The following is a 288,358-nucleotide window of genomic DNA, read 5'->3' on the forward strand; positions in this document are numbered from 1 at the left end:
TCATTGCATAGACATCTGTACCCTTGCTGCTGGTAGCATGCCAACGTGGAGAGCCCTGAGCACCACCCCTCATCCATCCTAAAGACAATGCAATGCCAAAGCAGGCAACACCAGGCTCTAAGCTCTGTACGTAAAATGAGTTGAAATAGAACATCACCAATCAACCACTTTTTGAGTGGCCACTGAATCTAGGATCCTGCACTTGAAGTCCACAAAAGGGTATTTTCATTCAGCCAGTCATTCAATTATCTACCAAGTACTTGCTGAACACGTCCAGGGGACTGGAAACCCAGTGATGAAGAAAACAACACGGGGGTAAATACACCAGCAATACAGCTTGTGTGAGAACAGGACCATTTCCTCACCATACCCAATTCCAGGCTGCTTGATCCCTCCTGCCTGAGAAGAGGCTGTCTAGGTGGGATGAAAGCCATGGCCACGTCTTCCAGCCAAAGGGACTTTCCCCTGGCAACCCATGTCACCGTCTTGGAGGGCCTTCGTGTCCTAGCCTCAGCCTTCCTTCCCTCCCTCCCAACAATATCTCCGAGAGAGGGAGACAAATAGCACCGTCATGTCAGACATGGGGGCACTGAGAGAGAAAAGTGGAAGAGGTTCTTGAATCACATAGAAGGACAGAGGCTGACCTGGGCTTCATGAGTTGCATCACAGGGGACTCCATGAAAATGGTTTTCAACCAAGACACATATCATAACAGTAAGTACAGTGGCTTGTAGAGAGCAGCTACCTAATATTAGGAGCCTGATGAATGGGAGCAGAAGGCCTCATTGGGTGAACTCCTTTCCATAAAACACGGCATCCCGACTATTATGCTTCTGAGGAGGAAAACTCCTATCCTGGAGACGTCTTTCATTATCCTGTCCTGGAGAAAGAGGTACCATTCCTTGGCAGGCACTAACTCACCTGGGAAAATGCATCAATCATGATTTCCCACAGCATATGTCAAACTTCTGCAGAATTGCTCAGACAAAATGATAGCCCAGTCCCTGTGGCTGAGACTCATTAAGATCTATTTTAATTTACCCAAGAAATCACCACTACCAGACTGTCTCCCCGAACAACTGGGTGTTTCCCATTTGGTTATTTTGAACTTGGCTTCACACTTACAGGATTTTTAAAAAATAATAATGTCCCTATAAGATATGCCTCTAAAATAATGGGCCATTAATTCCCCTTCTTCTTCCCCATAAACACACACTTTCTCTAAGTAAGTTGTAATTGCTCTTTTTTTCTGCACTTTACTTTGAATTGGTAAAAAAGGAAAAAGTATTATTTCCAAAACATGTTAACAACAAGGACAACAAAACAATCTATCAGCATCTTCATAGTTCAAGAGTCTCAGACCTTCCTTTTCAATTTGTGTTGCCGGACTCCAAATGATCCCATCATAGAATTGTCCCCCACTTCCTAAGGAATGCTTGCAGTGGCTCTGGAAGCCACATTTCTTTCCTTTTCCATGGCTCCTAAAAAAAGGGATGTGACAGCATTGATTCACCCATCCAAACCAATGCCAGGGTAGCGCCCCACCTACCAGTCTTGCTCTGGGTTGCTGGCACCCGCAGGTCAGTTCAGCTTTTACCACATGAGTCATCTGAAAAATTGAACTGGGCAGCTTGGCTCTTGAACAGCCATTCCACTCTTGTGAAGATGTTTTCTAAATAAACACCACACTAGCTTCCCTTGAAAAACAGGTTTTGGGCATTTCCTTCAGACCTGGGCTAAAGAACTGGCTTCTGAGGGTGCAGGAAGAAGGCAAAACTAAGGCCAGATAATACTTTTAATATTTGTAACACTTGGTTTCTCAACTAAAAACCGTATAGTGAGTGCAAGTTATGGAAGGTCTGGAGATGGGAGCTTGCCTCCTTATTTGAGACATCAAGAGCTGAACTAGGAACAAGAGTTTCCAGAACATTCTCCTACCCAGGACCGTATATCTCCTATGTCTTCCCCACTTCTGTCAGGAAGAAAAGAGTGGCAACATCACTAATCATCAGGGAAGTACAAATCAAAACCACAATATGACATCACCTCAAATTGGTCAGAATGGCTGGTATCAAAAAGACAAGAAGTACAAGTGTTGGCAAGGATGCAGAGAAAAAAGGAACCCTCATGCACTGTTGGTGGAAATGTAAATTGGTGCAACCACTCTGTAAAACAGTATGGAAGTTCTTCAGAAACCTAAAAGTAGAAGTACCACAAGACCCAGTAACTCCACTTCTGGATATCTACCCAAAGAAGGCAAAAACACTAATATGAAAAGATATATGCACCTCTATGTTTATTGTAATATTATTTACAATAGCCAAGATATGGAAGCAGTCCAAGCGTCCATCAATAGATGAATGGATAAAGAAGCGATGGTATATATGATGGAATATTACTCAGACATAAAAAAGAATGAGATCGTGTCAAGTGTGACAACATGGGGGGGCATCTGGGTGGCTCAGTCATTAAGCATCTGCCTTCAGCTCAGGTCATGATCCCAGGGTCCTGGGATTGAGCCCCACATCGGGCTCCCTGCTCAGCGGGAAGCCTCTTCTCCCTCTCCCACTCCCCCTGCTTGTGTTCCCTCTCTCGCTGTGTCTCTCTCTCTGTCAAATAAATAAATAAAATCTTAAAAAAAAAAAGTGTGACAACATGGGTAGACCTAGAGTGTATCATGCTAATTAAAATAAGTCAGATGGAGAACGATAAATACCACATGATTTCACTTCTGTGGAATCTAAAGACACAAACAAACAAACAACAACCACAACAACAAAAAATAGAAAGAGACTCATAAATACACAGAACTGGTGGTTGCCAGAGGGGAGGCGATGGGAGTTAGGTGAAATAGGTGAAAGGGATTAAGAGGGACAAATTTCCACTTGTAAAATAAATAAGTCACAGGGATGAAAGTAGAGCATAGGCAATATGGTCAATAATATTGTAATAATGTTGTATGGGGACAGATGGTAACTACACTTACCATAATGAGCATTGAATAATATTTATAATTGTCAAATCACTATGTTGCACACCTTAAACTAATACAATATATGTCAACTATACTTCAATTAAAAATTAAAAAATAAAAAATAAAAATAAAAACAAAAGCTGAGAGTGGGAGTCTGTGAATCTAGTAAATACTTAGCCATCAACTATGAATCTAGTAAGTACCTAGCAATCAACTATTCTTTGGCTTAGGTTATTGGCTCTCCAAGACCTTACGGAGTTCAGAACCTGAATATTTCATCCCAATTAAGTAATAAAAGGGGGTCCTGGGTGGTTCAGTTGGTTAAGCATCGGACTCTTGATTTTGGCTCAGGTCATGATCTCAGGGTCATGAGATTGAGCCCCCTGCATCGGGCTCCGCACTGGGTGTGAAGCCTGCTTAAGATTCTCTCTCCCTTTCCCTCTGCCTCTTACCCACTGCTTGTGGTCTATCTTTCTCTCTCTCTCTCTCATAAGAAGAAGAAGAAGAAGAAGAAGAAGAAGAAGAAGAAGAAGAAGAAGAAGAATTACAATTAACTAATAAAAGTTGCTCATCAAATAAAATAAATTATTTCTTATGACAGCTCCTAATTGCCAAGTGGATAATGTTTATTTAGAGTTCCCCAGATGTTCAGGGAAATCTATTGATTCATCCTGATTTTCAACAAACATTTATATGACTGTACTCAGTGCTGTGGGAAATAAAAAGAATTGCAGTCTGTGGGAAAATTACAGTGTGGTATAGACTGCATTGCACTTATATAAAGATTTACAATTCAAAACAGTACCCAAGAATGACCAAGTAGGTGACAGAGAATATGTGAGATGTGTGTGCATATGTATACAGGAAAAGTCTGGAAGTGGACATACCAGGACATTCTACTGAGATGAAGTTATCTCTGGGAGATAAAGATAAGAATTTATTTTCTTTATGTTTCACTTTTTAAAATTTTCCACAATGAACATATAATACTTATATAAGCTATGTCTTAAAGCCAAATTACAACAACAACAACAACAAAAAGGAATTTGGATGAGGGAATACCTTCCTACAGAAAGTACTTTGTGGGGAAGGAACACATGGACTCAGTCTCAAGGACTGGGGAGGACCTCAGGAGGTGAAAAGGAGGTGGAGAATTGGGTGAGTGTGAACCATAAAAGTATAATGTGTATTTGGAAATTGTAAGTTTCTCTGATGGTAGCGTGGGGCTTAAATAGTCTGTAAATGGACATGAGCCTAGTAAGGGCAGTTAGGTATTAATTAGGAAGACTTTTTTTTTTTTTTTTTTTTTTTTTTTTAAGATTCTATCTATTTATGAGAGAGAGAATGAGAGAGAGAGAGCATATGAGAGGGGGGAGGGTCAGAGGGAGAAGCAGACTCCCCGCCGAGCAGGGAGCCCGATGCGGGACTCGATCTGGAGACTCCAGGATCATGACCTGAGCCGAAGGCAGCCGCCCAACCAACTGAGCCACCCAGGCGCCCTAGGAAGACTTTTAAATGCCAGGCTCTGGAGTTTAGACTGGGGTCAGTAGCAAGTGGGGGTCACTGAAGTTTCTCTAATAGGGGAGCAGATGGTGAAGGCCATGGTTCACATGGGAGGCTTTGGAGAAGGCAGGGAAAGAAGGCTCTTCTGAGCACCTGGGCTGGAGGTGGTAGAGTCTACAACCCAGTAGTGTTTGGGGCAATGTTAAGGAAGTAAGAGGCAGTGACATACAGCAGGGAAAGGCCTTGTTTTACCCTAAGACATTTACTTAATAAGCTCAAAGAGAAAAGGGGAACCTAATTTCAATATAGGATGCATAACAAGAGCAATGAGGCTGATTTTCAGGTGTAGCTACAGAATTATTCTCTTCATTGTATGGGCACATCTGAAAAATGGAATTTGATTGTTGATGGGCCATTCTACGTGAAGGCATGCATAAGAGCTGGAGAGCCAAGCTGATCAGCAGACATCAAGAGAACATCAAGTTCCAGAGGAGAAAGAGTTCCTGGCTCTCAGATCTAAAGGGAATGTCCTCATGAGGTCACAGCAGAAGGTTCTCCAACCTGGGGGAAGGTCACTTTCCCCTCAAATGATTGGAGTGTTCTAAATGCTGAACAGTGCAATGCCCCAAGCAAATTTAGCAGATGGAGCAGAGGGTGTGGGAGAGGCTTTTGGAAAACGCACTACTATTTCAATAATTTGATATTATTTGTTCCTAAGAAGCATTTACAAGTTAGGCTTTATACCCATCACAACTCAGAGATGCAGGCAAGCTGTGCTCACCTTGCTGGGAAGAGGCACAGCCCAAGGCCACCTTCATAAGAGCTCATAAAATATCTATTCCAATGGCTGGTGGTCAAAACTAAAGTTCTTAAGCTTTCAGAAATCATCGCACTCAGGTGCACCCCACATTATGTGAATCCAGCCCTGGTTTCCCATCACCCTGGTCATAGTTTCAATCTTATCTCTTACCTCTTCATTTCATCATGAAGACCTGAAATTTGGTCCTTTCGGTTTGCCCCAATCCTCACTTCTGTGATCAGTTATCGCTCACCTAAGCAGTTACAGAGACTGGTCAGCAACCAGGATAATTACCCCTCAAATACTCATTTGCATACAATTAATTTTTTGCCAAATGAAAACAGGCTACAACGTGGCTATACTTGCAACCCCACATGGACATGAGATGGCACAGGTAAAAGGACTTCCTTGGCACACTCTTGATCACATACATGTGACAATTGCATATGAGACAGGACCAAAGGCAAAGCACAGCTCTGCTGTCACTCAGGGAAAGGGGCCAGTGGCACATGGAGTTGCACCTTCTGCCCCACACAGGCGCTGGGGAACCTGGAGCCATACAGTGAATAAGAGGTGCTCACTCGCTGTGCAGCCCCAGAGAAGGACTTAGAAAGAAATGTAAACACGGTTCTGGGTTTTCTGGATAAACCCTGAAGAGCCAGACCTCGGTGAAGGTGTTGGCTTAGCAGACCTAGATATGGTTGTGTCTGGGTTTTTGCTCCATGATAAGCTGAAAGAATGGATCCTTTTGTTCTTTTAGAGTCAACAGTGACTTCCTGGTACTTTCTGGACCTCTGGGGGTGAAGCCCCAGAGAGCCACTGCCTTTCACTGCACCGTGTAGATATCTATAACCTCATCGCTGTAGGGTGCTGGTGTGGGCAGCCCTGAGCACCACCCCTCATCCATCCTAAAGACAATGCAATGCCAAAGCAGGCAACACCAGGCTCTAAGCTCTGTACGTAAAATGAGTTGAAATAGAACATCACCAATCAACCACTTTTTGAGTGGCCACTGAATCTAGGATCCTGCACTTGAAGTCCACAAAAGGGTATTTTCATTCAGCCAGTCATTCAATTATCTACCAAGTACTTGTTGAACACGTCCAGGGGACTGGAAACCCAGTGATGAAGAAAACAACACGGGGGTAAATACACAGCAACACAGCTTGTGTGAGAACAGGACCATTTCCTCACCATACCCAATTCCAGGCTGCTTGATCCCTCCTGCCTGAGAAGAGGCTGTCTAGGTGGGATGAAAGCCATGGCCACGTCTTCCAGCCAAAGGGACTTTCCCCTGGCAACCCATGTCACCGTCTTGGAGGGCCTTCGTGTCCTAGCCTCAGCCTTCCTTCCCTCCCTCCCAACAATATCTCCGAGAGAGGGAGACAAATAGCACCGTCATGTCAGACATGGGGGCACTGAGAGAGAAAAGTGGAAGAGGTTCTTGAATCACACAGAAGGACAGAGGCTGACCCGGCATTCTGGGCTCCACGAGTTGCATCACAGGCGACCCCCTGAAAATGGTCACAGGTAACCAAGACACACATCATAACAGCAACCAGTGTTCTTCAAGTTTTGTTAGTTCTGCAATGTTTGAGAAATATCAGTTATGCGAGAAGGAAAGTGAAGGACAATCAGGTCAATGAGACAGAGTTAATCCATCAGCAAAACTCCACAGGAGCTGTCTGAGCTCACTTAAACAAGGACTCTGGGGTAACGGACTTGAGGTACGCTGCAGGCAGGTTGGAAAGGCTGCATCCACCAAAACACCTCCAATGAGAGTTTGACGACTCACCAACATTTCTCAGACCAACAGTGCGTAAAATGTGCTCAGCAACATGAATTAATTCCCTCCTTAAACCTCGTTCTCCATCACCTTACCGCCTTCCCCAGGTTTGACTGACTATAAAAACTAGTTCTAACTTGCAAAGTTAGAAGCGCATAACGATCATTTCTTAGGACATTTCTCTTTGTAAATGGGTGAGGGAAGCCACGTGTGTGAATCAGCACATGTTTCTTCATGACTGAACCTTCTCTGGCTCAAGAGGTGCAGAGCTGGTGAACAGACGTGCCCTTGCTGCCGCCAGCCATCTCTGCCCTGTCCAGCTGCCGGGGCCGCTCGGACAGAGACAGGAACGTACATGGTGTTCCCAGCCCTTTAGCCCTCCCGAGTGACCACACTGTCCCTTGCCGTTCAGAACAAGGCCCTGCTGTTCCTCAGGCAAGAATCATAGACCCGGGCATGTGAGCAGTTTCTGCCTGCAGGTCACTGTGCTGAGGGAACTTAGGTACCTCTCCCCTTTGACACGAATGTGTAACCATGTAAATCCATACCGCCAGGAGTGGAAGTAATAGGATAGATAGGACCAGGTGGGTTTCCTGGAGGACTGTGTTAGGAAAGGGTTTAGGAAGAGCAGAAAGGGGGTGCACAGAGCAGATCTGCCAGAAACCTTGAAAAGGCTGTCCACACAGCTTGTTGCTAAAACCAGGTCCAATGTTTACCAGTAAACATATTACAATAAACATAGGAACAGCTTCTGGGGGAAAAAAATCAAGCAATATGGAACTGAACTTAATTTGTTAAAATACCGTATTTCCTTTGAATGGCCAAGCAGTGGCTTTAGAAATGAGGACAATAGAAGGTGACATATGTGGTGTGTTTTGAAGGGCTCTTCGAACAATCACACCCCCTTCCTCCAAAACAATCACACCTAGATTCCCCCATCCACATCCTGCCAAGACCCCTGCAATTCCAGCATTAGAGAGATAGTTCTTTCAAGTTTCACCTTTTCTAGGCTTCTCCTTTAACATGTAAATACTCTTAAGAGGGGTCCCCTTTAACCTTGAATAAGTTGCTGGTCATGACCTTTTAGCTTGCTTTCAGCCCCAGTCCCACAGGAGAGCTCTGGGTCTTTGCAGGGCTCTCTCTTTGGGTCTTAGGATGATCTGGGAAGAAAGGTGAGTAAAGGAGGACAAAGAGGCCCCAAAAGGGAATTGGAAAACCAGCCTTCGCTATACCGTGTAAGGTCGTCCCATGCTAAGCTAGGCACGAATCTGCAAAAAAGGCTAATGAAAATCCCCCTTTGTAAACACAAAGCCTTGTTTTCACATCAAGTCTTTGGGTATTAGAGTTTGACAATTCCTCTCCATCATTATCAGAAGGTAGAATAAACTTGAAGAACTGATGTTCGATGATGTCTGGGTCCCGTGTGTGGGTGTGTGTGGTTGACTTCCCTACAGCCCCTGAAATAAATTGGGAGCAAGCTTTGCAATAGTTAATTTACTATAAATAAATACCCTAAGCAATGTGAGTTACTTACCAGACTCTTCACCATAAATGTCCTACGTGAAAGCTGACCCCTGTTTGACACCTCAGCTATTTTAAAGCTACTCGTACAAATTCCTCAGCTCTGCTAATCGGCAAAGGCTAAAATGTCCCTGCTTCTAGGCTCTGTGGGACTCTCCTGACAAGGAAAGTTGGTGTCAGGGAATAATTAGGTTCTGTTTGAGGGGGGGAGGGAAATGTCAAGAGCTTATTATTTCTGGTCACCTTGTTAGACATTTATATTGAAATGCTGCAGAAAATAACACAGACATGCAGAATATTCAAGTCAATGAGAATCATTGCATTGGCTGAAGAGGAATTTGTGTTTCATTTCCAAGCAACTCGCTGTTTAGTTTTAGAGCAGAGACCCTAAATAAAATCGAAATGTATCAGATTGGTCTCTCCATGGAGGATTGAGCAAAAGCCTAGGCCTCATTGTCTAAACAAACTGGCTGTGATCAAACACAAGTGAAATATGTATATCAATGACACCCTTCATCCCACCCCTGAAAGAATGTTATAGATCGTTCATCTCCTTCAGCCTATCTCTCTCACCCCACTTCCACAAAGATTTAAATATATGTCATAAAAAAGAGGTTTCATAGCCAATGTGATTTTCTTGGAATGAGTAAAAACTGGCTTGTAATTCACAATCTCCTTGAACAGAATATCGATGCTCAAGAGAAACCATTATTTTTGCCTCTGACAAGTGCAGAATAATTGAATACGTCCAGATCCAAATCCCCAAAGTGATCAGCTCTTAGCTAAATTAAATGTAGATTAATAAAAAGGTGACATTTTTATTTTTACATGGAGACTATAGTTGGGGGGATATGAGGAGAGCAAAAGCTCTGAGAAACCCCAGCAAAACAAGGAGCCTGAAGCATAAATGTCTGTGAGTGATAATCGAGGCCTCTTACTCCATATGGTGAACCACACTCCGATTTACCTGATCAGTCGGCAGGTAGAGTCAGGAACTACCGGGGTACACAAGGTTGTGAGCTCTATTTCATTACACCACTACCACTGGGACAAGCACCATCTATGGGATGCTCAGCCTGGTGAGTAGGCATATGTCAGCTCGAATTAGTGAGAACACTTATCCAAAGTTATGGGTTGGAGACATGAAGCACATATCCTAATGTCATCACAAAGGCTTTATTTTGTTTCTTAATGCTTTGTACTTTGTATACATAGGCAAAGAATTCCACTAGTATTCTCTCTCTCTCTCTCTCTCCTTCTCTGTCTCCCTCTGTATCCCTCACCTCAAATTATCCTTTGTGTAGCTGATGATCTGGTCACACCATAGCTCCTGATTTATACTTAGAGAAACTGAGAAACGGAGAGGTTAAGTGATTGGCTCAAGGTCACCAACAGCAGAGTTGGATTTAGAAATGACTGCTTCTTGATTCTCTGGGCACTGAGCCAATCTGCCTCTCCTCACTTCAGCGTGAATGTTAAATACCTTTATCTGAATTCGTTTTTATTTCAGGTTTCTGTCTGCATGAAAAGTGTACGTGGACAATGTAGCTCAGTCCCACTGCTGAAAACAGCACCTTGCTCTTTCTAGCAGGCTAGTCCATCCTCTTCTGGAACAAGGTGCCGTTGGACCCCAGGCCTGGCTTTGGACGCTGGTGCCAGGTGCTGTGGGGTGAGTGAGTGTGTGTGTGTGTGTGTGTGTGCGCTGTGTGTGTGCATCAAGAGAGCCTTACTGGGTGCAGGACCCCTGTGAGGGCAGGGTTTTCACCCCTGATCCTGCACACGGGAGAGAGGGTCACAGCATCTCAGCTCAGGTTCATACTGCCCAGCTCCTACATGCTGCCCTGCCCTTGTCCCTGCACCTGCCCTAGGGGGAGGCTTCAAAAGGGAGCCTTCAGCTGACAAGGAATCGACTTGTCACGCACTCTATTTGGGCCCACTTGGCAGAATGTGCCTTCCCAAGAGGGCGCAAAGGATAGAGCCCTTTCTACGCGGTGACTCATCTATAATCTCTAGCTAACAGGTTTAAGCCAAACCTGCTTTAGAAGACCAAAGTGTGTGAGATTGGGGGTCAGCGTGGGGCAGAACCTATTCAGGTCAGTGGGAGGGCTGGAGCCAGAGCTTAAATGGGCGACCTGTCCCCCAAACCTTTTCCAGCAGCACTGATGCTCTCTTCTAACCTTCAAGCCTTTGGCTCTTCTTTTCCCTGCTGCCCTTTTCAGCCACATTTTAATCATCCGCCTGTGGCTTTTCATTTCTGCTGCCCAGTGTCACTCATCTCCTCCTCCTTCCCCAGCCTCCCTAGCCAGGGCCAAAGGTTGTTTAAGGTCCCTGAAAATTAACTTTAGCCTCCTGCAAGGTGAATTGTTGCTTTCTGATGAAGGCTCACACTCTCAATGAGCTTGTGAAAATATTCCACACAAAAATAGCCTCCTGCTTACTGTGTGAGACTTGAGAGAGTTTTCATGCACTCAACCCCAAATTGCTCCCTCTGGTTTTTCTCCTTGTTTTAAGATACAATCAATAATTTCTGGATCTTTCTAAAGAATTTTAAAGAATTCTTTTAGGTGATTCCTAGGGTGTGTGTGTGTGTGTGTGTGTGTGTGTGTATATACACACATATATACATATAGTCTTGGATGGCTCACAATAGCTAGGTTTGGAACATTTAGTGAAAATTATAGCCTGGTTCTGTCCTCCCTGCTCACTTTGGATGGGATGATAAGGGATGGGAGGAAAAGATGACAGTACATCCACTGAAGGATGAACTTTATAGAGAAGGGTAGGATGCATGACTCCCTACTTCTTCTTCCGAAGCTGGATTACTTAAGGGTCAGTCCCGGGGGACTGGCAGCAGTGAATCCTGAATGAAGCCTCAAGTCTACCCTAGGGTGGGCCCAAACTCTTGGGATACCTGCCATGTGGACTCAGCCTCCAAACAGTCCTCCAAACACAAGGTGGCCCTGAGGTGGGTCCCTGAGCAGCTCTCACAGGTTAACCTTTATTATTCCTAAATGTCAGAACTTTCCAGTTTTTGATCTGGGCTACTCTCAGGATTACCTGCTGTCTCCTTTGTAAGCCAGGGGGTAAGGGCGAGAGAATTCACTCTGGGTTATTCTATTTTCTGGCTCAACATATATTCATTTATTCATTCATTCATACATTCATTCTGTGTGTAAATTGAAGATGCCTATGAGAGAGGTGATGGGAACACTCATGTAAGAGCAAGAGGCTTTTTTTTTTTTAAGATTTTATTTATTTATTTGAGAGAGAGATTGAGAGAGAGCACAAGCAGAGGGAGTGGCAGGCAGAGGGAGAAGCAGGCTCCCCGCTGAGCAGGGAGCACAATGCAGGACTCCATCCCAGGACCCTGGGATCATGACCTGAGCTGAAGACAGCCACTTAACTGACTGAGCCACCCAGGCGCCCAAGAGCCTTTTTTTTTTAATTAAAAAAATGAAGAAGCTTCATATTTGAAGTCAAGTGGGGAATGATATATATCATGAGAGAATAATAAAAATAGCCAACATTACATAGCACTTTATACACCTGGCACAGTGTGTGTGTTTTGTTGAGGTCAAACATATATAAAATTTACCATTTTAGCCATTTTTAAAGGTACAGTTCAGTGGCACTAACTACATTCATATTTTTGTGCAACCATCACCACCATCTATCTCCAGGACTTTTTCCCATCTTCCCCAAATGAAACTCTGTACCCACTAAACACCAACTGCCCTTTCCCTCCTCCCCTCAAGCCCTGGCAACTACCATTCTACTTTCTGATTTTCTGTCTCTATGAATTTGACTACTCTAGCTACTTCTTGGAAAGGAACCAATCATTATTTGTCCTTTTGTGAAGTTGTAGGCACTTTATATATACAACCTACTTAAGGTAAGTGAAATTATAATCCCCATTTTACAGATGAGGAGATTGAAATAGAAACAAGCTAAGTGAGAAGTGGAAATTTAACGCTCAGAGAGAGCAGAGGAGGAGAAGTCTCCCTTAATTTGGTTCTCTCTTCCCAGGGTTCCATGAGCCACTTAAAAGGAAGCCAAGGATCCTCTTGTTGGAGGCCCACCCCAAGCACCTGCCCGTCCCAGCTCTGTTTCTACACAAGGGCTGAGCCGCTGGACAGGGCACTTCTGTAGGGGAGAAGAGGGAATGTGCTGAACGAGTTAAGTGCCCCTTGTCCCCCCACCCCCACACCACAGCATGCCTGGCAGTTTGAGCTGGTGACCTGGGCAGGATCGGAGCCAAGGATTAATCCATCACAATGAGATGTTCTATTTTGGGCAGGCGGCTGGAGCAGATGCAGGAGCCGCACATCGCGGGGCCGCGCACACCGGGAGGCGGCCGCCCCAGCTCCCTTGCACCCACCACTGCCCTGGCTGCCTAAAGCCGAGAGACGAACCAGACCGCGACAGGCTGGAGGAGTATCAAAATTATACTTGCAGATGCCCATGGATTTCCTTAAGTGGGCCCTTCTGAGAAACCCAGTTTTCTTACCTAGTCTGTGCTTAGAATTTGCAGAGGCCCTCTCGGTTACCTCACTTCTACAAATCCACCTTGCTCCTTACCTCTCACCCCTCCTCCCGCTGCCCTGCCCCTCCACTTCCACTGCCTCAGCAGGGGGCAGTGGGATCTTCTCCAAAATGCGCCATCCGCACTGGAGCCTGCCCCAGTCCACCGCACTCCAGGATGGGATGGGACCCGGAGTGTATCACCGCCGAGCCTCCGCATGACAAAGAAAAGGCCCTAACTCACTGCTGCTGCCCCCAGGTGAAGGCCCTTCTCAGAGAGGTTCAGTGTTCGCGAGGCCTACAATTTTCACATGAAGCTGCACTCCTGCTCCCCTAGAGAGATTACCTCCTGCAACCTTTGGCCATTTGGTCTCCTGTTTACATGGAACTGGACAGAGCAGCCCAGTGACTCCTTCAGGAGTTGCCCTCCAAAAATATGCCAGGGAGGAGTGGGAAAATGAGATAAAACAGTAGTTGAACACTTTGGGTTAGAAAGCCCAATTTTGAAACGAAATTGCCTTTTAAGTCAATCTTGATGGTTGACAACTTTTTGTTTGTTTGTTTGTCAGTCTGATCAATCTGTCCCAGGCAGAAGGAAACATATTTTGGATCACGGAGAACATTTTTGCAGGTTTTATTAGTGACTCTGTGAGAGAGCTTTGAAAATCTAAAGCTTTAAATATCTAAATATCAGATATTTCGATAGTATAGGAAATATCTAAATGTTAGGACAACATTTAGAGAGGGTGGGGCTGTCTCTGTTTTTGTTGCTATTTCTGGCCTGGTTTCCAAAGTGGTTGCGATTATTTCCCCCTAAATTTTCCAATCCTACCAGCATATTTTGCCTAAACCTAATTACTATGTACTGCTCTCCTTCTTTCTATCTAGACCACCTGCTCTCAAAGTTTCAGTCTTCCTAAACATCAGTCAACGAAGATTTTTGATTGATCAAAAATGTCAGATTTCCATCTTACAGCTCTCAGAATAGGGAGTGAGTACAAAAAGCTTCTATATGCTTTGAAGCACACACTTTACAGGTGTAAATGATAAACAACTCGAAAGGCCTAGAGCTTTTGGGTCCTAGACAGACTTCCGTGCAAGCAAATTTGGGCTCATCCTGCTGCCCTCTGCCCTTTGCCCACTTCCCCGGCTTCCTTACTCAGCCCACACAGGAAGCAAACCACAGAGGAGGAGCATCTTACTGAACCGGGCCCTGGAAGCAGATTTGGTACTAAAGGCCCACAAACAATCTAGGCCATGAATGGATGACAGCCAAACACTACCTCAGGTGAGCTAATGGCATGTGTTTCATGCCTGAGAACACAGAAATAATCGCTGCCTCATTTGCTCTTAAAAAGCTGCTCACCTCTACCACTGAGACTCAGTCCTTTCCTTGGCCCTGAGTTGTTTCCTCTGCTTCGACACCAGGCTCACTCTCTGAGCTTTGGCTTCTCTTCCAGACTCTATCCCACCCTCATCCCAGCACATGAAATCCCAATATATATTGGGATATTTCATTGTTTGATAAAAGGATTCTGTTATTTAAAGAAAATCATTTGAAAAAGACAGTGAACCCATCCTACCCTTTCTTTATCCACAGGGATGCCCCTGGGTGTGCCCAGGTGGGATTCCCATGCCTGCCTTCCTCCACACAGAGGAGCTGTCTTCTGGTTCCAGACCTGAATAAAGAGGACAGAGCCTCATGACTCCATCTGAGCCAAAGTGGGTTATTGCCAAGAATAACCTGGCGTCAGGATATTCGAACTCTTTGCCTTCAAGCTCTAGCATTCCAGTAGAGGCTGAGTTGGAGCTGTCACAGAGAAGCTCAGCAGGCTGGGGACAGTAAATGCAGTCTAGCTCTTGGTTGGAACTAGAGCGTGGCTCAAAAATGATCACAATGAATAAAACTTGGTAGCAGCTTTCTTTAAACAAATATATGCATACTGCTAAATCCATTTGCAATAGGACTTGAATTTTGTTGCTGTACACTCTTGGATTCCCCAGAATCACCCAAGACTGTGCTGGCTTGCACCTTATTCTTCAGAAAGAGTATTTCCCCAGGAGCCTAGATGTCTGTGTATAAGTAAATATACCTGCTGTTTTTAAGAGGACGATGCTTATGTTCTTCACACTTAAAGTACTTCAAAGCAACTCACACAGAACACTATGTACACCAAAGTGAGGTTAAACCACAGTCCTAAGGGAATCCCAGACTCTCCCTAGATCCACAGTGGTTGCTAATGTATATAATGCAGACTATGATAATAATGATGATCATACTACTACTTATGGAGCCCTTCTGTGTAACAGATGCAATGCTATGTACTATATATTTAATCTTCACAAAATTCTTGTAAGATGGGTTCTCTCATCATCCTACTTCTACAGAAGAAAACACTGATGTCAAAATTCAAGAAGGAGCACATCCAAGGTCAAAGCTTGGGTGTGACAGAAGTAGGATTCAAACAAAATCTACCTGACTCCAAAACCCATATTCTTAATTTCAAGGCGATATTTTGTTATGCTGCCCCCATTGGAACCCAGACACAGGCCTCATTAAATGGGAGCAGTCAAGGTCAGAGAGTATGAGAGTAGAGGATGCTCATCTTGACTAAAATTTCTCCGGCCTTCTGCTCTCAATACCAGGAGACTCTTTTCTCAACTAATGATGAGGAGATGAAGAGCAGTGTGTGCTCAGGAGATTTATTTTGGATCAATCAGTTCCTTGCCATGTTGTACTGAAATAGTCAAAATACCTAAGGCATGGCTCAGACCCAGCTGCCAGGGCCTGCCCTGAAGCCACTAAGCCATACTGGGAAGAGATCCCACCCAACACAAGCTAAGAGAGGCCGAAGCCAAATCAAGTAGAAAACAAGAGATTCAAGAAATATGGATGGCATCTGAATAGCTCATACCCTCAGCTGTTGTGTATTGAGTACATAATTGAGTGCTGAGCTTTGGCATTCCAGTGCATCTTCTCCCCACCCATCAATCATTTGTCTGGCCAACTGCAGTGACAACTGGCTGGTGTGTCTCTTGTCTCTCTCTCTCCATTATATATATAGTGTACTCTGAGTACACTTTATATGTAATTTCACTTAATGACTAACATCAGAGAGTGGGCTTTATAGTAGGGAACTAATGACCTCATTTTTTAGGAGCTGAAAGAAGGAACAGAGGGCACCATCCCCTCTGTATAGTACATATCCTAATGTCAGGGCATTTACCCCAGGGGTATCCAGGTACAGGTTGAATAGAGCAGTGATTCACAACTTGTAAAGTGCATAAAAATCACCTGAGGATCTCACAATTCAGAATTTCACTCATTAGGTGGGCCTGGGAGTCTGCATTTCTATCAATCATCCAGGTAATGCCACAGGGGCTGATCTCAGGACTCTACTCTGCATAACAAAGGCCCAGAGTCAGAAGAAAGCGATAAGGATCAGAGGAATATGGGGGGAAAGAGAGGAGAGAGCAGCCCCCTAAAAGACGCTCCTTAGTCATTATAAAACAAGGAGAGTGAGTGCGGGGACGATGTGGGTTCTGCTTATTCTGGCAAAATGACGTGAAAGAGCACGGCAGGAATTTAATTTTCCTCAGACTCTGTGGGCTAATCCAGCAGTGTCTGGGTCCCATGTGGCTTATTGCTGTGGAATGGTTCAGATGAGTGCTTCTCAACTCAAAATGGTTGCATTTTAGATTCACTAGACTCATGAAAATATATCCATGCTACATTTCCATCCAGAGAGTTAAGTCTTAATATCCGGAGGCAGAGTGCTAGCTCCAAGTTTGTTTGCTTGTTTTAAATCTCTCCAGGTTGAGAACCCTTGGTCTAACTGTTCCATGTGGCAGAGGTTACTGTGCACAAAAACCTCGGGCAAAGAAGTCTGCACTGTGGCCGGGACAGGGCTAACCCCAGAGTCTGATTCAATGGAACAAGTTGCCCTACTTAGCTAAAGAACTGAAGCTTGATCATCTTGCTATTTTGAGATTACTGGATCCTACTTGAAGATTATTTTCAAAGTGATACCAGGTAGAATCATGAACAGAACATTCCCAGCACAAGGCTGGTCACAAAACTTCCTTGCATCTCTTAGATGGTCTTTTATTCCCTTTCTGATTTTATCTGTTATGGGAAGTCATGCCATTTCAATACAGTTTCTCTTAGAAGTCTGAGAAGACTAGTCTTTGGCCATAGGAAGGCCACAAAGGCCTGATGCTTGGCCTCTGGATCTTCTTGTCCATCCAGACCGTGTAGGAATTCCTCTAGTTCCAGACTAGACCTAGAGATCAGAGCAGGCAGAGGTACCTCTGCTAGCTCTGAATTCACACCCTGAGAAGCTGAGGATAAAGTTGAACTTTCTGATTCACTGTTTCTTTATGATCAGTCCACAGAGGCCATATGTATTAGAGTTCTCCAAAGGAAGAGAATCAATAGGATACACACACACACACACACGCGTGTGTGTGTGCACATGAGATTTATTAAAAGGTATTGGTTCATATGATTATGGAGGCTGAGAAGATCCAGAGTCAGCAAGCTGGAGATACGGGAGGGTGGTATGGTTCCAGTCCAAGTCTGAGTCTGAAACAGACAGGCAGAGAAAGCACAAATTCTCCCTTAGTCCATATTTTTGTTCTATTTGCCTCCAAGGGATTGGATAAAGTCCACCCACAATGGAGAGGACAATATGGTTTACTCTATCTACGACTCCAGTGTTAATCTCATTCAGAAACACCCTCACAGACACACGGGGTCATTTTTAACCAAATATCTGGGCACCCTTAGCCCCGTCAAGTTGACACATAAAATAGAATCTCATAGAAAGATGATTTGGAGCCAGCTCTGCTATTTACTATCTCCTGAGAGAGACTGTCAGCGAGGACTGAGCAATTTGCAAATAGGCTGAAATTTAAATATTACTTCAACCATCATCTTTAAATCTTTAAATATCCTCCAGCAGCAATTTCATCAAATGGTGTTTGTTTAGTCGTTTTGCCCCTAATTTGATCCAGCTTCTAGAATGCCATTATCAGAAGACCACCAAGCCCTTGTTATAGCCAGTGCCCTCTGTTCATGCTCTCTTTGTTTATTCCTTTGTCCACCTCTCCCCATTCTCCATCAAATCCTACCAGTCCTCCAATGCCAGTTTATATTTCACTCTGCTCATGAAGCATGTAGTCGCCACTGCAGCTCACTATAATCTCTGTTTCTTTAGACTTCATAGCCTTTATTACCATCCATATGACTTTCTTAGCACTTCATACTATCTGATCCTCCTTGTACTGAGGCAGTAACTCAGAACAACTGAAGCATGACCACTGGAGTCATATATCGCTAGGTTCAAATCTGACACTATCATACTGGTCATACGACCCTGGGCAGGTATTAACTTCTCCGACTCTCTGACTGCACATTAAAAAAAAAAAAAAAAAAAAAAAAAAGAATGGCTTACCTTGCAGAGTAGTAGTAAAGGTGAAATTAATGAGAATAATGGTAGTATGACTTTATCTGTGACTCACATTGTCTTCTCTCAGTGTGATGATCTAAGAACACAGTCTAATTAAAAAATATCCACCTCAAAATTACTCTGCTTTTTTACTCATATTTCTCTATATCTGGAAGGAGGATGTATATATAGTCTACAACAAACCCTTGACAATTCCCTTTCTTTTCCTATGACTTCCCTTATAGTCCATAGCTGCTCAGAACCTTTCTTTTCATGGTATTCATCCTCTGGCAGTGAGACCACAGGATCTTGCTGGATTACCTTCCACCCTCTCCTTTCCCCATTCCAGTCCTGTGTCTATTTCCCCATTTTTGTAAATCTGCATAACAATAGAGTCAGATCTGGCAAGGGCCCATACTCTCCCACACACTCCTGGAAGATGAGAACGAGGGAAAAGCCAATAAGCACAGAGAAAGGGCATATATTACTTCAGTTCCGCCACATGTGTACAGAATTTAGCAGGACCTGGCCCATAATACATGCCCCCAAAAGGACAACTCCTATTATTTTATTGCTATCATGTATTGCAAAATGAAACAAAAATTATACTTCTTTTCTTTATAAATATGCAACTAGATTGCAAACTCTTTTAAGGAAAAAACTTTGTATTATCATTTCTTATACTCTGTACCAGGGCTGCCCATGAGAACTTTCTGCAGATGGGCGCCTGGGTGGCTTTGTCGGTTAAGCCTCTGCTTTTGGCTCAGGTCAGGATCCTGGGGTCCTGGGATCGAGTCCTGCATTGGGCTCCCTGCTCAGCGGGGAATTTGCTTCTCCCTCTCCCTCTGCCCCTCCCCCCCTGCTCGTGCACTCTCTCTCTCTCTCACTCTCTCTCAAATAAATAAATAAAATTAAAAAAAAAAAAAGAACTTTCTGCAGTGATGGAAATGATCTACCATCTGTGCTGTCCAGTATGCTAGCCATTGTCTACATGTGAGTGTTGAGTACTTGAGATATGGCTAGAGCAACAAAGGAAGTGATTTTTTTTTTATTTTATTGAATTGATATCACAAAGTCCAACCTGTCTATTGGCTACCATATTGGACAGACCAGACAAAGCCTACCACAGTACCTTGTACAAAGTAGACACTCGGCGGTAACTTTTATTAGCTGGATGGATGAATAAGTGATTAAATAAACCAAACTATAAACTATGTCTGTTGCAGTGCTGATATTTTTACAAGTAGATCATTTTACAATCCGCTTACCTAGGTGGGAAGTAACTATTTTCCTGTTGTTTTATACTCTGGAACAGTTTTCTTGCCACAGGAAAAATAGCAAATGTTAAAACAAATAAGATTCTATATTTAGGTCTCACTGTTTCTTTGTTCAGTATAAATTCCTTCTGACTCTGAGGTCAGCCTCTTTTGTTTTTCAAAAATTAAAAAAAAAACCTGTGATGTACATGTTTTATTTAACGGTGGGCTCTTGCTATGACATTTCCCTTCAGGAATGAAAGAGGAAGAGAGAAGTTATTGTCAATACAGCCACAAGCAAATTCAACCATCTTCCTCAGCACTGAAGAGAAATGTCAAAAAGGATTAATCATGCATTAGAGATGCACAAACATGTTATCTCTCCCATATATTGAAGGACTAGGATATGTTTAAATACTTGTCCACCATTACTAGATACTCAGGGGCTTAGCAGCCTTGAAATAATGTTTATATCAGTAGCTCTATGACTTCAGGTTTCAACACAAAGATAGAAAAATATTTCATTGATATTTCATCTGAATAATGCTTGTGTTTAAGACTATTGAGGCTTGTAAAAGAGTAACTTTATGTTGATTGTATTTCCTCATCACTTTATGTTTTTAAAGCATCACATTTGAATAAGGAAGGCCCTATATATTTGGTTCTCTTTCCTCTTCCTAGGATGACAGTTAAGAAACCAAGATAAAATGAAGTCATAAAGAGATTCCCAAACTGGAGGAGAGGGGTATCTTATATTCATTCTGAACAGAAAAAGGCTGGGATCTTAAGATGAACATTATGCAAAGTGAAATAAACCAGACACAAGAAGGCAGGTATTGTATTATTCCACTTATATGAAGTATCTAGAAAAGGCAAATTCATAGAGATAGAAAGTGGATTTGAAGTTACCAGGGCTTGGGGGAGAGGGAGGAATGGGACGTATTGCTTAATGGTTGCAGAGTTTCTGTTTTGAGGGATGAAAAAGTTTTGAAACTAGGTAGTCATGATGGTTGCACCACGTTGTGCATGTGATTCACATGTAATTCAATGTAATTCACATTACATTGTGAATGTAATCAATGCCATTAAATCGTACAATTAAAAATTGTTAAAATGGCCACTGTCCTCTTATATATATTTTACCACAATAAGAAAAAGAGAAGAATTTGGTATCCCAGCAGTAGGTCTCACATAAAAGAAAAATGACATTGTTTAGAAGAGGTCTGCAGGCAAGTTTAGCCCACGTATTTAGACCAGCAAAGTCATTTAGAAAACATCTAACTTCAGGACTTTAAATTTTGACAAGCGACATTCTATAGGGAAACAAGGTTGTCCTCCAACAGCTGCAATGAAATAATAACTAACGGCATTAAGTAGGAGGCAAAGGAAAGGATGTTAATAGGGTTTGGGAAAGCCTGCTGGAAGGCATCCTTCACATTTAGGTGATACGCTGGAGTACAGCTATATCCTCACACAAACATCTCTGGGGGCCGCTGGGAGAAAAAGAATGATGGGCTGGAACCGATGAACTGACTTAATGTGGCATTTCTTGAGTCTTATGTAGCTATGGTATGACATTAGTACTAGAAAGGACTCTCGGGGCCATTTATTCATCCCTTTGACTTGAAGCAGGACTGCAATTAAGCCATCTCAAACTGAGAACTTACACTTTTTCTGAAGACCTCCAAAATCATGCCCTGGACATTTAATTCACATCTCCTAATGAAAGCTTAAGCTTCTCCTTCTGTGCTGCCTAATTAGAAGTGGGCAAGGAGCAATCATCTCCTTGGTACCCTCAAGTTTCTCATCTGCCTCTCACAACACAGAGCCTGGAAATGGGTAAGGTATTTCAGGAAGGGTACCACCAAGTGAGCATTTCCTGTATGTAGCAGTCAGGGGCCAGGCAGGAAAGCAGAGCCAAGATCACTATGCTAAGAATAAGGGATTTCTTGTAGGAATGAGACCCTACACTAGTGTGGGAAGAGCTGACAGAGGTCTACAAGGAGGAGCCAGAGGATCCAAGAAAGAATCACCAGCCAGTCCAGCTGAAGCAGAGACATGGATGGACATGTGAGACCTTCCAGGGAAATCTGAGAAGCCAAGCACGTCTAACTGCTAAAGGAGGGACACAAAGGAGGAACGCATGGAAAGACCCAAGGGTGGCTATGCCCTGTGCAGCTATATACAGCCAAACCCCTGGAGGGCTCGATGCCTCTGTTGGTCTGCAGGGCTGAAGGTTGTGAAGGTGACCCAGGAGCAGAGCAGAGGACAGCAAGGACAAGCTGGAACCCACCAGATACCTCTGCCTCTGTCCCTCACCATATATGACCAGAAAATCTTCATGATTACATCTACTGCCTTGCTTCCACCTTGCAAATCTCACCTCCAAGTTTCTTCCTTGACCAGCTCTAATTCTGAAACATGTTACCAGCATAACTAAGTTGAAATAGCACAATCCAGCATGTTGTATCACCTCTCCATGCTTGCAATTGCTGTCTAGACTTAAGCTTAAATAAAGGCATCATTGGAATAAAAAAAGCTCTATCTATCATATTCTTGCCCTGTCCAGGTGAATAAAAGATTGAAATTGATTAAAAAAATAATCAAGAGTATTTCCCTTCTTCCTTCCTGACACTGTTTATTTACTTTATGGTAACTGGTGGTAGAAAAAGATAGTGCTTTATTACTCCCCATCACATCGAGCTGAAACACATGACTGTCATTCCACATTTTTAGTTCAAGCATTATCCATCAACAAATTGAGCAATTTCTAAATCAGCTGTCTTGACTAATGCCTGACATCCAGAAGTAGAGTATTGTTTGCAGTGACAAAAGCTTGGAAGCAAGCAAAATATTCATCACGAGGAGAGTGGTTACATAGATTATGGAACAAACACGCAATGGAATACTATGCAGCCTTTGAAAAAAATAGACACAGTACTGATAAGGAGCCATGTCAGTGTTATTTTGTTAAGGAAAAAGGCAATGTGGAAATGGTGCATATGTTACCATTAAACAAAGGATGCATATGACGTCTCTTTTCTCTGGGGAACGTGACTAGAGATGGAGTGGGGAAAAGAATATATAACCTTTGAATTTTGTGCCATATATCTGTACTGTTTATTAGATAGATAGATGATTGATAGATGATAGATGGATAATAGATAGATAGGTAGGTAGATAGATAGATTTAGATATGAATAAGTAGATAGATAGACCCGCATTTTAATAACGATGTGCTCTGTGATATAGTGTGATTTGGCATATTTTACCCCCCAGTTCTCTGCTGTTGGTGTCAAAGATGCCCAGGAGAAATTATAGTTATCAGAATTCATATCATGATTAGAAAACCAAATTCACATGTTGGGTCAATGTACCGAAGTGTACAAGTGAGAAAAATGTGGGAAAACGTCCTACTTCCTCTGCCTTGCCTCATTTCATTCCTCCATGTAACTGATATTTTTGTGTAGGTTTATACTTTTTGTTGCTGGGTTTTTGTTTTTTTTGAGAGGGAGAGAGAGGTGGGGGAGGGGCAGAGAGAGAGAGAAGAATCTTAAGCAGGCTGCATGTCCAGCGTGGGGCACAACACGGGGCTCCATCTCATGACCCTGAGACCAGGACCTGAGCCAAAATCAAGAGTTGGATGCTCAACCGACTGAGCCACCCAAGCGCCCCATGTTTACACATTTTGTCACAAGTTTAAAGAGAGATGCAAATTACCTCTTAGACACGGCTCCTCTTTGAGACACCACCCATTCCAAACAGGAAGAAGTTCCCTGCTCTGATCATCAGAAGCAGTTATTAAAGGGGGAGAATATTGTTACTAATCTAGGTAAGTTAAGAAGCTTATTCTGCCCACTCTCCCCTTTTTCTCTGGACCACCTGCTACAGGAGGATTGGATTTTCATGCTTCTCCTTTGTAATTCATTTCCTCTGTCTAAATTATATTTCCCTCTTTCATTCTGCCCAGATGTTTGACAGGTGCTTAACTTCTGGGATCCCTCCCCCAATGACCATGCGTTCTTTCCTACGTGCGGTTGCCCAAGGCTTAGAACAAGCCGCGTGTGGCATGAAAGTACACTCTGTTCTGGTACTAAACGGATCGTGGCTTCCGGGGAAGAGCAGCACGTTAGTGTGGGCTTTGCATAGGTGCTGATTTTCTGGGAACAGGGAAGGGCTTCTCTCTGGCTCTCTCTTACTCTTTTCTCCTGACCCTTTAGTAACTAATGTCCTTGCTCAAAGTTCTCCACTGTGACCACTGCAGAAAGGGCTGTGGGACACGGTCACTTAACAGGGGCTTTTTCCTCTGGCACGACCTCATCATCTCTTGACTCAAAGACAGAATTAAGGGCACTGAAAAAATTGTGTGCTGGCATCTCTTAGAAGTGGTGATTAGTTTTCTTTCTTACAGTGGCCCGGCCGTGTGCAAAGGGTCATTCAACCTTCAGGGCACCCGTGGATGTCCCCCTAGCACCTATTGCAGGTGCTTGGTAAAGAACAGCCCTGTGGAGGTGAGGGGTGTCCTGACATTTCCATGCAGCTAGGCCTTCGGTTTGCAACCCTCTCTGTAATTTCCTATTACTCTTACGATGTGAGAAACTGACTTATACCAGGCTGTCTCCCATCAGAAATGGTTTATTTAGAGATCACTAAAGAATGAATGAGACAGGTGCTCTGGCCACCAGCGTTAGTCTTTATCACACCTCTCCTCCTCTTCCTTGGGTAGAAAACTCCTAAAGATCTGGGTAAAGGTCCACTGGTTTTCTACGCCTCATGCCCTTCCTTTTTTTCACTCTACTCCAGCTGCGGTGGCCCTCTTGCAGTTCCCTCTGACTCAGGCCTTCGGTGCCAGCTATTCCCTCCGAATACTCTTCTCCCAGAGAGCCACATGACTCACTCCTTCGTCTTCTGCAAGTCCCTGTTCAAAGGACGCTCTCTTGTTGGCTGGCCTGTTTAGGACTATAACCCCCCACACTTCCAATTCCACTTTCTCTGAGGCCTTATGTATTTTGGCCTTTGTTACTGTATCGCTCCATCATCGGTGCCATGAGGCAGGGGTTTTTGTCTCTGCTCCTGCTGTTTCCTTTTGCCCTGCACAGAGGAGGCACGCTGGAACGAAGGAATGAAGGAAGAGTTGTAATTGATGTCTTCCTCTTCTTACCGGGTTAGGCTAACCTAAGGCTTTTGCCCAGGAGGGCACGAAGATGAGTCAACTCAAATGAGTAGGAGCCAATACTTAACGACAGACTACTATGTTCTAAATATTTTGTATCTTGACTCATCATTTTGTCTGTCTGCGCCACCACCACCTCACCCTGATCACTTTTTGGAGACTGCTCTCCTTTCCTTTGGGAACTTCTCCTTGCCAACTCCACTGACATGGCCACATGGAGCCTCCGTGTTAACACAGAGTGACCTCAGCTCCTGGCTGAGGAGAGTAGACCTCTTTCTTATTCAAGCTAGACAAAAGATGTGCTCCAGAAAACTTGGAATCCAGACCAGGAGATCCAAACTCAACCTGGTTGTGTGATTGAATTGAGAGAAGGTAAACCTGGGAGCTGCTGTTGATAGCCAAATTTTCATTCATGCAGACTGGCAATAGAGAGAGCTGGTCTGAGGCAAAGGGAACGGTAGACCAATCATGCAGAGAGGCCCAGAGACATGAACCCAAGTATGGTCCTTTATGCCCTTGGAGTCCCTGATTCCAAGTCACTCTTGAGAATCAGCAGTAGTTCCGTCTTTGAATTTTGAAATACCCTTAGATCCTTATACTACATTCCCCTCTTTTTTTCTTAAACTTAGTAAAGATGACTTTCGTCACTTAAGAAAACTTTATCTCACTCAGTGCTATCAGGAACCTGACGAGGTAACTAATTTTTGTCTGATTTTACAGATAAGGAGGACTCAAGATGTTAAGTGAAATGGTCAGTTCCTGCTGGAAAGTTGCCAAGCTGGGATTTGCTCTCGGGCCAGCCTGACTCCAGAGCCTGAATGAATCAAGACTTCCATTTTGTGCTTCAGTCAAATCCACTCTTCTTGATGCATTGTCTTTTCAAAAATGTTTTATTATGGACACTTTCTACACATAGAGTAGAATAATGATTTCCTATGTACTGATCAACCAGCTTCAACCATTCTTCCCATTCACCAGTCTTATTTCTGATGCCCTTTTAAGTGGCAGACCCTCAGAGAAAAAAGGAACACTCTGTAGGCTTTGAGTCTTTGGAGTGGGGCCTACACGGTGGCTATGCAGTGATCCACCACGGAGAACTGCAGAGAAAGAAGAGACAGGAGATCAAAAAGAGCGGCCGAGGAAAGCCTAGCCGTCCACACTCCCGTTGGAGGCAGGGGGGTCCATTGGATCACCCAAGAGACAGAGGGGGCTTTTCCAGCCCCTGTGGAAAATACTAAATGTTGGAAGACTCTACAGAGTTAAACCAAGTTCAAAATGCAGCCCCACCCCCAACATATTGCATGTTTGTGATAACCAGGTAATTAATGCTCAGATGCTAACCATCTGAGATGTGACACGGGGAGGCCTCTGTGTCAGGGTTCATTTATTTTCACCTCTCTCTGGTTCCTGTCTCTGCTCCTGGTTAATGATTTACAAGTGACACCTTGGTAACAGCTAAGGGATGCTCTCTCCCTGTTCTCTTTAAGGGCAAGATGTAATCCCGAGCCTGGGGACAATCCCATCAGCCGTAATCAGAGCTGCACCCAGGACACTGCTGGAGTTGGCCGGAGCTCTGTTCAGCGAGATGGCAGGTCCCCAGCCTGACACTCTGCTGACCGCTGCTGTTTCCCTTCTCTCCCTCTCCCCCGCCCTCCCTCATGCCAGAAGGACATTTATGCAAGCGCCACTGGCTCGGTACTGAGCAAACCAAGATAAGAAATGAAATGTCTGGATTCAGCAGGGTGGTGGAGTGTGCTATCTCACACTGGACAAGCACAGCCTCAGCGCTGCCAACATGAGCTAGAGTCATGTCGGGAGACTCTCGTCCCAAGGGTTTCCCCTCTCATTATGGCTCTTAGTGGCCCACGACTTCATTCCTGGGACGGTGGAAGCTGCCAGCCCTAATACCTATCTCACCGGGGAGTTGTGAGGGTAAAATGAGATTGTGAATGGGGAGGCAGTTTGTTAACTGCAAAATGGCAGACAGTCATAAAGGACTGCCATTTTCACTACTCTTTTACCGCATAGCTGGGGACCTGCTCCTGCGCCCCGTCAGGCCTTCTTTCAGCCTGAAATCCAGGTGTTTTTCCCCTAGAGGAAAGCTTGGTTCAAGCTCTATTTCTGAATGACAGTCACTCCTGAAAGGAATCCACTAATATTTATGATTCACATGCAAAAATGTGTCAAACATATTTAGCAAGCTTCCCTGAATCCCGTGTGCCTAGCAACCAAAACAGAAAAGGCAACATATGAATTTGTGGTTATTTGATACCAGTTTGATCTGAATGAACAAACAAATTTGCCTGTTTTTCCAAACATGAACCTGGTACAATGATCATTGCGTGTGTGTAGGGTAAATAATGCTCTTGCTACTAGAATTTTACTTCTATTTTTTGGAATGAAATTTTTATTCCTGGCAAAGAGAGAATCATTGGATCTACTATGTACATCCTCTGACATTCTGACACACTTCTCCATGCCCTGTCTTTTTCAATTCCAAAACCCTTGAATTTCAAAACGATTTCTTTCCTACTGGGAACATTGTATCAGGCATCACAGCAGTAACGTTTTCCTCTAGAAGAAAGCCAATGGCCATAACTCCACCCCAGACAGCAAGCCCAGTGGGTGAGCTTGAGTGGGAAGAAACCAGACGACAAAAACACCTTTTCTATTGGGCTCTTGTCTGAAAGGTGCCTCAGGTTCTGGCAGGAGATTTCAGATCAACATGAGGGAGAACTTTTAAGCAATCAGAGGTCCAGAAGTTAGAGTGGACTCTCTTGAAGGGAACCAGCTTCTCACTAGCTGGATGTAGGCAACCACTGGCGAAGGAGGCTATATAGGGAATTCAAACACCCAATTAGAGGCTGGACTAATTGTACACAATGCTGCTGCCAACCCCAGGAGCCCGTGAATCTAAGACAGCTGAATGATTCATAATACTCTCTCTGGTGTAGTTTGAATGAGCTAGTAAGACCCTGCTTAAAAATATCTCCTTCACTGACACCTGAAAGTCTATTATTAGTAATTTCTTCCTTTGTGCCAAAAATTTTAATTTTCCTAAAACTTTTTTAAAGATTTATTTATTTATTTGAGAGAGGAAACACGCAGCTGCGTGGGGAGGGGGGTGCGGGGGGACAAAGGGCAGAAGGATAGGGAGAGAGAGAATCTCAAGCAGACTCCCTGCTGAGCGCAGAGCCCGACGTGGGGCTCCATCTCACGACCCCGAGATCGTGACCTGAGTGGAAACCAAGAGTTGGACGCCTAGCCGACTGAGCTACACAGCAGCCCCTAATTTTCCTAAAAAACATTTTTAAAGGAGTAGTAATTTTAAAAGTTCATCCTTGGAGTGAAAGAGCTTACAAAGTGTTTGCCCAACCCACCCCTCCTCAAGAGAAATGATAGAAATCCAATAAAAGCAGGAACAGGAAGAAAAAAGGAAAGAAACAAGGAAGGAAGGAAAGCAGGAAGGCTAGCTGGCCTATGAGAAATTTTGCCCACAGTTATTTGCGACCAAGTCTGACAAGGGCAGAGATAGCATTGGAATTTCTCAATTACTTGTTGGGTATGTCTTACAAATCTATCCTCCCCAATATCCCAGTGATCTCCCAATGTTACCTGACCAATCTTAGTGGAGGGTCTACCTTCACAGCTACCCACTGCCTCCCCATTGTACCCAATCCTGCTTAAGGATTCTAGAATCATCCATAGGGAGGATAGATTCAATCAAGAGTCTTCCTCTCTCTAATGGTCAGTGACTTGAGCTCTTACCTCTGTCCTTCCACCTCCTTCTGCTTTCTTAAGCCTATTACAAGATTTTGGGGAAGACAAAATTAGATTAGATACACCAACTCTCTCCTTGTAGCCTTGGGCAAGCTAGCCACTCACCTCAGTTTTTCCGTCTATAAACTGGTCTGAAAATACCTTTCTTACAAGGACACTGCATTTAGTAGGGTAGAGACTTGTAGCATTCAGGGCCTGGAAACTGATGGTGTATTTAATCTGACTGAGAAAACTTCCATGAATAAACAATTGACAAGGTAAAGTCACAGAAAACCAGTGCTAAACTCCTTACTTTCCTCTAAATGCAGTAATTAAACATTCTTGTAAGATTACAGAAGTAAATACATTGCAATAAGTATTATAAATTATATTGTATTTGTGGAAAATCCATAAGTTAAATTTAAAATCATCCAATTTCTTTACCACTCAGAGATGGGTATATTCCTTGCAGACATTTCTGCATGCAAATACATATAGCCAAAAATAAGTTTATAGCACACTTAGTACTTTATAACCTTTTTGGGTTTCCGCTTCCTCTTCTCTCAAATGGGACTATAGGGGGGCTCCTGGGTGGCTCAGTCGGTTAAGCAACTGACTCCTGATTTTGGCTCAGGTCATGACCTCAGGGTCGTGAGATTGAGCCCTGTAGCAGGCTCCTGCTGGGTGTGGAGCCTGCTTAAGATTCTCTCTCTCCCTCTGCACCCTCTCCCCGTCATGTGCACACACTCTTTCTATATATAAAAAAATAAAATAAAATAATAAAATAATAAAAAATAAAATGGGCCTATAGAGCTGTTGTGGTTACCAAATGCATTATTACACAGAAAACCCTTAAGAAGCATTTGATAAATAAAATTATTTTTCACTCAACAATACATGAGTTCACTGAGGACATACTATGTACCAGACACTGTCCATAAGAACTTCACATCTGTTAATTCAATAAATGAGTCCATAAGTGATGCCTAAGGAGTCCACAAATAAACTAAAATGGCTGTCAGTTCCTCTTGATCTTTATCAAGAGTCAGGTCAGGGTGAGAGATAATAATAATAGTATTTTTCAAATTTCTCTTTGGTTTTAGAATTTGTTATACATGCTTTGCAATGTCTCCAAAACTTTTGTTTTTTTAATCATGCTTTTATCTGGCCAAGGTTAAAATAAGTTTCCCTCTGCCCAGAAAAGCCCTCTGAAGAGCAGATATTCACATGAACTGTAAAGGGGGCAGTCTTAGGAGTTCCAGAACATTCTAGTAACTAGAAGTTTGGGTTTAGAGTAGGGTTTGGTTTCAACTCTGACTCTTAACCTGGTTGTCTAAAGAATATGTGTCTCTAAACCTCATTTTCTCATCTGTAGGATGGGGTTATTTTCTATTCTGTCTTATAAGGTTTCTGAGGGAGGATCATCTGAGAATGTGGATAACATCTTGTTGGACACTATGAAGGTCTACACAAATGGAAGTAGAGATTGCAGTAGAGCCAAATTCTAGGTAAATAAAAAAGGATTTCTTTCCTAGCCACTCTTCCTTCAGCAAGGAATCTGATGTTCTGGCAGCCTGGTCCACCTTCTCTGGTGTCAGAGCTGGATTAGACCATGAGTTCACTACACGTACCTGCTTCTTCCATTAAATTGACCCTGGGAGTCATTGCAGAGGCCTGAGACAAACTGGGGGATGGGAAAAAGCTGATGTCCCTTACACAGACCTAGATTCCTATGTTCTTTTCTTCTTTTTCAGTCTTCTTGCAGAAAAGGCTGTGAACTCAGCGTACCAATGGCCATATTCAATACCTGAAGTCTTAATAGCGATAATCATTACAATAAATCAACAACATTTTTTAAAGCACTTAGTAGGTATCAGGCAATGTGAAGAACTCTTTTTACAGACATGATCAAACTTAAAACTTCCAACAACCCAATGAGATAGATGGTTTTATCATTCCCATTTTACGGATCTGGAAACTTGAGGTTTTGGGAGGTTACATAATTGCCTAGACCACATTGCTAGAAAATGGAAGAGTCAAGAAGGTAGTTCAGTGTCTGACCCACATGGAGGCTTAGTAAATGCTTGTAGAATGAATGCATCCAGTGCATTAATCAGAGATGATCATGGGACACTGTATTATGGGTCCCTATTATTTTTATAGGTCAGTTTGATTGTAAAGCCTATGCTTGTAACTACACTCCAGCTACCTGTCATTCTCCTGTTTTCCTCATTTAATTCTTTGACTCCAAAGAGCCCCCAAGCACATATGCTAGATGTGAAATCTATCCCCACAAAGTATGCAGACAAGTTAAGTTAGAGCTCGACTTCCAATTTTCTTAAAACATTACTTTTTCTGCCCACCACTCACCTCCCTTCTCCCCTCATTCCTTAAAAAAGGAGTCACTACGTCATTGCACTTTCTCACCTAGGAAAGTCTTTTTAAGTACTAGCCACCCCCATTTCAACACCTGAGGACCCTAAGACCGCCAGAGAGAGGTGCGGTAAGGGGAACAAATATATCAAAGCGAGGAATAAATGCCTGTCGAGCTCATTAGCACCCAGGCACAGAGAAGGAAACTGCTATTTTTATCAAATGTACCTTCATTTAAATAAATTGCAGAGTAACTTGATAGAAAAAGGGTTCCTTTGGAAATTTTTGATCCTTCTAATAAGGACTGGCTATCTTATGTGCCCTTCCAAGCCTGGTTTTTAACCCCCCAATGTATAATGTGTAAGTTTTTACAATCGTTCCCTTATAAAATTTCCATCTCTGCCACTTGTCTTTGGGTTCTAGTTGGGCATAGACCTGGCATCAGCATAGGAAAGCTTTGTGGCTAAGGCCACCTATGTGACCAGGAGTTAGGGCTCCGTCTTTTCCTTGTGATGGGCCAGCTGGGTATTGATCACTCATTGTGGTTCCAGTTATATGAGTCCTATAGCCGAGGCTGGTTCATGACCCAATGCATGAGCAGGTCTTCAGAGTTTAATATATCCATTAGTTTTCTCACTCACAACTTTGCCATCATTTTATGGATACTCCAGGATGCATCCTTAACTTGGTCGTGCATCATGCTCACCCTCAATCCTTGGACTAAGATTTTTTTCTCAAATTCAGGAGTCATAGCCACTTGGAGTCTCTGTGCTGAGACCTTATATTTAGAAAGTTAGCTCCCGGGCGCCTGGGTGGCTCAGTCGTTAAGCGTCTGCCTTCGGCTCAGGTCATGATCCCAGGGTCCTGGGATCGAGTCCCACATCAGGCTCCCTGCTGGCAGGAAGCCTGCTTCTCCCTCTCCCACTCCCCCTGCTTGTGTTTCCCCTCTGGCTGTCTCTCTGTCAAATAAATAAATAAAAATCTTAAAAAAAAAAATAGAAAGTTAGCTCCCATTACACACACAGATTGTTTTTAGTAAAATACAAAAATGAACCCCAAAATACTTTTCCCTCCACCTTCTCCCCTAAAAGCAAATTTGAGGAGACTTACTGTGTATTCTTATCTTATAAACCAGTTTTTCTAGAATCTCAGAAATTATCTGCTTCTTGAACATTCTTATTAACTACTAACAGCTACTAACATTCACAAGCTGACTTTTTGAAGATTTGGTAAAATGTAGCAACAAATTATAGGTGCCTACTCTGTAATCCCGCTATCCTGTAGAAACAGTCTGATAAGTGTGTAGTGACGTTTACCCTACTTTCATATATAACAGTGACAACTGGAAACAACCCAAATATCCAAGCCTACGGAACTGTTCAAGTAAATTGTGACACCACTGCATCATAGAATATTTATCCCACTAATCAAAAACGTGTTGCAAACTTATTTGTTGATGTGGAAAATATTAACCATCTATATCTAAATGGAGAAAGGCCACCAAACAATATGGACACTGTTGTGTCTAGCAAACACACATCTATGGTCCCATGTGTACACTTTTTTGTACTTACGGAGTAGAAGTCCTACACAGGTATACTCCAAAGAACAGACATGGTTAATGATCATTCTTCGAATGACAGAATTTTTTTCATTGTGCTCTTCTTTTCTCTGAATAGGTATTACTTCTGTAATTGGGGGAAATAAATGCTAGGTTTTTTAAAAAGAAAAATTGCTGCCTTGTATTTCCTCATCTCTGAAATCAAGGAAAACAGCTAAGAGGAGGATCACCTGCAGGTCTGGCTGCCACTCCAGAATGTTCACTTCAGCTTCTACTTGGTCTGCAGTCCGAGTGAGAGCACTCTGTTCTAATTGCACTGAAGAAATCTCAGTTCCCAAGAGATCGAGACCAACATCCTCCCCTAAAGATTGGCCTGCCACATTTCCTTCCGACCTCTTTAGAAGTATTAGAAACCACTTTTTGAGAATACTGTCATTTCTCTACTATTTCTAGATTTCTTTCCTGACAATCTAGGGCTTAACATTGGATGAGTCAAGAAGCCATGAAGACTGGAAAGTGCACCAGACTTCAAGTCAGAGAATTGGGTTCTGTCCCATCTGTGTTAAAACTAACCATGGGTTTGCCATAAGAGACTCTTAACTCTAGGAAACAAACTGAAGGTTGCTGTAGGGGAGGTGGGAGAGATGGGGTAACTGGGTGATGGGCATTAAGGAGGGCACGTGATGTAGTGAGTACTGGGTGTGATATGCAACTGATGAATCACTAAATTCTACCCACAAATTAGGGGTGCCTGAGTGGCTCAGTCATTAAGCGTCTGCCTTCGGCTCGGGTCATGATCCCAGAGTCCTGGGATCGAGCCCCGCATCGGGCTCCCTGCTTGGCAGGGAGTCTGCTTCTCCCTCTCCCACCCCCCCTGCTTGTGTTCCCTCTCTCACTGTGTCTCTGTCAAATAAATAAATAAAATCTTTAAAAAAGAATTCTACCCACAAATTAATAATACACTACATGTTAACTAAATTGAATTTAAATAAAAAATTAAAACCATCAGACCAATGAGTCAGGTTTCCTGAGACCTCATCTAGCAGAGCTTTCTTGGATGTAGCGTCATAAACTATTAAAACGTGACTTCAATATCACACTGCCTGGGCTGGAATCTAGGTACACCATGGACTGGCTGTATAACCTAGGCAAGTTGATTTAACACCTACATTTGGTTCCCTTAACTGAAAAATGGGTGTGATCATACTTAGCATTCTCCTTCCAGGGCTGTTGTAAGGAGTAAGAGGGGATATAATTAACACATATTTGCTATTATTAAGATCATGAATAGAAATCTTTAGACCATTCAGATTTCACATGAAAAGCCTTCAGTGATTTTTTCTCTTATTGTCATTGGAAAATAAAAATATGGAGGGAAGAATGAAGAAAATTATGAAAAAAGGGAGAATTTTTTTAAAAAAATAATCATTTGCAAAAAACTTGGCAGCTACCTGGAGACAGGTATAACAGGTAAAGTTCCCTAGATCAAATGTCTCGGAGGTATCAACATTCACCAAATCTATATTTAGGTGCCCATATGTTACTACTGGCCAGAGTTGCCCAAAAATACAGATATTTCAGTGCGCACGGCAGCAATTTTCAGAAAGATTTCCCTTTTAGGAGAGGGAGATGCTACAAAGCTTAACCAGTTCTAAGTGATTCTGAAATATTGTATCAATTTACAGCAGAAAGGTCACTGTTGGTGAATAAACATAAGGATTCTGTTCTGTGTCTGGGATTTAGCAGACTAACCCCCACTAATGTTAATGGGGCCATGCTGCCAAATCCCCAACCATCACCCTCGATATTTGCTCCAATCCCTTACTGTTTGAGATTGAAATGTGTTTTCCAAATCAAAGCTGATCCTGAAATGGGATCTCTGCATCGTCAGACAGAAACAGTGTGGCTGATGCCTGGGGACCTGGAAGTGCTTAAAATGATGACATTAAGGAGTATTGTTGAAAGGGAGGGGCCCTTCACATAGTCTACCTGATTCACTGTGGCGCTCTCTGTTTGGTGTATAATACAGTTTGCTCATTTCCCAAACCCACCTCCCACTACTTCTCTGTGAAATCCAGGCAAAAACAAAATCCCCCAGTCCTCCACATATATCCTCAAGCTTCTCTGCCAGAGGAGAACATTTATATTGGTCCCTACCTACTTCTCTCTTCTTCCAGGAGACCCATTACAGTGTCATCTTGGTGAAGTTTTTCTGCTCCACACCCCCGACCCAAACACACACACACACACACACACACACACACACACACACTGGATGTGATGTCTCCCTCCTTGGATCTCAGAATACTTTGAGCCTTGAGTAAGGCACAGTTCAAACTCTGTCTCATGAAGTTGTCGCATTTTGCTCAGGTAGGCTGCAGGTCCCGTGAGGGTAGAAAGTGCACCACACCTGTCTATATGTCCTTTAACATCTGGTCCAGGCCCTTGCGCACCCGTAAAGTTCAAGAAAGCACTGAATTGGATTGAATGACTTTCTATTGCTTGTTGGTTTTGGAGATTGGGACTTTCAAGGAAGGGGTTGGGAACTTGGGATTTGGAGTGTAATTATAGAGAATAGATACTTTATTTATTAAGTTAAATAAAGATGTTTGAGAGAGCATCCATGGTCTTTGGAGCCAGAGAGAACCGGTCCATTCTACACGACTCCATCTGCCACGGTTGTCAGAGACTTAGAACACTGGCCTGGGTGAATAATGGATCTGATTCACAACAGTAATGCACTGATACTTGGCATCCGTGTCCCTCAGAGATCTCCAGATTTATGCACTGACCTTGCCTACAGCCCTCAAGGCTCAAAGCTGAGTACATTTTAGCCACAACTACTCATTTGGGTTTGGTTCCACCAGGTCGATCTAGCTGGTGTGCAATAATCTAAATGAACATAGGCTTTGAGTGGTGACAGAGCTGGCTAGCCATGCCTGCCCGAATATCAGAGCCCTAGCTGAGACAGGACTGACGATTTACCCTTTGTCTGCTCGAATTTTAATTGCTTCCATCGAAGCTGCAGGAGATCTGGAATTAGCTCAGGCAAAGGATAGTCTGTGCTCACTCTTTCTACTTTCTCACAGCCCACTCACTCACCAAATCTAATGGAGTTTCTCGAGGCTTTTATCTAGCTTTTATTTAGCTATTTTATAAATTGAATTGAAGGAATAGCAGATCTTCTTCCTGGAGATTCTGCCCCCCTTAACTTTATGATACCACTTTGCAACTATCTTCTGCTAACCAGCTCTATTCTGACCTCCATCCTGGGCTCCTTCTCCTCTGTTGACTCCAGGATTTACCCTCAGTCAGGCCCTCTCATGACCATGGCCACTGCTTCCACTCCAGAAGACTTGAGAATTGTTGTTAGTCTTCCATCTATAACTTTTCATCACTAACTTCACATACAACATAAACAAGGGCGGCTCTGTTGGGAGAACCTCATACTGCCCTTTTCCTCCCTTCCTAATTTCCCCTCCAAATATCTGATTCTCATCATTTTATGCTCAAGTCTCTAAGTTGTTTTCAGCCCTGAACACGCATTAGAATCCCCTGGGTATGGAAAATAAAAAAAATCTTCATGGCTAGGCTCCTGCATTGGAGATTTTAATCCAGGTGGTCAGGAATGGACCAAAGGCATTGGTTTTTTTTAAAATACTAGTTTCCCATTATTATTGACATAAATTTTCATCTTTTTGTTGGAGATGTAGCTTCAACAGCCCTTCTCAAGAGCCGAGGCAGGTTATTATCTCCAGGCTTCCAGGCCCTGGAACAGGAGCTCAATGGCCGTTTATTGTCTTAAATGAGGTATCCACACGTCTTGGTTTGCTCAGGACAGATCCAGTTTACACCCATTGTCTGGCTCGCCATTCAATCAGCTATCCTGCCCCTTTTCCTTCTCTAAGGTATCCCTTTTTGTGCAATAAATTATACAGCCCCTCTAACCATAAGGGTACCTAGAAGTTTGAAAACACTTAGTATTATAGGCTGAATTGTGTTCCCCCAGGTCAGAATGTGACTGTATTTTGAGATAGGGCCTTTCAAGAGGTGATTAAGTTAAAATGAGGCCATTGGGGTCTGCCCTCATCTAATCTGACTAGTGTCCTCATAAGACGAGAAAATTTAGACCCACAGAGAGACATCAGGGATTCACCCATGTGCATTGAGGAAGGACCATGTGATGCAAAAATACACAACAAGGGGGCCACCTGCAAACCAAGGACAGAGGCCTTTGGAAAAAATCAAACCTGTTGATACCTTGATCTTGGACATCTAGCCTCTCAGAACTGTGAGAAAATACATTTTTGTTATCTGAGCCATCGAGTCTATAATATTTTGTTATGGTAGCAGCAGCAATAAATAAACAAAAAACCCACTAAAACAACAAACAAAAAAACACACTTGGCAAAATATAAAGAAAGTAAAACCAATCTAAATACCATTTCTTAAATATTCCAATCCTCCAAGATGAATGATCATACCATTTTCCAAGAAACCCACTGTATTGATTTTAGATTATTGGGGTTCTTCAACCACATCATAAAGGACTTGACTTCATGTCTTCACAGGATGTTTTTAGTTTTCATACACTCTGAGTCTATAAGACCGTTCCCAGATGGAAGACTGACAATAAATGTCACATACGGCTGCCGTGTGTAAGGCCCCGTTCCTACCATCAAGGAGCCACATACTGATTGAGAAGTATCTCATCTCCATGCAGCTCTTAACACTGACTTTTATGAAGGCTCAGTGCAAGGTCACTAAGCCAGCCTGGAGAAGAGTTTAGTACGGGTTCCTGTGTAAGTGGACACCCAAGCTGGTTTTTAATGGGTGAACAGGAACATTCAGTGAAAGTAGGTGGTGGGACAAGTATTCCCTGCAGAAGGAACAGTCTTAGAAAAAAAAAAGGCAGGGTCTCTTGGGTGGTTCAGTCAGTGAACTGACTGACTCTTGATTGCAGCTCAGGTCATGATCTCGGGGTCATGAGATCAAGCCCAGCATCAAGCCCCGATTGGGGCTCCTCTCCGGGCATGGAGCCTGCTTGGGGTTCTCTCTCTCCCTCTCCCTTTGCCCCAACCCGCCTCCTCAGCTCCCCCCCCCCCCGTGCGCACCCCCCCTCTCAAAAAAAAAAAAAAAAAAAAAGGGAGAGGTAAAGGAGAAACCATGTTCTTTCTGGTCCTTTTCTAACTTCCTGCACCCTCAATTTTAAATATAGTCCTTTGTCTCTGTCCTCAGAGGCTAGAGAGCGCAGCTGTTATCCCTCATTTTTTTAATCCTTTAAATATCTGAGATTTAAAAATTATAAATTCTGAATTTTTCAGCTTTTCTTTTCCCAGACTAAATAACTTCAGTCTGTCCAGGGTATTCTCCAAATTTTTAAATCCAGTTCATACATTGGCACCCATTATCCCTACCAACGTGCGCATTAGTGTGCGCGTGCGCGTGCATGCCTCCGCACGCACACACACACACACTTTCTCATACACAGGCCAAAAGGGCCTGCAGTTCACCAAAAGGCTCTTAAATCTAAGAGAATATATTGGTGCTGTCCTCTCACAAAGTACATCTAGATTAAGGTCACATCCATCACACAGCTATGTGAACCATCAAATCATCGGTATATTTTCTTCATTAAGTAGAAAGCAACAGAATCAAACTGACATACATCAGTCATTCTGAGGGATGACTCTATATGCCCAGAGGAAGTTGTATTCCCCACCCCCAACTTCTGACAAGTGAATTAATAATCTTTCCATTTGTGGGTGTTTGGAAACATCAAAGAACTGAAATAGATCAGCCCCACTGATACACTATCGTTCTTCTAATCTTATATCACAGCATAAATACAACAGCCCTTGTTTTCCACACAGATTCCTACTTCTTTCACACCCAAGCATATGCTAAGAGCTCTCAAACAACACTCTTCCTCTATCTCTGGGAGGTGTCTTAAAACATTTTTAGCTCACCAAACAGAAAACAGAGGAGGATCTGTTTCTTTACTCAAGGATAATCATTTTCAACTGCCTATTTATACTGCAGATGGAAACCTATAGGTTGAAATAAACATATTTTCATTCTAAAATTGGCATCTGCTCTGCTATCATTAAAGGGTGCCACAATTGTATTTGGAAAACAATCATCCAGGAAATTCCATGTTGCTTCACAATGTTCAGACCAAGTGCTCACTGGAATAAGGTGAATAGCATTAAAGTACTGGAGGAAGAACATTAGCCTACTGAGCTAATGGGACCACATGTAGAGAGAAGATGCCAAAAATCATAGTGAAATGTGTGACTAAAAAGCAATATCTTATGACCTATAAGCAGAGGATCAGTGTCCTTTGAAAGAACCCAACAAGAAATGATTGACTGAAAGTCTAAAACGGTGCTGTATAAGACAGTAGCAACTAACCATATATGACTATTTAAATTAATTAAGATTAAATAAAGTGAGAAATTCAGTCCATCAGTTATACTAGCCACACTTTAAGAGCTCAATAGCCACATGTAGCTAGTTGTTCCCATATTGAGCAACACAGAGTAGAAATTTCCATCATTTCACAAATTTATATTGGGCAGTGCTGGTCTAGAACGTTCTGTTTGACTATGATGTTAGCATCATTTTAACCATCAGGCCTTAAAGAGATGATGGGGAGCACAGCATACCTGCCAGATGTGACAAGCCATGGCAGAAAAGAACTATGGAGAGGAAAAAAATATTCTACTCCTGGAATGAGCTAATAGGATAGAGTATCGGCATTTTATTACAAGAAAGATCCCTAGACAAGCAGAGAAATCTTGGGCTACAATGGAAAGGACTTAGTAAATACTACTATCTGAATGTCTCATCACACTCTTCTAAGCATTCCAAAATGTACCAGCCTCTTCTCATGTGTTAGTGGCTGATTGGACTTTATCGGTCATCCATTCCTCACTTCCTGCCCCCGATGTTCTGCTCTTTTGAACATGCAACAAAACATTTGTGAACATGTATTTAAATAAATAGAAACCCCAATCAAAATAGAAAAATGCAGACTCTTCCCAGGTTACAAAAAAAGGCAAGAACTTTATTTTAAACAAATCCTCAGTTGTGTGTTACATCATGTCCATACCTAAATCAAAAATCATAAATGATAACGCAAAGGAAATAGAGGGCTTCATAAAAGCAATTATCCAAATATTATTCTTGGCCAATGCTTGAACTAAATACACAGTGGATGTGAAAGGTAGTGTATGGCACTTAAATAAATAAGAGCAAAGAGAAGGAAACATATTCACAGTCCGAAGAAATAGGTTTTTGAACCTTTGGTATATGTCTCAAATAAACATCAGTAAACACACGTTAGCCAATAGTGTTTCATTCCAGGTTTCTCAAGCTAGGGCTCATGTGTGTGTTGCAGAAATAACTGATAAAATAATAAATTGGGATTCACATGGGCTGATTAAGGTCTCTGGTGTGAGCACACAGGTAAATTCAAACCATGGCAAGATGAAGTGCAGCTGTGTTGCAGAATGAAACTATGTAAGAAAATGAGTGAAATACACCAGTTAGAAATTCTGTGGCTCAAGTAGACACCCTTGATATTAACAACAGCGACAAAATATTTTTAATGCTAGCCAAAGTCCACAAGCTGGAAGGCAGAAATATCCCAAAGCTCATAACCACATGCCTAACAGTGCAACAACCATTTCACAGAAGTGTTATAGCTGCATATTGCAATCCCCTCCCTCCCACCCAACCCCTGCCCCTAAGAAACAGCACCAGTGCAGTTTGAGTTAGAAAATTGGAAATACTGAGACATTCCGAAGGTTTTCATAATGACTAAGGGCTAGTCAGATGGAGCTTTAATGCAAACCTCTGCCATGGCCATTCTCCAAAAAGCACCCCCTGTAATTCCCTCTAGCTTGCAGATAAACCATATTAGGTCTACTGTAAGGCCAGATTCAGAAAAAAAAAGCTGGCATGCTATCCTGGGTTGAGGGAGAGGGGCATGCTGACGGGGTAGGTACATGGAAGATGCCTCAAGGATGTTTGTCCTGCAGCCCGGGATGAAGGGTTGTGTTGAGATAGGTCACAAATTTTGTACCAATGAAGTATTTGTCTCACACCGTTCACCAGGATATAGAGCTCAGCAGAGCTAAGTCCTACTTGGTAGCTGTTCAAGTACACTGTTATTAGGATCAGACTGGGCCATAAATGAAGAGGGCCCAAAGAAGCCCCACTCATCCTTCTCCTCACTCTAACCTGATGGTTTCTGTTGGAACCAATGGTGTGACGTGTGGTAATGGTTCTACTTTCTCTCCTCTCCCATTGATGCAAGGTCTTCTCTTATCCAGTCTTGTCCTACATCTCAATAGTAAATGAGGGCAGATGCAGTCACTCTCTGAGCAGTCATCTGCCTCGGGGCTCCTTTTCATTCCCCAGGCCTTCCCCAAACCTGCCCCTTCACACATAGGCGGAGTCACTGGACTGAGTCCTGCCAAAATTGGGAACACTGACTCGGGGCAGGTCCTTGTTGCGGATCTCATAGACGGACTTCCTCTTGGCCTGGGCCCCTCGCACAGCCAGCTTGATCTTGCGCCATCCTAGGTGGTTGAGTTCCGCCAGGTTGAGCACAACACAGATGCCACTCACAGCAAACATGAACACGAGAAAGACAGTCTTCTCAGTAGGCCGGGACACGTAACATTCCACCTCCTTGATGCAGGGGTAACGGTCACACTCATACAACCCTGGGACACTGAAGCCATAGAGAAAGTACTGGCCCACCAGAAACCCAATCTCCAGGGCATTTCTGAACACCACTTGGATAATATAGAAGCGGGAGATGCCTTCCTGCCTTCGGAGCTTGGATCGCGCTGCAGTGCGCAGCCCTGATGGGTGTGGGGTCAGCTCCTTAACCTCTAAACAATCGGGCTCTGTCTCCTTGCTGGTGTTCTCTGTGTTCTGCAGCACCCCATTGACAATGGCATTTTGCAACTTCTTATCTTCTCGTTTGCCACCACCACTGACTCCACTCACAGTTCCTCCAGGACCCCCCATGGACTCAGGGGGTTCCCTGTCCAGGGCTAGGAAGACTGTAGAGTAGCGGCGTTCTCGCTGCTTAGCAGACTGGTGCACAGAGTAGGTGATGAAGCAGAGACTGGGGGTACAAACCATTATGATCTGGAAGACCCAGTAACGAATGTGGGAGATAGGGAAGGCGCGGTCATAGCAGGCCTGGTTACAGCCGGGCTGCAGGGTGTTGCACACAAACATGGTCTGCTCATCATCGTACACCGTCTCCCCCACAATGGCCACAATGAGGATCCGGAAGATCACCACCACAGTCAACAGGATCCTGAGCAGGGGAAGAGGGAGGGAGAAAGGTTCTCAAGGGCTGAGTCACTGACTTAGGAAACCCCTGCTCCTCCTTTCCCTGCTCCTTATGTTTGCCAGTCCTTTGACTGGGGAGCTGTCCATCCCTGTGTGGTACTGAGCTGGGAATCTAGGAAATATTTTTTGCTGGTAGACTGAGAACACTTCATATTACAAGGGTCTCAAGTGTATATACCTCCATACACTGGACATGGTGTATTGCAACAGATAGATTTCATCTGTATACATGGAATGTACAGAGGCAAAAGACACACACCTTCACTCTGGATATGGCAAATGCACATGGAATATCTGAACAGAGTACATGTTTCAAAGTTATACACAGAGTGTGCATATAACTATCCCAAGTGGATGTTTAGTTTACCCTCAGTATAAATATTGAACTTAATGCTTTATGTAAACAGATAGCTATGAATATCTATCCACATATATACATAGATATATATATAGTGTATATACATATGAATATATGTGTCTTTATATATAAAGACACAAAAGTATCAATTGGGAGTGGGCGTTTCTGATACTGTAAGTTTTAACAGCCAAATCAGTTTAGTTTAATAAATATTTTGGGGGGAAAGATACATCTGCTCCGAAGAGCAAATCCATCTCCCCATTTGCCCTTCTCTGTCCAAACACAACCCTGCCTTCCTTGTAGATTCTATTTAGGGAACCGGATGGAGATAGGCTCTGACTCCGGAGAGTGGGGGTACCACGACTGAGCCAACAACTCCTTTTCTAAGGGGAGAAGGATCAACCCCCCGTTGGTGCTTCAGCGGGAAGGGATGGAGAGCTGATCAGGAGCAGCTGGGGGAGGGGGACATCACTGGACACGGGGTGCACAATTAAACAGGGACACAAGCGCACAGACGGAAGAGGATGGGAAGAGGGCAGTGGATGGGCTGGGGGCTGTCGGGGCTCGGTCGGGACGTGAGAAGGCACTCCCGGGGGTCGCCCGACGGGTCCCGCTGACGGCCGGCTCAGCGCCCTTACCTCCCGATCATAGTGGAGTGCTGCTGCACCGCGGCTTCCAGCAGCCTCTCCAAGATGGTCCATTCCCCCATCGCTGTGCATCCGGAGGCAGCAGACAAAGACTGGGCAGCACCGGGCACGTTCCCGCTCCTGGCCCCTCCCTGGGCCGCACCTCCCGACTGGGAGCGCTTGACCCCGGATCAAAGAAGCAAACAAATTAAAAAAAAAAAAAATCCAAGAATCCCCTCTCCCTTTTATTGCACTTAAAAGAGGGAAATGAGGAAAGAAATCGTAGCGCTCCCCGACCGATGGGGCAGCTGGCGCGGTCGCGAGAGCGGGCACAACCTCCCGTGCCGTCCCGGGATCAGGTGCGGAGCCCGCGGATGCCCGGGAGAGGGGCGGGGCGGGGGTGGCAGCGTGCAGGTCCGCGAGCTCTCGCCCGCCCGAGAGAGATCTCACCCCCGGGGTTGGGGGCCAGGGAAGGGTCCGGGCACCAGCCCCCGCGCCTGGCACTTCAGCGGGCACCGGGCGCCCCTGGACTGCCGCCTGCGAGGCCCGGGCGGAGCGAGCGGAGCTGGCTGACGGGCTCGGGAATCCGCGGCCGCCGCCTCTAATCCGCCCTTAAGTAGTCTCTGCCTGCGTCACGCCAGGTCGGCGGAGGGGAGCCGAGCGCGGCGTGCGGCTGTGGCTGCGCGCTGGAGCCCGAGGGGCAGGGGACGCGCGCGCGGGGAGAGGGGGGCGACCTCGGGAGGAAGGATCTCAGCGCCCCTCGGGGCTTCTCGAGGCGCACAGGTAACCTCACCTGACCGCCAGTGCCCTGCAGGAGGACGGGCAGCCGGGAGCTGACGCGTGGGTGAGTGGGGAGGAGCGGGAGTAGGTCGTGTGGCCTCCCTACGTGCGTCCCTCACCTTTTTGCTCTTTGTCTTCGGGGAGACCACTAAAATTCCCTCTCTAAATGGGGATGCTGGTTGGGGGAAGGTGAGTGGGAGCGACGGTAGGACACTTTTAAATCTCCGTTAGAGAGGACTGAGTGGCGGAGAATGAGCCTGCAGTTCGGTGCCTCCGTGGGTCCGATGCTGGGGTGAGGAAGGCTGAGGAGAGTCCATTTAGGCCAAAGCTTAAATGCAGGTGTGAAGCTGCTTCTGAGGAAGGGGTCTGGACACAACAAGTCTATACCTAGGAAGTGCCTCGCGTGAGCAGGTGGGTGGCCACGATTTAAGGTCTGGTTTCTCCCAGCACAAACGCAGATGCTCTGCTATTTAAAAAAAAAAAAAAAAAAAAAAATCTATTTATTTGTTTGTTTATGTGTTTATTATTTGCTAATGGGGGTACTTCTCAGGTTAACCTTGGTCTGAATCTGAATTTAAGGAGGCCCAGTACTCTACTATCAGAAACAAAACCGCTGACAATCTCAGCCCATCTTCACTTCGCTTATCTGGTCTTGGCTTTCTCCTCTCAACCAACAGATCCTGGTTTCTGTCTTTAAATTTACATTTTGTTGTCCGTTCTATCCAGAGCAACTGCTTAATTGGTTGCTACAAAATAGAAACAATCACACCAGGCTGCTAATTAGCTCAGGGGTCAGTATAGGGAGACACAGTAGTTGGGAGTGATTCATATAAATGTACCCAAAGCAAAATGGGTAAGTGGCTGTCAGCCTTTGAAAAACACAACTTTGTAAAAGGGTGGCTAACTCATTCTAGGAGCCTTCATTATCCACAAGGATCATAGCACATAAGTGTATTACATAAATCACACCATGATGAGCTTTCAGTTCTAGAGCAAAGGTGTTTGGGTAGCAGGTGGCCCAGGGACTGGGAGGAAGGGTACCAGGCATGGGCTCGAGTCCACTCACACTGCACTTTTGTGTTAAATGACTTTCAAGGCACAACTCAATATTCAGTGCAAGAGGGATGAGAGAGATTTCTCCTAGGCCAGACACCTTTACCCCAAGGAAGCAGTTTTTCACTGCAGAGAAGTAAAAGAGTCTACTAAAACTGGGAAGGGTTTAGGGTATAAGTGGAACATTAGGGTTAAGGCAGGTGCTCCTTCTTTCCTGCTGGGCAGAGAAGAGACACAAAGATAAGGCTGGATGTATATCCTATTATCCAGTCCGCTTCCAGATGGAATGGTGATCCCCCGGCTCAGACTTCGGGTTTTCTCAGACTTCCCTCCTGCTTCCTTAGACCCTGGCTCCCTGTATTCTCTCCTTTGGCAGACAGTTTTGGAGTAAAGTATCTTAGACAGGGGTGAATGAGTGAGACAGTCCCATAGGAAATCTGTCTAACATCTTCAAATGTCCTAAAATAAGCTGCACGACTCAAAATCATTATGTTCTATACATGTGGTTTTACCAAACCCCTGAAGATGATGATCCTAAGGCCATAGAATGCAGGAAATACATTTTAAATATTCTTACAATGCAATTTTCAAACACTAAGTTATGACTACATCAGTTGGTTATTTTAAAATAGTTTAATATGTCATATAGATTCAACATGGTAACACACATATAAACACACAAAAACATCTATACGTAGAACCCATATTTTAAAAGACTCATCTGTTAGATTTGGTAGCCTGTTTTTATATGAAAACCTTCTCACCTCCACACCTTGAAAACAATGAACTGTTTTATTTTTTAAAAAGTACTTATCTATTCATTTGAGAGAGAGAGAGAGAGAGAATGCGAGTGGAGAGGAGTGGAGGGAAAGGGAGAGAGAGAGAACCCCCAAGAAGACCCCCAGCTGAAGGGGGAGCCCATCGTGGAGCCGATCCCAGGACCCTGAGATCATGACCGGAGCTGAAATCAAGAGCTGGACACCCAACCAACCGAGCCACCCAGGTGCCCGGAGCTGTTTTATTTTTTTAAAATCACTCGTAAGTTGTTTTACTTCCTATGTTGTATTTCCTTTTTTGAGCCTGATCAACGCCACATTCAATTAGTAATTTGCCCCGAGAGTGCTGCATTAAATATGGAGCGGTTCTATGCAGTGCCGGACACTTCTGAATTTCCTCAGAGCGTTATCTCATCCAGCTGATTCTCACTGTCTCAATTACCCTCTGAGCAAAGATCCCCATTTAAGTCAACTGGGAATTTTGTTCCTTTGGCTCTTATTTAAAACTCATCTTCCTCTACAAAAGTCATGGTTTTAGATGAAAAACGATGGAGCTCATAGAATAAACCTTCTTGTACATTAGACCATTTGGGGGATATGCATTAAAATAACAGACACTGGAGTCCACCCCAAATCTGCTACATTAAAATCTACGGAAGTGAGGTTTAAGTACCTGCATTTTAATTTAATTCTTGCCAGTGACTCTGATAACAATAACAAGTTGAGAATTCTTGTTTCTGTATTAGGGCAGAGAGGGTCCTAGAAATCAGGAGATCCTATCACCTGTTTCACAGATGTTAAAATTGACCCCCAGATTAGGTGGATTGCTTAAAGTTATACAAGTAAGGAAAAAACTATAAAGAAAGTGCTATTTAAGAGTCCTAGAGGAGAAGACCAAATAATTTCAAAGGATGGAAGATATGATCTTTGAAGAAGAAAAAGGGAATTAAACTGGTTTGGGTCATGGGGACATACCAACCAGTACATATATAAAGGAAAGTAATACCTGGATTGTTGGCTTTGCAAAGGCCAATGTCTTACTAAACAGTAATTTCCATTAATAGAACAGGAAAAATATTCTCTACAATTAGTGGAGAAAACTGTAAAGGCACATAGCAAAGGGCATGAATATTCTAATATAAGGAGAGAATAGAGAGTTACTGACAATGATTCATTTTACTACATGGGTGTATCTGGATTTGCTCTTAATCTTATATGTGCTTAGAATTTCATTCTCTTCTTAACCACAGATTCCCAGGTGAACCTGTTAGCTTTGCAGCTTCAAACATTTGGTAAAGGAAACCCCCCTAGGCACTTTGTCGAAGGTGTAAGAAGGAAAGTGAATCTATTGGCCTCTCCTTCACTGGACTGTAAATTCTCGGGGAGCAGAAGATACGCCTTATATAGGTCATGGTACTTTCCACAGTGTCTTTAGCATTGTGGAGACTTAAATTCAGTGAAGGAGTAGGGTGGCTACTCTGGCTGTCTATTCTCCTCAACTTGGGAAACCAGCACATTCCCTGAGTAGAGGTGGGTCCTGGCTCCCCTGTGATCATAAGTTACATTCAAACTGAGAGGAGAAAGGGGTTCCCTTTTGCTAAGGGAAAGTCCCTTCACACCTGGGGCCACCTGTGCCCCTTACTAGAAAGCTGTTTTGCTAACCACCAGCCCCCTGCTCTCACTTGGTGCTGCTTTCACTCACTGTGGTCCCATCACCCACTGCACTAACCCAGGGAATGCTGCTGAGCTTGCAAGCCTTGCGCTGCCCCATCAGAGAGGCAAGGCAGCCCAGGAGGCTGACCACAGATTCTGGGAAGCGCCAGCATCTGTAGCCTCCAGGATTTGTGTGGCTCAGAAGGGACTGCGTTCAGTTTGGGATTGGCTTTTGTGTTAAAGTCCTCCACATTTCATTCACAAACAGCTAAGATTAACTGAGCTTTATTTCCCCCAGTGGCCTATATACATCTGTTTCCTAATGAAACCATCAAATTTTCTTCTGAGGGGGCAAACCCAACCTGTCTTGTGAGACTTAAAAAACCTAAGTGGCCAATGAAATCTACTCCTCTTTGCTGCGAAGTGATTTCTCTCTCTCTCTCTCTCTCTCTCTTTTTTTTCTTTTGTGCTTCCTTACCCACATATAGGCCCCAGCCCAAATGTTTAGGGAAGTACTTCTGTTTTTGCTGTCCAGACAAAAATCACAGAGTAGTGTTTCCTGTAGGAGTAAAGCTGTCCAACCCACAGTTATAAGTAGCCCTGAATATGGTGGCTTGCTGTGTGGCTTAGGACTTCCCAGAGCCTGTTACCTTCAGAACTATTCCTCAATCTCATGGTCCCAAATGTGAAGCTGTGTCTTAGCCCCAGGAGACCATGTATCTAAATAGTGGGGAAATTGAACATCTTCTGTGTGTTAGTCCTTTGAACAAAAGGGTATATTTCCCTTTTTATTTTTATTTTTTATTTTTTTATTTTTATTTTTTTTTATTTCCCTTTTTAAAACTCACATGTACAAATTCCCCATTCCCCACCCACCCTGTATATAGAGAATATACCTATGTGTAGTAACATCTCAGGGATTAACGTAATATGACATTGTGGCCAAAGCAGATGCGTGGAATCACAGCAAATAAATTAACATCCATTTAGAATCGAATCAGCCCTGCTGACACATAATCTTTCACGTCATGTCAAGTCGTGATTCCCATTCACATCAGGAGCTTCCCAGGGGGGCTTATTAAACCTGCAGGAAGAGATTTCTTTTAAGTCAACACTACTCAAAAGTCATTCAGCTACAGTGCAGAAGAGCCTGCCTGGGGTCTGGGCACCCCCACCTTTTCACACTCTCATTGTCGCTGTCCAGCCAGCATCCCAGCCAAGCAGGATATAGCTGGACTTCCAGCTGAGTGCATTTCCAGGCTGTATAAAGGAGATGAGGAAATGACAAGGGAGATGCACGTGCGGTAGGACCGGCCCTTGGCAGATTTGTTAAACTGGGAGAATAGAAGTTAGTTCTCACATGCACCCTTCCTGCACGTCTTCCATATCAGTGTGCTCCTGCTAAAAGTTGGATTCATCCTGTTGCTTCATATCCATAGTCAAGATAATTATGTGGAATTGATATTTATCCTGAAAGGAATCTTCTATAAGATCTGGTGCTTATTTTCAAGGTTATTTCTTGCTTTCATAATCATATTTGGATTCTCCTGGTTGCCTGCTATCTTGACCCTCTGAAATCAGCCAGTTTCTGTTTTTTTGCCAAGGCTCCGGCATTACCCAACCCTGAGGCCTTTGTGATTTTCTAGCTCTTGTCTACCTAGCTGCCTTCTGATCACTTTTGGGCACCAAATCCAAGTCTGGTATGGAAAGCCTCTTGTTTCTGGACCTGGGGTGAGACTGGAAAGAAGCTATCACTCACTCATTACTCACTGCAGTATAGTCAGCCAAGGATTTGTCAAGACCACAGACTCCCAACTTGCCCATTTGATCCAGTTCACAATCTTCGCCGACCTGCAAAATCTCACACCAAAGTTCTCTTTTTGTTATAAAATCATCAGCTCACCTTGACTATAGACGGCCTTTGGTCATACCTCCCATCCCTGGAACTCCTCTGGAATCCTCAACCTCGTGACCTTTGAGCCTCCCACCGTGTACCTCACCCACTCCCCACCCTTTACTCAACCACCATAAAGGAAAGTAATCCGATAACCAAGAGTACCAGGGTGTTAATAACTGATAACCACTTAATGTATTATCCTTCTCAGAGGAATTATCCTCATTTAACTTGCAAAGCCTGTATTCAAAGAAATGAAATTTTCTAGGTAGTTTTCCAAACATCGTACAGAAGAAGAGAACCGCTATTTGGGGGTAAGGGATGTTCTGAGCCTCCTCAAATCACACCACACAAGTACTTGCTTCTTTTATTGATCTGTAAAGTGGTCCTACTTGTGGAAATACAGGAATTACATTAACACAATGGTTCTTAAATTTTACTGTACGTTAGGATCACCTGGAGAGCTTTGGAAAAATCCCAATGCCTAGGTTGTATCCCAGACCAATTAAAGCAGCGTTTCTGGAGGGGAGCCCAATGCACTGATATTTAAAACAAAAACAAAAACAAAAACTCTCCAGGCGATTCCATATGCAGTCAGGTTTGAACACTAGTGCAATAATACCCACCACCAACTTCTTAGGCACAACAGCCCTGCGGGAGCCCAATAAAATAGGTTTTCTCCTCATGCTGGGAATGGTGCTTCTGGACATAAAGCCAGAATTTCATTCTGAAAATGTGTTCCTGTGGTTCTGTAAGTACTTAGTATAATCCATACGGGCTAAGTAGTTAGTTGCTAAACTGCAAACACCCATCTCATTTCATCTCAGTCCACTCCTGACCATCTGGTCCTCGTATTTCCAGCACAGGGCCATGTGTGTATTAATGAAATGATTGCATCCGATTACATCTTTTATTCAGAGCACAAGAAGAACAGTCCATATATTTTGTTCTCCAGCATCACTGTTTCTCTCATGATGTCAATAATTAAGTTATTCTTTCTATTGCATGCAGAGGTGGGGTGGTCTTCCATTAAAGTAAGAGTGTACATCAAATATGTTATTGTTTATAATAAAATTTCAACTTTGCTTCCTGTTATCTATAATATAGATATATCAGTCAAAAGCATAGACTTCCCCAGGTTAGATACTTAGTAGTCATCTCCACTTAAAAATGTCCTGTCATAGGGGTACCTGGGTGGCTCAGCTGGCTAAGTGTCTGAATCTCAGTTTCAGCTCAAGTCATGGTCTCAGGGTCGTGAGATTGAGCCCCGAGTTGGGCTCACGCTCAGCTCAGAGTCTGCTTGGGATTCTCTCTCTCTCCCTCTCCCTCTGCCCTTCCCCATGCTCTCATGTGTTCTCTTTCTCTCTAAAATAAATAAATAAAATCTTTAAAAAAAATAAAAATGTCACATAATTCATGTTAATAAACAAGTTGTGACAATTGGTATACAAGAGAGATCACCTAAGAGCACCAAAGAGCTGAGTTAGTTGCTGTTTTCTCTAGTTTCTCTGCAAAGGTCAGATGGTCGGAAAGCCATATGCCTGGACTGTACTTTTCTGCCACTGCTTGGTGGAGTAGGGAAAGGTCAGGGGAAGGGGACCCACTGCTTAGTCTGAATCTTTAATCACAGTCTTGCAACCAAAACTGTTCTCCTAAGGAAATTTTATAATGCCAGTTGTTCAAATAAAAAGGATGTTTTTCCATCTTGTGACATCTGAATGAACAAAAATGAATGAAGAATGGATGAGCCAATAAATAGGATGGTGCCCACTCTTTATCTACTAGTTATATTCTCTCCTACCCTTTTATGTTACTAGAGTAAACATTTAAAAATCGACAAATACATATATATACACACATACATATATGTACATTGTTACAACCAAATTCCACCAACCCATTAATATTTGATCTTTGATCTTTGTACATATAGATTCTTAGCCCAAACATTCATTTGTTTGCTCAGTGAAGATTTACTCGTTGCCCAGTACGTGCCAGGAGGATACAGTAATGAGTAAAACGATATAGTCCCTGATCTCACGGAGTTTAAAATCTAGTAGGAGAGATATATACAAATGAGTCAATAGCAATGTGTAATTTTAAAACTGTGATAAGTGCTACCAGTGGATAGCTCTGAAATATGCAGCCCCAATGTATAATGTGGCAGGGAAGGGCTGCCTTGCTTTGTGAGTAAGGGTTGGGGAGTGAAAGGCATGTTTTGCCTCAGTTCTACAGTTCAGCAAAGGCCAGAGAAAAGTTCAGGTGGAGGGTAGGGTTCTTTGGAAGAGGAAGAGGACATTAATATTCTGGAAATTCTTGTGATTTTGCCCAGTTATTTTGAATAATATTGTTTAAAGATGGCTTCGCAATCAAATGAAACTAAGGAGATCAACACTGCTGTTGATAAACAAATCCTGGGGAAAAGAACACAGATGAAAGTTGTTTTCCTGGGAGAATATAAATATACTCCAAATTTGGTGCCATAACTCAAACTATTTCTGAGAATCCTCTTTTAGAATTGTCTCCAGCACCCCTTGTTAGCATGTAAAAAGATTCTCATTACTTGAAAAAATTGCACCTCGTTTTTTACTATAAGTTGTGTGAGCCAGCCTGATTACTCAATTTATTTTCATTAGAGGCTTCTGAAAATACATATTTTAATGAATCTGAATTTAAAAGAGGGGGAAAAATGATTTGCACCTGCATCGTGTAGAGTTTCTTGGCAACTGTGAGCTGGGATTCGGGTTCCTTCTGCTTTTCCAGCATACAAGTTGGATGGTTTCCTTGTGTTATCCATAAATATCCAGTAACTTTTGGTTTTTTACAAAACCAAATCCCCCTTCAAAGAATGGGTTTGTTATCACTGAAGATATTCACAAACCTACTTGGCAGGCCAAGAATAAATACAACAAGCAGTAGGTGAGTTCCTGAAATACTCTGCACTGATAGGGCGCTGTGATGCTCCACATGGCTGACCTTGCTCCTCTGTCTTCTCCCGACACTTACTTTTCCTCCAGACTCAGTCCAGCTATGTGCCCTCTAGGAAGACCCCCTTGTTCCCCACCATATGCCCTGCACAATTTTGTTAGGTGCTCCCAGCATAGAATTTCCCATGCTGAATAATAATTGTCTTCACCAATAGACCGTAAACTTTTCCAGAACAGGAACTGTTTTATTTTTGTTTTGTTTTGCTTTTACCTTTATATCCTTCAGTACCTAGCACAATACATGGAATGTAATAGGCACTCAAATATTTACTAAGTAAAACTTCATAAATAGAGCAGCCATAGAATATTGGTCCAGGAGAGAGAGATTTAGTACCCAGGTTTTTCCATGGCAAGCAGAATCCATCAATTCTCACCTCTGGCGCCACCTTCTCAGGAATCCTTTCTGACCTTAACGTTTTTCTTGACTAGGCTTGGTGCCCCTTAGGGAGCACACCTTCCTTTCTCTCTTTTTCTTTCTTTCTTCTTTCTTTCTTTCTTTCTTTCTTTTTCTTTCTTTCTTTCTTTCTTTCTTTCTTTCTTTCTTTCTTTCTTTCTTTCTTTCTTTCTCTTTCTCTTTCTTTCTTTCTTTTTCTTTCAAATTCAAGTTAGTTAACATACAGTGTAGTATTGGTTTCAGGAGTAGAATTTAGTGATTTGTCACTTATATATAACACCCGGTGCTCATCGTAAGTGCCCTCTTTAATGCCCATCACCCAATTACCCTGTTCCCCCCACTCAGCAACCCTCAGTTTGTCTCCTGTAGTTAAGAGTTTCTTATGGATTCCCTCCTCTCTGTCTTTATCTTATTTTATTTTTCCTTCCCTTCCCCTATATTCATCTGTTTGGTCTCTTAAATTCCACATATGAGTGAAATCATATGATATTTGTCTCTGACTGACTTATTTTGCTTAACATAATACATTCTAGTTCCATCCATATTGCTGCAAATGGCAAGATTTCATTCTTTTTGATGGCTGAGTAATATTCTTACATGTATATATGCATATATATATATATATATACACACCATTATATATATATAAATTCCATATATATATAAAATTACATCATATATAAAATTACATTATATATACATATATATGTATATAAAATTACATTTTATGTATACACACACACACACACACCAGTTTTCTTTATCCATTCATTAGTCAATGGACATTTGGGTTCTTTCCGTAATTTGGCTATTATTGATGCTGCTGCTATAAACATTGAGGTACATGTGCCCCTTTGAATCAGCACTTTTGCGTCCTTTGGATAAATACCTAGTAGTGCAATTGCTGGGTCATAAGGTAATTCTATTTTTAACTTTTTGAGGGACCTCCATACTGTTTTCCAGAGTGACTGCACAGTTTGCATTCCCACCAATAGTGTAAGAGGGTTCCCCTTTCTCTGAATCCTCACCAACATCTGTTGTTTCCTGAGTTGTTAATTTTAGCCATTCTGACAGGTGTGAGGTAATATCTCATGGTGGTTTTGATTTGTATTTCCCTGATGTTGAATGATGTTGAGCATTTTTACATTTGTCTGTTAGTCATTTGTATGTCTTCTAGGGGGCACATGTTTCTAAAGAGAGAATGTCATGATAGCATGAAAGATTTGGGCCTAAATCCTGCTCTGTTGCTAGTTTCTAGCTGTACCACTTGGGTTCTGAGTGTTGATTTCCTTCACTGAAAAATTAATCATAGTATCACTGGGTTGCTGGGAGCACTACATGACATATAACCTGGCACACAGTAAGTGCTTAATAAATGTCAGTCTGCACTTGCCCCTTTGTGCTTCCTCAGTACTCTGCACATATCCCATCAGCTTCCTTGTCTGCCTCCCTCCTTGGATTCCAAGTCAAGGATTGTATCTTTCATCTTCCTACCCCAGGACTCATGGGAATTGCTCAATCATTGCTTGTTCATTGAATACAATCTTCCATTTTAGAAGCTTAGAGACGTTAAAATGACCCACTCAACTCATACAGGTAGGAAATGGCTAAGCCAAGAACCACAACACAACTCTAATGCTTTCTTAAAAAAAGATTTTACTTATTTATTTGAGAGAGAGAGCATGAGTGGGAGTGGGGAGGGGCAGAGGGAGAGGGAGAAGCAGACTCCCGGCTAAGCAGGGAGCCCAATGAGGGGCTGGAGCCCAATGCGGAGCTCAATCCCAGGACCCTGGGATCATGACCTGAGCCGAAGGCAGACACTTAACCAACTGAGCCACCCAGGCACCCCACACAAATCTAATCCTTTAGCCAATACTTTTTGGTCCAACTGCATGAAACCATGAAATCAATGCATACATGCATCTATGAAATAGGATCTGTGCACATCTACACAGGTATGTCTTCTCAAAGACTGATCAAGTATTAGGCACAATCTAAATTCCCTTAATAGAAAAAGAGGATTCAGTATTTACATCCATCACTACCACTTCGACCTACCACATATTTCACTCTTCTTGTTCTACCATCTTCCTGAAATAACTATATCATAATTTTGTTGAGCCAGATAGTCAGAGTTTATATTGTGTTGTGTAACTACTACGCCCAAATTAGTCTTGTAGAATTCCATAATTTCTCCTTTTTTGGTGCAAAATTTTATTCTCCCTGGTCTGAACACTTTTGCTTAGTTGGCTTGATTTTCTAAGTTATCATTTCTTCAGCCCCAAATTCTCTGTCCCAGTTACCTCTCAAAATACTTGAATACAACATGTTCTGTCAATTACATTTTCTTGGAGAAATTTCTTCCGGGACATTCTGACTTCTCCAATCTGGACTGATTAGAGAAGTGAATACCTGACATGCTGGGAGGTACCTTCACCATCATCCTGGGAATTCCCATCCCCTCTCTCCTGTGGGCAGTTTTGCCCTGTGTTTTCTTCTTTTGTGGTGTTCTCCCTTGTTTTGGTAAAACACCTCCTCTAATAGTTTTCTGAGAAAGAGCCCCTGGGAGGAAAATGTTAGAGACCTCTCACGTCTGTAATTGACTTCAATCTCCTATTGCATAATCATTTCCTTCAGAATGTATAGGCATCCCTCTGTGGTCTTATAGCTTCCAGTATTACATCTGAAGTACAAAGACGTTCTCATTCTTCCATTCTTGTGTGCAACTTTTTCTTAGAAGATTTTTCAGATATTCTCTTTGATCTTAATATTCCTAAGTTTCACAATAGTTTGCCTTAATGTCGATCTTTTCTTCATCTACTGTGCTAGGTATTCAGAAGGCCCTTTCAATCTACAATTTCATGCATCTCAGTTGTGAGAAAGGTTCTTGGATTATTTTGTTGATGATTTCCTCCTGACCTTCACCCCTATTTTTTCTGTTCTCTCCTGTTAGAATTTATCACTTGGATATTGGTCCTTCTGGACCTGTCATCTAACTTTTATCTTCTTCTTTAATTCTCTCTTTGTTCTGCTTTCTGGGAGATTTCCTCAACTTTTCCTTGCATTCATTTTATTTTATTTTTAAAATTTCTATAATCATAATTTTAATTTGCAAGAGTTTTATTTTGCACTGTCTTCTCTCTCTCTCTCTCTCTGCAGGATAATAACTATAATTTTTGAGGTTTTCTTTTCCCTGTGTGGTCTGTGTTTCCTCTTCTTTTAAAGTTTTTTTTTGTCTCCATGTTTCACATTACAGGCTTTCCTCCTCTGGTATCCTCTGACTTTTGGTGGTCAGCTCATGTTTAAGAGTGAATGAAGCACTATGAAACAGACTGGAAAATCCAAGTGAGTGAGTGGGGCTGCTGACTCTGGGTTTCAGGGTAGAACTGTGCTGCTGGCATCTGGTGCGCAGCTCCCAGGGAGGCTGCTAAATATCCTGCATACACACGACAGCCCCCCACAGCAAAGACTTGTCCTGCCCGAAATGTCAGTCTTGGCTGAAAAATCCTTAGTATCTCATCAGACCATTTAGTTAAAAACCTCGGATTTGGGTTTTGTTTTGTTTTGTTTTGTTTTGTTTTTCTTTCTCTTGGGCTGGTCAGATTCTGCCACCAAGAATCTTGCCTGAGGGGTTTAGACCTGGCTTCCAGCATTCTGGGGGCCAAGGGACAGAGGTGAGCTGGCAGTTTTAACAGAGTGCAAAGGTCACCTGATCACTCAATATTGTCTCCCCATCATCAGCTATGGCTAAATTCCCCCACGCCAGAGACTCTCTCCAGAGGCTAAATGTTTTCATACAGTTTTCCGCCAGAATGGAAGAAAGGCAGTTACTTGGCTGTTTGGAGTGAAGAAGGAGCTAATAGAATTTAAATTTCTTCTTAAATAGATGTTTAAGCAATCATTCTGATTTTAGTTGCATCCTTACCCCCTCTTCACTCCCAGTTCCTAAACCCTTATGAGGCGGAGAGGGGAGGGGAGTTTCTGCTGAATAAAATAGTTGGTGCTCAACTTTTTCTACAGATGACTGCTTAGATATATTATCACTTATCTATCTGCTTTCCAGTTTTCAATTCTCTTTATCTTTATAGATTATGTCTTCTTAAAAATCCCTTTACTATCTTATTAGTGAGATCTCAGAAGGGCACACGAGTAAATGCATGTGCTCCCCCATCTATTATGTGGAGGTCCCACAATTGTATTTTTCATGTAGAAGCACTCATCGGTATTCTCCAATAAGAGAATCCCCAAAACAGTGCATCTATACTGAATTCAAGGTAAAATGTCTGCATTCTGTTGACTTTTTCATGGCCAGTTTGCAGGTGCATGTTACTAAATGAGTTTTGATATCAAGAGTGGTTTGGCTATTTTTGTTTTGTTTTGTTTTGTTTTTTCTCTTAAAAAAACTACTGACTACAATGATGAGCTGATTTGGAGCCCACATAATCTGCAGGATGCAGTATGATAGGAGCCAGAAAAAAAAATTTTTTTAAACCTAAACCCAAGAGAAAATAAGAATCTAAACATAATCTGCTAAAAATAAAATAGCAGTGTGGACTAATTGACTAACTGAAATTCTCTGAGAACAGAATTCAGAGCTCTCCAGCTGACCAGTTCCTCAAGCAACTGGAAAAATGATGTTAACTCAGTGTCACTGGCTGCGATCTCTCTCTAGAAATCTAATTTTCACTGTTGTTCTTTGAAATCTGGTGACTCTGGAGGGGACCTGGATTCTGCTCTGGATTTCCATCCCATGCACAGATGCTGCTCTCAACGCCAACTGGAGCATTATTTGCATAAAAAAAATCTGCTTTGAAAGCAGAGAGGGGATATAGCCACACTTCCCAAGTACAGTGGGTGCCCGCTATGATTCTTTCACACTTCAGCCTCAAGTCTCACATGAAGGCAGCCATTCCATTCCGTCACTGAGGAGAATTTCTAATATCACGTAGAAAGCAGGATTAAAGACACATTTGTGTTGAAGTTGTGCAAATAAATGCAGCCCCGAGTAACTGAAACCTGAACCTAGAGTGACGTGACTCTTCCATTTTAATATCTAAGGGAATTACTTGTGTGGTACCATGGCAACAGTATCACCTTCAGTGGTTCTCCTAAAGAAAATCTTGCAGAGACATGATCAGAATACATGAAGATTTGGCACTGATGTGATGAGCCAGTGGTCAAAGTATTTCATGTCTTACTGTGTTTCATTGGGTACTTTTTAACTTTTGAGAAATTACACAAATAATATTCAGCTTAGAAGAACTAGAGTATACAAGTAGCTAAAGAGAACTACTGTAGGTTCTCCATCCAGATAGAAGCACTGCTTTGCAGTGATTTTTCTATGCTTATATACCCAACTCTATTAGAGAGGGATAGCAAAATATGTTTTTGAGACAAAGAATGAAAGGGTTTCCTCTTCATAGACCTTCACTGAAAGAATTATGAAGAACTATCAGTCAAGAAAGAAATTAAGTCCAGAGTGGAATGTGAGAAAAAAATTATGAAAAAAAAGGTAGTCTTGTTTATAGAGGTAAGTATATACTGTAAATACTTACTGTGGGCAAAGTGGGGATAAAAACAAATAAAAAAAAACAACCCTAACAAGGAGGCATAGAAAATAACTTTGTGTTCAGTTAAATGTGTATTAAATGCTTAAGAGCAAACACAAATGAATAGAAATGGAATGTAAAACTTCCAGACTACTAGAGAAAAAAGTTAGTAGAGAAAACATCAATTCACTAGAAGTCAGTGTCTTAGTCTGCTCAGGCTGCCATCACATAGACTGGATGGCTTAAACAACAAAAATTCATTTTCTCTTAGTTCTTGGAAGTCCAAGATCAAGCTGCTAGCCTATTCAATTCCTAGTAAGGGCTCTCTGCCTGGATTGCTGATGGCCACCTTCTTGCTAATGCCTCAGATGGAGGAGAGAGAAAGCAGGCTCCCCAGTGTCTCTTCTTATAAAGGCACTAATCGAATCATGAGGAGCCCATCCTCATGACCTCATCTAAATCTCATTACCCTTAAAGGCCCTACCCCCAAATACCATCACACTGGGGATTAGGGCTTCAACATATGAATTTGGGGAGAACACAAACATTCAGCCTAAATTGTCAGTAAAGGAAGACACGGAAACTAAACAAACAAAACAAAAAATAGAGTAAATTTAAAAAACCACAAAATTCAATGATAGAAGTATCAAAATGTGATTTATTCATTTGATGCATAGTATCTAGTAGTAAAAAATGAATGAAATTATCTTCATCTATATCTATATCTATCAATAAAAATAGATCTCAAAAACCAAATGTTGAGTGAAAAAACAGGGTGATAAGTAGACTATGGCTTAATTTGTATAAAAGTTAAGCACAGGAAACCATAACCTATGTTTTCTACAGGGATATTTAGCAGATATATAGATATTTGGGAAATGTATAAAAATCACAGAATCAAGGGTGCCTGGGTGGCTCAGTCATTTAAGTGTCCAACTCTTGATTTTGGCTCAGGTCATGATCTCAGAGTCGTGAGATGGAGCCCCAGGTAGGGAGAGGGAGAGCAAAATATGTTTTTGAGGAGAAGGATGTAGGGCTCCACACTGAGGATGGAGCCTGCTTAAGATTCTCTCTCTCCTTCTCCCTCTGCCCTTCCCTGTACCGCCCCCAACCCCACTCAAAAACAAAAACACCAAACAAACAAAAAACACAGAATCATGGATCAGAAGAACAGGCACCAGTTTCAGGAGAATGGAAAACAAAACAAAACAAAACCAAAAGCCAGAGAAGGGGGCTGAGGAGGAGTACAAAAGAATTTGGTACTGAAAAAAAATTTCTTTTATCTGAAAAATGTTTTAAACACCTGTATGGCAAGCCAAATGTTAAGTGTTGAAGATGATACAATGAGCAGAAACAGACAGGTTTCCTGTCCTCCCAGAACTAATGGTCTGAAGGGAAGGCAGATGTTAATCAAATAATTATTCTTAAAGACATAAATTTTAACTGTGGTAAATTCAAGGAGGGCAGTGGAGGAGTGCAGGAGTGGGGAGGAAGGTAGCACTTTAAATGGAGAGGTCACCATATGCAAAACCTTGGCAGTGGATGTAGACATACATAAGGCAGTAGGGCTATGGCTGGGGAAGGGGTACAAGAAGGGGGTTGGACAAGAAGAGAGGGCCAGATTATTTAGGTCTTCCAGGCTGCTTGAAGGGCTTGGTCTTTACCTTCAAAGAGGCAGAAAGCCATTGAAAGGTTTTATTTGGCAGGGGGAGATTAATCAGAGTTGCAGTATTAGAAGATTGCTCTTGATTATTTGTAGAGGGAGGACACGGGAGCAAGAGAAGATATGTGGGAGTTATTGTAGTGTTGGGTGAGACTGGGACTGTGAGGAAAAGGAGGAGGTGGAGGTGAAATTCATTCCACCAGAATCAAGAGATTTTTAGAAGAACATTCAAAAGGACCGGCTGATAGATTGGCCATGAGAAGTGAGGCAGAAAGAGGTGCAAAGATGAGTCCTTGCATCCCTGTGTGGACTCTTGCCACTTCAGAGAGATGAGAATAAGACCGGGTTTGGAGGTGAAGATTTTGAGCTTGCTTTTTGGACAAGTTGAATTTAAAGTGCCTTTGAGATCCAAGTAGAAATTCAGGAAGGTAGTTGAATATAAATGTTTGAAATATAAAGGTGGGAATCAGTCCCTGGGGACATGGGTAAAGTAACTTAGGGAGACACTGTGGCATGGCAAGATGGCCCAAGTCATTGTCCTGACAAGTTCCGTTATGGCTGGTAGGAGGAAGATGAACCTGCCAAGGATACGGAAAAGCAACAAGTTGGAGGAAAACCAAGAATAGAGCTAGGAAAGAAGATATTTCAACAAGAGGCAGTCATCAGTTGTGATGCAGATTGAAAAAGGCTCTCTGGACGAGGCACCATGTACGTCATCAGAGACCTTCACAAAAGCTGTGTCGGTGGGGTGAAGTGACAGGTTGGAGCGGGCTGAGAAGTGAGTGGGCACTAAGGAAAAGGAGGCAGCCCTTTTGAGGGGTCTGACTATGGAAAAGAGAAAGAGAACAATAACTCCAATGGAAAGTTGGGTTGAGGCAAAGTGGTTTCTAGTGGAAAGACTTAAATTTGCACTTTTGCAGGGAGTTTCAGTCTCTGGCTTATCTTTTCTTTTTGAAGTTGGCAGGGGCAAGTCATGAAGGACAAAGAAGAGTTGGAGAGAACAGTAGGAGTAATTGTTCAAAAACTTAAAGCAGAAAGTTTAAAATGGCTACTGGTTACTAGATACGTGCTCTATATAGGAACTATACTAGTCTTTAGCCTTAAATGCATTGTCTCCTTACATAGGGGTACAAATGATTTCTCCTACCTTATAAGGTTTTCATTTAATTCAGTTTAGTTTTTTTCTCCATAGGAGCTCAGTCTCTAGTTCAAATTCCACACTGCACTTGAAGCTGGAGTTTGTGAAGGGATGGCCAAGTCCTGCATGTAACGTCTGAAACCACCTAGAGCCATTCTTGGGAACATGCTGGGTGGTGTGGTCTAGTGGAGCAGGAAAAGCTTGCAGAAGTGCATGGGACGATATGGACAATGCAGCAGGGCCACCTCTGTCTGCCTGAAGTGGCCTTGGAGAAAGGGACAGGACCACAAAGGAAATTGGCGGCTCCCCCATCCTGGTCCCTCCCACCACACACACACTCCATCTAAATGTTGACTTACTTGGTCCAATCCTAAGAAGTAAAGTACTGAGAGGGAAGGAGGAGCGTTTGTGTTTATTCCTCATTCACTAATGATATTGTCAGAGGCTCTGCGTGTGATGTTTGACTTCTTTGTATCCTGGTTTCCTGTGTGTGACCCCAATGCCTGGTTCCTGTGGGGATGTGACAGACAGCATGACAAGAGAGGATCTCTTGGGTACCTAAGTCTTCACCCCTAGAGTTCAGTTTCTTCATCTGTGAAACAAGGTTTGGACTAGAAGTTCTCGGGTTCCACCCAGCTCTATCCTTCTGTGTTCTCTAAAGGGGGATGAGGTAAAAAGGGAATGGCGGAAGGGAACTTTGAACTAAACCAGATAACGTGACTGCCTCTTCCAGAAGAGGCATAGTGCTGGTGCAAGCAGCATCTATGAGGTGTGCCTCAGTTCTCCTTCCAAGCTTTTTTTCCCCAGGGGTTTCCTGGGGCCTCTCAATAAGGTTCTCAATTGACCTGAAATATTCACAACTTCAAGCCTAGGGAGGCAATTTTATAACAGCTTAAAAAAGGGGTCCACAAATCCAGGGAAATGTTCACTGACTGCAAACAAACGTTTCCATTGCATAATTACCTCCTAAAAAGTCCATTTCCTCGTCTCACGCCAATGTTGCTATTTGTGCTGAGTGGAAGGGCATTTCCGCTTCCCCTACCGCAAAAGCTGCATTTCTTTCAATATTAAGGTTAATGAGGGCTGGGGCCCTGTAATCTACATGAGTAGGTTAATTCTCATGTGTCCTAGATAGTTGAGAGAGAAAGAGATTTAGAACTTCGGCTGAAGGGGGATGCACATACTGCCTGCTGTGGATGCGTGCAAAGAAGCAAGGAAGAACACCTCGTAAAAGGGACTCTGTGCCTCAGCTCCTTCATCTATAAGATAGAGATGCCGAACATGACCCCATCCTCCCCTGTGCATGAATGAGAGGTGCCAGTTCATAGGTATGTGCTTCAAGTGTGATTATATTATAGTAACAAATATTTTGTCAAAAATTGGGGTGCCTGGGTGGCTCAGTAGGTTAAGGATCTGACTCTTGATTTTGGCTCAGGTCATGATCTCAGGGTCCTGGGGTTGAGCCCCTGGTCTGGCTTCACTCAGCGGGGAGTCTGCTTGAGAATTCTCTCTCCCTCTGCCCCTCCCCCGTACTTACTCTCTCACTCCCTCTTTCAAATAAATAAATAAGTCTTAAAAAAAAATCCCTGACTCTCCCCCTTAGGGTAGGCAGGGTTTTAAGAAATATTTTGTCAAAAACTAACAGAGCTACCATGACATTGCTGGTGGGACACCAATCTTGAATATATTTTCAGAAATAGAGATGTGGTTTGAGTTGATCACATATCCTGTTGTCAAAGGCATGGATGGATTTGCAAGAAGCCCTGAGAACCTGTCTTCATTGACAAAGTAGAAAGCTCAAAGTTGAAAGTTACAACATTACAAATGAATGAGGCTATTTCTACCCTTTCATTCAAAATGATAATACATTTTGTCCAAAGGCAAAAGAATGTGACTTGTACACAGCCTTCTCCCCCACTTGGCTACTATTGACATTGTTGTGATGAAAAAGGGGAGGGCAGGGAGGGCAAGAAAGCAAAAGAGATGAACCAGGGACTCCTGTTTGTTGCCCTCACAAAAAAGTTCTCACTGTTACTGTCAAATATTTAGATGCTTCAATTTTCTAAAAAATTAAAGTTGAGAAATAGAATGATCTGGGATTCATTCTTTCTGACACTGTCTGGCTCTGTGCTAGACACGCTGTGCTAGAAAATCATGGTTTTAAACAAAGTTTAGTAATAGAGACAAAAGAAATAAGTAAGCTAACAATTTAAATTATGATTAGTATGAAATTCAAGAACAGATGAAACTAATCTATAGTACTATATGTTGGCTAACTGAACATAAAAAATAAAAAACCTAATCTATAGTGCTAGAAAGGATTGCCTGGGATTGAGGTGGAGAGGATTGAATTTGGAGGAACAGGAGGGAATTTGAGAGGGGATAGAATGTGTGCTATGTTTTGATTGGGGTAGTGGTTACTGGGTATACACATTTGTCAAAACTCATTGAATTGCTTGCTTAAAATGGACATGTGTTATTGTATATAAACTACACCTCAATAAAGTTAAAACAAAAGATGATATAATATGTGATACAAAGGAAATGAACCAAGGGTGGCAATGAAGCAGGAGTCTAACTTAAGTGAGTGTTTCTAGAAGTCTTCTGTGTGCAGAGGAGGTTTTTGGCCGTGAGGAGGAAAGAGGCCTATGCAGAAGGAATCCCATGAGCAAAGGCCCTGATGGTTTCCCTTATTTTTCTTGCAACAGGGGGACTTTATTAAGACAAGGTCATAATTTTACTCTTCCCCGGAGAGAAGGAATATGCAACTGGATCGTCTCATCAGTCCTTCTAGATGTGGGTACACAGGAATAAGAGCTAAAGGGTATGAGATTTCTTTTTAAGATGATGAAAATGTTCTAAAACTGACTGTGGTGATGGCTGCATCTGTCTATGAATATGCTAAAAACTAATTAAATTGTATACTCTAAATGACTGAATTGTATGGGATGTGAATTATATCTTAAAGCTTTTGTTTAAAAAAATAAGATAATCCAATTCAATGATGAGGCAGGATTGGTTGCAAACTTTGGACACAAAATAAAGCAAAGTAACCTGGATGAGACCCTTCATTTTTACTTCCTGAGCATGCTGCCCACATGTTGAACCAACAAGATGTAACTTCCGATAGATCTTCTACTTGATTCATATGTCAAAGAAAAACAACCTCCCCCCCAAATTGAATAAAATTACCCAATACCAGACTTCCGTTTCTGATAGTGTGGCACTTTGGACACCGTGAACTACTGTCCCACATGAAATAACAAAAATCCTGGGTTACAGTGATTATTTTAAATGTATTATTCAGCTGGCATACAGTCGCCTCAGAGCCCTAGAGCCAAGTGAAATCCTGTTAGAATAAGCTAGGTTATGCAGTGGTAACAAACAAGCTCATGGTTAACTGAACAGTGTATTTCTCACTTAAGACGCTTTGTGTCTGCAGGAGGCACTACTCATTCTAATCCTGTGGGGACCCAGGCTGATGGAGGCTTCAATTCAACATGTGAGTATTACAGTAGATTTTTAATTCCTTGTATCATGCTTCTTTCTCTTAAGAGTTTGGGTATATATTTTATATTTTATATCCTCCCTATTAAGATTTATATTTGGAGTAAACACTCATCAAGTTCTTCCTGCTGAAACTCTCATCCCTACCAACCTATGGTTTTCTTTTTAAAAACTGGAATCCTCATACTATATTTCAGTGACGAAGCTCCCTTTTATGTATTAAAATCAAACCAGTTATTATAACACAATGGCATTGACACTCCAGAGTAGTGGGTATAAAAGAGAATGTGGCTACTCTTTACTGTAAGATTTAAACAGATTTAAAATAAGTTGCTTCAACTTGAGAGGGGGCTCAATGTGCTACGAAAAGTGGGAATTCAGGAAGCCAATTTAGATTTTTTTTAAAAGGCCCTGTAATGTAAGGCCATGGTGATTATTAATTGAACTCTTTGAACCCTATGCCCTGAAGTCATGAAGTTATTTAGGTCCATCTCTCCTTTGGCAGATGAAGGAAAGTGTAGCTTTACGTCCTCAGCCTTTGGAGTATGTGCTCCCTGAATTCTCTAGTTGCTCTTGGACTATTGAGTCGTTCAGCAAGTATCTCTGCTCACTAGCCCATTCTGGATCCAAATGCCAGAGTTCATTTTCTTTAAATATTATCATTTCTCAGGAAACACCTCAGCAGAAAACACATATTCTCTCACATCAAATCCAAATTTCCACACTGGTCTTTCAATTCTTATGTGTGCATGCACACACACACATGTGTGTATAATGTATAATATATATTGCATATACTATATGTAAAGAAGTATATGTAAGTGTAAAAATATTAATTACAATGATTATAGAGCACTAGTGAAGGTCCTACTCTGTGTCAAGGCCCGAGCGTAGTATCAACTTCAGCCCATTTCATCTTCACAGCAACTTTGTAGGGCCGTTCTATCATCGTTTGTATTTATTAGGGAAGAACACTGCCCTCCCGTGTTTCCAAAGCCCATGCCCTAGTCCTCATCCTACTGGAACCCAATCTACCTGACTGCTGCCTCCCCACGCATACTCTCTGCTCCTGTCAGGTCTCCCCACTACTTTCATGTCCCCCAAACCACTCTCTGCTCATTCAGTCTCCCTTCCTTTCTCCCAAACCCTTAACACTTTTCAAGACTCAGGGCAAATCCCATCTTTGGATCCAATGTAGGACTGGAGCTGCATTTGAATTACCTTGAAATTTTCATTTCCTTGAAAACACATAGTTCATTCAAGCCAGCAGTCTGGGTAGCTTCAGTGGTTCCTTCATTTTCTTGCCTGCCCCATCCAACCCACAGCACATCCTGTCATTGCTGCTTATGAAACCCATCTTTTTTTTTTTTAAAGATTTTATTTATTTATTTAACACAGAGAGAGGGAGAGAGCGCACCAGTAGGCATAGCGGTAGGCAGAGGGAGAGGGAGAAGCAGAGTTACTGCTGAGCAGAAAGCCCAATGCGGGGCTCAATCCCAGGATCCTGGGATCATGACCTGAGCCGAAGACAGACGCTTAACCAACTGAGCCACCCAGGCGCCCCTGGGGGCATGATTTAAGTTAGCCCCTCTGTTCTGAGGTTCAGAGAGGTTAAGTTATTTACTTAAAAGACGCTCAACTAGTCAGTGACAAAACCAGGATTTGAACTTAATCTTTTTGATTGAAAGCTCATGTAACATCAAACCTTCAGGTTAGTATGATATAATAATAATAATAATAAATGATATACAGAAAACTGTTGTTAAATTATGGGTATGTTCTCTAGTGGGAAAATATGTTCTAACTTTCCCCTAGGAACATAGATTAGGTAACCGACATGTTAATTAACATGGTCTCTTCTCTAGAGGAATGTAAGTAAAGTTGTCATCAAGGTATGAGTGGTAGAGAGAGTGTCCCTGGTAGCCAGCATTGGGTGGTAGACCCTGGAAAAGAAGTTCACAAGGTAGATCCTAGAGTTAAAGGTGTCTTGGGAAAATTTCACTATTGTGCCTAAGTCAGATTTGCTTTTGAACTTCCTACATAATGCCTGCTCTCTCAAATCCTACCCCACATGATGCCTACCCTGTCATTATCCAGTAGTATTTCCAAAGTTCTTCAAGTGAACATGTTGACCCAAGGCCTTGCTTACACTTCACTGCAGAGTCCATTTCTCATCTACTACTAATGCCATATTGTAATTCAGCTTTATTGCAACCTTCCCGTGGGTCTGTTTTCTTTCTGTCTCCCCTCCCCAACCCTGATTCCCATGGAAGCTGCCGTGAAACAATGCTGAGCCATAAGCAAACAACACTGCTGGGAGTCCTGCAGACCACCCCTGCTTAGCTCTCACCTGACTCAGCTCTCCTTTGCAGGGGACAGGGCCCAGAACCCAGATGACTGAGAGAGCTGTTCTTGAACTGAAGCTCTTTATCTGCCGGGTCAGTCTTGCTCGTATCCATTCATTACACACAGAGCTGATGACTGAACTGCTTCTACCATTGGGCTCACCAGTGACCAAAAGTATACTTTTGCAATCTCTCCAAGAGCTTTTATCCTGTAGCTTCCTAATGGGAGTTTGGTTGCCATAACAACAGCCAAGCTCTGCCAGAAGGAGAAATTCCTTGTATAATGAGCCCCCAAGACCTTGTGAAAATAAAGGAAATCTCATTTAAAATGGAGCTGGAAAGCCCTGAAGGGGGAGCTCTCATGCATGTACCACTCTGCAGCCTGTGTAACCAGGGGAAGAAGGAAGATAAGAATTACTCCAGCAAGGGAGGACATTTTTCACATAGGAATTTTGTCTCTTGCTTTTAAGAGAAGGAAGGAAGATCCCTCCCTGCCCCAGCAGCATCGCACTAACCCCCACATGCAGCCAGTGAGAAACCACAACCTCCAACTCTTGTTCTTCTCCAATAAACTTTTGTTCTAAGCAATCCTCCCCAATTTCCTCCTAAAACCCCAAAAAGCTGACCTTTCCTTTGTCCCTTTGGACTGGCTGGTGGTTCACCATGGCTTGCTTGTCCCAAATTGCAATTCCTCTGTTATTTCTGAATAAACTCAGGGCTTTTTTGCTGAAATAAAATTACTCTTTTCTCTATTTAAAATTAACAACTTTAAATTGAGTATCGATCTTTGCTGGTTTTGGCCTAAAAGACTCAAAATTTCTTCAGTAGCTATCAGTTACTAGGAAATATTTATAGCATTTGTATCATGTTAATCACAAAGTGAATCTGACTTATTTCTTCTTAAACACCCAGCTAATCTGGTCATAGAGAGATCGTTGTGTTCCTGGGTCTCCACAGTGGAGTCTGGAAAAAATCTGGCCAGTCACACATACCACCATCCAAAGCTTCTCAGTCTTACCCCCCAGTTTTGTGTGAGTGAAGTCGTTGCTCTTCTCAAGCTCTTCTCACGGCCTGTTAAATCAAATAAAACTCTCAAACTGGAAGTTGGAGCCCTTGCTCATAAACTACCATATTTTCCCTCCTGCTCTAGCTCATTAGGTATGGTGTTTATGCCATTTAGTTCTCTTTCATACCTTCCCATGGTAAGGATGGTAATGATTCAGTCCTCAAGCCTGGCCAGACTGAGACTTCCCTGGAATTTTTGTCAAGAATCACATAGGAAGATACTCTTTTGCTCCAGAGGCTGCCAAGTTGCCAGACCATGAATCTTGGACCATCATGCCCAACATGTGGGAAAATCTTATGTTAGTTTGCTCAGGCTACTATAACATAATAGCACAGACTTTAAACTCTGAGCTTCTTAAGCACAGAAAATGTGCTTTGATCCATCTTTGTGTCCCCTGCACCTACTACTGTGCTTAGCCCATAGTCAGGGATCAAGAGATACTTTTGGAATGAATAATATAAAGACAAAATTATGACTCTGAATAATGACATTGGCAACTTTACTAAAGATGTCTGATGAGCCCCAAATACTCAAAATTTTGAACGCAGACTCCCAAAACGTATGTGATAAAATGCACTAAGACCATGACTAAAGCTTTATGTCTATATGTTTATGTTTATAACTTCATGAGTATAGTTTAAGACTGAAGTTTTATGACTAAAGATGGTTTGAGAAGCACCATTAGATTAGATGTCAGAAAATCTGGCTTCGTATCTTGGGTATTCCACAAGCTGTGTAACACTGCACCACTTACTTCATCTTTCTGTCTTGATTCCCTCATCAATAGATAAAAGTTTAATTACACCCATTCAAATGCTCCAACAGTTCATGAACAATTAACTTGAAAATGAAAAATTTCAGAGCTTCTGCAATCAGGTGGAAATTTACCTTCCCAAATTGATTTCCTAAGTCATCAGCTCCCACCAGCCTGCCCTATGCCTTGTTAGCTAGCTTCTGCCCCACTTCTGCTGATATTTCCTGCCGCTCTTCTCACCTCTGTGATTCTTAACCATTCTTCAAGACCCAGACCCATGTCCATCTCCTTGAAGCTTCCCAGACCGCACACATTGGGAATTTATGTGTAATGTATGTGAGCCCCTCAAGGACAGAGCACGACTGATTCTTTGCTGCTGCCTCCAGAAGCCCCCACAACATACTTTGCAAAGAGTCCAGCATGGAATAAAGGGAATATTGTGGCTTCACTCCCCTTCACCTCCCGGCAGACTTCATAGCCTTCACTGCACTCAACTCCAAGGCCCAACATTTCAAAGATATGAAGAACCCAAAGACCTCTGTCCCACAAATTAGTTACTGATGAGGCAAAAGGATCTGGTGCCTGTTTCCTCACATTTATTTCAAACATGCACAATGGTCTTGTTCTGTTTCGGGAGTATTCGGGACGGGACATGGCTGGGCCTAACGGTCAGCCAGCCTCCGTGTTTCACCATGGACACGCATAGCCCTCAGGAAGACAACTGAGGAGTCTAGAATTGAGAATTTAAGCTAACTTATATAAAATAATCTTTGACTTTCTCATTACTAATATATATGTAGCTTCTACAAGGTTACAAAAACACCTGGAACATATGCTACAACAACTTTCACTGTCATTCACAGTAACTAATCCCAAAGAATTGTGAAATCCGGTTTCGTGTGTCGCTGATGCAGAGTTAAAGCTAATCTACTTTTCAGATTCGACATATATTCATGATTCTATTCCAAAGTGTAAAACTGATATTTAGTAGTGTAACTCCCGGCTAAATGTCACACCAATTCATCTGACGCGCTTTGTGGTACTGTGATGTTACAGTGCTCCTGGGGGCAAAGCCACCAGCATTTGAATTCGCAGACTGAAGTGAGCCTACACTGGCCCCACCCCGTGCCTCCCAGGAAAAGAAAGGAGAGAGGCTTTTGTATGTTGCAAGTCCTGGTCTGGTTTATTTATAAAGCAATAAATATTAGAAGCACAAATAAATTGCACATGTGTAAACAAACTGTACAATGATTGATGAGAGATAAGGGAGGGTGGTTCAGAAGACTCCAAGAAGCATAATACTGTCATCCTGAATGTAGACTAAGAGAGAAGGCACCTTAGAAGCATTTGCGGTGGACGATGGATGGGCCTGCCTCATCATACTCTTGCTTGCTGATCCACATCTGCTGGAAGGTGGACAGGGAGGCCAGGATGGAGCCCCCAATCCAGACAGAGTACTTACGCTCGGGGGGAGCAATAATCTGCAGAAAGAAAACAAATGCTTCCGGTGAACTCTAACACTCCAGGCAACAGATCAAGCAACATGCTGGAGAGATTCACAGAAAGAAATATGAGATATTTCATACCAAAAATTAATATGGCGGAATCAAGTTTTATGCATTTTCTTCTGGCTCATTCTGTCCATTATCAAAGACTCTACAAAATAGAATTGCCCCACTTCTCTGAACTAGAGTATAATGCAGCAACAAGCTAAATGTGTGATGGAGGCTAGCCCAAAAGTTGGAGACTTTTAAAATGTGTTCAAAGATTTAGGGTATTTTTTTTTTCTTCCAGCATCTATTATTATCCACTGCTTGAAAATGTTTTTAAAGTCTCTTATCTTGGGAAAAGTGCTAGAAAAGCTAAGAGGTAAAGCGTATAGGAGACGGGAAGCACAGTGTGAGTTCTGCATGCAATCCTAAGACCCACCTTGCCTCTCCCACCCACAGGGGTTCTTTACCTTGATCTTCATGGTGCTGGGGGCCAGAGCAGTGATTTCCTTTTGCATGCGATCGGCAATACCAGGGTACATGGTGGTACCTCCCGATAGGACATTGTTGGCATACAGGTCCTTGCGGATATCAATGTCACACTTCATGATGCTATTGTAAGTGGTTTCATGGATGCCAGCAGATTCCATACCTAGAAATAAGTTTAAAAAAAAAAAAATCACAGTGCACTCGGGCCAGGGGCCCACGGTGGAGGGAAGAAAACAGGACTCCTTTGTGTTGATAAACTGTCGCCCATTTGTCTCTGCAACATGTGTTCTTCTTTAAGATATACTGCAAGGCGTTTGCGGAACAGGTGTCTCTCACAGTTAATCCTCAACAGACTGTCGAGACAGAAACCACCTTGTTTAGCACCTGTTTGGAGTGAACACTCGAACGCATACATCAGATGTATAGAGATATGTTGGAAAGGGTGAGACACGCATTAGAGTTAGATTAATGCAATTTTTACTGATGGGCTAAAATCAGATCCTGACAAGCTTCCTCTTAGAAATCATTCCTGGGGCAAGATGTTTGGTAAACTACCAGGGTCCAGTTATTACCACGAGTATGACTCGTATGGTTGCATTTAATGATGAGTAACTTCAGAGGAAGTCCAGCTACTGGGTAATGGACTTACTGGAATAAGTCAGCACTTCTGAGTAACCATTCCTTTCCTGCAGATACAGATTCTTCAATTACTACTCTGTCTCATTCTTTATTTTGACATGAAGTCAGCGTGTCATCCTTTATCATATCACTGCAACAGAACAGGATGGCCATCCCTTTAATGAGCCCTCAGGATCTGAGGCTGAGCTGTGTGGGACTCTGAGCTGTGACTTCTTTTAACTCAAGGGCCCCTTAATCCTTCTTGATGAGAATCAGTTTTACTCTGGGGGACCCCTAGATTTCTTAGGGAAGAGCCAAGCCCCTGCGCCAGACCCTACCACTCACCGATGAATGAGGGCTGGAATAGTGTCTCAGGGCAGCGAAAGCGCTCGTTGCCAATGGTGATGACTTGGCCATCGGGCAGCTCGTAGCTCTTTTCCAGGGATGAGGAAGAGGCAGCCGTGGCCATTTCATTCTCGAAATCCAGGGCAACATAGCACAGCTTCTCTTTAATGTCGCGGACGATTTCACGTTCAGCTGCAGAGATAAAGGGTAGCAGAGTCAAGCTCTGGAGAATGAAGTCAACTGTAAGGGGGTAGGTAGATTCTCTGGCGGAGGAAAAAAGCAGACACAATGCTGTGGCAGATGAGACACACACACACACACACACACACACACCGGTGGTGACAAAAGAGTAGCCACGCTCAGTGAGGATCTTCATGAGGTAGTCAGTGAGATCCCGACCAGCTAGATCCAGACGCATGATGGCATGGGGCAAAGCGTAGCCCTCGTAGATGGGAACGTTGTGAGTTACACCATCCCCAGAATCCAGAACAATGCCTGTCGGAAGAAACAGACAGGAACAAAGTAAATCCCTGAGGACACCACTGCTTTAGTTGTGTCAAAGCCCACTTCCAATCTTGGCTAAAAGATACTCGCACTGGGCATGGATCCAGATCAAATTAGATTCCTTACACACACAGAATAAAAATGAGCATAACGAGGGCTAAATCTGAAGCCAGCAACAGCTCACCCTTTTAAATATTGTAGTAGAAAAATTTCCCCAGGACACTTTCAAATGACCATCCTTTTTACCAGCCATTAGTACATTATGGGAGCATCCAGGCGTGTTTTTCCTTCCTCCCATCTGATTTGCACACGTTCTCTCTCTTTTGACTCAGACCCTGTAGGGACTGTCGGTTCTCCTTGGGGCCGTGTGCCCAGGGGCTGTGTTGGTATGGAACACATACCAGCGATGGCTACATTCCAGGTTTATACATCGTGTGCAGCCTTAAGTGTGTGGCGTCACATACTTCAGGAAAGGTTCAGATCTAACTCCATGTGCTTTCAACTCGTAGAAATGCATGGGATCTGAAACTATTGTTATCTCCTTCTCTTCTCAAGGACACCTTCCCAGGGAGTGTGAGGGAAGCTGATTCATAGGAAGGTCAGTGACTTTGGGACGTGGTGAATCAGTGAGTGTCTCCACAGCCCAAACTTACCTGTGGTACGGCCAGAAGCATAGAGGGACAGCACCGCCTGGATGGCCACATACATGGCAGGGACATTGAAGGTCTCAAACATGATCTGGGTCATCTTCTCACGGTTGGCCTTAGGGTTCAGTGGGGCCTCCGTAAGCAGAGTGGGGTGCTCCTCAGGGGCCACACGGAGCTCGTTGTAGAAGGTATGGTGCCAGATCTTCTCCATGTCATCCCAGTTGGTGATGATGCCGTGCTCAATAGGGTACTTGAGAGTCAGGATACCTCGCTTGCTCTGGGCCTCATCACCTACGTAGGAGTCTTTCTGACCCATACCCACCATGACTCCCTATACGAAGACAAAGATGGGGAAATCAAGCTTCCGCTATTTTAGGAATGTAACTGATGCCTTATAAATTTACATCTAACTGCCCAAGTCAAGGCACATCTTATAAATACCAGAAACAATAAAAAATAGAATTTTACCCCAGTTTAGAAATATCACTTAAAATCAATCTAGTACCTTCCCCCCACCCCCACACACACTCTCCCCAGGTACAATTCTGTCCTTTAGGATAAAACTAGGGAGAGGGGAATAAAGCTATTTCACCAAAGAAGTATAGCCTCACCTCATTTTAAAAATACCATGATGCCTTCATTAAATTATTAAGTTCATCACCCATGTCGACCGGAATATAAATGACTACCCTGTGGAATGACTGAATTAATGACACACTGTGTTTCTCCTAAGAAAAGATTTTGACATTCATCAAGTGAACATAAAAAGATGGGCTGCTATGCCATTATCACTCTGCCCCTGAAATCCAGCAGGCCCAGCGCTGTCCTGTGGAACCCATCAGCCTGACCAGCCCCGACAACACCCCTTTCCTCCTTGGCGGCTCGTCTGGCCAGGCGGCCGGCGGAGCCCGAGAGCCTGGCATCTCTTTTAATAAACAAGGTGGTATGTCACTATCACCATGGCACTTGCTGCCTCTGTCACGCCCGGCTTCTAAAAATGCAACAGCCAGGAAGCAGAGAGATTTACATCCTTTGGGAGCCCAGTGAGCGGGCTGTGAACACCAGGGAGGAATGTGGGTTGGGTCCTGGTAGGTTGGGAGAAGTTACAGTGTTACGAGTCTTGAGCAGGACTGACAAGGGAGGCCAAGTTAGAAACTGAAGGGGCAGGGAAGACAGTACTAAAAATGTAGGGCAGGGGTGGAGGAGAGAAGCTGCTGGTTTTTCACACAGGGCGTGGGACCCCTGGAGGGCTGTGTCCCTGCAAAGTGGAAGGGGGACGAGCCGCGGTGGTTGGTGGTATGTTGCTGGTGGTGTGAGCACTGCTTGTCCGGGCTTGGATTTCAGGCTAAATGCATCCTTTCCTTATTTGACCTGAGCAGTGCATGCAACAGGAAGGGCAGGTGACACATTTCCTAAATGGCTGGACTGAGGAGGTGGCAGGCCGGGGACTGGCCGGGGCCAGAGCAGGCCAGGCGGAGCGGGAAGTTTACCTGGTGGCGTGGGCGGCCCACGATGGAGGGGAAGACGGCGCGGGGCGCGTCATCCCCCGCGAAGCCAGCCTTCACTAGCCCCGAGCCATTGTCGCACACCAGAGCAGTGGTCTCCTCGTCGTCGCACATCCTGGCGCAGCGTCGGCGGGGTCTGCAGGTGGAGAGCAGGGCGGCCGGCGCTTAGCGCCCGCGCTGGCGCTGGCCTTCTCGCGCCCCGAGGAGGGTTCGCGGCGGGAGGAGGGAAGCCTGCCAGCTCCCTTCCCCTCGGGGCAGAGGAGGCAAGGTGGGAAGAGGCTGTGGAGACCGAGACGGACGTGCGTGGAGAAGGGGAGAGGGACCCACCCAGGCGCCCTGGCCAGGAGGCACCCTCTGCCCCGGGTGCAAGGAGGTGCGGTCAACCCCTTAGCAAGGCCTCCCCAGCCCTTCATAGCTTTGCCTTTCCACAACCTGAGAGCCCACTTGGACCCCAACCACACCCCATGCCTAAGCCCCAGCGGGAGGGAAACGCGCACGAGAGCAGGCACCCCAAATGCCCGGGGCGCGCGGGGGCGGGGAGGCGCAGGGCTCGCGATCTGCGCGCCTCTCTCCTGTGACGACCCAGCACCAAACAAGTTAGAACCGCATCGAAAAGTGTGGGTTTTTTGTTTTTGTTTTTTTTTCTTTTAAAGTGGCTTCGGGGTCGGCTCGGGGGCCACGGGCTCGGGGCGGGCTGCGGTCGGGTGCGGCGCCGGGCGGGGCGGGGCGGGCGGGAGGGCGCTGACTCACCGTCCGCGGGTCGGGCTCGGCTCGGCTCGGGCGGCAGGCGCTGGGTGCCGGGCGCGGGGCGCGCCGCTTTATAGTGTGCTGATGGACGGGGTCAGTTGCAGCGGCCGGGGGCAGGGGTGGGGGGCCTGGTCGGCCACCTTGCCTTATTTGGTCGCCTTCGCACCACTGAGGAGCGCCGAGGCCATTCATGGAGCCAAGGGCAGGGGAGAGGATCAGCCAGGGGGCTCCCAGACCATGTAAGGAAGGGGAGGGGGCAACCAGGGGGATGGCCAAATAGGGAGCTAGGGCAGGGTAGGCGGTGAAGGGTAGGGGGCAGGGGAAGACTAAGTGACGCCAGCTCACCTCCTCCCCCTTCTTGGATGGAGGTGCACCCTGGGTGCGCTGTGGGTTTGTTCCTCGCAGCCCCGCCAGCCTAAGACAATAAGCCACAGACAAGCCAGAAGGCTTGGCCCTCTGCCCTCTGCTGAGGGGTCCTGACAGCTGGACCAGGGCGGCAGGGGAGCGACAGCAGCTTCTCATCTTCCAGGACTGGGAGCTGGAGGACTAGAGCCCTGGCAGTCCTCGTGGACCCCAAGAGCACCACAGCAGCACATTTGGGGTGGCCAGAAAAGGGGGCACCTGGGACAGGTCACCCTTCTGGTCTAGTCCCCACCAGCTTGGATGCATGGGGGCTATGCTCCTCTAGGTCAGAAAGCAGAGATTAACCGAGGCCACCTTGATCTGCCGCTCATGCATGGCTTAGGGTCTGGCTAGGGAAGAGGCTAACAAGAACTGGAGTGAGAGCCTGGCCAAGTCTTGCTGGAGAAGGGGGCCAGGTTTACCCCAGCATGGATATCAGGTAGCTCTCCTCCTGCTGCCAAGGTTTTGCTCAAACTCAGACTCCTGTCTTCAGGCCAGAAAAGGATCCCCTGCTGCCAAAGTGAATGAAGGACCCAATGCCAAAAGCTGCCTATGCACTTGCTGGTGAATAGATGAACCTCTGTAAACTGGGGTGCAAAGACCTTTATTCCAAGTGGAGACAAGACTGAAAGAGCAGTATTCTTGTCAAGAAGATAACAGCAGCTTCAACCAAATGAACACATCACAGGACAGCAGAGTTAGAAAAGCAGAGTCCGGGCCTCCACCCCACCCCCACCCTCTGAACTACTGAATCGGAATTGGCAAGATGCCCAGTTGATTCATATATATACACACACACACACACACACACACACACATATTAGAGTAGGAGAAGCAGTGGTACAAATGGTATCAGCTCCTTCGTGGAAACAGATCTAGAAGGATCTTGGGATTTTGGAAAAGGGGACGGAAAGATGCCATGAACTTGGGAGAGGGGAAAGGAACAGGGAGACATAAGGACACAGATCACTGATTTGCTGCTCTGGGGTGTCCCGTATTCTCCGTTCTTGACTGGCACTTTGATTTTTAATGCTTGTGTTTTCCCTCCCGCTCACACCAGTTAAAAATAGAAAACTGGGCACAGGCATTCATCTCTAGAGTGGTCTTGGATTGATATGCTGAGGAGGTCTACTGATTAGATATTTGTCCGGACTGGGGAATGTTGGGCCCTCCCTGCTGAACTCCCCAACCATGTTTGGGTTGGTCTGGAGAAGAAACTGTGGGGGCAGCTGGGTGATGGAGCCAGGTGGGGGGGTCTGGCGGGGGTCATGCCCTGCCACACAGTAGGCCTTTTACAAAGAAAATGCCCGTTGATAGGATGCAAAGAGAAGAGCTGCCTCAGCTCACGCAGATGCAGAAGAGCCAAGAAAAAGGAGAGATGGGACTGGGGTACAGCCAGACAGCCCTGAGTTCAAATCCTGCTTCTATCACTTATGGTGCATTTGGTCTCAGGCAAGTCACTTCACTTCCCTGAGCCTCAATTTTCGCCTCCAAAAAAGGACACAATAACGATAACTCTTTTCTGACAAGGGTCATTAATTATCAAAATAATTAGGGGCAAGTGATAGCATCCACATAGAAGATATAAAGCAAATTGTCACTATTACAATTCAGCAACTCAGATACTCTTGGGGGCAGCAGTAGCTTTCTCTTTGGAAGAACTGGGTCAATTTCATTCATTTATTGATTCAGCAAATATTTATGGGACAAGAACTGGGCTAGTCACAGGAATATAGTGATAAGGAGAGCAGAGCTGGACAATTACAGAAAAGTCAGGGCCACTTATGGTGCATGCTGGGATGAAAAAGAAGGGAATCGTGGGGATAGTCATGAAAAGAGGGATCCAAAAGAGGGCTCAGAGAAAGCCTTCTTGAAGAATATCATTTTATTGTCTTTAAAGTAGAGTAGGACTGAAGTTCATGAACATTTGTGTGGAAGAAAGTTTCAACCTGGGAGTGGCAGATGGCAGATTGCCACATTCATGGCCATTCGCGCAAAGGGAGCTCCTGGAAAGTCCAGTGGATCACTGAGCACAGAGGCTATTGACCTGAATCCTCTGCAGATACTTCCAGGGCTCAGGAGGCCAATTCCAGCCTGCCCACCTTGGGATCAGTCTGCCCTGGTGGAGATGGGTAGGGCGGAGCACAGAGACCAGTTTCAGAAGACGATCCAACCCCTTAAAATATTTTTAGAACAGTTTCATTTCTTTCCCACCTAAAACAAAACGTATTTTCATATGCATTATATTTATGGTAAGAAAGAACACTTTTTTCCCTTAAAGCTGTATGAGAGTTCAATATCTGTTCATTGTAATACTGCTCAATTGCCACCTTTTAAAACTCCGAACCCTATTTTATATGTTTTAAAATACAAGTCAATGGGAAAGTAAGACTCAATGACTATTTTCATTTGATAAGTCTTTGAGGGGTCCGTTTAATTTGAAAATTAAGATTGGCTTCTGTCACGTTTACTTAAGTATGTAAAAATGACTTATCCTCTGTGGTGCAGTCTAGATACTCCTTTTTTAAAATTAAAAAAAAATTTAAATTTAATGAACTTAAAATTCACCCTCTTCACCATTTAGAATTGTGCAGTTCAGCAGTCTTAAGTACATTCACACTGGTGTGCAACCAATCTCCCACTTGCATTTTTGACGCAAATTTTGATGAAAGTGACTTCAAAAGCCAGGAGAGGCTGCATCCTGCAGTTTGAGAAAGACTGGTCTGTATCCTCCGAGGCAGGGAACCAATGGGGCCTCTTTTGCTAGAGGTCACAGAGCTGAGCAAAGGGAAGAGTGCGGATTCAAACTCAGGCCCCTGATTGCGCCCTGCTCTGACCACCACCCGAAATGCTTTCCCGTCTCCTCGGACTGCAGCTTCTCAGAGTGGAATATGCTAGAACCACTCGCAGCCAAATGACCTGGGCCGCCTAATAGAAATTCAACTTCCCGGATTCCACCTTGGAAGATTGAATCTGCATTTTAAGTAAGTCACCACCCCTCTTCTCAGGTGATTCACGGAGGAAGAAACTTGGCAGCTCTGTCTGGCTGTTTCTGCCCCTGCCCACGGAGCTCTGCTGAATGCTGCCCAAGCTGCCAGCCCTGGCTGGGGGCCAGCTTGGCTGACCTTGAGTGTCCCAGCGGGATGGCAAAGCAGGGGTATGTCCCCAGGGCTCTCAAGGGCCCTTGAGGCCCTTCTGGGCAGGGACAGGCCATGAGGGAAACGTGCAGGGCAAGCTGAAGGAACAGAAGGTGGGACAGTTCCCGCTGCCCTTGCCTCGAGGGAAGCTTGTTTCGTCCACCATCTGCTGGGATCTGGAAGGGAGCGGCCAGCCTCCTCCCAGCACTGGGGGATTAGCAGTCACTTATCTCAGCTGTTCCTCCATTGGAGGTGTCGCAGTATTTACAGAGAAGTCAGAAACAGACTTGAGCCACACTTAATTCCTCCCCATGAGCCCTCCCCATCTCCTCTGTGGCCTCTCCTGCATTCCTGGGGCTAGGAAGGAGGGAGAGGCTCTTTCTAGACCAGACCAGGGGTGGGGGAGCCAGCCTTCTGAAACATTTCTCTTTTCTTTCCCCTGCACATTTGTTCACTCCCACTGCCCTCTGGCTAGAGCTGGGTTTTAGTTTTCATTAAAAGAAGAAAGTGACGTGACTGTGAGGGATGCGGGGCGGCGGGGCACACATCCTGGTGCTCAGAATTCAATACCAATGCATGCCTAATCTCGGCCACATGCTTCCCCCTGTTCCACATGCAACCACCCAGGAGATTAACTCGGGGGGAGGGTAGTTCAACTCCAAATGGATTCTGCTCTTGGCCGATTCTGGCGGTGACTGCCTTCTGACATGATAGGTGATGAACCATTTAATGAGATTTTGAAAAGGAGGACAAAGCAAGGAGCAAGGGGAAAGGGGAAGCAGGAGGTAGAAGGGGGATTCTTCTGGATCTTGGAGTCACATGGGCCTAACCATCTATAAGCCGCATTTTCACTCTCTTCTTTCCCGATATAAGTCAGGGAACTCACAAAAGGATTTCTAAGAGCCTTTTTTAAATTCCTTAAAAGGACTTTGCCCTCCAAGAACGAAATGCTGATGCTCACAGGTTTCTGCTTGGAAGGTGTTCGTCTTAGCTCAGAGTTGGCTTGCTCCCCACGCCGGCAAGAACTCTATTTATGGAGTTTCAGTTTTTCAGGTGTTACCTGGGGCAAGCCTGCCTTTCCTGGAGAGCCCAGATGTGGCGTTGCGTAACCCAAGCCTGACCGCCATTCGTGCTCACACAAGTGCCAGAGAGTGCGTAGGTGAGATCTGTGAGCTCAGAGACGCGGGCTCCTTTCACTCCCCCGCATACTGTGGAGCCCATCTCCTTCCCGGGAAAGGTCAAGTTTGGGCCCACATGCGACATACGAGGATAGTAGTCAGAATACTAATCACTAACATTTACTGAGCACTTACTAGGGGCCACGCACTAGCTTGAGACTTCATACGGGGCATGGTCTGGATGAAGCTTCCTAGAGGAAGCAGGACTGACTGGCAGCTGCAGCATCTGCAAAACTGCTCTTTGATGTGACGTCACCAGCCTACACCGAGGGGCTGTGTAAGGAATACACCCCCTCTGTCCCAAACGGAGGTATTACCGCCTCTCTTGCAAAAATGCCGTCACCGGCATTCATCGGAGGACATGGTCTCGTTTATGAGCTACTTAGAAAAATGTCCGTGCTGGCTCTAGTCCCAAGAACAGTAGCACTTCCGTCAAGTACCTGGTTTGTTGTGATCCTGGAGATCCTGAATCTAGTGACTCACCAGGTTTTTCTTTTGGCAGGGGCTAAGAAAAATCTTAGAAAACCACCCATGTGGCCCAATAGTTAACATCATTACAAATCGTTATGATCCGGGGTGCCTGGGTGGCTTAGTCGGGTAAGTGTCTGCCTTCGGCTCAGGACATGGTCCCAGAGTCCTGGGATCGAGCCTGGTGTGCAGCTCCCAGCTCAGCCTGGAGTCTGCTTCTCCCTCTCTCTCTCCCTCTCCATCTCCCCCTGCTTATGTTTTCTCTCTCTCTCTCTGCCAACTAAATAAATAAATCTTAAAAAAAAAAAAAAAAAAACCTTAAAAAAACAAACAAAACCAAATTGTTAGGATCCATTTTACAACCCAGTTCGACTTTTCATTTTTTCTTTGTCTCCCATTTTTAACTTTTGTCTATCTTTGTAAGCTGCCATAAATCTTCTGTGGGACAAAACAAAGGATGAATGAACAAATAGATAAGGTTGAACTCTGGGGACAGTGGGGAAAGTATTTGAAATTGGAATCAGAGTTATCATTGATTGTACAGGTGGCCAAGAGCCCTAGAGGACTTGTAGATGTCTGTAGGTTTCTTTCATCCAGTGCAAGTACAGTATTGTGTCAGTTTTCCTCTTAACATCGTGATAGGTATAGTTGGAAACTTGGAATAATATTTCCTCCACTACAAAAATAAGATGTGCTAATTGTGGCAAACGAGACAACATGACCAGAAAAGTACAAAGGAAATGACACGTCTGGTTGAGTTTTTTAAGGCCTATATCTTAACCTCCCTAAAATAAAACTAAATGTGATATAAAATTCATGAGGCCTTGGCTTCCATATCTACTTAACAGCCGCTGGACTGAAGAAAGCCAGCCTCCTATTCTGGTGGTTTGCAAGAATGTCCACTTGTTCTTCAAAGAGAGACATGCAATGCAAGGAATTTACATTTAAAGCATTTCTTGGTTTTACTTTCGTAATCTAAATTATCCCTGGTCAACAGCTGGAACCAAAGAATGCCAAGTTGGGAGCAGGGTCTGCCCATGAAACTCCACCATCCATATCTCATATATTTCAGAGGGCAGGTGGTAGTTTCCAACTCAGCTGTCGAACTCTTTCAAAACTGCCGTCTAAAAGCAGAGATCCACTGCTAACATAAAACTAAACCATATAAATATGTTGCTGAGCGCTTTGTCTTCATGTGGGGGGTTGGAGAGCAGCTGTTTTGGGGAACATGTTTACAGCGATTGTATGATCAGTATTTCCAAGTTCCTCTTGGTTAAGACTACAGATAACCAATTCACTTCTCCCTCACAGCCTCTAATTTAATTTCAGAAATTAGGAAAGTAATAAAGACAAAGGCTTTGCCTAAAGCCAGTGATCTGTATTAACTCGGGGAAGGAAACAGAGAGCGTGCCTCCAAAATAAAAACAACTGAAAAGCCCTCCCAAGTCCTTACTTGAGTGTGAATGCCAGCACTCACATAAATAACTAGGACTAGGTGCTTCTGACCTTTCAGAGACAAGAACCAGGCTGCGATAACTGAGAAGGGAAAAGAATCAGCCATTAAACCATGATGTGGGGGGTACCTGGGTGGCTCAGTTGTTAAGCGTCTGCCTTCGGCTCAGGTCATGATCCCAGGGTTCTGGGATCGAGCCCCGCATCGGGCTCCCTGCTCAGCGGGAAGCCTGCTTCTCCCTCTCCCACTCCCCCTGCTTGTGTTCCTGCTCTCGCTGTGTCTCTCTCTGTCAAATAAATAAATAAAATCTTAAAAAAAAAAATAAACCATGATGTGGCTTTGAAAAATGATCAGAAAGATCTCGGGCATGACCCAAAGGATGTAACAGAGTAAGGTATTGTATCACCAAAGAAATACCTGCAAGAACTGGGTAGACCTCAGGTGAGAACATTCTTTATGGATGAACAAGAAGGGTGTCCCCTGTTCAGTTAAATTCTATTTGAGTATGCAATTTTCCGGGGAGAGATTCTAGCTGCTGTTTAATATTAGAGCTCAATATTTCTAACTGCCACAAAAGATTCATGCCAGGTTCATCGCCCCACCAGTGGATACAGCCATCTTCTTTCTGGGTCCTCTGTCCAATGAGAAGAGAGTCCAGAGCTCTTCTTCAGAGGTACAAAAAGGGACCCCTGTAACCCTACACCAAGCTGATCCTTTAGACTGGTGTAATCAGTCATTTGTGGTGTCCACCCGAGGATCACACCCTTATGCTGCTGGCTCAAGATGGTGGGTGGGGGTGAGGAGAGGGGGCAGGGAGATGGCAATGGGGGAGTGACCTACAACTCCTCTACCCTTCCCATGAAACCCAACAACGTTAAAGCAGAAACACATATAGATACTGGCATAAGGACTGACGCTTTGCTTTCACACTGGGCAGTAGAAAACCTAGGGTAAGCTGTGCTCATTTCGTCCAACTCAGAGACGTGGGCCCCAAAATAGTAATGGGAAAGTCAAAACTGATCCCAGGAAGCAGAAAGCTTTATTAGAATGGCTCCAGTGTTCTAGAAGTGCCCACACTTCAGGCTTAAATATCAAACCCTAAAATATTGTTCCATAACTTATAACTTTATGTAGTCCGATCTTTCTTTGATCTGGAAGCTCACCTTTATTCTGACTACATATGAAAAGTTAAATGCTAAGTTTGCCTACTTTCTCACCTGGAACATACTTGTGTGAATCAGAATCAGTCATGAGTAGATTTATTGCTTCTACTTCCTAGATTTCATAGAGATGTCACATGGATAGGTGGAGTACACCTTTCCAAAGCCTCTGAGTCAGTCACAATCACATAGACAGGGTTTCAAAACCTTAAGGTTGGTGTTGAGCAGCATCTAAGAATGAACAGATGCCCTTTGTTTCTTCAGATATTTGTGGGTGGAGAAGCTCCAGGTAACATTTTATAATGTCACCACACTGAGACTTTGATACATCTGAATATACCTTTTCCCCCCAAATGTGGCATGCTAGAAAAACATAGTGCCTGATTGGCAGAGCCCATGTCATTTCCAGGAAAGTATCTTTTACCCTCCTTGTCTCTCTGAACGGTGTTTTAAATTCTCAGCATCAACCAAAAAAAGCATCCTGTTCTCGGTGACTGGCTTTGAACAAAGGGTTTTAAATAATTTCCCTGGGAAATTCAGGCTTGTCTTCACCTATGTGGAAACTCAAATATGTCCTTAGTCTCCCATTTTACAAATCACTTAGCAAAATTTTTCAGATGAAGAAATTCATTGATTTGAAAAAGCATTATTTTTAAATAGAATCAAAGTAGTGATGCTTATTGTGCAAATGTAGCTATGAACAGGAGGAAAAATCCAATTTTGTAGCTAACTGGGGTTCCCTTGAAATCAAGATGTGGCTTATTCAATCTGCCCATTTAATCAATATTTATTAAATGCCTTCTCTGGGTAAGGTGTTGTACCATGTGGAGCCAAGAATACTACAATGAGTGAGACAATGCCTGCACACCAAGAAAATGCGTACATTATGTTAGATGGTACATGAACTCCACCATCCACCACAAAGACCTGTGTTAAGCAGCATACAAAGGTATTTCACCAAGGCGGGAAGGCGTTGGAAAGAGGGAGAGAGTCCTTGTCATGGCGCTTGGGCAAGGCTTCATAGTCTATGGGTTTTGAGCTGAGCCTATATAGACTAATGGACTCAACATTACCCAACGATACCCAACTCACACCAGTTTGGCATCATTTTGTAAATGAGTTTAGAGGGGGACAGGACTACTGAAGGCCAGGATTCGAAGATTTAAGAAAACAACAACAGAACTGGAACTTTAGTATAAAACTGGCAAGCTTAGGTATATTGTGCTATGTTTGTGTAATGAGTTTCTTTACTAATCATTGTTCAAAAAAGTGAAGCACACAGACGAAGGTCCGTTGTTCCCTCTTGGAATAGTGTGTTCAACAGGCAGGCATTGAATGCCCGCTACACAGCCCATGCTGTACTTTGAGACGGTTCCATGTAAAGTCTGAAATAAGCACACTACTGAAGTCGTCTCTGAAATAGCCTTTGCAAGTGCAAAGTGTGTGCGTGTGCCTGTGCGTGTGTTTTAAAGGGCAGCCACGTCTTTCTCTTCATGCATTGAAAGCTGGAACAGACTTGAGAGAGAGTTCTTCCCCACTTACCCCACCTCATTTCCCATGATTGATCGTAAAAATCTCCTGGGACTGAGAAGTTTCAAATTTGCTTGTATGTAGAGAAAACTTTGACTGCTGAAGCCTCTTTCTAAAAATCTAACCAAACACACCAAAACTGTTAACAGAGGGAGGGTGTTGAAGGGCAAGAGAGCAAGGGACCTGTTACATTTCCCATTTTATATTTATGTATTAATATTTTTCCAGAAGCATGTATTAATTTTTATAAATATCAGAAAGGAGGAAAACAATCTAATTTAACATCCTCTTGCTTAAAGTCTGGCACGTTTTCGTCTTGCTTACCCAGCTGGGGGTTTCTACATAATAACCTCCACATACTTGAAGAAAGATATTGCATCTCCGAGAGATGTTTAGGATCTTTTTCACCAGTGGTGTTACTTTTACTTTTTTAAAGATTTTATTTATTTATTTGAGAGAGAGAGAGAAAGAGAAAGAGCATGAGCTGGGGGAGGGCAAAGGGAGAGGGAGAGGGACTAGCAGACTCCCCACTGAGTGTGGAGCATGACACTGGGTTCAACATGTGGCTCAATGCAGGGCTACACATGTGGCTCAATCCCAGGACCCTGAGATCATGACCTGAGCTGAAATCAGAGGCTTAACCGACTGAGCTACCCAGTGCCCCCAGTGAAGCTGTTTTTAAAAACTGTCTTCATATTTGGGGCACCTGGGTGGCTCAGTCATTAAGCGTCTACCTTCGGCTCAGGTCATGATCCCAGGGTCCAGGGATTGAGCCCCGGATAGGGCTCCCTGGTCAGCGGGAAGCCTGCTTCTCCCTCTCCCACTCCCCCTGCTTGTGTTCCCTCTCGCTGTGTCTCTCTTTGTCAAATAAATAAATAAAATCTTAAAAAAAACCCAACTGTCTTCATATTTGGTTAATCATCTAACTCTGCTTCAAGATACCTATGTGAAATAAAATCTCTTTTAGCCAGATTGGTATTGTATTTTAGCCAGATTGGTTAGGTATTGGGTTTCTGACACAGTGGAAAACAACCTTTGCTTGGAGAATTAAACTCATCTAAATACACCCACACAAAACTACAGAGAAGATAATGTCATTTCCCTTGATGCTTCAGAAGTTATTTACAGAATATTCTCATCTTGAACACAAATTCTTGTCACACACACACACACATCTACATATCAGACATAGAATATTGACAGAGAATACTGAGCTAGACTGAAGTTATAACATCTTGAAAAGTTGCTTACATGAGTTAACTGTTGGCATCAGCATACCTGTTAGCTATTTATTTCTCTTAAAAATCAAGTACAGATCAGACCTCTGGTTCTAGCCAAGATGGAGCACCCTATTCCTTCCAGGTGCTCCCTGTTACAACTGTGGACATAATATATCAAACAAACATAGGAAGATTCAAAGGAGGAAAGAAGAAGGTGGACTGCCTGGCGACTTTGGGACTTGAGAAACAACATGGTGATGAGTCTAGGTTTCCTTACTTCCTCCCATATAGCCCAGGCTGGGAGCTAGAGTAGCCTCCGTCCTGGAATCGCCAATAGGCATGGATAAAGTAAGCTACAAGAAAAATCTGTTCCTTCTAGTCAGAGAACCGACAAAGGACTGGCCCCCCCACGGAAAGCCTTTTTGGCCACCTGCCCTACTCTGGCCAAACATTAATGCCCTAATAGGAAAACTGCATCGCCCTCTCCCTAGTTTCAATGGGGCAGAATAGGGAGCTGATCATCCTCCCCACCCACCACCCCCGCAGAATCAGGGGGTGGTGCTCTGGGTCTGCTCAGTTGTGTTTGTGGGACTGAGGGACCGATCTTCCGTTTTCTGCCAGTTGGAAGCAGGCGGTGCTCCTCACCTGCCACCAGGGTGGCGTCAGCAGGCTGGCAATGAAGGTTCCTTGTGGTGGAACGCTTCTGTATTTTGGTGGCCATATGAATCTGTGTGTGCAGTAAAATGGCCTTGCACTAAATGGACACACAGACATATACGGAAACTGGGGATATCTGAATGCAGTTGATGGGATATATCAATGTCAATTTGCTAGTTGTGATATTGTACTCTAGTTATACAAGTTGTTATCATGGGGGGAGAACTGCATGAAGGTCTATGGGATCTCTGGATTGTTTTGTACAAGTGCATGTGAATCTACAATTATCTCAAACTGCAAAAGTATTAAAAATCAAGTATAGGTTGTACAAAAAATTCAGTTTTTTTTAGTTTTCCAGTCAGTTTGAGTCTGAGTGAATTAGTTCTTATATCCAGGTGATCATAATTGATGAAATTTACATAGATGCACTAAATATATCAAATGCCCTATATTTATAGCAGGAGTACCGGCTGGATAGTTCTGGCATGTGGAGTTAGGCGCTGCTGGGCTGACGAGTTTCCAAGGTCCACGGGCATGTTGATGACTCAGGTGCCGATGACAGTAGGCAAACTACAGGGTGATGAAAGAGCCCAGCAGGAGAACTGATACCTACTTAAGGTGGAATCTGGCACAGTGAGCGGACTCAGCATGGTAGCCGTTGACACCATCCCAAAAGAAACTACTCCAGGAGCAGGTGAACACTTTGAACCAAAAAGCATATTTTGCAAACAAAGAGAGCTGCCCCACACCACTTGGTACCTGAAGGCCTCAGCTGGGAGCACATGGTAACAGAACAGAACATAAAGGACGGGAAGTTCGTTTCCTGCTCTGGTCCAGATCCACAGCTGAACAGCGACCGAGGCTTAGCCTGAGACGCAGCACTGGAAGGTGGCCATGAGGCCTGGCTGTTGGCAGCTGGGAGGAAGGGGCAAAGGCCGTGCAAATGATGGCCAGAGTGGATGGGGCACGGCAGTGGCCAGAGTAGCACAGACCATACTTTACCTTGAGTGTCTGTAAGATGCCCCCCAGGGACTCTTGGAAATGTCAAAGAGGCGGGAACCTCAAAAAGACAGGAGCGTGTGAACACAGGGAACAGTGATACTCAGTTTTACAGATAGAGGTTATCAAGCAAACACAAATCTAGGCCAGTTGTTCTCAACCTTGGCCACACATGGGGCTGGGGTCGGGGAGAGACAGCGTTGGAGTACGGGGCCTGCCAAAAAAGAGTGACCCTGGTAAACAGTCCAGGCCGTCAGCTGAGACCCACAATAAGCTCCACCTTAGGGGGTAAGAGAGATGGACAGTAATCAGACTTTGAGTCAGCTCAATCCCAAGATAGTGTAAAGTGATTGGCCTTAACCTGTCTGCCAAAATCAAAAGGAAACACCCTCTGGAGGAATCTAACATCCTACACAGCTTTAAGTTATCTCTGCAGTTTTTTGTACACCATGTCTGGTACATACATATACATAAAGGAGTACTTGGCAAGACCACGCAATTGAAAACCCACAAGAAAAAAATGGGCAATGGAAGGAGACCATAGGGAGCTCTGGATACTGAACTTATCTGACCTACATGTTAGATATGTTTTTAAAAAACTGACTAATATGCTCAAGAAAATAAGCGGCAAAATAGAAAATTTCATCAAGGAATCGGAATCTTTTTAAAAAGAATCATATGAAAATTTAAAGCTAAACATATAACAAATTAATAACTCAATAGATGATTTTAAGAGCAGATTGACACAGTTAGAGAGGATCAGTGAGTTTTAGGGTGGGTCAGTAGAATATATTCAGGTTAAAGCAAAGAGAACGAAAGAATACATGGCTGGTTTAACATTTAAAATTCAGTTCAGGGGCGCCTGGGTGGCTCAGTCATTAAGCGTCTGCCTTTGGCTCAGGTCATGTTCCCAGAGTCCTGGGATCAAGCCCCACATCGGGCTCCCTGCTCAGCGAGAAGCCTGCTTCTCCCTCTCCCACTCCCCCTGCTTGTGTTCCCTCTCTCTCTGTGTCTCTCTCTGTCAAATATATAAAATCTTTAATAAAAAAATAAATAAAATTCAGTTCATATAATTCAGCACATTAACAGAACATAGCAGAATGATCATATGATCTGTCCAATATGCGGAAAACACATTTGATAAAAGTTAACGTCTATTCATAATAAAAACTCTTAGCAAACTAGAAATAGAAGGAAAATCCTTAATCTAATAAGGAGTATCTACAATAAATCTACAACATTATATTTTATCTCTTGTTCCCTGAGATTGTGAGGAAGACCACAGATGTCAGCTATCATCACTTCTATTTTACATTATCCCAGTGCTCTTCAACAGTGCAGGAAGTCAAGAAATATAAATAAAAGGTATAAGAATTGGAAAGGAAGAAACAAAGCTGTCATTAATAGTGAGTGTAAAAAATTCAAAAAGGATTTATAGCCAAACTATTCAATTTAATAACTGAATATAACAAAGTGAATGAAGGGACAAAATACAAGTTAACTTTATCTTTACATGCTAACAATAAACAAGTGAAAAGATAACATTTGAAATATACCATCTAAAATAGCACCAGAAAACATCCGTACCTAGGATTAAATCCAGCTAACGATACATAAGACAGCTACAGATAAAACTACAAAATATTAGTGCAATAAGTTAAAGAAGACCTAAGTAAATGGAGAGACACGTCATGTTTATGAGTCAGAAGATTCAACATTATAACAGTCAGTTCAACCTAAATTGATTTTTAGATTCAATGCAATCCCTTCAAATTACTAGCAGTGCGTGTGTGTACAGAAATGCTTATTCTAAAATTATACAGAAATGCAAAGAGCCAAGAATGGCTAAGATAACCTTAAAGAACAACAAAGCTGAAGGACATACACTACTGGATAGCAAGAGTTATGATAAAGCCAAGATAATAGAGTGCTGCATTTGTGCAACTTTAGACAAATAGTTCAGAAACTGACCCACACATAAATGTATAATTGATTTTGACAAATGCCAACTTGAACAATACTGAGGAAGTGATGATCTTCTTAATAAATGGTTCTGGATCAGTCGGATAATCATATGAAGAAAACGATGAATCTTGACCTCCTCTCACACCATATGCAAATTTCAATTCTAAGCAAATTGTAGATCTAAATGAGTGAGTTGAAAGAATTAAGTTCTTAGAATATAACAGGATAATATATTGATTACTTTGGAATAGGCAAAGATTTCTTTCTTTTTTTTTAAGATTTTTAATTTATTTATTTGAGAGAGAGAAAGCAGAGAGAGAGCACACACAAGCGGGGCGGCAGGGAGAATGCTCAATCTCTGGACCCTGGGATCATGACCTGAGCTGAAGGCAGACACTTAACCGACTGAGCCACCCAGGCACACCTAGGCAAAGATTTCTTAAACAGAAAACACTAACTCTACAGAAATAACAAGAACTTCGCTTCAACAAAGAATCTATTAGGGGAGAAAACACTGGGGAGAAAATATTTGCAATACATACATCCCACAAAGGGCTTAGATTCAGGCTATATAAAGAATTCCTATAAATCAAGAAAAAGACAGACAAGCCAATATAAAAATGGACAAAAGACTTACAGAGGCACTACACAAAAGAGGATATCCAAGCAGCCAATCAACATTTGAAAGTACACTCAGTCTCAATAGCAACAGGAAATGCAAATTAAAATTAAAATGAGCTGGGTGCCTGGGTGGCACAATCAGTTAACCCTCCGACTCCTGGTTTTGGCTCAGGTCGTGATCTCAGGATCCTGAGCTCAGCCCCGTGTGGAGCCCCACACTGGGCTCCACACTCAGCAGGGAGTCTACTTGAGACTCTCCCTCTCCCTCCACCCCACCCCGCCACACTCTCTCTCTTTCTCTCTCTAAAATAAATAAAAATAAAACTTAAAAAAATAAAATAAAAATTAAAATAAGCTGCCATCACAGAGAGTAGGATGACTAAAATCTAAAAGACAGACAATACCAAATGTAGTGAAGGAAGTGACATATTAACATAACATTTGCCTTGTTCTCTATCCCTTGACTTCAGAATTTTACCTCTTTAGCCAGATAACCCTACCAATTTAATCTCCAAGACTATTTCTTGCTTTCTCTCTCCCTCTTTCTCTCTCTCTCTGCCCAGAATATCATCTCTAATCTTTCCTGCCAAATCATGTTTCTCCTTTTCTTCTAATCTCTGTCGGCATTCCCCTTTAAAAAATCTTTCCAGCCCAACGCCAAGCCAACTTGACTTCCAAAGCAAGAATAAAGTCCTTCCTGTGCCTTCATCCCCAACCAGTTTCTGCTCTCCCCAGCTCCCATCTTCTAAGCAGATACAGGTTGCTTGTTCTATGTATATGGAGATCATAAACACATGAGCTTCAGTCAGGTGTCTTTAATATCCTCTCAGTGCTTACCCTTTCTCTCCTTTCGAAATTTAGGCTTCCAAAGGCCAGGAACCATAGTGTATATCTCCCCCAAAGCCTACTAATGAGTGACAATATTGAGTGTGTAAAGCTAAGAAAAGTGAAATGTCTTTAAGAACTTTATCTTACCCGTTTTTAAAAGGAACGATTATTCTATATTTTGATTATTAAGAGTGCTTGCATGCAAAAAACAAACAAAAACAAAAACCTAGGAATTTGGCTCTGAGAAACAAAGGATTATATATTTTCTGAGCAATGAACTGAGGGAGAATTCTCATCCCGTGACAAATTCTGTTGTTACATTGGAAAAAAAAAATTAAGGTCCCTGTAAACTACGGAAAGGAAAGAAAGAGATACATAGCTTCTGCCGTGGGCTTAGGGTACTTACGTATAACACCTTGTCAATACAACGGAAAACAACGTAACCTTGGCCAAAAAAGGAGGGAAATTTTGCCAGTGTATCAGAGACCTATGCTGGACTTGTCACTCTGCCCTGCCTTCACACTCAGATTCCGATCCTGTGCTGATTTATGGATTTTCTCTAGTAGAAAATAGGATGTGAGTCTCACCTACCCAAGTGAATTTGAGATACTTGATTTAGAAAATACATGGAAACAGGGATAAAGAGCAACCAACTCACAACCAAACTTCTTTTCATTAAAGTGTCAGCAAGTCTTCAAAACTGATGTCTCATATTTCATGTAAATGAAAAGAAAGCCAGATGACACAAGGCCAGGAAAATAAACACCATGCTTATAATTAGAGGCTCTTTTCAGAGATCTGATCACGTCCATGTGTGATAGGATAGAGTGTGAACATTTTGTGAGGCACCGGGAGGTTAAAAAAAAAAAAATCCTCCCTTCAAGGAAAAAGCCCACATGATCGGGACAGCCTGCTACCCTGTGCTGCCGTAGGTCCTGGAGTGTCCTGGAGCGTCCTGGAGTGGCAGGGAAGGTCGCTGTGAATATTTGTGCTGCTCCCTTCTCCCCAGATCTGTTCAACTAATTAGAGACTCCTTTGGGATTATCAAGATATTTATTTTTCCCTCTACCCCAGTAAGGGTAAGCTTATTGTGTTATTAACGCACCTTATTCTCAGTTACTTAAATTAGGTTTTCTGCAATTTGATCATCCAAAGCAAAGATTTAGATTGGAACCAAAGCCAGTCGGTCCTTTCGGCTGGGTTGAGCTGGAGGCCTGATGAAAGAAGGGGCTCTGGTACCATTGCTATTTCTCAATGTCTAGTTTTAGAACAAAGCGACAGAGAAGAGTGCAAGCTAGCACAGGAGAGGCATACTTGGAAGACTACTGAGGAATTTGACAGTGGAGAGGAAATTTACAAAGGGGAAAAACATGTATTATTCTTATCAAGTGTCTTTATGCAAGTGACTGTTAACTGTCCTGTTGCCATAGCAAGAACTCTGCACCTCCTAATATTCATTTGAAGAAAGTATAAAACACAATCCCCAAGGACTTTGTCCAGTCTGTGTTGAATGGTGAAAGATGTTACGACAGGCTGGAGTGATCAGGGAAGGCTTCCTAGAAGAGGTAGTATTTGGTCTTAAGGTCTGAGTAGAGTGCACCAGGAGGACAGGAAAGAGAATGGCATCCCAAACAAGAGGCACAGAAAAAGCAAAGCCACAGAGTTGCGAAAGGTCAAGATGCTTTTAATGGAAGCTAATGAAAGTAGCCTGGCTGAAGCAGAGACATTCAGGGATATTAAATACATGTATTATTAAATACACTTAACAGTTTAATTAAAAGGAAAGAGCTGCAGTCCAATGGTACACTTCTTTATCAGAAACTTGTTTTTCAACCAGAGGTAATGATAATACCAAAAGTATAAGGGTAAATCTAAGCCACCAGAACTATCATTATTATTTTTAAAGATTTTATTTGTTTATTTGAAAGAGAGCAAGAGCAAGCAGGGGGAAGGAGGGGGACAAGTAAGCAGGATCTGCACTGAGCACGGAGCCTGATGTGGGGCTCGATCTCAGGACCCCAAGGTCATGACTTTGAGCTGAAATCAAGAGTCAGACACCTCATGGACTGAGCCACCCAGGCGCCGCTATCATTATGATTATTAAATGCAATATCCATGTGATTCAGAAAAAGCCCCCACCCTGGATGAACCCATCATCCACATTGTCTAGGCTTATATCCCAGCAAATGAAAACTTACAGAGACATCTTACCCCATGGAGCAACAGCTCCCAGTCATCTTCCTATGTTTCTCTAGTCCGTTCAGAATTTTATTCTCCACATTATTTCACACCTTTTCCATCCTTTTTGAACCTTCAGTGAACTTCCACTCTTTTTTTTTTTTTTTTTAAACTTCCACTCTTGAGACAGAGCTGTGAAAAGGAATTTTAGAAATGGAGGTGTAGGATGAATCCTGGTCACTACCAGGAGTTTGAAATGGGATATCTCTGGCAACGTTTTCTAGCATCACTTTTTTAGGACTTCACTTGTCTTTTCCTCTCCTGAATTTCTCCTTCTATACTTGACACATACTAACTCCAGGGTTTTCTTCTTTGACTTATCTACTCTCTCACAATGGATTTGTAGTGTTTGTAGACTCTTGTAGTATAATTACTCCCACCATGGCCAATTTCAAGCTACCACCAGCTTGAAATATTTAACAGCCAACCCGAGAGTCTGGGAGCCGGTTCTAGCTCTGTGGGCTCCCTGAGTTGTGCTGTGCTTCTTTTTCCTCACACAGCTCTTCCTGTGGGCCTCTACTCTCTGGCTTTTGTAGGGATTTTGTGCTTGATAATAGGGTGACAACAGCCAGGATCAGCTAGCTGTCTGAGTGTCCTTAAATCACTCACCTTAGACCTATGGGCTGCTAAACCACATATTCTCCTGTTCCACGCGTTAGGGCTCACCTCTCATGAAGTTCCATATTCTAGCAAGACTTAGGGAAGCACAACAAGCATCAAAAAGCCTCTTCCATCTTCCACAAAATTCTGGTTTCTTAGCATTCCTGGTTCCTGGGCATAGTTCTTTTGCATGCTTGACAAGAGGTAACTCCCCTCTCTTATGCATTCCCCTTCAGTGCTTGATAAACATCAGTGTGTATGCAAATACCTGGGTATCTTGTTAAAATGCAGATCAGAATTCAGGAGTGAGGTGGGCTCTGAGAGTGAATTTTTAACAAGTTCAGAGACCATGTGTGTGCTGCTAGTCCAACGACTACACTTTGAGATCAGACTTGATACCCTCTAAGGCCATTCCCAACTCTGGTTGGAGAACGCGGTTGCTCACCCCAAGAGGAGTCTTGATTCTCTGCCTGTTGGGCAGGGCTTTTCATCTGCACTCAACAGTTCCGAGGACTCCAGTGGGCTCTCCCAGCCTCTCAGGTCTGCGACCCCACTGCCCTCATCTTTTGCCATAGCTTGACTCAGTTCTCAACTGCATCCCATCCTGGCAAAGTCAGTATCCTCTGCTCTTCACATGGTCATCTTCAAAGCATCTCTCCTGCCCACCCTTTCTTTCCCAGCAACTCACTTCCCTTCCCAGCTCATCCTCACTTCCCAGGCTAACACTCCCTGCCTCCAGGTCCCCAATCTAGTTTCAGCAGTGCACTTAACACATGTGCATTTTTAATTGGGTCTCTTTATGTGGTATCATTTTTCCATTTGTGTTCTCGTGCACATAATGTCTATTTACACCCTCTCTTGAGACTTCAAGAATAGACGTCATGACTTTTCTCTCTCTTTCCCTCTTCTCCAAGTCACATAGGTCACCCCAGGGAAACGACATTCACAAGTATCAACTAGTGTCTTCTGGTGTCTCATCTTCCCTATTCCTCTCTAAGTCCTTCCTTGACTAAGTGATGCACCTTTCTCTATGTTGCAACCTTCTTTTTCCTCTCTCCTGTAATATCATATAGACCCAAACCATCTCAGCTTCGTCATATGAGGGAGCATAGAATTAAGAGTCCAGACATTGGGTGACAAGGTCCTGCCTGAGCTCAAATTCCACTTTCACCTTTTATTAAATATGCAAGTTCAGGTAGGTGATTTTGCCAGTCTAAAATTGTTTCTTTGTAAAAAAGGGAATAGCATGAACAAACTAATTGCAACAGTCTCCTACAGTCAGGAGGGCACTGGCCCTCGGGGAGGCTTCGTGGCTTGTGACCTTGCTTGCCAGGCAGCCACAGTCTCAGATAAAGTGGTTTAGGGCCCACTTATTTTTTAATCATGAGGAATTTAGAGTAGCTCAACATCAAGCAGGACCTCATATTCTTGTTCTATTAATAGTGCCTGGGTTCTGGCTTGATTCTTGGGACCTTATTGCCCAGATCCTGGCTTGATTCTTGGGACCTTATCGCCCAGATCCACAACTGGTTTTTATCCTCATAAGTTGCTGGATAATGTTGTACTTTTTCTCCTGAGTCCTCCCATTCATTTATCTATCTACTGTGCATCTGCTAGTATTCTAGAAACAAAGGTTTAAATCCTCCTCTTGAGTCCTATTCTCAAGCCTGGGTCTCTTCTTTCCACAGCCAGATTTCCCTAATGACAACTATTGAGCAAGTGACACCTCTTATCACTTTCAGGTGAGGCTTCCCACTCCTCCAGGAGCAAAAGTTCAAGATATCAACACACTCCATGGCTGAAGGTCTCCAAGAAAGATGCAACTCACACAGGCACTGGATAGAACAATGCGTTATTCCCACAGAGAAGAGACAGAGCAAGATCAGCTTCAGTTGTGGGTACTGGTCCCTCATGGCCAGCAGATCTCATCCTGCAGCTGATGCAGGGGATGGTCTGCAGGCATCCTTCTCCTGCTGCGAGACAAGGACCCGATTCCCTCCACACCAGCAATGGATAGAATAGTGGGGTTGACCAGGTACTGTATGACACACAGACTTAAGCAGAACAAAGAAGTGCACATTTAGTCTAAAATAGGAAAAGATATTCCCACATGATGTGATAAGCTCAGCATAAGCTCAGCACAAGCTATAGGACCCTGAGATCATGACCCGAGCCAAAATCAAGAGTCAGAGACACTCAACCGACTGAGCCACTCAGGCACCCCTCCTCTCCCTAATTTTTAATTAGATTTGTTTTTTGTTGTCGTTTGCTTATTTTGCTGTTGAGTTGTATAGAACTGCATTTAAAAATTATTTAAGTTGTATGGAAATGCATAGTAATGTGAATAGTCATACAGGAGAGAAAATTTGGCTATAGGGGTAAAAGGAAAGAGAAAGACACATGCTGTTTCTGCAGGACATGCTATAGACCACCAAGCCGGATTAAACATAAAGGTAATATTTTTGTAATATAGGTTATAAAACTGGCAAAAAGACCAATTCTAGTAAAAGATGTAACTATGAAATATCTGCTAGAAATCAAATTCTTTTCAAAGTAGTAAATCAGATGCATTTTCACTTGCTTTGCTAATATAATAAAACTACAAAACCCAAAGATTGTGTGGAAAGGGGGAGGAATCAAAGCTAATAGTTATCTTCTTATTAGAAAGTTTTGAAAATATGGGAGGAACTGAATGAATTGAATTGAATTGAACTGGAGAATGCACAGATTTGCAAGCAACAGACTAGAAAGCTGGATCTAGGTAGAGTTTTTCTGTAATAGTCTTATAAAAATCAGTTAGATCACTGTTAGAGATTTAACAGGCCATTTTTTTCTTCTATTGAGCATTACAGCTAAAAAATATCCTTACGTTTACATATAAAGCAGTGAGGTCTAAAGTTATGTTATTTTAGCATATGGTCCTATTTCTGAAATGCTAATTTTAGTAGATATTTAGGCAGTTAGTGCAAACATTGAAATAAGAAAATCCATCACCTACATTCTACAAGTTATATTTCCCACTTAGAGCTAATGTTTTCAAACTGTCCACACTTTGGGGCGCCTGGGTGGCTCAGTTGGTTAAGCGACTGCCTTCGGCTCAGGTCATGATCCTGGAGTCCCAGGATCGAGTCCCGCATCGGGCTCCCTGCTCGGCAGGGAGTCTGCTTCTCCCTCTGACCCTCCCCCCTCTCATGTGCTTGCTCTCTCTCATTCTCTCTCTCTCAAATAAAAAAAAAAAAACAAAAAAAACAAACTGTCCACACTTCATTTTAATCAACTTTTATTTTCTGTTGTCCTATTATCACTTTACTGAATCAACTTATGAAGCTTGTATTTAAAAAACAATGTTGCTCATGATTTCAGTAGCTCAGTAATCAGTCCTTTAGCTGGATGGGAAGAAATTAATCTCAAGATCAGGGGCCAAGTCTTAGGTCATCCAAAAGCATCTCTCAGCATGCATGAATTCCAGAATTTCACCTGTAACTGCACTTTAATGAAGAGAAGATATAAAAAGCATCTCAGATCATATCTGCACCAAGCAAATTATTAACATTGCAGACTGAGTCTTTTTTTTTTTCACCGAAAGATCAAAATTATTCTCTTTTTTTAAACAGGTAAATACAGTTTGCCAAGTAAATATTTGCAGTCATTAAATAAATATTGGGATGTTAACTATGCCTAAGAACTGTGCTTGTTACTATAAAACAGGCTGAAGAAAAGATGGAAAATTTATTTTCCAAGTTTCCCAAGTTTTAAAATGTATTACCTATAAATGTTTCTCTTAGAGGCCTCTGATCTATATATCATAGAATGCCATAAAAATGGCTACATTTTTGTTCATTTAGCACAAATTCTTTGAAACTTTGGCCAAAACAATTCAACTTTTTAAAAATTAAAATAGATATTTCTCCAATGTGTTTTTGGGTGGCTTAAGTTATCTAAAAAACATGTTTGAAGCAGTACCCAGAAAGCACATCCTGACAAACAGAAAATGTTGATTTTGTGAATAATTCCCTGCTTGTTAGTATATGAGCATCTGGGTATCTGATGAAATGCACACTAAGATGTTACCCTCTCCACCAAATTCTCAGTTTTCTGTGTGTGCACACAGTACTTCCATGACTGGGAAGCTATTGACCATGAAACGCACCATTGATTAAGTAACAGACATTTGGGGAAAAAGAAACCACTCTATAAAATGTATACATGGTTATAAATGTTAAAATAGAGAGAAAGGTATACCTTAGAATCCAGGTAATATAATATTCTCATAAACATGCCTGTACATACATATATAATACATTTTTTTCTCCTAAGCATACCTATATATATGTTCATCTCTTTCTCTCTCTCTCTCACTCACACACATACACACACACGAACACACACATCACCTATGTGGGAAAACCTCCAACATCACAGTAAATATATTTCAATCTCACATCCCGACTAACACATGCCATATACATGCCATCAGTAGAAACACACTTCTCACATAGTGATGCAATTCCACAGTTTGGGTGCCATTTTCCATGCTTTAAATATTACAGTGCAAACGATGATTTCAGTGTGACATATTGTGGGGAGTGTAAATTTACAGCAGTCGGGAAATTCCCGAAGTATGTGAAGAACTTCTAAATATCACATGTGCACACAATGACTGAATATAAATAATAAAGAATGATCTTTTTTAAAAAAAATTTTTATTTATTTGTCAGAGAGAGAGAGCACAAGCAGGGGGAGTGACAGGCAGAAGTGGACTTCACACTGAGCAGGGAGCCTGATGTGGGACCTAATCTCAAGACTCTGGGATCATGACCTGAGCTGAAAGCAGATGCTTAACCAACTGAGCCACCTAGGCGTCCCAGTAGAGAATGATCTTAACATTGATTTTCATTGTGTTTAGAGGCACTTAAATCATATCACAAATGAAACTGCATTATTTCTATGTTGATTTATATAATTTTAATTATTTAGGGCCAATCACTTTCTAAAACTCTAAATAAAGTAAAGAGGTTATATGTGACATTTTGAGGGGAAATTTAAACATGGCTCCTAGCCACAGGAGGAAAATATAAGGCAAAGGATAACAGATAAACAAGAATGGAAGATGACATAGCCATCTGTTACCTTCCCAAAGGACATGTTGGTTTTTCATGACGGTGTTTCCTGTTTTCTTTTTCAATGCTTTACTGGGCAGCATGCTGCTCAGTTAGCAACAGTCAGGTATAGGTTTCAGACAGACACTATTGATAATAGCTAACTGACTTTAGGTATCCCTAATATATACCCTGGCTGATCCTAACAGATTTTGGACAATGGTTAAAACTTTAGGGCACAGGTTTAACCCCAGGTAAGAATCTCAAAGCTACTAAAGAAAAGATAAACTTTTCACATACATGTACACATATATACATATATTTCAAATGCAAGGCAAAAAATTATATAGAAAAAGTCATTAGAATGAAGGGGGGGAAATCGGAGGGGGAGACGAACCATGAGAGATGATGGACTCTGGAAAACAAACTGAGGGTTCTAGAGGGGAGGGGGGTGGGAGGATGGGTTAGCCTGGTGATGGGTATTAAAGAGGGCACGTTCTGCATGGAGCACTGGGTGTTATGCACAAACAATGAATCATGGAACACTACATCAAAAACTAATGATGTAATGTATGGTGATTAACACAACAATAAAAAAGTTAAAAAAAAAAAAAGAAAAAGTCATTAGAGAAAGTAAAGATATCAGGCTCTAGGAGATAATGTACCAGGATAATCTTAAACTATCCCATGACAAACAACTAGAAATGTCAGATAAAATAAAACAGTATTTTTTTGTAAGTGTATAGAAGTCTCTGTAAGAAACAGAAATCCTTAGATGCTAATAATGAAGAGGGAACTGAAAACCTGAGAGGTAAGAATGTGTGCTCTGATACAAATAATCCAATTAAAAATGGGCAGAAGACATGAGCAGACATTTCTCCAAAGAAGACATCCAGATGGCTAACAGACACATGAAAAGATGCTCAACATCACTAATCATCAGGGAAATGCAAATCAAAACCGTGATGAGATACCACCTCACACCTGTCAGAATGGCTAAAATCAAAAATATAAGAAACCACAAGTGTTGGCGAGGATGTGGAGAAAGGGGAACTCTCGTGAACTGTTGGTGGGAATGCAAACTGGTGCAGCCACTCTGGAAGACAATATGGAGGTTCTTCAAAAAATTAAAAATAGAACTATGATCCAGTAATTGTACAATTGGGTATTTGCCCCCAAAATACAAAAACACGAATTCAAAGGGATACATGCGTCCCTATGTTTATTGCAGCATTATTTACAATAGCCAAGAAATGGAAGCAACCTAAGTGTCCATCAATAGATGAATGGATAAAGAAGATATGGTATATATATATATATATATATATCCCATATATATATATATATATCCCATATATATATATATGGAATAAAAGAATGAAATCCTGCCATTTGCAACAACATGGGTGAATCTACAGAGTATAATGCTAAGTGAAATAAGTCAGTCAGAGAAAGACAAATACCATATGATTTTACTCCTCTGTGGAATTTAAGAAACAAAACAAATGAACAAGGGGAAAAAAGAGAGAGAGAAAAAAACCCCAAACAGATTCTTAACTGTAGAGAACAAAGAGATGATTACCAGAGAAGAGGTGGGTGGGAGGACGGGTGAAATAGGTGATGGGGATTAAGAGTACATTTATCTTGACGAACACTGAGTAATATATGGAACTGTCGAATCACTATATTGTACACCTGAAATGAATATAACACTGTATGTTAACTACACTGGAATTAATATATATATAAAAAAAGAATGTGCTCTGATAAAGGGGCTATTTTAGAAAATAGCTATCCATTGCAGTAACCTAAGAGCTTGAGTAATTTTTCCTTTTATGTTGACTTAAATTTCTATAAATCTTATCTTAAAATTATAAATCTGATGTGCACATATTTTAAGTGTGTAATTTGATGAGTTTAAAAAAATGTATATATCCATGTAACCAATCAAGAGATAGAACATCTCCATCCCAGAACGTTCCCTTAGCCCCCTTCCAGGCAATCTCTACATCCACAGGCAATTATTCTGATTCCAATCACCACAGATTCCTATCACCACGTTCTTGAATTTTACATAAATGGAATCATAATGTATGTATTTTTTTATGTATGGCTTCTTAAAAATGGCACAGGAAGATCCATGTTTCTACACATAACTACGCCCAATGGGGTTGCTTAACTCCAACAAAATTTAATAATGATGAAGGGTTTGTTTTTTTTTTTTTGAGAATGGCAATCTTACACTCTGCTATACTGTAAAGGGAATACAGAGGATTCTAGAATCAATCTCCTGTTCCACCTCATTAAGAAGCTGTTAGAACCCTTAACCAGTGTGGATGGATAAGAGCCTCTGTATTGGTCCTATCTTTATGGTGCAAGTAATTTCCGTCACACAGGTATAGATCTGTGTGCAAATGTTGACTTTCTCTTCAAAGATCATAGTTTCAAGATTTGGTCTTTGCAGGATGCACTTATTTATAGATCACCTTCAAACATGGAGCCTTTGTTATTTTGCTAACCTGAGAAATCCTGCAGTTTTATGTTTCTAACACAGGTTTGCTGGGTCTTCTTCTCTGGAGCTGGGGATGAGGTAGGTTTCATTCTGTTTTCCTGGGACAAAGATATGGAAAGGCTTTGCTATCTAATTTCCTTATAAAATAGCTTACTGTGGGGCACCTGTGGGGCTCATTCGGCTAAGCATCTGCCTTCAGCTCAGGTCATGATCCTGGGGTCATGGAATAGAGCCCCACGTCGGAGTCCCTGCTCAGTGGGGAGTCTGCTTCTCCCTCTGCCTCTGCCCCCCACTTGTGCTCTCTCTCTCTCAAATAAATGAATAAATATATTTTAAAAAATATCTTACTGCTTGAAGAAGCTTTTGTGCAGGACCTTTATGCCTCCTCCAATCAACAACTGCACAGAACTTCTATTTAATTAATTTTCTTCCAAAATTTTATGGGTTACATGCACTGCAAGGAGCCTGGAGCAGTGGGAGGCTGTGAGAGGGACCCTAGACTGGTTTCCTTTCACCCTTTCTAAAGATGGTGGTGAGGATAGTGGCCTAGAAATGTTACGGCATTTCTTTGGCTCTCCAGATATAGGAATTAATGAATGAATGATTTTTTTTTAAAAGATGCCTATGCAGACGGAGTGCCTGGGTGGTTTAGTTGGTTTAGCATCTGACTCTTGGTTCCTGCTCAGGTCATGATATCATGGTCATGGGCTCCAGCCCTGTGAGGGCTCCATGCTCAGCGCTCAGCACAGAGTCTACTTGGGATTCTCTCCCTTCCCCTCTCCCTCCCTCTTTGCCCCTCTCCCCACACACACTCTCTCTCTAAAATAAATAAACAAAACCTTTAAAAAAATGCCTGCAGAGAAGCTAAGATACCCAACTGTAAATTCCCCACCTTGAAGATATTCTTCTGCATATCACTGCATTCAAGTGAGTGAGTGTTTGGAGCTTACTAGGTAATGACTGGTGCCTGCCCCGAGCTACATACAAAGTTGCAGGATGGCTGGCATCCTTCAGGTGCTCCAAACAAGTGAGCACATGATCAGTAAAATGCCCCTGCTGACTTGTTAAATGGGGCTGTGCTAGCTTCCCAGGCTTGAAAAGAAATGCAGGCGGTAACATCCTAGCAAAGCTCGGCCCACATGGCAAGCCAGTGACCTTAGCGGATGAGCTCTCTCAGCTCCTCTCCCCATGTGAACACCTGTCAATATGTGTGCCTCTTTTCTCCCACTGGTCAAATTTTAGATGTTTTAGTTAGTCCATGATGGCAAAGGTCTTCCTTGTTTGAAGCTCCAGGCAGGGTTTAATCACAGTGGCTCAGAGCTGGAATGGCCTTAAAGGTCTGGCTAAATCAAGGCTGCTGGGATTTAGATTTGTGCTTTGTGACATCCCACTGGAGGCCATCTCTATCACAGCAGGTGAAGGAGGGAGAAAACATTTCAGTTGGGCCAGAGCGGGAGTGGGGAGAAAAAAGGGAGGTGAGTAATGGCTCCCTGACCCATGCAGGAATGGAGGCATCTGGGCTCAGGGGGAGGAAGAAACAGGCCAGTAAGGACAAGGGGACTGGGACAGATCTGGGGGGCAGTGAGAAGTTCAAGACCTCTGACATTGGGAGATCACAGCGAAGACTGAAAATGAGCAGAACGGGACCCGGGAAAGACCGTGGGCCATGAACCACAAGCAGAAGAGAGGTAATTGAGCAGCCTTACCCCAGCGGGCACCACCTTAGCAGGAGACGGTTACTGGGCAGATGCTGGAGGCCCCCGTCTTGGCTGGGTCTGTGACAGCTGGGTGAGGAGTCAGCACCCGGCAGTCATTCAACCTTTTTTGAAGCCCAGTCTCTAGTCATTTCTGAAAAAAAGACAAAAAAATTGAGGAGGAGCTGTGGTTTTTTCCTTCAGAGGTGATATGAGTGAACCCATTATGTGTTTCACTAATAAAAGCAATCACAACCTAAGAGCAGCCAATGTGGGGTTGAGGAACGAACGCTACTTTAATACATTTGGTCCATCTGTGATGTTGCTGATAGTATTGGCAAAGGATAGACACGGTTTGTCCAGCAGCAACACATAAGGATTTGTCAACATACCACCACCCCCTAGAAATACATTCAGAAAGTAGAGTGGGGCTTTTACTCATTTAAGAGACCAGAGAGAGCTAGCTTGCGTACTACATGTACTTCAGGAATAGATAAAAACGGATTTCTCAGCAGGTGCCTCTCCATATCCCCAGTGCCTCCATCTTGCTTCCAGTGGCACCGAACTGCACACACCAGCCAGTCCCTCCCCTTTCCCGAAATCTGGGTCCCCCCTTCTGGGCAGCACCTCCATGCATGAACCGTCACAGGCACGTGCTCTGTACTCAAATACCCTGCTTCAAATCCTGGCTCTTACTGGCCGTATAAACTTTGGATGCGCTTTTTTTGTTGTTGTTTTTTAAAGAGAGAGCGTGCAGGCAGGGGGTGGGGGGCAGAGGGAGAGGGAGAGAGAGCATCTTAAGCAGACTCCATGTGCAGTGTGGCGCCTCATGCGGGGCTGCATCTCATGACCCCAGGATCATGGGGTCGAAACCAAGAGCCGAAACCAAGAGCTGATGCTTGACCAACTGAGCCACCCAGGTGCCGCAAGGATGTGTTTCAATTTCTTCATCTACAAAACAGAAAATATAGGGTGTAAGCTTCAATTTCTTCATCTAAAAAAACAGAAAATATAGGACCATAGGGTCATTATGAGAATCACATTTAATCATTTATGTAAAACACATACCACAGTATCTGAGGCATAAGCGCTCAGTAAATACCTTCATCATCATCATTTTCTCAGGTCTTCTCCCCACTCAGTTTATGCCTGCTCTACGTCTTTCTGCCTCCCCTTACAGGGACAGAGCCGGCAACAGCAGCTCCATCTCATGCACTGTCTCTGACATCAGTCTGCCGAACCAAGGTATGCCCAAAGCACAGCATTCCAACAATACCAGGGCGAGAAAGGAACATTCTTGACCAGATCTTTGTGAACATTTTATTTTAAAGATTTTATTTATTTATTTGAGAGAGCGAGTGAGCATGCACAAATTGGAGGAGGGGCAGAGGGAGACGGAGAAGCAGACTCCCTGCTGAACAGGGAGCCCAATGTGGGGCTCAAACCCAGGGCCCTGGGATCATGACCTGAGCCAAAGGTGGACACTTAACTGACTGGGCCACACAGGTGCCCTCTTTTCGAACATTTTAAACCAAGCAATAAAGCAGGTTTCGATGGTACATATTTATTATACTATTAATCTGTCTGATGGAAGCACGTGGTATACAGTTAGGGCATCCTAATGATTTTTAGCCAAATAAATGATGCCTGGAACTTTTCTGACTAGCAAATCAAGTCACATGCTCCTTCTCGTATCAGGTGGCTTCTAAACTTCTGGGAACAGGAAAGCCATGCTGGAATCCAATCTACTGTGGGAGAGAAATACATCCATAGGCAAGCCATGGTAATGTCATGTGGTGATGCTGCCATTCAGAGAGATGACAATACCGTACTGTTTACTGAGTTCCCACTCTGTGTCTGGCATTATACTAGTCAGTTCCCATATTGCGACGTATTTAATTCTCGTAACAACTCTTCAAGAAAGGTCTTATTACCCCAATGACACAGATGAGGAGGCTAATGCAATCTGGCTCAGGGGCACCGACTTAGCAAGTGGCAGAGCTCCTGTAGCAACTTGTAATTTAGGTCTGTCCGACCCCAAAAGTACTAATCCACACTGGGTGCTAGGAGGCTGGGAGAGGGCTGGCAAGGGCCTGGCTGAAGAGTGACTGATTTCATAAGGAAGACAGGAAGCATCGCAAAGGAGATGAACTTGACCTTGTAGAATAAGAAGTTTGCGAGTTCAACAGGAAAGAAAGAGCATTTTAGCAAAGGCCATGTTGGCAAAGGTGTGGAAGCATGCCGTATTTGGGAAACTGTGACAGAGTGGCCCAGTGTGATGGTGGCACTGAGCACATGGATGGGGCTATAGTCCCTTCTAAGTAGATTAGTGTGTCCCAGCACTGGGACCAGCGCCTCACTTCACTCATGACTTCCAGTGTAGACCATGTTGCCTTGTCCCAGCTGGCGCCGCATTTCTAATCCGTTTCTGCTTTCCTCAGCTCCCAGTGCTGTGCCACCTGACACCTAATACTGCCCTTCTGAGACAAACCCCTGGCTTCTTTTCCTGATCAGCATTGATCCCTCCAACTAGTCTGCTTCCAGAAGTCAAGACAATTGACCCGTCCAATCTAGGTTGAGACAGAAGACATTATCCATGTGCCTTCTGTTTCCTAGTTCCAGAAATCGGCCTGGACTTTACCCTGTAGGCCAGGAGCTCTTAACTTGGAATACATGGACAGGCTCCGTGGAATCATGAACCACTAGAATTCTAGGATAAATATTGTAACTGAACTATTAAAGGGACATGAAGCTTTCACTAGATTCCCAAAGGGAAATATGACTTTCTCAAAAGATCAAAAACCATACAAATGCCACACTGTTCAATACTGTAGCCATTAGCTACATATGGTGATTTACATTATCTAAAATTAAATAAAATTAGAAATTCAGTTTCTCAATCTCACTAACCACACTTCAAATGCACATATAGACATTAGCACAGATTATAGGACATTTCCATCATTGTAGATAGTTCTATTGGATAGGGCTGGCATAGATAACGAGGTGCCACGGAGGATGGCAAAGAGGGGAATCACCTGTGGCGTAAAAGGCTAACTAACAGCAAGTGGAGGACAGATCTGGGGAGGGAAAAGCTACGAGTTGGGAGGGTCTGGGAGGAATCAATCTCATACAGTAGGGTTGGGAATGGAAAGGAGGTCACAAGTGTGAGAAATATGTCAGAGCACTTAGGGAAGGACTAGATGAGGGGATAGAGGCAGAGAAAGAAGTCAAAGCCAACTCGAAGTTTTCTCATGCCCACATGGGTTCCTCTCCAGCCTCCCTCTCCTTCTACTGCTTTCCCATTCTCTTTCAACAGCCTGGGCCAGGTCCTGGGTCAGGGCCCTCACCCTGCCATTCCCTCTGCCTAGAATATTCTTCTTCCAGAGATCCAAATGTCTTCTTCCCTCACCAGCATGAGTGACTAAGAGATGGGGAGACAGTGAATGTCACAGAAGCAGGTGTGAGGGTGAAAAAGCTGATGAGTCATTCTGCTGATGTGAGTCTGGAGGGGCCAACAAAATGCTGAGTCATCACAGATCAGTGACGCATATTCACTAAAGAAGGGCAGATAGTCACCACCAGACCTGGCCCTGAGCAGCATCGGGAAACAGGTGAAACCGCTCTCTCACCCCAGGTACCCAAGGCCCTCAAGTATTCACCATCTTTTCAGATCTTTTCTCAGGAAATGTCCTGATAAACTTATCAATACTGAGTACTAAGACACTAATATGTACAGTATGGTAGCCAACCCAAATGCTTTTCATTTTAATGTAGGAAAGGGTCCTAACCCATAAGACTGAATCTCTAATGGTGGATTTTTATGCATTGCTGACAAATCTGGTGAGAACACACTTCCCCTATTCCTTCTACTCCTGATACCTCATAGGTGGGCTCCTCATCTCCTTATGAGCTGACTAAAGCAATTTTTGAAAGGCATTTAGCAAAGAGGGTGGACAGAAAAATTCTTTGTGACTAACTCTCCATTACTCAGAAAATGTAAATGGATCAAACGTCCCATCCCCTCCCCCTCTGAGCATGTTGGTAATCACAATGTTACTGTATAATGTGAAAATTTCCAAATAGAACTAAACTCAGGTCTATAAATATACATGATTAAGGCTTCAAATATAGCACTGCTTTATTTTCATGGGGGCTATTTCTGTGTGGTGATTGCTTGGCTGATTTGCAATTTCAGAATACAAATGGCTTTTCTCCATAACTAATGGGAAACTTGGCAGGGTGCTGCACACCCAGGCCCTCCTGAAAAAGTCTGTTAAATAGTGGTAAGTGCTCTTTCTCTGTATTACATAAGCAGAGCTGACAAAAGGCAACAGTACAACTCCAGAGCCTGCTAAAGTGAAATAGTGTTTGTTTGGTTTCTCTTCTTATGCTAGAGGAATTCTGACTCTTCTGGTAATAAATCATGAAATGATCATGAGCACATATCCCTATGATAGTCTCCATTAAAAATACTATGGTACAAATTAGGAATAATGCCAATGGAGAGTTCTCAGACACTGGATTTACAAGTAACTAAAAAATGTTTAAATAAGAATGGTGTAAATACACTCATAACCATGGGGACAGAACCAAAAAAAAAAAAGGGAATGCCTGAAGTAAGGAGCTCAATGGCTGTTACAAGCAAAACACTGACTGAAGAGTTTATTATCTCCATCTAATAGGGAGAACAGTGTAAGTATGACCTATGGTGATCTCAGTACCATAAAGCAAGTTTTCTAATATCATCACAGACAGTACAACCCACCTTGGAGCCAGGCCTTTGTAGATCAATATAACAAAATGGTTCTATTTTGAAGCAGTTTGGAGAATGATGCACTTTGGTGTCAAAGTTCAAATCCCAGTTCTCTCACTTATACATTTTCTGACTTTGGATAAATAAGGCTTAGAGAAGTTTTCTCAAATGTACAATGGGGATTTTAAAGTAATACCTATGTTTTAGGGTTATTAAGAAAAATCAAATGAGAGAGGATATAAAACCACAGTAAATACCCAGTAAACATCTTTAATATTTTATCTAAAAGTCTATCTTCAGAGTCTCTCACTGATTTGTGAGCCTCCTCCTCCTGGCTCCATGGTCCCTCTTCCTAGAGAACCTTAAAACATTTCTTCCTGCCAGACACTTCTAAGGATGTAGTCAGGCCAGATGTTGAATTAGAACTCAAGTCAATGGCAGGGCCCCCAAACCTTGTGTGGAAGAAACAGATCTCACTGGAGTGGTTGTTTTCATTAAAACAGAACTCCAGGTAAGGAGGCAGAATTAGGGGGAAATTAATCAAGTTTCGGTTTTAAGACTCTTCTTTTGGATGGCCCCTTCTAAGACCTTATGCCTAATTTTGTATTCATAAATTTGCATCCTTTTTCCTTAAAGATGGCTCTTAAAATTGTATATGCTTTGAGCCCACCAAAACTCACAAGTGCTCCTGTCTATTGCATAAGCTGTAAGCCCACCTGGCAGCAGGGCTGACCTGAAGATGGGGGTCACAGGGCTAGCCTCAGGTGTCTGCTTTCCACCTTCTGCTGATGAGTCCCAGGAGTGGTCAGAGATCAGGGATAAGGCCATGTTGCAGGTGGGTCTAGAGGTTCCTAGATGAAAAGAAGAGCCAAGTGGTATCAGGAATGAGGGAGGGTCTGACCAAGCTGAGGATTAAGGGTAATTTTTCTGCAACAATACAACTCCTGAGACTGCTAAAGTTAAATAGTGTTTTTTGGTTTCTTTTCTTATGCTAGAGGGATACTGACTCAAAAGTTAAAGTTCAATAAAATAAATAAGATGTGACAAAAACGGGTACAATAAGGCATTAAATCAGTGTTTCTCAAGTGCGATCCAGTCCGGCTCAGATGCTATAGCCTGACCAATACTCACTGAGAACCACTTAAAAACTAGATTAAAGAAAAAAAATCTGTTAGAAGGTCCTGGAAACCTGCTGAGATACTCAGGACTTGTGGGGAGGGAAGCTAACGGAGGAAATCCTAACTTTTTCCACAGTATTTTCCTCCTAGGGGCATGCAGTGGACTGAATGTTTGTGTCCTTCCCAAATTCGTAGGCTGAAATCTGAACCCTCCATGTCTCAGTATTTGGAGGTGGGGCTGTGGGAGGTGATTAGGTGGAGCCCTTATGCATGAGATTAGTGCTCTTACAAAAGGGACCACAGAAAACATTCTTGCCCTCTTTCTAAAATGTGAGGTCACAGTGAAAAGACTGTACTTTATGAAACAAAGTGGGTCTTCACCAGACCCGAATCTGCTGGCATGGAGATCTTGGACTCTCTAGCTCCCAGAACTGTGAGAAATAAAGGTTTGTCGTTTAAGCCACTCAGTCCATGGTATTTTTGTCATAGCAGTCCAAATGCAACAAAATAGGGCATTTGGCAATTCTTGGCGCAGGGCAAACAGTGAGAAATCAGCAATAATTTAATGGGACTGGGAAGATAAATACTGAAGTTTGGAGCTGCCAAGGGAATTAGGACTTAGAATTAAGATCCTAGAGAAAAATGGAATGCAAAAATGGGAGCTCACCATCAACATCAATTTTCCTCAGGTAATTTATTGATTAAGTTATGCATGACAAGAGGCTTGGAAGCCAAACAGAAAATGGGTGAAATAGCAAAGCAGAGTTTTGGGTCATTTCATAACGCTACGGAGACAAAAACTGAGTTCAGGACTGGCCACAGAGGACTGGTTCAAAAAATATCCCAGGCCTTCAGCTGGGACCTCTAGAGGACTACATCCTAGGACTGAGGGTGAGTTAGAGATAGCCTGACCTTCCCAGAGACAGCAAGCCAGTCTGGGGGAAGTATGGTCCCAGCTAGATGGAAGCAATCTAACATAGAAAAATTTTTACAAAATTTTATGTAAAAATAAAATGTATAACAACAATAACACAAAGCTGGATGATTTAATGTAGTTAGTATTATAAGTCTTAGCATCATCTGAGAAGTGGAATAGGTATTAATTCTTAGTAGACTGTAATAAGTCAAGAATGTCTTTTGTGGGGTGCCTGGGTGGCTCATTCAGTTAAAGTGTCCAGCTCTTGGTTTTGGCTTGGGTCATGATCTCATGGTCCTGGGATCGGGCCTCATGTCAGGCTCCACACTCAGCTCAGTCTGCTTGTCCCTCTCCCTCTGCCCCTCCCTCTGCTTGAGTGTGCTCTCATTCTCTCAAATAAATAAATAAATAACCTTAAAAAAAAAGAATGTCTTTTATAATCTTTAGGATAACTGGTAAAAGAATGTATTACTAATAAACTAAGAGAATGAGGAAAATAAAACCATAAAAAATACTTTATATATACAAAGGAAGTCAAGAAAGATGAGAAAAAAAGAACACAAAACATAGGGAAAATTAAATGGTTAAAATAAACCTGAATATATCAGCAATTATATAAAAGTAAAATGATCTCCTCTAGTTAAAAGACAAAAATCATTACACTAATTACATGAGTTGCTTACAAAAGAGAAATCTTAAATATAAGCATGCAGAAAGACTGAGTAGGAGGATAGAAAAAGATATGGCACGAAAAATCTAACCAAAAGAAAACTGGTACAATTATATTAATATAAGACAAGGTAGGCTTTAAGGCAAGAAGCATTACTAAAGTTGAAGAGGAACCATTTCCTCATGATAAAAAGGCCCATGAACCAGGAAGGTGTAATAATTACAAATGTGTATATATTTAATAACATAGTCTCAAAATGTATCAAGCAAGAATTGACAGAAGGCTAAGGAGAAAGAAATGAGTTCACAATCACAGACATGCTCTTGTTGGGCATGCCAAGAATACGTGACTGCTCTTTATTCAGGCCATTTCTCAAGGTTGCTGAATTTGCAGCAAGCAACCTTGATGGATGAGGTCAAGTCTCCCTCTGGGACAATAAACAAGCTGGCTTACTGCTTGCTCTCTGAGGGGTGGATTCCCCAGTGTTCCTCTGCTATAACACAATCCACTGAGTATGCAGGCATCCCTCAGGGCCCTCCACGTCACATCTCTGGGACTTGGGGAGCAAGAGGAACTGACACAAACAAGCCTGCTGATGCCCATGCTGCTTGCAGTGCCATGAGTGATGCAGCCTTCCGTGTATCAGCCGGGAGTTCTGCATCTTCAACGTATTGGCTTACAAGGAGGAAATCAAACTCCACACCCAACAATATGTTGCTTATGACAGAAACATCCTAAGCATAAGGACATAGAAATTTGAGTAAGTGGGACACCTGGGTGGCTGAGTCGGTTAAGCGTCTGCCTTCAGCTCAGGTCATGATCCCAGGGTCCTGGGATCAAGTCCCACATCAGGCTCCTTGCCCAGCGGAGAGTCTGCTTCTCCCTCTGCCTGCTGGTCCCCCTTACTTGTGCTTTCTCTCTCTCTCTCTGACAAATAAATAAATAAAATCTTAAAAAAAAAAAAAAAAAAAAAGAAAATTTGAGTAAGAGAATGGAAAAAAATATGCCATGCAAAAAGCAACTAAAAGAAAGCTGGTACAGCTATACTAATGTCAGAAAAGGTAGACTTTAAGGCAAGAAGAATATCTAGACATTTCTAAATAATAAAAAAATTCATCTATCAGGAAGGTATAATAATTCTGTTTGTGTGCTTTTAATAACATAGCCTCAAATTACAAAAAGTAAAATTTGATAAAACTAGAAGAAGAAATAACATACTGGAATTTTTTTTTAAACACACCTTTCTCAGTAACTGATAGAACAAGCAGACACCCCCCCCCCAAAAAAAAGTGAGACTATAAGGGATTTAAACAAAATAATTAACAAACTTGACCTAATATATATGTAATACATGTATTATTATATAATTATATACATATTTAAATATATTATGTAAAATGGTACCTTACTACTGTAGAATAGTCAATCTTCTCAAGTGCACATGAAACATGTACACAAAAGTCCCGACAAATTGAAAAGATTATCATCATACAGAGTATGTTCTCTGACTGCAGTGAAACAAAGCTAGAATCAATAACAAAAAGATAAGAAAAATGCCCAAATGCTTGGAACTGAAGTAATCCACTTCCTAAAAAGTTTTTTTTTTAATTGAGGTAAAATTCACATAATATAAAGTTAGCCATTTAAAGTGAAAAATTCAGTGATGTTTAGTGCGTTCACAATGTTGTACAACCACCATCTCTACTAAGTTCTAAAACATTTCCAACAAAATTGAAAAAAAGATGGATTATAAAGAAGTTACTACGGAAATTAAAAAAGCATTTTGAACTGGATGTTACTGAAAATATGATATGGGATGTATGGGATATAGCTCAAGCTTTGCTATGAAGATATTATACATTACTTTTGGCAATATAAATTGAACACATTCATAGAAAAACACAATTTACCAAACCAACACAACAAGAAACAGAATAGTTCTATACTATTAAATAAATTAAATTTGAAATTAAAAACCTTCCCACAAAGAAATCCCTAGGCTTAGATGATTTCACTGAATTGTTCCAAAATTTGAAAAAAAGAATACCAATTTTAGAAAATCTTTTCCAGTGAATAGAAAAAGAAAACACTTTCAACTCAATTTATGAGGCCAGCATAATCTTGATGTCCAGTTTGACAAGAATGATTCCATCATAATAATTATAGACCAATCTCTCTCATAAATATAAGAATCCTAATAAAAATATTAGCAAACTTAATATGACAGTTATTTTTTTTAATTAGGAATGTAAGGTTGCTTTCATATTTGAAAAACCTATCAATGTGAGGACTTTTTTTTTTTTTTTAAAGATTTTATTTATTTATTTGAGAGAAAGAGAATGAGAGAGAGAGAGCATGAGAGGGGGGAGGGTCAGAGGGAGAAGCAGACTCCCCGCCAAGCAGGGAGCCTGATGCGGGACTCGATCCAGGGACTCCAGGATCATGACCTGAGCTGAAGGCAGTCATTTAACCAACTGAGCCACCCAGGCGCCCCAAGGACTTCTGCTTCTGCTCATGAAATAGTAACTCATCAACTCACTATAATCAACAAGAAAACTGGAAAAAATATAGGAAGCAACTATTTTCAGACAGTAAACAATAGGCAGCATAGTCTGTGATCCCCCAGAGAAAGGAACAAAACAGGGTGAGCCCGGTGACTGCCCTGGCCTTTTGCCCAGAGGCAATTTCCAAACAGCAGTACAGTGAAGAAGAACCTAAGTAGAAGCCTCGCAGCCTCAGCCCTAGCCCCTCGCAGCCCCTAAATTCTCCTAGCAGAATTTAGGAGCTAGAAACCTGGGCAGGCTGAGCTGGCTAGAATTTGTGGGGCGGAGTACATGAGAAAAGAAGAGTTATGCATACAGAGAACTGGAGAACTCTGAAGAGGGGTCCCCTCAAGTCTACACGTGCACAGGGCCGAACTCTAGGAGGTCAAGTGAAGAATGACTAACTGCCTGCAAGCTGTAAGCTAAACAATTTCCAGAGCTCGCACAAGCCTAAGAAATGTTTAAACTTCTACCAGCCCGAGTACGATACCTCATTGAACACCTGGGGCAGTGACCGCAGGAAGGGTCACAACTGACTGAACTAAATGAACCCTAGAGTTAAAGGTACTCAATACCAGTGCAACAAAGCTTAAACACAAACACCAAAAAGATTGACCACACAATCCACAACTGCATGTCAAAGCAAATTTCACCACTTTTTAAAGGAAGACAGCAAGGGGCGTCTGGGTGGCTCAGTTGGTTAAGCAACCTTGACTCTTGGTTTCAGCTCAGGTCATGATCTTCAGCTCTTGAGATCAAAATCAAGCCCTGCAGTGGGCTCTGTGCTCAGCGCAGAGTCTGCTTGAGATTCTCTTCCTCTCCCTCCCTCTTGGACCCTGCCTCTACTTGTGCACACATGTGCACTGTCTCTCTCTAAAATAAATAAAATCTTAAAAAAAATAAAGAATAAAATCTAAATATTCAACAGCATAGCATTTGTAATTCCAGGATCCAATAAAAATTACTAAACATGTAAAGCGTAGTAATTTTGGCCCATAACCAGAAGAAAAAAACAATCAATAGAAAGCACATCGATGCAATTCACCACATTAATAAAGGAGAAAAGCTTATAATCATCTTGATGAATACAGAAAAAAATGTTAAAATTCAACATTCATTCATGTTGGAAAAAAACCCACTTGGCATACTAGAATAGAAGGAAACTCTTAAACTCTGATACAGAGCATCACAAATCCTATAGCAAACACTGACTAGTGAAATACTGAAAGCCTGGCCCCTAAGATTGGGAAGAAACAAAGATACTCATTCTGATGGCCTCTACTCAACACTGTGCCGGAGGCCCTCAATAGGTTAATATGGCAGAAAAGGGAAATAAAAGGCATATAATTAAAAAGGAAATAAAAACTATTAAGGCTATAAATAGAAATCAAAGTACTGTCATTCACAGATGACAAAATCATGTGTGTAAAAAATCCAAAAGAAACTATAGTCAAACTATAAGAAATAGTAGGTGAATTCATCAGTATCAGTACGTACCAGGTCAATATACAAAAATATATTGTATTTCTATATACCAGTAACAAAAAATTACAAAATGTAATAAAATGTAATAAAAAAGTACCATTTACAATAGCACAAAAAAATAAAATACCTAGGAATAAATTTAATAAAAGATGGCCAAGACCTTTGTATAGAAAACTACAAAACATTACTGAGATTAAAAGGCCTAAGTAGGGACGCCTGGGTGGCTGAGTTGGTTAAACATCTGCTTTCGGCTCCGGTCATGATCTCAGGGTCCTGGAATCAAGTCCCTCATTGGGCTCCTTGCTCAGCAGGGAGCCTGCATCTCCCTCCCCCTGCTTGTACATGTGCTCTCTCTCTGACAAATAAATAAAATCTTAAAAAAAAAAAAAAAGGCCTAGGTAAATGGAAAGAGGTGCCATGTTCCTAGATTGTAAAGATGTCCATTTCCCCCAAATTGAATTACAGATTCAATGCCATGCCAGTAGAAATCCCATCAAGTTTTTTCTTTTTTTTTGGTAGACTTTTCAAGGTGATTCTGAAATTTATACACAAAGACTAAGGCAATAAATATCTTGAAGAAGAATATAGCTAAAGCATATACACAACCAAATATCAAGATTTATTAGTGACAGTAATTAAAGCAGTGAAATGTTGACCTAAGAAAACTATACAAATGAAACAAGTTCAGAAATAGACTCACACATAAACTATCACTTGATTTATGACAAAGGTGACATTATAGTTAGCAAGGGAAAAGATGGTCTTCTAATAGTGCTCAATCTCGATCCCTACCTCACATCATACAGAGAAATCTTTTTTTAAGATTTTATTTATTTGAGAGAGAGAGAGAGCACAAGCAGGGGGAGGGTCAGAGGGAGAGGCAGACTTCCCACTGAGGAGGAAGTCTGCTGCAGGACTCAATCCTGGGACTCCAGGATCATGACCTGAGCAGAAGGCAGATGTTTAACATACTGAGCCACCCAGGTGCCCCATAGAGAGAGATCTATTTGAGAGGGCAGACACAAAAAAAGCACATTCTGTATGATTCCATTTCTATAGAGCTCAAAACCAAAACTAATCATGCTCAGTGACCTTTTCTTAGGAGGCTCACATGAAAGAATGTCATGGTACATTGATCAAACTTTTATTCATTTGCATTTTCAGGACGTTGCTAATACCATATGACACTCAACAAATTACACTACAATGTGACATTTTGTACAAATCACTTCACCTCTAGTTTCTTCTTCACCTGTGTTACTTCAGCCTCTGGTTAATTAGAAAAAAAAAATTAAGAGTTTGTGTGTGTGTGTGTGTAGGGGAGGAAAAACTTTACCTCTACCTTTTTAGGGTTGGTGACTGGGGCCTGTGAGTTAAATGGACAAAAGACAGGTTAACAGGAGAAGCATACAAATTTAATTGATATTTTAAACTTTACTTCCATGGGGGTTACATGGAAAAGTAAAAACCCAAAAGAAGTTGTTAGGCTTAGAGGCTTATATACTGTTTTAACAAAGAGTGATAAATTGTGAACCAAATAGGCAAACAAAAAGAGGGCTTGGGCTTTTGGAGGTGGCAAATTGGGGGAAAGTAAATATATGGGCAAACTAATGGAGAATAAGGGTTATTTTAGTAAGGTTTATTTGTGCAGACTCATCTCAGTGCCATCTGTTTCTAGTAATAAGCGTTATTTTCCTCTTCCTAGTACAGAAGAGAGGAGACACCTTTACAAATGAAAATTGGTCACTTTTACAAAGGGACATTGATGCCCTGATTTTTGGCAGAAGCAGAGGCGAGTTATTCCTACATCTGCTGCTTCTCAGTTGCCTTTAGGTCGAAATAATCCTTATGCCAAAGTGGCATATTTTGGGGTGGTATATTATAATGCCCTTAGTTTTCTAAGGGGAAATCAAAGTTCAAGTACTCCAGTAAAGATATTGGTTCCCAAACTACTGTGTTCTGCAGTTAGTTCCCTAATGTGTCTTTTAAAAAAGTTCTATGGTCAAATAAGTTTGGGAAATGCTGGGTTAAACAAAGTTAAATGTGATTTTTTTTCCAGCAAGAGTTCTCAGAACCTTTAATTAACTAACAATGCAATGTGATTCTGCAAAAAAAGGTAATAATTCATTGTGTCTCCAAGCTTATTAGACCATAGAGCATGTTTCTCAGGATTTTTCAAGACTAGTGTTTTCTTGTTATGTATGTTGAGAAGTAATGGGATTAGCTACCCTTGCATGTAAGGGTAGAAGTTTGAGCAGCCACTGAAAGAAGTATAAGCCAGACTAACTGAATAAGGTGGCGCAGTGTCCGTCAACAGTAAACATGCTACATTCTGAGTCATGCTCCAGGGGACTAAGCTCCAGTTTGTCCCTAGGAAGAGAAACTAAAGTGTCCAAAACTTCTGGATCCTATGGAATTAAAACCCTTTCTCGGGCACTAAAGAGTACCAATGGATGAAGAAAAAATGGTCTCATGTGTTCATTTCCATCCTTGGCACAGTACAGCTCCAGTTGCATTATTCTTAAACATCTATTAACATGATTGCTTCATAATTACAAAGGCTAACGGCCAAGCCTTTTTCACAGGAAGCAAGGCACTGCTTGTCTTTAACTGCTCTTCTGGCTCATGCAAAAGGGTCAGCCTTTTAAAAAATCTTTTTAATATGTTAACTGAAGAAACATCTCTAAAATGTCATTCGAGTGACTGCAAGATAAAAAGGAAAAGGCCCATTCAAAGGCACAGAGCTAACTAAATGCAACAATGAGATGATTTGGGGTTGGGGGAGTGCAGGATTCAGAACTGACGGAAGTCATCAGACGCATATGGTACCCAGTGTCTTCCCTCTGGTTATCCTGTTCTGTCAGAATTTTAATTTCGGCAGAGACCATCCTCAATACTGTGATCGACTGATTCAGAGTCCCAATCAGTAGACTTGATCCTTGATCCTCCATTGTCATCTGCTGCCACATGTCCCCTTCTTCATCATCTTCCATGCTCTCGGAATAGGGGTAAAGCTAAGTACCCAAGTCAGAGGATTGGTTGGCAATATCCTATATTATCTCAAGGATTTGGGAAAAAAAATGGAGAGAGAAGGACTAGTATCTATGGAGCAGCTAGGTGCCAGATATTTTCACAAACATTCCTCATTAACAAATAGGCCTTTTTCCAATTTTGAGAAGAAAGAAAACTGGGGCTTAGAAAGGTTATAAAACGTACCTAAGGTCAAACCAAATGCCGATGAGCAAATGAGGTAAAATTTGAGCAAGGTCTGTGTGAGTCCAAAGTCAGTTTTACAATAGCACGCTGTTTCCTGATCATAAAAAACTCCATTTATATAGGAGCATGAATGACCCATTTATGCCATTTTTCTCTGTATCTAGTGCAACATCTAAATTTTTATCATCACCCTAACTTCAAGAGACCTGATAATGTTTAGATCATCTCATTCATTTGCCCAAATCAATGGAGCTATTTATTCTCAACTGCTGGTAATGAACTTCCTTAACTCAGCATTTTGTGGAAAAAAGTCTAAATACTTGAATTGCTTCATTTCATGCTCATTCTCTTGCATACATCTTTTTGGTTTGCTTTTAAAAATAGATTCCAAAATCATGACATATTCAGATCTGAAAAACAGGATGGAGGGCAATGAGAACACTAATCTGAAATGGTCACATGCCCGGAGTACCTGTGTCTGTTGTAATCCCAATAGAAAACTCTTGAATTTATGAAGCAGTCATGCTTGTGGCCTTGATTGAAAAAAAAAACACTAAACAAAACACTGTCCTAGGACTGTAGACTTGCATTCTACCCCGTCTTCCACAGCTGCCACCCTGGTTAAGACTGACTCAGTTTCCTCATTATTTAATATAAGAATCGATTTCTTAAGTTCCTTTAAAAATTCCATAATTCTATAGTAAACCATAATTCACTGACCATTCCTGTGAAAAAACAATTTAAAATAATGCAAATCCCACCATTATTGTCCCTTTTAAAATTTCTTTGACAAAAGCGAAGGACCCACCTGTCTTCCAGTTAAATTTTCTTTTTAGCGTGACAGAAAATCAAACAGCAAAGAAAAAATCAAGTCACTACCTAGACAGAGTGATACACAGTGTCTGGAAAATGATTTACTTAATGAGAAAGCAGAGTAATAGTTTGCTTATTTTGGTTGCAGGTATCATGATTCATATCCTCTAAAGGGTAGAGAGAAAAATCAATCTTTTCCAGGAAACACAGTAATACAGTAAAGCTTCTTTCCCTCTTGATTAGCCTGATACTAGAATATTCACAGATGAAAGTAATCCTGTGAGTGCTATTCCTCATACAGACGCCCACAACACCTGCTTCCAAATTCTTATCATCAGAGAAATTATATAACAGACTATCTGGCTCAATCCTTACTCCAGTAACTATCTGGCTCAATCCTTACTCCAGTAACAAACAGCCCAAGGTTTCCCAGTACAGTTTCCTTGGCATTCACTTTCCTTTTCTTATGTTCAGATGTAGTAACACACCTTGTAATATGAGAGCCTGACTCATCTCCACCACAACCTGGTAGAGCTGAGCAAACACTAGTCAGTCAAAAATATCACTGACTTGACTTTCTTGGTTTCATCTCCTTATGAACTCATTTCTTCAAAATATGAGGATCAGAAGCATGTCAGTGGCAGTGTGCAGTTCTTGCCTACTTTTTCAAAGGTTCTCTGAACACTGTCAAGCCTTTAGGTGGAGGCACTAGAGGGGATACTTTGGGGAAATACTCCCCATCAGCCATGCTAGCAGATGCCGAAATGGGGAACAGAAGTAGTGGGCAAGTTTCTCCTACCTTCTTCCTCTCTTTTCTGGCCACCATGCCCAGGAAACTTCATAAGCAGAGGTCCCATGTCAGGAAACATCGGTCACACTCACTACTAACTTTACCATCACAGACTCGTCACTCTCTCATTCATGTTGAGGACAGTACAACAATCTCAGAACAATGTTTCTCAAACTACACAGTACATATAAATCACCTGGGCACTTTGCTGAAAAGGAGATTCAGATTTAATAGATCTAGGAGAGAGTGCAAACTGCTACAGTTTTAACGAGCTTCGGTGGATGCTGATCCTTCCGGTTTGCAAACCACACTTGATTAGCAAGGTCCTAGCATCTCTGCCCTCCCGAATCTCAAGTACATTCTACCTTAAGGTCTCCTTGTGGCTGGTTCTCTATCAAGAGAACTAAACATAGCATAAGACTCAGAACCTCTGCATTGTGAGAATTCTATCCTATATGGGGGAGCTAAGTTCACTAACTTTCACTGTCTGGATTCTGGATCTTTCTTCTTGCCCAGATGGATTTGCCAGCTTCTTCCTGCTTAGCTGAATGACATATCCTGGCTCAGCCTTACCAGCTTAATTTGATGCCATTCCGCTAGCGACTCAAACATTAGGAGCACCTGCTAAAATACAGATACCTGGGCCCTAACCCTGAGATTCTGATTCATTAGGTCTAGAGTGGCCCCAAGAATAAATAGACATCCTAGGTGATTCTAATACATTATAAGACTTTGAGGAAGGAAATACATGTAGTCTCTTCAACTGATTGGAGAAATCTGTATCTATCTATGACTGTCAATGCCTTTACATCAAGGAAGGCAGCCAAGAAAGGTAGGAAAAAAGGAAACACAACTTGAGTATCTGATACTATGAGAGAAGAAACAACTTCTAGTTGTTAATTATAATTATAGTTAACAACTATAGTTAATTTTGGTGTATTCTGTCCTTTTCTTTAGAGAAGTTCACTGAAAATGGAAAGTATGTCTTGTGTATTCTATAGAAAATTCTTTTGGGCGCCTGGGTGGCTCAGTTGGTGAAGCGACTGCCTTCAGCTCAGGTCATGATCCTGGGGTCCCGGGATCGAGTCCCGCATCGGGCTCCCTGCTCAGCAAGGAGTCTGCTTCTCCCTCTGACCCTCCCCCCTCTCATGCTCTCTCTCTATCTCATTCACTCTCTCAAATAAATAAATAAAATCTTAAAAAAAAATTCTTTTAATATAGGTATGATTACAGATACATTCAATTATAAAAATATCAAAGGAATGGCTATTTGCCCTTCTGACTGAATAAATGAAACTGAAGTTTTCAGTTCACACACAATACAATTTTCTTTTAAATATACCCAAGAAGACAAACACTGAGATCGGTTAACAAAATTAAGAACTGAACACTGATTAGTACCCTACAAGAGCAGAAGCAAATATAAAATACAAAAAGTAGCTTTACTTAGACTTTATGAAGGAAATGTCCTAAGAAAGGCCACAGTTGGGCTATTTGGTCTCCTCTGGGGCCAGTGTGACATCTTGAGGGACCTGAGCCTCTGCTGGGACAGCTACAGGTCCTGCCACAGCAGCACTGAGATCAGATGCAGCAGGGGTGGCTTCTGGACTGGAACTAGCTCCTGTCTGACTGGGGGTGCTCTCCGTCTGACTGCAGGTGGTCTCAATCTGAGAGGCTGAGGATTCTTGACTAGAGGTGGCATCTGTCAGACTGGATAGGTCAGTTTGAGCAGGATTGGCCTCTTCTTCTGTTTCCAACTCTGTTTCCTGACTTTGAACTTCCTCACCTTCTTCTACCATAGCAGGTGGTAGCTGTAATAAAGTCTAATGAGAAAAAGAAAACATCAATAGGAACTCAAATGAAAAAAACACTGGCTTACAAAGCTAAGCTCTTATATTATCTTACTAATAGATACTGTTCAATCGAGAGTTCTCTAAAACACTGCTGGCCATTGTGTATTACAAACAAAACTCTGATGGCAATGGCCTAGATCTTGCTGACTCCAGAGATCAAAGTATGTATTAAATCTTCAGAGAAGAAAATAATATGAAAACCGATTAGCTTTTTTAGCAAAGAAATTTGCTGTAACACTTCTACAAAAACAGGGGCTGATTAGAAGTGACTGACACAACTGAAGAAAGGGCCAGCCTCAGTCAAGGAGCCATGTGAGGGGTGGGGAGGAACCAAGCTTCAGACAAAACCATGGCAGAGAGGGGGCAGCAGGGCACGAAGCTTCTGTCCGCACTCAACCAGAACACTGGAGCAGCTCTACATGCTTAGCCTCCCCTTTAGAATGGCTAAAATAAAAAAGGCCATAACAAGTGTGGGTGAGGGTGTGGCGCAACGACAGCTCTCATTCGCTGCTGCTGGGAATCTGATGTAACTACTTCGCAAAATAGGTGGGCAGTTTCTTAAGAAGTTGAACACATTTACTCTATTTTTCAGCCATTCTACTCCTAGGGATTTCCCCCCCCCCGCCCCCCAAATACAAAGACTGGTATAAGAATGTTCACAGCAGCTTCCTCTGTAATGGCCAAAGTTGGAAAGAACCCAAATGTCCATCAACAGGTCAATGGGTACACCTGGTAGGTCCCTACAGTGGACTATTATTTGGCAATAAAAAGGGGCTACAGGTTGAGGGTAAGATCCTTGTTCGCCTGGAGAAGGTGGGAAAGGGACTGGTGAAGGATGAGAAGGGTTACCAAGGGCACGAGGAAACTTTTGGAGATAATGACTATGTTCATTATCTTGACTGTGATGATGGTTTCACAGGTATTTACATATATCAGAACATATTAAATTATATGCTTTAAATATGTGGAATTTATCGTAGGCCAAATTATATCTAATAAAGGTGTTTAAAAAATATGGATACTACATGAATAACAACAACCTTGTTTGGTTTAGCTGGTTTCCCACAAGGAATTGAGTACTTTAAAGGTGTAGTCTGCAAAGAAGATTCTTTCTACAACAAGAAAAATAAGAGTGACTTTTGGGAAAACTCACCTGATGGTAATGATGTGTGGTCTGAATCAAGTGCATGTACATGTTGTATACGAAGTTTGCCATCTGGGGCATGTTCTTTATCATCTGGACTTCATGAGATGGTCGCTCTCCATTCTAGAAGGCCAAGAGAAAGTTAAGGACAGTGAGAAGGTTGTTATGCTAAAAGTGAACATTCCAGATGCCCATGTCTCCATCTTATGTAAAAGCACTACTAGGGTTTGGAGGACATCAGAATAGTAGCAGGACATTAAGATGTAAGTGTACGTGAGAGCCCAATAACGACTTCATAAAGAGAAGAGATTCAATTTTAATTTAGCAAAAGGTAGAGACTAGAAGGGAACTACGAGTTACTACCTTTTAATTTCAGGCTGGCAAGTGAAACAGGAGTTTGGGTCTAGGAACCCATGTGGAAGAGTGAGAGCTACAGGATCATTTGAATAGAGAGAAAAATCAACATGGCCTAAAGTACGGTCTCTAATACCTTGTATGTTCCAAAGGCAATTTTCAAGTTTATTCAGAAAGAAAATATTGAAACTATTTTTCCTATTTATGTTTTTCTAAAAATAAGCTAACATTACTGTTACTTAATATACAGACTGTCATGAGGCTGAATACTCAAAAGGTTTTTTTTTTTTTTTTAAAGATTTTATTTATTTATTTGAGAGAGAGAATGAGAGACAGAGAGCATGAGAGGGAGGAGGGTCAGAGGGAGAAGCAGACTCCCTGCCGAGCAGGGAGCCCGATGCGGGACTCGATCCCGGGACTCCAGGATCATGACCTGAGCCGAAGGCAGTCGCTTAACCAACTGAGCCACCCAGGCGCCCTCAAAAGGTTTTTTTACTAATAAAGTGCATGATCACATACTAAAGTCCAAACTTTGTGGTATGTTTCAGAACTCTCTGGGGAAGACTGTTAATTGTGGAGGTGTGTTGGCTCCAGCTCCTGGAGACGGAGATTCAGTAGGTCTGACAGAGAATGAGGGGATGCTGCCGCAGGAGTTTCTGACAACTATCTGAGAAACACTGCTCTACCAGTGCAGGTAAAGTGGTAAAGTGAATGAAGACAATAAAAAATTTGCACTTCCCCCTAAACCATCCTAGAATAAAGACGAACAAGTTTCCTATTTATAATCAATTATAAAACGTTTATAAAGTCTCACCCTTTCTTACTGTAGATGCAGTTCAGAAAACCATAAAGGTAAAAAACTTCTATCAAGACAAAGGATTTTTACCATAAAGTAACAAATTAGCGTGCAGAATGTCAGAAATAATTAAGTGTATTAAATAGTTATTTCTCAGAATTAAGCAGGATGGCAGTATTACATGTAGGCAGGTGTTCTTTTGATAGCGGGCACTTTCTGCAAGGGTCACACGATGTGCAAAGACTGCCATGCCGTTACAACTACGAAACACGGCCTTCACAACATGGAAGGTTTTGTGTTTGTTTGTGTTTATTTGTTTGCTTCTTTTCTGGTGGCTCCGCTAGGAGCTGCCTCTTCTGAGATGTAGTGCTAGCCGTGCAGCCCTCTTGGCCTCCGACACCGGTCTCTTGAGCGGAAGATGGGGAGATGCTCTTAGTGCTTAGCCCCCTGGGTGTCGGGTAAAGCACTGGTTTTCAAGCCTTCTGCTCGTTGGCACTGCCTGATCTCCATGTGCCTCCTGGTGTGTTCCTGCAGCCTCTGCATAAGAAGGCTCTGCCTCAGACCTTGTGCTCGGAATCTGCCTGTGTAATAATCAGCCCACAAAAGACTGAGAAACTCAGAGCTACAGGACTGTGTCCAGACTTCAGAAGCTGACACTCAAGGCTTCTCATGGCCCCACCCCATCATATCACTCCACCCTTATCCTTCTATTCCTGCACTGCAGCATTTCTTAAGGAAAGAAAAAAAAAAAATAAAAAAATGCACTCAGTCTTATTATAAAACAAATATACATAATTTCATCTTTTTCTTCGGAAGGAGGGAAAGAAGTGTATTGTGAACATTTAAAAGAGCTTTATTTAAAATCCAAATGGACCTCTAAGACACTGCATTAAATGAAAAATGCAAAGCCCATGGGGCACCTGGGTGGCTCAGTCGGTTAAGCGTCTGCCTTCGGCTCAGGTCATGATCCCAGGGTCCTGGGATCGAGCCCCACGTCTGGCTCCTGGCTCGGCGGGGAGCCTGCTTCTCCCTCTCCCTCCGCCTCTTCCCTGCTCATGCTCTCTCTCTGCATCTCTCTGTCTCAAATGAATAAATAAAATCTTAAAAAAAAAGAAAAGAAAAATGCAAAGCTCAAAAGTCACAACCTTAAGATTAGTTAGTATGCTAACCTTTATGAAAGAAAGAAAACAATATAAAAAAATAAACAGGTATTTGCTTCTTTATGCAAAAGGAATATAGGAAGGATAAACCAGAAACTAAAGGGACTGGGGTGGGGGGTGAGAAAGGGGAGCAAGGAGGAGGGATATGAAAAGGGTAGCAGGAATGTGGAGGGAGGGGAGTGGCACTTCTGAGTATGTCCTTTGTTGCTGTCCCCTCCTACATTCTCCAAAGTGTAGATTTCTTCAGGGTTCTCCAAGAGCTAAGCCGTTTATTACTCTGTTATCAATTAAAGAGCTGAACAGAGGCAGTAAAGTACAGTGATTAACATGGATTCTGGAGTCACACTGCCTGGGTTTTCAAAACTTGGGATTCTCCATCTATGAGATGCATGACCAAACTACTTAACTTCGCTAATCCTGTTTCCCCATACATAAAATGGGGTTAATAAGAAAACCTACTGAACAGGACTCTTAAATGAGATGAAATGAGATAATGTATGGGAAGAGCTAATTGCCTGATACTAGTGAGTGCTCGATAAATGTTAGCATGTATTATTATTTTGCACAGAAAATCGAATTCAGTTCCACAGTGTAAGGAGCACCCTAAACCAGTGATCGGATGATCTATGTGATGCTGGTTCCTAGCTACTGTGGTCATCTATAGGAGACAGCTGCTCTATACGATGAAGAAAGAGTCCTACCTTTCTACTGGTTGGGAAAGGTTCTGTCGGAATTATATGCAGATGAAGTGGACGGGCAGTAAGCTGGCTGAAAGCTGGAGTTAGTTCAAAACAGTTTTGGAAGAGGGATACTCTTGCGAAGATATACAGTCCAAGTCTGGCTCTAGACATGGCCACCACTAAGCGACGGACATCCCTTTGGGAAACAAAATTAATTAGCATAGTTCAAGATTAATAACATATGCATGCAGCTTTTCTTCTTCTTTTTTTTTTTACTTATTCTACTAAATATTCCTGTGAAGTTATGGCAATAAAAAGTTAAGCTTCTTAAAAACTGAACAGAATAAACAGATTAAGTTAATCAATATCAAGTGACTAGTTAAACCAAGTAAAGTTACTGCTTTATCACTAACCTCTATGTTGATGTTTTTGTTTTTGTGAGTGGAGGAAATCATGACTAATGCACTGATAAAAAGGTCTAAGTAGCTACATTAGAATTATGGAACAAGAAGTCAAGTCGTAAGAATGTGAAAAAGACAAAAGCATGACACAGTTAAGAAAAAAGATGGGGAGGGGATGAGGCATTATTCATGTATTCATACTGTGAGTTTTGGAGATTTTAATTATGTAAATCATAATGATGCCCCATTCAGACAGCAGCTATACATCTCAATGCTTCCGGAAAAGGAACTGCTTTTTAGAAAAGTTCGTCTCCAAATACATGTTTGATAAGCAAAAATAAGCTATTTTAGAATGCAATAGTTTTGAAACAATTTCTCAAAACATTACATCTTTGTTTACTCTTACATAAAAGTTATCATTCTAATGGAACTTGATCACTGGGCTAAGCTCCAAATAGATTTTGACTTAATGACAACATTATGAGAGCTTGGAGACTTTTCTCTTTATATCCACCAAATAAAATAATAAAATGAACTCTCATTATAGTTTTGTTAGTAAGTCATACGAGATGAAGGTTTATATAAAACTAAATGGCTGCTTTATAATAAGAAGATATTATTCCCATAAATCTCTAGCACATAAATACATCACAATAAATGATAAAAATAGGTTATTGTTTGTTTTGACAGTTCTTAATCCTGGGAGAACAAATGGTTCCATTATCCTCTAACAGTGAAGCTGAAAGACTGTGTGAGAAAAAAAGTCAGAAATCCTGTGCAATGAAAAATGTACTCTGAAGACTTTTTACCACCTTACCTCTTTTAATTTCTGATACTGTTTCTGACAAATGTAAGATATTAAGATTTCATAATAAAATGCTATCTCTGAGTGTTACTGAAGACTAAAAAGTAAATGTACTAAAATATTTAAGATTCAAAAAATTCAGAAGCAATGACAATAGTTAACTCTACAAAGAATATGATAGTGTTATACTCCAACAAGAAGCTTGCCAAACCAAATGCTGCTGTAACAATTAATTATGCTTTAAGCTTAAAAAAATTTAAAACCACTTAGCCAAAGCAGTTCAAAATTGAAGCAGATAATAAATTTCAATAATATAAAAAAGTTTTCCTTATGTACCTCAGATGGCCCACTGCCCTGGTTCGTACTAGAGAAAGAAGAATATAATCATTCTGTTGACCTTGAAATCTGTCAACAGTTGTCACCTAGGAAGAAAAAATGGGAGATACGGTATATTTTCAAAGCACAATAATAAGACTCTAGAGAGATAATTTAAATAATATGCTAGAAATAAAAATCTTATCATTAAGATAATCAATCCAAAAAGAAAACATGATCATATACTTGGAATTGAGAAAACCACTTAATGAACACTATGAAATAAACCTTAGTAACCAGATTAGGCTACGTCCCTATGTTATTACACTTACAGCACTGATCTTTACCTCTGCTGACAACCGAATTACTATCTATAGAATTAACAGTCTTCCCCTACTAGACTGCCCAACTCCCTGGATGCAGGGACCTGTTAATCTTATTACCTGGTATTCCCATTTGATGCCCAGCAGTATAACTTAGTATGCTCACTTATTATTTAACATATTCTTAGTTCTCATGGATAGCATCCTTCTGACACACAAAAAATAAACAAGTAATTTTCATAGTACTTTTTGTTCAGTTTGAAACTATATAACTAGGAAAGTTCATGCAGGTTTCAATCTGATATTGACACTCAGGCATTTATCACTTTTTCACTAATTCAACAAAAAAAGTTTAAGTGCTTATGTGCATAAGCTATAATTCATGGTCCATACCTTTAGGAATTTTACAAAACATTTCTTTTTAATCAACTTCACAGAAGTATAATTCACATATAATAAAATGCACTCCAAACTTGAAGTGTCTACTTCGATAAATTTTGACAATATATGCTCCTAGATAAGCACCACAATGAAGATTTCCATTATTTCAGGCCCCTTTGTAGTCAAAACGGTATCCCCAAGCCCTGGGCAAACACTGATCTGCTTTCTGTCACTACAGATTACTTTTTGCTTGTCTAAAATTCCTTAAAAATGGAATCATAAAGTTTTTTTTTTTGGCTTCTTTGAGTTGCCATGTTTTTGAGATTCATCCATGTGTTGTGTCTATTAGAAGTTCATACATTTTGACTGTTGAATAGTATTCCGATGAATAGATATACCACATTTGTTTACCCATTTACCTGTTCATGTCATTTGCGTTGTTTCTGGTTTGGGGCTTTTTTGTTTTGTTTTAAATTTTGATTCCAGTGTAGTTAACATACAGTGTTATTTTAGTTTCAGGTGTACAGTATACTGATTCAACAATTCTACACATCACCTGGTGCTTGTCATGGCAAGTGCACTCCTTAATCCCCATCCCCTACTTCACCCAACCCACCATCCTCCTCCCGATAGAGACTGTTCTCTATAATTGAGTGTTTCTTAATTTGTTTCCCCCCCTTTTGCTCATGTTTTGTTTCTGAAATTCCTTATCAGTTAAATCATATGGCATTTGTCTTTCTCTGACTTATTTTGCTTATAGCATTATACTCTCTAGCTCCATCCATGTTGTTGCAAATGGCAGAATTTTAAATGTCTGAATGATATTCCATTGTGTGTGTATAAACACACACATATCTCATATCTTCTTTATTCATTTATCAATCGATGGACACTTGGGCTGCTTCATAATTTGGCTATTGTAAATAATGCTGCTATAAACATAGGGGTGCGTGTACCCCTTTGAACTAGTGTTTTTGTATTCTTTGGGTAAATACCCAGTAGCGCAATTGCTGGATCATAGGGCAGATCTATTTTTAAGTTTCTGAGGAACCACCATACTGTTTTCCACAGTGGCTGTAGCAGTTTGCATTTGGTTTGGGGCTATCTTGAATAAAGCCGCAATTCATGCATAAATATTTTTGTGGACATATATTTTCACTGTTCTTGAATGAGTATAAGTGAAATTGCTTAGCTGTATGGAAAGTGTATGTTTAACTTTATGAGAAACTGTCAAACTGTTTTCCAAAGGTGCTGTACCACTCTACACATTCACCAGCACTGTTCTAGATTCAGAGTTCCAGTTGCTCCACATCCTTGCCAACAACTGGTACACTGTCAATTTTGCCAATTTTAGCCAATCTATTTGGTGTGCAGTGTACCTCACTGTAGTTTTAATCTGCATTCCCCTGACAAGGAATGATGGTAAGCACTTTGCATGTGCTTATTGGCCATTCCTATGTCTTCTTGTGTAAAGTGACTATTCGTTCGCCAATTTTGTATTGGGCTGTGTTTATTTAACAATGACTGTTATAGATAGGAGTTCTTATATTTTGGATTTAAGTACTTTGCTCTTACGTGTGGATGTAATCCCTGGAAATTTCTGTTGCCAACCTGACCATGTAGAAAGCTTATCTGAGAACTGGACTCACACACTCAGAATGGCAGAGCAGAAGGATGAAATGAACCTTGGTCTTTGATGACATCATGGAGTCACTCTGTAACTCAGCGGTGGAGCCATTTCACTTTTGTCTTGTTATGAGAGAGAGAACTTTCCTTTATTACTTAAGTTTTTCTGTTATAAATTAAAGGACTCAGATATTGAGGTTCTTCTACTTCTAAGCTTTCTATATTTCAAAGTTACTCGTTTCTCATTTTCACTTTCTACATGGAGTGTTCAGTGTGTCCTTGTACTCCTTTCAACTTTGTCTCCATTTCTGTGCTTTTATTTTCTTCCAGCTCACATTTCATCTCTTCCTGAGTTATTAAATTTCTCTGCTTTGTAGCCTTCCCCACAGAAATGGTTACTTCATTAAGCATTTTAAAATTCACAGCCAAATGTGTATTCAAAGTTTTCAATCTGTTCCGGGCCAACATGTTTTTGAAGCAAATGTCTTGTCGGTACGTTTTGCTGCCCTCCTTTTTTTCCCTGTATAAATCGAGCTCGTGCTAGGTTCCTTTTTCTCACTATTTCATCACTGAATATGTGGTTTCTTAGATTAGCTACGTGCCAGAGGTTAAGCTGGGATGAGCTGGATGGTTTCCTAAAGGCTGGGTGGTTTTCACAACAGAAGGTTCTCTTTTCCTCTGCTACTGTAGAGACAAGTCTGCTTTTGGGCGAGCATGGCTCACATGGAGGCTTCTTTGAACCAATCTGGGACCAGGAAGGCTTCTGCTCACCCCAATTTCCACATCCACTGTTCAGTAACAGGAACGTGGCTCTTATGCTTCAGAGTGTGCCATTCACCTTCAGAAAGTGTTTTTGCTGGTACTTTTAAGACTGGTCCTCTAAATTCTCTTCTTCCCACATTGTCTTCCTGATCTTAGTCCCCTGATTTGTGTCACCTCACTAAAAATGTCGTTTGTCTTTCCCTCCTCCCATTTTCCTGTTACTCTTGGATGATTTCCAAGAAAAAGTGAAAGAGCTTCCATGTTTACAACTAAAGTCTTAATTTCATCATTAGTAATATATTTTTTATTCTAACCTTTCAGCCTTTTATTGATATAATCAAGCGTCTTATTTGATATTACTCTATACCACACAAAGAATTAAAAAAAAGTATAAAAAAAAAATCCTCAGGTCTGAAGGTACTACAATCTTTCCTTATTCTCAAGAAAAAACACTCTCCCACACACATACAATAAAAAGCAGTACAAATTATACCTTTGCAAAAATGACAAAATAAAAAAATGCTACAATCCTATTTCTACTATAATAGTACATAAATAATGTAATTTCATTATCCTCCATTTTACCAACAAAAAGTTTTAGGATCATTTATTTCTGATTACCATCAACAAAAATCTTCAATGTGGTAGTTGAGACAGAAGTTCACAGCAAACCAATAACACTGATAGGACTGCTAGAGAATTATTTATAGTTCCTATTATTTCATTTTCTTACATCTTAAAAGGAGATAGCAAAGAGACAAAGTAGAATAATATAAATAACTTGTAATAAATATAAATTTTCCCATCCTGCCAACATGATGAATAAGAGAACATATGATATTCACAAAATTACCTTATTTGGTCTTCCAATCAATGGATTGCTTCCACATCGTCTATTGATGATGTCACGAATAAGATGCTTTTGCCCATTATATGTTGTTAGAATACTAATCTTATCAGCAGGGTAACCAAGTAAACACATGTACATAAAAAGTGCCACTACATATTCTGCTTCTCCAAGATTCTGTAATGTAAAAATGATCAGATTATGCATTTATTTCCTTTTGTTTCAATTCTGCAGAAAGAATGGTTAACTGGCACAAGTGTTCATTTATCACACCTCAAGAAGTGAAGTCAACTTGGACAAGTGAACACCTTTCATAAAACTAAGGAATAATCCTATCCTAGGTTAACTGATAACATAACATGAAAATCAAAAAAGGAAGACAAGAAGCTGGTTTTCATGTAAAGACAAAAGTAAAATTCTCGAACACCTTCAGAAAAATCATTTATATTCTCCCCCTCTCCCTCTGCAGCCCGCACTCCCCACCCCCACTCTCTCTCTCAAATAAATAAATAAATCTTTAAAAAAAAATAGAACACTATACAATATATTTTACAACCTAGTTTTTTTCATTTAATATAGCATAAACATTTTCCTTGTCAGTAAACAAAGTTATAATGTTATCATACTTAGTGCCTATTCATTATATGGAATAGGTAATAGTGTAATTAATCCCTACCGAAGATACTTTGGTTGCTTCTCATTTCTAAAATAATATGCAGTAAAAGAAAAAGGTCTGATGGACATTTTAGCATATAAGTCTTTGCAAACTTGTCCATTTATTTTTTAGGATAAATTCTTCAGAGTGAGGACACTGCTTTTAATACATACTGACAATCTGTTCACCAAATTGTTTTCCTTCTAGCATTGCATGAGTATAAAATTTCCCTAAACCTACTCCACACTGAGTATTATTAGAGGTGAAAATCCAGTCCAGTGACTTATACTTGCTACAAATCTTTTTTTGTGAATTGCATATTTTTATCTTTATTGCATTTTTCTGTTGGGGTGTATTTTAAAAAGTGATTTATAGGAATTCCGTATATATATATATTCAGAATTCAACCCACTGTCTGTTAAATCTTGGAAATAAATTTTGGTCTCCAATCAACATTTTTATGATTTCTGCCTTTGGTAATGAGCTTAAGACCTTTCTCACCCTAATGTTATTATAAATATATATATAATATATGTGTATATATTATATATTAAATCAGGATTTTCTTCTTTCTAGTGTGTTTACAGTTTCTTTTCTTTGGTGTACATATCTTGAATCTATTTGAAACAGAAATTTTTGTGTTGTGTGTGAGGTGGGAACTTAATTTTGTTTTTTCAATGGCTAGCCAAATGGTTCAATGTCACTGATTTAGGTAGTAATTCAGCTAGTTAATGCAAAATAAACTTAAAAGTTTCACATTTTTTCTCACCTGATAAAAATAAGGATTAGGTTCAGACTCTCCCACTCCTTGAAAATCTTCCACATTGATGAGCTGGAAGTCATAAAGCAAGCCAGCATTTGCTGTACTAAACTCTGGCAAGAGTTGCACATGAGGTAGGTTTCCCAGATTCTTGTATCGCCAGTTGTAGAGGTTACATAAGCTTTCCAAAGACAAACCCCGCCCCCACAAACAGGAAAGATTAGTGATGCAAAATTTGGGTTCCTAAGGAGCTGTGCTCTTCCTTTTAATTTTCACGTTCACCATTTTGCACTCATCTTTTTAGCAATAATGCTTTTTCAACTTGCCTCCCTGCTTCAAGTAACCAAAGGTCAGAAGACTTGATGATTATAGAAATGAAGCTCTATTGTGTTCTCTGAGATAAATGCTATCTTTACTCCTTAAATAATAAAAAAAAAAAAACAGGGGAGAGTCTGTAAATTGAGGAATACTTTGAGGTCATTATGAGATAGGGCCTGTACACTTAATATAAGTAAGAACTGGTGTGTTTTCTTCTTGTTCACCTTTTGTTTTAGATTTCAAAATGATATTAACTATATATCTTCTGGGGGCATGAAGAAAGGGCAAGGGACAGTAAAAAGAAGCTTTAGTTTACAAGTCACATCAATTAATCTCAGTGAATGAAGTACAGGAAATATCTCGGTCAGTTCACACCCCATGCCGAAGGCAATATAGGCACTTCCAGATTTGCAGATGGCAGGTTCCTAGACAACAGGGAATTCTACACTTGCTACTGAATATGCTATCAAATAGCTGGATCACGGAGCTGGGGTCCTTAAATAGGTAGTTCTTAAGGCTCCTTTACCTTGCCCTGGCTCTCCCTTGAGCATCAAGGTCCACAGTAGGAACTCCAACCCGGACAAAGCGAGTGAAGAGAGACTGCTCCATGTTTGAATACTTCTGAAAGGCCATATTCTTAATGACTGGAGGTAACTGGTGATGATCACCAATCATAATCCAGCGTTTCAGGCGGCTAAAACCATCTTGAGGATTCTAGAAAATGAAAAGTGAGGAGATGACAAAATACTCTGATTAATATATTGTCCTGTTGGTCTCTAATTAATCGCTCAAGAGTCCTGCTATTTAAAAAAAATGGCTTTATTGGCTTACTAATTCTTATTCACCAGTTCCAGAGAGAAATCTGGAAAATTTATAGAATGACTTGTGAACCACAAACAGGGGCCATCACCCTTATGACTGACAGTGCATGAGGGAGGGTAGAGGGATTGAGAAGGTGAGCATGGAATTACCCTACTTTAAGGTAGGGCAAGCCAAGGGAGACTCAGGTCAGAATTAGGCAAAGTGTGCATAGAAAGAAAAAGATGCAGGGAAATGGACAGATGTCAAAGTATATACTCTGTATTACAATTAAGCCAAGAGCCAGTCTGAAAACCCCCAAACAGTAAAAATTATGTCTTTAATTTCCCACATGACTACTTTGATTTCCTACTTTACACATCTTGTTCCTTGAAACATACCCTGATAAGACACATCCCAAGTTCCAAATAACTTGGCTTATAAAACAACTTTTAGAATCCAATTTATCCATAAATTAAAGCAGTCACTATTCTTAAATTGGGAATTCCACATTTTGTTTTTAATTCTTCCATAGTAAAGACTATTGTACAATAAGAAACATTCTTAAACATCGCCATTAAGCTCAGAAAAATTTAGGCACAAAATAAAGAAAAGCAATGTACTCAGTGAACATCAAAAACAATTCCAGAAACAACTCTAACAAAGGAAATGAAAAAAATAGCTCATCTACCCACCAGACTGCTTAACAATGTAATTTTCTTGATTAAAATTACTGTCTTTTCAAAACTTAAAAGATAAACTATGAATTTTTAAATAGTACTCCTGGAAACAAAACAAACTACTAAATAACCAGTGACTAGATTAAAGGAAGTTTATAGGCTTAAAATAGAATAGCAAACATAATGAAGTTAAAAAGAATTATGTAATTATGACAATTAGCACCCCAAAACTGTGTAGCTTTTTGACACTGTCCCCAGAATTCTTCAAACTCTACTTTCTTTGTCTCAGATCTCTGTTTCTTACCTGTAGAAGAAGAGGTATAAAAGTTTCTATTTCCAGGATCTGTGCAGCCTCTTCCATTAAAATGTTGTCATACTGAGAAATGGAGAAAAAGGAAAGCTTGTTAAAAAGACAGCTTGAGGGGCGCCTGGGTGGCTCAGTCATTAAGTGTCTGCCTTCGGCTCAGGTCATGATCGCAGGGTCCTGGGATAGAGCCCCGCATCGGGCTCCCTGCTCCGTGGAAAGCCTGCTTCTCCCTCTCCCTCTGCCCCTGCTTGTGTTCCCTTTCTGTGTCTCTCTCTGCCAAATAAATAAATAAAATCTTAAAAAAAAAAAAAAAAAGACAGCTTGAAAGCCAAACAACTACCACCATAACTATAACAACTATCCAAAAAAACCCCAAATAATTTCAGATAAAAATAACATCATATAAATTATTCAAACAGAAAGTTCATAATCTTTTTTATCACGATGCCCCTGCTTTTCTAGTTCAAGTCTGTAACCTCAAGGAAGGCCCCTGAATATACAATTCTACCTTGAAGAGATCCTGCATATCATTTCTTATATTGTATATCAATTTAGTTATTTTCAACTCAGTTCCTTAAGTTCTACATAAGGAAGAATCAATTTATGATTATATATGAGGTCATTTCCATTGGTATTCTTACCCTGGGTAGTTTTTTGGGCTATTTTTTTTCCCCTTATGAATCCTACCCAGCACTTGACAATCTAACTCTATTTTACCCCTGGCATTCAATTTGTCATCAAAGCATAAAGTTTTATCTTCAAAACTCTCTCTCCATTTCTACTACCACCACCACTAAAATCTAAGCCACCACTCTGACTACTGCCAGAAATCTCTTTTACTAGCCCCTCCCCCTTCCTGGCTTGCCTCCCCTAAACCACTGATAAAACAGGCATCAGATCATGTCACCAACTGGTTTCAAACCCTTCCCTGGCTTCCACTTATCTTAGGAAAAAGATCCCTGAAAAGGCCTGTAAAAGGTGAATTAATACAGGCCTTTATTCAATTTGGCCCCCATCTTCCTCTCCTACTTTAAATGCCACCTTCCTCCTTACTAATTAAGCTTCAGCCATGTTGACCTATTTCATTTTCTTAGAAATGGCAAAACCATTCTGGCCTTAGGCCCTCTGCAGTACTATTTACTCTTCATTTTTTGTCTGCTTGGCTCTTCCTCATCTTTAAAGTACCAGCTTAAAACCCACTTTATCCATGTCTTCTCTGACCTCCCAAGTTAAACCTGATTCCACAGAACTCTCTTCCTTTGTCTCATAGCACATCACAATATGTAATTCTATCTGTATATTTACTTGTTTGATGCCTGCATCCTTCCACTAGCCCAGTTTCCAGTAACATCAGGCACTGCACACTTATAAAATAATGAAAAATCAAGTCTTTCTCCAACATAAGGAAATTTCATTTTCTTTGATGATTACTGCTCTCCCATCTGCTCAATTCTCTTCTAGATCTATTCTCAACATGTTTTCCTTCCCCTCCACTTCTAATTCTGCTTGTTACTTAGTGTGACATCCTCTTGTCTTATTGGTAAAATACCTTCTTTGAGAATCTCACTAAGTACAAATTAGAATTCCTTTGTTTTGTGTTTTTAATGTTTTCTCCTCTTATTTTGTTTCCTTGGAAGGTGGAAGGTAGTAGCATATTTACTCTTTATGCTTAATTAACTCTCTTTTATTTTTTATTTATTTTATTACGGTAATTTTTTTTTCCAATTTCAGCTCCTGCCAGGGTGCCCTGTTAACTCTGTTTTTAAATGAGTTGTTCACATATACTGTAATTTCTGTGCTACTCATTTTTACCAAACTTTGGTTGTATTTATTTGTCCAAGACAAGTAGCTGACATGAATTTCCATTGGACATCCAATGATGAAAGTTAAGGTTCAATTCTGTACTGTTCCTTATTGAAAATACTTAAAGGTATGTGGATAGGTGTCTTCTCTAGCTCTATCTGATGCTGAATTTCCCTATTACAAGGATTAATTAGGTCATCCTCATGGGAGCTTAGGAGGAGGAGTTCTAAGATCCATATTTTCTCACAAGTCCCTGTGTGGACTCTGAGGATAATAGACAGGATATGCAAAACAGAGTGGGAGCAGCTCAAGATGGTTTAAAGAGCCTGCTTTCTGAAAAATAACTCTGAAAATCTAATGCAATTTAACTTACAAAAAATGTATCTATAGATTCTGCTTTTTAAAAGGCGACTTTAATCACAAAGCAAAATTATGACACAACCATACTGGGCATATTAAGGCAGGAAAAGAGCACATGACTGTGCATGCATGTCTCCCTGGGGATGGCACAGGGTCAAAACACAATGTTGAAAATGCAAATTTATTTATTTGACACAGAGAGAGAGAGAGAGCACAAGCAAGGGGAGCGGCAGGCAGAGGGAGAAGCAGGCTCCCCGCTGAGCAGGGAGCCCGACGAGAGGCTCGATCCCAGGACCCTGGGATCATGACCTGAGACCAAGGCAGATGCTTAACTGACTAAGCCACCCAGGTACCCCTAAAATGCAAATTTAACATTCTTTATTGATACAGATAAAAAGAACACAGAAAATACTAAGTGTTGAAAGAATGGCTAATCAGGGAAGTAGGGGACTGCCCTTTCTTCATGTTAAGTAGCTCTACAAGGTTTTTAAATGCATAAACCAGATGCAGGGGAAGTTTGATAAAAATAAAACTTCAAACTTAAAAATATAAAAGATCTAAGGCATACTATCAGCACTCATGCTAACTATATATGTATAGCATATTGTAAGTAAATGATTAATGGAAGTTTGATAAGCTACAAGTAATGTTTTTTAGAATATGCATGTGAAAAGCTGCACAACACCATAAAATGTTAATTATGATTGCATCATTTCCCTTGTTATTAAACCGATATGATTTAATATCAAATACCAAGCATATTTTCTATGTCAGCCCCAAGAACAAAATATTTAGGTGAAAAATTCTCACTACTAATTTGCAAAAGGGTAAGTTCACACCACTAACATAAGTTCACAGACCTTTTAATAAATTATCGTGCTTGTGCTAACCTTGCAGCTGAGGAACCTTCCATCCAAGATAGCAACTACTCTATCACCTTGAATTTATTTAGCACTTATCCTCCAGTGAGCTCACAACATTTAAAAATTGTCAGTCACTTTCATTAACAACAAATGCTTTTCTAACTTTGAATTCAAAGCAGTACACAAACCCTATTTTAAACAACAGATAAACCAACTGCAGAGAAGTTAAATGACTTGCATAAAAGTCAGAGTTTAGGCCAGTATCACTAGCAAAGTTATAAAGAGCCTGCAAATTCAAATTTACTGCTTATTTACTACATTCCACTTTAAACAAGTCATAGGTTATCAGGCTATGGTGCCCATTAGCTCTCCTGTCTTTATCATATGATGAAATCATTTTAATATCTCATCTACAGTCTTATAAATAAGAGTATTCCATATCCTTACATGGAAGGTTTTCCATCTACTGAATGAACAAATAAGTGGGAGTGGATGTGTATTTAAAACATGAACAATGTAAGATACAAATGTCTAATAGGTGAAAAACATTGTCAAATGTTATTTTTATAGCTTTTAGTTATGTTTGGAGATTTTTTAACATAGTGAAAAATCAATTTACCTTAACAAATATTACAATTTGTTTAGATAATCATATGGTTATGTTACTTAATGGACATATTACTGATAAGCAGACTTAGAAAAATCAGGTCTAGAGTTCATTAATCATATAAACATCAGAGATTATCATCACTTTCAGAAAAGACATTTTTAAGGAATTATAAATGTGAATGTCAGTAAGAGGTAAGCCAATCTTCAAGGGAAACGGCCTCGGTAAAGAAAAGGAAAGGAAAAGAAAAGGAAAATTTAAATAAAAAAATAAAAATTAAAAGAAAAAAGAAAAAGAAAAGGAAAGGAAAGGGGAGAAAAGAGAAACCTAACAGCTGAATAGATGATCAATTGAGGAATGAAACTGTAAGTCCCTACCTTGAAACCTAGCTTGACTAAATCATGTCGTTTTAAGGCAGCATGAGTACAAGTCATAGCAATGATTTTGGCTTCTTTCACCAGAAGGTATTTAGATCTGTCCAGTCCACTTCGAAGCAGTTCAGAAGCTCTGAATTCCTATGGGAGTGGGGGTCAGAGAGAGATATTTTAGGAAAATAAACACGTTTCATGCATACATTCACACAATCCAGTTTATCAGACTTAATTCCTGATTAATTAATATAATTATATCATAAACTAAGCCTAATGAATCACAATTCTGTTCATTATTAATTAGGTACTAATTGAGTTCATATAATAACTGACACTCAAGCTATAATTTGGACTGTTTTTGTATAAGGTAAAATATTGACAGTTATCAACAAGAATACTGAATAAAATATCTATCACCACAGTATCTACTCAAGGTCCTTCCACAAAAACAGAAACTTTTTCAAGTATTCATAACAAAGGAAATTTAATGCAGGGAGTCTGATTTCACAGGTGACAAAGGAGCATATAAGCCAGCCAGGGAACGAATGGCTGAGGTAACTGAGAGATGAGCAATAGCAGGAAGTTTGACCATTCCTAGGCTAGGACAGCTAAGGGAAGGAGGCAGTGGGACTGCGGTACCAGAATAAGCTACAACAACAATCATAGGAAGCCAGGCCAACAGAAACTGGAGCCATGGAAGAGATGAAACCCAAGACAATTGGTGGAGCAATATCCTAGCTTCTCTATTTCTGCCACATTTTTATTGGCTAAACCCAGCCAGAAGTCAGCTAATATGGGAAGCCAGGAAATTAAACCTCCAAGGATCAGGCCCACCTCTGACCGTGGCAGAAGATCCCCATAGAGCAGGGTAAAATGATGGACAATAGATATTAAATGAGGAGCAAACAAGCCCAAACCTAGTATCAAGTCCTATAAATTCTGAACATTATGTCATATTTCAGATATTTTTAACATTTTTGTTTTTTAAATAGTTAAAACATGACAGGTACAGGAGAGGGACTCTGTTTAAATCTCTCCCCACCCCTCCTAAGACAGCTACTATTATGAATTAAATGTTTTTATCCTTTTACTTTGTTTATATAATCATAAATATACTCTAATATTGTTTTGTAGGTTCTAAAATTATTATACTATATATTTATTATTCTGTACCTACCATCTATCCACCTACCCCCTACCAACACCACGCATTGATATTTACTGAACATATACTATGTGCCAGATACTTCTCTAGGAAGTAGAGATATCATCTTATCTAAAAGGTACAAAGACAAAACAGATAAAGTCACTGCCCCTGTTACCTGAGTAATCCTAAATCATCTTACTGTGGAATCTGAGCCTGAATGTGATCCCTGAGCCTGACTGGGGCTGCTATAGTCTTCAAATGTTTTCCATCATTTGGAAGTGGCAGTCTCAGATTCCAATTCAAAGAAACACTGTTGAATCTCTTGAGGGAAGCATTCCTTTCTTAAATGCTAACTTTTACACCAGAAAAGTCAGAATAATGGGGATTGAATTCAAATCTTAATTTTTACTCATTTCTTGAACTAAAACTATAAATGTTTTCAATAATCTCACTTAAAAGTAACAATCTGGTTTGTAAGATGTGAATATTCCACATTTACTTCATTAAAAACAAAAAAACCATCTAAACTTAAAGCCTTTAAAGGCAAGTTAAAAAACCTGAGAATCCTTACCTCAAGCTGAGTGAAGATTTTCTTAATATGCCTGAAACACCCTTCAGCAATTTCCATGTCTTCTTCATAAGATCGGCCTTTAAAAATGGGCTGAGGGGCATTTGCAAAGTATTCATGGAAAGGGAAGAAAGTGGAGACTTCCGTAACATCTGGCAGTGTATTACCTTTATTTTTCACTTTGCTAATATATTCTTCCCAACGAGACATGACCTATGAAAAAAAGGGACTTGAGATTAAAATTCCTAGCTAATTATTATGTTTTAAATGATAAAATAAAAAAGAAATCTAGTAAAAATAAGATCTACTAAGTAACGGGAAAGAAAAGCAATCCCTGACCTAACAGGACTATTTCTTATCTGAGTCACTGAGACAGAGGGCCCTTTTTTAAAAGTGACCTTTAAGATTATAGAAAAAAGGTTCTTTAATCAAAAACAGAAAAACTAGGGGTGCCTGGGTGGCTCAGTCGGTTACATGTCCGACTCTTGGTTTCAGCTCAGGTCTTGACCTCAGGGTCATGAGATCCAGTTGGGCTCTGCGCTGGGTGTGAACCCTGCGTTAAGATTTTCTCTCTCCCTCTGCCTCTCTTCCCCACACTGCCCACCACGCTCTCCCTCTCAAAAGAAAAAAATATATGTGTATATATAAAGATAAATGAAAATATAAATAATTTATAAATATATATAAACTGGAAAGAACCTCAGTGTCATCTATGGGACTTTATCTCAGACATAACAGATTCTCCATGTATACTCAAAATGGTATTACTGATGCTTAAAAGACAAAAAAACCAATTCTCTGGACAAAGAAATTCTGTATTTTTTCATTATCTCAGTTTTTCTCCATATATGGTTTTAGCAGCATTTTAGTAAATGCCAACCCTTCTCCCAGACCTTTATAATTTTTCCAATTCTCTTTAGTATATTTACAAAGCACTTCTGTTAAACTGAGTATATATTTGAAAGCTCATTTTATGACTTTTGTGATATAGTTATCCTGGTATGTTTTACTATGCCTCTACCATGCGGTTCCTGCTTAATCTCAATTTTGGTAATTCTCCCAGTCAGGGTTTCTCCAAGTGTGGTTCTTAGGCAGAACATCTGAGAGGCTAAATAAAGATTTAGATTCCTGGATACCACCTCCTACTGAAAGAGAAATCTCTGGGGACAGAACTTGACAATTTCCTTTTAAAATAACTTTCCCAATGTGATTCTTACATGTTGAAAATTGTTGATCTGTACTGTGAAGCTTCAAGTTTGTTTATCCCAAATCGATTACTTAAGCCTCCACAAATTTATAGATTATTTCTCCTACTTTTAAAGTAGTTTTCACTGAGAGCCTAGTGATTTTTATTTTGTGCCAAATATACATTTAGGCATGATCTTTACTCCATTATTCAAAGTTCTAAACTGCCTGAGTCCAATGCAGGCTACTTTGCAAGATGATGTATATCTTCTCTGTGTCACAAGAAACCATGAAATCTGATCATTCTGAATGGATTGAACTGGTCTGGGTATCTACTTATGAGCATACACCTATTCTTTCATATACATTTTAAAATTTCAATGTTACAATTTGGACTTAAAAATATACAAATAGCATGAGTACAAAGAGAACAAAGTTATATAAAATTCTCCATTATATGATTATGCCTTAATCTGCTTAAAATTATTAGTAAACTGACTATTAAGGTTTATTTTTGTTCATTTTATTTAGTTTTCTATTTCTTAATGGTTTTCACACCTAAAAAATTAACCCTAACCAAAGCAAAAGCACACCTCTAAACTGAAGTCAAAAGAATTTTTAACTTAAACTCCTACTTTGAAATTAGTTCTAAAACGTAATTTATTTTTGGAAATTTGAAAGGAGAATATGTTTTTCTTCATTAACTGATTAATATGAATAGAAGTAGGTTACAGAATGATACTTTATTACCACTGGGTAGCTAGCATATTTAGTTATATTTCTACAGTAATAAAAACAAAAAGAGAGACTAGAAAATTTGTCAGTAGCAAGAAAGAAAAGGGAAAAAAATTTAAAAAGTAGCAACATTGGCCTTTCAGTGAATGAGTCATCAAGCGAAGCTATTTAGCCAAGAAAATAAAAGATAATAGGAAATACAAACATTTAATATTCACAAATATAGCTTTGGCAACAGCATACATTTTAATCTACTCAACAAAAAAAATAGGCTTTCACGAAGAATTTCAAGAACCCATCCCAGTTTCCAACTGAAGACCGTATGATTTAAAAACTCTTAATCTCTTACCTGATATAAGAAGAAATAGCCTGCAGTTTCACACGTATATGAAGCATCTCCTGGAACTCCTAGACTCTTTTGCAATCGTTTGACTTCTTCTAAAAGTTCTATTCTTCGAGCCAGGACATAATTAACTCTTCCATATCTAGAAATTTCAAATAAGCAAAAAAGCAAAATTATGTAATGAAGAGATTTTTAAGCAAACTGTCAGCAAAACATTTAAGAAAATCGTAACGGGGTGCCTTGGGTGGCTCAGTCAGTTAAGCATCCGACTCTTGGTTTTGGCTTACGTCATGATCTCAGGGTCGTGGGATCGAGCCCCTCATTGGGCTCCATGCTCAGCACAGAGTGCTTGAGATTCTCTCTCCCTCTGCCTCCGGCCAACACCCCCCCACCCCCGCCCGCCGCTCTCTGTCTCTCTCTCTCTCTCAAATAAATAAATCTTTAAAAAACCATAATAAAAAGTATAAATGGCCAAACAGGAAAAAAAAAAAAAAAACAGTAGAAAACACTGTTTATATTTAATATAAGTGGTAGTTCTTGGATCAGTGTTGATCTGCAAACATGTTAGTTAGTGGTCTGTGAGGAAGGAAAATCAATTGTGTCTCTAAATGTACCATTTAATTCTTTTCTTTTTCTTTTTTTTTAATAACAAGACCTTCACAAAAAGGGAAACAGTACAGTGCATTCTGGTGCTAGTTCATCTCATCACAGACCAAGAATACATAGTTTACGGATTGGCTGCTTTGAATAACCCTGTTTTATACTATCCTAGAAGTAGATTAGTTCTAAAGGCTTCGAAAATTAATTTTAAAATGTATTTGATCATTCTTTGTTGTCCCAGCATGTAGCCTGGCACCTGAACCTAGTAGGTTCATAAATATTTGCTGAATGAGTAGGAAAACTGAAATTTGAAGAGTACCTGGCTCAGAGGCATGTAATTAAGAAAACAGCAGTGAATCAGAACTCTTTCCACAATAACAAAGTGCCTTCTTTCTTTTTTTTTTTAATTTTATTTACTCATGAGAGACAGAGAGAGAGAGAGAGAGAGAGAGAGACAGAGGCAGAGACAGAGAGAGAGGCAGAGAGAGAGAGAGAGAGAGAGAGAAGCAGGCTCCTAGCCGAGCAAGGAGCCCGATGTGGGATTCGATCCCAGAACCCTGGGATCATGACCCGAGCTGAAGGCAGATGCTCAACCAACTGAGCCACTCAGGCGCCCCAACAAAGTGCCTTCTATAACAACCTTTTAACATTAAACAAAAATTAAAATAGCGTAAACACTGCTGCTGTCATGTTTAAAGATTGGACAAAGAGGGAAATCATGTTCTTGAATGCCCCATAGATCAGAAATTCACCTTTGAGCCAGCAAGAATGATTGAGAATAAAGGGATATAAGACAGAGTCTATGTTTAAAGAATTTTCCAACTTAGAAGGATATAAATGTTACACCAGGTAACCTTTTTCTGTTTGCTTATCTAGAGTTTAATGCTTTTTCTGTAATTAACACTTTGGTAATGAGAAAAAATTGAAGATGCTTATAGAAAGTGTGTAATAAAAATACCAAAATTCTTGTGATATAGGGTTAAATTTAAAAAGCAATATACAATGGAACTCTATGTACTATTTATGCGATTATTCCGTAAATCTCAAATTATACTAAAAAAATAAGTCTTAACTTAAAGAAGCAATGTATACAACAATTATAAATAATAGCATGTTTACAGATGATTATTAAGAAGAAAACTAACAAAAAGTTGTTTTGGAGTAGTGGAATTATGGATAACCATTCCCTTTCTACTATCTCACAAAGTCTGAAAAATTTTCTTTAGGGAAAATGATAGTACTTTTATTATGAAATGATACTGTTTTTCGTTTTCATTACTATAAAAGGAGAGAAATGAAAGAATATGTCCAACTGAACAAGCACATACCTACTAATAAGACCTGGGACTTGGCTTATGTATCAGAAAGCAAAAAGTATTTTTGTTTTCAGAAAGTTGTTATTATCTGATATTTTTTTAAAGTTCTACTTCTATTATATTATAATATTTAAAAAAAACCTATAAATTCTACTGCAGTGTAATTATAATTACGGTATTTATTAGCATTTCACCCGCACCTTTATGTTCACTGAATGCTGGCTTATTAAATTTTAGAGTCTAGCCCACTCTTGTAAGTTGAATTTGAAGAAATATTCATGGCAAGAATTCAGAGAAGTATCTCTGGCTAATCCAAAATTAAGAATCTAGAGCCTCAAGTAACTTAATGTGTGTCGTTCTTTGCCCTATGATTTTTTAAAGCTAACAAATGTTTGGTGAGCTCTGTGATACAGGAACTCAAAATAGATGCAACATAATAATTTAACACTCCTTTAGCTCTTTTGATGTCTATGATCAATTTAGTCAAAGGTCATGTTTAATAGCCAAAGGCTGTATTAAATATGTGCAGCTGTTTGTTATGATTATGGTCTGAAATCATGCTTTAAAAATGGGTTTAAATATAAATAAATGAACTATTATAAAGAAAGTGTGAATAGAAAACCTAAAATACTAACAGCAGAAGAAATCTGATTTGTAAAATTTTAGTCATTTTATTTCATGTACTGTTAAACATAAAGTCCAGCTAAATGGCAATTAAGTAGCTGTAATAAGACTTACAACCCCAAAGCTTATACTGTCATTAATCTTCATTTGTGTTTCATTAAATGAGCCAATTTTTTAATTGATATCTAAAATACACGCAAATTAAATGTCTGGATGAAATGTGGAATCAGGTAAACTTGTACAGTTTGAGTTGGCAACATTAAAAATCACCTCAATAAATAGAGAACAAATGGCAATCTGCAATTTTAAAAAGATGAACAAGATAACTCTCTTTACTGAAGTAACTGTATTCTTTAGGAAAAAAAGGCATAAACACACAAAACTGGAGCTGAGGGAGATCATGACCAGACTTTTAGGTCAACTACAAGTAGGTTATGCTAGAACCTTTCAAAATCAAGTTGTATTATTCATGACTCTTGTCTCTCGGTGTTTCTTTAATAAAGAAAAAGTGGAGAAGGTTAAAAATTGTTTTGTATATCATTTCAAAACTCATCCCCATTTGCTCACCTGCTGAAATCTTTCTCTGTCTCCAGCTCTTCTTCCCCATGACCAAGACGCAGGAGGTGGCGCTCATCAATGTCTAAAGCCATGATCTTCTCAAACAACTGGTTCAGGGCCTGGAGAATAAAACAAAAAGGATGGTGGTGAATTTTAATGAACCAGCAGCTCCTTTAAAAGTAAGAAAAACTAACATTTAGAAAGACATAAAAGAATGAGCATTGTCCAGTCAGATAAGAATCAACTTCAAAACACAGAAAGAAACAAGTCTTACGTTAGGTCATTTACATTTTAAATGAAACAGTATTTTTCTTGATTTCTGATATTGTTGCCTATATATATTTGGCCAACTGAATAACTGAAAACCATCAAAACCATCTAATCATTAAATCTTTGCTTCTAATTTATGAAAAAAAGAAAGGCTTTGGATTAGTTTCTATTTTCCCCAAATAGTAACAGTTACTAAAATAATTAATAAACACACCAAGATTTCACTCAATAGAATATCCATGGGTTGCAGGAAACTGAAACATTTTTGTGGTTGAAGGACTCTCAGGCAGTGAGTGTGTAGGTAGAATGTATCAAGAGGACCACAGAGTGGAAAGATAAAGTGCATCATTCAAATCTTAGGCCAAAGGTCTAAAGTTCTCTATAACAACAATGAGCAGAGCACTCATTTATTGCAAACTATTCTGATGGAAGCCATCTAGAAGTCGCTCCTTTCTACCTATGAAATGCTCGTATTTAGGGTTCCCTTAAATCCTAGTATTAATTACCTGAACATCTGCAGTTACAATGTTTTGTGGAAAGGCAAAAGTTTCATTGTATGGAAAGATAATGCTAATTTTAAATACATCATTTAAAAATCAGCCAAACCTCTCTCTTAACCTACCATCAATCTAACCTTGCCCATGAAGTCACATCCAGTCTTATAAATATCCAGGTTATAGAATGTAAAAACAGATATCCTTTGCTATCACAATTCTAGCAGTTAGAGCTCAGATACTGAAGAAGTTAACATGAATTTTCAGAAAAAAATTCCCCACTATCCAAACTCTTGATGCTCTCCATCCAAAACCTGGGATCCAATGGATCAGACCACATGGCATTACTCACCATCCAAACTCAGGAACCACAAAGATTTAGAGAACAAAAAATACTCCCACATTGCACTCTCAGAAAAAACTGCAAGACTTCATTATGAATTAAAGTAATACTGAAGAACTGTTTGCAGTAAGTATGCAAATGAAGATCTGACAAATGAAACAATTGTAAAAAATCAACAAATCAACAATTAAATAGACATCACTGAGGATGATACGATTATTAGGGATCATTCATTAGCAAACAATGAAGTCTTCGGTTATATCTGTAAAACAACTTTCTCTGTAATTGTACTATACAAGTAGATCATAAGTAGATGATTCTACCGAAAAGTCATTATCAAGTTATGAAAAAACTTACTAAAAATACTATGTTAGAACAACAACAAATGAATTACTCTTTATTCATTTTAAGAATTGGGAAATAGGTAAGATTATTACAGATTAAATTTTACTAAATAGAAGAAAAAAAGGCCTTTACGTAATTTGTTTAATTAAGATAAAGCCTCGGTCAACTTTCTCCCCTGCACAATTTTAGTATACTGTATAATAACGCAACCACTTCTTACAAACTTCAAAGATATAAAAACAAGTGAATGAACTGGATAGCATTAGTCTTAAAAATCTGTAGATTAAAAGTTGACAAATAAAAGAGTAAGTGATATTTTGCATTCTAAAAACCCAGTGCTTCTTTGTAGATCAACTCTTTTAAAGAAGTGGCCACCTGAAATCACCATTTAGAAAACATAAGTATCTATGGAGGTTAGACTATCCTGCAAGTTTCATGAAGTTCTGAGAGCTGCCTTTCATGTTTTACAAAAGAGCTAGTGAATGTAGTTGTCCTACTCATTTCTATGATAGTGACAGCTTTGGAAGAACTACCATAGCACACACATAGATATAAAGATCATTTTTCAGACATTATTTATGTGAGAAAAGTTTGTTTTTATTGCTTTAGTGGTTTGTAAATGCCTTATGTATTGAATCTACAGCATAAAATAGTCCTTCCATGATATAAACCTCATAAGGATATACAACTTAATCCAGTATTAATACATTTGAGCCTTAGTCTTTTGGTAATATTCATTCTACTAAAGGATGAAAAATGTTACCAGTAATGGTTAATGCTTTCAATCTCAAAGTAAAAGCTTTAGCTTAGCATGGAAGGTGGTGGGGGTTGAGGGTGGGGAGCAATTTAATTTAATCCAAATATTTGACCATAAATCCAAGTAGTCTTCTTAGCTTTCCCGCATTTTGACCCTCTCCATTAGAAATAAAAGATTGTTTATATATTTTATATTGTGTATATATATATATTGTGTGTGTGTGTGTATATATATATATATATATATGTCATGACCAGTAACAATCCAAGAGTAACTCAACAGCAAACACTATACTCATCAGCCTTTCAGTATTCTGTCGTACCTATGGTCAGTTTATCATACAAACAGAAATCTCCATTGTGCTTTCATTCACTCCCCACTCCTTTATCTCCCCTACCATCCATCCTACATATGTGAGTACACATGCACACACACACACACACACACGCACACACTCACCTGATTAGAATGAGTAACAATCAGAGTCCTCTGCTCTGGGAAATTATGGTAGATGTTGGATATGATTTGGACTGCAACATCTGTTTTTCCAGTACCTGGTGGACCCACAACCTAAAAAGGAGATGAACACATATCAAACTACTAAGTTATCAAATTGTTAGAAAATGGACATTCTAAAACTGAGATATAAATTTAAAAAATTGCTGGATGAGTTCAATAACAGAATGGACAAGATAGTCAGTGAAGGTGAAAACAGAGCAATATAAATCACCCAACCCAAAAAAATAAGCAGAAAGAAAAGATTGAAAACAAATGAATAAACAGAGCCTCATGAATCTATGCGACAATACTAAAAAGTCTAACATTTATGTTACTGAAGTCTTAGAACAAGAGAAGTTTACAGCATAGAAAAAATATATGAAGAAATAATAGCTGAAAACTAAAATCTGGCAAAAGACATTTTAAATCTACAGACTCAGGAAGCTCAGCAAACTCCAAATAGAATAATCCCAAAGAAATCCAAGCCCAAATACATCTTAATTAAATAGCTGAAAATTAAAGAAAAATTCTTAATAGCAACCAGAAAAAAATGATACATTACATATAGCAAAAAGATGTTTGAAGTGACTGTGGGTTTCCCTCAGAAACCACAGAAGCCAGAAGGAAGGGGAATAACATTTTAAAAGTGCTGAAAGGAAAGAACTCCATAGAAGTCTATGTCCAGTGAAAATATCTTTAAAGAATGAAGATGATTCAGAGACATTCTCACATGAAGAAAAACTAAGATATTTCATTGCTAGCAGACCTACTTTTTTTTTTTTTTTTTTTAAAGATTTTATTTATTTGACAGAGAGAGACACAATGAGAGAGGGAACACAAGCAGGAGGAGTGGGAGAGGGAGAAGCAGGCTTCCCACCGAGCAGGGAGCCCGATGCGGGGCTCAATCCCAGGACCCTGGGATCATGACCTGAGCCGAAGGCAGATGCTTAATGACTGAGCCACCCAGGTGCCCCGCTAGCAGACCTACTCTTAAGTGGTAAAAGAGTTCTTCAGACAGAACGGAAGTGACATCAGAGCAAACTTAAAATATCAGGAATGAAAGAAAAATGGCAAATTTATAATAGATTCTTCTCTAGAGTTCACCCCTTTAAGATGTTTGACTTTCTGGGGTGCCTGGATGGCTCAGTCATTTGAGCGTCTGACTCTTGATTTTGGCTCAGGATATGATCTCAGGATTGTGAGATTGAGCCCCGTGTCAGGCTCTGCACTCAGTGCAAAGTATGCTGGAGATTATCTCTCCCTCTCCCTCTGCCCCTCCCCGTTTGCGTGTACACCTATGCTCGCCCTCTCTCAAATAAATAATTTAAAAAAATGTTTGACTTTAACATTGCCTGACAGTATTTTCAATGTATATAGACACAATATCCATAACAACTACAATATAAAAGGGAAAGGGACCTACATGGAGGTAAGGATCTTTTATTCAACTTAAGAGACAAAATAATGATTCTAAGTAGACTGTGAAAAATTAAGTATCTTATACTGTTAATTCTCTAGAGCAGCCACTAAGAAAAAACTATGTGAGATATAAAAGAACACAATAAATTAAAATGAAACACTAAAAACTATGTAAATAACCCAAAAGAAAGTAAAAACAAAAAAAGAGAAACAGGAACACAAAACAAAGGGAATAAACATAAAATAAATAATAAAATGGTAGGCCTAAATCCAAATGTATCAATTGCATTTAATGTAAATGGTCTGAACACACCAATTAAAAGAGACTGTCAGAGCGAAGAAAATAACATACCCCAAATAGATGCTGTTTACAAGAAGTTCACGTCAAACATTAATAGGTAGGTTAGAAATAAAATAATGGGAAAAGACATACCATGCAAACACTAATCAAAAGAAAACTGTAGTGGCTCTATTAATATCAAAGTACATTTCAGAACAAAAAAAATTACCAGTGATGAAAAAAGACATTACATAATAATAAATGCATCAATTCACCAAGAAGACATTACAACCTTGAATATGTATGTATCTACCCATAAAGCTTTAAAAAACATGAAGCAAAAACTGAAAGAAATGGAAGGAGAAACAGATAAACATGTAATTGTAGTTGGAGACTTCAATACTCCTCTTTCAGTTATCAACAGACATAGTAGGTGGAATATCAGCAAGGACAGAGAAATATTGAACCAAATGAATCTGACATATATAGGACATTCCACCTCAAAACAACAGAATAAACACTCTTTTTAAGTGTGTTGAAATATTCACCAAGAGAGATCATATCCTGGACCACAAAACAAACAAATTAAAAAAGCAAAAATTGCTTTTAAAAATTAAAAATTAATTAGCAAATTAAAAAAATAAAAAATTGAAATCACACAAAGTATTGTCTCTGACCATAAAGGACTTACACCAGAAATTAGTAAGTGGAAGATTTAACAGGAAAGTCTCTAAATACTTGGAAACTAAACACACTTTTAAACTGGTTGTCAGCAGGCTTTATCTGTAAAAGGCCAGCAGGTAAACATTTCAGGCTTTGCAGGCCATATAATCTCTGCTGCAAGTATTTTAACTCTGCTGTTACAGCACAAAACTGGGCAGGGGCAATTCATAACCAAACAGGCATAGCTATGTTCCATTAAAACTTAATTTATGAATACTGAAATGAGCAGTAAGCAAAATCTCCATATGCAAACAATGCCACAATGACTTACAAACACTTAAATTCAGTTGGGCTTTTGTGCTTCAAATATACTCTAAACATTTGAGGCCTACTTCTTGTCTGAATCCATGTAAAAACATGTGTAACAATAGTTCTCTTACCATAGTTAGCCCAGGCTGCATTCCAGCACGGATAGCCTCTATCTGTGTGTGAGTGAACTGAATTGTATTACTGCAAATAAGAGTAAATAAAAAGTTGGTTAAAAACACAGATGAACAACACTTGGTAAAACTTTAGACAACAATGACCGGAGGTCTAAATGTCTCCTCTGTATATGCCCCATTCTCCCAATCTCTTCTCCCCTGGGTGGGTGGTTGTGTGAGTGTGCATGTGCATGTATGCGGTAAAACAAAAAACAAAAAACCATGAGATCTACCCTCTTAACAAACTTTAATACAGTATTGTTAACTATAAGAACAATGTTGCATAATATGGTATTGTTAACTATAAGAACAATGTTGGATGGCAAATCTCCAGACTTTTACATCTTACAAGACTAAACCAATCTCTTCTGAATGATTCCCTTCACCTCCATCCTCTAATGACCAACTAAAACTGAATGAATCTTACGGAAAAAAAAGACTACAATTATTTTTCAATATACTTATCCCATCTTATATTTCACCTGGAATGTCAAAGTTCCAGTTCCCAATCTAATACCATATATAATGCTACTTTTTTAGTCATGGCACCCATGCATGAGGGTAGCTGCTACATGTAACACGTGGTCTTGAAGTAAGAATGCTGTGCTCAAATTAAGGTAGCCCTTTAATATTTATTTCTCATAGTACCCAAAAATGTTTCTTTTGGAAATATAACTACAGAACGACCAAAAATGTCTGAGCTATTTAGCTGTCTGACAGAATACAAGGAAAGAGGGTCCAGAAACAGAAGCTTCCTGGGGTTTCTAAAGGATCAGTAAATTTTAAACTATTATTAATCCAAAATAGCAAACTATTATTTATTATTACAATTAATACAGACAGTAAAATTACCGTTTGGGTTGGTTGTAAGGATAAGGACCCCTATTAGGAATGACATGAGGTTCAACAATTAAGGTTTTTGCCTCTTCAATATCTTCATCTTCACCATCTGCATCTTTCCTTTTCTTCCCTTTTCCACTCCTTACTGGAAAAGTTATCCTACAAGACCAAAATCTTTGTTCATTTTTACAATTAATGTTTACCAAGCACCTACCTTGCGCATGACATTGTATGGAGGATAATCAGATCAGAAAGAAATATTTATGTCTTAAAGGAACTCACTATCTGTACATATATTCTGAAAAGAGTAGACTTAAAAGCACTAAAATGTGTGTTAATGGTGTTCAGATTAGAAAAAGTCAACTGATTAAGGGAGAATCAAAGAAGGAGCATTTCTATAGTTATATCCATGCACTATGAAGTGCTTTACACACTGTCCCTCCTTAAGTAAGAAAAGGCTTCATGGGAGAGATGGCAGCAAAGATGAGTTTCAAAGAAATTAGACATACGAACATGGAAGGGAAGATATTCTGGGAAGAAGTAAGACTATAGTTTCAAGTACAAGTGGCCAGTTTTGCCAGAACGGTTACAATAGAGAAAATAAGGCTAGAGAGACAGGCTGGAGCCCTGTTAGGAGACTCTTGGGAGTATCAAGCCTTTAAGGCAGAAGTTCTTTTTCTTTTTCTTTTTTTTTAAAGATTTTATTTATTTATTTGAGAGAGAGAGAGAGAGAGAGAGAGCACGAGCAGGGGGTGGGGGGCAGAGGGAGAGGGAGAAGCAGGCTCCCTGCTCAGCAGGGCTCGATCCCAGGCCCCTGAGATCATGACGTGAGCCAAAGACAGACACTTAACCAACTGAGCCACCCAGGTGCCCTAAGGCAGGGCAAAAGTTTTTAGCCTGGGGTTGGAACACCTCAGGAGGTGAGGTCAATGAATACATTAAAATTAAACTAAAAAAAAAAAAAAGAATTCTCTATGTGCACTTTTTCCATGTAATAGAATTCAGGGAAGAGCGATGAGTTGCTGCTTCAGGTACTTTGTTCCATTTCTACTCAAAATTAAAACCAAAGCTCCTTTAACATGAATTGTAACTATATTGTGAATATGTAAGTTTTGTGAAAGCAAGTAAGCTTAAAAGAAAAACAGAATTTTTTCCCTGAAAACAAAAGAAAGTTCAACATCCCATGACTATGTCCATTAATTAGGAAATATACCAGATTATACATAATAGACAAAGGCATATTTCTTTAGTCAAATACTATAAGTATGTTTATATATAATGCTCTTCAGACAACAAGCACTTACTGGTCCCTGTTAGACGTGAGGCTACTTTTATTATGGTCTTTTTTTTTTTTGAAGATTTTATTTATTTATTTGACAGAGAGAGACACAGTGAGAGAGGGAACACAAGCAGGGGAAGTGGGAGAGGGAGAAGCAGGCTTCCCACTGAGCAGGGAGCCTAATGCGGGGCTCGATCCCAGAACCCTGGGATCATGACCTGAGCCGAAGGCAGACGCTTAACGACTGAGCCACCCAGGCACCCCTACTTTTCTTATGGACTTAAAACAGTTTTCTGTACTAAGAAACGGAGTCAAATAAAATAAATTTATCCCAGTCATTATATGGTGAAGGTAAAGACTGCCCAAACAAAATCAAGATATTCAAAACTTTAGCTACAGTCCAATGGCCTATCTCACACAGGCTACAGAAAGCTTGAAAGGAGTATATCCAGTTCTGACTTTACCTGAAAGGGGGTATCTGTAGAGCTGGGTCATCCACAGTTACTTTAACATTATGACCAGGAAAGCTGGTTTTTAAATGCTCAATGGAGAGAAATGTATCATTGAAATCAAGAGTGGCAATCTGATTGGGCATTTTTGAATAATGTGCACTACTTGGATCCCCATAACCTAAAATGATGTCATGCAGCCAGTCAGGTACCACACAATCAGTATTCATCAGGTTCCGAATGGTCTCCAGCACAGCCTGCCAGTGAAAGGACAGAAAAGGGTTGTGTCAAGAAGCCATCTCAAACATTTGCACTTCACTGGAATGCAGAGCTGGCTGCACTAATCCGAAATTCCCGAGTGTTTCAGGGCAAGAAGCTATTTTCTGCTGACAGGTGCTTGGCTAGACTAAATCAACAGCTATATTTTCAGCTGATACCATACACTGAGTTAAACAAAAGACCAAACTTAGCAAGGACAGTTTATCCATTGGGAGTTCATTTAGACAGAATGTCATAAATGAGTTCATCACTTGACTCCCGTTGGGTAGAATGAAAACCTAACCAGGACTACACAACAACAAGAAAATATTATAGAACAAACCCTTAAAGAGGATGCTTCCTCTTAGAAATTCCTGGAGTCTTCTCCTCTTTATATTCCATAGTTCCTCAATGTTAAGACGACACACAACCAGAAGCATATTAATATATGCCTCAGTTGTGAAACATCTCATAGTTTAAAAATATTAAAATTAACAGAAGAAATAAAATTAGAAATTTTAAATTAAAAATAGACAAAAAGATAAAAGTGAAATGTCAAATAAATTTCAGAATAAACATTCTACAATAAAAAGTCATTATAGTTATTAACATATACATTGTCCAAATTACCAAAACTCAAGGTAAACTTTTAGACTTTCTAATAATTACTTCGAGAAAGCGCTCTATCCCATATATGGAAATCAGAAGGCTAGGCTATTAATTACAAAGAATAAAATAACAAAACCAACCATTTTTATGTTATAAATGCTATACACTACAACAGGACAACTAAGTAACAGCACAGTGTATGTTAATCACACTCTTATCACATCACCTTGTTTTATTTTCTTGCACTAATCACTACCTGAAATTCTCTTATTCATGTACTTAGTTACCTGTTTATCATTTGTCTAATCCCCACTAGAATATCATTTCCATGAGAGCAGGGATCTAGGAAGTTTGACTATGAGATGGGCAAATCACTGGATGGACAGATAAATGAGTATGTTCACATAATGATGGATAAAACAAGAGCTCTACTCTCTAAGAAAATTAAATTTTTAGTAGGGAGATGAAATATGTCCTTAGCAATGACACAAAGCAGCAGAATTTGGTCCACAATACAGAGTATTACAAAATACAATGAGAACACAGTTCCAAGTAGGCGAGAGATGCATGCAGGGAAGACTTTTGACCTTAGGAAAGGTTTCATGGAGGAAAGTGACATTTCAATTTAGCTCAAAGCAGAGGATCTGCGAAGGAGCTGTGGTTTATTTCATCATTAATGGAAAGTCAAAGAAATGTTTTGAGAAGCTGACTGAAATGATCAGTGGAGGCATATGAAAAACAGGTGACTGACTAGGAGGAGAACAGAGCTAGGGCAGAGGAAGCGATTTAGTGCAACTATTCAGGCAAGAAATAAAACATCCAGGTCAGAACAGGCACTGTACGAATTGGGAAAGAGAAAAGGAAATAAGGGATGCTGCCCAGGTATATAATAAAACACTGAAGACACCAAAAGAGCATTTGTCCTTTTCCCAAACACAGGAAAGTTAATCACTGCCCCTGTTTCTTGGATTGGAATCTGAATGCCTCTTTTGACCTCCCATGACACTTTTTTGTTGTTGTTTTTTAAAGTTTACTTTTTTTAGTATACACCGAACGTGGGGCTAGAACTCACAACCCTGAGATTAAGAGTCGCATGCTCTTCCGACTGAGCCGGCCAGGAGCCCCTTCCATGACACTTTTATCTGCATCCTTCTTATGACTTTTGGCACCTTCTAACATTTCATGGTAGTTATTTGTTTATATTTTTAACTTCCCTTATTAGTAGTCTAAACTCCCTAAAAATATAAGCTGTGTCTTACTCATCTTTATTGGCTCCATACAACTTAGCACAACGCCAGACACATGGTGGGCATTAAATAAAATGGTCAAATGAATGAACATAAGGAAGGAACTTTTTTCGATTTTTAGTTAAGTGACTGAAATTCAATCATTACTGAGAAACAAAACAGAGACAAACAAATGAGACCCTGCCCTCACAGACCTGCATTCTAATGGTGAAGTCAGATAAATAACAAATATATAGTCACCAGGTACAACAAAGACTGTGAGGAGAAATGAAGACAATTGGATTAAGAATGAGAAGAAGGGGAGATGCTACTTTAGGTAAGGTTTCCAGAAAAAAGCTTCTCTTAGGAGTTAACATCTAAGCAGAGTTGCCCACGTGCAGTGAGGGAACGAACCAGGTAAATACCTGGGAGGAAGACTGTGTTGGTAGAGGGAACACCATGGACAAAGGCTTGGATTCTTAAAGAACAGCAGAAAGGTCAGCACACCTGGCATGGAGTGAATCAGGAAAAGGTGTTAGAAAATGATGCTGGGAGAGGTGGCCAGAGGACAGATAATGAAGGAGCCTCTTGGATTACAGTAATAATTTTCTACTGCGAGGGGAAACCATTAAGTATGTTGAACAGGGTACCAAGGCATAATTCATATTCTATCACTATGTGGAGAATAGCAGAAGGGGAGGGGCCGTCAAGAATGGAAGCAGGGATGTGAGAGATGAAGGTGTCTTGGATGTGGCGTCAGTGGAGGTGGTGAGCTAACCAGACTGACTGATGACCTGGATGCATGGTGTGAGACAAAAAGAAATCAAGAATAGTTCCGTTGTTTTCTCTTCAACTATAGGGCAAAATGGGGAATAAATTCCTTTGTATGTGAAGTCTTCTTTTTTTAATCACAAGAACAGGGGAAAAAAAAGGTAATAAACTGATAATGCATAAGAAGCACTATGTTTTGGGGGGAGAGAAAAAAGAAATGTACCTGTGCAGAAGGTAGTGTTACCAAATGCTAAAACCATTCAATGTTTACGTTTTATAATATAGTAGTTTCAGATAATTGAAAAAATCTTCTATCAAAACTCCTTATCTCCATTAAGTTATAAAAGTAAAATTCTCTAGCCCCAAACCTCCCTTTTCCTGCTAATGAGTAAAACACATTATATCATAAAGTAATTCTGAGCTACGGGGTTTCACATCTGTATTGATAAAGTGATTTGGAAGTACACTTACTTTTAATTTAAAAAAAGAACTCCCAGGAAACAAATAAACAAGCAGTTTCCTTTACCTTATACTTGCTATCCTGAGCATCTAATATACAAAAAGCAAGGAAGGAGGCTGACCTGGATTAATTTATATTGTAAGTTTCTAAACTCATCGAAAGACAAAATAGATTTAGTAAATAAATTTTCTTAAGTTGTTATATTTAGTCTACATGTTAATAATATAAGAGAATTACTTAGAATCAGAATAAAAGCAGTGATCATTTCCTTAACAAAGCATTCTTTTACCCAGGATCTATGTATTTATGTTTTAGAAGTTACTCAAATCGGACACAGTACCTTCAATTATATGGCCTAAAAATTACCTTAAAGTTATTTTCCTTTGGTTTTCTCCTCATTATGATATTGAAAGTTTCATACACATCTTCTGCTCCATTTTGTATAGTATTGGTCATATCTTGTTGATACTGATTTGGATCCAAGAACACTCTAAATGTCCTTGACTCTCCTCTAAGATTGGGTCTTGGCTCAGGTCCTAGACATTTTGAAAAAGTTTGATAAGTGAAATATATACTTTTCAAATACCAAAGTAACTTAGCAGTATTCCTTTTCTAGAAATGATGAGTAAATTCTCCACACTAAACCCCAGTCCTTCCCCTGACTAGAACGTTTTCCACTCATCCATTTCAAATGCCTAGAAGCTGAAAATATTTTCTCCTTTCCCTAAATTCTTCCTATTTCTTTCCCAGAAAAATGTTTGTGATGTAATGTTTATGATGCAATGCCATGGACTGCAATTGTCTGTATATGTCCTCAACCAAAATAAGAGCCCTAGAAGTCAAACAACTTTACTTTTGTCAGTTATTCAGAGCTCCTATTACCTAGCTTACCTAGCGTAAGCACTCGACTGATCACTCTTTTCATCCTTCCACATTCCATTCCTAATATCACCAGTGTGAAAGGAAATTTCATATACTAATAGCTGAAAGCTGAGAGGCTTTTTCTTGCCCCTTTGCCTCGTCTCCTTACTTTTGTCTTAGTCCTCTAACGCTGGTCCCAATATGTGGCCTTACGTTTATTCCACCTTTCCTATTTTCTTTTATTTTAGCAGTAAGGTCAGCTTAATTACCAGCACTTGTAGCAATGGTGCAACCTTAAAATGACAGGCAGTAGAAGTCAATTCAAGTTCTGAGAGAAGTTTAGTAAACAAATTGGGAAATAAGCACTGGACATAGATGCAGTTATAATTTAACAGTAAGTACAACAAGAATGTCAGGACAAGATGAAGAATTTCAAAGAAAAGTCAATGATAAGCCTAAGAAATCAAAGAGCTGACAAATCCTGTAAGGCGGTATTTCTAAATGGGGTAATGTTTGCATGTTAGGTATGACGATTCCTTCTACAAGGCAGCTCTGTTTAAATTTCTTTTCTTTTTTTTGAGAGACAGTGGGGGCACGTGCGCGCATGAGTGGGTGACGGGAAAGGGGCAGAGAAAGAGGGAGAGAGAGAATCTTAAGCAGGCTCCAGGCTCAGCACAAAGCCTGATTCGGGGCTCAATATCACGACCCTCAGATCATGACCTGAGCTGTAATCAAGAGTCAGACCTTAACCAATTGAGCCCCCAGGCGCCCCAAGGCAGCTCTGTTTAGATGTTTAGCATCCCTAGCCCCCATCCATCAAATGCCAATAGCTCACCATCCCCCACTCCTACCCCGGGCACAGGACAAGATAAATACCATCATACATTTCAAAATGCAGGGTAGTGCTATTCCCAATTGAGAGCCACTGCTACAATGAATCAAATCAGTAAAACTTAAGAAGGAAAAATTAGACAAATATGTCATAAGAAGTGTTTAGAGGTTTTAAAAAAGCAATACTGTAAAGTATTATAAAAGGAAAGTTTTAAATAAAGGTAATTTCAAAAGATCCTGTCCTTTTCAATATCTAACAAAAAGTTTAGAAACCATATTATTTATTTCTAAAAGTGGGTGCTAGGTACCTTACATATATTTTATATATAATTCTTTGTGTTGATTTAGTATGTAAAATAACTAAAAAATATTACCTAAGATGCAAAAAGAAAAAAGGCACAGAACCTTATCATTATGTACACACACGCTTTCAAAACTACAGATCGCCATACCGTCTTCAATGACACGCCCTTTATCATCCAGCATGCCCTGGATTTCACAGCCTCTCACATAAACCAGGCCAATCTGTTCAATAAAAGGTCTCCTCCGGTCAAACTTAGTACCATAAGGTTTTGTGGGCCGTACAGTAATTAAAAAACATACATCATGCTTACGAAGACCTGGTAAAACATAAAGACATTTTCACTTATTAGAATATCATTGTTTTTAGTCCTTTGATGGCAAATTCTCATCCTCTTTAAGAGATATAAGAAACATGTAAAGTACCAGAGGTGATCAATGATTATATTTGCATTGTAATATAATTATGGGTTTTCCTATAATCTTTAAAATTCAATGTTTGACAGGAATAATTAAAGTGAAAACTTCTCTTTATATTAAAATTATAAACTTTTATGCCATGAATACATTACTGAATAAGCCCTCCAAGTCATGTTACAGCTCCAAAATTGGATGCTCATAATTCTTATTTTTAGCATTCTTAATAACTAACTGAAAATATGGTTGGCATATAATCCATCTATATCATATTCAGCAGGTTTCTAACATCAGTTTAAACTATCCATCACTATCAGTCCAACAACAGTCTAACTGCATTCCCTGAAAGAGGTCAACTCAAGAATAATTCATCAAAGCACAAAAGCATTGTTTACAGATATCATATTGAGAACATGGTTGAATATACATAGTTTCATTTGGCAAATAAAAATTTTATTAAGTAAATGTCCAGAAATAGGAAACTTGTACCAAAGTCCATAGCTTCTCAGTCATTAGACCCAATACTGGACTCAACTGGATCCCCAGCTCTATTATAAGTAGAGACATGGGAAGACAAGGGACATAAATTTAGATCACATATCCATGTAATGTCATATCACTTAATCTTCATTGCTTTCCTGATTTGTTTTGTTAGCCACTGTAGGACATAAATGCAAACTTAAATAGTCTGCTTGCTCATAACCGTGGTAATAAGATATACAACTAAATCAAATCAGCAATGTCAGTGTGTAGCTAACAGTATTGGGACCATTCTGGTTTGTCTTAATATGGACTGGGGTTTAAGTGTGCTAGCAATAATTGCTCTGATTCATAATAATGACTTTATTGTTTACTTCCCAACAAATTAGAAGCAGGAGAAGCAACGAGAACTACTACACCAAGGCAGATCATTTCACTGTGGGACATCTCAGATCTACATTAAAAAAACCCTTATGTAACAGTGAGCTCAACTATTTTCTCCCTTCAACCATTTGTATCCACTCCATCCTGGCTGTGCCTTCTGGAGCAGAATCCAGCATTTCTGTGTCCTTAATTCAGTTTCCTTAATTTTAAATGGGGAAATGGAGAAGATATGGGCCTGAACGTCATACCTTTTTGAAGGAACAAGAAGAATGTTTTATATATTTAGCTTAAACTCTTCAAAACTATTGTTTCTACAGGACAATATTCATTACTACTTCCAGAACCTCCCTCTCATTTTTTGCCTCCATTTTCTATTTAGTTACTCCATCTGTGATCAACACAGGGAGTGAATTTTGGCTCTGGCCTCCCAGAAAACACTTTTCTCCCCACCATGCCCCATATTATGAATCACTTGTTCCACAATACCCTACTGTTCCCTCTCTTGCCCATCAAAATTTATCCATTACATTTCTCATTCTATCAGAGGCCTATGTTTAAAAGGATGAAAGGGAAAAAAAAGACTGTTTAATGTCCTTCTGATAGAAGTCTCCAAAGTAATGAAGGAAAGGAGTTTAGGTAACTGTGTAAAACAGTGTTTATTTTAATACTTTCTTAAATGCCAAAGGTAGTAAGTATAAAACCTTCTCCGGCAACTTAATGTCTCTCTTAAGATTTAGCAACAATAAAGATATACAGTACTCTAGATGTGTAACGCACTAGATTAGATTGGAACTCTTCTGAAGGATCCAGGAATCATAGAAACAATCTGTCACAAACTACACCCACTACAGTGGCCATTTGTTAAACATGTGGCCAGCTTTGCTGCTGGATTCCTTCAGAATTACTGGATAAACGTATCATATAGTCCCTCTGGTTATAAACAGCTATACTGGGAGCAATAATTTCTGACAACTGACCCATTCAGGGACTATCCCTTTCCTTCTGGCATGCCAAGAAGGTGGAAGGAGATAAAATCTACCGGCTACTGTTTCTCACAACAGGACAGCAAGTAAGAGCTCTCACAGACAGCTGGGAGAAAAATATAAAAGTGCCACTTAAAAATTAGGTCATGTGTCAGTTCTGGCACAGGTGTTATCAATGTTTTCAGTCTTTACTTGGCTTAGTAACTCTGAACAAATCTGCCTCTAAATAAAATTCCTTGTGACACAGAACTCCTGCCCCTAAAATCTTGCCTAGGAAATAACAGGGGAAATAACTCATCTAATTTCTCTGCATCTATTATTTATCCTTGAATACACTTAATATCACTAATTCTTTACCTAACTTCCTCCCTTTGGTACAAATAGTTAAACTATTATTATTTCTTTCTGAGATGTTTTATGAGATCCCCTTAAATTCCTTTTGAGTTTGTCTAATTTTGATTTTGTATCTTTATTTTCCAGCAACTGTATGCATCCCTATTCTCTTCACTTTGGTGACTTTTCTCTCTTAAAAACACCAATTTTCTTTACTACCTCTGCATGTGTGCAGGTTATGTGTGGGTTTTCCTCCCTTTCTTTAGTGAATAGTAATATTTTGATTCTTTTTATACTGATCCTACAAATTCATAAATATTGTCTTACTAAATTTGGGATTTAAAGAGGTCCTCTCAGCTTTGCAAACTGCAATTTTCAAAATACTGTGATGATATGCATGCTATTTTATACTTTTTACTAAAGTATTAAGACATTTAATTGTTCTTGTATGTTCCTTGATATTTTTACTACTAGTAATTATAAAGACAATTTTTAAAGATAAATTTCATAAACGTTTAGAAAGGTAATGCTTAGTAAAAGTGCTTTGCCAATTTTCTATACACTAAAAAGGCAAAAATGTAACTTAATTTTTTGAAATACAAAATTACCTTCCCATTCATCTTTGATGTGATCTCTGACATTCAGATTGATGGTAACATCCGCACGAACTCGGGTTGGCCAGTTTTCACCTATGTTGGGCTTGGCAACCTCAACTACAGTGAAAGCCACGATAGGCTGGGCCATTCGTGCCCAACCACCAAACACTACACCACCATACTCAGATTGCCTGAAAACCAAAGAAGTGCATGATTACTCAAACAAAAAAATGACTTTTCCCCAACTTCTGGTCAAGTAAAATTAGTAAGGAGGAACACATATTTAGCTACTAAGCCCTGACATTAGTAACTTTTATTAATAAACTTAAAACAAAAAACAAAACAAACCAAAAAAACAAAGTCCCAATATATAAGGAATATACTCAGTAGAATGAACAGGCAAATATGGTCCAGTAAAGAAAGGGAAGTAGAGAAGAGTATCTCCCCCACCACACACAGGAAAAAAAAAGGTAACCCTATATACAGAGAGCAGAGGCATTTGGTCAAAGAACAATCTATCCCAGGGCTCCTGGGTGGCTCAGATGGTTAAGCGTCTGCCTTCGGCTCAGGTCATAATCTCCGGGGTTCTGGGATTGAGGCCCTCATTGGGCTCCGCATCAGGCTCCCGGCTCAGCGGGGGGTCTGCTTCTCCCTCTCACTCTGTGCTCTCTCAAATGAATAAATAAAATCTTAAAAAAATAATCTATAATAATAATAATAATAACAGAGTAATCTAGATTATAATAATGTAACAATAATTCTTATCCTTTTCCTCTCTTCATCAAGATAGTCTCAACTCCTTATATTTTATGTATTTCGATATTTCTATAAGCTGTTTTAGAATAAGCTGGAATTTTAAAAATTAAAAACAAACCAACAAATGATAATATCTATGCAAATGCTTGCTTTAGGGCATAATATTTAAATCATTTAAAAGATACTGCCATGGATTGGGGGTAAAGATAATCAAGCTAGTTGTAATAACCAGAATCACTAACATTCAAATACCCATTCATTCTTCTTATGTTAGTCTAACTGGTGCTCTAGATTTTACATTGTTATCCGGGAAATCTATAACGTAAATACTGCAGCAGCACTCCGAAACTGGAAAGTACTGCCAAAAATGACATACTTACACAGATAAAGAAAAGCTACCCCCCAGGTAAAGGCTTTGTGTTATAAGAAAAAAACTGTAGAACTTCACAACATCAAAGAGTGAAACTAATTAAAATAAAAGTTCTGCATCCAGTGACTTGCTTAGTACAGGGAGTTTCTAAAAGGTTTTATCTTGTGTCTAAACCCTTTTGTAATAACTATTACCTCCTCCATTTTTTACACTTTTACCACAGTATAGCTTACATACCATAAAATTCATTCACTGTAAATGCACAATTCAATGATGTTTTAGTAAATGTGCAGAGTTGTGCGTCCATCACCACAATCTGAGAACACTTCCATCCTATGCATAAAAGACCCCTCTCATTTGACTACAGTCAATCCTGTTACTACCCCCAGGCAACCACTAATCTCTTCTCCCCAACTGTTTTTTCTTCCCTTATAAAATCTACCTGCAACATGAAGGATTAAAAAGGACAGATTTCTGCCCCTCATAAATACTTTCTCCCTTACGTTGCTCAGTGGTTTCAGCAGCCTGAATACATGATCGTTAGTACCAAGCACTGAGTAAAATTTATGCCCCGACTTTTCCACCTTCAGCACACAAGAAACAGATAGAAGCCTGGCCTCTTTTTAGATCTCATTATTTTTAAAAGCCTTCAGTGATGGGCAATTAGGAATGAAAATCTAGAAAAATTTATATCACAAGTTAACTCCCAAAAGTGACATTTTCTTTCCCTTAGCAGAAAATAATGTAAGTTAAAAAAAATGTCCTTTATTAATAGACCATAGAACTCTTAAGTATTTTTGCTTTATTTGGCATTTAAGTAAAATATAAGTGAATTCTATTTGATAAACTGCTAGTTAATAAATCCCTAGTTTGCAAAATGGCCAAAATTAGGTCCAGAATATGAGCATGTAAACCCAAGGTTAACCATAAACTGAAAGGAAGCTTTCTGATCAAGCACACCCTGGGGGTCCAAACAGTGGGCAATAATTCCAGCAAAACTGTGGGCAGGGATGATCAGCCAGCGAGTATACAAACCTCACAGTGCTAGCCTGCCTACTGACTCAACTGATTATTAAGTCAAAAATATTTTATGTTATGTTTTATAGTCTCACCCAGAATAACTTTTCACATAATAACTAATTAAAAAATAGAACTGTGTATGAAATAAAATGTGGAAGTGAAAAAAATAGATCATAATCATAGTGTCCATGTAGCTCTCTGTAATTAGTAAGGAGAGAAGCCTGGAAGATACCTGAATCTGTTCACATTCAAAAACTGTTAAGCTTTTCATACAGAATGCAGTATAATTGTATGTGTATGCATAGTGTGACCAGAATATAATAAAAATCCATTTTATAAGAATTTTACTAGTTTATAGTCACTTGTGATATATAACTTACCCTCATCAATTCTATACGTAGAATGAAATAGTGAATGAAGGGCATTTATCTCATGTCTAAATCAGTCATGTCTAAAAAGCAAAACGGACCTTCACAAATCTCATAATGCAGAGCTGCCTACAATAACTAGAATGAAAGTCTTTTCTTAGCTAAAAGAATTCCAGACATGAGCTAGCAAGTGGGGAGTTGAGTTTAAGCAGAAGACTTCCTCAAATAAAGAGACCTACTCAACTGGCCCCCAAAGTAAATCCTGATGGTTTAGTCAAGGTAATCTATGGAGGGAGGACCAGGGAAGACTTTGCAATGTTCGATTCCATGTGATGCTCAGCAATGCTCCTCATCTCTTGCCAGGTTCCTGGGAGAGGCTAACTGAAATACTGGCGACAGCCACAAGAGCAGCTGGGGTAGTAGAAGACCTCCTTATCATAAGCTCCCAGGACTTGAACTGCTGTCCTAGTAAAGGCCCGCTGGTCAGCCCATACCGTCCCTCTTTACCCTTTTGCTAATGTCCACCCTACTCTCCCCTCTACATTTCTCCCCCCACCATCCTCCAAGAATGAAGACCTCTCCTCCCTTATCCCCAGTCCCCCAGCACCACACCCAAGTACCCAGATACATATTTTATGTTTTAGCACTTTTGGTATACTCTAATCCACATTAGAGAATTTCTCAAAGAGTAAATATCTCATATTTTGGAGGGCATCTTCACGCCAGGCATACTATTTCTAAATACACTTATGAGGTTTCTGACAGAGGTTATGTCAGTCACTGTTTGCACCTCTTCATCATAAGTGGAACCAATTTACTAACCATGGCTTCATTCTGCTGACACTATCCTCGATGTCCTGCCTAATTTCGTAAGTTGATTCTAAGCGGAAGAGATTAAAATTCCTTAAGAGGTAATCATGAAGAGTCAAAAACTGCAAATTCAACTTGGGAAGAGCAAGACAACCTGAAAAAGAAAACAGCATCCACATTTGAATTATTCTTTTAATCAGACAGCTGTGCTATGTATAAAGAAATGCACTACAAATTTGGTTAAGGGTTTAATTTAATGATGTCTGAAATATAGCATATTTGATAAGGTTCTATTTTTATTTTCACACAGAAATTGAAAAACCAAGTTAACAAATGCTATCCATTAAGAGTTGGGAAGGAAGGATAAATCTCATTAATACATATAACCGTGCATCAATGATTCAGATACAAACAGGCTTCTCAAAAGTATCTGAAGATACTTACAATTAATATAGTCTCAAGTAATTTAAAAATTCTTCCTTTACCCCCTCACTTATATTTGGCAAAGCTTGAAGTAAACAGTGACCATAAACTAAGCCCATGACAAATTTACCATGAAAGCTAATTAGTTAGTATATTACAACATATTAATCTATCTCCAATGAGCACTATTGTGCTCTGAATCTCTGCCTTTTGGCTAGACTTTAAGGATAAGGTATTCGTTGTATACTATTCCTGGAGTTACTTCCCTTCTCTGACTATATTAATGAACAATATTCTTTCTAATATCTTCACTAACTGCTCTTTCCCTTGGATAATAAGTGAATAAGCACTTGGCTACAATACCAAAAAGGTTAAAAAAAAAAAAAAAAAGAACCTCAAAGTAAACACATTTTACTGGAAAATCATAATATTTTCATCATCTGTATCCATTCTTACCAAATGGCAAAGAATATCAATGCAAAAAAAAATTTCACATCATTTATGTTAGATTCTGATTTATAATCTAACTCAGTATCTTTCAGGCCAGAGGCTGAGGGAAAGTGTCTCTTTAGACAGCATAATTTTATTAAAAAAAAAAAGAATTAAAATGTGACTATTTTGCAACTGTCACTGAATTAACAAATCTAGCCATTAAGCAGCAATGGCTACTTATATCACACACACACACACACAAACAACCAGACATTCTGTGCATCTGATGAAAGAATACAGCACCACCAAGAATCCTGCCAGAGAGAAAACCTCAGCCTGACCAAGCCTCTGCATTCAGCTGCCAATCTGCAAGAAAAATAAAGAGCAGAGAGACATACTCAACTATACACTGAGTAGTCAGAAAAAACTAGACTGTGGGAAACTATACAGATCAAACAATTCGGGTTCTTCAAAAGAAAAGGAAGGGATACAGAGGGCATTTGTGAAGTAAAAGACATTTTAAAAACGTACAAGATTGACTATCACGCATGGATGCACAAGTAGGTGATAAAACTATGAAGGAATATATAGTGATTGCTATAGAAGTCAAGAAATGGTTACTTTCAGGTGGAGGGAGAAGCAGTAACTAGGAAGGAGCTTACGGGAGGGTTCTGGGATAGCTAATAAGGTGGTTATTTCCCTTATAATAATTTGTTAAGCCCTGTATTTATGTTGTGTGGCTTTCTATATTTGTGTTTATTTTCTTAAAAAGGCTCAAAATGAGGGCATAAAATTTTACAAGGATTTTCTTTACAATTCTTAACTATATCTTTTTAAATATCTGTACCAATTTCACACTTATTTTCTCTTCTTGGGAGCTAGAAGCAGTCTGCATAAGCATTCAGTATTAGCTTTGATCTTTGCCTATTTATGAGCATAGATATTGAGCCCCTAAAACACAGTGCCATCCATGGTCCCTCAAGAACAATGGCATCACATAGCCAAATATCTGAAGACAGCTTTATTACAGTTAAACCATTTGGCAACTAATATTGTTCTGAAATACTTTCCTTAACCTTCATTAATTGCAGGTGGGAAAGAAGAACAATATTTTATAGGCTAAGCAAGTGTGTTTTAAACTCAGAGCAGCATCACTGGATAGCACCAAAAGCTAGATGAAAGACTATGTACATATTTAAGGACACATAAGCTCTGTACTGACAAGACAAAATACTAAGTGATATTTGCCTTTTAGGAACTGATTAGACAAAGAGTTAGATGTCATACATACATGGTCATAAATGCTTTTAGCATGAACAAATTAGAAAAGTGAAAAAACAAGGCATTGACCTTTGTAAGAATAAAAAAAATATGAAGACTGCCTATTCCGAAATCTAGCACAATTTTGGTGCACTGGCTTTACTGAAGTTATGGATACGACTTCAGGATACGACTCTGAAATATCCGTTTTTCTTTTAAATAAATTACCACTGGTGATGTCTTTAAAATAGCCAAACTTCTCATAATGATGCCATTGTTCAAAAAATTTCCTTAATTTTTTTTTTTAAATATGCCTTCAAAATATGTCAGAATGTACTTCAGCATATACTCAATTGTGACAAATTCTCATCCTTAGTGGATGAACAAAAGCATCTAGGAACAAATCTGTTGAAACAGATAAGTAAACCAGGGAATAACTATTTTTAATCAAAATGAAGGGTTTATTATTAACTACTGACAATTTTTGGTGGTCATTAGCTGGCTTAACAAGGAATTCAAAAGAACTTCTAAAAAAGGCTTTGAAAAATAATACACTACCAAACAAAGCCTTTTACAGCGACATAATGAGAGCTATACTTCCTTCACTATTAGGTCTCCTTAAAACATAGTTTTATGCTTACGGTCATATTTTATAAAGGATAATATATGTATATGATATATATATATATCTCATCCTAATATATGTATACATGTGCACATCTGAGCATGTGTGTGCAGCACGCATGCACAGCACACACACACACACACACACACATTAGGGCATGGTTAAATTTAATAAAAATCCTTAATACTACGCATTCAAAATACTGAATAGTTTCCAGCTTTAAAATTGAACTTCAGGGTACCAGAAAATTATCCTAATGCATGTAACAGATAGGAGTATTTTCAGTTACATATGATAAATTCTAAACTAAATTTCATGGTACACCTGAATCCTGTACTTCTCTGCCATACCTTCCCCAGAATAGTACTCAGTTGGGACAATATTTTCATCCCATATGATTTTCTCAGTTGGATACAAAGGCATCTGGTTCAACTGCTGAATCTGAGAAATTCGACGTTCATGACGAGATACCTAAAAGAAACAGATCATGCAGAAAGTTAGAAGCATCTTTTCTTAATCAAAATAATTTATGGAGAAATTCACCATAAAGTATGGATTGAGAAGTTTCATGTCTTTCAGTTATGGTACCACTTAATAAGAGGGTTTTTTCCCTTTTTCCATTTTCTCCATAAGTCAAAGATGAGAGAGGCACCAATTATGATGGGCTTTGGAATCAGGCAGATCAACACCAAGTACCTCTAATTTATGAGCTATGTAAAAACTGGGCACGTTCCTTTAACTTCCCTGATCTTAGCTTCTTTTTCAGTAAAACAGATAAAAAACTCACCTCTCAGGTTTCTTATGAAAATGAAACGGAATACTGTAAAACAGCATCAAAGTGCCTGGCACATGCCAAGACCTTAAAAACCATAGCACTTAATATTCACCGATGTTAAGCCCTAAGTCCTAGATTATAGTTTTCATTCTACTACTAATTAAACAATATGGAAAATTTTGTTTATTAAAAACCTGGGGGCACCTGGGTGGCTCAGTTGGTTAAGTGTCTGACTCTTGGGTTCAACTCAGGTCGTGATCTTCAGGTCAGAAGATAGAACTCAGCACTGGGCTCCACACTCAGCGTGGAGTCTGCTTCCCCTGTCCTGCTGCCCGCCCCCCCACCTCACTCAGGCTGTTTCTTGCTCTCTGAAATAAATAAATAAATCTTTTTAAACACACACACACACACAGACACACACACACCTGGCCTCAGTTTTCCTTGTAAAATGAGAGTTGGCCTTTATGACCTCTATGTAGATTTCCATTGTTAATATTATAGTCATCTATCTCTAACAGAAATAAGCTTGTTACCTAATTAACATGTTAAAAAGATACATGTGGAAAATGTGTCACGTTCTCTTCAGTACAGAGAGTATTATTTTAGGAAAGAAAATAGTGTGATATCATCTAAACAATATGCATATTTCAACTTCTTTATCATAATTCAGATATTAGAAGAATCCAAAGCCTAAGGAAATCCTTTAGGAGAGAGAGGAAATGAAAGATAATGCCGTAGCACTATAAATTTTTAAAACTGTTTTCTTTTTGGCAAAAATATTTAAATTTCATGGATGAATCTTAGCTGTAAGACTGTAAAAGGCACAGGATCTGCTTTATACTTAAACCTATTTTCCATTAGAAAGAGTCCTTAAAAAAATCCTCATTTCTTTGTATAGAAGGATTTATTATTAATCCCCAAACCTGACTTATGAGAAAAGATTTCATGTTGTCAGAAAATAGGACAAGGAAGTTTTAGAAAGCACTTGTAGTCAGAAATAATGAAAAGGCAAAGATGGTGACCTAAGACATACATTTCACACAAGTAAGCATATCAATAAAAAAGTATTTTCCATACTTGAATTAAGTTAAAACTCCAAGAATATCTCTCCAACTGGCACTTAAACACCTGTCATCAGGCTTAAAACACCTGCTACCAATAGCTTCTGGTTACTATCCCCAAAACTAGCATCATCTTCTCTATAGTAAGAGACTGTATTTTACACCCTATATTAAAAGTATGAGCTTGGAATATAAATCACAAAACTGTGTACCTATTATGGTTCCATACATGTAAAAAATGCATATACACACCCACACAGTTTATGTTTGTAGAGATATAAAAAACGAACTAAAAACAAAAAAATTAAAACAAGGTATTTTTTTTTACTCATGCAACTGGCAGAAATTGGGATGACTCATTAACATCCAATGCTGCTTAAGGAGACACACTCTAATACACTGTTGGTAGGAACATACATCTTTCAGAGGATAATTCGGCTGAATCTTATCTTTTAAATAAGCACATGCTTCAATCAAATAATTTCACTTCTAGGTACCGCTCCTAAATGTCCACACATATGCACAAACAGGCATGTGCCAGAACCACATCATTATTTATAAAAGTGAACACTGCAAACAGCTTAAATATTCAGAGTGGGGATATAATTACTCATGCATTTTATGAATTATTTTTCTAAAGCTAAAAATAAAATATTCCTATTCCTCAATTTTTCTGTGGACCTAAAACTGCACTAAAAAAATAAAGAAATAAAACCTTACCAAAAAAAAAAAAAAACCTTACCAAAAAAGTATTAAAGTCCATTATTTCCCAAAATGACTGAAAAACCCGTTAGAATTCTTAAACCACCAAGTCAGTGATAACTTTTCTAAATATTCCTCAGTTTTCTAATGATAAAGGTATGCCTTAATATTCAAGGTACCATATTTAAATAACTTTTAAAATAAATGGTTAGATAAATATGAATGCATATGTATTACCTGTGTCTGTGTAACTATGACCTCTAAAAGGCAGGAATGGTGTCAATTATCAATGTATCCCTAATGCCTGAATCCAGTGCCTGACACAGAAGCTGCTCATTAATGTTTGCATGGACTGAATTCACGCCATGAAGCAGTTTTAAAAGGTTAAAGACTTAAGAAAAGAAATCTAATAGATAAGAAATCTGACAAAATCATATGATGATGTAACTGTGAAACAGGTAGCAATGACCTACTTAACCTTTAGCCCAGGAAAAAATTTGTATCAACCCACGTCTTTAAGAAAGGGAAAATTTAAAGAACATTAATATTTACCAGCAATTCTAGAAGAAATTCTTTATCAAAAGTTGTGTCTTCATTTTTAGGAAGAGTTGGTAACAAGCAGAGGTATGATGCCACCTGGTGGAGCGTATTTGAACTGCAGAATAAGGAATATTCGGATCAGAGTATCTTATTAACTTACTTTATTTTTGAAACACACAATTTCACAGATGGTTTAAAAAATTTTACCTAGCAAATATAACCCTATGAAACTGCAGCAGATAAAAAAAATCAGCAATGAAAGTTAACCCCCTTAATGCAGGTTCTCAAAGGTCTTCTGCAAAACCCCTGTGGGTCCCTGAGACCTATTTCTAGAAAGTCTGCAAGAACGGTATTTTTTTCAATTAATACTAAGACATTATTTGTTTTTTCCACTATCTTTACATACACAGTGAAAAGCAATGGTGGGTAAAACTGCTGGCATGGGTGAAGGCGGTGGTACCAACCAGGGCTATAAGGAGCCATAGCATTCCTTACTGCCACATGCAGAGGGGGGAAAAAAGCCACTTTCATTTAAGAATGCCCTTAATGAAGTAGCAAAATTAATTTATTAATTGAAATTAAATTGCTACTTAAAATTATTAATATAATTCAATTTGGACTCTTGAATATCTGTTTTTTAAAAATTCTGTGTGAAAAGATAGGAAGTACACATTTTCCACACAATTTTTACTTCAAAGAACTAATGACAAACTATGGTTATTCAAACTTGAATAAATGGCAAAAAATTTTCAAATCTGAACAAAATAAACCAATAACTCTAAGGAAAACAACTGATAGTATTTGTTGCCAAAGATAAAATTGGAATTTCCAAGTGAAAAACTGGAATTCTGGAAAACGTGCATTCACCACCATGAGCTGAACAGCTTTCCATTACTTAAATATAGTTTCATCACCCTCGCCAAATGCCCTCACACACTCTATCCCAGTCCCTGGTAACCAGTAACCTGTTTTTGATCTCTACAATTTTGCTTGTCCCAGAAGGTCATATATAAATGGAATCATACATTATATAGCCTTTTGATACTGGTTACTTTCATTTAGCATAATGCAACTAAAATTCACCCACACTGTGTGCATTTGTAATTGGTTCCTTTTTACTGCTGAGCAGTATTCCATCACAAAGATGTAGCACAATGTGTTTATTCACTCACCAGTTGAAGGGTATCTGTTTTGGACAACTATAAAGCCACTATACAAATTTCCCCACAGATTTTTGTGTGAACATAAATTTTCATTTGGGTATATCTATGAGAACACTAGATTGTATAGTAAATGCATGTTTAACTACAAGAAACGGTCACATTTTTCCGAAGAGGCACTACCATTTTGAATTCCCACCAGCAAGGTGCGAGAATTCCAGCTGTTCCACTTCCTTGTCAAAAGTCAATACAGAGCATGTTTTTTAACAATTCTAATAGACATGTAATGGTATCTCATTAGGATTTAAACTTGCATTTCTCTAATAACTAATGATGCTAAACATCTTTCTGTGGCTTACTGAAATGTATCATCTTTGGTGAAGTATCTGTTCAAATCTTTAGCTATTTTTTTTTTTTTTAAGATTTTATTTATTTATTTATTTAATTGATGAGAGAGAGAGAGAGAGAGAGAGAGAGAGAGAGACAGTGAGAGAGGGAACACAAGCAGGGGGAGTGGGAGAGGGAGAAGTAGGCTTCCCGCAGAGCAGGGAGCCCTATGTGGGGCTCAATCCCTGGACAAAAATCTTTGCACAAACCATAATCACAAAAATTTTCTCCTATATGTCCTATTAGTTCTGGTTCTGATAAGTATGTCTGTGATTCATTTCGAGTTAGTTTGTGTACATGATGTGAAGTATGTGTCAAGTTTCATACTTTGCATATAGACGTCCAACTGTTTCACCACCGTTGTTGAAAAGATTATCCTTTCTTCAGTGAGTTGCTTTGGCATCTTAGTCAGAAATCAACTAAGATATATGTCTAGTCTATTTCTGAACTCTACTCTGTTCCAGTGATCTATATGTCTATATGTCCTTTATTCAATACCACAATGTCTTGATTACTGTAGCTATACAGGCAGTCTTGAAATTAGGTAGTGGGAAAACTTCAACTTTGTTCTTTTTCAAAATGGTTTTGGCTAGTCTCTTTGTCCTTCTATATTAATTTTTGAATAAGCTTGTCAATTTTTAGAAAATATCCTGCTGGGATTCTGAATTATACCTACAGATCAATTTGGGCAGAATTCATACCTTAATTGAGTCCTCTCATCCATAAGCAAGGCAAATGTCTCCATTTCTAAAATTAATTCACTTTAGTTGCACAGACTTCCTTAATATGGTTTCAGATACCACATTGAAACCAACATTTAAGAAACTTCCACTTGTCAAGTTGTGATATGGTATCAAAGAAAAATATTCACAATTATTTGAAAAGGCTATTAAAATATACTTCCCTTTTGCATAAGGGAATTTCTTCATTTACTTCAACCAAAACAGTATCTCACAATAAATGAAATACAGAAGCAGATCTACAAATCCAACTGTCTCTGATTAAGCCAGACATTAAAGAGATTTGCAGGGGAGGAGTTAAAATGGTGGAGGAGTAGGAGGACCCTAAGCTTGTCTCATCCCTTGAACACAGCTAGATAGTTATCAAATCATTCTGAACGCCCAAGAAATCAATTGGAGGTCTGAGAGAACAAAAACTAGTCTACAAGTAGGAAAGCGACCACCTTTTGGAAGGAGTCCCAGAAGATGAAGAGAGAGAAAAAGGGACAGAAGGTTTATTTGAACAAATTATAGCTGAAAACTTCCCCAATCTGGGAAAGGACACAGACACCAAAATCCAAGAAGCACAGAGAAATCCCATTAAATTCAACAAAAGTCAACTATCGCCAAGGCATAGCATAGTCAAATTCGCAAAATACATAGACAAGGAAAGAATCCTGAAAGGAGCAAGGGAAAAAAAAAAGCCCTTAAACTACAAGGTTAGACAGATCAGATTCACAGCAGATCTGTCCACGGAAACTTGGTGAGCCAGAAAGAAGTGGCAGGATGTATTCAATGTGCTGAATGGGAAAAAATGCAGCCAAGAATTCTTTATACAGCAAGGCTGTCATTCAGAATAGAAGGAGAGATAAAAAGAGTTTCCCGGGCAAACAAAAACTAAAGGAATTCATGACCACTAAACCAGCCCTGCAAGAAATTTTAAGGGGCCTCTTTGAGTGGAGAAAAAAAGACCAAAAGCAACAAACACTAGAAAGGACCAGAGAACATCACCAGAAACACCAACTCTACAGGTAACACAATGGCACTAGATTCACATCTCTTAACAATCACTCTGAATGTAAATGGACTAAATGCTCCAATCAAAAGACATAAGGTATCAGAATGGATTTAAAAAAAAACAACAACAACAAGATTCATCTATATGCTGCCTACAAGAGACTCATTTTAGACCTGAAGACATCTGCAGATTGAAAGTAAGGGGATGGAGAACCATCTATCATGCTAACAGACATCAAAAGAAAGCTGGAGTAGCCATACTTAAATCAGACAAACTAGATTTTAAAACAAAGTCTGTAACAAGAGAGGAAGAAGGGCATTATATCATAATTAAGGGGTATATCCATCAAGAAGATCTAACAATTGTAAATATTTATGCCCCCAACTTGGGAGCACGCAAATATATAAATCAATTAATAATAAACATAAAGAGTTTCCTCAAAAAGTTGAAAATAGAGCTACCCTACAACCCAGCAACTGCACTCCTAGGGATTTACCCCAAAGATACAAATGTAGTGATCTGACCCCAGTGTCCATAGCAGCAATGTCTACAATAGCCAAACTATGGAAAGAGCCCAGATGTCCATAGACAAATGAATGGATAAAGAAGATGCGGTATATATATATATAATATATACATATACACACAATGGAATGTTACTCAGCCAACTAAAAAATGAAATCTTGCCATTTGCAACGACGTGGATGGAATTAGAGGGTATTATGCTAAGCAAATAAGTCAATCAGAGAAAGACAATTATCATATGATCTCACTCATATGGAATTTAAGAAACAAACAGAGGATCATAGGGGAAGAGAGGGAAAAATAAAACAAGGTGAAATCAGAGAGGGAGACAAACCATAAGTGACTCTTAATCATAGGAAAAAAACTGAGGGTTGCTGGAGGTGAGGGGGGTGGGGGGATGGGGTAACTGGGTGATGGACATTAAGTAGGGCACATGATGTAATGAGCAGTGGGTATTATATAAGACTGATGTATCACTGATCTCTATCTCTGAAACCAATAATACATTATATGTTAATTAAATTTAAATTTTAAGAAATGAAATAAAAAAATAATAAACATAAAGAAAATCATTGATAATAATACAATAATAGTAGGGGATTTTAACACCCCACTTACAGCAATGGACAGATCATCTACAGAAAATCAACAAGGAAACAATGGCTTTGAATGACACAATGGACTGGATGGACTTAACAGATATATTCAGAACATTTCATCCTAAAGCAGCAGTATACACATTCTTTTTGAGTGTACATGGAACATTCTCTAGAACAGATCACATACTGGGTCACTCAAAAAGTACAAAAAGATCGTGATTATATCAAGCATAGTTTCAAACCACAACACTATGAAACTTGGAAGTCAACCATAAGAAAAAATTTGGAAAGACCTCAAATACATGGAGGTTAAAGAACATCCTACTAAAAATGAGTGGGTTAACCAGGAAATTAAAGAAGAATGAAAAAAACACATGGAAGCAAATGAAAATGAAAACACAACAGTCCAAAACCTTTGGGATGCAGCAAAGGCAGTCCTAAGAGCGAAGTATATAGCAATATAGGCCTTCCTCAAGAAGCAAAAGTCTCAAATACACAACTTAACCTTACACCTAAAAGAAATAGAAAAGGAACAGCAAATAAAGTCTAAAGCCAGCAGAAGAAGGGAAATAATAAAGATTAGAGCAGAAATAAATGATATAGAAACAAAAAACCCAGTAGAACAGATTAACAAAACTAAGAGAGGGTTGACAGAATTAATAAAACTGATAAATCCCTAGCCAGATTTATCAAGAAAAGAGGAAGGACCCAAACAGATAAAATCACAAATGAAAGAAGAGAGATCACAACCAATACCATAGAAATACAATTATAAGAGAATACTATGAAAAATATGCTAACAAACTGGGCAATCTAGAAGAAATGGACACTCCTAGAAACTTACAAACTATCAAAACTGAAACAGGAACAAATAGAAAATTTGAACAGACCCATAACCAGCCAAAAAATTGAATCAGTAATCAAAAATCTCCCAACAAAGTCGTGGGCCAGATAGCTTCCCATGGGAATTCCACCAGACATTTAAAGAAGAGTCAATACCTATTCTTCTCAAACTGTTCTAAAAAATAGAAATGGAAGGAAAGCTTCCAAACTCATTCTACAAATCCAGCATTACCTTGATTCCAAAACCAAAGACCCCACTAGAAAGGAGAATTACAGGCCAATATCCCTGATGAACATGGATGCAAAAATTCTCAATAAAATACTAGCAAATCGAATTCAATAGTACATTAAAAGAATAATTCACCACAATCAAGTGGGATTTATTCCTGGGCTGCAAGGGTGGTTCAGTATTTGCAAATCAATCAATGTGATACACCACATTAATGAAAGGATAAGAACCATATGATCCTGTCAATAGATGCAGAAAAAGCATTTGACAAAATAAAATTTTTTTATCCATTCTTGATAAAAACCCTCAACAAAGTAGGGATAGTTGGAACATATCTCAACATCATAAAGGCCACATACAAAAGACCCACAGCTAATATCATCCTCAATAGGGAGAAACTGGGAGCCCTTCCCCTACAGTCAGGAATAAGACAAGGATGTCCACTCTTACCATTACTATTTAACATAGTACTGGAAGTTTCAGCCTCAGGAATCAGATAACAAAAAGAAATAAAAGGCATCCAAATCAGCAAGGAGGAAGTCAAACTTTCACTATTTGCAGATGCCATATTCTATGTAGAAAACTCAAAAGATGCCACCAAAAAATTGCTAGAACTAATACATGAATTCAGCAAAGTCACAGGATATAAAATCAATGTGCAGAAACTTGTTGCATTTCTATTCACTAATAATGAAGCAGCAGAAAAAGAAATCAAGGAATTGATCCCATTTGTAATTGCATTGGAAACAATAAGATATCTAGAGATAAACCTAACTAAAGAAAGAGGTAAAAGATCTGTACTCTGAAAACTACAGAACACTTATGAAAGAAACTGAAAAGGACACAAAGAAATGGAAAAGCATTCCATGCTCATGGGTTAGAAGAATAAACATTGTTAAAATGTCTATATTACCCAAAGCAATCCACACATCTAATACAATCCCTATCAAAATACCACCAGCATTTTTCACAGACCTAGAACAAACAATCCTAAAATCTGTATGGAACCACAAAAGATCCCAAATAGCCAAAGCAATCCTGAAAAAGAAAAACAACTGGAGGCATCACGATTCCAGATTTCAAGCTCTATTACAAAACTGCAGTCATCAAAACAGTATGGTACTGGCACAAAACAAACACACAGATCAATGGAACAGAACAGAAAACCCAGAAATGGACCCACACCTATATGGGGAACTAATCTTCAACAAAGCAGGGAAGAATATCCAATGGAAAAAAGAGGGTCTCTTCAACAAATGGTGTTGGGAAAACTGGACAGCAACATGCAGAAGAATGAAACTGGACCACTTTCTTACACTACACACAAAAATAAATTGAAAATGGTGAAAGACCTAAATGTGGGACAGGAAACCATCAAAGTCTTAGGGGAGAGCACAGGCAGAAACCTATTGGTTGTAGCAACTTCTTACTTCACGCTGTTGGAGGCAAGGGAAACAAAAGCAATTATGAACTACTGGGACTTGATCCAAGATAAAAAGCTTTTGCAGTACAGCGAAGGAAACAATCAACAAAACTAAAAGGCAGCCTACAGAATGAGAGAAGATATTTGTAAATGACATCTGATAAAGGGTTAGTATCTAAAATCTATAAAGAATCTATTAAACTCAACACCCAAAAAAACAAATAATCCAGTTGAGAAATGGGAAGAAGACACTTTTCCAAAGAAGACATCCAGATGGCTAATAGACGCATGAAAAAAATGCTCAGTATCACTCATCATCAGGGAAATAAAAATCAAAACCATGATGAGATACCACCTCACACCTGTCAGAAAGGTTAAAATTAACAACACAAGAAACAACAGGTATTAGTGAGGATGCAGAGAAAGGGGAACCCTCTTGCACTGCTGGTGGGAATGCAAACTGATGCAGCCATTCTGGAGGACAGTTGGGAGGTTCCTCAAAAAGTTAAAAACAGAACTACCCTACGATCCAGCAATTGCACTACTAGGTATTTACACAAAGGATACAAAGATACAGGTTTGAAGGGGTACATGCACCCCAATGTTTATTGCAGCATTATCAACAACAGCCAAACTATGGAGAGAGCCCAAATATCCACTGACTGATGAATAAAGAAGAGGTGGTATGTATATACAATGGAATATTATTCAGCCATCAGAAAGAATGAAATCTCGCCATTCACAACAGTGTGGATAGAGCTAGAGTATATTATGCTAAGTGAAACAGAGAAAGACAAATACCATATGATTTCATTCATATGTGGAATTTAAGAAAGAAAACAGATGAACATATGGGAACGGGGAAAAAAAATGAGAGAGGGAAGCAAACCATAAGAAGACTCTTAACGATAGAGAACAAACTGAGGGTCGATGGAAGGAGATGGGTGGGGGATGGGCTAAATGGGTGATGGGCATTAGAGAGGGCACTTGCTGTGATGAGCACTGGGTGTTGCATGTAGGTAATGAATCACTGAATTCTACTTTAGAGACCAATATTACACTGTATGTTAACTAAAATTTAAATTAAAAAAAAAATTTGCAAAAATGCAAAACAATGCCACTCCCCACTATATATTTTTTTAATTTTGGACAATACATTTTTCATTAACACTACATATACTAACATATAATAGGCTTTTAATTGATTTTAATAAAGTATTTAAAAATTTTCCAGTTTTAATTTCTAATATAGTGAACATAATGGCTATAATCCACATTAAAAAAGTTTTTTAGCATCCTCAATAATTTACAAGAGTATAAAGGAGCATTATGGGCAAAAATAAATTCCCCATATGGATTATGCAGCTAAACTGAACATAAAAAAAAAAAATCTATGGAAGTGTTTTAAAATATAATATTTTATAATCTTATGGTGATGAAGGCCTTCTACATAAACCATTTGTTACTGTTATAAAAATGACTGACAGGATTAAAAATTTAAAACATTCGTAATAACAAAATACACCAAAACAAAGTTTAAAAGTGAGAAACTGAGACAAAATAACTGCAACACAAACTAGACAAAATATCAGAGCATGCAAAATAAATAAAGGTTTCTTTAAAAAAAATCAGTACAAGCGATGAAATACAAAATAGCAAAAGATAACAAGAAAGTTACAGAGGAAATGCAAATGGCCAGGAAAAATAGAAAGATGCTTAATTCCCCCAAGATAATCACAGAATGCAAAGTTAAACAATGGGGGTTCTTTTATTCTTGGATCAGCAATAATCTCTCTACCTACTTGGTAGAGAAAGAAATAAATCCTCATATGCTGTTGGTATAATCGATATTCCTTCGAGTCAATTATACTGCTTCTGGGAATCAGTACCAAGAATTTTTATATAGATATAGAAACAATGTTGTTCATTACTGAATTGTTAGTAATGGCCAAAAATTTAGAAGGTAAAGATGTGTCAACAGTAGAGTGATTAAAAAATAGTATAGTTGACCTGTCCAATGGAACTTTATGCAGTTCATTAAGAGAATGAAACAGATTTTTGTGTTATTTTAAGAGTCATTATTAAATCTTCTTAAGAAAATCAACAACCAAACCAACTTTCAATTTGAAACCAAATTTGTTTCATTTTAAATAGTCAATGAACTAAATATAATTTCTCCCAAGAATTAAGGACAATGGGGAGATAACAACACAGTTAAAAGTTAGACTGCCTAGGTTTGAAATTGGGATCCTAGCTCTGCCACTTACCTGCTATTTGATCTAGGCAAATGACTTAACAAATCTGTGTCTCAGTGACCTTATTTCTAAAACGGTACCTACTCCTCACACAAATGAATGTCTTGAGGACTATTTACACACTTGGTAAGTGCCTACCATGTACTATAAATGTCTTACTACCATTTTCAAAGAAGTGTATTAGCTAAGTGTCAAAGAATATTAGTAATTTCATAAATTTTGAACACACAAAAATTTTTCTCATATTCTAATATCACATATGAACATTTACTGGTTTCTGTTTTATATTATGATTGATGGGATACCAGTTTTATGTTCTATTCTAAGAAAAATGTATGATTTAGGAAAAATGTTTAAGTTATGAAAAATATAAATTTTGCCCCCCAAAACAGAAGATCAATAATTATATCTAAGTGACTTAAAGATGCCAACTGCTAGAGAGGAGCACTAGTTTTAGCTGTCAACAGAGTGGTGCAACAAGTTACATTACTTAGTAGTGCAAAATGATTAAAAGCAAAAAGAAAATTAAAATTCAGTTTTCCTTTCATGTCGACTTACCTGAGAGGTCCAAAAAGCTTGACCAAAGATTCCCGAGTATCTACTTCTGCCACATTTGAGAGGGCAAAATCATAGAGTTCAGGGAAATGTGCAAAAGCAGCTCTCTAGAAAAGAGAATAAAATCAGTAACTAATGCCTACATATTAATACAATCAACTACAATTTATATACTACATAATAAAAATAATATTTAAAAAATATTAATGCACTTTTCTTTCTTATGCTTCTCATATGTGACCTCTGCCTTATTTAGCCAGAAGCATTCAATACAATGGGAAAAAACTAAAATTATTCCAGCAGGATTGCAAAAACAGAGTCAATGTTCAGTTTTATATTTCTAATGCTGTATTTTGAAGATACATGAAAACAGCCACGAAAGCCTTAGCTTCACTGACAGGAAGGGAAAGAAAAATAAAACAAAACACTTTATTATGAAGAACTGGCGCAACAAAACTAAAAGAAAGTTCCAAGGGAAATTCCCACTGGAGAAATAGCTTGAGGGAGAATTCAAAAGCACAGTGGTTTGTGCTTTTACTTTGGAACTCTGGAAAGAAAGGACCTCTCAGGGTAACACCCCCAACCAACCATGGGGTAAGCTGTAAGAAAACAAAAATAGCAGCATTACAGTGACTGGGTAAGAGTGTAAAAGGTAGTCTTCCTTAATGTCCACGTGGCACAGAGAAGATGCAGATATTTTCATGTGCCTCATAGTAGATGGCACCACAAGTTGCCAAGGTTATTGGTGAGCATGCCATGAGATTACTACAGGTAATAGCAAAACGACCCTGCAACCCAAGCCTCAGTGAGTTGTTTAAGCTAGGAAATGAATGAGAGTCAGCTCTCAGGAGAACTCTAGTACCACCAAGAGCAAGGCTGGAACCTCATCAGCAAGGAGATAGCCAAGCTCCTCGGGAACCATCATCATGCCTTGCCTGGTGCCAAGAGAGCAGACCACATGCCACACGAGCCGTGGTCACTTCAACGGCAGAAGCAGAAGGACAAACACACTACTGCTCTGAGAAGAGCAGGAAAAGACATTTGAGCCAGGACTCTGTGCAGATCACTCCTCTTCCAAAATGATGAGGCTATCATAGTGCCTCCACATATCCAGATGCCATTCTGGGAAAGAAGAGGGAGAGCAGTGTCCTTGAGAGATAGTGGAATTGATTATGAAAGACAATTTGAACTTAAGTTTGACTGAGTCTTTACCCAAAAAGACTCTTTAAAACAGAAAGAACTGAATTTCTTCAAAGTGACAAATAAAAGCCACCAGAAAGAGTAAGAGCAGGATGAGATCAGTAATAGAAAACAAAAGGTACTTTGTTGACATAGCTGAGCTGTATTGGCAAATTTCAGTCCCATTATGGTTGTTTATTTTTAAAATGTACAAAATGCTCACACATACTTTGTCAATATATTGGAATGGTCTTTCATAAAATAAAAATGGTAAGTATATGCATCAAATTGGCCCAGTAACTGATAGAAAATTTGACTGTCAAATATCAGTATTGTGATTCTCAAGACTGAAGAGAGCCATTTTTTCCCCATGGATTCATTAGAATTAGCAATATTTAAAAAGTTCAATATGAAAACATCATTAAATTAGTACTTTCCTCTATCTGTACTACACAAAACTAAATTATTTGTGACCCAACTTGATGGAGCAGAAGCATAGGCTGCACTGCATTTCAGTTACCTGTAGAGAAGTAATTCTGTCATAGTGAATTGTAGTCATCTCATTCTCTGTCAGAGCATTTCCAGTCTGGTCGTTAATCTCAAAACCAGTATAGAACTTAAGCATGTCCAAAAGCTGAAAGGATACATTTACATTACTAAACTGTGTGAACATAAGAACAAGAAACCAGGAACAAAAACTACTATAAAGAATAAACAAGTCCATATAACTTCTCAGAGGTGCTGAAAAACTCCGGAATGTAAACACTGCAACAAACACTTTAGAACATATCCTAACATGTTACTTTTGTAAGAATAAAGTATGAGTCTAGTGAATAAATTATTAAAGTCTATTTCATAGACATGGTCTACTTCTACAGAGAGGAACTTAAACTGTAATCCCAATAATGAACAGACATTAAGGATCTAAGGAAGTCAAACACTAATGGAAAAAAACTACATCACTGCAAATTTATAGAACTAGACCAGTAGGGGGAACCCATGAGGTCCTTTGCTTATGCCACTTAATACAGAATTTTCTGAATGAAGGTTTTGGAATTCATAATTAAAGATACTCTCCTCTGTGTACTGCTTCTATTAGGGAAAAGCAGCAAGGTGAGGAAAGCTAAGATATTTATTCCTCTCATCAGTCTCCATGGCCATCAAGCCCTTTGTTTGGCCTAGTTACTGCTGCTAATGAAGGCCTGTTTTCCCTTCCTAGCAATGGCATCAAGAATCTACCGGCTGCATTCACCCCAAATCTGTATTATTCTTAATTCTAATCTATGGAAGATCAGATATGAGAATTTTAATATGTTGTAATGTATGTGGCAAATCACTAGACAGAAATTTAATAAGAGAATGAGAAAAAATATAGATACAAGATAAAAAAATTCTTGGGGCGCCTGGGTGCCGCAGTCGGTTAAGCGTCCGACTCTTGGTTTAGGCTCAAGTCATGATCTCAGGGTCGTGAGACTGAGCCCCAAGTGGGGCTCTGCGCTCAGTGGGGAGTCTGCTTGAGATTCCCTCTCTCCCTTTCCTCAGCTTGCACACTCTAAATTAAAAAAAAAAGAAAAAAAGATAAGCGAATTCTTTTTTTTTTTTTTTTTTAAAGATTTTATTTATTTATTTGAGACAGAGAGAATGAGAGAGAGAGCACATGAGAGGGGGGAGGGTCAGAGGGAGAAGCAGACTCCCTGCCGAGCAGGGAGCCCGATGCGGGACTCGATCCTGGGACTCCAGAATCATGACCTGAGCCGAAGGCAGTCACTTAACCAACTGAGCCACCCAGGCGCCCAAGATAAGCGAATTCTTAAAAAGAATATGTAAACACATAAAAATTGTATTTCCAAGTATGATCTCATTGAAAGGCAAGTGTTAGAAGTTTGTTAGAAGACTTTCCTCCTGAAAAGGAGATGTGAAACAAGAAATGTGAAACACTAATACGTCTTTCTACCCAAGGCAGCAAATGAGCACTTCCATGCTATCAACTGTCTCTGTCACCATCTTATGGAAAGACAGCCATGATATTAGGGCATAGTTCTCTTGAAATTAATGCTTATCATCTATTGTATTCCACAGTGGTTACTAACATAAAATATATGAGTATGTGGGACTACATTGCCAAGATCATAATTTAGTCCAATAATAAAATCACATATGATTAACAAAAGTTCTTAATCATTCATTTTCTATATTAAGACTTGATTTTACTTTAAAATGACTAATTAGGAATTTATATTATTCAATTCAATATTTAGCAAAATTTCCTTTATATCATCCACTGGTATTAGTTTCATGGCAAAAAAAAAAAGATCAATTTAGAAATGAAAACTGTATGTAACAGTTCAGATCTATCAATGCTCACCTGGGAAAATAGATGGCCATCCTCTTCCCTATGAACAAGATTGGAAAGGTAACAGTGAACCAAAAGGTGGGAGTCATCCAGGATGGTATTAAACCAGCGCCTTGTGGGGAGTAGGGCCTAGAAAAAATAAACATGGCACTAAGTCTGTATGATCTCTGCAGCTAGAGGTAAAATCTACTAATTTGCTCAGAAGTGTCAATCACATACAAGGTACCCTCTAGTCTCCCAAAAGTCACGGTGCACAAAGCAAGGGGTCTGGTCAATGCCATAAGTAAAGTCAGTGGCAATGTTTAAAAATAAAATCTAGCACTGAAGAAATTTCACATATATAGGCCAGTAGTTTTCAAACAAAATCCTATATGAAATCCCAATATGTATTGTGTATAGATTTAAAAGTGGTGCTACTCTGAGAGAAAAGGGACTAGGGATCTCTATGTGAAGACTTCTTTCTCCATATCTTCTTCCCACATCCCCCTTGTGACAGTCAGTAAGACAATGTCGAGATAGTGGTATCAGTTTGAAAACCTCTAATCTAATCAAATATCCTCATTTTATAGAGGAGGTTATCAAGATCCTCAGAGGTTATATTTTAGTTACTGGCAGAACTAGAATCTGAATAAAGATCTCATGAATGGCTGCTAGTCCAATACCCTAATCCTTATGTCAAGAAACCACCCTCTCTCTCCAGATAAGAAATGAACACAAAGGATTTTCTTTCAATTTCCTGTAGTAAAGAGGGAAAGGAAAGGAAATGAACTCAATCTGAATTACACCAACTCTGCATCTGAACTTTGTCAAAATCTTGCACCTAATATTATGAAATCTTCTTTAAGAATCTTAATTTAAAAAACTGACAATAGCAGCTATATCTTTTTTCATCAACAATATTTAGGCACATTTAGAAAAGTGAGATTATTAAAGAGATGGCCATAAACCCGTAACTTCAGCCACAATTAAAACTCTAAAAAAAACAAAAAAAACACACAACTCTATGATGGGGGAAAAAAAAAAAAAGCCAAAACCAAAACCAAAAACGTCTATGATGGGGTATTAAAATATGATAGAAAATAAAATGCTATTGCTAGACTCATGTCTAATAACTACACTATATAATATTTTTTTCTACAAACAATAGCCATCTGACAGCTATTTGAAAACCTCAAGGGCCAACTGCTTTTGACTTTCCTCTCTCCGTTACACCCAGAAACAGGTAAAAAAAAAAACTAAGGCCAGTTTGAAGTAATGAAGAAATATTTCATATATCTCATATAGTCATATACTCAACCTTATCCCCATTAAAGATGATGTAACAGAAAAGTCACTGCACATTTCTTACCTCTAGGTCAATCATAAGTTCAATGAATCTTTCACAGTAATGAACTTTGTCCATAGTGACTGGTTCTAGAAGTAACAGAGAAAACATGTTAGAATCTTCTTACTTAGGCTATTCAATGTACTAAATCTTAAAATTGGCAGTTATTTAGTTATTGCAACTGTCATCTGTCTCTTATTCATCAGGACAGGATCATGATTCAGAGTTAAGGACCCCACCTGTATTTCAAAAAAGGCAGGTCTTACCCTTATGTTATGTCTACAAATATAAGAAAATGAAAAACCTATCTTGGGTCAGAAACACATTTAAAGTATCAGGTTTGCAAAAACATTTTTAAAGTGCTTAGATTTAGATCTACTAATGTCTGTAATAATTAGTCATAAAAAATGACCTGTACTAAATGATTAGATTTGAAAAAACCGAGTAATACAAAAACTAAAAAGGCAGTCTAAAACAAAATAGAACTAAAAAGGTGGTTTAAATCAGTTCTTGACCCACTTTCCTTCTTATCTTCACACACTGAACTCCTACAACTTCTCTCATATACATAAACACATATACGTATGTATACACGCAGACATAGGTACCTGTAGAATGCAAAGAAAATGGGTGGGAAAGGTACACACCAAACTAATTAAAGGGACAACTGTTAGAGGAGGTTTTTTTCCACTGTATATATATATATTACTTTTTGACATTAAAATGTCAGTGACAGAGCAATGAAATATTTTTAAATCACTACCTTATTTTATGCTATTCATGAGTATTAATGTACTATTTTTAAAAACATTTACTTTTGTTTTTAAATAATTACAACCTTGTAACATGACAAACTTTTAGAGTACAAGTTTTGTTTTTTTTTCTAATGCCAAGTAATAGTCTACCATTTTACCAGCTAAACCATCCTGCCAAGATTCTGTCAATTAAGAAGGAAATAATTCCAGGGTCCCCACTGCTGCTTAGTCTAAGGACTCCCAGTAGCGACTAACCCCAGTGCTTAGATTTAACCTATGAATGCTTAAATAAATCCACATAATATTTAATTTATTTGTGGTATACAGGAAAATAGAAGGCTTCATCTGAAGAAATGTGAATACTTTTGTGACTAATATATGGAATATTAAGTAGAACTTTTCTAGTTAACACATGCTCCAAATCCAGACCGTGAAATAACATAACCATAAAATTTCACAGCTGGAAAAGACCTCAGAGAATGCCTATTCTAGCTCTTTTCCAGGTGAGAAAGTGAAAACCAGAGAAAATGACCTGGTAAAAGTGTAGAACAAAATAATGGCTGGTTAGAACTGGAATTTAGGTTTTCTGAGACATAATCTAGTCATATAGCTGTTGAAACTAAAGAATTTAAAGGAGCAACTTATAAATTAAATCCATGCAAACTAGTCCTCTGCTTTTTTTTGTTACTGTAGAAGAAAAATATTTTTCTCCAAAATTTAAAAAGCGAGCAAACTCTGTACTCTGTATTTTTATTTATAGTTTGAGAAAATTACTGGCAATGACCTATTTAAAATTAAAATTAGAACATGATGCTTGCCACTCAACTTCTGAGCTCTGGTGAATAAAGCTGCATATTTTTATGTAAGTTGGCCCTACTGGGCATATAGTTTAGAGCTGAAACCTTGTCATTCCAATTTCAGACACCAAGATATCCTTATCATTTGCTTCTTATGTACATTGTGGGTGTTTTTTTTTTTTTTCCTTTCTTCTGACAGCAGTCCTGACATCTCAGATCAACCTACACAGATTTCCTTTATAATAACCGATAGGATATGTTGTTTTTCATAACCCTGTAAAATGAAACTATGATCCTTATTTTTTTTAAAAAAACAGTTTTCTGTTTTCTAACTATATAATCCATCTACCTTTACCCTCTCTGAACTAGCACACTACTTTCATCATCTTATTGGTTCCTCTGCCAGAGTTAACAAATTTTGATTAAAGCTCAAGGTCAATCTATGAAATTTTGTTTTCTGGCAATAAATAAACAATGGTAACAGCTGGTGGTTTGAAGATTGTTAAAATTAATGCAGATGCCATGCTGCTGTTGTTACTTGATTTTCAAACCTTGCTGATGCCCCAAAATTAACATTCTATAGCGATGTCCATTTTTATGACCTTAATTATGATAGGCATTAGCACTTCTAAGCACTCATTACTACCTTTTGTGCCCCAAAAGAGAAATCTAAGTTTTCCTTCTAGATTTAAGCCACTTAACTGAAAGACTTAAAAATACTAATATTAAGTGACTTAGATGATTAGCATATGACAATTTTTTTCTTTATACTGATGCTGGGACTAATCTTATGCCTCAAATCAGGTATAGCTGATGGACAGCATTAGCATCTATTCCTCACTGAATTATAGGTATGATTTTCAGTTGTAAAATATTACTTGGAAGATCGGCATTTATAAGTAATCCTGTTGTATTTTAGTTTAAAAAAAGCTACAATCTCTGATGCAAAAATATAAATATGATACATCTACACAGCTGTTTTTAGATTATACCCCACTTAGAAAATAAAATTTTATTAGCCAATCTTACATAGCATATATACACCTTTATTAAATAAAAAATATTCTATGTACATTCACTAAGTGCTTATAAAGATCTTGCAAACTCAGCATAATGTAATTAGCCCCTCTTGGTATACAGGCATTATCTCACACACACACACACACAAATATAGTATAATCATGGTATATTTTTAAGTATATAGTCTACACAACATACATTTGTTTCATCAATAAGTGGAGGCCATGTTGGAGGGAAATCTTTCCCATTTTGTCTTGTAGCTCATATCTCAAAAATAATTCTTTCCCCTCCAAACAGTATTTGATGTTGTTTAAAAACACTATCTAGCACCATATTGTAAATTCCACGTGGGTCTGTGACTGTCTTGTTCACCACTATATCCCTGCACCTCGTTCAGGACCTAAGTCTAGCAAGCAAACTCAAAAAATATTTGCTAAGTAAATGAGTATTTCAATAACAATGCAGGTACCTTTAAAACATGTGAATTTTTAAGGCAGTCACAATACTCAGACTGGTAATATACATGAAAAGGGGAGGATAGATATGTTGTCATTATGATCTGAAACTATTCTAAGAGCAGGTTTCACACTGAAGACTAGTAAATACTGTAGAGGCACCTAAATGACAACTTCACAAATGAGCTAAGAGAAGATAGTTACCAGAAAGAGGCACTGATTTCAGCACAGAGATAAACTTCTGTATGAGTTGTGAAAGAAATCTTCTTTCTTGATAGGCTCTAAAATCAGAAAATAACATTGACCAAATTATTTTTGAAAAATAATTATTTCAAAAGTAAAATTAAATGTCGAACCAGCCTTTCTTATACTGTTCAAATGCTCCATTTTTCTCTGAAATTGGGACCATAATTTGAACACACAGCTGCTTCTTTATTACTGGTGTAATAAGCCAGCTAAGAAACACCCCTTTCTCTTACTGTGAAAGTTTTCACTTGTGATTTAAAGGTCAGAACTAGAAAGGAGTTTTTAAAATTTCATTTATAGTCTGCCCTTAAGGTTCAAAATTTAATGTTTAAGTATGTAGTTAAAATAAGATAAGCAATTTTATACCTTAATATGTTTGAAGTACCACACGTAATAGAATATTACAATGTCTAAAAATTAAATGTTGGTTTAAAAACAATTTTCTAGGGGCGCCTGGGTGGCTCAGTCAGTTAAGTGGCTGCCTTTGGCTCAGGTCATGATCCCAGAGTCCTGGGATCGAGCCCCATGTCAGGTTCCCTGCTCAGTGGGGAGCCTGCTTCTCCCTCTCTGCCTGCCTGCCTCTCTGCCTACTTGTGCTATCTTTCTGTCAAAAATAAATAAATAAAATCTTAAAAAAAAAACTTAAAAAAAACCCAACAATTTTCTTCTACTCATTACTAATTTAAGATGCACTGTGTACCAATAAATCAACAAACAAACATTCATCAGGTATTGGACAGCTGCAAATGATTATGCCAGTCCTGCTGGAAATACAAAGGAGGGGAATGACTAAAATGTACTTGAATGACAGGTATTATAATTTAAAGGTAATTAGTAACACAGGCCAGCACATAATTAATAAAACTGGCTGACATTAACTGAGCACTTAGTGTGTCAGGATCTGAGCTGCGTTAAGTACTTCATATGAATAATCTCATTTAATGCTGACAACAGTCCTATGAAATTGGTACTACTTACTGTCCCAATCTCACACTGGTGCTGAAAGAGGTGAGATTAACTTGCCCACAGTTACACAGCAAGCAAGTGTGGAGCCTAGTTAAGTCTGACTGTAGAACCTTTTCTCTAAATAACTACACATATTCTAACCATTACACAAACAGCCAGCATTTCAATAAAAAACACACAGCATGTTTTTGGAATTCAGAAGAAGAAAGCACTGTGGTCTAAAGTAGTTTGTCTAGAAGTGCTTAGGTTAGCCTTCAATTAAGTGGAGTGGAGGGGAAAGGGTACTTAGGGAAGCAATGTTTAAGAAACAATTAACAGAGTGGGCCAAGGATTTGGAGGAGTTGCAAAAATAGCTGGGGGTTTTTGAATGCCACTGCAAGGAGTTTAGAGTTTACCCTATGGGAACCAGGAAACCACTGAAAGCTTGTGAATAGGAATATGGCAAAGAAAACAAAATTTTCTAAAGAGATGGCTAGTTAGGCTCATTGTTGTGGGAAAGCTGGAAGAAACACCAAATAGGAATTTATTGTAGTGCTTTAGTCAGGAGCTGTGAAGGCTTGAATTAAGACAACAGCAGTGTGAATAGACAAGAAAGAAGAAAAAGGACAAAAGATGATCCAGTAGGACTGGTTGATGGGATATAAACTGCTAGTCAAAGGACTGGAGTATTCCAAGCCCTACTGTCTGGAAGAATTAAGAGAAATTGTCCAGAAAGGCAAGTTTAGGAGGAAAAACAATGACTATTACTTAAGCCAAAATAGAGTTCATGGCAAACAGAAGTACAACTGATCCTTCAATAGCACGGGTTTTAACTGTATAGGTCTATTTACATGCAGATTTTTTTCAATAAATACACTACAGTACTGTGAATACATTTTCTCTTCTTTATGATTTTCTTACCATTTTTTATTCTCTAGCTTACTTCATTGTAAGAGTCCAGTATGTAATAGATATAGTATATAAAATATGTGTTCACTGACTGTTATTAGTAAAGCTTCTGGTCAACAGCAGGCTATTAGCAGTTAGGTTTTGGGGAAGTCACAAATTGTATGTGGACTTTTGACTGTATGGTGGGCGGCGATTGGTGCTCCTAACCTCTGTGCTGCTCAAGGGCCAACTGTATACAGCAAAGGGTTATACGAAGACTGGAAAGCAGAGAAGACAGGGCCACAGAGATTTATGGTTAAATCATATTGAGGTAATGGTAAGAGTGGGTTTAAAAAAAAGAGTAGTCAAGTAGTACAGATGCCATGTGATTAGTTCAATCAAGAGGCTGTTGGGTGGGAAGACACCATGAGAGATGAGACTAGACTTGGAAATTAAAGAAGGAATTTTCCTACTCTGACCCTAACATCTTGTCCTTATAGCTCTCACTCCCTTACACCGAAACTCATTTCTCTGACATGCACCTTTTTACAGTTCTTCTCATTTTCAGTAACAACCAGCATAACTCCAGGTTTCACTTCCTTTTGTCCTCAACCCTCTTTTCAGGATTTATGTATCTCACTAAATCATCTCATCCATACTCATGGCTTTCATTATTAGCTACACATGTACAGAGTACTCTCCTAAGTGGAAGAAAAAATAAGCTAGATCTAGAAAGTTATCCTAGGTCCAAGGGAAGGGAGTCTTCAGCATATTTACATAAGTAGAGAAAAAGGAGTGAGTGGAAAAGAACAATAAAAGATGGAAACAGAACAAGGAGTGCTGCTCCAACAGTCACACGTAGATAAGGCAAGGTCACAGTTAGACCAGTTAGCCTGAAAGAGAGAAAGAAAGAGAGAGAGAGAGAGAGTGCTCTTGGAGTATGTAGATCCTTCCCCTGTGTCCTACTAATACCACTTTGTTTGATGAAATAAATACTTACTGCCAGACTTACCCAACTGATTATAAATATTACTATTAAAAGAACCCATAACCCTCACTTGCTTTTTTAATCCTTATCCTTGATTTATTCTTCTCCCTAGCCTATATCACCATCTAAAATAATACATAATTGATCTGTTTGCTGCTGTCTTCCCCAACTACAATGTAAGCTCCATAGAGCAGGAATTACTTCCATTTTGTTCTCTGCTATATCCCCAATACCTACACTAGTACCTGGCAAAAATATAAACATTCACTATTTGTTGAATGAATGAATGAATGAATGAATGATGGTTGAAATGTATAAAAATCACTGTTAATAATAAGAGAGTAAGAAAAAGAAAGAAAAGCTGGATTGACAGCCTGAAGATTGTGGAGAAAATCAAGAACCATCCATGACAGACAAACTATGGTCAATAGACAGAAGATCAGTGATATACTTATCACTGGGGCAGACAGAAGAGAAAGAAGAAAAACATGTTGATGCTGTGGTTTTCCCTTCAGATCTTTATGAAAAATATTCCTATGAGAGTAAAAGCACTTCTTATTTATTTGGTTCAGCCTTATATAAAGGAAACAACAAATCAGCCAATATCATCTAAGACTCACAACCAGTGTAACAAACCAACATGGAACAAAGCTTTGGCAACATACTGTTCTCTTGCTTCTGGATCCATCTTTTCATCATTCTTTTTAATCAAGTTCCAGAATTTTCTTAGCTTAGGTGTCTTCTTTAATTCTAATTCCAATCGTGCCTGAAAGAATGATGTGCTTTAAATCACCAGTTACCTCCAAGTTTACAAGGATAAAAATTAGACCCACTATTAGCTAGTTTTCTAATGTGCGGATATAACAGGATAAAACCTGAAAGCAACAAGATAAAACCTGAAAACTGAGAAACTAATAACTCTATTTTGAAAAACTGTTCAATTCCAATAATTGTTAATAATAACAAGAAAAAATAATAATAAACACTGCCTTTTCTTGTCAAGGTCTTAAGCTCAATAATCAATTACATTTCTTTCTTATTTCTAAAATTAAGGCTTTAAGTTTGAAAAATTAGAGCATTAACACTTACTAGTGTAATCACTGAAATTTGAAAAATGAGTCTGAAACACTGAACATAGAAACAGCTGTCACAAGTAAACAAGGAAATGTCCACATGACTATATTCTATCTAACGGCACTTATCAGTTTTAACTTAGCATTATTTATGTAAGTCTGTTTTTATCACCATCAGCTGGTACCTATGAATAAGCCTGCATATCTGGCTATGTGCAAAAACCCCATATGCAGGAAATGGAATTTTCAGTAAACTTATTATTTATCCTGAAATTTGATAGTTATAACTTTATTCCCCAAGATCACAATTAATTTGGTTTTGATAGAATGACACATATGATCTAATAAGGATTTGATGAAAGAAAAAATGAAGTCATTAATATTAAACATGATCTAGACCTTCTCCTATAACTGTGTACATTCTAATCTAAGGAAATAAAAAACTCAAGTCTGTATTTAGTCTCATCCAAAGACACACATGGAATAATAACCACATTTTGCTAAATTAACCCTTTCTTCATGAGCTCAATAGATATTACCTTATTTTATCTCATAATAATATTAGGTGAAAGATCTACTAGCTTATACATAAAAACTTTAAAATTAAAAAACTACTTGTATGGTAAGTTAGTGCATAGTAAACTAAATGTATTTTCTAAGCAGGAAAGGGGATTTTTAGTTACCATTTTATATCCATATTAAAGCTACATCCACCTATATAACACATATACACATAAGTTTCTGAAATTAGATACTTACAGGCTGTAAGCCCATCCACATTGGGAGGGAGATAAGCTGCTGTACTTGACTCCGTATCAAGTCTACTTCCTGTTTAAGGCACAAAGAAAACAAATATATAAGCACACCAGTATTTTAACTTAAATCTTTACATAAGGAATATACTACCTGTGGTGAAAGCATGCCACCAATACTTTCAAATTAATGGTATTTTAGTATTTCATATTAAGGACTTGAAGTGCTGGTTAGTGTTCCTATGTGCAAGAAGGCTGTGATGTACTTTATGGAGAAAATACGTGTGTTACATAAAGTTTGTTTAGACTTCAGTTACAGTGCTGTTGGCCATGAGCTCAAGGTTAATAAATCAACAATATGTTATTATGTAAGGTGTCTTTAAACAGAAACACATAAAACAAGATTATGTATTGATTGATTGATGAAAATGTGACTGTAGGCTTGTAGGCTCCTAAGCCTGTATTTTCCCTAGGAGCAATGGTTCAGTTTTAGCCAATTCAGTGTTTGCAACTACTTCATAGACCTAACTACCTCAAGTAATGAGAACTGATGGCATATTGAAAAAAATAAAGTATTTCAATAATAAACTAGCTTTTAAGTTAACCAAACCTAGCACCAAACTACTAATACTAAATAAATCTTTTTTTGTTCAATTTCTGATAAAGAATCATGTTTATATTTACATTTGCATTGTGTAGTTTAATAAATGTTAAGGAGGTAATAGTGGCATCCACTCAGGGCTTCATGAATCTTTTTTTAATGCCTTTACATGATCCATACGAGGTAGTACCTCAAGTAATACAACAAGTAATAATCATCCATCTATCAATATCCAGTCTTAAGATAAGAAAGAACCCCATGCACTGCACGGGTCTAATGCACTATCAGTTCAGAGGCACAGACCTTCACTTAACCACAGTAGAGAAGTGCAAATGAAATATTAATTACTGTAAATATTTAATTCTTTTGAAGATACTCCTATGAAGGATGAAAATGTGTCATACACAACCCAAGAGATTTTCAAAGATCATCCACAACTGCCCCTAACCAGTCAACTCAAAACATAACTCTCCTGCTGACCTGGCAGCTTGTGCATGAAGCACGCCTGAAAAGTAATAAAGCTAGTTTCTGTGTGCAACTGTGGCACAGATCTCATTACTCAAAGTTCATATTGGCCAGACTCGATGATGCTCTACCTTTGGAGAATTTCAGTTCTGATTATCATTTTTCTTAAGAGTATAGATAGAAAAAAGGAGATCCAGTCCAAATCTATTTTAAAAGTGAATGGATCTTCTAAAATGTTTTTATTGAGAAGTGACTGAAATTAAGCTTTTGGCATTATCCTCCATCCCCATTACCATGGATGAAGAGTTGGCAATAGAGGTAATTTCATTTATGTTCAACTTAAAAAACAAGAAAATGTGAAAGTTTTCCCCAAAGATAAAGTAAAATTACCAAACTATTGAAGCAATGATCAAGAAAAAGCAGTAAGACCGTCTGTTCATGGAGTGAAAATTCACCATCGGTTTCAGCTAATGCTGCTTTCAAGATACACTTAAAAAAAAATGGGAAGTGGTCTGGCTTCTTCTTAAAAGTCTGAAAAGAGAAAGAATAAAAATTTATTTTGAAATGGCTTGCTCTCCACTTTTTCTCCCCTAAACAAACATCAGTAGACTCTTTAGGAGTCTATTAACAAAACCAAATAATTACAAACAAGATTATTTGCTTACTTATAATTAATGGTAGCAAGTCAAATATAGGTTTCTGGCAAGATCATGAAAGAGGTGTAGTAACCCTTACGTAATAAAATAATGTTTTGTGTGTTTTTAAAAAAATATATATATACATTTTTTTTTTAAGTAATCTCTATGCCGAACATGGGGGCCTGAACTCATGACTCCAAGATCTAGAGTTTCATGCTCTACTGACTGAGCCAGCCAGTTATCCCTAAAATAATGGTTTTACTTCCTTTATTTTTTTCTTTTATGGATTATGCTCACATTTAACTTAGTGTTTGTTTCTAAGGATCTGAAATGTTTTAATTCTTCTAACTTAAGCAAAAGAAACATCTTTAGCAAAAATTAGTTTCCCACTAACTAATCTCAAAGACGGTGGCTCCTGCTCTTTACTCTTAACATCCAAGTTAATATATAAAAGTATAAAAGTTAATATATAAAAAGTAAATAATGTAATATTTTCAAGCTTCCCTGTGACCTACCTCCCCTTTTCTCTTCTTTCAGAAGTGCTCCAAATGTGTGGTCTATACTAGTTGTTTTCATTTACTTCCCTACAGCAGGCTTCCACCCCCAGGACGACCCTGAGGCTATTACGGCTGTCAAGTCCAACAGACTCTTCCAAGCCCCTACTCCTTTTCAATGTGCTGAGGGCCCCTTTTCTTCTGTTGTGTACATAGCAGTATTTTAGGGTTCTAACCTCATTCTTCTTTTCCCCCTCCCTTGACTTCAACAACATATGCTAATGATTCTAAATATACATCCTCAGTCGATCACTCTCATTAACTCTACATCCCAGGATTCCTTACTAGACAATTTCATCTAGGTATTCAAAAGGCAATTTAAACTCAGTAAGTCCAAAAATCAATTCAACAATTTTGTACCCTCCATAGTACTACTCAACCCTCTATTACTACCTATCTTGGTAAATGGCAGTATCATCTATTACACTCAGTTGCCCAAGCCTGGAAAGTTATTGAAAATAACACCCTTCCCTACTATTAATTATTCAGTTATGAAATCCAGTCAATTCTACTTTCTAAATCTTTGTGTATCCTCTTCTCTTCATCTGTATTTCTCTACTTCAAGTCCTAATCACCAAAATGGTCTTTATAACATGCAAACTCATCAGGTCATTCTTTAGCTCAAAAAATCTTCCTTCTCCCTTCTTATAGTAGCGTGAAGCAACTTCAAGAAATCCCCAGGATCTTTCAATAATACACAAGGCCCATAGTTTACTCTGGCTCTAATCTGCCCAAAGATGGCTCTTACTTAGTGAATATCCAAGAGAAGTGCCCATGGTTTTATCTTAGAGTTTAATACTTCCTCAGTTTACAGACCGTTGCCACAAAAAGATGACAAGTACCCATGCCTTTTCTTCATTTAAAAAAGTTGATGAGCTGATCATTTTATGGCAGCCAAAGAGAACCTAGATTTTGGACCTCTACTGACCAAGCCTCTATTAAACTAGCATAAAGAAAAAATGTCTACTAGACAAATGTCTACTAGAAATTTCAAAAAGGGAAAAGCAGATCCTAAATTGAGGATAAGGAGAAAACTGAAATTACAATATAAACATCTGTCTTGACTTTGGCAACACTACTTTATGTATGGAAAACTATAAATATATACTCCCTGTTGTGAAAAAGGACACTGAAAAATATTATCTCATTTGAGCACTATCTACTTGTGCTATTTAATATAAACTTCATTTCAATCTGATGAAAAGTCTTTATACTTCGGGGCACCTGGGTGGCTCAGTTGGTTAAACGACTGCCTTCGGCTCAGGTCATGATCCCGGAGTCCCGGGATCGAGTCCCGCATCGGGCTCCTTGCTCAGCAGGGAGTCTACTTCTTCCTCTGACCCTACCCCCTCTTGTGCGCTCTCTCTCTCTCTCTCAAATAAATAAAAATCTTAAAAAAAAAAGAAAGAAAAGTCCTTATACTTCATGCCATTCTTCGTTTCAAGCACGAAATAGAAAAATAATTTCACTTTCATAATTTTTTGGTTCATAGTAAAATTAGTTCGAACAAAGTATTGAAATCAAAAAAGAATAGTATTCTTCATATATCCACTTTCTTCTCAACCCTTACTTTATTTTTGGGCAAAGTTCTGTTCTAAAAGCCTTATTTATTATCAGTCAAAAGTTCTACTTTTTAATGGCTTAAACACAGTATGAAAGCTCTGAAGTAATTTAAATCTGTTACCTCCCATGCAGGGACATTTTCTCTGAATTTCTCATTCACCATACAGCAGATTGACATTAAATAGGCCTTGCTGGACACCTCTGGAGAATAATTCATCCAGAGGTAATTTTCAAGATACTGGCTGTGAAGAGTGAAAAAGCACAGAATATTTCATTAGTTACCACCACTCACTATAATATGTCACTCACCTGGAAGCGCATGATTATCTACAACTCTCTGAAAACTTTTTAAAAACTACGTAACTTGAAAATCCTTCACAAATTTACCTGTAATCTAGGTCACCGCTATCTGCTACCAATTTATTTATAATAACTGTAGCTTTGGAGAATAAGAGTTTATACTTTTAAGGCAGGAAGGCAGCAGAGATCACTAACATGTAATTATCACTATCAGAACACTGGGGATATTCCTTATCTAAAACTCTTTAGGAAGTAAAAAACCAAAATGATATTATGGGCAATTTCAGAAGATAAATGTATCTGAGACATTAATACTACCTCATATGAGGACCAAATGACTTCCACAAACTAAGAAAGAGACTTAATAAAAAGAAGCATTTTAATACTTAATTTACTAGATATTCAACAAACATAAGTCAGTTTTCAAGGTAACTGGCATTTTCCTCTCAAGATACCAAAATTCGTATTTTAAGACTGTGGTGAAAATATTCCTTAATAAATTTAAGTATTTCTGATTTCTACCACATAACTTAGCTATTTTTTTTAATTTTATTTTACTATGTTATGTTAGTCACCATTCATTACAGCATTAGTTTTTGATGTAGTGTTCCATGATTCACTGTTTGCGTATAACACCCAGTGCTCCATTCAATACGTGCCCTCCTTAATACCCATCACCAGGCTAACACATTGCCCCACCCCTTCCCCTCTAAAACCCTCAGTTTGTTTCTCAGAGTCCATAGTCTCTCATGGTTCGTCGCCCCCTCCGATTCCCCCCCCCTTCGTTTTTCCCTTCCTACTATCTTCTTTTTTTTTTTTTTTAACATATAATGTATTATTTGTTTCAGAGGTACAGGTCTGTGATTCATCAGTCTTACACAATTCACAGCGCTCACCACAGCACATAACCTCCCCAATGTCTATCACCCAGCCACCCATCCCTCCCACATCCCACCACGCCAGCAACCCTCAGTTTGTTTCCTAAGATTAAGAATTCCTCATATCAGTGAGATCATATGATACTTGTCTTTCTCTGATTGACTTATTTCACTTAGCATAATACCCTCTAGTTCCAACCACGTCATTGCAAATGGCAAGATTTCGTTTTTTGATGGCTGCATTAATATTCCATGGTATTTCTTTATCCATTCATCTGTTGATGGACATCTTGGCTCTTTCCATAGTTTGGCTATTGTGGACATTGCTGCTATAAACATTGGAGTGCAAGTAACCCTTCCGATCACTACATTTGTATCCTTGGGGTAAATACCCAGTAGTGCAATTGCTGGGCCATAGGGTAGCTCTATTTTCAACTTTTTGAGGAACCCCCATACCGTTTTCCAGAGTGGCTGCACCAGCTTGCATTCCCACCAACAGTGTAGGAGGGTTCCCCTTTCTCCATATCCTCGCCAACATCTGTTGTTTCCTGACTTGTTAATTTTAGCCATTCTGACTGGTGTGAGGTGGTATCTCACTGAGGTTTTGATCTGGATTTCCCTGATGCCGAGTGATGTTGAGCACCTTTGCATATGTCTGTTGGCCATTTGGATGTCTTCTTTGCAGAAATGTCTGTTCATGTCTTTTGCCCATTTCTTGATTGGATTATTTGTTCTTTGGGTGTTGAGTTTGATAAGTTCTTTATAGATTTTGGATACTAGCCCTTTATCTGATATGTCATTTGTAAATATCTTCTCCCATTCTATCGGTTGTCTTTTGGTTTTGTCGACTGTTTCCTTTGCTGTGCAAAAGCTTTTTATCTTGATGAAGTCCCAAATAGTTCATTTTTACCCTTGCTTCCCTTGCCTTTGGTGATGTTTCTAGGAAGAAGTTGCTGCGGCTGAGGTCGAAGAGGTTGCTGCCTGTGTTCTCCTTTAAGATTTTGATGGACTCCTGTCTCACATTGAGGTCTTTCAACCATTTGGAGTCTATTTTTGTGTGTGGTGTAAGGAAATGGTCCAGTTTCATTCTTCTGCATGTGGCTGTCCAATTTTCCCAACACCATTTGTTGAAGAGACTGTCTTTTTTCCATTGGACATTCTTTCCTGCTTTGTCGAAGATTAGTTAACCATAGAGTCTAGGGTCCATTTCTGGGTTCTCTATTCTGTTCCATTGATCTATGTGTCTGTTTTTGTGCCAGTACCATACTGTCTTGATGATGACAGCTTTATAATAGAGCTTGAAGTCTGGAATTGTGATGCCACCAGCTTTTTCTTTTTCAACATTCCTCTGGCTATTTGGGGTCTTTCCTGTTTCCATACAAATTTTAGGATTATTGGTTCCATTTCTTTGGAAAAAGTTGATGGTATTTTGATAGGTATTGCATTAAATGTGTAGATTGCTCTAGGTAGCATAGACATTTTCACAATATTTGTTCTTCCAATCCATGAGCATGGAACGTTTTTCCATTTCTTTGTGTCTTCCTCAATTTCTTTCATGAGTATTTTACAGTTTTCTGAGTACAGATTCTTTGCCTCTTTGGTTAGATTTATTCCTAGGTATCTTATGCTTTTGGGTGCAATTGTAAATGGGATTGACTCCTTAATTTCTTTTTCTTCTGTCTTGTTGTTGGTGTATAGAAATGCAACTGATTTCTGTGCATTGATTTTATCACCTTACTGAATTCCTGTATGAGTTCTAGCAGTTTTGGGGTGGAGTCTTTTGGGTTTTCCACATAAAATATCATATCATCTGCAAAGAGTAAGAGTTTGATTTCTTCTTTGCCCATTCGGATGCCTTTTATTTCTTTTTGTTGTCTGATTGCTGTGGCTAGGACTTCTAGTACTATGTTGAATAGCAGTCGTGATAGTGGACATCCCTGCCGTGTTCCTGACCTTAGAGGAAAAGCTCTAAGTTTTTCCCTATTGAGAATGATATTCACTGTGGGTTTTTCATAGATGGCTTTTATGATATTGAGGTATGTAACCTCTATCCCTACACTCTGAATCAGAGTTTTAATCAAGAAAGGATGCTGTACTTTGTCAAATGCTTTTTCTGCATCTATTGAGAGGATCATATGGTTCTTGTTCTTTCTTTTATTAATGTATTGTATCACATTGATTGATTTGTGGATGTTGAATCAAACTTGCAGCCCAGGAATAAATCCCGGCTGGTCGTGGTGAATAATCCTTTTAATGTACTGTTGGATCCTACTGGCTAGTATTTTGGTGAGAATTTTTGCATCCATGTTCATCAGGGATATTGGTCTGTAATTCTCCTTTTTAGTGGGGTCTCTGGTTTTGGAATCAAGGTAATGCTGGCTTTGTAGAATGAGTTTGGAAGTTTTCCTTCCATTTCTATTTTTTGGAACAGGTTCAGAAGAATAGGTAATGATGCTTCTTTAAATGTCTGGTAGAATTCCTGTGGGAAGCTATCTGGCCATGACTTTTGTTTGTTGGGAGAGTTTTGATTACTGCTTCAATTTCCTTAGTGGTTATGGGTCTGTTCAGGGTTTCTATTTCTTCCTGATTCAGTCTTGGTAGTTTATACATCTCTAGGAATGCATCCATTTCTTCCAGATTACCTAATTTGCTGGCATAGAGTTGCTCATAATATGTTCTTATAATTGTTTGTATTTCTTTGGTGTTGGTTGTGATCTTTCCTCTTTCATTCACGATTTTATTTATTTGGGACCTTTCTCTTTTTTTTTGATAAGTCTGGCTAGGGATTTATCAATGTTATTAATTCTTTCATAGAACCAGCTCCTAGTTTTGTTGATCTGTTCTACTGTTCTTTTGATTTCTATTTCATTGATTTCTACTCTGATCTTTATTATTTCTCTTCTCCTGATAGGTTTAGGCTTTATTTGCTGTTCTTTCTCCAGCTCCTGTAGGTGTAGGGTTAGGTTGTGTATTTGAGACCTTTCTTGTTTCTTGAGAAAGGCTGGTATTGCTATATACTTTCCTCTTAGGACTGCATTTGCTGCATCCCTAAGATTTTAAACAGTTGTGTTTTCATTTTCATTGGTTTCCATGAATTTTTTTAATTCTTCTTTAATTTCCTGGTTGACCCATTCATTCTTTAGTAGGATGCTCTTTAGCCTCCATGTATTTGAGTTCTTTCCGACTTTCCTCTTGTGATTGAGTTCTAGTTTCAAAGCATTGTGGTCCGAAAATATGCAGGGAATGATCCCAATCTTTCGGTACCAAGTGAGACCTGATATGTGACCCAGGATGTGATCTATTCTGGAGAATGTTCCATGGGCACTAGAGAAGAATGTGTATTCTGTTGCTTTGGGATGGAATGTTCTGAATATTATCTGTGAAGTCCATTTGCTCCAGTGTGTCATTTAAAGCCTTTATTTCCTTGTTGATCTTTTGCTTAGATGATCTGTCCATTTCAGTGAGGGGGTTGTTAAAGTCCCTTACTAATACTGTATTGTTGTTGATGTATTTGTTTGATTTTGTTATTAACTGGCTTATATAATTGGCTGCTCCCATGTTGGGGGCATAGATATTTACAATTATTAGATCTTCTTGTTGGATAGACCCTTTAAGTAGGATATAGTGTCCTTCCTCATCTCTTATTACAGTCTTTGGCTTAAAATCTAATTTGTATGATATAAGGATCGCTACCCCAACTTTCTTTTGGTGTCCATTAGCATGGTAAATGGTTTTCCACCCCCTCACTTTCAATCTGGGGGTGTCTTTGGGTCTAAAATGAGTCTCTTGCAGACAGCATATCGATGGGTCTTATTTTTTTATCCAATCTGATACCCTTTGTCTTTTGATTGGGGCATTTAGCCCATTTACATTCAGGGTACCTATCGAAAGATATGAATCTAGTGCCATTGTATTGCCTGTAAGGTGACTGTTACTGTATATTGTCTCTATTCCTTTCTGGTCTATGTCACTTTTAGGCTCTCTCTTTGCTTAGAGGACCCCTTTCAATATTTCTTGTAGGGCTGGTTTGGTGTTTGCAAATTCTTTTAGTTTTTGTTTGTCCTGGAAGCCTTTTATCCCTCCTTCTATTTTCAATGACAGCCTACCTGGATATAGTATACTTGGCTGCATATTTTTCTTGTTTAGTGCTCTGAATATATCATGCCAGTCCTTTCTGGCCTGCCAGGTCTCTGTGGATAGGTCTGCTGCCAATCTGTTGTACCGCTGTAGGTTACAGACCTCTTGTCCCGAGCTGCTTTCAGGATTTTCTCTTTGTCTGAGACTTGGGAGTTTTACTATTAGATGTTGGGGTGCTGACCTATTTTTGATTTTGAGGGGGGTTCTCTGTGCCTCCTGGATTTTGATGCCTGTTTCCTTCCCCAAATTAGGGAAGTTCTCTGCTATAATTTGCTCCAATATACCTTCTGCCCCTCTCGTATTCTTCTGGGATCCCAATTATTCTAATATTGTTTTGTCTTATGGTATCACTTATCTCTCAAATCCTGCCCTCGTGATCCAGTAGTTGTTCCTCTCTCTCTTTTTCTCAGCTTCTTTATTCTCCATCATTTGGTCTTCTGTGTCACTAATTCTCTCTTCTGCCTCATTTATCCTAGCAGTTAGAGCCTCCATTATTGATTGCACCTCATTAATAGCCTTTTTGATTTCGACTTGATTAGATTTTAGTTCTTTTATTTCCCCAGAAAGGGTTTCTCTAGTATCTTCCATGCTTTTTTCAAGACCAGCTAGTATCTTTATAATCGTCATTTTGAACTCTAGTTCCAACATCTTACTAATGTCTGTATTGATTAGGTCCGTGGCAGTCATTACTGCCTCTTGTTCTTTTTTTTGAGGTGAGTTTTTCTGTCTTGTCATTTTGTCCAGAGGAGAATAGATGAATGAGAGAACAAAATGCTAACAGGGTAACATTGACCCCAGAAAAATATACACTAAACAAATCAGAAGAGACCCGAAACCGGTGGGGAAAGAAAAGGAAAGAAAGAAAAAAAAAATGATCAAATATGATCAGGCTGGTGAATAGATCAGTGCCACATACTAGATTCTGGGCATATTTTGGTCTGTTAGAAGACACTGACTTCCAAAATTTTAAAGAAAGAAAAACTTGTATATGTACAAAAATAAGGGTAAATATGATAAAGGGATTGAATATGACTGTAAAGATGAAAATTATAAAAGATTTTATAAAAGGAACTGGTAAGAAGTTGGTTGAAAAAAGAAAGAAAAATTAAAAAAAAAGGGAGAGAATGTGATCAAGCAGGAGACTAGAACAAAGCCATACGCTAGAGATTTAGGGTATATTTTGGTCTGTTAGAAGAAACTGTATCCCAAAATTTTAAAGAGAGAATAACTTATATATATATAAAAAATAAGGTTAACTATAATGAAGGGATAGAATATGACTCTAAAAATGAAAAATAAAAAAGATTTTTAAAAAAGGGAAAAAGAAAAATTAAAAAAAAAATAGAAAAAGAAAAAAAGAAAATTAAAAAAATTAACTTTGAAAGACTAAAGAATCATGGTAAAAAAGCCATGAATTCTATGTGCTGTATTCCCCTTGTGCTAGAGTTCTGCCGTTCTCATTGATCGGTAAACTTGGTCTTGGCTGGCTGTTCTTGCTGATCTTCTGGGGGAGGGGCCTGTTGCAGTGATTCTCAAACATCTTTGCCTGAGGCGGAATTGCCCTGCCCTTGCCAGGGACCAGGCTAAGTAATCTGCTCAGGTCTGCTCTCAGTGGCTTTTAGTTCCCTGAAAGCTTTCCGTACAGCTTTGGAGGATAAGGAAGAAAATGGTGACCTCCCAATCTCCACCACAGAGGAGCCAACACCTTGGGGCCCCATTCCTCAGGAGCCCCCAGAGAAAAGCAGTCAATCACTCCTGTCTCCCCGGTCTCTGGCCACACTCTGTGCTCACCCAGCCTATGACTGAGCGTTTCTATCTCTGGCACACGACCCCGTTTGGAATCTCCAAACCCTGGAGATTGCTGCGGTGCACTGCTGTGCCCCTCCTCCAGGGGGAGAAAGGGGAGTCTCCCTGGATCTGCCGCTTGTTGGATTCCTGCTTCCAGAAAGTGGTCGCTTTTCTGTTCAGAGAGTTGCTGCTATTCTTTTCTTCGATCTCCTGTTGAGTTTGTAGGTGTTCAGAATGGTTTGATACCTATCTGGCTGAATTCCTGGGACCAGACGAAATTTAGTCTCCTACTCCTCCGCCATCTTGCTCCTCCTCCCTAACTTAGCTATTTTTTATCATTCAGGTTATAAACATCAATTACCATACTGGGGTTAAAATACTCTCAAGCACCAATTAAAAAAAAAGCAAGGTGTTTTGTTCCCACTTTAAATCACTCCACATGCATGTTGCAATCACTCACATACATGTGTGCAGACCTATGTACAAACCCAGAGTTAAGTGGTTTAGATTCTGCTATAGCGCTGTAATTTTTCTACTTCCTCTTATGCTCACATCGGTATATTCATGGGTCTATCATTAGCAATACTATAAGAACCCAGGAAACTGGATAAGTGGAATTTTACTTAAAATGATGGTCAAATGGCTCCAAGTAAGACACTGAGTGCTCTTTCATAAATAAAATGCACAAAACTTCTTTCATTCCTTTCTTACAAGTTTAAATTCCTTTTTCCTGAATTATATCCTTTTGAACTTCTCTCAGCAAGTTTGTTAGTATTAATCTATCTGTCTGAAATTAATTTATGACAGTTTAGCTGGTTATACAATTCTTTCTGGGTTGTTAGTGATTTTTTTTCTTGTATTGATCTCATTCTATTACATTCTCTATTACTACAACGGAGAAATCTACAATTAATCTATGCATCCTTCTTTGAGTAATGTCTTTTTTTTCCTCCAGCAGTTAAGATCTTCATTCTGTCTTTGTTAGTCTTCAGTTGCTCTATTCAGAATTATTGTACTTCCTGAATCTAAAAGACTCATATTTCAACTGTAGAAAATTCTTAACCACCATTCTTCTAAATTGCTACTCCCCTATTCTCCCTAAATCTCTTCTGAAATTCTTATTGGACTATAATTTTTGCCTCTGTATCTCTGAATTTCCTTTTATATTATTCATCTCTATTTCTCTTTGCTATTATCTAATTAATTTTCTATATTCCAGTTCGATAATCCCCTCTTTAGCTGTATCTAATCCACCACAGGCCTAGGCTGTTTTATTGTGCTTTGCTTTATTCAGTTTTGCAGATGCTGCATTTTTCACAAATTGAAGGTTTATGGCAATGCTGCATTGACCAAGTCTATTAGCACCATTTTTTCCCAACAGTATTTGCTAACTGTATGTCTGTCACATTTTGGAAATAAGAATTACCAAAGAATTTGGCAATAAGAATATTTCAAACTTTTTGATTATTATTATATTTGTTATGGTAATCCATGATTTATGATCACAACTTGTTGAAAGCTCAGATGCTGGTTAGCATTTTTCAGCAATAATGTATTTTTAAATTAAGGCATATAGATTTTTTTTTAGACATAATGCTGTTGCACACTTAACAGACTAAAATATAGTATAAACACAACTTTTATATGCACTAGGAAACCAAAAAATACATTTGACTTGCTTTTTTGCAGTGGTCTGGAACTGAACCTGCAATATCTCCAAGGTGCCTGTATTTAATTTGTCCACTGAGTTTTTAAATTTCAATAATTTTTGTTTTCCCCAAATCTATCCATTTTTAGTGTCTTGTTCCACGTTCACACAATTTCTTCTTTTATACTCATAACTTTAAACATAATGATTTGACAGTGTATATCAATTATTTAATTACCTAAGGTCCTGGGTGGGTGGGGTGGGGATCTAATTCTGTTGTCATTTCAACTGACTCTTGCTTACAGTTATTATCCTAACATGCTTCGTAATTAGGGAATCTGAATTCACCTTTGCCAGGGTTCTATAGGAATTTACCTGTAATGCAATTGGAATACATATCCTTCCAGAGTATCTTATATTTGTTTCTGCTGGATGCCTCAGAGATATCACTGGCTTGTCACAGTTTTTGTTTTGTTTTGTTTTGTTTTGTTTGTTTTAAAGATTTTATTTATTTATTTGAGAGAGAGAATGAGATAGAGAGAGAGAGCATGAGAGGGGGGAGGGTCAGGGGGAGAAGCAGACTCCCTGCTGAGCAGGGAGACCGATGTGGGACTCGATCCCGGGACTCCAGGATCATGACCTGAGCCGAAGGCAGCCGCTCAACCAACTGAGCCACCCAGGTGCCCCTTGTCACAGTTTTTAATAGTAATGTTTTATCTTGGGTGTTATCTGAATACATAGTAAATGCCAAACCCATTCTTAACATTTTCAGATGTGGAACTGAGGCTATGAGAATAGATGATTTGCTCAAGACGATACAGGTAGGTGGGTGGGGGATGGATGAAATAAGTGATGGGTTGTTAGGAGGGCACTTGTCAAGATGAGCACCGAGTGATGTATGGAGTTGCTGAATCACTATATCGCACGTGAACCTAATATAACACTGTACGTTAACCATACTAGAATTAAAAAGACATGATACAGGTATCTCTATGGTATACTGACAATACAGATCTGACACCATCTTTAACTTCATCAAAGTAAAGCGTTTTAACTCACCTAAATTCCAAGAGCATTATCTTTCTGATGGCAAACCTAAAGTATAAAAATAAATAATAAAAATGTTTAAACAGAAAATATAAATATTTCAGAGTCATTAATGCAGATGCATTTTTGGAATCTTGTTTTAATATTGACCCACATATCAGAATCATATTTTAATATGCATTGAAGAAAGCTAATTTTGCTTTTATATTTTTTCTTTGTATTTTGTCAGAGTAGTTTATTTTTAAAAACTAAGAAAAGTTACTTAAGTTAAATCCTACCCGTATTAACAAACACAATTAGCACCATGACATACTAAGATATAACACATAGGTTAATAAGGCAATTAATTTTAATGAAAACACAAATGTTCATCACTATTCATAATACTGGATCACAATTGCCAAAAGGTAGCCTATCTTAATTTCTTAAGCACTGGCCAACATTGTTTTATTTAATATTCAAAAGGAAACATTCTGAAGTCATGCCCTCCTGAAAGCAAAGGGACACATGTATCTCTATCACAAATATAGGAATCATACTTTTCACAGGTTTCATAAGTCTTGACCTTAAGTCTACAATATGACAAAATTGTGAAAGGAATATTAGGTATCTCTCTTTACTAGACTGTCTTTTTAAAATAGAAGTACTTTGTTTTATAAGAATAAATAATGCTGTAGCTACCAGGTATCTCTCCAAAGGCAGGTTCAAATGTCCACTAATTCAGTTTTATCATTTTGCATATTGGAAATAAAGTAGTCAGACCAGAACACTGCCACTAGATAATAGCCGCCAGCTTTGAAAATTAAATGTGTAGGCATTATGAATTTATAATACCCCAAGAGACCATTATCCTGTCAAAATACTATTCCACTGATTTCTGATCTCTTAAATAGTTTCACTAAGTAAGCACTATCACAGAACTTTAGTGAGAATAAAATGTAGGTTTTTACTGTGCAAAAGCACAAAAATATAACACTGACAAGGTACTGGCTTCTACACCAGCCAGACCACTGAGTGGATACAACATCTTGTGTGTCAGACACACTAGGTCTCCAGCTGCAGACATGCTGGTGAAGAAAATTCAGTCAGTGTCCACTATGCACTCAACTGCATGCTTAATTTCTTCAGCCACAAAAAGGACCTCATGATGAAAGCAAGAAAAAATACCAGCTCATGAGATAGAAGATAGTATTCTGGGGGTGCCCAGGTAGCTCAGTCGGTTGAGCATCTGACTCTTGGTTTCGGCTCAGGTCATGATCTCAGGGTCGTGGGATCAAGCCCTGCATTGGCTCTGCACTATGTGTGGAGCCTGCTTAAGATTCTCTCTCTACATCTCCCTCTGCCCCTCCCCTGCCCCCTTGCTCCCTTGCTCTCTCTCCTTCCCTAAAAAAAAAATAATTAACTAAATTTAAAAAAAAAAAAGATCATATTTTGGTCATGACTCAGTGTTACCCTCATAACATCTTTTAAACATTCTGGGACCCAGTTTCCTCATATTCAAAAGTGGCAAAGTAGCCAATTTATTTTTGGATGACTGGACAAGAGAAAAAGAAGTCATGATAGGTCAAGATAAAGCAAAAACACTCAATTTCTCTTCTAGCATTCTTGGTGGTATTGAATTTGGAGTTTTACTCTGCCAATTAGCTTTGCTGCTATAATTGCCACTGCTTCTTCTCTTGGGAAATAACTGTGTGAAAACATGAGGTCTGGAATTGTGGCAGCCCTCTTGCAACCACATAGGGAAAGCCAAAAAAAGAAAAAAAATTGTGAAAAGGCTGACAAAAGCCCTCACATTAACTTCTGAACTACCCATTTCCAGATTTATTGTAAAGTAGATGATTAAAAAACAAATAAGAGTGAACAAAAGAAGCCAGCCACAAAAGAGTATACACCATGTGATTCTATTTATTTAAAGTTTAAAAACAAACAAAACTATAGTGTTCATGTTTCCATACTTACATATTAAAATGTTAAAACAAAAGGCCGTGTAAGGGCTTCTGGGATGCTAACAAATATTGGCTTTTATTACCTTTGTGGTGGTTATGAATGATAATAATTTAGAAGGCTAAACATTTCTGTTTTATGCCCTTTTCTGTGTTATGTTTCATAGTAGAGGGATTTAAACATTTTTTTAAGTTTTTAAAACTTATTTAAGTAATCTCTACATGCCACGTGGGTCTCAAACTCATGACCATGAGATCAAGAGTTGCATGCTCTTCTGACTAAGCCAGCCAGGCACCTTGGGGTTTAAACATTTTAAATAAAAACAGGGCAATGGACCCTGAGCTACTTAAGAACAGAGTATTGGGTAAGAGTCAAAGAACCAGGATTGAATACCCAGCTCTTCCTCTAACTACTGGGAAATATTTTGGGCTACTTCAACCTCTCTGTACTGCGGTTTCCTCATCAATAAAACAAGGATAATAACAGTGACTATCACATGGTTGTTGTGAGGAAAAATGAGCTACTATACACAAAAGTGCTTAGAACAGCATCTGGTATATAGCAAACACTCAACAAATAACAATTATGATTTTTTTTTTTTTTTAAAGATTTATTTATTTATTTGACAGAGAGAGACATAGCGAGAGCAGGAACACAAGCAGGGGGAGTGGGAGAGGGAGAAGCAGGCTTCCCGCAGAGCAGGGAGCCTGACGTGGGACTCGATCCCAGGACCCTGGGATCATGACCTGAGCCGAAGGCAGATGCTTAACGACTGAGCCACCCAGGCGCCCCCAATTATGATTATTTTTAAGATGTTAAAATCATATAGATAAAAATATTAAGATATGTTTGCCAAATCTGATAATGGTAAGGATACCAAATATGAATCAATCATGTAATAGACCACACATTACATGGCTGACTGGGCGATATGGTATTTTACTACTTTTGAGATCCTAAGAGTTATCATTTATACCATAAGAATATTAAGAACTGATGGATTTATTTCCCAGATTCCTCCTACAGAAGTAGGGTTGGTATGCAAAAAATATGTATTACAAGAACCTTAATGTATAATACTAAGAGTACCTGGGGCGCCTGGGTGGCTCAGTCGTTAAGTATCTGCCTTTGGCTCAGGTCATGATCCCAGGGTTCTGGGATCGAGCCCCGCATCGGGCTCCCTGCTCCGCGGGAAGCCTGCTTCTCCCTCTCTCACTCCCCCTGCTTGTGTTCCCTCTCTCACTGTCTATCAAATAAATAAATAAAATCTTTAAAAAAAATACTAAGAGTACCTTATAGCTATAAACTGCCTATTTTGGTAGCCTACAAACAAGTTAATAAATCTTAAATCAAGCCATTCCCCAATAATGAAGATGCTACCAGCACATAGCTCAGCAAAACAGCTTCCTCAGGCACTACTCTAAAAGATGGTCATTTAAAAATGTAAATATATATTATTTCTCTTAGGGGATTGGAATTCAAGAGTACACTTATGATGAAAACATATATATACATTACAGTTTATCTATTACAGAAGTGCACTTAACTTTTTTGAACTTTGAGATTTGAGGGGAGAATGTATCAGTTTACTTTCATTTAAGTATTCTCAACTGTGTACAAGATGAGAAAATGACTGATAAGAGTGCCATGATAAATCCTAGTGAGCCTGGCCAACAACAGTTACTTCCTTCAGCAATTAAAAATAATGTAGCCAAGTATATAATTTAAAAATCACTGGCAGAGGGTGCCTGGGTGGCTCAGTCGTTAAGCGTCTGCCTTCGGCTCAGGTCATGATCCCAGGGTCCTGGGATCGAGTCCCACATCGGGCTCCCTCCTCGAGGGGAAGCCTGCTTCTCCCTCTCCCACTCCTGCTGCTTGTGTTCCTGCTCTCGCTATCTCTGTCTCTGTCAAATAAATAAATAAAAAAAAAAATCTTAAAAAAAAAAAAAAATTACTGGCAGCTTTTGGTTACTAGTTACATAAAAATTATCTTTAAGGAAGAAATATTAATAGCTAAGGTTTTGAATGAAACAAACAAACAAAACCACAAGCAATTACTTTCCAGGGGAGTAAAAGCCTGCTCTGAAGACACAGAAAACTAGTTGTGAAGGTTCAAGATAATTTTCAGATTGATATATCCTTAATATGTAAGAAAAAAGAATCCTAGAATTTACCTACCCACTCATCTTAAGTTTTATTAGGCAATCTCATCCATACCCATTCCCAGACCAACAAGTCATATGTTATATATCTGCTCAAATGTCATATCTTCAGAGTATTTTTCCCTGATCATTCAATCTAAAATGGCCCTTGTCACTACCCTAAACATACTTTAATTCATAATACTACCTGTGACATTACATATCTATGTATTTCCTGTCTAGACTAGAACTACAATATAAGCTCAGTGAGTAGAGACTTTATCTGCCATGCTCACTGTTGTATCCTTAGCACTGAAATTGTGGTTGATACAAAGTAGGCTCAACTCTGTCCTCTTTTCTGCGCTCTGTATTGAGATACCCAACTGCTTATTCTACATCTCCATCTACATGGTTCTTCACTACCTAGAATTAAACATTTCCAAAAGTGAACTAATGACCTATGCCCAACTCCACCCCTAACAACAAAAGCAGAAATCAGTAATGGAATCCACTAATCAATCTAAGCCAAAAACTTAGAGAAGTCACTTTTGATTTTCCCCTTTCCCTCATCCACCACATCCAACTACCAACCATCTTGTCACTTCTATCTCAAATTGGCACACCTCTTTATCTCAATCTTCCAGGCTAGTTCAAGTTATCATTATCTTGAACCTAACTACTACAATACTCACCTAATTTCTTGCTTCTTACATCCTCCAAATTCTTTTAAAATATCACCATCATGCTTACATGCTTAATTGGCTTCCCATTATTCTTCAGATAAGAAACAAAATCCTTAACATGGCTTTTGGTCCTGCCTCCTTTTATGCTCACAAATCAATCACTAAAGCAAAACAACTAGCCTCTCATTTTGATGCTGCCATGGATTTGCCTTCATAATATTTAGTAAAATTAACCTTTTAGGACTCAAACACATGACAAATAACAAATCTGGGATTTTATAAGTTTTTTTACATTTATCATCTAATGTTTCCATTTCATATTAAAACATTTAGTCAATTGGCTTTTTAAAATACTCACTGGGCATATATGTCTATAGTTGCAGATATAGAAATATGCCCAAAATACATTAAAAAAAAAAGATGGAATGATGTGTAGAGTATAAACTCTCTGTATTAAAAAAAAATGGGGGGGTGCTGGATACATATGTACATAAATAAATTGAGGGTTAAAGGACAAGGAAGATTTCTCAAAACTTACCCCCTTCTGTATATTGTACAAAAACAATTTCTATTATTTATTTTTATTATTTTACATATATTCTATACATTGTATATAAGATATATTTTATTATTTTATAAAGTATTATTATGTATGTTTTACTTTTATATATATATATATATATATATATTTTAAAGATTTTATTTATTTATTTGACAGAGAGAGACACAGCGAGAGAGGGAACACAAGCAGGGGGAGTGGGAGAGGAAGAAGCAGACTCCCTGCTGAGCAGGGAGCCTGATGTGGGGCTCGATCCCAGGACCCTGGGACCATGATCTGAGCCAAAGGCAGACGCTTAACAACTGAGCCACCCAGGTGCCCCTACTTTTATAATTTTTAAATATTTTCAAAAGATTTATCAGAAAATGATAAGAAAATTAGTATTAGTGAAACTGAAATTAAATCTCCATGTTTATTCTCCCTCACATTTCTTCAAAAACAAAATAAACCTGATGGGATTTAATCCCTCTAAACTAAGCCAAAAATTAGAAAGCAAAAAAATAATTTATGGTTCTTCAGCAGCTAGATATAAAAGTTTTTCTGGCCACCATCTCCCTGATGACCAAATCAAAAAGAAATTTAAAAGTTCCAAGTTATGATCACATTTAGTTTAGAAGTGCAAAAGAGATCCAACTTGGTCCCACCTAATCCCTATGTATGAAAATTAAACTCATTCTTACCTTGATTTGACAATCTCTTTTTCATATATATCTTCAATGACCTGTTACCAAAAATATAAAAATGTTTAATATCTCAAACAGCATTTTTTTAGATCCTAAGTTGATAGTTTCTAGTTACTGAAATTACACAAAATAAGCTGGTTTAGGATAGATATAAAATATTACTGAAATAATACTTAAGAGATTTTTATAATCTCATCACATTCCTCAAAATGTAAAATAACAGAAAGCAAAGTAGTAGAAGATAAATAATAAAATATATCTACATAAAAAGATTCCTAGAAACAATCACTAAAATGATGTATTCAAGGTGGCTCTGTCATGCAATGGATAGTGCACTGGACTTCTAAAATGACGTATTTATAATACTTCTAGGAAAAATAAAAATTCACAAATCAGAATATTTTTAAAAATTTAATTTTAAGGTATATGCTATCAGACTCCATTTAAGAATCATTAAGAATGTACTTTCAAAAGCCAGACAGTAAATTAGAAGTATGAGGATGTAACAGAAGCAAATTACATCCTGTTTTCCAAATACATGTGATAAAGCCTCAGAATTTCAATTCTTTTGGGTTAGGGAGGCCAGAATGGTGTGATACTTCAGAATTCAGCACTGGTGTTAGAAGCCTGGTTCAAACCACCCACTTCATTGCAGAGAGCTAGAACCCTTGCCTAGGACAGCTCTAAGGCTTACCTTCCCAATCCACAAAAAGGATCTACTAATACAAAGTATCCCACCAGTTGCTATAAATAAGATACCACATGTAAAGAATTTAGTGCAAGTCCTGGCATATCGTGAGTATTTTCTTTTTTTTTTTTTTTAAGATTTTATTTTTAAATAATCCCTATACCCACCATAGGGTTCAAACTTAACAACCCCAAGATAAAGAGTTGCATGCTTTACCAACTGAGCCAGCCAATTGCCCCTGTGAGTCTTTAATAATAGTTACCAGCAGAAGACACAGCAGTGCTAGTGGCTAGTGATAATAGCAGTTAAAAAAAAAAGTTCCTACTATAAAATTATAAAGTACTTTAATATGGTATCATATATTTTATGGAGTTATAATGTCTTTTAACTGCTCAAAGTATATTTGTCAAGGAAATGTGGGTGATATTTTTATTTTATTTTTAAAGATTTTATTTATTTATTTGAGAGAGAGATAGAGAGTACAAGCAGGGAGCAAGGAGACTCCCCACTGAGCGTGGAGCCCAAAGGGCTCGATCCCAGGACCCTGAGATCATGACCTGAGCTGAGGTCAGACGCTTAACTGACTGAGCCACCCAGGCACCCCAAGTCTTGTTCAATTTAGACAAAATTTCTGTTATTGCCTTTCTTTTTATCAAAATTCAAATAAAATACTAAAATGAAGGGCATAATCTTCAAATACCAACCTACAATAAAGTTCTTCTAAACAGGCATACATAGCTTCATCCTGAATTACAATGATCTGGATATAATCTCTGAAAATCTCAATCTAATTAGAATCAACTTGATTTCATTGTCATTAAGATACTCTTGTTATTAATGAAATATGACCCTAGGAACCCCCAGATCTAACATATACAACCACAAACACATACAAATAGCATATAAGAAGATAAAGCAACTCTACTAGTAATTAGAGTAATTAATATATGCCATTTTTATGAATATCCTCCTGATGAATAAAAGGATTGCTGGCAAAACAAAAATATATTCATAAATGAAACATTTAAGCTCAAATGATAAAAGAAATTTTGGGTTAAGTTCAGTTTTACCAAGTGTGCCTAAAACAGTCTGCCACTCCCCCTGCTTGCGCATGTGCATGCTTGCACGCTCGCTCTCTCTCTCTCAAATAAATGAAATCTTTTTTTTTAAAAAAGTTATACATGGGTTTTTGACTGCATGGGGGATCAGAACCCCAACCCATGTTGTTCAAGGGTCAGCTAATGAAGACACACTTTAACCATAAGGAAGAGAAAATACATTTACAGTACTGTACTTAGAAAAAAAAAAAATCCGTGTATAAATGGACCCATGCAGTTCAAACTTGTGTTGTTCAAGGGTCAACTATACTTGTTAAATGGCATGCAATATGTCATCTCTATTTTATTTAAAGATCTCTCTTTAAGAGCCTATTTCATGAGAATTAATCCCACATTCAGGAATTTTTGTTTTCATTTATCCTAAACTGCTCCACCTGAACCATAAGTCCACCCCCTAACTGAAATATTACTGGTCTTTGGCCATCTAATCCTCTACCCTAAACAACTCCTACTTCTTCCACCATTCTTATAAATCTTTATCTCAGCTCATCAACCTAAAAATAAAAAACAATAGATTCTACCCTAAATGAACTGTCAAAAAATTGTACAGAAATTTCTGTATATTTACAAAAATTTTCATTACATGGTCATTATAATAATGATAAATTTAAAACAAACCAAGAATCTGTAACAGGAAAACAGTTAAGTTATATACACAATTTTTAAAAACTTTAACACAACAAATGATAGCAGATAGTTATCTCCGGGTAGTGATTTTTATTTTCTAATGTGTAACTTCTGTTATTTTCCAAATTTTCTGACATGAATAATTGTCAATCTGATAATTAGAAAACTGTAATTTGAACTTAAAAAGAATCATGTAATGCTTTTGTTGAATTAGCCCTTAAAAATAAGATAAAAAGAACACTCCTATTCAAAAAGAATGTTGTAAACCAAATATACTTACCTTTATATCAAAAGGTGATTTTTTCTTGCTATGAGGAGCCCAGTATTTACATGCTAACTGCAAAAGTAAATAGTATAAATAAGTCACAGGTTCATACCATTGTCGAGCGAGAAGACTGAGATCATACCGTAACAAGCTCTTTCTTAACAGGGCATTAGAGGCACTGGGAGGACAGATTAATTCCACCTTCTAAGAGGACTATATGGGCATGCAGGCCAGTTAGCATCCTTGGCCCCAACCCACTAAAAGCCAGTAATGCCCTGCACTGCACCCTGCCATTATGATTTACAAAAACAAAACATACTTTTCTAACCACCCCAAGAGAAACAGTAGGACCCAGTTAATAACCACAGTCAAACATCTTCAGCATAGAGATAAGGAAACCCAGGAACCTCCTAGAAAGAACACTCTAGAATCTAGAGATTAAGTGAGCTGCCCAAGATTAGAATTAGTTAAGAGTTGAGCTAGTATTAGAAAGCAGACTCAAAATCTTCAGGAATGTTTATTTGTAAAACAGTAACCTTTAAATGATTAGTAGGCACCCAGACACACATAACAAAACCTAAAAAGTTTCTAATCTATAAGCAGGTTATTACAGAGAATAAAAGAGCTGGTATACTTCAGCAGATTAGACTTCACCTGGAAATTGTGAACTTTAAACACATATATATAGTAATTCCAGATATTTAGATGGGTTGTATAATATTATTATATAATATCAAGGAAAAACATGGTCTTATTAATAAGTATTATGTTTTTTTTAAAAGAAACTAAGCTGCAATCTCTTGAAAAACAGAAAACTCTGGTAAGCACAGACTCAACACATTTATAAAAAAGTGCATCTGCACAGTATCTAGTGTACTGGAGGAATTCAAATAATAGCCAATGGACTGATGTATATATGTATGTATGCATGGGTGCATGGATGAATGAAAAAATAAAGTAAAATCTGAAATGTTACCTCTTCGGTGAGGTTTTCCTCAACCCTACCTAATGGTGATAATTGTTTCTTCCTTCTCTTCATTTCATAAAGAACTCTATTATAGTCTCATCTTTCTGTATTAATCATTTGATTGCTTATCTATCTTTCCTGTCTGCCTAAGTAGAACACTAAAGAGATGGGACTCATATCTTCTTTTCTTCTATAGCTAAGTACCTATCCCAGTAAGTACACCCAAAGGGCCTCCCAAGCAGTAAGGACATGGGCCCTGAGGAAGTCTCTCCAAATCAGTATAGTAATGGCCCCTTATGTGACACCTTCCCAAACTATCAATCACCCTCCAACCCAACAGAAAATACTTTACCCCCAAATTATCCTATGGTATTCTCATTTCCTCATTCCACTGCCTATAGGCATCACACAAACCAGCCATCTTTTACTCACCTCATACCGTTAAGAGAACTGAATCTGATCTGTTTTCATGGATTTAGGGTCTTCCAAACAAATATGTAAATCCTATCTTCTGATCCAAACTGCTTATTGTAAATATCTGATCTAGCTTTTTCTTGGGGTCTAACCTGTGTCCTCTCAGACACTACTACCTCCAGGAATATACTGCCCTCCCCTACACTCTCCAGCCTCATGCAAAATCGAAATTTTGCATTTCCCACTTAGTATAGCTATGACAGCATAGACTGTTCAAAATAAATTTTATTGAAAGACAAAAAGGACATAAAATACAGTAGCATAAAAAACTGAATTCACAAAGTTCAGATCTCTGATCTCCTTAAAACTAAATTTTAAGCTCTGCATCTTACTCATTTAATAATAATTTAAAAACACCTTCTCTGGTCAGGTACTCAGAAATGAAGAAGGAAGAAGAAGGAAGGAGGAAGGGGAGGAGAAGAAGAAGAAAAAGAACCACCCACCACCTAAATCCAAGATATCCCCTCCAACTAGAAAACACATTTTCTCATGTTCCTATTTATGTTTCAAAGTCCATCTAAAATGGCACTTTCTCAATGAGGAAATTCTTTCTTGACAGTCTTTTCTTAGACAAAAGTTTTCATTTAAAACTGTGTTCTCAAAGCATTTCCCTCACATCTCTATTCTGGCATTTATCAACTGAACTATGATGAGTCTCAAAGTCTCCTTCCAGATACTGAACTCCCTAAACACAAGGATCACATTTTATTTATCTTTGTAGCCCAGAAGAGCCCAAAACAGTATCTAGCAAATATTAGGCATTCATGTCTGCTATCATGGTTTACTGCTGAGAATGTTCATCCCTACCACTACATTTTAATGCCCTGGTATGTTTATCCATTAATTCACTCATTCTTTCTTTTAAAAGATACTTACTCATCACACAATGTGTGCCTAGTACAATGCTAGGTACTGGGAGTACATGGGGAATAAATCAGACATGGTCTCTAGCCTCAGCTCTCTCAATCTAATACAGGATACAATAAATGTTATATGTTTACAAATAATATTCCCTGGGACATATCAGTCAATCCTACAGTTTTAAACACCACCTTGTCAACAAATATCAAATTTATATTCAAGCCCAGATCTTGCTCAGGTACTCTAGACTCACATATTCAACTGCCTTCTCAATATATTCAATCGAATGTTTACTAGGCATCTTCCATTTAACAAGACCCAAACAGAACTCTTGATACTCCCCACTAAACCCTCTCCTTTCCTATCTCAGTAAATGTCCAAACCATTCACCTAGTTGTTCAAGCTATGCCCGATTTGTCTTTTCCTCCATCCTTCCACAATCAATCATCATCAAGTCCTGCTGCCTCTAGCCTCAGAATATATCAGTCTACCCTAATCTTTAATAGTAGAGGCCACCACCATCTCTTACCTGGAGTCACTGGTAACCTTATTACTACTTTTGCTCTTTCACTCCCATCCAGTTTCCACACATTAGCCAGAAGATTCTTTCTAAAATATCATTCCCTGGATTGCAATTAAAATCTACTGGATGAATGAAATCCAAACTTCTTATCTCAGCCTCCAAAACTGTATATGATCTGATCCCTACATACTCTCTGTCCTCCTCTCATACCATTTTCCCTCTTATGCTTCTATCCTGGCCTTCTTTATATTCACACCATAAAGCATCTGCACTTGCTATTCCCTGGATTGTTTCCCTGCTCTCCCCAAAACTGGCTCTTTTTTTGCATTCAGGTCTTAGCTCAAATGTCACCTCAGAGAGAACTTTCCTGACTGCCTTTGATACACCCCATCCTAGTCAGTGTCATTAACACCCTGTTTCATTTTCCTGATAGCACTTATCCCTATTTGAAACTGTACTGTTAATTTGTCTGACTCATCTCTAAAATCTAAGCTCCTTGAGTGAAGGAAACTAATAAATGGCTTTAACCATAAAAACAGGTATATGGGCAAAGGGAGATCTAATTTAGTTTAAGTAGTCGGGAAAACTTCTCCCAAGTAATGTAGATGGATGACAATGAATTAACCGTATAAAGGAAAGTGGGAAATACATGAGGATTCTGAGCAGAAGGAACAATGTTGAAAGACCAGGAGGTGAAAGACAGCATGACAAATTTAAGTAAATGCAGGTCAATATGGCTAAAGCAGAGTTGGAAAGAGAGAAAACTGGATATAAGCACATGCCAGATTACATAATACTTTGAAGGATCCTGGTCATTATCCTAAGAGAAATTAGAACTCTTTAGAGATTTTAAGTAGGTAAGTGATATGATCAGATTTGCATTTGTATAAAATCACTGGCAGCAATATGAAGAATGGGCTGGAGGAGAGCAAGAGGATCCACAAGACAAGTTAGGATGCCTAGGTCCAGAGAGTAAACAAGGGCAACCTGGCGTAGTGTAAGAGAAGCAGATAGATTTGAAAGATATTTATAATGTAAACATGTAGTGATTAAGGGAAAGGGGGGCTCAAAATGACTCTGAGGCTTCTGCCTTGGCAAATCTGAGACAGAGACCAGAGAAGAAAGAAGCAGATGGCATAGTAACTTCGGCAGGGAGCTATTTGCACTCTCAACCAATACCCAAAGCAGCGCATAAGGATTAGGAATGTTGCTGAGGGCTACAGGACTGTGTTTCCCTATTCACAGCCAACCGCGGTTCACAATGCAACACAGCAGACGGGTTCTAAATGAACGCTCTCCGATAACACGATTGCTCTCTTCATAGATGCATCTACTTGACGCAGGTGTCTTGTCAGACTCTCGTCACTCCACTCAAAAGCGTACATTACTCTACGGCTACGAAAAACTCTACTCCTCCCTCTCTATTAGGCATCATCTCGGCTACGAAACCTTGCCGGTCTCAGGCTGGGGTGCTGCTTCTTCTGTGAATCCATCACTTCTGCGACAGACTCCAATACGGAAAAGCTCGCTTAGTAGCTTTCTTTTTTATTTATCTTCCCTGGAACCTGTACCCCGTAGGGCAAGGCGGCCTCTTTCACTGTGGTATCCCCAGCACCTAACACAGTGGCCGACACAGAGCAGATACTCAGTTAAAAGACTTGAGTGAATGAATTGACGAACGAATGCCTCCTGGGTGCACCCCGTCCCAAAGAAAATCCCACCCCCAGGCCTCGGTGGCCTTGACGTCTCCTCCTTTCACACACACCAGCCTCGGCCAAGCGCACCTGGGTTACGAACTCCGCGTTGATCTGGGACACCGTAGGAGCCACGATTTTCTTGGGCTGAGCAGGGGCCGCCATGGCAGCACTCTCACTCCGCTCCAGTGGAAAGGAAAGGTCCCCTCGGAGCAGCGGTGAACGTGATGCACTTCCCCTAACAGGCAGCTCTTGCTGCCCAACTCCGCGAAGCAGGCGCCCGCTGGCCGGGATATCCTCAGCCTTCACAGTCTCAGAGGAGCGCGTACAGCAGCCCGTACATCTTCCCGGAAGCGGAACGGAACAGTGCCGGAAGTTCGTGCAGGCGTTGGGTCTGAGCTACAGAATGCAAGGGCTTCGGCCTCCTCCGCATGCGTCCCCTAGCGGGAAGCTGAAAGAATGCACCCAGCGCTCCGGATCGGGTCTCAAGGACTCGGCAGGTAGGTGAGGGTTCTCCAGGTACAATTGCTCGGGTGGGGGAGACTTGGCGGTTCTCTCAAACCTAAAAAAAGCAGTAGTGAAAAAAACATAGGCTGGGTACGGGGGGCTCGGTTTTAAATGTTTCTTAACAGATTCATGGAGGTATAGGTTGACATACAATGAACTGCATGCACATATTTGGAGTGTAAAATTCGATCTGTTTTCAGTCATACATCCGTGAAACCATCACCAAAATCAGGATAATAAGCATATTCAACGCCCCGAAAAGTTTCCTCATGCCTTTTGCAATCCATTCCTATTGCCATGCTAGGGAAAAAAGGGGCTACTAGGTAAAAAGGGGCTGACAGGTTAGTGAGTGAAGAGGCAATGGACAAAGTAGGTGTAAAATGCATCTTCAGCATAAAAGACAGAAAGATACAACAGTAACCAGACTAACAGGTAAAACTGAAGTTGTTTCTCTCAACTGTTATCTCTTTTTACGCTAGGTGCAGTGGAATTTTTTTTTTTTTTTTTTTTTTTTTTGCCTATCCTCCCTTCTTTCCAAACACAACTTCAAATTTGACCTAACAGCTAACCAGCATAAATGCAAATTCTTGTACCCAACACCAGACATGAGAGAAACTCTGAGGATGTGACAGCTATCTATGCTTCTAACAAACCCTCTATATGATTCCAATGCAAACTAAAGTTTGAAAACCACTGATCAACAGTGACAACAGAGTTATGAACAAAAAGCAGTGGGAGCACAGGGAATGGCTTGTTTGGGTAAATCAGAAAGGCTTCCAGAGGAAGTAGTATTTAAGTTCAAACTGAAAGAATGAATAGAAACTTGCCAGTGTAGATGCAAAATATTACGTGTTCCATATTCCTTTAATACCATTGTGCCACTTCTCTTTTTCTCTTAATGCTAATAGAACTCTAGCAGTTAGCCCTGAAATTTAAGTCCTTCTAACCAATAGAAAGCAATAGAAAGCTCAAGATAGGAATTAAATGTTCTTTCCCTGCTTCTAAAAAGCAGATATTCTGTATCATCAAACAGTCCTTGAGGCATGTGGCTGGCTCAGTAGGTGGAGCCTGGACTCTTGTCTCAGAGCCATGAATTCAAGCCCCCACGTTCAGTGTAGAAATTACTAAAAAACAAACAACAACAAACAGAAAACCCAAAAATGGGTTATCTAACATGTAAATTGAAATGTTTTGGGGGCCTGGCTGGCTCAGTCAGTAGAACATGTGACTCTTGATCTCAGGGTTGTGAGTTGAAGCCCCACGTTAGGATAGAGATTACGTTAAGAAAATAAGTAAAAAATCAATTCATCATTTAAAAAAAAATGTTTTCTGCAAGCCAGTTTTAAACACTTTAGTTTTATCCCATAATCGTGGAAAACCAAATAAAATCTGGCTCATCTAAATTTCTTCTTTGAACTAAGAGTGTTAAAGTCTGTATCTAATTTAAATAATAGTGGGTAGACAAGATGGAGACAAGAATAGCAAGAATATGCATGGGAGGAATTAATTCTGTATTTCTTTAGCACAAATCTGGAGAAAGGCCAAAGAGGAAGATAATTGGGTAAGCAGGTAGATCATGTGACATGTAATACAGTTAACATCCTTTTGTAGGTGATAAGAAACTATCAAAGAAATGTACTAAAAAGGAAAAGTAAAAAATAAGTAAAAAGGAGATGATTAAATATCCATGTTAGGAAATTCAGTGTAGAAGGTGGATTGAAATGGGCCCAGGAAAGTGTTTGGCCATCAGTACCTTGTTCCAGTATGATTTTTACCTTCTATTTAAAAAAAAAAAAAGTCCAAACTGTGTAATTTCAAAGTTTATTTTTAAAATATTCTGAAATTTAAATTCTTCAAGACTCTTAACCACCATCCACTTTCCTTCAACACACACACATTTTGTCCTAAAATTGTTGTCCCTACCGCAGTACAAAACAAGAAACAATAAATCCACTAACTCAGCCAATGAAACTACTTCAGTAAGTAATCATGCTACAGCCTGGAATCACCCAAACAAAAAATTTTAATAAATCTCTTTAAAGATATTTATAAAGATTATTTTTTCAGAAAACCAAAGTAATTGATTCAACAATACTAACAGTTCTAGCATGCAGCAAATCATCATGTAACATCTAATGTTTAATTTTCTTATCATGGATGTATACAGTTTATTTTCATTCCTATAAAGTTTCCACAAGAAGCTTGCAGTGATAAAGGTAAATAAGGATTTTGTTACAGGTACTTCAAATAGCACTACAGTACATCTTTGACAAAATTTTTACAATTATTCCCACTTTCAATATGAAACAGCTTTTATTAAAAAGGCATGGGCCAAAAAAAAAAAAAAGTATAGTAGTATCACTTAAGCAAATAAAGTCTAATAATCATACAAGCACAACACTGTTAGGACTTTCCCTGTTTGGGTTGGGAAAGGACTAAATGAGACATTTGCTTCAAATAAAATTACATAAATAGCTTTGGAAAATCCCCAAATACACAATTTCAAACAAAAAATCCTTGATCCTATATTCTTGGAAAATATGAGCTAATTATTCCTTGCTTTTATGTAATAGGTATGTTCTTGAAAAGTTTTGTGTAAGGCAAATTCTATAAACCCTCATCTTTCTTGCATTGGAGGAACCTATCTGGGGGAAACCTAAGAGAAATTATTCTTTAAAACATATGATTCTCCTGCACATTTATACATCATTGGGCATTTTATCTGTACTGTCACGTTTCATCTCTGTATATTAAACCCAAGTTTCTCAAAATGCACTTGAAAAAGAAGATACCAACCTCTCCTCCCCCGTCCTCCTATACAAAGACCATTTCTTAGAGTATGACAAAGAACTGACAATGCAAAGAATGTTTATTATTCACTCTCAACAGAGGGCTTGTCATTATATTTAAGTGTGCTAAGACAAACACCGACCTGTTCTTCTCTTAAAAGATAATGGCCATTTTATTACTAAGAAATGTCATTCTTAAAGATTTTATTAAAAAATGGCAAATACAAAGGACAATTTGTGATTATGTCTTTTATAGCTTAAGATTCCCAATATTTCCCTATCAGTGCTGCTGAGAGAATGATACCCTCAATTCCATAAACACTTTATTCCTAAATGGGAATAATTATCTTACTAATCAAAACAATTTGCTAAGGATCAAAATAATATTCTTTAGCATTAGAGTCTTGCAAGAAACATAGAATTCAAAACTAGAACTAGACCTAGTCATTGCTATTTGATCAAACTTAACAGATAGATTTAGTTAAGTCACAGGACCACTCAATTCAAGAGGCATTAAAACAAAGTTTTACTGAAGTAAAATAGAAGTCTTGTGGAGATGCAGATCTATAGGTGAGTCTTAAGTCTATACAACTACTGTTGTCAATCATTTAGTAAATAGATGAATTTCATTTATTCCTCTGAAAAGACAATACTGCATACATATCATCAAAAAGATTATGGCACTTGGACAATATTCCTGATAAGTAAACATGATAAATGTATACAGGTGCATCCTAGTCTCTCTCCTACTTTCAGATCTTTTGGGAAAGACAACAGGCTGGGTAAAAAACCAACTCTAATCCCCTGTGGAAAAGGAGGTGAAGCTACCAGAGTCCTAAGAATAAATAGCTTGCAAAAGACCAATGAAAATAATGCTGTGATTTTCTTATCCATTTTCACTTTTACTGCCTTCAGTTTTTAAACTTACAAGAAAAAATTTTGCAATGGAATTTGAGCCACAGGTGGACAAAATTATGCTTTCATGTGAAACAAAATATATAAAATGTAGTGGGGCTATTTGCTGCAGCCAAAACCCAATTTTTACCTCTGTCTTTTGAGTGTATCTAAAAGGAGATGGCATACATTAAGAATTCCTTTAAAAAATAATGAACTGAGTTATTGTACCGCATCATGGATTTACATTTTCAATACAGCCAAAATATGTATTAAAATAAAATAAATGCTTACTGTATGGCATCAAACCATGTTCTTCCCCCTAAAAATTAATTTGGCTGTTCCTAAAACATTGTATTAATTTTCTATGTATCTTGGCTCTTACTTGTAGGACAAGCAACTGCCTATGAAATCACTCAACCTAAGGAAGGCCTTTTAATGAAAATACATTTTAAATGATACAGGCTTTAAGAACAAGATCACCAGAGAGACCACAAATGTGTTACTGGTTCTGTCAGTTACATAATTGAATTTGAGAACCACTTTATCTTGTGGTTGGTCATTCCTTAAAGTGAGTAAGTTGATGTCTCTTCCAGTGAGGAGCCTGCCTGAATGTTTTGCCACAAACTGAGCATTCAAATGGCTTCTGCCCTGCATGAATTAGATAGTGTCTTTCCAGTTTAGATGGAGATCTAAAACTTTTGGAACAAACGCTGCATTGGTAAAGAAGGCCATCATTCCTCTCTGCACGCCCTGAATAACCACAACAATGACTATGTTGGCTCTGCTCTGATTGCAGAAGTGCACTAGAGAGATAAGGCTGCCTGTTCCTGTAGGGGGTACTGAGAATGAAATCCTCTGATTCTGCCTTAACTTTTATATCTGATATTTGATCTGACTCTGAGACCTCATATTTTTGGAAACCAAGAGTCTGACATTGTTGGGAAGCATTATAGTTAACATTATCACCTGGATGAATGAGAAGTTGGTTCAAATTTTCAAATTCTTGGCAAAGAGATCTTCTATAAGGTATCTTATCAATATGAGTTAATTTGTGTCTTTTTAAGTGAGCTGACTGTCTAAAAGATTTCCCACAAACATTACAGCCAAATGGCCTCTGTCCAGTATGAATTAAATAGTGTCTTTGTAGTTTGGAAATAGAAGGAAACACTTTCTCACATTTGTCACAAGGACACATCTTATGTCCAGTATGGATGTTTTCACTTGGAACTGAAAAACCACACTGAAGCACTTCACAGTTATCAAAGAATTCCTCACCTGATGAACCATAGATAGATACATCTTTATTATTCACTGAATTATCTGTAGTTAACATGTTTTCTGTTGTAAGGATACCTTTCAAGTTTTTACCCATATTTTGGCTCTGGAAGTGCTTTTGCCAAGAAAATGGCAAAGTCAACGTTTTCTTCTTTTTATTGCCAACTGTCTTATATGTTCCATGTTTGCCAAGGGAACCTATAAATGTTCTCTGGGCTTGTTCAGGGCTCTGCTCACCAGAAATAAGATCACAATTTTTCAAGAAATTGTTTTTAAATACTTTTTTCTCAGATCGAAAATTATCTAATTTCTTACCCCCAGCACGTTTAAGTTTAGCCAAGATTTTTTTCACAATGGTTTTATAGTTGTAGCTTCTTTTGAGCCTGCTTGGAATTTTGCCACCTCTGGCAGGAAAACACTTATGTCCATTGAGAATCTGCTCTGATTCAAAACACTCTTCACACTCTGGACACTGAAAAGGGACGATATAAATAGAGTGGACATCAAGTTGATTATTCTCCTCAGATTCACCTATATCACCATTTTCAAAACCATCCTGCTTTGCATTTAACTTATTAGGCAGGGGGCATGATTCTGGACTCTTTATCTTCAATGAAAGAGTCTGAAAGGTCTTATTCCTGGTATGGATTTGTTTATGCTTCAGAAGTTTGCTTTGAATCTTAAATCCTTTTTGACAAAAACAACATTGAAAAGGTCTTTCTTCTGAATGTGTGAGTTGATGAATTTTTAAATGAGTTGACTGTCGGAAGGATTTACTGCACAAGACACACTTAAAAGGCCTCTGACCAGTATGAATAAGTGCATGCCTATCAAGTTTTGATTGTGATGGAAACATCTTGCCACAGATTGTACATGCGTGAATATTCTTTCTTTTCTTTGTAGGGCTGTATGTAGGATCAGACTTAGAGCATGGATGTAATGCCCATCTTTCCTCTGTGGTAAAAGTATGATACATCCCATATACTGGCTTTTCTTGCTTGGCCTCCAACAATCTTCTGACCTGTTTAACATCATTCTGGTAGGTTTCATTGTGAAGTTGTTGGTGCTTCACAAACGTCTTCAGATTTTTAAAGTGGCGTTGACAAATGCTACATTTAAAAGGCAGATTATGAGTTAGTTGATGTCTCTCCAGATGAACCAGTTGCCTAAAGGTTTTATGACATACATCACATTCAAATGGCTTTTGACCAGTATGAATGAGATAATGCCTAGCTAATTTTGATGGTGTTTCAAAGTGCTTGAAGCAAATATTGCAAATATATGGCCTGTTTCTAGGTAGTTTGTTGGCTACTACACACTGTTGAATCTTTAGCATTTTTAAATTGTTTTCAGCCATCATATTCTTCAGTGATATACTCTGATGAACTCCATGTTCTTAAACTCCACAGATGTCTAAAAATTAAAAATAAAAATGTATTAATTTAAAAATTATTTATTCATATGAAAAGAAATTAAGTTGTTTTTTATTCATATGAAAAGAAATAATTTAAGTTGTCCTTTGGTTAAAGATATTAAGGGTATAGGGGAACCTGGACTTTTTCTATGTTTAAAAGTAAGTTAATAATCATTTTAGATGAATACTTTAGAATAATAAAACTAATTTCACACATAGAAATGATGAGTCTTTAAAAGAAATTTCTAGGGGTGCCTGGCTGGCTCAGTCAATAGAGCATACGACTCTTGATCTCAGGATCATGAGTTCAAGCTTCATGTTGGGTGTAGAGCTTACTTTAAAAAAAAAAAAAAAGCCAAAATAAAATTAAAAAATAAATCTCTAAAAACCTATATAATTTTAAGCTATATTTCTAATTGAGATAATACATTAAAAGGAGGATAATTTGAATTTCTTAACATTAAATAGACCTTTTAATTCCAATTTTCCTAGTTCTCTATTAAGTAGTGTCATCAATATTTAGTTGCTTTGTCATTATTTATTTATTTATTCATTTTTAAGAGAGAGAGAGAGAGAACCTGTGTGTGAGTCAGGGTGGGGAGGGGCAGTGGGAGAGGAAGAGAATCTTAGCAGGCTCCACCCTCAGCACAGAGCCCGATGTGGGGCTCCACCTCACGACCCTGAAATCATGACCTGAGCCGAAATCAAGTTGGATGCTCGACTAAGCCACCCAGGTGTCCCGCTTTGTCATTTTTAAAAAATTAAGCTAGAAAGGTTAGAAAGTGTAAGAATTAAAATATAAAACTAAAAATAAGATGTATTTGCATTTAATTATAGCATACCATGGGTATGATCTGAGAGAATGTTTCAGTTACCAAGGTTGGATTTCTTAGCCACATCATTAACAGTATTTACTTTTAATTACTTCTTTGGACCAACAAAGACAACATGGACAACTGGGAGAAAATGCGCCAGATAACCTAGTCCCAATTTGCTACCATATGATCTCAGTGGCAGAAAAAAGGAAATAGATTGTTCATCTCTAAGCCTCCTGGCTGCCTACCACATCAAGTTGTGAGAATCAATGGAAATAATGCATCTAAATGTGTTGGAAAACTGTGAAGCGATATACAAATGGGAGGTATTGCTTAGCTCAACACTAATCAAATTTTAAAACTTTACCCTTGTCTACATAATATATATATTTTAGGGTTTCTAACTAAGAAATAAACATACTAATTAAATTTATAGTTCTTTGTATTTCTTCTTTGCATTTTGTTGTGGAGTTCCTTTGCATTTTGTTGTGGAATACAGAGTCGATGAGGCAAATTGGCTACTTATATTCTTATTGATGGCTAAGTAACTGAAAGTTAAGTGTGGTTCACTTTTCAGACAATATAATAAAAATATCATTTTGGTCTTGGAGTTAATATAAAGATAAATCTGCTTTTGCTAATATAACTCTGTAGGAAACATGCATAAGTTTACTAGGTATTTTCACAAAAACTGTATACCCTATCTTCTCTTTTATCAGAGAAACCAATTTTCTTCTCATCCTTCTACTATTGCATTTACTTTAAATAAAGGAGTCAGAGATTAAAAAAAAAAAAAAGCTGCTCTACCTCTCTGATTCTAATGTTGTATCTTCTAGTTGAGATCAGAAAGTTGATAAATCTACCAGAAACTCTGTGTTCTTTTGTCAGCTAATTTGGCGAACATCCAACATATATGCTATTTGCTATTTACTGTTTTCTCCTAGAAGACACCTTAAACACAAAATCGCAAACACATCCACTGTGGTTCTTTTCAGCAATGTGAATTAGAAACAAAAACATTCATTTATTGAACAAGTATCTTCTATTAGTTGCTTTATCACAGTGTTTTTCAGTGTTTGAAAAACACAACTGCATGTTGCTACCATTAATGCATTGTGAAATCAATTTAGTGGGTCATGATCACCAGTTTTGTTTAATAAAGAGTAGTAAATATCAGATTGCATTACATAAAGATGAATACTGTTTTGTGAAACTTCTGTTGAAAGAGGTAAGAATGTTGTGAAAGCGGTTCCTGGTATATCTCTTCACACAACACTAGACAGAGGAACCCACAGCAAATTAATAACTTTATTCAAAGTAACCAAGTAATCCATTAGGTAAGATTGGGGCCCACAGGATGAGGCAGGATTACTAAGGAAAGCAACAGTATCTAATTTTCTTCACTTGGCCCATATAACCCCAAAATATTTACCAAAAAATGTAATTAGAGGCCAAATGGATATGCCACACAAGTCTATGTAAAATAAAAGAATCTGACTGCAAGCCACTATATTAATTTACAAAATATACCATATAACCCAGATATCCATGTTAGCAACAATTAACTGTTGGTGCTATTCATATGCATTTTCACTACACTGAGAGAAATTACTGGTGAACAACCTCCAGACCCCTAAACATGCTAAACACACCAACAGTCATGAGGATTAAAATTATGAATCCATTAAATTGCCAAGAATTTGGCAATTTATTTCATTCCTGTCAAGCTATCGGGTGTCGAGGTGGTCAATTAGGACAAAGAGCCAAAATGAAAATAATAATCAAGCCTTTATTCACTTAATTGCCACAGTGCAAGCATGAGGCAAAACAAGGACTGGTTCCCCAGGGTCCATTACACAGAACTACACTAGGTAAGGATCAGATGGATGCAGGGCACACAATCATCTCCCTGCAGAGGAGGCCAGAACAAAAGGCTTCTGCCTCTTTATGGACCTGTGGGCCAGGGGAAGAGGAAGGAAGGGCTAGGAGTGGAAAGGTCCTGAGTTAAAACCAAGAAAAGTACCTCAAGCAAGCCCCTCCTCCCACCCACCCAAGGAGGTCTTGGTAGAGATGGAGGGGCCTGGGAAGTACCCCTGCCAAGATCTTCTGAATGGAGGTAACTGAGCCAACAATGCAATCCAGTATAAGCATGGGTAGCAGGAGGGAAGGGGTGAGTCCTTGATTGCAACTCCCTCCAGAAAACTGCAATGCACTGGCCATGCACAAGTCTGGTGTGGGAGGGCAAGTTTCCCCCATAAGGCTGGCCAGCCAAAGCCACGAAATTGTCAACAGTCAGCCCTGAAAGATCACACAAAGGATTTTGGCCTGTAGCCGACCTCAATTCCTACCGTATATTTTTCCTTCTTTTTAATAGTTTCTATGGAATACTCTTGAAAGAAGTCCCAGACTAGAACCACATACCACAACCATCTCTGATTATAACAGGAATTGACTACCCATAGTTCCTGTGCCAAAAATTGTCTATGGCTGATCAACTACCACTAGTACTAAGACTGGATACTATTGTCATTTGCCTTCACACCAGGTGGGAAAGCACTTACTGGGAGCCCTGTAATTGCTAGAACCATTGGTGGCAACAAGTGATCTCATCTGCTATTTATAAGTGATAGCTCAGGGATCCCCACTGCTCCAAGTGCAGTCCCATATGTACTTCTACAGCGTGCACATTAATTTGATAGAGCTCCAAATCCCACTTCAACTGATTCTCTGTGCTCTCAATTGATTTTTTGTTATTGGTAATATGAAAACAAACAAACAAACAAACAAACAAAAAAACCAAAACAAAGCCAACACCATGTACTTTTTCCTGTTAAACTGAAAATGAAAAGTAAAATAGCAAATCTCAGTGGTTCAACCTGAAGATGGTTCTGACAACTGCAAGATACACTCTGTTGGAAGACTGTAAAAACCGATTTAAAAAAAATTCCAATGACGCCTCAAGGCTGAAACCCTGTTGGTTTTTTACTAACACCACAAAAGCGAAGTGAGGCCATCACAAAAGCAAATGAACAAGAGACGAACGACCTGAGAGAAACTTGGACCACTTCCAGCTGGGGAATAATCTCTGGCGACATTTATCACAGCCTTTCCTTCTTGGTGGCTGCATCTGCCCCACCTCCCCTGGCCCACGCTCTTAAACCCTCACCTCTCGTCCCAGAGGGGCTGCAATGGACAGAGGACCCTGACGTCCGGCCGTCGCCCTCATCGCCCACAACCAATAAGCACCTAGGGGGTCGAGCCGAGTCCAGAGACTGCAAAATCCCACACCAGGAAAGGAAGGGCAAGGGTGAAAATGGCTTTGACGGCAGCCAGGAGGGGAAATGCCACATGCGATTCGACCCACAGCAGAGGAAAAGCATCCTTTCTGCGCTTTCCTCTCAGAGATTGCCTTTCCCCAAGAGACGCAGTCGGGAGGCGGGGAACTGGAAAAGGAATGGGAGCCGAGGTCGTGGCGCCCCCGCTATGGGTCCCCGGGCACCTTGGAGGGATCGAGGCAGGCCCGACCCTTCCCGGGGATCGCTCCACCTCACACACGGATTCCTCAAGTCCTCCTCACGCACCTGGAGCTGGCACGGACCCGGCAGGCGCGCATCTCAGGGCCCAGGCGCCGCGAAGGCAGGGAGCGCACGTCCGTAGGGCTGGCGCGGTGACGGGCTGAGCGCGCAGGCGCAGCGCTCCGGAGCGCCCAGGGCCGCGGTCCGGCTAGAAACAGGCTCCCTCCCACCCCAGTGCCGCCGTCGCTTAGGCTCGGTCTGCAAGACGGCAGTGAAAGGTGGGGGGGGGGGGGGGGGGGGAGGCTCCAGAGGTTGGTCCCCACCCCTAGCGCCGCTCACCCCGCCCTGCAGTTTCGCGGGGAAGAGAATAGAGTGAAGAAGGCTGTTACTTCAGATTGCTGACAATTAGATGAGATGGATGTAAAGTGCTCAACGTAGTGCCTAGAGCCTAGTAAGCCCTGAATAGCTTCATCATTTATTACTCTTTTTATATTACATACAACTTTATGAAGTGATGGGATCTCATTTTAAAATGAGGAAAAGGAGATTGAGGCGTTAAGAAACTTACTCAGTGTCACACGGCTGATAGACGATGGAGGTGGGATTTGAACAAAGGCGTCTAGTACCAGACCTGCACTTTTAATTCGCTACTTCTTCCCAAATTATAGATATCTCAGTATTTTATGTGGACACTATTAAGGGTTAAACGTTGTAGTCCAGTTACGGACGTGGGTGACACATTATTAGGTATAAGATGCTTAGGTATCTACCGAAGATTTTAAGTACAAAAGATAGTGGAAAATTATTGTGCATTTTTGCAGGTTCCGATTTTAACTGTCTCAGCTTGAGCGATGAGGACATGAGAACAGGTAACAAGCACATTTTCTTTCAACTGTAAGTAACTTTTTGCATTACTTGTCAAGGACCACTGACAACAAAATTGTTATTTCTAATGTTTTTATACGTTCCTCTATTTAATAAGGAAAAAGTTGGTCCAATGAAAAGTCATTCTCTATTTTCCATGTGGCAACATGAGGAAATGGCTAGTAGGACATAAGCTTTGGCTTTTATTTTGTAGCAAGCTTGGAGGAGTCACATTTGGGGAAGGTTGAAGCCCTTCCAACAGAAACAGAGACAGAGAGAGGAGGGAAAGAGCTTCCGTGTCTTAAGTGTTAACCTCAGGGTAGGGACTCTGTGTGTTCAGATAACTCTTGAAGACTTGCTCTCTTCTGCAGCTTCTCCTGGGAGCTCAGCTCAACCAAGTCATGCAAACAATTGCATCCATCACCAGCCACATAAATCCTCAGGAAAGATACGCAGACCGTAAAAGAGTATCACCTGAGGTTGGGAACCAATGGAGGGTGCATTACCTGCAAAATAAGTAGGCCTTTGCACCAAGAGCCTGAATTTGGAGTGTGGAACATAGATGAGACATGGATAAGCTATTCTCCAAGGCCACATACCCTACCTCATAGCCTTCCCCATTCACCCTGAAAGTCATCTCAGGAGCCTTCTGGGGAAAAAAAAAAGGGAGGTAGAAATTACTGTGAGTAAGTCATCAGGAAGATTTCACTGCATAGGTGGGATTTGAATGGGGACTTAGCAGTGGTTTCAATATGGATTAACAGAAAATGTGGGGGGCAGGCTAGAACATTGTAGGGAGAGATGGGAGTAGTGATAAGGAAAAATAAAGGAACGGCGTGGCATATATCTTACCTCTGCAACTTACTAGTGTGTGTCCTTAAAAGTTATTTAACCTTTCTTAATCTCAGTTTCCTCATCCTCAAAATGGGGATATAATTAATTAATCATTCATTCAATGACCTGTCATGTACAAAGTACAAAGGATTCACTTGTAAGCATATGAAGATGAAACGGTGAGGGCCCTGACTTCAATGTAGTTTTCAGCTCAGAAGAACATGCAAGGAAGTATAATATGATAAGAGAAGATATGTATGGGGCAGCAGTGGGGAGGAGGAGTGTCTAAATCTGCCTGGGACTTCAGGTGGAGACTGTCTTTGACCTGAGGCGTTAATTATCCCTCCACCCATCCATCCATCCTACATATATTTTAAGCACTTGCTATATGCCACGCCCTGTTCTACATTACTGGAGATAGAGTAGGGAACAAATTAAAAAGTCAGCAATTCCTGTCTTCATAGATTTTTCATTTATAGTTTTTTATATATTTATATGCCTACGGAGGGAGACAGACAATAAACTAAGGAAAATATATCATATCTAATATGTAAAATAAGCACAGAAGGGGGCTATGAAGATTTGGGTGGGAGGGCTTGTCGGCATTTTAGTAGATAGCCGGGGATGACCTTACTGAGCAGTTCTGTGATTTTTGAGTGGAGCCTGATAGAAATGAGAGAGCCAGTCCTCCTTATTTATGCTTCACGTTTAGAGCACCTACTGCTCACCAGGCACTTTGCAAGAAGCTGAGAAAAGCCTTAAATGCCTTGCAGAGGTTTTCTTTTTTTCTTCTTTATTTTAAACCTGTAGGCAATAGGAGATTATTGAAGAATTTTGATCACAGGTATGGCAAGTTTCCATTTGTGTCGTAGAAAATTCACTCAGAAGTAAGATGGATGAAAAAACAGTGGTGGCAAGATTAGAATAGCCACGTTGTCATCTAGGGGCTTCCTACTCCTTGAATATCTGGTTAACTTGGATGAAAATCCAGTTCTGTGGCCTGTGACAGTCTTCGTGCTACCTGTTCTCACAGTTTGCTCCTAGTGTATATGTATCCTCCTCAGTAGTTCTTAACCTTTAGGGCTATCTATCTCCTTTTTAGCAACACATTGAATGTAGAACTTAGCTTCCTTGTCAGTTTCTAGAAAAATATCCAGTCATACTGGTGTGTGTGTGTGTGTGTGTGTGTGTGTGTGTGTGTATGACAGAAAGAGAGAGAGAGAGAAAGAATACTTTACTGAAGATTCAAGGGTCACTAGGGGATAGGGTTTCAACTGAAAAGATGTGGGGCCTGGGAGCAACTCAGCCAGTACCAAGTGCATCCAAGAAAATTGCACTTGAAAGGAGTCCACACTTTGAGCATCTTTCATATGTCTTTGGAACATTTTAAAGGCAAAAACTATGAAATTGAGTTTTAATGCTTGCTAAAGCTCTTCCTACTCCCAAGTGACTGACCTGGCAGAGAGTTCAAATCTTCTGTTTTCATCTCCCCTCTTATTTTCCTCTTACCTCTCCTCTTTCTTTCTGTGGAGCAACCAATAAAACCATCCACTTGCCTCCTGCAGATAATCCACCAAAACCTGTACCCCTCAAATGTTAGTTTCTACCCCCAAGCAATTATCAAAGAATTTTTCCAACAAAGACAGCACTCCCTTTCTAAGAGGATTTTTGATGAATAAAATTCTCTCTTTCCCATCATATATTTTCTCAAGAAAAATATTTGCAGACTCTTGTGTGTTTTGCTGCAGGACTTCTGAGGGGTGGCAGGGGCTGGAGGTGAGGAGTGGTAAATTGGGATCAGAAGGTAAAACGTGGTACAACTGTATTTTACTTAAGGCAGTTAGACCACATCCGACTTCCAGGCTAGTCCCAATCTCTTGGAGGGTTGTTAGAAATTTTCTTTAAAGCTCCACTGGTGCTAATGCCTATAGGATTTCTGGGTCTAGTTAGGCAGCAGCATCCTACCCCACCCACCCCCCATGTGTTGGTTCAAATTCCATAGTTACCCTGAAAGCAGGTGGGATTCTCAGCATAGGGCTTTGACCACATTTGTTAACCCTTAGAGCCAGGGCTGACCTCTGGACCCACATTGATTACAGAAACCCCTCCTACTACTTTAATATTGGGGTATAGGTCAACCAAGGAGAGAGGGCAGAGCTATGGTATCTACCAAACGTTTTTGCTTATGGCGTCAGGAGAGCCTGACATTGGGACTTCTCTCCTGTTTCTGGATCTTAATTTCTTGAGTTCTTTTCATTCCTCCAAAAAAATACCTATCCTCACAAGGGCCAGAACAGATGGAAGCGTTTCTCTTCTCAGCCCCCAACCCCATGTAGTGCTATGGGTTTTAAACCTGTTTCTGGTGGCTGCTAGATTGCAGGGGGCAAATGTGTGAGGATATTACTGATCTTTTGTTTAGGACCTGGCTTCCCAACTGGATAAAAACTCAATAGTCATTGTTTGTGTTTAAGCCTAGGGCTTTTTCTGGTGTGTTCTCTGACCCAAAGTAACTCACTTACCCCCTAGCCTGGGAGCGTTGGTAGCTGGGTGAACGACTGTGAACTAACTCTCTGTACTTGGGTGGCTGAGCTCTGCACACTCCACATAGTTACACGGGTACCTTCACCTCTAACCCCAAATAATCAGTCTTCTCTCTTCCTCCCTTTGGATAACTTCTTTAAAAGCAAGGAGTAGGGGCGCCTGGGTGGCTCAGTCGTTAAGCGTCTGCCTTCGGCTCAGGTCATGGTCCCAGGGTCCTGGGATCGAGTCCCGCATCAGGCTCCCTGCTCTGCGGGAAGCCTGCTTCTCCCTCTCCCACTCCCCCTGCTTGTGTCCCTTCTCTCGCTGGGTCTCTCTCTGTCGAATAAATGAATAAAATCTTTAAAAAAATAAAAATAAAATAAAAGCAAGGAGTAGGAGGATAATCCATATTTTCACAGGAAGTTCTGAGTTTCTCCTGTAATGTTTTGCTTTAAATTCCTCCTACAACAGCTTAACTCCAACAAGCCTGATTTTTCCACACTACTTTCCAACAGCAATGTGGGGATGCTTTGTGGCAAAACCTCTTAAGTTTTAACACAAATGCAAAGGTCACTTCTCCTTCCAGCCGTTACATTGCCTAAATTCTGATTTAGAAATCCAGACATTTACCACATTGTCAAGCATGATTGCCATTAACAATGCCATTGTTAAGCATTCAGCTACCCAGTGTACCCTAGGGATGCACTGGCAACTTTGCAATCACATAAATTCTTAAATCTAGATCCTGCAAACTTTTAATTAATCATTGTCTAATTCCAACTGTTATTCCTCTAATATTTCAGGGAATGTGAAAATCCTTTTTCTGCGTTACCCAAAATTGTCTTTATTTCTCGTGGCATGTAGTGTTCACTAGGGGTCGTAATAGGCAGTCCCCAGTTCAGATCTTTGAGGGACCCTGACTCAGTAGAAGAAACAATCATAATAGGAATCTTTCATTAGCCCTTTACAAAATTGTAAGTTAAGGACTTCTTTTGTGTTGCTGCTTTTAATATTTTTTTCTTTATCACTATATTTTGCAAATTTAATTACAATGTCTTGGTGTTGGCCTGTGTTTGTTGATTTTGATGGGAGTTCTCTGTGCCTCCTACATCTGGATATCTGTTTCCTTCCCTAGGTCAGGGAAATTTTCAGCTATTATTTCTTCACATAAATTTTCTGCCCTGTTTTTTCTCTTCTTCTTTTGGGACTCCTATAATACAAACGTTATTATGTTTGATGGACTCACTGAGTTCCCTAAGTCCATTCTGCTGTTGCATAATTCTTTCTCTCTTTTGTTCAGCTTCATTATTTTCCATTATTTTGTCTTCTAGGTCACTAATTCATTCCTCCAGCCTGCTGTTCATTGCGTCAAGCCTGCTTCCAATCTTGTTTATTGTACTCTTCATCTCTGATTCTTTTTTAACTCTTTAATCTCTGCCGTGAGGGTCCATCTGATGTCTTCTATTCTTTTCTCAAGGTCAGTGAGTATCCTTATGCTTGCTTTCTAATTTCTTAATCTTCTCAACAACTTTGAAAGGAAATATTTTTGTCTCTATTTATGAATTAGGAAATATAAAGACCAAGAGTTTAGTTGACTTGTCAAGGTCATGCAGCTAGTAAGTGCAGGAGTAGGTTTCTTTTTTTTTTTAAGATTTTATTTATTTATATGTCAGAGAGAGAGAGAGAGAGAGAGCACAAGCAGGGGGGAGCAGCAGGCAGAGGGAGAAGCAGGCTCCTCGCTGAGCAAGGAGCCCGATGCAGGACTTGATCCCAGGACCCTGGAATCATGACCTGAGCTGAAGGCAGATGCTTAACCGACAGCCACCCAAGTGTCCCGAGGAGTAGGTTTCAAATCCAGATTTTTCTTGACTCCAAAACCTATATACTTTCTACTGCACCATAATATAAAACATGTAATACAATGCTTACAGCATATTTGGTGCTCAATATATTATACTTTTTGTTCTTATTTTTTTTCACTTAGAGTCAAATGTTTATATATTTTAATATATATATTTATCTAAATATATTTTTTATAAAAATATGTGACATATATTTTGTACATTTAAATATATTTTATATTTGAAATATGTGATATTTGATATACTTATCATATGTGATGTGTATATTTTATATATTATATATTTGTTATGTATGTATTATGTGTATGTGTGTCCTTTCTTGTGGCTCTGCTTCTCTGATTGAACACCACTGAAGGAGGGGCAAAAGTGAAAGCTAGTATACTTGTTAAGAGGCCAACACCATTTAGTCCAGGACCAAAGATCCAAGATGTCATCACGGAGATGGAGAGAAGTTTACCAGTTTAAGAAATGTTTTGGAGATTGTATTATGGTTCTCTAGAGAAACAGAACCAGTTGGAGAGAGAGAGAGAGAGAAAAGAAAGAGATTTCTCATAAGGAATTGGCTCATGAAATTATGGAGGCTGAGAAGTCCCAAGAGCAGCAGTTGGCAAGCCCAAGACGCAGGGGGACTGATGGTGGAGGCTGGCAGACTTGAGACCCAAGAAGAGCTGAGGTTTCAGTTTGAGTTTAAGGGCAGGAAAAGACTGATATCTCAGCTCAAGTAGTCAGGCAGAAGGAGGTCCCTCATATTTCTTGTTGTTTTTGTTCTAGTCAGGCCCTCAACTGATTGGATAAAGCCCACCCACATTAGAGGGAGCAATCTGCTTTACTCCGTCTACTGATTCACGTGTTAATCTCATCCAGAAATATTCTCAGAGACAAACGCAGAATAATGCTTAACCAAATGTCTGTGCACTCCGTGGCCCAGTCTAGTTGACACATAAATTAACTTTCACATAGATGTGAAGGAAAAACTCAGGTTTTTTCCTTCCTATGTAGAGAAAAACCCAGTTCTCCTCTACTTTGAGTTTCTTCCCTGTGAGTTTCCTACTAACACAAACCACTTCTGACATTTCTAGTCACCAAGTGTGTGTGTGTGGGGGGTTTCCTCAAAACAACAAGCAAGCCTTTGACTCCAGCTGGGAGTCCTACCATTCAACTCAATTCTGACACTGTCTACCTAGATGTAGCCTCAGATCTCTTGGGTAAGCCTGCCTCTCCCCACCACTACTTCAGATGCCAGTTGCAAGCTCAGTTATTGTTTGTGCTTCTGACCCACTGCTCTAGATCAAAGGTTTCAATGACCCCCTCTGCAAGTACAATTCATTTGCTAGAGGAACTCACAGAACTCAGGGGAATACACACATTTACAGGTTTATTCAAGGATATGATTAATAAGGCAGAAGAACAAACAGATGAAGAGATACCTAGAGCGAGGTCTGGGAGGTTCTGTCCCCGTGGAGTTGGAGTGGATCACCCTCTTGGTGTGGATGTGTACACCCACTTAGAAGCTCTTCGAACCCCATACTTTTGGGATCTTATGGAGGCTTTATTATGTTGGCATGATTGATAATCATTAATTCCATTTTCGGCCCTCGCCCCTCTCAAGAGAATGGGGCTAGGGCTGAAAATCCCAAGCTTCTAATCATGACTCCTTCTTTCCAGTGACCAGTCCGTTATCCAGGAACCATCCAGGAATCCACCCGAAGTCACCTCATTAGAACAAAAGATGCTTGTAATGCTCTTATCACTTAGGAATTGATGTGGGTTTTAGGAGCTGTGTGCCAGGAACCGGAGACAGAGACCATATATTTTCTATTATCTCATGATAGATGTATGTATGTTGGATGCATGTCTGCCTTCATATGCACTTGCACCAGGCCCCACACTTGGGAGGACTCCATAGTTGGTTTAATGCTCTGCTGTTGCTGTCTTAAAATTCTTGGTAATTTTTCAACAAGGGGACCTGCATGTTCATTTTTTATTGGGCCCCACATAATATGTAGCAGGTCCTGATTGGATATGAGGAATGAGGAGAAAAAAAGCTCAAGGATTACACTTAGGTTTTTGGCTTAAACAGCTGTGTGGATGGTACTGCATTTGGAGGTGGAGTTTGGGAGATAAATTAAGAATTTTGATTTGAGCATGTTAACTTAGAGCTGCCTTTTAGACATTGTGGTAAGATATTTGTTGCTTGCTTCCCCAGCATTCATTTCCATCTTCCGGATTCCTGGCTAGACCCTGTTTCCCAGCTTTGTGGTTAGGGTTTGATTGGCTCTATTTCCAGCCATCCACATGCTGTCCTGGTATGGCAGCCTCTGCCATATAATAGGTAATCTACTAAGCCGAGTAGACTAGTGCTCTTTGTAATTCCCTTCAACCCTAGATTAAAGAATAAGGGGGGAAAAGGATAAGGAGAGACTGACTCTTTGAGAAGGAGAGGCAAAGGCTGCAGAAATGGAGCCTAAAGTTTTTTGTCTGTTTGTTTGTTTGTTTTATCCCAGGCCATGGATACTTGTGGGAGAATCTGCTTATTTTCCCAGTATCTATCCTTGCCATCTTCCACTGTTTAGCTGGGTACATGGTCTCCTAGTATAAAGACTACATTTCCCAACATTCCCTGGAGCTAAGTACACAGCCATGTGATTATATTCTGTTTAATGGGCTATAGGGGGACGTGGTATATACATTTTGCTGGACATATCCTTAAAGAGAGGGGGCATGCCATTTCTCCTCCCTTCAAATTTCAGCAGTCTAGAATTTGAATGCATTGACAGAAACACCGTAGTGAGCAACAGACAAGAACACTGGTCCTTTGACACCACGGAGCCATGCTAGTTTTGGATTGCCTACCTCTTATCTTTTATAAGAGAGCTAAATTCTATCTTATTTGAGATAAGACTATTATCCACCACTATTTTGGATTTCTGTCACATGTAGATAGTGTTAATCCTAAGTGATACAATGTTCATATAATTAACTCCTTTTCTTCTCATGGTACCTAAATAATGATATGTTTGTTACAAACAAGACTCTAATAAGGACAATTTTTATTACTCAGGCCATGTGCAATTTGGTCTACATACACACTGAAAAAACCCCTATTCAACCCATATTTTGCTTTGCCTTTTAAGTCCTCAAAAGAAATACAGACATTTTACTAGGATTTATATTATTAAAAGCACCACTACTTTCTCTAGGGAAGCAACAATTGATCCACATTTTTCTGGCACCAGCTCACATTTCATAAACCCTTGTTTAAAATTAACCCAAACCATTAAACAACACAGAAAAAAAAATTCTTTTTAAATTACACTATAAAAACTGCCTTTTGAGAAACTGAAACAGGTGAGTTTACATGTAATCTCAGATAAGGTGACCAAATATCCAAAATTGGCTAAGACAGTCCCAACTCCCAGATTGCTGGCTGCTCTGGTTTCTGTCTCAGTACACGTCCTGTGGTTCTGGCCAGATGTCATCCAACTTTAGGATAGGAATGCCTGCCCCTACTTGGGCGAACAAGTTACTAAAAATGGGGAGAAATAACAGGAAAGTGGAAATGGCAAAAAACTAAACTTTGGTTGCAATTTTAGTTACATTTTGGTTCTTTGTTTGACAATGTTTGTAAGCATTTGTCAACACGTGTTGTTTAGTTTGGGGTCTTTGAAACTGTATGGGATGATCCATTTCTAGGGTTTGATCAGTATTTTTAAAAAGTGATATTGACTATAATAGACTAGAAAATGCCAACATGCATTTCACATACTAAAGATGAGTAGTTTTCAAAAATTTCTATTTATGTTTTATCTGTGAGTCTTTGGTGCAAGAGCGTGATCAAAAGAAGTTTAAAACTCACTAAATTTTAGTCATTTAGGAGTACACTCACCCACTGTCTCTTGTATCATGAAGGAATATTAAGAAATTTTAAACCTTTCATTCAATAGATATTTGACATACATAACATTAATAGTACTTGTGCATCCATCACTTCCCTGTGTTTCCCTTAAGCCCAATTCTCACAAGTTTTCCAGGGCTGTTCCAGGGACTTTGCAAGAGTCCAGGACTGTGGGATGGGGGTTGTCTACAGGAGATTGGTCAGAGGACAATTCAACTTCGAAGTTCACTGGACAAATGGTGTTTAAAGACTAAATTTAAGTTAGCCAGTTGGGCAAGGAAAGAAGGGCATTCCAGATAGAAGGAGCAGTGTGTGTTAAACAGAAAAGAGAAGCAGTAGAGTATATAGGTTCATGATATCTTAGATGTAATTCTGAATTCCAAAAAGTTCTAAAAGCGGAAAGCATTAAGCAAGAAAACCAATTCAATCTGAACTCATTGGTGTGCTGCATTTGTCCCATGAGTTCAGATTGTTTTTATCATATTACACTGATATCCAGTCAGTCTAAAATATGGTTATGGTCCGCAAGATGTGTATTTGAGTTCTAAAAGAATATATAATTATAAAAGACTGGTGCATTAACTATTTACTTATCAGTTTTATAGAAGGTAATGTTTTTTTCCTCTTTAAGTTTTTTTTAAAGATTTTATTTATGGGGCGCCTGGGTGGCTCAGTTGTTAAACGTCTGCCTTCGACACAGGTCATGATCCCAGGGTCCTGGGATCGAGCCCCACATCAGACTCTCTGCTCCATGGGAAGCCTGATTCTCTCTCTCCCACTCTCCCTGCTTGTGTTCCCTCTCTCGCTGTGTCTCTCTCTGTTAAATAAATAAAATCTTAAAAAAAAAAATGATTTTATTTATGTATTTGAGAGAGAGAGAGAAAGAGAGAGCATGAGAGTGGGGAAGGTCCAAGGGAGACACAGACTCCCCACTGAGCAGGGAGATCAACTCAGGGCTCTGTCCCGAGCATCAGAATCATGACCTGAGCTGAAGGCAGACCCTTAACTGACTGAGCCACAAGGGTGCCCTTCCTCTTTAAGTTTTAAGGAAAATAAAACCTCAGGGGCTCCTGGGTGGCTCAGTCAGTTAAGCATTCAACTCTTCATTTTGGTCAGGTCATAATTACAAGGTTGTGAGATCCAGCCCCTTATCAAGCTCTATGCTGAGTGTGGAGCCTACTTGAGATTCTCTCTCTCCCTCTGCCCCTCCTCCCACTCGTGCTTTCACTTTCTCTCTCTCTCTCTCAAAAAAAATATTAAAACTTCAAAATCCATAGCATTAGCAAAATAGAAATCTAGTAAAGCCAGCACAGTAATTTATGCATAATTATGGAAGAACTAGTGCATAAAATGGTTATATGATATATCGCAGGAATCAGTTTGTCAAATTTATGCACAGCTTATTTATAATTGATGATTTCTTAATCTTTCTCCAATTGTTTAATGGTTTCCATATGCTTGCTTGTGCTTTAACTTGTGTGCATTTGGTGAATCTTACCTACCACAGGTAAGTAGAAGTCTATAAAGTAAAAAGTTGTCTCCTTTTCACCACCATCCTCCTTCCCCTTTAGCACATTGTCCAGAGGTAACCACTCTTAAGAGAGTTGTATATATTCTTTCAGACCTTTTTTCAAATTTGTATGCGAGCATGCCTTATGTCATAGATATACAAAAACAAATGTTGGGTGATGGGCATTAAGGAGGGCACGTGATGTGATGAGCACTGGGTGTTATATGCAACTGATAAATTATTGATTACTACATCTGAAACTAATGATGTTCTATATGTTGGCTAATTGAATTTAAATTAAAAAAAAAGAAAAAAAACCCCAAATATTTCTTGTGTCATTCTCTCACAGAACTGGCATAATGCTATGAAGGTGTTCTGCAACTTGCCCGCTTCACTTATGTTATATATATCTTTTCATGGAAATATGTATAGACCAACCTGATTCTTTTTAATGATTGCCTCATGTTCTATTGCATGGATGTTCTTTAATTTAACCATTGTCCTACTGACGGGTAAATAGGGTTTTTCTATGTTCTTATGATGGCAAATATTCCTTCAGATTTACATCCCTGTACTACCTCTTAGTCATACTTAAAATACCTCCTCACTCTCTAAGGTCTTTAGCCAAAGCATATATTTTGTAGGAACTGATACCTTCTTTTCTCTTAAACCAAAGAGAAGTCATTCATGTTAACCTGTAAGTACAGCAACAAAAAGCATTTTGTTGATATTTTATGAGAATTATAAAGTAGTCACCTTTATAAGAGGGCTCTGACGTGGTAGAAACCAGTTAATGTCTTGCTGTTGACTGCTTTAGCTTACCAATCTCATCTTCTTAAGCAAGGTCATTCTGGAGGTTACTCTTAAAATTCTTCCTTAGTGTTCACTTCATCATATCTTTCATTGTAGGAACATCTAAGAAGCACTGACCTGAGGAAGAATCTCCAGGTTAAAGAGGTGGAAGTTGCTAGAATTTAAAAGCAGTGTTTCCACACAGGAGAAGTGACCTGCTAAAGGGCCATGGCACCAGAACGCTTTCTAATTCTTTGCCTCCACTTCTGCCTCAAATAACGACCTACTCCGAGGAGGAGAGTGTGTTGGTTAATAGCGTGGGCTTGCAGTCATACACCCTGGGTTCTGCCTCTTGTTAGCTCTGGGGCTTGAGCAAATGACTTAACCTCTTTGTGACTCAGTTTCTTCATCTATTAAAATGGGGACAGGGATGGTGATGATGATATCACCTACTCTGTAGGGTTGCTATGAAAAAAATCAAAGATTAGTATTTGTAAAGCACTTACAGGGTCTGGTACCTAATAAACTCGATATAGATGTTTGTTAAATAAGAATGGCACAATGGTATGGACACTGTGGCTGTTTCTCTGAGTTTCCTGAAGAAACAGCTGTTCATGAAACCTTCTGAAAACTCAAATGTAGCTGAAGTTGCCCAAAATATGGTGTGAACAATCTTCCTTCTTCTACTCATCAGCGCCTTCACTGTAGAGGTGTCTCTATTCAGTGCTCACAGAAGTCCTATATTTCAGTGGCCTGCTCTGGATATCCAAACTTCTAATGAGAAATGATACCTTATTTAGGTTAAAAAGAAGATGGACTAATATTGGGTGTACGCTTTCTAGATAGTTGTTAGCACATTCTTTGTGTTCAACAAAATATTCTCACAAGAAGAGGAGCTTTACAAAAACACATCACAGAAGAAATTGAGTTAGATTTCAGAAACATAAGTACAGTGAAAATTGTCTGGATTCACAGGAAATCTGTGACTTTCTGAATGCAAGAAAATGATATGAAATTCATTGACAATATATATTTATACCTCACATTTTCAGATTTTAATATTACAGCTATTAGAAATGCATCCAAAATTTATTTATATAAGAGCTGATTAGCCAGATCTGATATTTTGCAAGTTTTTTGTTACTGTTTCCTTCCCACCCTAAACCTGCAATTTTCTGCATTTTGATCAATTACAGAGCATGTGAAGTCAGGTGTGAAATTGGTTTCTCTTAATATGGTTATACTTCCAACACAGACCGTATAGCTCCTCACTTTCTCTTTAGCAGGAAGTTACAGGACCAAAAGGCCACGCCTTCTGGGGAGCCTCCATATTCTCTGGAGTAGTTTTATAGCTTTGGGTTGAACACTATGACCAAGTAGTTTCATATTCTTGTCTGATGTATCATGATTTAATTTCCCAACAAAGTTGAATGTCTTACTTCCTCATATTATCACTAACAGGATTTGGGGGATTGACACCAGCTTTAAACCCCAGCTTCAGGACAGAATTATACTTGTTGGACTTTGGGTGGGATTTCTAATACTGAAAGAGGGAGGGAAAATTTGCATGCTGTGGATAGCCACCAAAGTACCCATGGAGAGTTGGCATTCGAGCTTTTAGACTTTGATTAAAACACTTGGAAGGAAGCTGTAGCAGATACAGCTATAATCAACTTATAATTGGGTATTTTATGTGTTTGGTTTTTTTATACCTCACCTTGTTCCCAAAAGACAAGCAGTTATGTGATTCCTCTTCCAGGACAGCATCAGGAAAAGATGGAGCTCTCATTTCTTTCTCCTTGGCCTGCACAGGCCTGTGCTTAACTGTGTAATAATTTCTTTTCAAACTCTAGTTGCTCAGGCAACTACACTCTTTGCTCTCTAGCTTGACCCCATTTCCTGATGAATGGGCTTTTCATTTTTTCACTTAGTTCTAAAGGCTTTCACATTCTGCAATTTTCTCTGCTAAAAAGCTCTAGGCATAACTGCTTAGAAAATCATAGGCAATCATAAAACCTTAGATTTTTTTAAGGAAACTTAGAGATCATTTAATCCAACCCCCTCATTTTACAGTTAAAGAAATCGAGCTCCCAAGGAGGGTAAATAACTTGTCCAATGTCATCCCGCTAATTTGTAAACTGGCTAGAATTTTTCCGAAGCTAATGTTTTGAATTGGGTACAACTACAACTAAAACTGTTTTAAAGGGCACATACTTTTCCATCTTGATCTTTTAGAGCTGTCATATGAATATAATTTATAGAACCAAATTTACAAAATCATGACTCCTAATCCTAAAAAAAAACACTGTGATGTGATAAATAATTAAATGAGGTTTGGAATTACCATGCTTTTTAATAGAACATTTATCATAACAATGGTCTCAGATGTGGTGGTTAATTGAGGGTTGACTAGGTCCAAGAAGATTGCTTTGCTTTACCTAAGATTTTATTTTGGTGGGGGAGGGAGTTGAGGGAAAATGGACCAACACATGTAGAGAGAAATGGGCATTAGGTTAGGCTCAATAATCTATTGTCACTACTGTTAATAAAATATCACACTTTGTGTCCACAAGATCACAACTCTAGTTTGTAAGAAATTATAAATTATTTTTGTATCCAGAACTTGCATCTAGCTAGAGCCAAAGATGAAAAGTCAGTAGCTTCCTCATGCTCTTTCTATAGCCCACTCATTCCAGTTAGTGAGTTCTCCAACATGGCCACAAATAACTCATAGAGTCTTTGAAGAGCCACTCTTCTCTGTTGCTGTATGGCACTCTGTGCAAAGCAGTGTATCTCACAAGCAGCCCCATCCCTAACATTTGTGAGCCTGAGATGAATGTGCAAATGTTTGTCTCCAACCTTACCCCTATCTCAATGGGCCATATACCCTTCTGTCCATACTGACCTCAAAGAAACTTGTGTATAAGTGTATAGACTTCACTCTACATATCCAAGCTCTCTCCACAAGTCCGCACACAAATTGCACAAGTAGTCACCTCTTGTCTTCACTGTGGGTAATATAGTCTGCCCTTAAGAGAATAGAGAGGAGCAGAAGCCCAAGCAGGCACCTGAAAGAGGCTCAGGGATTCATGAGCAGGGAATTGCAGGTTTTCTGGATAAAGAGAGCTTGGTTTAGAAAAAGGAGAGCAGGTTCCTGATCGGAAAATCCTGATAGACCTGTCACCTTATGGGGAGGAAGAGGGTAGAGGAGGGCTAGAATAAGACCTAAGGCATTGTACCCAGGAAAGAAGTCTTGGTTGATTGGATCAAGAACAGTACTGCTGACAAGAAAACTCTGGGGTTGAACCCTCCTATAGGCATTGTCTCTTGTGTAGGACCTGTACAAGAAATGGAAGCAAAATTGTTTCATGGCCAGAAAGAAGCCACTTCAAACAAGTTATTTTTTAAATAGGGAAGTTTCAAGAGATGTTCTAAAAGAGCATCTAAAAGAACAACACTGTTCAAAGGTATGACATGTCAAACTGGAAGGAATATTCAAGATTGTCTAATGAAGATGGAATAGAGACCACAGAGACAAGTAACTTGCCCAAGGTCAGACTGCAAGTAGTAATAGAGCTCAGCTGAACACTTGTAGCTTGGGTTTCCAGGTTCTCAGGAATGGGTTTTTTCCCATTACCTGGAGCTGAACCCCCTTGAAGTATGACTCTAAGCAACATGGAAGAATAGACACAGGGTAGCTCTTATACTATAAGTGTATTTTTAATGATGTGACAGCAGAACAGCAAATACCAGTGGTTTCTACAGAAAATCAGACACCAGTCACACTTTTGAGAGAGAGAGAGAGCACGCAAGTGAGTGAGCAAGGGAGCTGGGAAATGGGGTGAAGAAAGAGGGGAAGCGTTATAATGTAAGCGTTGATGCTGAGTATCAGATTATTGAGCCTAACCTAATTGATGTATATCTCCATGTGCAACTTTTTTCTTAATAATAAATAGATGTGCCTGTAAATAATTAGGAGTCATTCCGAGGCATTAGAAGAGCACAGTATATGTGCCACGACCACATCTGAACTATTTGTTTGTGCTGACCCTGATGTCGAAGAAAAAGTCAAATTGACCTGGATCAGTATACAGCAACTTTATCCAGTCATCAGGAGGGATGGCCAGCTGAGGAGTAGCTGAGGGGCCACCAGTGTCCTCCCTGCCAATTTTTCCCCAGGCTAATGAACTTCTCTAAGTAAATATTTAGTAAATATATTAAATATACTGGCTTGAAGAGGCACAAATCATTGACCTGCCTCATGCATCCCCATGTTTTGGTCTGCCCTCCCTCTAACACCATGCCCACATCACCTTTTCTCTCCTCCAAATCTTTGCACATCTAATCCCATTGCTTGGAATACTCTTCTGCTCTCTCTGACTCTCTTTCCCTTCACCTGTATTAACATTAGTCTTGCAGGTCTTAGCTTAAGCATTCCTTTCTTGGGAGTATAGAGGTTAGAGACTCTTAATGTATGTTCTGACAACTCTGTGATAGCTCTCATCACGTTTTATTGTTACTACATATCTAATTGCCTATTTCCCCTACTGTGAGCTCAAGGAAGGCAGGGACCTTTTCTGTCTTGTCCTTCACTGTTTCCTCAGAGTGAGTCCAGTGTTCATCCAATCTGTATTGAGGACTGAATGAGCTGAGAATGTGAGACGGTGTGCATAGTGAGTCCCTCACCTAGAAGGATCAAAGGCTGGGACTGGAACTGTGATTGGTTCACAGGAAATCCAGTGGATAGAATCCTGGACTTTATCAGAGCTCAATTTTATCCAGATTATGATTCCAAGAATCCAGACATGAGAGTCAGGAGTACAAGGTGTGTGGCTTTTGGCCAGTTGCTTAACATCTTTCTCTCTCAGAGCTTTTCTGAGTAGCAAAGGGAAGCGTAGGAAAGTACTTTAAACACAATATAAACATGGGTGCACAGTTGTGGAGACATAGAAGAAATGGGGTCATCTATAAAGGGCTATGGTTGGGACTAAGAGGCCACATTCTGGTTCCTATTTTTCCCACCTCAAGCCATACGTCTGGGCAAGTCGGCACCATCAGTACAGTGGCGCCCTCATCAACCCCCACTCACCACCGCCAATATCTGGTTGATTAATACAGTTTGTGTGTTATTGCAAGGGAAAGGGGAGGAGCAGAGAGAACAAAGGAGCTACGTTTGCTGGTGTAAGAGTGTGGTGGATCTGTCAAAAACACTTTCCAGAGTCCTCATTCTCTAGAGGATAATTTTTCTCTGGTATTTTGAGATCTCAAAATTAAATACCTGTCCCAGAACTGCCATCTCCAAGGTGACAGTGCTAGAAATCTCTCTTGGCTTCTTCACATGAGAGGCTTTAAATAATAGTTGCCTTAATGAAGCGCCATATGGGTAACATTTTAGGATAGGTAGTCAAATGGTGTAAGAAAAAAAAAATTCAACTAAAAAAACAAGTGAAAGCATTTCACAATATATACATATACCAAATCATCACATTGTACACCTTAAAACTTACTCAAAGTTATATGTCAATTACATCTCAATAAAATGGAAAAAAAATAAAGAATTAGGAGTAGGGTTGCTAGATACAGCAAATAAAAATATTTGGGACATACATTAAGAAATTATTTGTTCTTTCTATCTGAAATCCAAATTTAACTTGGTGTCCTATATTTTATCAGGCAAATTTTATAGGAAAGCATCTCTTTTTCCCTCAGTTCTGTTCTAATTATTCCATAGTGAAAAATAAAATGTTTTTATTTATTTATTTATTTATTTTTAAAAAGATTTTATTTATTTATTTGACAGAGAGAGAGCACAAGCACGGGGAGCAGCAGAGAGAGAGAGAGGGAGAAGCAGGCTCCCCACTGAGCAGGGCGCCTGATGTGGGGCTCGATCCCAGGACCCTAAGATCATGACCTGAGCTGAAGGTACTTACTCGACTGAGCCACCCAGGTGCTCCAATAAAATGTTTTTCAAAAATATTCATTCTGTACTATCATTGCTTATATGAGTTGAATGTTACCATTTAGTGTTTTAAAATTACATTTCCCTTCAAAATAACCCTGAGGCACCTGGGTGGCTCAGTCAGTTAAGCCTTGGACTCTTGGTTTTGGCTCAGGTCATGATCTCAAGGTGGAGTCTGCTTAGGATTCTCTCTCTCCCTCTCTCTGCAACTCCCCGCTCCCCCCTGCCCCCCCCCACCAGCATGCACTCTCTCTCAATAAATAAATAAATGAAGGCAGGGGGGAATTGGAGGGGGAGATGAACCATGAGAGACTATGGACTCCGAGAAACAAACTGAGGGTTTTAGAGGGGATGGAGTTGGGGGGATGAGTTAGCCTGGTGATGGGTATTAAGGAGGGCACGTATTGCATGGAGCACTGGGTGTTATATGCAAACAATGAATCATGGAACACTACATCAAAACTAATGATGTAATGTATGGTAACTAACATAACATAATAAAATAAAAAAAATTAAAAATAAATAAATAAATAAAACATTCAAAATAGCCCTTTGTTTTTACTAATATTTTCATATAGGAAATAAAGATTTAATTTATTTATTCAATTATTTCATGGTTTTTTGTTTTTTGTTTTTTTTTGGCTCTTCTGTTTTTAACCTTAAATCAATAAGGATTTTGATCATTATGGTCATTTTATTGTATTACAGTTCAGTACTGTCTATTACTATGTTTTCTTTGAAGGCAAATAAATCACAACTTTACACGTGGAAAATCTTGGGCACTCCATTTCATTCATTCTGCTCAGCGCTCAGTGGTGTTGTATTTTCTTTTCTTTTAATTTTTTAAGTAGGCTCCATGCCCATTGTGGAGCCCAGAGTGGAGCTTGAACTCACAATGCTAAGATCAAGATGCACGCTGAGATCGAAAGTTAGACACTTAACCAACTGAGCCTTCCAGGCACCCCTATATTATTTCATTTTTTATTGAAAGTTTCAAATGTATACAAAAAGAGGAGTATTTTTATGAACTTCCTGTATCATCAACTAGCTTCAACAGTTACCACCTCATGGCCAGCATTGTTTTATCGATACCTCTACCCATTCTGCCTCCCCCCAACTATTTCAGTTATTTTAGAGCAAATCCCAGACCTCAAAACATTTCTGTGATAAATATTTCAGTATATATCTGTAAAAAGAGAAAGATACTTAAAAATATATATCTATAAAAATAATCATACCTAAAACAATGTAGAGTATTTTTTAAATATTATCAAATATCTAATGAGGGTTCAAATTTCTGATTGTCTCATAATTTTTTTATATATGTGTATTTTTTTGAATCAGAGACCAGAAACCAAAATCCCTTTCTTGTAGTTTATAGATAGGTTTCTCCCTATTTATTGAGGAAACTTGGGTTATCCACCTGAGTCTTCTACATTCCAGATTTTTAAAATTGTATTCCTATAGTATTATTCAATATGACCCCCTGTCTCTGTACTTCTTAAAAGCTGGTACTTGGATGTGGAAATGTGGTCTAATTCAGGTTAAATTTTTTTTTTTTTTTGCAAGAGTACCTGGTAAATGGTGGTGTGTATATAATACAAGGTATATAATATCCAATTATCTCTCTTTTTGTGAAATCAGAAACCATTGATGATCATTGCCTAGATCCATTATTTAACTAGAAATCGGCAAAATGGAGTTTGTTTGGCTACATCATTCTTTTTCTATTTATTATTGAGAAAACTTTCCCTCACCGATTATTTTGTTACTTTAAGGTATGTTTCATAAGGGTAAGTATCCTAGGTCAGTGCCCTGGGAAAGAGACTTTGAGGTGGAGATTGCCTGTCAGAGGCTTACAGAGGAGAGTCCTGGGGAACAACACCTGTAAGAGAGTGAGGGAAGCAGGAACTGGGTGAGGGAGAGGTTGAATGGTGAAGGAATTGCAAAGGAGGACTCAGCCAATCCCACAGGGAGCTTTGAAGCTGGGAAAACTTCAGAATTGAGGCTGTGCCTTTGTATCCCCACTCTACCTTTGCATTGACAAATCATTGTTTGTGGGCTGCCTCTGGAGTGAGAATGCATTCTTGTGTAAGACAACAACCTTTATCCAAAGGCAATTCCTGGGGAAGGCTCAGCTGGGAACTTAGCGGTAGAGGCTCCAGGCAGCTGAATGAATGTCTTATTCTTGAAGGGGGAGATCAGGGCAGTGCACTGAAGTATTCAATACAAAAAGACAGGTTGAATGCTTGATTCTTTCTCTGTATTTATCAGATTTAAGAATTATGAACTGATTCCTTAACATCCTCCAAAGGTAACCAATGGGATTTTTTTAAGTATCATAAGTTCATGGATGTTAACATATTTGATGTGTTTGCAATCCTCAGCAGTAGTTACTTCTATTGATTTCTGTCTTTTGCCAGGAGAAACTTCCTCAAGTTGGCCTATGAGCCCTTTGACAAGAACACCCCCCCCCCCCCCGCCGCGCCCCACGAGGTTTTGATAGCTTCCTCACTTTCTTGATGACAGAATGTTCAGGCTCAAGTGCTACAGCTCCTGTCCCAGACGTGTAAATTACCAGGGAGAAATTGTGTTTAGAGGCCACAACCAGTTTAGGAGTGGTGCTCACTGCTACTGGGTTGGCTATTGCTTAGCCTTTACAGCACAGATAGCTAGGAAATACACAATTTCTTAAAAAGAGAAATGCATCATCAACTCTTCACTGGTATTTCTAGCTTGAATTTAGGATTACAGGGGTTTACTAAACTTCTTTGATTTTATGTTAGTTTCTCTTTTCCCCTGGAAATCCTTGTGGGAAGTTAGTCGAATAAGAAGGCCAACAGCTATCAGCAGAAGGAAGGAAGGGAAAGGACATAAGCAGGGAAGGAATGTGTTTTGTTTTGCAGAACCAACAGTTTCAGCAAAGGAAACGCCAATTAGGTGTCTTGCCTGATAGCTCCTTACATGATCCAGTTTGAGTCAGATGGGAGCTGAGGACCTTCTCAGAAGCCCCCCTGAGTTGTCCTAAAGTTACCTTTAGCTCTTTATAATACTAAAATCTCCTCCTATGGGCAGAGTTTTCTGCCATTTTTTGAATATACAATGTATACATTACCATGCTGACTTGCTAGGCATGCACAATTGAACCAAAGTGCCTAATGCAAGCCTCCTGCTCCTGCCCCCTTTCTGTTTTTTTGAAAGCTAGAGTGATCTCTTAAAAGTTTTGGTGTTTTCTTTTTGAACAAAAACTAGATGCCAGCTTTATATATTCTGCTGGCGTAGAAGTGGAGAAAGAAGAGGAGAAATGCAATCTGCCCTGTTATTCTAAATAAAGTTCCTAAATAAATGGCCTTGATTAGTGACTCAGTGCTTAACCTTGATTCCCAAATTGGGCCTGCTTCAGGGCTTCCTAGTGAAGGACTTTTCTTACCTTTTGATGATTTGGGCTATAGGTTTCCCTATTCTTTTTCTCTATTAGTCTTCATCCTACTTTTTCCTCTAATAGTTCTTGCAACTTTCTGGTCTGATGCTGGCTCCTTTTCTTGTTTTCTGGCTCAATGTATATTAATAAATATGAATTTTAATGACACTGGGAACTTGTAATTAGATATGCCACACAGCATGTTCTCAATTTGCCTTTTTGAAACCATCTTCTTGATACCATAAAAAATCAAAATCTGGTTTCCCTTACATAATACATCAGGTTGTTTCCAATTGGTTAATGCCAGAATTCCTTAATTAAGAAATATATGTAGAAACCTGACAGTTTGGGGCACCGGCCTGGCTTGGTTGTTGGAATGTGCTACTCTTGACCTTGGGGTTATGAGTTTGAGTCCCACATTGGGTGTAGAGGTCACTTAAAAATAAAAAAAAAAATAAAATAAAATAAAAAGGAAACCTGACAGTTTGTTTTTGATTATATTTCACTCACACATCTACTTGTATTTAATTCTGCATTTACTTAGGAACTACAATGTACCATGAACTATGCTCTTAGGATCTGTTGCTGGCCCTCTGGCTGAATTTCTGATTCTTGTTCCGGTTGCTTAACTCACTCTTGGAAGTAGCAATAGAGAAGTGTCTGACCTCAGGGACATTTTTCTTTTCCCTAATGCTTATTTGACTGATAGGTATTTTGGAAGGTTGAAGAAAGCAAAAGCTGGACTGCAAAGCTCAAGTGATAATTCCTGCATTTTCAGAATCAGAGTGTGTAAAATATTTTTAATTTAATCTCATATTAGAAGATGGTAACCTTATAGGATATAAGACAATAATCCTTACAGGATTAAGTGGATGTCATTCTGATGAAGCTGTCATATTGGTACTGGGAAATACAGGTCTGGGATGAGACCTGTATGCTCATCAGTCTCAAGGAAATGCTGCATCGGTCACAATGCTGACCAGCTGTTTTCATTCTATCAAATGATAGGACAAAAGCACATGTACTTCAGCTGAAGCCAGAACATCCTGAAAAGAATTTCCTGGAAGTGTGAGGATCTTAATGTAGAACATAGTTTAATAGCTTTCTCTAGAATTTGGGAAGGTTCGCATATCTACTGGCCATAGATTCTTATCCAGGGGATGGGTTCAATAGCTAATAGCTTCTCCAAGTACTTTCTAGCCCCAGGAGTCAGTCATTTAGTGTACTTAAGTAGGGATCTCCTTGACATTTTTGCACTGAATATCAGAATAAATAGGTAATAGCATATCTATATAACTTGCTAACATGTCATTTAGGCCGCTTGAGGGCCGTCGTAAATTGCTCTGCCACCTTTTTAAGTGAATATACAAATGCTAAGCATCAGTGATAAGATCATCCTGTGTTTTATTATTATTCCTCCCCTCTGGTGCTAAGAAATGAATTGCTTATGAGAGAGAAAGGAGGGTTGGCTTAATAACTTGTAATCAGATATGCCACACAGCAAATGTGAAATTCCTTTTTCCCTATTTTAGCTATCTTTTATCCCAAGAAGAAAAACTGAATCTCAAATATGGGAAAGGGCAGTAGCAATCCTTGAATGGAAACTGCTCACAGGAATTAGACACAAGTGAGACTAAAACAGTGGAATAAACTTGTGATTGGTGACTATCTTACCATTCTTTTTAAAGAGTCCCAAGGGACAACTAATAGTGATATCAACACACGTCTTACTGTTCTAAACACTTTACTACCAATAGTTTATGCTTATAACAACTCCATGAGGTAGACACTGGCATTATTTCCATTTTATGGATGAAGGAGCTGAAACACAGGGGGTAAGTGATTAGCCCACGGTCACACAGAGAGTACTAGATAGTATGCTAAACTGCCTCTAATGAAATACTGATTTCCTGACTGTATTTGAGTTTATTCAATACTATGTTTCTAGGGAAGACTTAATCAGTTTTTGAGAAAACATGGCATTCAGTCCAATTTCAAATTAGGAAGAATCTTTGGCTCAATCCTTTAGTCTCTAAAAGTCCCTCAGCGCCTTTACTTGGATAATTAGTTGTGAACAATATCAATTATATCTAAGTGGACAAATTTAATTACGACAGAAGACCAATTGATTTTTTTAATTATCATTGATTGCTCAGTGGTTATCTCAGTGTAAAGATTGGTACTTTCTGAATCTTTCATTTAATTGGTTTATTAAGTAGTCCAAAGGTTGACACCAAAGTAGGAGAGGTGAATTTTCTTCCTGCTCCCTTTTTATCTCCATGAAGGATAAACATCATGGAAGCCCAAGACATTCAACAACAAAAACAACAACAATAACAAAAACAGCAATTAATATTAAATTTCTTGTAGGTTTTGGGGATCTTCTCATTTTTTGTTTTAGTAGATTTATTGGAGGCAGTGATACCCTAGGTTTTGTAATGGTGAAGATAGAACTTACCATGTTAACTGGGGTACCACAATGCTGATATTTTTAATCCTTAAGTCAAATTCACAGTGAGGCCAGTTAAGATCATAAGGATTATTAGAAACTGATGTGGACTTAGAAAGAAGAGAACTGGAGTCTACACTTTAATCTATCCTTACCCACCTACCTCACCTCAGTAATAGCTGGCTGTGTGATTTAATTTTCCTGTCTCAATTTTCTTATTTTTAAAATTAGGATGATCACATTTGTCTTCTTTATCATGCAAGCCAAGTCTGTGACAGTACATTATAAAAATATCAAATGTATGTTAGGGCGCCTGGGTGGCTCAGTTGGTTGAGTCGTCTGACTCTTGGTTTTGGCTCAGGTCATGATCTTGGGGTCCTGGACTTGAAGCTCACAGTTGGCTCCATGCTCAGCAGGGGTCTGCTTAAGATTCTCTCTCCCTCTCCCTTTGCCCCTCCCCTCTCTCTCTCTCTCAAATAAATAAATAAATCTTTTAAAAAATATCAAATATATGTAAATTTAAGGATCCATTACCATAATATTTGCATTATTTTGCTATAGAAATATTGTCTGACACCAATTATATCAGTTATCTATTGCTGCATAAGAAACTACTTCAAACCTATTGGCTTAAAACAACCATTTATTATTTGCCATAAACCTACAGATCAGTTGTGTGGATTGTGCTGGTCTGTGCCAGGCTCAGCTATTCTTGGGCTTGCTTATGCATCTGTGAAAAACCGGGGGGTTGGGATGACCCCACTGGGATGATATGGCTCTCTGTCACACGATCTCTTATTCTTCAGTAGGCTAGCTCAGAATTGTTCTCAGGGCAAAGGAACAGGAGCAAAAGAGCGAGTGAGTATGCATAATGCCTTTTGAGGCCTGTGCTAAGGATGGCACCCCATCATGTCAGCCATTCTAGAGGCCAGAGCAAGTTGCAGGACAGTTCAGTTCAAGAGGTGGGACAAATAAATGCCACATCGTGATGGGAGGAGCTGTATAGACATATTATAAGAAGGGGGAAAATTGGAGCCATTTTTATAATTGATCTATCACACTAATTGAGTCACTTTAATTTAAACCCTTAATTATTTTTATTTATTTTACTAGGACAACAATTTTTTTACCTTTTCAATTTTTATGTCACTGTGTTTTATATCTTTTATATAAATACATATATCTATATCCATGGCTTGTTGCCCATATATACATCTAACATAAGACATTTGAATATATTTGCAATTATTGTGACCAACAGGTAAGAACCTGGATGATTTATTAGATATATTCTCATTTATTAACTATTATTTGTTATATTAGCATTTGCATAAGGACATAAAACAAACAGAAGATCTGATTAAAATAATTGTTGGAATTCTGAAACCCATAATGTTTTGCGCTACTGAATTCTCTATTACACTGAAATGATTAGTATGCTTCATTACTGGTCCTATAAATAGTCAGATTAAATGAAGAATTGAGACAATATAAATTGAAAATTCAGATGTGTAGCCCTGCCCTCGAGAAATTTTGTTTTGGCTTTGTTTTATTTTGTTTGAGCCAGAATGAGCCCGACTGGATGTCTACATTGGTTACATTCCCTAAATATGTGTTTAACTCATGATTTCACTTGGATTTAGGCATTTGGTTGTATGCCAAACATCTGGATGTTTTTTGTCAGCAGTACCAAATATGCATCTATGTGGAGGAATGTTCTGACTTTGGCATTTAGTTGGCATCTTTATATATGCTTTTCAATCAGACGCACTATATCACCAGGGCAACTCCTGAAGTTTGGGTCAAAAGGATGTATTTCTGATTAAGTTTAACTCTATAAACTGTAAATATAAGCTATCTGAATTACACATAGGCACTTGGCAATATCTTGTAGATTCTAATATTCCCTTTCTTTATGTTGGTATCATGTTCAGGAACATTTAAAATATATTTCCATAACATTTTCTAAATGATTGTATTGTAATTTAATGTTATATTTGGCAAACACAACCTAAAATACAGTAGCTAAGAGTGTAAGCTCATTTTATTTGCATACCATTGTTAACCACTTTCATATAATACTTACCAAATGTGTCAGATTATTACGATCTATTTAATGACTTAATGGAGGAGGTACATTGTTCTTAAATTCAATTATACCCTTTGCACCTCTAGAATTAAGGTCACGTCAGCATTTCTATTATATAAGTGAGTGGGTTTATCAGTTTTTAACTGAGCTATAAAAATAGGCTTCCAAATCAAATCTTAGTAATAAAGGTCACTGCCTGGGGGAATTTTTCCCCCAAATTTAGTATACATATAATTTTATGGTGCATCTCCTACTTTCTAAAATAATCTTTTAGGAAAAATTCCATTATGGCCTTCATGTGGCAGAAGGAAGTCCTTAATTTCCTGTTTGCTTTATAAGACTAGGTTTTTCTTCCTTGCTGAGTAACAATCATCTTAGACACTTTGGCTTTTAATACGCTCCCCACTACTTCTTGGTTGTGTGACCTTGTGCTCTCACTTAGTGACTTTGTGCCTTAATTTGTTTATCTGTAAAATGGACTATTGATGTTACCTACCTCATAGAGTTGTAGTGAGGATTAAATGGGATAATATACACATGTGTTTAGGAAAGTACATATTAATTGCTCAATAAGGGCTAGCTTTTATTACTATCAGATAGGAGATTTAATACAAGTCCATTCAGCATTAGAGAAACATCTGAAAAGAACAGGCCATTTAGGTGAGATTCGGCATTTACTGAGAAGTCTGGAAGAGGCTATTGCTATCAGCTGATTATCACCCTGTTGTCCATAAGGTTTTTTTCTTTTAGAAATGGCTGAGATCTCACTAAGGAATGAGTGAGATCTCCTTGGGGAAGAATGCAGGTGGGGAAGATGAGAGGAGCCAGGACCAGGGTCTGAGGAAGAGATGAGGCTAGAAGGATCTGTGGGAGGGAAGAGTGAATAGGAAATAAAGGAGTATAAGCACAGTACTGTAGAGCACGTATTGTGATTCTGACTCAAACAATTATCAAAATCAGTTGGAGGGCCTGGAAAACCCAGAAGGGCCTGGAGTTTCTCACTCAGCAGGTAGTGCTGGGAATAGGGTAGTGCCTGGGAATTTGCATTTCTAACAAATTCCCTGGTGATGCTGCCACTACTAGGCTGAGTACCACACTTTGAGAACCACTGTCTGAATGAACACTTTATGCTTGGCGGTGAATAGGCATCAGAGAACTGGAGCAGAGTGGGAATAAAGGAGGATTTCTAAAGATTGAAGATGAAAATAAAAATTGTTATTTTTATTGTTCATTCCCAGATTGCTTAGGAAGAGAACAAGGCTGTATTAGGCGGGTTATTGGCCCTGCAGTGTTAAAACATTACTGTATGTGTTGCTAATGAAACACTCTAGGTAATTCCCTGCAGGTGCATGTAAATTACAAGAAGATGGACATATTTTCCTGGATTCAGGAAAAAAATCCACTCCTTTACTCTCTTAAAAAATAATTCATTGATATTTTTGATTTTGCATTGACCTAGTGCTCAATTTGTTCCCGAATAGCCTGCAGAGAAGTTCTCTTCTAAAAATGGGAAAGAAACTGATCCATTGATGGAAAAATCTGTTTTCCTCTGTCTGTATTCAGGGCAGAATCACTGGTTTCTTAGTTGTCATGACCTCCTGTTTTGGCAGGGGACAGGTCACTGTGTGAGAAACCACACACACAGGCATTAGAGTGGGGTGATTACACATGACTCTGTGCAGAAACCTCAGCACTGATATGCTATATTGCAAAAAATTAAAAAAAATAAATAAGTGTGATGTGATTCAAAAGCCCTTGGGAAGAATCTAATTAATATTTTTTAGAAAATTTCATTTCAATATGTGATGTCTGAATACTGAAAATTATAATTCCCAATTCAATTAATTGACTAAATTTTCACCTCTTTTAAAATTTTTTGGACTGTTCTATTTGATCTGATTCAGGATGAAGTTGTTTTCTCTTTGACATAACACAGATGACATTCATACAACTACAATCTGTTGTTTTCACTCTGCCATTATACACACACAGAATCCTAGAGCTGGAAAGTCCTGCAGAACTAATTCTTATGAGTGCATATTGAATGTTCAAACCACTCGCTGTAAATGAATTTCCTTTTCTTCAAAAGCCTCTGATGGGCAAAAATCTAAATCAGGGAAAATGCTATTGTTTAGAGTCCTGGCCAGGCAGTCACATCAAAGTTAAAGGAATCCAATGGTATAGAGGAGATCCAACATAAAACTCTGAAAAATAAAGTAAGATTGTAGAGAAGAACCATTACCCATATGTTTCAGATATGTAAAAATGTCCAAGCATAGTTTAAGATAACCTGCAATATTTATTAAAAAGAACAAGCACAGTAGATACCATTCAGGAGTCTAGACAATAGACCATTTATGCCATGATTTACCATCAAAAAAGAAATTAAAAATATTATCAAATTTCTTTTCAAAATTCAATTAATGGTTAAAAAAGAATACACAGCATAGTTGGTCAGGAATATCAAAGCTGGTATGGTTTCTTTTTTTTTTTTTTAAAAGCTGGTATGATTTCTGAAAAAAATCTGGCGTACATTAATTGACCAGAAACCATCAATATCATACAGTGGAGATTTACATTGTTCAGTGATCCATATTATATCAATACCAGTAAGAAATTAAGACAGGTGATGATACAGTATCTTAGAAAATCATTACTACTGTTCTAGAAATTCTATTTAACCAAATTAACTTGAGCAGTGGCCAACATAAATATTAGGAAGCATTTTTTTTTCTTAAAATTCTACTGTAAGTATAGTTCAACTGGAAAGGAAAATGCGGTATTAAAATAGAATTATGTACAGAGTAGAAAGTGTTTATATAAACGGTGGCCCCTGCAGCTGGGTATCCAGACACTACCAGTACAGTGGTAGACTAATCAAGGAGCTTCATAATTAAGCTTAATGTTTATTGATCAACAATGAATTGTTATCAGTCCACTCAATGGCAGGTGTAACAGAAGATGATAGTTTGGTTAATTTAAAGAGAATACGGACTTTACAAAAGGATGATGAACTGGCTATGAAATCTAAAGATGTTTCTAATGTTACGGTCAGAGCATATGATAGTGTGTGGCTTGATACTATTAATTGGAGAAAAATATCTAGTCATAAAACAAGGGACAAAGTAATATATGTGCATAAACCTTCCCATCCCTTTTCTTATGAAAAATTGTTCATCCTTTTAGTCCCAACTCAGATGATTCTTCCTTTGTGAAGCTTTCTCTTACTCATAGGAGCAAAAATAATACTTCTGTGACCCCAGAGTATGTGCATATACTTCTAGTATTGCACTTATTCTATTTCATTTTAATAAATTGTGTATGTGTTAGTTTTTCTATTTATTAATATAATGGGAGTTCCATGGGACCTTGTCTTATTTAGTTTTGCAGTACTGGGCACATAACAGGTCCATAATAATGTGTATTAAATGCATGTGGTTAGTCAATAGATGAGAACAAGAAATATTCATGATGTCTATTGATACTTTTAATTCCAAAGATAAATGGGCTCACAGGCAAAATAAATCTCACAGATCAGATTTCTGTTTACCAAAATACCTGCTTGTCAGATTAAATTATTCAGGGATCATCAAAGACAAAACTCTAAGAGATCTTGAAAAGTTGGAGAACTCATCTATCAAAACTCAAAATGATAATGAATAAAAGAGCCAATAACAACTTTTTAATCTTTGATCAGATCCCACACCCAAAAATAGGCAAAAAAAATCTTAGGGAACCAGGGAAAATCTACATTTAAAAAATCTATGTTTATGCTAATGTTTAATTTGGAAATATGTAACTTTTCTCTTTATATTTTAATGGGACAAGAGATAGTAAAGAGAGAGATGGTCGACTCTAAATTACTCAAAGTGTGCTCAGTTCCTCTCCTTGTGTCCTTGCCTGGACACACTAATCACTGGCCATGTTGCATGTTTTCCTCTTGAGGGTGAAAAATATGGTATAGAGGGTGAATTTTAAAAATACCTCGATATCCGAAAGTGCCAAAACCACGACATAAGAATTCAAACACTGAGGGTGTTATTTGTGACTGATATTAGTAAAATTACTGCTTTATTGAATTGTTTATCTAAAGCTGTTACAAAAAGTTTTTCTAAGCTAAATCTTTTAAGTGCTGTTTAAATATTTGTCCTTTTCAGTTTATAGATGAAACATCTGCCTTGTCAAATGGAAAGACTTGATGGTTTTGCCAGCACAATAGCCTTGCCGCTATCTTGGGGTATTTCACAGGGGAGAGGAGACAGTTTAGGAAAGGAGTTGGGGCCCTGGGATGATGTCTTGCTTCTGCTCTTTGCCAGCTATATCACCCTGGGCAGTTATTGGACCCTGGTCTCAAAGTTCCATATACAAAGTGATGATAATCAACTATTTCACAAGGCTGTTATGTCAATGAAATTGTGTGTACAGAAGCACTTGTAAACTGTGAAGTACCATGTAAATGTTAGTTACGATTATAGCTTCATCTACCATACATCAGGAAAGTGTCACGGAACGTGGAGGACCCATTTCCTTTTTTCACGTGTACTCTGCAACACAGAGAGGGGAGATTTTTTTTTTTCACTTGCTTAGTCATTTTTCCCCCAATTTTTTTTGATGGTAAAATATAAATAATGTAAAATTTTTACTGTCTTAACAATTTTTAAGTGTATAGTTCAGTGGTACTAAGTACCTTAATAGTGTTGTGCAACCGTCACCACCATCCATTACCAGAACTCTTTTATTTTGCAAAATTGAAACTTTATACCCAATTAAACAATAACTCCCCATTCCTCAGTTCCTGCTTCCTTGTTTTTTTTCAAATAGTTTAAAATTCTAACGCTGCTCCCACCTTATCCCTAACACAAAATTCATTCTCAACCAGAAATATAATGGTGATAATCTCAATTTTAGCTACTACCTTCATTGTTTTGGTCTTGGTAAGATAATCCGAAGAAGTGGTGAAGAAATACTGTAATATAGTCTTTGCATGATAGGAGAAATTTGCCACATGTAAAAACGGTTTAGTATTTTGCAAATTTCTGGGCATAATGGCTCTTCTGAAAATGTATCCTAAGGAAAGAACAAGAGCAGTACAGTTATCTGATAATGGGTAAAAAATGTAAATAGATCTTCTAAATTCTCATCAATTGTGGATCAGTTTAAAAACTGGTGGCATATATATACAATGAATATCATATAATCACTAAATATCTCATTATAGAATAATACTTAAACTATGGGTGTATGGTCGTGCTATAGTATAAAGTTAAAAAAAATTTAGAAAACAGTATTATGATATTACATCAATTAAATAATAAAAATTATTTACATATGTATATGTATACATATATATATATAAAACATATATACGAAAATCCTAGTAGGTATACAGAAAATGTTAATGGTAATCTCTGGGTGACAGAATTATTAGTGATTTTAATTTCTTCTTTACAATTTTTTATGTTTTGTAATTTTTTCAATGACTGTATATTACTTTTATAACCAGGAACAAAATGTAATTAAATAAAAAACTCAGGCCTAGGCCACCTCCAAAGCAAACCCAGCAATGAACTCTGAAGTATTTCAGCTATGAACATTTTAAGTAATTGGAAATTGGGAGGACCATAAAAAGTGGTCACTAGGGGCTAGTATTTGAATGAAAAACCCAAAGAGCTTGTTTCAAATCATGTCGACTTCCACGTTACTAATATAATTAAAGCAAGTAAATCAGTTGGGCAACATGCCACTCACCCTTCAGACACACGTCACAGCTGTCTGCATGCTCACAATCTTCACCTTGCTCAATTTTCACAGTTTTTAATATGAATATCAATTCCCTTTTTCATAAACCTAACCTATAAATGCCACAACCCCTCTGAGGGATTTCCCCAGGCTTCATTTTAGGCTCCACAAGAAAGGATGTAAAAGAGACCTTTCTTTTGTAAAGTGATTTTATAATTCTGTCCAATATCCATCATTTTCAAGGCCAAGTAATCATATTTAATAGATCCTAAATTACATTCTGTCAGGCAAGGATTCCCTTGATGATATTAACCAGAGCAGAGGACTGACAGGCAGAGGCCTGAAAGTAAGATATTGTTCTACAAAGGGCTTACGAGCTTTCCTTTTCAAGGCTTGACCTCACTAAGTTTGGGGTGGTGCAAGATCTGTACCTTCACTGCAATCCTCAGTCTTCCCTAAGTTACCCACAAACCAACTCCTGATTTCCTGTCTTAAAGTCACTTTTAAAATTAAATTACGTGGCTCGTTTTTGACCCTTTCCTTTGAGGAAATTGCCATTGTGAATTTATTTCTACAATATTTCACTAGCAATACAGCTAGATGTATAAGCATGTACCTACTCTATCTCTTCTTTATCTGCTTATAGGAAACCTGAAAGAGAAAGGCTGAGGGATGGGAGCAAGTTGGAGAGATGCCTTCATGCCTTGTGCTGTTTAAATGAGTGTTATAAAGTATAAGGTTGGAGATCGTTTTTTGACAGGAAAGATTATAAGGTCATGATGCTGGAAAAGAATACAGGGACAGATTTTCCTTTGAAAAAGGAAGAAATCTTGGATCAGGTTTTCATTAGGAGGGAAGTTCTCAGCACTTTTTTGAACATCTCTATTTTTATTTTGTGGGTTTTATATCTCAAAGGTTTTAAAGAATATGAAGGTTAAAAAAAGAATAAGCATTTCCCCAAATTAAACAAAAAAGTTTATTTATTTATAATCAAAAGTTTATTTATAATCTATACACTGACATGGGGCTTGAACTCACGACCCTGAGATCAAGATTTGCATGCTCTACCAACTAAGCCAGCCAGGTGCCCCACAAAATTTAAGTTTTTAATGCTTCAGTTATCAAAACAGTTCAAGTACAAATCTTCATTCAAAATACAACTGTTGAGGTCTTGCTGTGTGCCTGGGCCTTAGGGTCTTTATAAACATTAACTCATTACAAAGACTCTGTAACCTGCAGATATATTTATTCCAGTTTTAGGGGTGATGCCTACAAGTCAGCCATTTCTAAAATCTTAGAGTGGCTTGGGCTCCAACAGTTTAGACCACTCTTCATTTTTGATGATCTGTTTTCCCACGTAGAATTGCTTGTTCTTGTTCTGGAAAAAATAATCCCAACCCAGTTGCTCCACACTTCAAGATATGTGGATCTTGAAATTCTTGCCTAAAGAAAACTGTGAGAACACAAAAGGTAGAGTAGGAAGGAGGAAATGATGGTGGTTAGTGTTTAATATTTTTGAACAGGAAGTAGGATGATGAGCATAACTCAGTAGAAGAAAAACAAAAATATTAAACTGGTATCAAGGTATTTGTCCTATGATTTGGGGCAAAAATACTTTACACAAAAGGACCAATTCTGCCTATTTTCTGATCAATTTTCTCACTTTTCTCCTTCTTTTTTTTAAAGTTCTCAGGTTTCTGTGTCTTTCCTTTGCTCTTCTTCACTAATTCTTTTATTTTTACTCACAACTCTCCCTTATTTTTATCTTACCATCACTCTTTCCCTTATTTTTTCCCCATGCCTAAAAAAGAGAAAAGATAAGACAAAATCAACCTGGTTTTTGTGCTCTCCCTTTAAGTGCAATAAAACACAGGTGCAAAAATGGAAGGAAGGAACTGGCTGGTTTCATGATCACTTCTTCCATCTTTCATCATCATTAACTCCTCTTGCTACTGTCTTCTTCTTTACTTCCTCCTTTCCAATAAGTCACTTCCTTCTTTTCAATAAATCACTACAGCTAAGATTTAAAGGCACTTTATCACATTCTGATACACTACAGCAGTTTAATTTTTATATCAGTCTAACCCAAATTGATTTCTCATTGACAGAGCTCAGCTGCCACCAACTTACCTGCTGTGTTCAACAAATGGAAACTCTCAGTAAAACCTGTATTATCATTTATTTCCACTGTGGAAATATTAAACAAGCTGGGATGCAGTGATGTTTTTAATTTTTTAAATCACAACACAATTATTAGGATGATAAAAATCTCACAATTTTTGGGGGAATAAGGATGGATTTCAAAGGAAGTAATCATTAAGAATCTGACCATCAGTTCTCCGGTAGACTTTGGTCCATGTCGATGCATCTTGCCTGGACATGTTAATATATTCTCTACCTTCTTCTCAGTGCTCTTATTATTAAAAAAAATATAGTGACACTCTCTTATCTTTTAATGTTTTTTTTTTAAATGGGTATCTCTATTTTTAACTCCACTGAATAAACAATTACAGCGGTCTGTGTGTATGTCACATTTTATATCTTTCAGAGAACTTTCATAGCATTATCTATCTAATCCTCATTAAAACAACAAACACTTGCTGGGCACTGTGATAGGTATTGTGATCCAGATGAAAACGGTCCACAGCTCCTTCTTTGAGGGGGAGAGATTATGGGGGCACATGTAACAATTCCAGACGGACTAATGTATTATGGATTTTAATAATTATACATATAAGGTACTACAGGGACACTGGGTACCTAATTATTAATCATATTGTTCTCTGATAGCATTTGTCACATTGTATTTTAATTTCATACATAGTATCAGTCAGTTTCTTCCACTAAATTGTGATAGAGAAGACATCTTATGCACCTCTGCATTCCTATCATCAAACACAGGGCCTTGAACATGATAATCAGTTACTCTTCAATGAATGGATGAATAAAATGGATGGATATATATATATATATAGATAGATAGATAGCTATATGGACATTCATTTTATATATTATAAATATATGTATAACTATATAGATACTATATATTGATTTATGTGATATATATAAACATATATGTATAAATTATTATACATCACATATAATGTATACATATATAATATTATGCATTATGTATATAATATCTATCTAACATATATATGTTTAAATTAAGAATTCCAGGAAAGAGGATCTTTTATGTAGTATGGGAAAAGAATTGTTTTCAACCAACAAAAGTACTACTGTCTGTGTTAATACAAAGTCAATATATAATAGGTTCCTATATTAGTTTTGAAATCCTGATGATGTAACTGTAATAGTCAAGGTCAGACTCCTAAGAAAGATCAGATTCCCAAATTTCCTTTCACTTTAAGGAGTGAAAGCCTTCAAACCTTTCTCTTGCTCTTGCTCTTCCTTTCCAACATTACTAAAATTCATGTTTCATTTAGGAGTGTACATCATCTTCCATCTTTGATTAATAAATACTTCTGACTAATTATGTGCCTCATTCCTGTTCTATGTGTATTTTCTTCAACTGTTTCACTGCTGCTTACTGACCACCATCCTAACTAGACGCCATTATGCATTTGGGGGGGACAAAGGAAGAGCTATATGACATAGGAAGAAAAGATGAACTTGAAACCTTGCTTTCTTGTCTGTAAATTGCACAGAAAATCTCAGAAGGATTCTTTATAGCCCTTGTTTATTATGAAACTCTCCCTTCAATGTATGCATTCCTTGGCTGATAGGTGAAAGTGGGAAAGAGGAGGAAGGTAGTCCTAGCTTACTTCTGCATTGTTTCTCATTTGCTCGCCATTGGCCCATGTGGATCCTTGATATGCTGAAGGTATCAGTCCAGGTCCCAACAAGACACAGAAGTCACACTTAATAGGGCCTTATTCAAGGAGTTTAATGAAGAGGCTATTTATAAGAGTGTAGACAGGTGTCAGGGAAACCAACAGAAGATGGTGAGGTCTTCCCGGGGCTAGCAACAGTGGGAATCTTCATCAGCCATTGGCTTAAAGGGATAGAGGAGGGAAGAGCTACCAGAACCCTGACAACTGTACTGTAGTAGAGTGGGGGCTGTGGCCTTTTCCAGAGGGAAGGAGCTACTGCCAAGCCTTGGTCATGCAAGGAAGGACCTCTGACCTCACTCTGCCTCCTTCTCCTCCCATCTTCATGTCTCCTGTCTATATTTTGCCGATGCCTCCCATTAGCTGAATCTAACCAGAAGGCAGAGGGGGTGGGAGCTGAGATGAGGCAAAGCATGGGTCAGCCTCTCTTGGGACAGAGCAGGTTGGGGAGGTTGGAAAGAGCATCTGGGGGGCTGAGGCTGAAGATATCTGTCACATCTAGTAATGGTTCCTCAGCTGGAGTTGCCTCTTTACACAATAAGAGAGTTTTGATGCAGCGAGTGGAACATGTCTTTAAAGTCTCTTAGAAGCTTAGATAGCTATGTTCTTCTATGAAAACTTTTTTTTCTATGAAAACTTTTTTTTTTTTCTAAAATAGTCCAATAATATGGTAAGTAGAAGGTTTCCTACAGCCTCAGGGTCTCTCCGGATCTCTGGCTTACAGATTTGTCTCCTAGTCCTTCAGCCTCCAGCATCTTGATCTTGTGGAAGTTGCTCCCATGGTAGCTACATTGGTGACAAAATCAGTTTTCTTTGATGCCCCTTTTAGTTGTATTCCTTTCAATGATGGATATCAAACCACAAACAAATTCCTCTCTTCTCTTTGTCTAGAGATTAACCTTCCTTATGAGACATGTCTGGTAAGTATTGGAAGACACAGAGGGTTTTCTCCCTTTTCTCTCCTCTTAACACACATACACACACCAACCTGTGGAGAATTTGAAAAAGCAGAGTCTTGATCTTTGGAGAGAGAAACAGATTCTCTGGAGGGGAACTGAGAGATTGCAGAGTTGAGTGGCAGGAGACCCACCCAAATAAAGGCTCTTATGAGCTGGCACAGCTTTATGATCAGCATTTCTTCTGGAGATGATTCTGTGAACTCATATACACCAGATCCAAAAGGGGCAGAGGAATGTGCTTTTGAGCTCCAGATATATAGGCTCTGAAACCAATGCAAGTGTGGGGAACAATATTGAAAGCTAAGGATGTCACTATTTTTTACTGCATAAAGTTCCTTAATTCTGTGTCAACCAGAAGTGTTTAGACTTTTCTAAAGGAGAGGCTTGGAGATGATGCCCTCTCTCTTCCATTGTGCCCTGGTCTCTTGCCACAGTTATAAAGGAGCTGTAGCAGGGCTGCTTGGCCCTCCTGTAGACATCTGCATCTGGGAGGGGAAACCTGAGGTGGATGGGGTCACCCAGTGCATGGGGGGATGCACCCACAAACTTCAGGAAGAGGATGATTAAATCATCCAATGCCAATGCCTTGGCGGGGGCTCTGGTGAGAAATGCTTTGTAACCTGCTCCCATCCTGAGAGCTTGGAGAAGCTGTCTTCCCAGACTGAGCAACATGTAAGGTTCTTAAACCATGAAACCCTGGGTACTATGGCATGTGCTAAGCAGCATGTTTCCTATGGCTCTGCCGGCTAATTTTTTTTTTTTTAAAGATTTTATTTATTTATTTGACAGAGAGAGACACAACAGAGAGGGACCACAAGCAAGGGGAGTGGGAGAGGGAGAAGCAGGCTTCCCGCTGAGCAGGGAGCCCGATGCGGGGCTTGATCCCAGAACCCTGGGATCATGACCTGAGACAAAGGCAGACGCTTAACGACTGAGCCACCCAGGCACCCCCGGCTAATATTTTTTGCTCCCGTGGTCTGTGGGGTTTGGTGTTCATTTCTTTTAGACTTAGGGTGACCAACTCATCTGGGTTTGCTTCAGACTTCCTCGTTTTAGCACTGGAAGTCTGGTGTTCCAGGAATCCCTTTATTTGTTCACCTGAATTGGAGTCTGTGAGTGGTATGTGTGTGTGGGGGGCCTGGACTCTGGGTGTCACATACCTGAGAGTCAGCACCCACAGAGGTCAGATCTCCTCTAGGAGTGTGGCTGCAATATCACGTCCTTCTTTACCAGGTTGGCAGCGACCGTAAACTGGATATACTTACTCCTGTCTCACAGAGCACTTTGGGTGGTTGTCGGTGAGCTGAGGTCCAAGTGTAATAGTACATGTTAAAGCTTTTTGGAGATTATAAAACACTATTCAGACATGATTATTTTGGTCACATCATGCTTTCCTCATTGACAATCCCTGACCCTGAGCGCATGTGGATCTTTCAACTTTGGGAGAGAGAAGGAGCTAATAAATATTATTAATTTAGTATATTAAATAACAATTTAATACATTTATTAACAATTTAATATATTAAAAATAATAAATATTAAGCACCTCCTGTGCCCACTGAACATTGTGCTAAGTACTTTATATACATCATTGCTTTTAATCCTTCTAAAAATTCCGTGAAATAGTTATTATTATTCTCCATTGCCCCTAAAGTTAATTTCCTTAATACAAGAGTCTGTTCTCTTTTGGTGCAGACTCAGTGCTGATGAAAGCAGGTAAGCCTGTATATGTTACCTGAGCTGGCTCTCAGAATGGGCCTGCTATTTGTCATATGAACAATAAATCCCGTGTGAAGACCTCTAGCTGGTCAACCCTTGGATTGGTGAAGCCCAACCTGCCCTCCGTGGCCTTGCTCAAACCTTGAGGTCTGCAGGTCTAATTTAGAGCCATCATGAGCTATTTGGCCCAATCTAGCATCCCAAAAGGCATAGGAGTATGGGCTTAACTCCACTGTATTACGTACATTTGAAAGCTCATATATCTTTCCTTAGTAACTAATAGAGTTTCCAGATAATGTCAACAAAGTTGTTGTATAGGCGTGATAAAAAATAATTTTCTGAAATACATGTTATACACAATACATAAAATATACAACCTATCCTCTTACTATATTTCATTCAATTTTTATTTATTTATGATCAAGTTTAAAATTTTATCCAAGTATTCATTTTTATTTCCCATTAGATTAAATGTATTTTTTAAAATGCAGGACTGAAGTTCAGTTTTTACCAATTCAGCCTTTACCTGTTAAATTTATTAAAGTCCATAGATTATCCATGATGTATTTGATATAATAATTAAATCATGATGTTAAACCAGTTTCCACCTATCAAGAGATGTTGTTTTCTCAGGACACTTGGATCCCACGTTCAAGGCACCAACTTGCTCATAGAAGGAATCTGAAGGAAGATCTTTTACTTCATGACAGCAGCTAAGTTTGAATTATGTTATCCAAAGGAGAAATTTCTCCACATTAGTCAAAGTGCCCAGAGCTTTCAAAGAAACCAATTTTCCATATATTTAGGGACTCTTGTGTATACATTTAATACCTTTTGATGAAATTTCTTACCCACACAAAGTAGTAAAAAAAATTACAGTATTTCTTCCTAAATGTTGTGTAAACACCTTCTTAGACAAATGGATTATAAGTCTGGGCCAAAACTTTGTTTCGAGCTAGCCACAAGGGATGAAACCTTTAAGTGCACCGATTCAAGATTCTCTTTGGTTAATCATTGTTAAACTGGATACAAGAAAAAATCATGTCTGGTTAAAGATTATTAGGCTGGCCAGTCAGCTGGGTGGGTAACCCTGGCTTCCCAGAAGTCCTTAATCTTATTTAGGTCTATCAGAAAATTGCTCAAGCATTTTAATGGCAATGCCAATTACATCCCAGAGGAAGTTGTGAATTATATCATGCAAAAAAGTTCTGCCCTAGACCAGGTTTGGGACAATTTTTATTCTCAATGTGAATATAAGTTTTGTGCCAAAACATTATCATCAGTTTTTTGTTCTAAAGTAATGTTTTTTTTTCCTTAAAATTTGATTTCAGGTGGTAAGCCCTTTTGGAATAAAACTATTTCTTACCTTAAAAGAGGGTTGTAAGCTTTGAAAAACATGAAAGTTAGACAAATGCAATACTTTGGAGAAACAGTAAGATTTCATAATGGAAACAGCACTAACGTAAGCTACAAATGTGATTTGAAAACAAGCCAGCAGTGTCTAGATCTACCTACCAATATATAAGAAGTACATGATAAACTCTATCATGAAGGGTTGGCAATATCTAGACCATGGGAAATTCTACGAGACTCCAAATGGTTTCTTCAGTAAGCATACTGCAGGGAGTAGGGGGTGGGGTGGGGGGAAGAAAGGAATCTATAAAAAAATACTTAAAAGACTTACCAATCTATTACAACATGTAGACCTTATCTGCATCCTGATTCAAACACACTACAAAATAAAATATGACATTCATGCAGTTGAAAATTTGAACTCTTACTAGAAATGTAATATATTAAGGGATTATTGTTAATTTTTAAATTGTGACAATGGTAATGAATTTATATAAAATCAACTTTATGATTTAGAAATACACAGTGAAAAGTTTGCAGATGAAAGGTATGCCTGGGATTTGCTTCAAAATAATACAAGAGGAAGAGAAGTGGGTGGGTAATAGATGAATTATGATCAGCCTGAATTGGCAATTACTGAAGCAAGGTGATGGGTATATAAAAGTTCATCACACTCTGCCTACTTTTTGCATATGTTAATAACTTCTTCTTCCTTTGCACCCTCTTCTTCCTCTTTTTCCTTTTCTTTTTATTCTTTTCCATAAATGTTTCTCCCAAGAAAGAATTCTGTGGTTTGGCTTGTAGTAAGCTTGAAATAAAACTCCAACATATCTTGTAATCAATTTGTCTGAGAACTTGCTTTCTTTAGTTTTTTCATCACATGAAAAGAACCAAGTTGTTCATTGGCACATAATAAAAAACAGGAATTTTGGAGTTTCAAGTTCAGCCACTCATGGTATGTAGTTGGAACCTTGGAAGGAGTGGGCAGAGGAAAATCATATGGAGAGAGAGGAGCCCAACAACAAGGCCAGAGGTGGGGACTCTGGAGGGACACAACTGGGGAGAAATTCTTATGCTTAACATCCAACTTGATATTCTTTCCTGAGCTGTGTTATTACTACTGTTCTCCCCCATCCCAGAAAATGACAACCCCATCTTTCTACTGGCACAGGACAAAAACCTTGTTTTTTTCTCGTTTTTAATAGAGATTTTATGTATTTATTTGAAGAGAGAGAAAGAGAGAGAGAGCACGGGGGGAGGGGTTGAGGGAGAGGGAGAGGGAATCCCAAGCAGACTCTGTGCTCAGCGTAGAGCCCGACATGGGGCTCAATCCCATGACCCTAAGACCATGACTTGAGCCGAAATCAAGAGTCAGACACCCAACCAACTGAGCCACCCAGGCACCCCAAAACCTTGGTTTTATCCTTGCTTCCTCTCATTCTTTTACATCTACATTTGATTCATCTGCAAACCCTGTTGGCAGACCTTCAATATATATCCATAACTTATGTATACTCCTTATCACCACACTGCTGGACAGTGGTTCCAGACACCAGCTCTAACCTATATAGTTTTAATAACTTCCAAAGTCATCATCCAGCTTCTACCTTTGCCTCTCAGTCTCTTCCCACCCCAGGAGCCAGACAGATGATCCTTCTAAAGCAAGTCAGGTTCTAGCACTCCTCTACTCCAAAGCCTGCAGCAGCTTCCCAACTCACTCTGGGTAAAAGTCAACCGTCACACTGACCTACTGGCCTGCACAACCCACTTCCAACCCCTCTGATCACATTTTGGCTCTTCCCTCATTTATTCCCATTTTCGTCGCACTGGCCTCAGGCTCTTCCTCCATCGGGGCTGTGCATTTGCTGCTCCCTCTGCCTGGGACATCCTTCCCCCAGATCCGAGCATGGCTCTCTCCAGCACCTCCTCTACTCAGTGCAAAGGCTCCTCACTGAAGCCTGCTTGGGTCATATATTTTAAAAATCAACTCTCCTCCTAGCACTCTGCTTCCCTTTCCTCTGCTTTATTTTTCTCAGTGCATTTACTGTTACCAGACACACGCTAGGGTGTCTTATTTATTGTACCTTTTGTCTGAGTGCTTCCCCTGGAATGTAGGCTCCACACGGGCAGAGATTTTTGTCTCTTTTACTTGTGGTTGAATCCCTGGAGTCCAAACAGGGTGTAGTCTATAGTAGGTGCTCAATAAATATTTGTTAAATGAATGAATTCCTAAAACGAATTAAATCCGGCATGTACAACCTTCTTACATGAGTAGTGCTTTGGGGAATGAGGCAAAGTGGCTGAGTGTAGAGGGGCAGGGCCGTGGTTTCGAGCACTGAGCTACTGAGCTGGGAACACCAAGAGCTTAGCCCAGGGAACAGACATTTCAAGTGAGAGGTGACAATGGAACTTGAGGCCCTGGGAAGGACCTTTCTGACCCTTCCCACAATAGCCTGAACTATTTTATTTGGATATTTACATAAAGGCAATCATAAAACTTTGGAAAGACTTTATTTGGTTACTTTAATAAAATTTAAAGTTACATTTAGAGAAAAGAGACACTTCCTAATATCGGACATTTATGTGTCTGGTATTTTTGCAATTTGATTCTCAGAAACAGGTTTAAATATTTGAAATTAGACATCTGGCAACTTAAACTGGACAATCAAAGACAATCAAAGCTCTCCATTCCAGACCTGCCAGGCACAAAACACAACCTCCAGCGCTGAAGCTGTGGGGGGTGTGAGGTGGGGGTGGGCGGGGAGGGAGGGGCACGGCCGGTGCCCTGGCTGCTTCTCTGGGGCCCTGACAAAGGACAGAGCAGGACACTGGTGAGGAAAGTGGAGGATGCTGTGGTTTGAGGTGCGGCCAGCCCTAGAATCAGCCTTATTTTAGGTTGGCCCAGTTGGCCTGCAGTGACCACTCTATCACAGGACTCATAGAAGGACATGGTTATTTTAGTTGGCACTAAGACAATGATAAAAATTTAAGTGTAAAAGCAAAGGCCCTCTAATACATAAGTAGAAACAGCACATGACCCTGCGCTCCCCCCAGCCACTTGCTAATCTGTCATCCAGGCAAAATCAGGTGTCTCCCCTTCTAGTCATCTTTCAACCCAGACATCACCATTTTTAAGGTTGCTCCCCACTGCCACATAGGGGGGCATAGAGGGAGGGCCTGAATTCAGTCCCTCAGGGGTTTCACCCAGATTCCATGATAACCTGACTGTATCCAGGGGTGCCCGTGTATCCAGGAGGAACACTGACGATGCTAAGGACCAGCTGGAAGCTTGCCAGAAGGCTCAGTGAGGTCCCTGGAGTGTCTGTGTAGAAGTCTGGGAGGTGGGATGGGCAGAGAAGAAAAATCGCCTTTTAGCTCAGGGCAGCACTGGTCTGGAGCCCAAATGAGATCTGTAGGAAGAGCTCCTCAGGATCTCTAGTAAGACCCCCAGCAAGAGTGGAGATGAGGCTGCTAGGGAGCCAGGAGGCCCCACTGGGCTTTGGCCAAGCTTGAAGAGAAACCAGAGGACAAGCTGCAAGCAGCAGGAAAAGCAGATGTTAGTCAGGCCACAGCAACTAGGTGGCTAAATGGTAAGGTCCTGCAGACCAGGGAGCTCGGGACGTCATGCCTGGGACTCCTGACCCCACCTACCACAAGACTGCAAAGTTTTGTGATGACAACCCAACCCCATGTGTATTCAGGTATTCAGATGCCGTCTGGAAGAGGAGTCAGGAAGGTGGGTGGAAGACAGAAGAATCACCAAGTACCTTTATCTGGAAAGGTGGAACATTAAACAAGGGGACTCTAAATGTTTGCCTCAGGCCAAGGTTTAAACCAGATTGGACTTTTAGTGATTTTTCTCCTTGCTACTCGGTGGTTGAAAATTGACAAAAGATGTTTGTCTAGTTGTCTAAAAATACCAATTATTTTTTTTACCTGTCTAATACAAAGAGTAAGTAAATTACAACCTCATAATATGTACATGATTGTTGATAACCCTGTGTGTAGTTAGTTTTCTATATTTGAAAGCTTCTGGCTCTTTCGGAATAGTGGAGAGAGGGTAGGTTATAGCCCCACATAGATCTAGGTTTGAACCTGGCCCTCGCATTCTGCTTGCTCTCTGTGGGAACGTGAGGGAGTTACTTAACACCTCTGAGTCATGGTTGTCTGTAGAATGGATTTAATACTGCTGACCAGAGTCTTGTTCTGGAATTCAATGGCATCTGAGTGTAGAATTGCCCAATCCAGGGCTTGTCATGTGGAACATGCTCAACAAAGGTCAATTTTCTTTTCTTCCCACACTGAATAATTTGCACAGTGACAAACAAATGACAAATTGTTTCCTAGTTAATTTACTCCTATTGACTACTGATAAATTGACCTTAGTGTTTGATGGGATCATCCAAATTAAAATATTGACACGTTAAGACATAGTTTTTATTTTAATCCAGTTCCAACTGTGACCTGTAGATGTCTTTGTGAATCTTCCTCTGTACCCAGTTATGACTAAAGGTACAGAAGACAGCTCAGCCATTGGTATTAATGATTATTCATAAAGCACAAAGGGTTGGTGTGTGAGAAGGGAGAGCACTAGGCACTCTGTCTGTCCACTTAATTTCCTCTGTCTCCCACCACAGGGTGAAATGAGACTTTCCTCAAATCCCTTTGCGCTGGATCCACTCTCAGCCTTACAGTGGGAGTATAACTACAGAGCAAGGGACTCTGGGTGCAAAGGCCAAGTTCTTGGGGTCCTTCTGATGCCCCCCCCGCCCACCTACCTCAACCAGGGAACTCAGGACAAACAGCTGCTTACAGATGTCATGTGGGGCACTTTCCACAGGAAGCTGGTATTTTCTATGGGACATGATTTGACTTGCTTGTTGATTTAGGTGACACCAACTGAATAAGGGAGGGCTTCTGCCATGTATCCCTGTTTGGGACAAAACATTCAGCTTTTGTTTCAATGGACCCAAGCAACTCAAAGCACAAGAGCTAACCATTCAAAGGGGAAGGGAAGAGGATTTAATAAATCATTTGATATATATATATATATATATATATATATATATATATATATCTCAATTTTTTTTTTTTTTAAAGTAGGCTCCACACTCAGTGTGGAGCCCAGTGTGGGGCTTAAGCTCACAACCCTGAGATCAAGACCTGAGCTGAAATCAAGAGTCAGACACTTAGCAGACTGATGCACCCAGGCGCCCCTTCACAGTATTTTTTTTTTTTTAAAGATTTATTTGACAGAGAGATAGAGAGCACAAGTAGGCAGAGGGAGAGGGAGAAGCAGGTTCCCTGCTTAGCAGGGAGCCAGACATGGGGCTCGATCCCAGGACCCCAGGATCATGACCTGAGCTGAAAGCAGCCGCTTAACCGACTGAGCCACCCAGGCGCCCTGCATAGTATTTTTAAATGACATTTTCTACTCCATGAAAATAGGATTCCTTAGGATCCCATAAAATGGATATAAATACCTGTTCCTGAATTGATGGGTCTGGCCTCTCCTGGGCAGTATTTTATGTGGTATAAAAGGCTTCTGGTGACTAATGGATATGGGGCAGTGGTGGGTGAGCAGAGAGGAGGGGTTGAATCTCCCTTCTGCATTCTATTTCATTTTGAAAAGGATGAAATGAAGATTTGCTTTATTCTAGGGCGGGGCTCTGTGTTTTCTTCCTGACAAATGACTGAGACAATTTGAGCAGAACTGAGTTTGGCATTCGACTTTCTGGATTTCCTCCATCTCTTTTCATCTTCTCTTCAGTCCCCTGGACCTTAGGACTGTTTGGTCTTCTTGAGCAGCCCTGAGGAGATTGTGAGCTGGGCTCCTTTCCTCATGGAGTCCCAGGTGTCTGCTTTGTTCTGCCCACACTTAGTCTGTGCATGCGGTGGTGGCCATGGAGGGATTCGTAGAGAAGGAGAGTGAGATGGTGTCTGTGGTTCCGTTTGTCCTCAATGGAGGATGATCTCCTCCCCTTGGAGACTTGAGTGGGAGCCACATGATGCTGTGCTTGTCAGTTCATAAAACATAAACGTAAAGCTTCTAAAGTACCAAGAAACTAGTCTAGAATGGGGCAAGGGTTTTCTCTGAGAGGCAGTAGGTTTCCTAGTTCCTACTATGTGTTCAATTTTAGTCATATCCAAATTTCTTTTGATCCTTCTCTTTCTTCTTTCCTTTAGGCTAAAAAGGGTGTTTTTTTTTTATTTTTTTTTAAAGATTTTATTTATTTGACAGAGAGAGACACAACGAGAGAGGGAACACAAGCAGGGGGAGTGGGAGAGAGAGAAGCAGGCCTCCCACGGAGCAGGGTGCCCGATGCGGGGCTCGATCCCAGGACCCTGGGATAATGACCTGAGCCGAAGGCAGATGCTTAATGACTGAGCCACCCAGGCACCCTAGAAGGGTGGTTTTTAAAATCAGTATTATACTGCAAATTTCTTTTTTACTAAAAAGTATATTTAATTATTTGTCTATTAATGGAGAGTCAGGATGCTTCCAGGCTACAAACAACGCATGTACATGTATTCTTCTGGTTTACCGTATTTACTTACTCATCTGTAAATGAAGAAATTGTAGGGTTTGGTGGGGGGATTAAATGAGATAATGGTTATAAAAGCACTTAAAATAGTACCTGGTACAGAGTAAATGTTCAATAAAGTTGGCTGTCATTCTTATTTAAATATTGATTTCATAAATTATTTTTCCTTCTCTTGAAGATATTTATCCCTGGGACTTCTGACCGGTGGAAATGGTGACACTATGCCCTTTCAAGGTCATAGACAGGACACAGCATGTCTACATAAAATGCCCTCCTAAAGCTTCACTTAGAACCTCACTGAGGGTTCCCAGTGAGGTCCCCCAAATTCATGTGATCTATGCTCCCCCTCAGTTCCTAATTTCAAAGTGGCTCTGACAATTTATTCATTTCTGCAGGGGCCAAAATACATTTGAATGTTGTCATTGAGATGTTAGACTTTTCTCTCATCTCTAAAGTATAAACTTCAAAGCACCTAGGGAAGTGGGTGGGAGGGGTGGGAAGATGAGTGTGCTCCTTGCAAAGGCTACTCAGCAGAATGAGACTGAAGGAGTAGACCTGGCATTCCTGTGACAGGAGGTTTGTTTGGAGGGACTCCTGTAGAGACCAGGGTGGGAAGTGGCAGGGTAAAGAGCTGCCTCAACTTTTATGTTTGGAATATGTTCTTCAGATGTTCTTCCCACTCAGAAGTTATCAGTGTGACAAAGGAACAGCTGTCTGACCGCAAAGAAAGGTGATCTCCTGTCCCCTGATACCTCTCTCTGCAGTCCAGGGCTTCCGAAAGGAGCCATCTCTGGATGCAAACTGATTTTCTCTGTGTTGCTTTTTTTTTTTTTTTAAAGCTTTGAACAATGTGGCAAAAGATTAAAAAAAAAAAAAAGAAAGAGGAAGCTTTTGCTCCAAATGAACAAGGTTTCCTAGAAGAGAAAAGATCTAAGAAGCTTCTCCGCCACCTGTCCTGGTAAGGCACAGAGAAAACGTTACTTCACATGAGAAAGCTTATCAAATAAAAATTCTGTTTGTCAGAATTTTCTCTCTAGTTCCCACCCTACAGAGCCCCATAGGCTCTCTCCCCACTGACCAAAACCAAAAAGCAACAAGACAAACTAACTCAAAGCAGGGTGGATAGGACTGAGTGTTTATGGAGCTATTAAAAACTAAGGGAAGATGGGGCACCTGGGTGGCTCAGTTGTTAAGTGTCTGCCTTCAGCTCAGGTCATGATCCTGGGGTCCTGGGATTGAGTGCTGCATCGGACTCCCTGCTCAGCAGGAGGCCTGCTTTTCCCGCTGCCTGCTGCACTCTCTCTCTCTGACAAATAAATAAATGAAATCTTAAACAACAACAACAACACCACCACCAAACAAACAAACAAAAAAACACCTAAGGGAAGATGCTGATTCTACCCAACAAAGAAACTGGAAGTATGTCAGGAGACAGAGTGGGGAAAGAAAAGAGGAAAAAAGACTTATTATACATGTTTAATTCTGCCTACATCCAAAGACTTACAAAATTAAAAAAATGAAAATACAGAATGCATTTTAACAAAAACAGATTAGTATGTGGTAACCATGTGCCTACTTAGTGCAAAGCCTCTACTTTTCAGAGCCATAGGAGTGAAGGATGGCTCTGTTACAGACTGAATGTTGTGTCCCCCCCCAAAAGTTCATGGGCTAAAATCCTAACCCCTGATGTGCTTTTATTAGGAGGTGGGGCTTCGGGGGGGTAATTAAGTCATGAAGGTGGAGCCATCATGGATGGCATTAGTGCCCTTATAAGAAGAGACCTGAGAGCTTGTTTCCTCTCTTCTCCCCCATGTGAGGGCACAACAAGAGGACAGTCGTCTGCAACCCAGGACGAAGGTTCTCACCAGATACTGGATTTGCTGGCACCTTGATCTTTGACTGCCTGCCTCCAGAACTGTGAGAAACAAGTGTTTGTTGTTTCAGCCACCCAGTCTGTGGTAATTTGTTACAGTGGCCCAAACTAAGACAGCATAGATGAGTTCGGTCCACTGACACCCACCAAAAAATTTCATGTTGGCCTTTAGTTTTCATTTTCTTCTCAACTAGAGACTCTAACAAAAGTAAACCAAACCAACTCTGAGTTTCAGAAGCTTTCTTTCCTATCTCTGTACTAGTGAGTTATGAAAGTGGCTGGTGACAAACATGAAGAAAGGGAGACGCAACAAGACTCATTTAACCACATTGTAGGTAGCTGTGGAAAGTGGGGGTGACACCAGCTCAGCATGAGAGAGAAACGGCAGGTCCGGCTCTTAGTTTTACCTTTGTTTGAAGGGGGTTGGAGACCAATGTGGTAGGGGCCAGGCACGGGGATGGTTACAGTGCATAAATTTGCACTTAATCCTTGCCACAGCTCAGTGAAGTGGACATTTGTATCTCTGTTTTACAGAAGAAACTAGAGTTCTAAGTATCACGGTCAAAGTCACACATCTAGAAGCGGTAGGACCAATATTTGAACAAGGAAGAACCCATGTATTTGTTGTGCAGTGAGGAGACATATTTGCTCTGTAATTTGAACTGACAGACAGTTCTGGAAGGTTCTGCAGAGCGGGAGCCGGGATTGATGCCCCATCAAACCAAAGCCACGGACCCTCTGGCATCATGGTCTAGGAATCAGCAAAGGAATTAGCTCTGTTAGGCAGGAATGAAGTCCATGCAGAGAGAAGGAGAGATCGGAGGCTGCTGGGGGACGGGTGTAGGTGCAGTGTTTACGACTACAGATGCATCAGTCACCCTCCCAGGCCCACTAATGAAAATGGCCAGCAATTTTTTTAGAGCTCCCCATGTGCTTGTGCTGTGCAAGAGTTGAGCATCCTGAAATAGCTTAAATAGGATTCTGTTCCTTGCCACCTTATAATCCCTCACTCTTTCGGGCCCCTTGTCCTCTCCACTACAGCTTATTGCCTTTCCTAAACATAGAAATACAGTAGGTAGTTCAAGAGCAAGATAACAAAGAAAAGGGGACTGCAAAGACGGAATCTGATGTGATGGCTTATCTCCTTCCAGACCAACTAAACTGACATTTTTTTGCAGATATCTTTGTTCAACACTATCAGAGTTTGCTGAAGGAACGGCGAATCTCTTCTCTCGGATATTTGCAAAGAGGCTCTAGTGCCATGTGCTAGTAGGACTCTGTCTTCATGGAACATTCTTCAGAAAATCTTGACTAATCCTTAATGCTTTAGAAATGTGAATTTGTCTTATTTATTTTATTTTATTTTAAAGATTTATTTATTTATTTTAGAGAGAGAGAGAGCCTGAGCCGGAGGGGCAGGGGGAGAGGGAGAGAGAATCTCAAGCAGATTCCACACTGAGTGTGGAGCCTGACGTGGGGCCCGATCTCAAGACCCTGAGATCATGACCTGAGCCGAAACCAAGAGTCAGATGCTCAACCGACTGTGCCACTCAGTGCCCCATGAATTTGTCTTTTTATTTATTTTTAAAAAAATGTTTAAAAAGAAATGCAGTGAAGTATCAAGTCTGACCTCAATGTGGGTGTAGAGGGGATAGAGTGTGTGCTCCCCATCTTGGTGGCACTCACGCAAAACATACTTTAACAGCTACAAAGAAACAGAGAGAGGGTTAGAAGGTCATAAGTGAACAGAAGCTATTAGTGGTCTTGTCCTTTTCATTGCTTCGATCAATTAAAAAAATCTTTTCAGGCACAAAACCTTCTTTTCTAGGTAGGATAAAAGTACAGCAGCCACATTCCAAACAAGGCATTCTAAAATCATCATCATCATCATCATCATCAACACAGTGAAGCACAAACTATTAGAAAACAATCCTTGCCCCTTGACCCATACTTTGCTTTGAATTGGACATTTTATGATTTGGGGGATGATTAGGAGGTTTGTAAATTTTCCAGATCTTTGTTGTGATGGGCTGTGGAACAGAAAGTGATCTATCCAGGTCAAGACCAGTACAGGTCTCACAGGTGAAGGATCCTTCAGCTTTTAACAATGAGAGGTTGGGCATAGAAGAGTCTGGTCAGTTCATTCTGCCACTCACTTGGGATGGTAGCAAAATGCTCATTAGTAGGGGAAGTTGAAAAATTTGAATTTTCAAATTTGAAGTGTGATTTCAAGTTTTGGCATTTTATCAGATACTTGGTGAACATATAAATGAGGATAAGGGAAGGTCACTCATTCAAAATATTATTCATAGGATATTTCCTCCATGCCAGGCACTGTGCTCAGCACTGAAGGTAAAATAGCCCTTGCCTTCATGGTCTATTTTATTCTCTCCATGCTTCATTCTTTAGGACAATATTCAGTTGTATTTTTCATTTTATTTATTTATTTATTTATTTATTTATTTATTTATTTATTAAGATTTTGTTTATTTATCTGACAGAGACACAGCGAGAGAGGGAACACAAGCAGGGGGAGTGGGAGAGGGAGAAGCAGGCTTCCCGCCGAGCAGGGAGCCCGATGCGGGGCTCGATCCCAGGACCCTGGGATCATGACCTGAGCCGAAGGCAGACGCTTAACGACTGAGCCACCCAGGCACCACCTCAGTTGTACTTTTCAGAACAAGTTTGTTCTATCAACTTACAGCTTGATACAGAGCTACTAAGAGCTCTGAGGATATACCCGCCCCAACCATCTGTCCAGGAATACATCAACTTCACCAAGTATCCTATGCTGATGTTCCTGTTCAGAATACTAAATTTAAGGATCATGATAGAATTTTCCCTCTGGAAGAAGAGCTTAAGTCATAATTAGGTCTCTGTGTAATTAAAACAAAACAAAATTAAAATCAACGTATAAGGTTATCAGTGTCCATGCTAACAGTGCTATAGAATATAGAATTTACAGTAGTCACATTACTGTTCTCACTCATGGCCTATGAAATTTACATGTAAATTTCAAATAAAAAAACAAAACAAAACAAACCAGGTTCCTGCCACTTAAAGCGAAGGAATAGTAAGGAATCAAACCAAAGCATATCTGGAAAAACCAACCTGCTAACTTTTAGAATCCACAACTAACACTGAGCCAAAGAGGCTGGTGTGATATTTCAACATGCTATAAAGATAGTCACATTACTATCTCAGAGGGGTGCATGGGTAAGGGTGGAAAGAGGAGGGGACCGGAGTTTAGGGAGAACGGAGAACAGCAATTTTAGTCCTTCATCAAGTCAGGGGAAACCAAGCAGAATCCAGGGCCACTTTTCCAACCTTAACCTGTCAACTTAGAAGGAATTTGCCTTGTCAGTGTTTCAAGAACATTGTCTAAGATGGTGGCTTGTTTATTTATTTCTTGGATTTATGGATCAACCTTCCTCCCGAAGGACTCTCTGCTAAAATTTAAACATGGTTTAGATCTCTTCTTCCTGTCATCATCCCCTACCTCAAAAGAGAGCCGTGTTGTCCTGCCGTGTGATAACAATGGTGTTTGTAACCCCATTTGACACACACATTTATTGTTACATATTAATTCATCTTTTTTTTTTTTTTGAAGGAAAGAGATTGACAACAATTTTCAGGTGGACACCATGTGTTCTTTCTTGTTCTGTATTGTGTTTTTCCATGTGTTCCCTGCTCAGCCTCTTGGGGGAGATTATTTTCCTTTCTCATCACTGTGTTTCCTTCTCAGCCTTTCTGGCTGCTTATCTGGGCTGTTTTCCACCTTACAAACCTTTAAACAACTCACAAATTCAACCTTCTCTGGTCACAATTTTGAAATCACAAATTAAATGGTTTTGTCAGCTCAATAAACTCTCTTCACTTACAAAAAAAAAAATAAATAAATAAAAGTATTAACAGGCACCTGGGAGAGAGATTTGTATCTTGGGAAGAAAGAGTAGACTTTTCCCAAAGGATTCATAGGATTTAGTGAAGAAAAGACACCACAGAACTGGCCAAATTTGTTTCCTCTCATACCTCAAATATTAATAATAAGATGGTTAAAGCCGTCCTAATGATTTGTATGTGTCTATGCATGTTTGTGGGTTCAGGGAGAGCCAGCGGTTAGGGGACCTGCAACAGTCCCAGGACTCTGCTCTGCTGTGTGGAAGTAGCAGCCGGTAAGACTCTTCCTCTGTAATGATTTCCCGCTCCTCTTTACAGAAGGTAAACTTCTAGACTTCTAGACTTCTAGAATATTGGAGACTTCTGGATGTCTAGACTTCTGGAGAATTCTGTGGTCGGGTTACCCATCTATAAATTAAATAGCATGTACGCTCGTGCTTGGGAAAGAATTGGTCACTGCACTGCCTAATGCTTAACTTTCATTTTCTTTACTGGTTTTACATGAGATCCTGAGGGCAACGGGAAACTCCAGCAGGGAGCCACCTGCCTTGTGAAAATGTCACTCCTTACTTCTCCTAGATGGGAAGCCTGAACCATCCAGGCTCTGCAAGCCTTTTGGCACCAAGCCTTCTATGTCCCTCCTAGTAGCAGGTACATTCAGCCTGAATCTGAAAGTGGGCAAAATCAGTAGAAGAACAAAGTCAACAGAAGCTGATTCCTCAATGAAAGGGTTACCGAGTGGGATAGGTTTGTCTTTACTAGCATAGTGCCTGGCATGGAATAGATGCTTAAGAACTCTTTGCTAAATGGTTGAATGAATCTGAATGACTGCTTTAAATGGCACTGCCAACGAAGACAGTTGGCTTGACTGCCTTGCTGCACAAAGATGGCCTTTTGAGAGAATCCTAGGCCTTATTAATCTATCTATCCAGTTAACAAATACTAGTGAGCACCTCCTATATGTCTTTGAGCACTTCATTTGAAATTACCTGGTTCATTTACACTCTCCACCCCTACCCACCTGGGCCTAGAATGTAAGCTCCAAGACAGCAGTGATATTGCTGGTCCTGTCCATGGCCGTATCTTTAGCTCCTAGAAGGGTGCTTAGGGACAGAGAAGAGCCCTCAAAACGTGACAGAATTTTCTGCTGGCTAGTGTTGCCCGACTTGCAAATGGCTCCAAATCATTCCACGTACTGAAATTGAGTGGTGGCTTGGGGAGGTGGCTCAGTGGGCTTGGGATCTTCTGTCACAGGCCTCGTCCTCATCTGCTGATCAGCCTAGCTTTTGCCCCAGTCCACATCCCACGCTGACCCTGCCTCCCACACCAGCTCATTGGATTAGAGCAGATATACAAATCCCAGAGTTCTCCGTATCTTCTCAAAGTTCAGTTTTTAAGATAAAGAGTCTAACATTCCTTTGTTTTAGTATTTCTGTTCTTATCGTATTTCATAAAAATCCATAAAATGCTGGAGTTCAAAGGTACAATTCCCTCTAGTAGAAAAATGCTTGACTAATGTCTTTGACAAAACCGTTTTCTCTGTGCCGCTGGGTTAGGATGGGTCTCATAAACCTCCCAGACCTCAGGCTAGAAAAGAATAACTTCTAGAGTGCAGCCTGCCTGCAAGATTTCCCCAGGTCCCTGGAATGTCCTTTATTTTATAGTTGCTTCCTGAGTCCCAATTATGAACCTACTTTCCATGACAGAAGGGAAGAAGCTAAGAAGGAGAAAGATATTTGCATAGAATGCCATAGTTTACAAAGCTATTTCATATGTTATCTTTTTAAAATCTGTGCCATTAAACTGTGAAATGTATCTCAGTTTTAGAGATGAGGAAATAGAGGCTTACAGAGGTTAAATAATGCATAGACCATTATGTTAGATGTTATTCTAATCCAGATCTCTTAGATATGACCCTCCATGTCTTCCTATTCCTATGCTATGTCATAAGTGAGTGTCCAGAGTTTCCTAGGTTTTTTGTATGTTTGTTTCCTGGTTACTCCCCGGTGGATATTGTGGTTCCCCAAACTTATTAAGCTGGTTCACATCTTTCCGCCTGTATATAATGCTGGGCCCTCTGCGTACAAAAACTTGTCCTCTCCTTTATTAATTTGTTTAGATAACTCTTATTTATCCCCCAAATCTGAGCTCAAGACATGAGATCACAGGGCTAAGATTCAGCCTTGGAGTTGCTCTGTCTGGGCATAAATTTGGGTGTTGCCATTTATTCTCTGTTAGACCTGGTGTGGTAGCTTAATCTCTCAGTCCTTTGTTTTCCCATCTGTATGATGGGGAGAATTTTATTTTATTTTTTTAAAGATTTTATTTATTTATTTGACAGAGAGAGAGAGAGAGAGCACAAGCAGCAGGGAGAGGCAGAGGCAGAGGGAGAAGCAGACTCCCTACTGAGCTGGGGGCCCGACACAGGACTCAATCCCAGGGCCCTGGGATCATGACTTGAGCCGAAGGCAGATGCTTAACCAACTGAGCCACCCAGGCGTCCCTGATGGGGAGAATTTTAATGCTTTTCTTCAAGGGCCAGCAAATAAGGAATGTAAATACCACATTGCTTAAAGAGTATTCAGTTTGCTGTTACTCCTGCCCAATTTAGAATCACATTACCAACGTCCCCTGCTTCTCTAAAATTGCCTCTTGATCATCCTGGGGCTTCCAATAAATCACCCCTCCCCAGAGAGTGGGGAAAAGGAGGGAAGAGAGAAAAGAAGAGGAAGGAGCAAAAAGAGAAAAACATCGGCTTTGGAGAAGACTTTGCCAGTTGAAAAGAAAGAAGGAATATTAAACCAAATGTATCAGTGTAGTTCTGGGAAGGGTTGAGGAGAAGAGAGGAGAGAAATAGCTAAAGACGATGCTGCCCATCCTGGCAGACATGTCCTGGCTCAGAAGGATCTGCTCTGTATCCAGGAACCAGCACAGGGATCTGGAACCCAACTCAGCAGCTCTGAGGGAGAAGGAAAATATGAGGAGAGCTGGAAGGAGGATGACAGGAATCATCTTTGTATAAATCCAAGTGACAGTTGGGATGTATTTATGTTTTAAAGAATTATGTGGGGTTTTTTTTTTTTTAAAAAAAACAGGACAACAAGTTTTTTATACACTTTTTTGCTTAGCAACAAGACCCACAAAAGGCATGTGTTCAGCCAGGATGTCAGTTGCTCAGCTCATTAAAATATTAAGTGAAACACTGATGACAATTACCCAGCACAAGCCTTTTTGTCTGCCAAAGTGTGTCTTTCAATGCATAACAAAGTAGGTCAAAAGTTTGTTTTGTTATTTTATTGTTTCTTTTTATCTTCGACTTTTGATGGAGTTTCCTTTCAGTAGGTAAAATGGTTGTCAAATTTGGTGGAGATAATTTGAGGACAGGGACACTTCAATTACTTAGAAGTCTACTTCTGGGTGACAGAGAAAGGCTCCCTGTACTTCTCTCTGGGATTTCATCTATTCATTCAACAAAGATTTTTCTGGGCCTTTAACACACAGGATTGATTTCTGTTAGTGGGGCTTCAGGCATAATACATGCTTTCACTTATGTGACACTCCCACGGGCATACCTCTATTGTGATGGTTCTGATATAGAGTTAACATTTCTTGAGTTCTTACTAAGTACCAAGAAGTGTGCTAAGCATTTTCAATGAACAAACTCATTTCATCTTTAAATTCTCTAAGTTGTGAAGAACTGCAAGGGATCTGAGATTTTGCTCTTTTGCCAAGCTTCTGAGTGCTGGCAGAAGACACAAGTATCCTGGGTCAGAGACAAAGGACTTTATTACTCATGACTCAGCCTACAGCATGAGCGTCAGCATATTTGTGTAGTTCTTCTGGCCCTGAAGTTCCATGGGGATGCCAGCATACACAGTGGACTGTGTTGTAGAAGAGGAGCCCTAAGCTTAGTAAACCTAAATCTTTTATAATAGGCAGTAAGTATGCCTGCCCTCTGCTCTGAGGGAGACCCTATTTCTATGTTCCAAGGCTGCTTGCTCTACAAATCCTTGAGAAGGTAACCTAGAACAATGGGAAGTCAGTATCTTCCTAAGATAGGTAACAATATGAGAGACCCATGGAGAATTATGCCCCCAAAATAGACACGGTGAATATCCTCATATTATACTGACTAATCTGAGACATAGGGAGGTTAAGTGACTTGCCTAAGGTCACTAAATTAGTACATATGCAACTAGCATTTGAGCTAAGCAGTTTGATACCTGAGCACATGCTCTGAATCAGTAGGGTTTTAGTTTACATTGCCTGAAAGCAAAATCTGTGGGCTTGCTTAGGAGGTATTTGAGTAGACACCAAGAGCGAAACTTATCGAGATGGCACCCCTTACCTGTTTGTTAATTTTCATATTTTAAACCATTATGTCACTGAACTGAATCTGATGCATACCTAGACAAGAGTTTTGTGTTACAAAAAGGTTGACCACCTCTACTGCACAATTTTGTATACTGTTATTTTTTATTTCATTATGTTCTTACATCTCTCATTTCTAAAACTTCCCTTAATTATCCAATCTGTACTTACACAACTTGCGGCAGATTAAACAGGGAATGCAAAAGTGATACATTCATTTCCCTGAGGATAACATTGGCAATTCTTATATACTTATGTAACCAGGTGAATAACACCAACTGAGGTTGAGTTGGAAAGTGCTAATTTTGATAATTTTTACTAGAAATATAATATAAGGGAGGTTAGGCATACATCTTCAGAATTTTACTTATTTACATATTAGCATGCTAAGCAGAGTTTTTAGAGATCACTTTAGCCTCACAATATTTATGCAGCAAATCTAAATAGCCTAACCCACTTGGTTGTCATACCAAGATACTTCA

At 39.5% G+C, this 288,358-nt stretch overlaps 4 protein-coding genes and 1 long non-coding RNA gene across 14 annotated transcripts; 1 reads left to right on the forward strand and 4 right to left on the reverse strand.

Annotated features, from left to right (window-relative positions):
• Window positions 1-40,425: 40,425 nt before the first annotated feature.
• GJD2 (gap junction protein delta 2) lies at window positions 40,426-44,230 on the reverse strand. 2 transcript variants are annotated; one of them, XM_032417950.1, is made up of 3 exons: window positions 43,938-44,230; window positions 43,051-43,217; window positions 40,426-42,019 (listed from the first exon to the last, which is right to left on the reverse strand). In XM_032417950.1, the coding sequence occupies exons 2-3, from the start codon at window positions 43,119-43,121 to the stop codon at window positions 41,125-41,127; spliced, it is 966 nt and encodes a 321-aa protein (XP_032273841.1). In that variant the 5' UTR covers window positions 43,122-43,217; window positions 43,938-44,230; the 3' UTR covers window positions 40,426-41,124. The 2 variants fall into 2 exon arrangements, with proteins under 2 accessions (XP_032273841.1, XP_032273840.1); XM_032417949.1 differs by lacking the exon at window positions 43,938-44,230 and adding an exon at window positions 43,832-43,877.
• On the forward strand, window positions 43,124-123,049 carry LOC116640749. Of its 7 annotated transcripts, XR_004301056.1 has the most exons (7): window positions 43,124-43,882; window positions 55,832-55,920; window positions 57,999-58,105; window positions 62,057-62,253; window positions 63,634-63,749; window positions 64,368-64,427; window positions 69,654-69,734. It is a non-coding gene; the product is annotated as an uncharacterized LOC116640749 (long non-coding RNA). The 7 variants fall into 7 exon arrangements; XR_004301055.1 differs by lacking the exons at window positions 57,999-58,105; window positions 69,654-69,734 and adding an exon at window positions 122,910-123,049; XR_004301053.1 differs by lacking the exons at window positions 57,999-58,105; window positions 69,654-69,734 and adding an exon at window positions 95,141-95,583.
• Window positions 69,761-75,061, reverse strand: ACTC1 (actin alpha cardiac muscle 1). The gene is made up of 7 exons (XM_032417948.1): window positions 74,946-75,061; window positions 74,181-74,331; window positions 72,697-73,021; window positions 71,873-72,034; window positions 71,540-71,731; window positions 70,558-70,739; window positions 69,761-70,078 (listed from the first exon to the last, which is right to left on the reverse strand). The coding sequence occupies exons 2-7, from the start codon at window positions 74,307-74,309 to the stop codon at window positions 69,935-69,937; spliced, it is 1,134 nt and encodes a 377-aa protein (XP_032273839.1). The 5' UTR covers window positions 74,310-74,331; window positions 74,946-75,061; the 3' UTR covers window positions 69,761-69,934.
• Window positions 120,434-231,531, reverse strand: AQR (aquarius intron-binding spliceosomal factor). The gene is made up of 36 exons (XM_032417944.1): window positions 231,438-231,531; window positions 220,250-220,721; window positions 215,656-215,712; window positions 212,940-212,980; window positions 206,945-206,980; window positions 197,256-197,376; window positions 194,770-194,910; window positions 193,321-193,389; window positions 192,154-192,254; window positions 188,626-188,702; window positions 185,419-185,483; window positions 184,083-184,199; window positions 182,238-182,351; window positions 180,542-180,645; window positions 170,838-170,940; window positions 168,098-168,218; window positions 165,020-165,161; window positions 161,696-161,874; window positions 158,643-158,810; window positions 156,865-157,034; window positions 153,190-153,431; window positions 151,459-151,605; window positions 150,565-150,634; window positions 147,724-147,834; window positions 145,065-145,174; window positions 141,964-142,099; window positions 139,698-139,907; window positions 137,986-138,123; window positions 133,973-134,044; window positions 132,717-132,904; window positions 131,882-132,053; window positions 130,464-130,634; window positions 126,540-126,625; window positions 125,019-125,193; window positions 122,017-122,130; window positions 120,434-120,833 (listed from the first exon to the last, which is right to left on the reverse strand). Exons 2-36 carry the CDS (start codon window positions 220,322-220,324, stop codon window positions 120,501-120,503), a joined length of 4,476 nt encoding a protein of 1,491 aa, XP_032273835.1. The 5' UTR covers window positions 220,325-220,721; window positions 231,438-231,531; the 3' UTR covers window positions 120,434-120,500.
• On the reverse strand, window positions 223,056-231,524 carry ZNF770 (zinc finger protein 770). Of its 3 annotated transcripts, none has more exons than XM_032417945.1 (2): window positions 231,438-231,524; window positions 223,056-227,040 (listed from the first exon to the last, which is right to left on the reverse strand). In XM_032417945.1, the coding sequence occupies exon 2, from the start codon at window positions 226,985-226,987 to the stop codon at window positions 224,909-224,911; it is 2,079 nt and encodes a 692-aa protein (XP_032273836.1). In that variant the 5' UTR covers window positions 226,988-227,040; window positions 231,438-231,524; the 3' UTR covers window positions 223,056-224,908. The 3 variants fall into 3 exon arrangements, with proteins under 3 accessions (XP_032273836.1, XP_032273838.1, XP_032273837.1); XM_032417947.1 differs by lacking the exon at window positions 231,438-231,524 and adding an exon at window positions 231,356-231,408; XM_032417946.1 differs by lacking the exon at window positions 231,438-231,524 and adding an exon at window positions 231,023-231,286.
• Window positions 231,532-288,358: the final 56,827 nt, after the last annotated feature.

The sequence above is a fragment of the Phoca vitulina genome, unplaced genomic scaffold (assembly GCF_004348235.1).
Source record: "Phoca vitulina isolate PV1807 unplaced genomic scaffold, GSC_HSeal_1.0 scaffold20, whole genome shotgun sequence".
Lineage (NCBI taxonomy): Eukaryota > Metazoa > Chordata > Mammalia > Carnivora > Phocidae > Phoca > Phoca vitulina.

What these genes read in the sequence shown, in the direction of transcription:
- GJD2 (XM_032417950.1), bottom strand. Translation starts at nt 43,121, where the DNA reads ATGGGGGAATGGACCATCTTGGAGAGGCTGCTGGAAGCCGCGGTGCAG. An exon ending in CACTCCACTATGATCGGGAG is followed by an intron (nt 42,020 to 43,050) that starts GTAAGGGCGCTG and finishes TCCCCTGCTCAG; the next exon opens with GATCCTGTTGACTGTGGTGG.
- ACTC1 (XM_032417948.1), bottom strand. Translation starts at nt 74,309, where the DNA reads ATGTGCGACGACGAGGAGACCACTGCTCTGGTGTGCGACAATGGCTCG. An exon ending in TGCTTCTGGCCGTACCACAG is followed by an intron (nt 72,035 to 72,696) that starts GTAAGTTTGGGC and finishes TTCTTCCGACAG; the next exon opens with GCATTGTTCTGGATTCTGGG. An exon ending in CCAGCACCATGAAGATCAAG is followed by an intron (nt 70,079 to 70,557) that starts GTAAAGAACCCC and finishes TTCTTTCTGCAG; the next exon opens with ATTATTGCTCCCCCCGAGCG.
- AQR (XM_032417944.1), bottom strand. Translation starts at nt 220,324, where the DNA reads ATGGCGGCCCCTGCTCAGCCCAAGAAAATCGTGGCTCCTACGGTGTCC. An exon ending in GTCAGCAGAATGAAGCCATG is followed by an intron (nt 161,875 to 165,019) that starts GTTAGTAAATTG and finishes TTTGGTTTTCAG; the next exon opens with GCAATCTGAGTATGGTGGTG. An exon ending in TGCAGCCTGGGCTAACTATG is followed by an intron (nt 147,835 to 150,564) that starts GTAAGAGAACTA and finishes TCTCCTTTTTAG; the next exon opens with GTTGTGGGTCCACCAGGTAC.
- ZNF770 (XM_032417945.1), bottom strand. Translation starts at nt 226,987, where the DNA reads ATGATGGCTGAAAACAATTTAAAAATGCTAAAGATTCAACAGTGTGTA.